The sequence below is a fragment of the Anticarsia gemmatalis genome, chromosome 23 (genome assembly GCF_050436995.1).
Source record: "Anticarsia gemmatalis isolate Benzon Research Colony breed Stoneville strain chromosome 23, ilAntGemm2 primary, whole genome shotgun sequence".
Classification (NCBI taxonomy): Eukaryota; Metazoa; Arthropoda; class Insecta; order Lepidoptera; family Erebidae; genus Anticarsia; species Anticarsia gemmatalis.
In genome coordinates, this window is record NC_134767.1 from 372,227 (window position 1) to 606,511 (window position 234,285).

The 234,285-nt window shown below is 35.3% G+C and overlaps 11 protein-coding genes and 1 non-coding gene across 20 annotated transcripts; 6 read left to right on the top strand and 6 right to left on the bottom strand.

Annotated features, from left to right (window-relative positions):
• Positions 1 to 13,649: 13,649 nt before the first annotated feature.
• On the top strand, positions 13,650 to 43,142 carry LOC142983197 (hyaluronidase-like). 2 transcript variants are annotated; one of them, XM_076130087.1, is made up of 8 exons: positions 13,650 to 13,999; positions 28,286 to 28,617; positions 31,850 to 31,989; positions 37,139 to 37,314; positions 37,991 to 38,177; positions 38,582 to 39,113; positions 39,543 to 40,052; positions 42,295 to 43,142. In XM_076130087.1, exons 1-7 carry the CDS (start codon positions 13,944 to 13,946, stop codon positions 40,049 to 40,051), a joined length of 1,932 nt encoding a protein of 643 aa, XP_075986202.1. In that variant the 5' UTR covers positions 13,650 to 13,943; the 3' UTR covers position 40,052; positions 42,295 to 43,142. The 2 variants fall into 2 exon arrangements, with proteins under 2 accessions (XP_075986202.1, XP_075986201.1); XM_076130086.1 differs by having other exon boundaries at positions 39,543 to 40,030.
• Positions 43,143 to 43,445: 303 nt separating this feature from the next.
• On the bottom strand, positions 43,446 to 55,160 carry LOC142983226 (uncharacterized). Of its 2 annotated transcripts, XM_076130132.1 has the most exons (7): positions 51,426 to 55,160; positions 49,919 to 50,130; positions 49,147 to 49,354; positions 46,780 to 46,892; positions 45,176 to 45,354; positions 44,609 to 44,718; positions 43,446 to 44,228 (listed from the first exon to the last, which is right to left on the bottom strand). In XM_076130132.1, the coding sequence occupies exons 1-7, from the start codon at positions 55,132 to 55,134 to the stop codon at positions 43,930 to 43,932; spliced, it is 4,830 nt and encodes a 1,609-aa protein (XP_075986247.1). In that variant the 5' UTR covers positions 55,135 to 55,160; the 3' UTR covers positions 43,446 to 43,929. The 2 variants fall into 2 exon arrangements, with proteins under 2 accessions (XP_075986247.1, XP_075986248.1); XM_076130133.1 differs by lacking the exons at positions 43,446 to 44,228; positions 44,609 to 44,718 and having other exon boundaries at positions 45,324 to 45,372.
• Positions 55,161 to 71,552: 16,392 nt separating this feature from the next.
• On the top strand, positions 71,553 to 79,923 carry LOC142982966 (ELAV-like protein 4). Its single transcript, XM_076129722.1, has one exon. The coding sequence runs from the start codon at positions 71,639 to 71,641 to the stop codon at positions 72,698 to 72,700; it is 1,062 nt and encodes a 353-aa protein (XP_075985837.1). The 5' UTR covers positions 71,553 to 71,638; the 3' UTR covers positions 72,701 to 79,923.
• A 6,888-nt stretch (positions 79,924 to 86,811) lies between these two features.
• LOC142983225 (uncharacterized) lies at positions 86,812 to 99,852 on the bottom strand. Its single transcript, XM_076130131.1, has 6 exons — positions 99,124 to 99,852; positions 91,042 to 91,312; positions 90,358 to 90,491; positions 89,780 to 89,910; positions 87,321 to 87,408; positions 86,812 to 86,910 (listed from the first exon to the last, which is right to left on the bottom strand). Exons 1-6 carry the CDS (start codon positions 99,692 to 99,694, stop codon positions 86,864 to 86,866), a joined length of 1,242 nt encoding a protein of 413 aa, XP_075986246.1. The 5' UTR covers positions 99,695 to 99,852; the 3' UTR covers positions 86,812 to 86,863.
• Positions 91,319 to 97,108, bottom strand: LOC142983227 (uncharacterized). The gene is made up of 2 exons (XM_076130134.1): positions 96,195 to 97,108; positions 91,319 to 95,974 (listed from the first exon to the last, which is right to left on the bottom strand). The coding sequence occupies exons 1-2, from the start codon at positions 96,237 to 96,239 to the stop codon at positions 94,619 to 94,621; spliced, it is 1,401 nt and encodes a 466-aa protein (XP_075986249.1). The 5' UTR covers positions 96,240 to 97,108; the 3' UTR covers positions 91,319 to 94,618.
• Positions 99,853 to 101,312: 1,460 nt separating the features above from the next.
• Positions 101,313 to 104,549, top strand: LOC142983087 (tetraspanin-18-like). The gene is made up of 5 exons (XM_076129911.1): positions 101,313 to 101,471; positions 101,620 to 101,811; positions 102,081 to 102,239; positions 102,810 to 103,025; positions 104,391 to 104,549. The coding sequence occupies exons 1-5, from the start codon at positions 101,415 to 101,417 to the stop codon at positions 104,442 to 104,444; spliced, it is 678 nt and encodes a 225-aa protein (XP_075986026.1). The 5' UTR covers positions 101,313 to 101,414; the 3' UTR covers positions 104,445 to 104,549.
• A 763-nt stretch (positions 104,550 to 105,312) lies between these two features.
• On the top strand, positions 105,313 to 129,969 carry LOC142983224 (uncharacterized). Of its 4 annotated transcripts, none has more exons than XM_076130128.1 (19): positions 105,313 to 105,329; positions 105,547 to 105,757; positions 108,502 to 108,648; positions 109,204 to 109,264; positions 110,113 to 110,214; positions 110,775 to 110,854; positions 110,981 to 111,755; positions 112,013 to 112,081; positions 113,366 to 113,471; positions 113,997 to 114,128; positions 115,204 to 115,282; positions 115,841 to 115,959; positions 116,474 to 116,661; positions 117,242 to 117,407; positions 117,913 to 118,013; positions 118,558 to 118,643; positions 119,988 to 120,053; positions 120,599 to 120,949; positions 125,070 to 129,969. In XM_076130128.1, the coding sequence occupies exons 1-19, from the start codon at positions 105,319 to 105,321 to the stop codon at positions 125,199 to 125,201; spliced, it is 2,982 nt and encodes a 993-aa protein (XP_075986243.1). In that variant the 5' UTR covers positions 105,313 to 105,318; the 3' UTR covers positions 125,202 to 129,969. The 4 variants fall into 4 exon arrangements, with proteins under 4 accessions (XP_075986243.1, XP_075986242.1, XP_075986244.1 ...); XM_076130127.1 differs by having other exon boundaries at positions 105,323 to 105,461; XM_076130129.1 differs by lacking the exon at positions 119,988 to 120,053 and having other exon boundaries at positions 105,323 to 105,461.
• Positions 129,970 to 131,161: 1,192 nt separating this feature from the next.
• LOC142983125 (endoplasmic reticulum metallopeptidase 1-like) lies at positions 131,162 to 162,116 on the bottom strand. Its single transcript, XM_076129968.1, has 20 exons — positions 161,911 to 162,116; positions 152,950 to 153,021; positions 151,280 to 151,333; positions 150,150 to 150,266; positions 149,098 to 149,278; positions 148,217 to 148,378; positions 147,335 to 147,462; positions 145,290 to 145,388; positions 144,418 to 144,562; positions 143,768 to 143,919; positions 143,357 to 143,501; positions 142,801 to 142,921; positions 141,978 to 142,080; positions 140,845 to 141,037; positions 139,709 to 139,890; positions 137,652 to 137,789; positions 136,970 to 137,187; positions 136,391 to 136,515; positions 134,532 to 134,710; positions 131,162 to 132,644 (listed from the first exon to the last, which is right to left on the bottom strand). The coding sequence occupies exons 1-20, from the start codon at positions 161,965 to 161,967 to the stop codon at positions 132,477 to 132,479; spliced, it is 2,739 nt and encodes a 912-aa protein (XP_075986083.1). The 5' UTR covers positions 161,968 to 162,116; the 3' UTR covers positions 131,162 to 132,476.
• On the top strand, positions 138,394 to 138,466 carry TRNAM-CAU (transfer RNA methionine (anticodon CAU)). The gene has a single exon. It is a non-coding gene; the product is annotated as a tRNA-Met (tRNA).
• Positions 162,053 to 165,109, top strand: LOC142982970 (uncharacterized). Its single transcript, XM_076129725.1, has 4 exons — positions 162,053 to 162,063; positions 162,467 to 162,660; positions 164,578 to 164,670; positions 164,935 to 165,109. Exons 1-4 carry the CDS (start codon positions 162,053 to 162,055, stop codon positions 165,006 to 165,008), a joined length of 372 nt encoding a protein of 123 aa, XP_075985840.1. The 3' UTR covers positions 165,009 to 165,109.
• Positions 165,110 to 169,830: 4,721 nt separating this feature from the next.
• On the bottom strand, positions 169,831 to 173,772 carry LOC142983083 (uncharacterized). Its single transcript, XM_076129906.1, has 4 exons — positions 173,618 to 173,772; positions 172,017 to 172,109; positions 171,540 to 171,641; positions 169,831 to 171,023 (listed from the first exon to the last, which is right to left on the bottom strand). Exons 2-4 carry the CDS (start codon positions 172,099 to 172,101, stop codon positions 170,890 to 170,892), a joined length of 321 nt encoding a protein of 106 aa, XP_075986021.1. The 5' UTR covers positions 172,102 to 172,109; positions 173,618 to 173,772; the 3' UTR covers positions 169,831 to 170,889.
• Positions 173,773 to 174,474: 702 nt separating this feature from the next.
• Positions 174,475 to 225,147, bottom strand: tup (LIM1_Isl and LIM2_Isl domain-containing protein tup). Of its 4 annotated transcripts, none has more exons than XM_076130108.1 (9): positions 224,716 to 225,147; positions 190,993 to 191,182; positions 183,613 to 183,743; positions 183,076 to 183,143; positions 182,474 to 182,579; positions 180,208 to 180,325; positions 179,551 to 179,713; positions 177,520 to 177,720; positions 174,475 to 177,125 (listed from the first exon to the last, which is right to left on the bottom strand). In XM_076130108.1, the coding sequence occupies exons 1-9, from the start codon at positions 224,819 to 224,821 to the stop codon at positions 177,018 to 177,020; spliced, it is 1,191 nt and encodes a 396-aa protein (XP_075986223.1). In that variant the 5' UTR covers positions 224,822 to 225,147; the 3' UTR covers positions 174,475 to 177,017. The 4 variants fall into 4 exon arrangements, with proteins under 4 accessions (XP_075986223.1, XP_075986221.1, XP_075986222.1 ...); XM_076130106.1 differs by having other exon boundaries at positions 177,520 to 177,747; XM_076130107.1 differs by having other exon boundaries at positions 180,208 to 180,343.
• Positions 225,148 to 234,285: the final 9,138 nt, after the last annotated feature.

The window sequence follows — 234,285 nt, forward strand, 5'->3', positions numbered from 1 at the left end:
GATCAGGGTGATGGATATCAGGTAAGTCTTTTCTTATCGTATGCTTAGTGGTCATCCTAGTGTCAAAGTTATTCAAGCCGCCCGAAAGACCTTTGACATGGCTTAACGTCTGTTATCTTAGTTGACCACAACCGGGACGGACTTTTTACGTGCCCTCCAAAGCACGGAGACGCCCAGTTCAAATACCACTATGCGGTCACCCATCTATGGAATGACCGCGCCAAAGTTTGCTTAACCCACCGATCGTTTACCGACCGGTGAGCGCAACTAGCTATGGGCACCTTCAGGTAAGACAAAGGCTACTTTATTCCCGTGGACGTGACTACGTAAATATATGAGAAGCTTACTGCGAAGTCCAACAAATTCAAGAAAATAAACATAAAATCTATACTAAAATTATAAAGCTGAAGAGTATGTTTGTTTGATTGTTTGTTTGTTTGTTTACGCGCTAATCTCAGGAACTACTGGTCCGATTTGAAAAATTTCAGTATTAGATAGACCACTCATCGAGGAAGGCTTTAGGCTATATAACATCACGCTACGGCCACTAGGAGCGGAGTAGCAACGAAGAATGCTACAAAAACGGGGAAAAATTTCACCAATTCTCTCTTATTGGACGCAAGCGAAGTTGCGCGGGTCAGCTAGTTTCTTATAAATGGTAAGTTTTTTAACCAACTCATCCAAACATAATAACAAACACGACTTTCATACAAACAGCTCATAAATAAATTATTTGTGTTAAAACAACACCAGATGTGGGGTCAATGACCGGCGCCTAGTTCACTATTTATAATTATTAGCAAATATTTAACATATGTAGATAATTAAAAAAAGCTCTCACACGATCAAGTAATAAATAATAAAGTATCAAGTAATAATTCTATGATTTCAGTATCGTTGATCGCTGAAAATTATTTTTTTGTGAGCATACACACGTGTTTGCTGTTTCACGCAAAACTGCTAAACCGATTTTGATAAAACTACTCCGTCGTTACAAAGATCATTATCGGTGATGTCTTTCAAAAAGCTCAGGTGCGAAGTACTCGTAACCGGCGGTCCAGTATGACAAAGTGTATGGATATAAAAATGAGGCAAGGGAAGTTTGTTAGGATCGCACCAAGTGGCGTTCTTTGGTCTCTGCCTACCCCTATGGGAAAAAGGCGTGACTTTAAGTATCTATGTAGTCAGTTGTTTTGCCCTAAAAAGGGACAAACAAAGTAAGTAAGAAAAGTATCTAGACCAGAAGCATTAATCTCAATAAAATATGATAATATCTTTTAATGTATTGTACATAAAAACCTCGGCAAATTGCAACATAAATTGAACTTTTATAACCTTTTTAATAAGTCGTAATTAATAGTTTCAATCATGAGATCATTTAGCAATCATAACAACTATTATTAATTGTAATACTACTGGGGTAATTCCGGGAAAACAAGTTGTGAGCAGATGTGGCAAATTTGTCCCGGAATATATTTCTATAGTCTGATAGTCCGTAGCTTAGTAAACAACAGAGGTTACTGAGGTTAAGCTACGCTTGCTGAGGTCGTTCTATGGATGGGTGATCATCTCATACATTTTCCTTCGTGTTTGAGAGTTAGTGAGTTCCACCGTGTTTCGGAAGGCACTTTGAATTGTGGGTACCGACTGTCATTTTCAAAAATCTTTGATAGTCGTTACAGTAGTCAGAAGCTTGAAAATCTGACAACCAGTCTTAACGAATGTTATTGTGTTATAATCTAGGTTCTTGGGTTGTGGGACGCGGAGTATCCGATTGGAGGTACCGCGTCCTGGCCACCTTATGGTGACCGCGGAAGGAACACCGTCAGGTTTTTAGTCGGTATGCCCAATTTAATGCCGGAACGCCTAGCCGGCGGGAGAGCCCGACAGACCCCCGCTTCCTCCCTGGAGCGGGACATGCAGTAATGCATTTTACTAACGCAAAAAATAAAGGGACTTGGGTTGTGGAGGTCCCATAGGCAGTCGCTCTATGTAAAACACTGATATCCATAGTGAGAACGGATTTTTTTTTTAAGATGGCGAGCACGCAAAAGTTTGACCTAGAGGTTGTTAAATAAAATAACAGTCATCCCATGTCAAAGGACTTCGAGCGGCTTGGACAACTTTAAGACCAGGTTGACCACTAACCAAAGCATACGACGGAGACGCTCAGTTCAAATACCTACCACTAAGCGGTCACACGTTTATGGAATGTAGGGATGCTAGACTAAGTTAACTTTTAACCATAGCATAGCACGGAAATGCTCAGTTCGAATAACACGGTCACCCATCCACTTAGCATCCGCTTCAATGACACTTAACTTACTGATCGTTTTACCGACTGAGGAGCGCAACTGGCTCCGTGCGCCTTAAAATACAATTATTCATGCTATATCTCGGAAAATCACAATAGGAATAATTCCGTTGTTTGTGTTGTTATGTGTGAAGTATTACTAATTGTTATATCATTTGAACACAGATGAAACATTGTATTATTGTTTACAACTAGAAACTGTCACAGAGTACTGAATGCAGTATACCAATGTGGTTACCACGCTAAAACTACATCAGTCGTGTGTTTGATTCCTGATCTATTAATTTCTGTACTGTACTTTTTTTAAGCCTCTTTAAGAGGGATAAAATTAGGTTTATTATATTTTCCCTAATACCCCTAATACAAACTATTGTTTTCATAAAAAAACTAGCTACTGTCCACGACTTCGTCCGCGTAAAAATATTTTTCAAGGTCTCTTCTTCTTATCGTATGGTTAGTGGTCAACCTAGTGTCAAAGTTGTTCAAGCCGCCCGAAGGCCTTTGACGTGGCTTAACGACTGTTATCTTAACTGACAACTACCGGGACCGACCTTTTACGTGCCTTCCGAAGCACGGAGACGCCCAGCTCAAATACCACTATGCGGTCACCCATCTATAGAATGACCGTGCCAACGATTGCTTCACCCACAGATCGTTGTCAGACCGGTGAGCACAACTGGCTATGGGCGCCTAAAGGTTATTAGTATAGTACTTAAATGTCATATTTCAATCCAGGTTACAAACTATCTGTAATTGTGAATTAGTGATTGTGTGAAAGAGTAACAAACATACAAATTTTCGCATTTACAGTATGGGTTGAAATGGCTTTTAATAACACCATCAAAGTATGTCAAACTAGTTTAAGGTAGTAATTAATATTTAAATCAGATATCCTAAATATCTATTACACCGTTAAAAACCCATAGCAACACGTGGATAATCTGTAGGTCACGCAAATATTTGTCTCAAACGGGAATTGAGCCCATGACCCCTCGCGTGCTCGTTAACACTAATGACTTTTGTTAATGATGGTTGTAGTTGTTTATGAGATAGTTCTAGCTAAATTACAGATGTTTTTTCTTTCTGTACGAATATATTTTATTCTTCAATGACATAAAAAATTATATCAGATATGTCTTACTATAGATTTGACGTTTAAGATTTATATTTAAGCAAGGCCCAAGTTTCATCCGAATATACTAAGCATTCTTTTTCGAATTGAGGAATAAACATATTAACCCAAAATTAATACTTATTTTGATCAATCGTGTTAATAAGCTCTGGTCTTAAGAATGAAGTTTACGAATAAAATGTTAAACAAAGAACCTTCAAAGAGTTAACTATAACCATATTAAAAACTTAATGGTTGCATCTTAGTTCGAACCCATTTCACCGATATCTTAGCTTAGCTTTTTTGTTACACATAGTAAAAATAAAGACATAACATAATTAACATACTGTATTAAACTACACTATGTCTAACGTCTCAATTACTCGCTTTAATTCCAGCTAATTGGAACCACCACGAAACAAATGCAATCAAAACAATCTTTATCACCTTATTATAAGGCACATAATCCCTTAACAAGAGTATTTTAAATTTTGGTAACACTTATCATCGGTAGTTTAAAAACCAGTTATTATTGACCCCTGTAAGTAAGCTAATGTACGGAAATGCTGATAAGTGTATCAGAAATGTACTGGGTTGTAGGTATCAAGTTATGTAGGTCGTTTCGTAACAGTGGTTTGTTGGGCAATTTTGTGGTTCAGGATATGTGTTTTATCAATATGTTTGGTTTAAAAAGGGCTTTAGTTCGTTAGTTGTTTGTTTCAATATTCTTATTTATTTTATCTTACTGATATCAAACTCATTTTTAAACGTTGACTGTCCCACTGCTGGGCACGGGTGTCCTCATGAACTAGGGTTATAAGAAATTGTATGCCTAATGCCTAATAGTATGAACAATCCCCAGACCAGACCGCAACCAGCGTGGTGGACTCAAGGCCAAACCACTCTCTCATTTTCAAGAAGAGATTTTTGCCCATCAGGGTTTCGAAATGGGTTAAAACAAATATAGCAGATTCGAAATTTGGATTATGGGGTCCTCCTTAACATTTGGCATTTACTTATATTAGTTTATAACATGGATTAACACATATCTACGATACTTTTTACCCGGAGAAATCTTTTCAGGCTAGGAAATTGGTTACTTTATAAAAAATAATATTAAATAATTCAAAAATACGCTCTTTTTCTATCTTTAAATTAACCTTAACTAAACCTTCAAAGACTAATTACTTCCATAATAAAATAATATAACAATAAAATAAGGATAAAACCATAACAAATAAAAATTTATGAAACTAAAAAAAGATAATATTAATTAAATATAATCCATTGTGTCAATAGAGAACAGTGAAATGCAATAAATATATAAAAGTTTTATTATTTAGGAAGTTAAGACTGCTTCCTTATCGTAATTAGTTTATAACGATTATAATTATAATTACAATTAGCACGGTAGTTTTACTGTTGCCTAAAGCATAAAGTTGCTAGCCAAGAGTTTTTTAGTATGGACTACCTATTTCTAGAACGGACCGAAAGAGATAATTTGCCACCACCTTTGGCATAGTTAATGACAGTCACGCGGTTCAGTCTCTTAAAGTTAAGTTATGCTTGCCAAGGTTGTTCTGAGGATGGCTGACCATATTACGCCACGTTTCGGAAAGCACGTTAAATTGTGGGTCTCAGAAGTGGTTATCGAAAGTTCCGACGGTCGTTAAGCACTAGTCAGAAGTTTGAAAGTCTGACATCCCGTCCGATTGCAGGGTATTGAGGGTATCGGGGAATAACGGTAACCTAGGTAACGTTTTGCACAATAATTTTCGCAATATATATAAAAAAAGTATCTTACCTAACAGGAAAACTGTAGCAGTATTTAATTATTTTATTAATACAGTAAGCGTAGTCTCAATTTCCCAACTAATAAACTTTTATATGCATTTACAATTGCATTTCACTGTTGACACAATGGATTATTTTTTGTTGTAAATCTTTTTTTTTCATGTTTATTTTTTTATTATAACAGTGATTTGCTTTCTTTGAAGGTTGAGAGAAGGTTAAACTTCAAATAGATATATCTTAAATCTATCTATAATATAAAATTAATCGCTAAATGTGTTCTACGCGCCAAACTCAAGAACGGCTGAACCAATTTCACTATTATTTTTTTTTATAATATTCTTAGAAGGACGAGGATGGATCCTTCGATTATCGACTACATACATATACGACGATAGATTATATTTTAATGTGGACAAATATTATTAAATTAAAGAATCCACCGTCAGGCGATATCCGTTAGCGGCAGATACAGATTTGTTTTTGCAGAATAAAATCATTTTTCTAGAATAATTTAGTTACATCATGACAACATTTTTTTTGGAAACTTTATTTACCACAATACTACGTGTTACTACATATTTATGAGTTGTAAAATATCAAAATATTTTTATAACTGTGACTCAATTTGGTTTTATAAAAACTACTTCGACAATTTGAGACCAAATGTTATATTAATCTGATTTCACGCCTCGGAACGTTTCCAAAAACACTAGTTAAGTTAGAATCAAAGAGATAGAATGAGGTTCTGTATAATCCATATTATAGAACAACGTCATTCACTGCATTTGACGGTTTTCACACATAAAATCTACCTACTCTTGTATAATTTTCGTGAAGTTTTCACTGTTATACGGAAAGGTTAGTAAGGCATGCTTGAGTTTTTAATGGATGACTGATTTTGTGGCTGAAGTATGTTGACAATTGTTGAAGATGTCAAAAAGGTAAAGCGGTACGATTCTCTAATATCAGGTAGAACCACGGGGTAGAACTAATGTAATAAAGGTAACGGAATTAGAGTTGTCAATGATTGCCTAATAAAATGTTTCAGTCTATTATAATTATAATTTTTTTTTCAATAACGCAACAAAATCAACGCAGCGAGAGCATTTTTGGTGAATCTTTTCACGTACAAGTAAAAAAAATATCTGGTGCACTAAAATACACAATTTAACAAATTGCGTAAATATGACAATGTCAAAAAAAATTGTCCCCTTGCACTTTCAACTGTACTCATGTAATTTAATAAGTAAAGTTTTAGAAATTTTATTTCAGTTTGTATTTTGTGCACCTCAATTTGCCAGTGTACCCCAAAACCACGTACTTCCGCATCACAACTGTCCGTTTAACGTTTATTGTATAGCGAGTCGAATGTTATTGATGTTTGTCTCGAGCGCTTTGTGCTGCCCGCCTCACGACTCACAGCTGACATATACGCTGTGGCATGTCCAGACTTGTTCAATACTGTACAAAAGGACACTTTTTTTCTTTATAACCTACTGAAAAAGAACTAGCCGAAAATGTTTTAGCATTTGTCTGGTAAACGATCAGCGGGTTAAGCGACCTTTGGCGTGGTCATTCCATAGATGGGTGACCGCATAGTGGTATTTGAGCTGGGCGTCTCCGTGTTTCAGGGGGCACGTAAAAAGTCGGTCCCGGTGGTTGTCAATTAAGATAAAAGTCGTTAAGCCACGACAGAGGCCTTCAAGCGGCTTGAACAACTTTGACACTAGGTTGACCACTAACCATACGATCAGTAGTAGTAACATTCGTCTCCCACGTTTAGTGAAGGGTTCAATCCCAAAGTAATATTCTTTATCAATTTATTCTGTCCCTAAAGTAACACACCAATATCTTTTCAAATCTATACGTGAGGAATAGTCAGTTATTATTAATTCTAACTCCAATAATTATCTTTTCACTCGATGCGTATTTCTCTGTATAAAACGAACGATTTCGAGAGCTTCGTCATTAAAAATGCTTATCTCAAGCCATTTATCGGGAAAGTTAACCAACTCCAGGCTACTATTCAGAAAACTCTAATGGAAATTACAAAATAGTTGATTCTCTGACTAGGAGTTGAGGCCAGGAGATCGTGATCAGCAGTCGCAAATACTACTCCAAATGCAACAGAGAAAATAGAGTCATAAATATAACCAAGTGGTATAAGTTGACATCTCCCACGCAAGTGGTCGCAGGTTCGAACCCGAGGCAACACACCAATGACTTTTCAAAGTTATGTGTGTATTAGAAATAATTATTATCGCATGCTCCAACGGTGAAGGAAAACATCGTGAGGAAACCTTGCACGCCTAAAAATTTGTTTAAAACATTTATTAAGGGCATGCAAAGTCCCCAACCCGCACTTGGCCAGCGTGGTGGACTCAAGGCCTAACCCTTCCCTCATTACGGGAGGAGACCCTTTCCCAGCAGTGGGACATTAATGGGTTGGATTTATTATTTTTATTTTAAATATATCCAGGTAATAATATATTAGAGTTATGTAATTCGTTAGCTAGCTCGAGCTAGAAAATAAATAAACACATCAACGTTAAAATGTAATCTATCTCACAGCTGTATTAGATAAACACAAGCTGTATTACCTCTGTTTGACAGACAAATAAATATTAGAATAACGGCCGTCAAGGCCATGAGCTCTCTACAAAATATTTTACTCCACAATACATCCTATATCTATCTTACGCTTTCACAGCAATCACTGAACAGATTTTCAGATTTTATATGATTAGATCTACAGGGTATTGTTGAATTCGTCCACATTTTCTCGCCGCGTGTATCTGTTTGTTGGCGATATACTCAAAATCTAACGGATTTTCATGCGGCTTTCACTATTGTATATTAGTGTATAAGGTTGTAATTCATCGAAACGTCGTCGGTTATTCGTGAAGCAAGGTAGCGTAACTTATAAAATATTCAACGCGAATAAGACCCCTTTGGCATGTTAGTATTATAGAAAGGAGATTCTCTAGGAAGGTATTGTGTAACGTAATTTTATAACTCAGCCAAAGTCGTGGCGGGCCGCTAGTATAGTGGATTCATAATTTCAAATCCTTATTAACCCATCAGACAGCTCCAGGCGTGATTGAACGATACATAAAAGTGCTGACACACGGACACACACTAAACGTGTAATATTAAATTATTACAGCATATTATTATTGTTATTTGTCTTATAATCACGTAAACACGTGGACTTTATTGTACGAAGTAATTTGGCCAAAAACGTGATGTATTCGAACACGCATGTCCATAGTACAGTCAGAGATCTTTGGAAAACTGTGATGAAAAACATCGTGGGAAAATCTTACTTGCCTGATAAGTTTTTCAGTGACTGATCTATCTGACTGATTTCGGCCATGGTAACTACTTCGACTCCTGATTTTAGTTTAACCTATCGTATGTAGACAAACCAGTCACAATTTATGAAATCACTAGAAGCCGCCCGCGACTTCGTCCGCGTGGAACCCCTTCCCGTGTAAATCCCAATCCCTCGGGAACTCCGGTATAAAAAGTAGCCTATGTGGGTCTTCAGCTACCAGTATACCAAATTTCATCGTAATCGGTTCAGTAGTATTTGCGTGAGTAACAAACATACATACATACATTCTCACAAACTTTCGAATTTATAATATTAATAGGATAGTAGGATTCAACGTATGGTTAGTTGTCAATCTAGTATCAGTTTTCAAGTCACCCCTTTGGGTGACTTGAAAACTTAGAAGAAGAAGAAGCCCTTTGGCTTTGACATCGCATAACAAACTGTTATCTAAATTGACAAGAACTGGGATCGACTTACGCGCCCTTCGAAGCAAGAAGACATGCGTGTAACAAATACCATTCGTTCACCCATCTAAATAATGGCCGCGATTAGTTTCCTTAACCTACTGATGGTTTACCGACCCGTAAGCAACTGCTGACATGAAAGTCTTACACAACTAAACATTTCATTGAATAAAATGAGTAATGTATTGTAGTTAGTAATAAACTGAATCGACAAAAAGTATCGGAGCCGGGATGTGAGACAACCGATCAGTGTAATCAATGAGTCACTGTGACTCGTTTTATAGTACCGTGTTATAGTATAGTATAGTCCGTGAACTAAGCTCTCGGAATGACAGTTTGATTTCGAAGTACGACTTTTGACATTTTGATATGAGATACATACTTAAGTGCGTGTTAAAGACATTACATGAATAATTGTCTTTTTTTACTGTGTCTATGTGGCGAGGTCGGCCCACCAGGCAGAGCTCTCGGGTTCGAACCCAGCGGAAGTCAACAATTTTTGTTGGTTTTTGTGTCTATACATTACTGGCTGCCTAGAGTAAGGAAGTTCAGGTTTTGGACCTGCATGTCCCATAAGGCACGTAAAACTGACCTGTCAATAATCCGTTCCACCGGACCATGAAAGTAACTGCATATAGATTGAATTGAGTATACTGAGCACACACTTGAACGCTTTAAAATAAACTCTAGCACCGTTTAAAAAAACTGTGAATCATCTAATGACTACTTCAAAAAGGGCTCATGTGACATTACAAAACCAGGACATATGCCCTTTTTGAAACTTCATATTTAAAAGTATATCGATATAATATCACTGCGCCATACACTACGTATATCTATTAGTTTCCGCGCTGACATTGCTGACGTGTAATTAGTTCAGCCTTGCGACGTTCTCGTATTATACTATATAACATCATTCTACTAGTATTATGTGTGTTATGTGTTCAAGTAAATGAATCATATCTATTTGTAAACAATAGTTGTTGCATTGTGAAGTGAACGGATATCTTTGTGCCATATGTTTGTCCTACGAGTAATATACAAGCGGAAGAGGTTGTATGGGTAAATGTATGTACGTTTGATCCTCTTTTACAATTCTTCTTTCACCTAAAAACTGCTGAATGGATATTGAAATTGAAATTTACACACATATTCTATAACCTGTATTATATTTTTAATAACCCGTTACTGTCTCACTGCTGTGCAAAGCTCTCCCGAACGAGGGAGAGGTTAGGTCTAGAGTCCACCACGCTAGACAAGTGGGGGTTGAGGGCTTATAATATAAAGCATAGTTTTCCCACTAAAAAGGATTTAACGCAGATAAATCCGAGCGTAGAAACTAGCTTACTAAAGCCATATTTTATACTTAATCACCATAACAAAGTATTGATTAGCTTTACATACATTAATTAACTTTAACCATTTTAAACTTTGGGAAATTGCCGCGGCAACTTTTTTTTCGCAAGTTTAAAAAGATACTCTCGTGCTGATCCCACTAAAAATTGTCTTAAAAAACGAACTCACTGTACGGCGAAAGTTGACCATGATAACCACTGCGCCAAACTTTCAGTTAGTGACTCTTTCATGGCAATAACAAATAAGTCATAATATATTATCTACATATTATAAAGAGGAACTATCTCGATGATACAGCATTTACGTTAATTTAATTATTGTTTGATAAAGCTCAGACATTTTATAACAGTTTTTGTGTTAAACTTTATACAAATAAAGTGACAGAAGTAACGGAAATAGATATTTTTATACAACCTATGAATGTACCTCTTTTAGAAAGTCTGTAACTAGTTAAAAATACATTCTTCCTTTAAAAGCATCTTTCGGCAAAAGATTTTTTTAAATGTTTTCAGTGGCTCTGTAAATTATCCCCAACAAACAAATTGTAAATTTTCTCGTTCCCTCTATGCAACAGTAGTACATATTAGATAATACATCAAAGTTGCAAGGACCGTAGCAGGTAGCGTTCAGTAGATCGCTTCTTTACTACTATCGACTACCGACAACCGGCTAGCTATCGAGAAATTTTACACAAAAATCTGTTTAGCGCCTCTACCGGGCTCCCTAAAAACTATATTGGCAGTACATTTTAAATGACAAACTCTTGAGAATCGCCAGATTGAGTAGATAATTGAGTTACTGGTCCCTATGCCTACCCCTAAGGGAAAAAGTATTTTTGTTTAAAAATATGCATGTATAGGAAATCCCTGTTATGAACCATGACCTCTCGATCTGTCGAGTTTTAGTGACAGTTTCAATCACAAAATAAGAACCCCAGTCTATCGTTATTCCAATATTTATTTTTAAGTAAAAAAGCGCAAATATTCTTATTTTTCTAGTTCAGTCGTAAACAAACGTTTCAACACAAAGGTATTTATCAGACTAGACCTAGACTGGCCTAGATCAACAATACCTAGTACTATTTACTTCCTAATCCAGGGGCTCTCAACATTTTCAAAACAAAACGACATACTTTGTATATTGTTATGAGACTGATCGATCCAGACTCAAGGGTCTAAAGAAATTACAATATGAATTAACTTTATTCGAGGTACTGTTCGCTCATATTAACTACACTTTTGCCGATCCTGTAATTATTTTGCACCGTCAGAAAAAAATATTCCAGATTTACATACATCCATACATACATATAATCACGTCGATTTAAGATTATTTTGATTTTATATGAGATTTAATTTGGTAAAATTTCAACTCAGTGCCTAAACGTCTAAATAACGAAAACATTTTACCAATAAAATCATATCCGATGCAAGAATAAGAGCAACAACATAACAATTTTAAATTAATATTAGCGTGTAGAGTTAGCGAACAATAACTTTTTTCTGTTCATAGGTTGAGAGCCGCTGTCCAAACCAGTGAAAGTGACAAACAACATTGAATTTTATGGTTATATACTTGTGTTATGTCCTACAGGCTTTACTCGCGGCTTTGCTTTAGTCGAAAGCCTTATTTGCAAGGTTCACAGTTTGGTATAGCCACTTTGGCTATAGTATGGCTATAAGTAATTCTGAAATTATTTACTTTATAAGTTAGTTAAATCGTGCATGAAAAGGCTCTCTACTAAGTTGTTGTCTATACCTAGGTTGGACAGTATGCAACATATTTCTACAATAGGCAAAGACATAATATACCTGACAGATCATAATATCTTTGCTGTCCTGCAAAAAAGGGGTGGGGAGGTTCTTTATAACAAGTGTATTAGAGTGGCGCTCTTTGATCTCTATCTGTTTGTATTTGAAAAATAGCGTGATGTTATGTATGTATGTAGTACAGACAATAAACTTCTAGGCTGATTCCAAAGGTAAAATAGAAATAAGGTTAAAATTAAGCATTCGTCCCTCGAAATAAAAAGGGAAGATGCAGATATGAATCCTTGGAAATAAACACACTGACTGTTCCCGTGGCTTCACTTTTTTTCATCTTTCCAGGCTTTCTATCTGTTTGCTATAACTTTAAATCTACTGAATCAAATGTCATGCAATCTTTACAAAAGTAAAAATATTATTTAGGCAGGTATTAGTTAATTACTTGTTGCGTTGAACCCGATGTAACTCGAGTAAAGTCAGGACAAATTAGAAATAAGAAATTATCACTTTCATAAAAATAACCTATTTTATGAGACCCTATAAACGTTTTAATAATACCCTTTTTGATACCCAATAAATACATTTATATCAAAAACAGTTCAAGATCTTTTTGTAGATTTCGCAGAAAAACAGACAAACAGTCTCGTTTCATATTAGTTAGTATTTATATTCAAAATGAATACCTTATGCGAGACACGTTCGATTCTAGAAAACAATAAGATGCGTGTCTTTGGTTCGTGTCAACTTTTTTTTTAAAGTATTGTTCTATACAAATGACTATCTATGGTGGCATCATATGGACATTGTTTCGTCTACCTTGTGGATACGTAAAATGATGGTAAGTGATGTTAGTTAAGTTAGTTAAGCAGCCGGATTTTGTGTCGAGAGGTCGTGGGTTCATTACCGGCGTAAACTTCAAATACAGATTTTTGTTATTAAGACTTTAAAATAAATTATCATTTTATTACGATCGAAACGTGGTCAAATCATAAATGTATACAATGCTATCAATGTATTAGGTATATTTAAAAATAATAAAACTCTCCCAATAAAAGGTTGTGAGGTAACAAACATTAAAAACCCGACGAATTGATAACCACCTCCTTTTTTGAAGTCGATTAATCAACATAAGCTTCTCAACTAAGATTAAAGATTCAAAAAGGCTTCCAGTCTTGTTTTAAAATGATATGAAAGCTCAAAATAATAGACTTCACAAATTCAAGTTTTATGAAGATTGTTTTTGTGGTTCTAAATAATCCTAGGTAATAATAGGTCCTAATGCCTGCCAGTAACTACGAGCCAAAAATATCAAAATTAAAACGAAAAGCAAATAAAAACCCAACTTTTAATCACTAAACATAAACCTTAATCTTTTAAATACACAAGCCTATTTTATTACCATCATTTCAACACAATAAACCTGAAACAGGTGAATCCAGATGATAACATAGCACTTGACAGCATATAAAGTGCGCGGAAGGCACAAGCAATGGAAAGAACAGCCACAACTGTCATTCGAGCGAACCGTTTCATAATCGACTCACACGTGGAGTCGAGACAACGTCCGCGCAACACTATACACGTCAAAAAATACTTTTGGCGCGAAAACTTTTTTTTTTAATCGATCTATTTTTTTTTATTGAGTAAAGATTTTTTTTTGAAGTGTTCTTTAAATTTGAATTTGTTCGATCTATTTTTTTTTTATTAGTTTGTTTTCTTATTGTAGTGTTAAATTAGAATTTGTTGTGGACATTCTCGTTTGTTATTAAATGGGTATTTTTTCGTGTTTGTGAAAGTGAAAATGAAAACTTTTTTGTTTATATTTTTGGCGGGCTATGCGGTTAGATGTGATGACAAGTAAGTTGAATATAAATTATAATTATTCATTAAAAATTAAATAAGGTATTTCGTGGTAAATATTGGGACATGTGTAATAACAATTGTATAAATAATTACAGGAAAATTAGTTTTATTTAATAAAATGTATTAAATCGATGTTATTTTGTTTATGTAAGCAAATATATTTGTATAGGTATCTACCAATAAAAAATTAATATTACGTTATTATATAACAGTAAAAAAAACTGAAGTTTTACGAACAAAAATAATACATAAAAAAATGCATTCAGATTTTAAATTCAATTTAGCAAGAACATATTCTAAAAACACCTGTACAATCAAAAAGAATTAATCATTCGCTAATTTTGCTTTAAATAATATTACAGAAATAATAATTAAATGACGGTTACATACTATCTAACTTATAGCCGCAACTTCCTATCCAATGAATATGCTGATAATAAAATTGTCTTAGTCAGCTTCAAAATTTATGAATAAGTGTCTGGTAACCTATCTATACTAATATTATAAAGCTGAAGAGTTTGTTTGGTTGATTGTTTATTTGTTTGTTTGAACGCGCTAATCTCAGGAACTACTGGCCTGATCTGAAAAATCCTTTCAGTGTTAGATAGCCCCTTTATCGAGGAAGGCTATAGGCTATATATCATCACTAGTCAGCTAGTAAACTATATAATATAAAGTGTAATGTATAAAAAAAATAGTAGTGGTGAAACTAGCCCTTCAATCAGTATAGCCCTTCTTCCAACTATGTTGGAGTCGGTTTCCAGTATCACCGGATGCAGCCGAATACCAGTGTTTTACATGGAGCGACTACCTATCTGACCTTCACAACCCAATTACCTGGGTTATAACACGATACTAAATAAGACAGGTTATCAAACTTCCAAAACCTTGTGAAACTTGTAACGACTGTCAAAGATCTTTGAAAATGACACGTATTAACATGCCTTCAGAAACCTGGAGGTACTCGTAATGAATAAGATGGTCACCCATCCACATACCAACCTCGGCAGCATAGCTTAACCTGGGAGAAACCGTTTAAAAAGTTAAAGTAAGAGAGATACTTAAACAATTGTTATCAGGAAATGTTGTAAAATGCTTGTAAATTATTATTATGAGTAGGTCCAGTGAACTTTTTCTTTGTGTTAGTTTTGGCACGTCCAGCGAGTGCCATTGTCAAGGCGAGCTGTCTTTCATCCAAACGCGTAATACCACAACACAATGTGACGTGTTACTAGGGAATGCAATCCCGACTCGAGATCGTCAACTCGAGATCCCTCGCGATCAGAAATATCAATCCCGCGGGATCCCGAGATTTTCGGGATCCCGTCTAGTTAGTAAAAATAATACAATTCGAACGGCTTGTTTAATGTAATATGTGTGTGATAGTGTGGTGAATGCAATAAATTATTATTTGAAAGAAAATAAAAGCCTTTATTTTTCAATATTACTAACAACGTAACATAATTAACAGGTGTAATAACATGAACATAATCAAAAAAGTAGGTGTAGCTCCAGGAGATCAAAATAAAAAGTAATCACATGGCATTTTGAAAGTAGCCTCTTAAAATACAAAGTGTATCAATATTACGAGCTTCTAATCGGCATCTTAAGTCTATTGCAATGTAGCCAACTGCTGAAAATGCCCTCTCCGACAATCCCGAACGGGATCTCGTCATATTATGCTTCGGGATTGATCCCGAAAAAATACACGGGATCTCGCGAGATCGGGATCCCGCGAGATCGGGATTGCATTCACTACGTGTTACTTATGATGATCGAAGTTTTGTTACCGAATTTACAACTAGGTGGAAAATTAGGACTTTATTTTCACTGAAATACAAAGTTTTTTGAAAAACTAGTGATAAGCTCAATTTCGTTCGCATTTAATTTTCTTGTGACGCAAAGATGAGATAGTGAAATGCAAGAGAAAAATATAGGTAAAGATCTAGAGGTCTTTATTATCTATCTTAATGCTCAATTTTATCATAGCTTGTTCAGTAGTTCAGACTAACAGATTTTCGCATTTCGACAGTTGCTTAGCATAGCTTTTATTTAGACGCTAACCCGTAATTGTAAACTTTACATTACAAGCAATTAAATTGAAAAACTTAATAAATTTTGTACTTATACTTTGTTATTTTGGATATTTCATTCTGAAACTTTTCGACGTATAAAACAGCATATTTTAAGTAATTTGGCATAAATAATACAATCTTACCAAAAAATTTTAAGCAGACCCACTCAAAAATTACTCATGATCCCGGCCCGTAATTCGAACCCAAGACCTTTGCACCATCTTTCTTTTAACTAAAAGACAGTCAAAAATAAAAAAAACACGTTCCAGTGTGAACTTACTAAAAAGCAGTTAGTATTAGTAAATGATTCATAATGCGTAAACTACTCTTACTATTAAAAATACAAACTACATTGTAATGCATTGTTTTGTTTGATCGTTCCAGTTCTGTTACAGAATTATTTGCTCCATTTCTAAAATAGTTATGACTCCGACCTGCACAGTAAGAATAAACTCTTTGTGCTAAAAAACTGCATTTTAGAAAGTAAAAGAGTGCTGATCATGAGATCTTGGCTTCGATTTCCTGTACGGGAGATCCATTCCAAATTCCAGAAGCCACGAAACTGGCAATTATTCTTCAAATAAGGGTAACCTTTGATGAAAAGTCTTTAAATTTTAAATTATTTGACTTATGTAATAACAAATTAATTAATCCCATTAGTGTCCCTCTGCTGGGCAACGGGATCTCCTCCTTTAGTGATGGAAAGCTTAGGCATAGAGACCACCACGCCATGGCCAAGTGTGGGTTAGGGACTTTAGGACTTTTAAATTTTAGGCATGCAAGGTTTCCTCACGATGTTTTCCTTCACCGTTGGAGCAAGTGATAATTATTTTTAATACACACATAACTTCGAAAAGTCATTAGTGTGTTGCCTCGGGTATACTCATGTCTTAGAGAACGTTTGTCCAATGATGTGACAAATAGAGACGCAAATATACTCCAACCACGTGCCACGGCCCTTTATAACAAATTCTGAACTTATGTCATAATATAAAAAATGTCTTTGTTCGTTTGAACATGTTTTATTTTTGAACAGCCAGGGGTCAATGACACGTTAATGTTTATACACTGAATGCGGTCAAGTGCGAGATCGATTTTGTTATTTTTATTCTTCACGACTTGTACCGGAAGGAGAAGATAAAGTCTTAGATATTAGTTCTGGCAGGTTGGAGTTTGAAAAAATATTGTTGTAGTCTTTCTCCGGATATAATAGATTATTGTAACAAATTGTCTCTAAATCCGTCCAGACTTTTTGGTTGTTTAGCCGTAAAAGTGTAGCAAATTTCTTTTTTTTTTTCTATTTTTTTCTTTCAAGAAGACTAATCCCGCAAAATGTACAGCTTTTGTGTCTCGGGGACAAACATACAAATTACGGACACACACACACACAGAAAACAACGTTTGTGGTTCGCAAAAATATTTGTTCATAGTGGGAATCAAATCCTGCTCCGACATACTGATAATTACATGGCGACCACCTTAACCACTGCGCTAAGATGTCTTCCGGGCATGACATGTAAATAAGACTTACCCCCGGTTTTTGAGTACATTTAGCGGTAGTTTACCCATTCAATAACGTTTTTTTTTATATGAGCTTTAACGCTATTCAATAGATAAACTACCGCTAAATGTACCTCAGAAACCGGGAGATAGAGATGATTTTCCATCGCCATTTTCCTAATTTCAACAATTTGGTTTTTTTTAGCCAAATCTTAAGGAGATCCTCTCATAAACCTAAATATTAAAACATTTTATAATACCTCTGTCTAGACGATTTAAAGTTATATTTGATTAATGAAACACAATGTTATCTAATGAAAGCAACGATAATTTCACATTAAACAACAATTGCAAGCCTCGAGGTAGAGTCTGATTACTGAATTATATCACAGTCCTTATCAGAAGCCTACTAAGTTGGTATACTTTAATAAGATTACATACAAATGCACGTATTATGTGATTAAGTTTACAAAATTTAATTAAAAGAGTCTATTTAGTATCACATATATTAGTTGTTTAGATACATTTAAATATATGACAGTGTCCTTTTATAGTGTCATGTTTGATTACAAATCTTCACCTAACTGCGTACTCAAAATATGTTCAGTAGTTCCTAAGTAAATAAGTAACACAGTAACAAACTTTTGCACTTAAAATATAATTTAGGAAGTAGCATATTAAAATTTGCCGAAGCATCGAACATAGGACCGATAGGTTGTGGTTTCAACACTGCTCATGTGCATTGAATCCTATTACAAACTTCTAGGCTAAACTAAGCCTAATCTCTCTAATCATGGCAAAAAAAAATACCAAAGCTTAAATAGAACCTGGGACTTTATTTTATTTACCACTTAAATGCCAGACGCGGTTTGCGCAAAAGTAGCAAAAAAATATTCCAATATTATAATGAAAACAACCCTTTTACTACAATTTGCAAAGAGCCTTGGTTGCAATCCCGGTTGCTAGGCAACGGGATGAATCACATCAAGCGAGCGAAACTAGAGCAACACATTATCATTCTAAACTAAACCTTATCTCTGTACAAATAGGCCTAGATTACTTTGAACCACAACACAACATCAGAAGAATAAAGACCTAAGTAACACGTTACAGGTTGAACGTTACGTCGTTTTGATTCTGAAGGTGATATATGTTTGTGTTTATGTTCTGCAATACTACGTTCAATGTAAAGTCAATCTTTTTACTGTTGTTATAAGGTTGTGTTTTGGCTGTTCAATGTGATTGTTTTGCATATAACTGTTGAATATTTAGGTGTAAATATTTGATCGAAATGTGTGATTTATGATGTTTTGTAACGAAAGCGAGTTCACGAGGTTGTTACACCGGATTTGTGAAAGATTTTTCAAGAACTCTTTCTTTCAATTCACCTTTGGAGTTTGATATGAAGATGAATGAACAATGAACATTTTTTATCAAGGATATTCATCAAGAAGTTAGTTGATTGTAAAATTATCACAAACGGGTAAGGCATTTAGAGTCTAGATCACGATAAAGGAAAAAAAATTAAGCACACACTATACGGGCATACAGAGTAACAACCACAAATAAATTTGAATTTGAATTAAAAAAATCTATGTAAAATATTAATAGACATAGACATGTATGTATTTAATATTATTGTTTTTCTATTACTAAACGTAAAATTATTATTATGAACTGTAAAATCAGGCGATAGATTAAATCACAAGGTAGGATATAAGCCTTTTGAGTTGAGAAATGGCCAAGTTTAAATGATTGGATGTTATCTTAACTTCGCCAAAACTACTAAACAGATTTTGATGAAATTTGGAACACAGATACTTTATAACCCGGACTAACTCATGGGATATCCGAGATTTTTTCCAGGCAAAGGAAGCAAGGCATAAACTAGCCAATTATTGTAGGTATTAAATATGACCTACATGTTTAAAGAATCTGGAGTTCAATACCATTACGACAGTAAATATTTACGTGGCCTGTTAGTGTGTTTATGTACAGTACGCGTGCGGATACATGGATGACTTGATAAGGGATAGTGGCAAATTCCGATATTTTGACCGACATTTTTAAGACTGTTTTTATGCGGTCATTGGGTTAAAGGTTCAATTCGAAGTTGTTTTTTTTTCTAATCGCGTGATGTTCTAGGGTTCGTTTCTAGTATTGAGTAATACTAGAATTGAACCCTAATAGTTTTTAAAGTTTTCAATTTTTCATTTTTTTCAATTTTTCAATAGCATCAAACTCTCCGTTTTAAAAAAAATTGATGCTACGTAGCCAAAAAGCATATTTGACTGCCTTTATGATGTAGGCATGTACTATAAAATGTTACTTTACAGTAAATCAATACTAATCACGAGGTTCCTGGTTCAAATCTCCGCTGAGGTGTCCTTTGCGTATATGGCGTGTTATTACATATAAAGAAGCAAACTATTGAAAGAAGTGATAATGTTTTTTCTCAAACATTCGTTATCAAATGACCTTGGTGATAACAGATGGCCAGTTTGTTTGTCAACAGTAGACAGAGGGCAATACACAAATATGTTTTTTCCTAACTTTATCTCGTAAACAAAAGTCATATGTGATAACCTTTAGGAGAAAAATCTTTAGATAGATACTGACGGACAAACATACTTACATACAGGTCAAACTAAGTCAGTGAAAAACAAACGGTATGATTTTTATATAAGATTTAAGATTTTTTTTATGATACATACCTTTTGTAGATGCGAGATGTTTGATATACTCTTATTTCTCGCCACTGATATTGAGCGTCTCATACTCCCATTCTTTAATGGGGCAAGCCAACTATTATAAACCTTCCAACAGGAATTAGAAAAGCCATATAGAGCTTCGCCTGACCCGGAAGTCGAACTCGAGACCAAGTGATTAGCAATCGCTAACACTATCGTTCGAACTGCGTGCCTAATAATGTTTTTACAATTTATTATCTCTTGTAGAAGAAGGTTTAGAACCCCTGCTCCAGAGGTGTAGCTTTAATCCAATGATGTCAGGTTCGATTTCATTGTTTAGCACGCGAATCCAAGTGAGTGATTATCTTAACAATAGTGCGAGGTTCACATTCCGTGCCGGGCAAATAAACAAATAAATCTATAATAACTACGAATGATGGGCTTTTTATGTGTCTGTCTGTCGAACTCAGGGCTGGCAAAATTGGTGTTCGCATAATAATATGCAAATAGTTTTTACATTCTATACAATCGTTTTTTTTTTGACCAGTTACTGTCCCACTCCTGGGCAAGATCCTACCGAACTAAGGAGGGACTCTACATAGCTAAATTCTGTACAATTGTTTTATTTTTTACCAGTTACTCTCCCACTTCTGGGCAAGATCCTACCGAACTAAGGAGGGACTCTACATAACTTTAAGACTGTGTTAAAATACTCTCAAGCATGCAAGGTTTCATAACGATGTATTTCTTTACTGTTAGAACAAACTATAATTATTTCTTACCGATTTTGTGTAATACTTCACAGATAATATGATTTTGCTTAACCTAAAATTGGTTTGTTTAATGTTTTGCAGGCTGAGCGATGAATCTAGTCAGTATTTATGTTAGGTATGTATTAAACGTTATTTTTGTTAATTTTGTTTTAAAAAGGATTTAGATATGTCACATACGAGAGAATGGGTCCAAATTTTGCCCGTTTTCTTAACATTTCTTATTGCTACTCTGCTCCTATTGGTCGTAATCGTGATGATATATAGCCTATAGCCTTCCTCGATAAATGGGCTATCTAACACGGAATTTATCGAATCGGACCAGTAGGTGACGCATTCAAACAAACAAACAAACGAACAAACTCTTCAGCTTTATAATATTAGTATAGATTAGAAAACAATATAAGCTTACAGTTCGACACCAAGGCGCTCACATGCTTAAGACTTGCCCAGCAGTGGGATTATTAAATTTATTATTATCACCAGTCAGATGGATTTTATTGATTGTACATCCCTATCTCCTCTGAGGCCAAGGCTATCAGTCGAGCTGCGCCCACTCCGCCACACCGCCACGCCGGCTACAAATCACGACTACAATAGCTCTGTATGTCTGTATGTCTCTATGTCACGATACTTACATATTATTATATGATGTCATTAGTACAAAAAGTATGCCTTAGACAGTTTTTGTGAGTTTTTGTATGAGATATGTGAATGGAACAAAAAAAGTATGTCAGGAGTATTTTTGAGTATACGATTCGTGGGATTACAGCGTTGATATATAGTATATTTTTTATTTCTCGTGACTATTAATTTTTCTCTCTACGGCTTCACTCGTCTGAAATCTCAGCACTTCCATAGATAAGCGCGATACCTTTAATTATTATCAATATCTTTAATTTAAATATGTAGTAGTATTTGCTAGTTATATCACATTTTAAACTATTTTAAAGGCCTGCCTCTCCTAATACTTCGATTATTATAATTTATTTTAACTATGTAAAGTGTTCGATTATTTATATATTCGCGTTTATTTTAATTTATTTGCCAGAGATGTGGTAATAACAACGATTTATTTCACACATTCCTAATAAGTGGTAGACTTCCAATCCATTTCCTATCGTCGTAACTACGAAAGCGGTTAGATCGTCTCCCTTAGACCACTTATCATACGCCTAAGCCTAGCCTTTCTACTATCTTGGATTCTTCTTCGGCGGCGACATGAAAAAAAAATACAAGCGAATTGAGAACCACCTACTTTTATTAAAGCCGGTAAAGAACAAACTGCCACCAAACGTTTACGCATTTCTAACTCTCTAATTAAGTAAAGCCCCAATTTCAAATGAAAACACTCCAATATTTGAACTCTAAGATTAACTAAATGAAGAGTAAACATAGAATTATCACATCGTTTTCACATTAAGTGTATTTTTTTGTTGATAGATAAGTTTTCACTGCGCGTACGCAAATGTTTGTGCAAGGCGCGGTAGTATTGTTTGTATTGTTACGTGTTCGACACGCCTAGTATCGCCTAGTGTGTAGATATGAATGGAGATTTAGGTGTGGCGGGCACACTTCTTCATGATATTATATGTCAATTACTTAAGGCACTCAAATCATTTGCTTCGATCCTCTGTGGCTAGTGAATAAGGACGCCACGCCACTACCATTGCGTCAGGGTTCGATTCCTAAACGGAACGATTGTTCAGGTTTGGTTGTACTTTCTGTCCTTTACTTGTATATTTGTAAAACTTTCCGCGACACAAGACCAATTCTTAGTGCGGGAGTTGTCTTTTAAAAAGAAAGAATATTCTCCATAAAAGCCCAGGGTTTTTGTATCACGGCCGGTATATAGCAATAGCCTCTCCTATTACACGGGACTAACATTGTGAAGGGCGAAAAACGAGAATTTATTCTATACACTTAAATGTCGGTATCTTCAGGTGTAATAGACCCAATGTTATTTGTACTAATATTATAAAGCTGAAGAGTTTCTTTGTTTGAACGCGGTAATCTCAGGAACTACTATTCCGATTTGAAAAATGCTTTCAGTGATAGATAGCCAATTTATCGAGGAAGGCTATAGGCTGTATATCATCACGCTACGACCAATAGGAGCAGAGTACCAGTAAAAAATGTTACAAAAATGGGGAAAATTATGACCCATTCTCTCTTATGAGACGCAAGCGAAGTTGCGCGGGTCAGCTAGTAAAAAATAAGGTTGATGTAGAATTTAGTTGTAAGCAATGAAGTGTGATGAGTGCACATACAGCGGTGAGTTCAAAGTGTTTGACCTACTTGTACAGATCGATAGCGGATGCATGCGAACTTAATGTACTGTGAACTTCACTGAATACACAAGGTACTTTTTATCAGATTTACTTAAATATTTATAAAATATAGGTATACTGTAACTACTTGTGAATCACCTTTTTTATATTTTTTAAAAGACAACTCCCGCATTAAGCATTGCTCTTGTATCGCGGGGACTTTTACAAACATACAAACAACGGACACAATGTACAACCAGGCCCAAAACAATGAATTGTGGATCGCACAAATAACTATTCCGTGTGGGAATCAAAGCGACAACCTCCCGACGCAATGGTAGCAGCGTGGTGACCTAAACCACTGCGCCACGGAGTCAGTAGAAGTCGTCTTTGTCAACGTAGAAAGGTTTCCCGGTAGTAAAAAGAATTGTATAGTAGGTTACGCGTAAAAGAAACACTACACACCTACTAAGAAATACTATAATGACCAACGAAGCTCTACTGGCATTCACAAAAAAATATTTTGATGAACTTTAAATAATGCAGACTTTAACATAAGTGTCATTTCAATCTTAATAAGAATGACAAACAGACTATGTTTAATTGCATTTATTTTAGACTTATCGTAGCAAAACCGCTAACCCAATTTCGATGAAATTTTGCATGGAGGTACTTAAAAATCCGGATCTTTCTTAAAAAGTCATCGCTTTTATAAGCATGCATTTCTTAAACTCTAAAGAGCCCAGTCAAAGCTCAGCGACAACCGATAAAAAATCAATGCAGTTGAACACACAACGGCAAAACAACCGTGTCTTTATTAAACATATTAACGCTCGCTTGCCCGTGTCAGCTTCGAGTTGCCATGGCGTTTCACTACGAATTGTCAGTGTCCACTACCACTTGACATCTGTAGCTCGATTCTCTACTACTATCGACTACCGACAACCGAACTGTCATCGAGAAATTTTGTATGAAACTCTGATCAGCGCCTCTGACGGGTGTCGTAGGAAACATTTTGGCAGTACATTCTAAATTTCAAATGTCGATAGCTTGCCGGTTGTCGGTAGTCGATAGTGGTAGAGAATCGAGGTACGGATAAGTCGACGCAACTCACTTAGACAAAGCGCAATGATATCCAATCAAAGATCAATGCAGTTTAAAACAACGGTAAAACAACCGTGTCTTTACTAAACATATGTATGCACGCCATTACGCTCGTGATTGTTCTTATTCAGCTGTAAATATATAAACAAGTGTGACCTTGTACTTCACTGTATTGTTTGTATGCGTACTAATATTGCTAACTCTTAATAATTGGCTTATAACAACTGTACAGGCATCTTGTAGTAAGACAACTATAGTTTGTACACGGAATTTTGTATATAAAAACATGTATTTTTATGCTTACATACTATTAACTGACCCGCACAGAACTTTTTTCTCCATAAAATTTACTTCGTGTCTTAAAGACTTTTTTTAGATATTTTTTTATGAAAACCATAAGTGGTTTAGCCGTTCTTAAGTTTTGCGCTTAGTAACACATTTGGCGATTCATTTTTATGTATAAGATATCCCGGATATTTGGAAATCAGTGAGGTTTTGAGGTCTTCTCTTCTATAAGGTGAATATATTTCAAGGAAATGCGTTGAATTTATAAAAATAATGGCTATAAATCGGTAAAACCGTTTCACGTTTAGTTGGAATCCTTCAAAACAACAATATTTGTTTGATACAACAAACATCTGTTTTTGTATATTTGTAAATATTTACGATATTAAATTATTTTCTTTGTTCACCCACTTTTAAACATTTAAATAATAAAAATAAATAAATTTAACCCATTACTGTCCCACTGCTGGGCAAGGGTCTCCTCCTGTAATGAGGGAGGGGTTAGGCCTCGAGTCCACCACGCTTGTTGGGGACTTTGCATACCTTCAAGAACTGTTTTAAAGAACTCTCAGGCATGCAAGGTTGCATCACGATGTTTTTTCACCGTTGGAGCATCTGATAACTACTTCTAATACACACATAACTTTAAAAAGTCATTGGTGTGTTGCCTGGGATACGAACTTCGCGCACAGTACCAAGTAGATATTCTGTAATACCTCTATATTGTGTGAGATTATAATTGATTAAGCGGATCGCCCACAAGTACTCACAACTTGTCGATACTTAGAATTCAGTTACGTGCCATTTTCACTTCCGTCCTGACGTAATACACGTTCCTTTATTGTTGTATATTTATTTATTTTACGGAAATATTATATTACGGGTCTCCTCTCAGATTTAAAGAGACTTGCAAAGAAACAAAGGCCTTCCTATAATAAAAAAAGTTTTGATGATAACTTTGTTTTTCATTACAATTATTTCCGTTATAAAAATTAAATATCGATCAAATTATGGTACAAGAATATAAGCTGCATATCCGATACTGCCCACTCCAAGACACTAGAAGAGAAAAACGTCATAAACATAGCACCTTAAATATTTGACCAAATTTTATTTTCACGAAACTTAGTAGGTAGGCCTGAAGGTCTCCTCTAAAGTGAGAAAGGTTTTAAAAAACACCTTTTCATTTTTAAAATTTCTTGTATTCTCCCATTCGTGTTGTAAGGTACAATTAATATCATTAAAATTTAAAGAGTGTATAATTTTCTATTTTAGTTACAGTTACCGGAACTCATAATAGATTATTTACTATATGAATTATTGAACTCATAAAATCCTGATATAACATTACGCCCTGTTAAAAAGTTAGGTAGAGCTGTATACTAATAATTACAAAGTTGTGACTTAGTGGTAAAAAGTGCACCATTACCGGGTTCGATTCCCACACATTGTGTAAAACAAAAGTTGTTTCTTTGGTATTTTGTGTCACATTTAAGGAGCGTCTGATAGCCACTATTCTGTACATTGTTTATTATCTAAAAGACTGTAAATCTTATGTTATGTCAAATCAGTAATGTACCTACTGCATAGTGACTATCACATTAACGTACACTAGTTGTCACCTGAGATACGCAATACGTAGTACATAGTAAAAGTAGAAGCTTGAAAGTCAAACAACCAGTCTTACCTAAGGGTATTGTGTTCTAACCCAGGTAACTGCGTTGTGTAGGTCAGATAGACAGTCACTCCATGTAAAATACTGGTGTATTCAGCTGCATCTGGTTAGACTAGGAGCCGACTCTAACATAGTTGGAAGAAAGGCTGATTGATTGTTTATTAGTAAAAGTTCCCGCAAAAGGCTAGTTATTATTACGGAAATTGGCTATTATGTGGCAAAAAAACACTTGCAATCATATAAGAGGTTAATGACCGACAAATTCTCATGAGTGGGCGGGTCCTTAATTCTTAATGCGTTAACTATCTGAATGAATATTAAATCTGAACAGGATACAGGCGGCTGGAAGCGAAATGACTTAATGAATGATATCGTCTTAAGTACTTACATCCTTTTGTTGTTGTGGACTTTGGTATAATTGGAGATTTCTTGAGCATTTTGACTTACGTTTAAATTACTACTACTTCTCTATGATTAGATCTATTAAATTATAGTAAACATGCTTATTAGTAAATGCTTAGAACAGCGCTAATTAAAGTTTTTTTTTTGCTGGGCAAGGTTTTACTTTCGGAATGAAGGAAGAATTACACCTAAAGCCAGGCTGACCAATTGCGAGAACCACATACATCAGCGTTTTACCATTTAATATTTAGCGAACCTATTGCCAAAGTGATACCTTCTCGGAACCTTCATACTTTTGCCGAACTAAATCAAACCCGAGACATTATGATCTGCAGTCCAATACCGCCTAGACTACAGAGACAGTTAAGCTTGTTTGAACCTGAAAGTGTAGTGTAGGCGCATTACCAATGTTGGTCCCATGAAATAGCGTTGCACGTTTATACCGGGCACGCTAACAAACTCCGGATTTATATTGATAATAACCTAAAATAAATTAGAAAACGATCAAAAGAACTTTGTCCAACCAGGCGGGTTATCACGTATCTTATTTGTCAAGTAGTGTGCGTTAAATTATTGGCGTTTGGTGGCTTGTACGTCACGTGTTAATCTCTATAAAAGTGTATGCATAGTGGCTTTCTAATATTTAGCGTTATTGTGTTAGCCCTCCTGGGAATTTATATAAAAATATGATTTTAAAGCATTCTTGCATTTGACAGCTCAAATATCTATTAAGGTCGCACAACACATGACACAATGCAATCGTACATTGACACTATTACGTCACACGTTGCATAAATTGAATGTAGGTCTTCGATATCAAACTGTTTTATAATCATTATCTCTTTTCAGGTCATTCTGCGGACATGTGTTTTTGTTAATTAAAATAATAATCATTAAATGATAAGACTTTTATTATTACTTTAATAAATATTTTATTAATGGTGTATACCTTTCTGCAGTCAAGAAAGTTTGATTTGCAACTCAGAGTTAGCGAAGTTGTGTAGATTTCCTCGTTTAAAATTCTAATAAAATGCTTGAGAACGGTAGCAGTAAGATCAATATAGTAAAATAATTCTGTAATTAGAATTAGTAGATCTTGAAAAACTCGATTATTTTTTTTTGTTTTGACATTGCGTTTGTCATATCGTTTATAAAGTTACCATAATATTTCCTATATTGGACCAATGTGATGTACGAGTATATTATTATTGAGCCTACTGCCAGTAAGGCTGTCTACACACGTCATATTAGGTTCGACACGTTCGATTTGGCAATATTCTTAAAACAGCAAAACCGACACGACTTATTTCGCTTGTGCCGGCTGATTAATGCCAAACCGAATATGTGTGTAGCAAGCCTTATCTGGCACGTTACCTTATGTAGTAACATAATAATATATAACAACAGAAAATAAAGTCTTAGTAACTCTACCCTGATAAATCGAACTCTAGAATAGTGAACAGTTTCAAGCAATATACATTGATTTTAACTATTTTTCATTTGTTTCAGCTACTACGTCGTTCGAATGCCAGAATTGATCTCATCAAAAGAATTCAAAGTGTACTGGAACGTGCCCACAATGCAGTGCAAATCTAAGAAGATATACTTCGACGACCTGTACGAAAACTACGGTATAATACAGAACACGAACGATACACACCGAGGGGACAAGATATCTATACTGTATGACCCAGGGAACTTTCCCGCGTTGATCAAGAATGAGACCACGGGAGAGATTAGGTATCGCAACGGAGGTGTGCCGCAGCAGGGAGACTTGATTAACCATTTGCAAGTGTTCAGACATGAACTGAAGAGCAGTATTCCCGATAAGGATTTTAGTGGTAATAACTTTGTATTTATTAGTCCATTTTATTTCAGTTATCGTATGATTAAATTAATTGTATTTATTCTTCTTCTTGTCGTATGGTTAGTGGTCAACCTAGTGTCAAAATTGTTCAAGCCGCCCGAAGGCCTTTCACGTGGCTTAATGACTGTTATCTTATTGACAACAACTGGGACCGACTTTTAACGTGCCCTCCGAAGCACGGAGACGCCCTGTTCAAATACTACTATGCGGTCACCCATCTATGAAATGACCGCGCCAAGGTTTGCTTAACCCACAGATCGTTTACCGACCGGTGAGCATCACAGCACACAGATCACAATCATAGGCAATGTCTTAAAATAGGCCGGGTTGTTACTCGTTACCAGCGGTCCTGTATCATAAAATGTATGGATGTGAATGAAACAAGGGAAGTTTGTAAGGATTATACCAAGCGGCGTTCTCTGGTCTCTTCCTATCCTCATGGAAAGTAGACGTGATATTATGTATAATAATATATGTATCAATTATAAAAGCAAAATTTACTCAGTGAGTTGAAGGTAGTCAAAGTAGTGAGGTTTGTGGTTGCAAGCCTAAAGAGCTGTATTAAATATGGGTATTTAGTATAACAATACCATGGAATCAGGGAAACCACAGAGTGGATTGGAAATTTTAAACAATAGTCATTATATGATTCATTTGAAAATACTGTCATAATTGATAAGTAAATCAAAGAAGTCCCTGTATGTATTATTGACGCATTTAGAAATACCTTAAGGAAAAACAATTGTTAGTTTAAAATTGTGTAATTATACACATAAGTTTTCCGCGAAATATTAACGACTAGCTGACCCGCGCAACTTCGCTTGCGTCACCTAAGAGAATGGGTCAAAATTTTCCCCGTTTTTGTAACATTTTTCGTTGCTACTCCGCTCCTAATGACCGTAGCGTGATGTTATATAGCCTATAGCCTTCCTCGATAAATGGGCTATCTTACACTGAAATATTTTTTCAAATCGGACCAGTAGTTCCTGAGATTAGCGCGTTCAAACAAACAAACAAACAAACAATCAAACAAACTCTTCAGCTTTATTATATTAGTATAGATATGTTATATTTTATGGTTATCACCTTACGGTGTTAGTATTAATTATCAGTATATTGACGTAAAATTGTCAATCCACATTATAATAAAATCAGCTTCAAATTGCGCAGGTTTCCCTTAAAGAAATGTACCCAGCATAATACCTCTTCTGTAAAGATCTTGTGGCTAAGTAACAACAGTCTCGATTGATCTATCAGGTCCAGAGCATCTACGCTTGCCGAGGTTGTTCCGTGGATGAGTGACCATATTATACATACCGAGTTCCTCCGTGTTTCGGAAGCCACGTTAAATTGTGGGTCCCGACTGTCATTTTTGAAGATCTTTGACAGTCGTTAATAGTAGTCAGAAGCTTGAAAGTTTGACAACTAGTCTATCCGAAGGTATCGTTTTACAACCCTGTCAACTGGGTAATGGAGGGCCGATAGGCAGTTGCTCCATGTAAAATACTGGTATTCAGCTGCATCCAGTGAGACTGGAAGCCGAAGAAAGGCTATGTTGATCATGATATCGCATCTGTGAACGTCTTTAAATTAGGATCATGTAATTTACGTCAATGTAGGATTTCCATAATTCTATACCAACGTACTTTTATGTAAAAATAGCTCAAATAGAGATCAACACAGTTTTTAACTGCGGGTGACCTCGGTACAGTTGAGCCAATTAAAATGCGGGTAATAAATTTATAGGTAGACCTATATACATACTAATACTAATAATGCAAAAGTCTGTCTATCACACTTACACTTTGACTGCTCAACAATTTTTTTTAACCTGTGGCTGGCCTACTGCTAGGCAAGGGTCTCCCAAACGAAAGACGGGTTTGGCATTCTGCTTATGAATAGCTTAAATAGGGAATGATACTTAGCGGGGCAGTTTAGATAATCCCATTAATATTATAAATGCAAAAGTTGTAAGTATAGATGTATGTGCGTTTGTTACTCTTTCACAAATAAATAAATAAATATTGTTGGACAACTCACACACGGTAATTTGATTGCCAAACTAAGCAGAGCTTGTACTATGGTATCCAATTAACTGTTAAATATACCAATATACTTTTAAATATATACTTGTGCTCATCACCCAAAGATTTGTCCCGGGTGGGATTCGAACCCAACACACGCGGCGCTACGGTTGTTACGGCGAGGTGACCGCTTAAACCACTGCGCCAAACGTGCAGTTATACAAAAACACTTCAAGATGGATTCTAACAAAATTTGGCGCACTGATAGCTTGAAACTTAGATTTTAAGACACTTTTACCCCGGGAATTTTTTTTACGCGGGCGAAGTCGTGGGCAGAAGACAGTGTCAGTAGTGAGCTATAAATTGCAAATTGACCCTAAATAGACTCTGTGGTGACTTAATGGTATCCGTGTCACAGTTTAATTAATCTGGTCATCACGCCACTGTGCCAAGATGTCGTGCTTTCCATTTCCACACGGAACTAGGATTTATGTGATCCATTAGTAAATTGAGGAATAGATACTGTGTTCCGCTATTGGTGTCTTTGTAAAACTCCCTACAACATGATATATTTTTTTGTACGGGAAACCGTTAATATAATACATACTGTCGAATATAGGCTTTTTTCAACAATATTTTTTTATGTTTTATTCAAATGTTAATAATAAATAAATAAACAATTTATGAAATCTTTAATAAAGTAAGCAAATAGAGAGACGTCAAAATAATGCGCACTTTTATTATAAATGCAAAAGATTCTTTCATTTTCTTTTAAGTAAAAATCAGCAGCATCGATAAAGACAAAATTTCGGGAGAGCAGAATAGAATATATCTTGGGAACGACAATAATTACTTTTTCGTCTTTACGTTTCGTTAAGCTAATATTAAATTAAATTTAAGCTTTTAATGTCCTGCTGGGCGGGTGGGCACTTTGCATTCCTTCAAAAACTGTTCTAAAGAACTCTCAGGCATGCAAGGTTGCATCATGAGATTTCCTTCACCGTCGGAACAAGTGATAATTATTTCTGATACACACATCATTTCGAAAAGTCATTGGTGTGTTGCTTCGAGTTCGAACCTATGACCACTTGCGTAGGAGGTATCAACTTATACCACTCGACTATCATTGCTCTAGCTTATCTTAGGAATAAATATTAATAGAATGCTGTTCACCATTTTCAGGAGTGGGCATCATAGACTTCGAGTCGTGGCGGCCGATTCTGCGGCAGAACTTCGGCGTGCTAACTCCTTACAAAGACGTGTCTTATGACATCGAGAGGAAGAAGCACTGGTGGTGGAAGAAACAGTGGATACAGGAGGAGGTATGTGTCACTATTTATTCATTTTTATAAAATACTAACGACTGCCCGCGACTTAGTTTGTTAGGACTTTAGTTTTCCTATTTATATTTTTTTTTTATTACTCTGTTTTCATATAAAAATGCCTTTCACTTCCTTCCGGAAAGAATTTACAAAAATCCTCTTTTAGTACTCCTTTAGACTCCCAAATCTTCACACCGAATTTCGGCTGTTCGTTGACCGTCAGTCAGTCAGTCAGTAACGGAAGAGTTTTATGTACTATATTGATGATGTTGATAGAGTTAGAGTGCCCTCGATTCACTATAGACTAGAAAGAACACATATTGTTGTTTCACTATACATATATAAGTATACAGTGTCGTATTCCAACTGAAATTATTGAGGTACTCGGTATGTACAATACGATCAGTAATCACCCATCTTCAGAAAAATCTCGACAAGCAGAACTTCGACTAAAAGTTCGATCCATACGGTCACCCATCTATATACCAACCACGGGAAGCGTAGCTTAACCTCCTAGATAATTCCGCGCGGTTGTTGTTACTAAGCCACGGGCTCGCCCCATCGTCAATGATCGTTACTTTATAATTAAAGTTCCATCATCAAATTGCTCAATCTCATATCTTTGTACTCGCAGTTAGTAATTAGGACAACATGTGTAGGGACTTGTATTATAATAACTGTGCTGAGCTATGTGTTAATGGGGTTTAACTGCAGTTTGTGACGCAATGGTTATAGTTACTACTGAATGTAAGCCGATTCGATTGTCGTGTGGGATTAAATTATTTGTGTGAACTACAGAATGATTAAAAAAGAACTTGTCTATTTGAGAAAATAAAGGATACTTCAAGCTTAAACATGTAATAAACAATGTTTAAACGGGCGTTGCTGATCTTCGATATAAAAAGGTTTTGAAATCAAAGGTGTTAAGGACCGATTTTGATAAAAAGTAAAAGATTTACACACAAATTTTCGTAATAAAATTTCATTCCTTTTTAAAAATCGATAGAATCGATAGAATTTCTCGTAAACGAATTAATCGTTTACGAGAAATTCTAATACAACATTTTTAACACAATAATGATTATTGCTATCTTTACCATTCCATTGTTATGTTTACAATGATTTGTGCGTATCAGTGATGAGGTTCTGAGAATTAATTACATAATGAACGAATGTGTTGTCTTTTAACAAAGTCATTCATATACATACCAACGTATACGTATTAGTACTATGTTAACTAAATTTTTATCCACTTATTGAGAATTAAAGCCTATACAAAACTCACAGGTAAAAAATTTAAAAATCGAACCAATTAATAATTTAGGTAAAAGATTGACACTTATGATAGTTGTTACAATTACTAAATCTATCACTAGCTCGGATAATCTAAGATTCTAGAAATCGCTTGTGTTATGTATTCCAATTTATAAACTACTAGCTGACCCGCGCAACTTCGCTTGCGTCACCTAAGAGAGAATGGGTCATAATTTTCCCCGTTTTTGTATCATTTCTCATTGCTACTCCGCTCCTAATGGCCCTAGCGTGATGTTTTACAGCCTATAGCCTTCCTCGATAAATGGACTATCAAACACTGAAAGAATTTTTCAAATCGAACCAGTAGATCCTGAGATTAGCGCGTTCAAACAAACAAACAAACAAACAAACAAACAAACAAACTCTTCAGCTTTATAATATTAGTATAGATATGACACTATATGTGCAATAAGTTAAGTTAATAAGGATCGTACCAATTGGCGTTCTTTGGTTTCTGCCTACACCTACGGGAAAAAGCGCGTTATTATATATGTGTATGTAGAACAAATTCCATTGCAAAAAATATAAACATTTTTAATAAAGGAGTGACAAACAGTTTAATAAAGTTTCACGTGTACATTAGAAGTAGGAAGTAACATAGTTAGAAAAGTATTAGTTTCTAAGCAACTTTCCCATATCGTATTATATGTAAAAGTAATTATGAAAAGAACACGGAAACTAATCTTTTACTTAATACTCAATACTTGTATAATAGATGTTATCTTTCTAATATTTAATTGATAATGTTTTACATTTTGATATGAAAACAATACTCTTTGATAGCAATTGCTGAATATTATTAACTAGCTTTAGTCCGCAACTCCGTAAATGTGATAGGATTTCACAGTAAAAACTCCTACACACAGTGCCGGTGGCTGGGCCGCCGAACAAGCCGCATTGCCCCGGTAGCATTCAATGCCGCTGGCTTTGCCACACAAAGAAACCTTCGGAGTGGACGCTGGGGGTGGCAGCGGGATTCGTAGCTTGCTGGCTTCAACCAACCATAACATGTTCTCTTTACTAGACGTACTTACGTTCTATGTGACTGTCTAAAATGTTGCTTGGCGGCTTTACGCGGCTTGTATAGCCGGCTGCATAGCCGCTCATCATACACCCGGTGGCATTGCCGCCAGCACTGTACATAGTGTACATAGCCTTTAGAGTATCCTATGCATTAATCCTTTTTATAAACTACCTGTGCACTATATTTAATCTAAATCCGTTTTGTGGTTACATACATTTTTATTTGTACTATGGTTGTTCTTAGGCACGGTCAATTACCTTGCTTGATACAAAATAAAAAACATATAAATTCTCCGAATTTCAGTTTATCCAGTTATATCCACAGGACGAATGGACAAAACAATCAAAGATGATCTCATTGTTTTTTAGTAATCAATTTCAGTCGCCCGTAAGGTGAAAATGATTAAGCCAAAATTGTTACTAAGAATTTTGAAATACCACAATAAATATTTTAATTTACTCTCAAAGGAAAAAAAAACAGTTAAAGCATCCGTCTGACATGCAAATGGTTTCAATTTGGGCTCAAGACAACATACTTTTTAGGGATATAGAAGTATATGCACTAATAATTATTAGTTCTTATTCGAACGGTAAAGGAAAGCACCATGGGGAAAATTGTTTACTTCATTCTTTCATTCTCACTTCTTTCAAACAGTCAAGAGATTTTACCCCGTGGTACAGAAAAAGCTTACCGCACTCTCATTCTGGGAGGAAATTTTTGCCCTAACCATGGGACAGTATCGACAAACAAACAGACAAATATTAAAATCTCTATAAAAATTTTATATCACTGCAAGTTAATCGTGACATCACAATCATATCGGTTTACTATCAAATATGTACTTGTAATATGGAAGTGCCTTGTTTGATATAATAATAATCAAGGTCAATTACGTCCCCTAAACAGATCCCTAAGTTAATGTACATACATGCCTCCATGGCGCAGAGGTTAAGGTTGCTACGGGAGGTCGTGGATTGGATTCCCACACGGAACAACTATTATTTGTGCGATCTCCAAATAGTTTTTTCGGGTCATTTTGTACTTTGTTTGTATGTATGTAAAAGTCAAATACAAATGCAGTTCTTAGTGAGGGAGTTGTCTTTTAACAAGCACTTGAAAACAAAGAAAGACCAACAGAAATTCAAGCCTTTCTCCCGAGGGGGGAACCTATACTTACAGCCGGTACTACCGAGTATCGAGATTAAAAGTATACTGCAAAAATAGTTAATAGTTCTAATGGCGCCCGCTAGAGGCGCTGATCAGATTTTCACTCATAAGAAACCAGAGAGAAATTTATTTTTATTACAATATCACGTTATGGCCTACATACTGGTGTAGGCAGAGATGAATGGCTACCCAGGGCCGTTCGTATTGTTTGTACAATCAATATCAAGGTTATTGCAATAAACAGTACATTTTATATCAAACAAAATTCATGTTTTACAGTCTTTGTGAATAAAGAAAGAAATATAATTCTCAGAGTGATCTAAATGTACGTATATCTAGAAATAAACATATTGATGTATGAGTGAGTGAGTGCAGCGGTATTTAGGACGCGCGCGCTCCATGCGCGTACGCATCGCTAGAGTTATCTAATAGTCATCTAACACACACTAGTATTGCCACTGTTTATTATTTGATCAAGCTTGGGTTTCCCGTATAATCTCATAGTTTCTAGTTCTGTATGTTAATCTACTTACTAAATAATTTTCACTTGCTCTAACGGTGAAGGAAAATTTCGTGATGAAACCTTGCGTACCTAAAATTTGTTTAATACTCATGAAAAGTCCCTAACCCGCATTTGGCTGGCCTGATGTACTCAAGATCTAACCCAACACTCGCTTAGGAAGAGAGACATGGCCAGCAGAGGGACAATAATGGCTTAAAAAATATGCTTACATTTTAACATTGTAAAATCCATCATACTAACATCGTTACAAATGTAAAAAAAATATGGTTTGTTACTCGATCATGTCAAAATTACTGAACGGATTTTGATGAAATTCGGTTCACAGATAGTTTATAAACTACATTAACACATGACGTACTTTTTGTTCTTAGATAACTTTTCACACAGACGTAATCGCGTACAGAATCTAGTTTTATATAAAAATAATTTAATCGATAGCAGGTCAATAGTTGGTTCGTTAGTAGTTCGTGATCACACCTTTACACCTATCAAATGGTAAACTAATAGTCGTCCGACATACATCAGGAGACAACGAGCCAAGTATTTGAATTCCTCACGCATAGTAACATAGATACTCTGGCCAAATGGATTACTAATCGATATACGACTAGATGTTGGTGAAAATACAAACGATTAAGCGACCTTAAGAATCTTATCCCAACCCTTAATTGTTCAACGTGGTACACTAAAGGCTTAAACCATCCCTTATTTCGCGAGCAGACGATGGGACAGTAATGAGTTCAAATGTTAAGACACTAACAAAAATCAGAACTGTCACTAGCCTGGTGGACTTGCGTTTAATTTTGTGTAAAAGACTTGTACCTACCAAAGGCCTCCTCTTTTAAATCAGCCGCTTGCTCTCGCTAAATGCAATAAAATGTATATATTTTTTTTAAAAACTTACGAGATGCTCAGACTATATTGAAATTATTATCAAAAGAAAGAAGTTCTTTTGATAATAATTTCAAAAAGTCCATGTAGCATATGCCTTGATGCAAATTAAACCTTCGATCTCCAAAGCTTACATGACTAAACTTTAAAGTTTCAGTGCCTGACCAGAAACATGTTGCATAAGGAAAGGCCTATAATTTTTTTAATTCGTATATTTTTCCACATTTCAGGCTAAGCGTCGTTTCGAAGCGTCAGGCCGTGATTTCATGCAGACAACCATATCCCTCGCTAAGAAGCTTCGTCCGAAGGCAGTGTGGGGCTACTACGGGTACCCGCACTGTTTCAACAGAGCCTTCAACAAGAACCCTGAGGCGTGCGCTGATGAGGTACCGCAGGAAAATGATGAGTAAGAATACAATTTACTTTATAACCTTTAGTATCTGAATACTGGTCAAATTCTTGTTTACCAACCAAAACAACTCATCAGAGCAAAATATTTAAACTAGATTTCCGCCCGCGGCGTTGCTCGCGTTGAATGTAACCTTTGAAGCGCCCTTAGCTAGTTGCTCTCACCAGTCAGTAAACATTTCATAGATTGGTGACCGCAGTGGTATTTGATCTGAGCGTCTCCGTGATTCGGAGAGCACATGATCAAATCATTTATTCATATTAAACACTTATGATAGTCAATGATACAGAGAGTGAATTTACCGCCAGTTCGGAAGGCAGGGCCAATGAGAAGAGCTAGCAAGAAACTCCTGGCCACTCTTTGAGTGAAAATTCTCAAAAGAGTCTTATGAAAATTCCGTCCCGATTATTGTCAATTAAGGTAACAGTCGATAAGCCACGTGAAAGACCATACAACAAGAAGAAGAAACAAAACTTTGGCAGCGTAATGTTGTTAACGTCTTTCAAATATGAACGATTTTAAACTGTCGCGACTTGTACACATAATATTATAATGTAACGGGTCTTAATCGCAATTGAAAATTAAAGGTTAGAATACCTTATATGTTCACCCGACGTTTCAATCGAATTACATCGACCGTGGTCACGAGCTGATCTTTCAAATATATTTCCAGGATAGACTGGCTCTGGTCAGAGAGTACAGCCATCTTCCCCTCAGTGTACAGCACTCACGACATGTCCTCGAGCCAGCTGTCAGCCTTCATCAGGGGGAGGGTCAAGGAGGCTGCGAGGGTGAAGAGTAACGTCCCGATATTACCGTACTGGTGGTACAGATATAGGGATGATGGGTATTTTACTGAGGTGAGGATATGTCTTTATATTTGTTACAATTGTAATACTTGGATGTATAAAATAGACGCATGTTTTGCCGTTTTTTACTTAAGTACCATGTAATGGAGTGCAAGGATACGGTCATACTAGCTTAGATAGATTTGACATACAAAGTTTAATCTCCTATTTTATTCTCGCGTCACAGTTGTCGTTGTCATACTCCTCCGAAACGGCTTGACCTATTCTCATGAAATTTTGTGAGCATATTGAGTAGGTCTGAGAATCGGCCAACATCTATGTTTCATACACCTAAGTGTATTTTTTTTTTATTTATATGGCAAAACAACGTTTGCCGGGTCAGCTAGTTTTTTATATAAAATATTATTTCATCCGTAATAGAAACACACATACTTAACACATATTTTATATTCCAGGCCGACCTAGATGCATCATTCAGCACCTTCTACAAGTCCAACGCAACAGGCTTCATCATCTGGGGCAGTTCCAACGACGTGAACACTGTAGCCAAGTGTCAAAAACTTCGTGATTACGTCACGAACACCCTAGGTCCGGCCATAGCAAAATACACCAAACAAAACACCCAACTACACGACATACCTGAAGAAATAAACAACACGACATTTGCTCCTGAAAATGTTACAAAATTTGATCCAGAATACAATTGGGTGCCGCCTGAAAATTACACGCAGAATATTGAACAAATTGTCGATGAAGAATTGAAGAAAGAAAATGAGACCAGACTTGATAGAAATAAATTAATAAATGAGAGTATTTTAATTGATATTATTCTGCATAAGATTGCTAACTTCTGTTCTGAGAATTGTAGTGAGAAGGACAGTTCAGATAAAAATAATACTACTACTATTACTAGTACTACTAAGGGTACGGTTGTACTCACAACTAAGAACCCTTTTAAAGAAACTTCTGTTAGTTATGAGACTACGGGTAAGTTTTAATCATAATTTTTTAGTATAATATTGTATGACTAGATGTATGGATGTGAATGAAGCATGGAAAGTTTGTAAGGATCGTAGCAAGTGGCGTCCTTTGTTCTTTGCTTACCCCTATCGGAAAAAGGATGATTTTATGTATGTATGTATTATAAATAGAATGGTAGCATAACGACATAAATAAATTTTGCTTAAAAATAGCAAATTACAGAAAATACCTTATCCATTTACGTAATTACATTTTTTATTTGATATCTAACGTTGGAAACTTTTACTTGCGAAATTTAATAATTTTCTTAGAGGGGATATACTCAACAGTACGTAGAAACAGGCCGTTTTCTTATCCAAAACATGATCATTGTATCCTAATCAACTCAAAACAAAATTTAATATCAGTACTAAAATCTTAAATGTATTTTTCCAGTGCAAACATCAACAACAACAGAATACGACAATTACTACGACTACGACTTATCAACATCAACACTCAAAGAGAATTATGTAACTCCAGAAAATGTTACACCAAGTCCATATTACGTACTAATAAATAGTTTGAATGATAACACTGACAGTACAGACACTAGCACTACAGAATTGAGTGCTAGCACTGCTGAAATAAGTACAGAAAAACCTAGTGTTACCACTGCTGAAACTAGCACTGCCGAAACTAGTGTAAGTACTACTGAAAATAGTGCAGATCCTAGTGCTAGCACTGTTGAAATGTTCACAGAAAAAACTAGTACTATAAATATTAGCACAATATATAGTCAAGAAAATAATTATAGTACAGAAAGTGTTAGTGAAACTAGCACATATAGTTGGAGAGTTTACGAGTTATCGACGGAAAATGTATACAGTACAGTGAATATCAATGATGTGGAGAACGCAACAACTACGTTGTTGACAGAACAGGTTGTTGTTTCAGTTGTTTAAGGTTTGTTGTTGACTGTTGATATGATTTCAAATTTTTGACGTTTTAAAATAACTATTACCGATTTAGAACTAGTCTTAAGAAAGGTTCATATCTGATGGAACATACGTCGCGCAACGCCAGAACAGACAAATATATAGAAATACACTCGACCGTTCACACTCAACCGATGATACGTCGGTGCGAAGCCCATACTAATTAAGTTACGCCCGACGCATCTTACAAGACAAAATTATGTCTCATTTTGAGAGTACATTTTGAGTGTAGTCTCAAGTTCTTAAAATTGAGAATAAAATGGGTGATAGTTATTTTAAAATACGATTAACAATGTTTTTAATTAATTTGTATTTTGCGCATTTTTGTACTTATAATAGCGAATTTACACACGATTGAGTTTTAGTGCTTTTTGTTAAAAGGTAGTATGTATGTTTTTGATATAAAATAGAAGATTATTAATAGTACAATTAGGATGAAAATGGATTCCAAAACCATAATAATATGTACTATTACCTATTAGGTAGGTAGTAAGTATCCTATAGTTACCCGGATTTTTTATACATTCTGAGCACCTTTTATGCACATTTCATGCACCTTAAACGTATACCCAGCCTCATCTTTTTTTATATAGGTAAATCATTGTGATTTATCCCGCAAAGGAACGAATTTCCATAAAACTTTTCTTAGTTTTCACCTACACGATAATAAGAAGAATTGTACAAATCTTCAATTCCTAGTAGTTTGTGCCATTCATGCCCGGTTTCTAAGGTACATTGAGCGATAGTTTATCTATTCAAACTGTCATCTTTGTATGAGCTTAAACACTATTGAACAGATAAACTGCCGCTAAATGTACCTCAAAAACCAGGGGTCATTCAGTCAGTTATTAAGTAATTTTTCCCTATTAATGATAGTCAATTGATCACAAATATCGAATTTATTAGTACAACTAAGTTTAAACATACATATTACCTGAATTTTATAACAAATTAATGTATTTATTAATTTTAATGATTTGCCATTGTATTAATTTTGCATAAAACGCATGATTTTGTTCACTTACCAGCATTTTGTTCGGCTTGCTCCTAAAACTTTTGTTATTCGCACACTCACTCTCTGAAAGACTGAAAATCACTAATAAGTAATGTTTTTTAACTATCACACACATAATAATAAGTTACACAACTTATGTGTGGTGAAAATTTAAAGGTTATGATACCTTTTACCCGACGTTTCGATCGAATTACATCGACCGTGGTCACGGGCTGACTGATGTGTCTACCAAGTGTCATCACCTTGTGGCGCAAGTTTCTCCGACTACCCTCATATTTATGGTGTTAACTATTTTTATATTGTGCGTGTGTTACTCGCTAGCTCTTCTCATAAGACTCTATCCACTTTCTAGGCTAATGGTAGATTCAGTAATTGTAACAATTATCATAAGTGTCAACATTTGTTCTCAATGAATAAATGATTTGATTTTGATTAATTGAGAAAATAATAACTCAATAAGAAGTAGGAAGAATTATTAGATTATTGTTTTCTTCTAACAATGTTAAGGAAACTCGAATCGATTTCACAGACGTTACTTAATCAATAATTTAATGGCTTTGACTACAATCTTTCAGAAACTGAGTGTGAATGTTTCAAGCAAGTGTTTACTACTATTAATATGATTTAATGATTGTTTTACTTTGAATTGATTGTTAATGTACTCACATAATAATTTATTTGCATTTATATAACACAATAATTTTGAGCTTTTTATTAGCTATTATTTTTGTTCAATTGAATGAGGGAGATTTCCTACACTCAATACTATTGCCATCAGGCTATAGAGCATTTAACATTAAAAACTTGACATCGGTTAGTTCTTTCAAAATCCACTAGAGGCGCTGATAATTTTTTCGTTTAATCTCGATGGCTTATCGATAGTGGTAGGAAATTATCCTGAATTCTGAATTATGATATTTCAATGGGTTCAATTCCCATTAAAAACAAATATTTGTGTGATCCACAAATATTATGTCCAGATTGTAACGCGTTTTGTCTATAGTCAGCCGTTTATCAAACAAAACTTTTTGAACAGACTTTCATACATTTTTTTATAGAATTTATTGTTTGTATATTTTGTGAAAGTCCTTGCGACACTTAATTCTTAATTCCGAATTTAATATATGTAAAAGAAAGAAAATATCAATTTCGTACATTTCAAGTGAACAAAATGTTGAATCGTGTTGTTTTTTAGGTATTGGTGGCAGTCTCAAGAGCGACGTCCTCGGCGGTCGTGGTTCTATGTAACTACCTTATTATGTGTTTAAGTATATTGATATTAGCCGTTAAATGACTGTTATATACCTTGGCACAGAACACAGTGTAACAATTTATAGTAGGAATATAAACAATGACAATATTATGTAGTGAAAGAATGTGGAAATTTTCAGTTAAAGTCATGATTAGTGTAGCCCTTCAGTCTCTCTTTCGCATGATAATTACAATGATTTTTCGTTGTAAAACGGCACAAACTAATTTTCAACCCAATTGGAGTGCGATTAGCTACTTATATCAAACGTCTTTTTTATGAAAAAGACTTAGAAAAGTGGGATCACACCGAAAGTGGGTGAAAGTGCAGTGTGGTATCTACCGTATGAACACAAGTAATTAGACTCGCTGTAGTCCCGCCGCGAACCGCGCCCAACACGCATTCACTCTCTTTCTAATTGCTATTTCTATTAAATTTAAATTAAGGGGATTTTGAGACAGAGTTTATTTTCTGCACTTATGAAATACACTTGAAACATATAATGCATGTTTATGAAATACGTTAGTGACCCCATAGTAAATATGACATATTTTTTTAATCATTATATGCTAATATATAAAAATCCATGGTTACCAATCAGAAACTCTTATTTTTTTACATACTGCACCTATATTTACAAATGCCTATATAACAGTCATTTAGATGTTAATTTCAAACTTGTGACTAATAATTTTATCTGTGATATGTTTTAGTGTAATTCGTTAGGTTTTGTGATTTTATTGTCAATGCAATTGTCAGTATCGCCATTAAATAAATATATTTTTTAAGAATTATTTCAGTGTTTTACTTCATAAAAAGTTTTAAAAAGTTACCAATCCAGTAAATACCAGTCTTACCGATGGATATCGTGTTGTTATCCGGGGTTGTGGAGGTCTAATAGGCAGTCACTCCATGTCTTACATAATGCCAGTACTGAGTTACATCCAGTGAGACTGGAAGCCGACTCCAACATAGTTGGAAGAAGGCTAAACTCATAAATATTTTTAAGGCAGATTGTGGCTAAATGTAGCCGCAAGCTATCTACTGTTAAAATATATGCATAATTTTCATGAAGTAGTGGAAGAATAAAACACATATTCATTCATACTCTTTATTAAAACAGCTCACACACATTAAAACGAATATACACAGTAAAACAATAAGTAATTTTACATTACTAATTAATAAACAAACAATACCAACATTTTTTTCAAGTATTTTCGAAAATTATCAACGCAAAGTTTATAAAAGACTAGGGACTGGTATTACTACAATACTTAAGTATAATAAAAAACAAAATTATTTTGAGGAACTCCTATCGCAGTCTCTTTCAAAAGATAATAGCACTTGTGAAAAGTTGGACATTCAAAATGGTGACTGCAGATAGAATCTTGTAGATATAATTATAACCATGATTTATGTGTCAATATTTGACTTAAATGAGAAATGTTAACTTACTCCCGACACTCGAATTAGATTAACATTGAATCGGATCCAATACCAGCTGAATATTTTGTCGAAAATTTACACTTTACCGTAGCAATTACTCAACAGGAGAAAAGTTTCTAACAATATCATCTTCTAGCCACAAATAACAGCAAAACAATAATTCTTAAACAACAAAGGCATTTCGTCATCAGAGATAAAGTTCCTATCAGGTCTGACACTCGCAAAGTTATTATACTTAGGTTCTGATATAAAATTGTAGGCAGTTTCCGAACACTGCTTGATTCTGATGCAGTCTTTGTGGAGTTCCGTGATGGTGTACCCTGTGATGAGGAAGGGGATCTTCTGCTTTAAGATGATGTTCACTGTCGATGGCCACGAGTCTTTGCCGTTGTATATTGAAGATCTTTGGATTGAGGGGTTGAAGGCACACACTGGAAAAATGAAAAAGATTTTTCTTTGTTTTATCAAAAAAAATCATTTTTAATTACTATAAATGGAACGGTGTTTATGGAGGTCGAGCTGATTGATCTATTGATAACATAAAAGCCTTATTCTAACTCTAAGCTGATACAAAGAATTAGTTATAAGAAATACGAATATGTGATGCAATGACGGTCTTACCAGCTTACCTGTATCAGCATGTCTCTGCCTTTGTTGAAGTGAATTTCTTTTGTTCGGGAATTTAGAAGCCTTCTAATGTTCATTATAATCATTGTTATTTACTATCGCCATTCTGAAACTATTGTCTATGTGTTTTTGTAGAGTATAATTTAAATGTATAGTTAGTGATGACTACAATTACTTTACGAACCTATATCAGGCACGACGAACTCCTCACTGGCTTTGTAGTCGGAGTAATTTCTTTTATCTTGAAAGTTGAACACCACGCGTCGCTTGCTCTGACGACAATTCTCGCACATTCTGAATAAAAAATGATTACTTACCCCCGGATACTAAAGTACATTTAGCGGTAGTTTATTTATTCAATAGCGTTTAAGCTCATATAAAAAAAACGCTATTGAATAGACAAATTACCGTTAAAAGTAGTCAGAAACCGGGGGTTAGACTATGATAGAGAGAAAAGTAAAGGTTATTACTAGTACTTATTTCAATAACAACAAATATAAGAAAGCGCGGCGCTTCTTTCACCCGAGGGATCATATTAAAAATAGCGTAATACCTATTCATATTATTTTTAAATCGTTGTCTAAAATAATAATCTATCGAGCACTAAAACTTTTGAAATAATATACGATTAATCAAATTCTATAATCCACAGCTACTTAGTAATTCTCAAATTATCTAATTAAATAAGAAAACTATCATCAAGGCCTGCCACGGGTTAGATGATCGCATTAATATATCTTGAAATCCTCACTTGACTCTCCCAAGCAGATCCAGCGGCAGACTCGAAGGGTTCAGGTTATAGTTGACGAGCACCACCCTGAGCTCCTGCAGCCCAGGGTACAGGTGGAGGAAGAACACCTCCCACTTGTTCAGAGCGTCTGCTTCAAACTGCAGCTCGGCTCCCACCACGTGGATTGTGAATGTGGACTTCTGAAGTAATTAAACTAACTATAATTCGACAATTTAGTAGAGAGCCTTGTATACAAGATTCGCGGCTAACGGAGGCCTGTCTGATACGGCTACTTTACAAAATCAAATCATTTATTAATTCAGGTCAAATGGTGACATTTATGATAGTCTTTATTTTGGAACTACACATCATTTCAATCCAGAAAAATCGTGATGCCAAGGCTCTCTACTAAGTTGACAAACTACAATAAACTAAATTTACTTAGTTCTATTTCATGAGATAAAAATAAGCCTATGTACTAATCTAGAATATAAACTATCTGTGTACTAAACTTCATCAAAATCCGTGCAGCAGTTTTGCCAAGATTAAGTAATGAACATATAACTAAGAACATCATCGTTGTAGTTGGTAGTAATAGTTTACAAGCTACCTCGATAGATGGCGTTGTGCAGTTTTTCTGAATCGCGCTATGGTTTCGTTACCGCGGCTAGCATATAAGCTTCACTGCTATGTTATAACCTCGAAAATTCTGACAACTATAAAGTATTTTTAGAAAATTCTATCAGTGTAAAAGCTGTTAGAATTTAGAAAATTAATTATAAGTTTAAGTAAAACTATTAAGGAAATGATTATCTTTGTAATCTATAAGTATAAATATAGCTTGCTACTCTACCTTTTTGAGGCTATGAATTTATATATTTGATTCCATTGTTATTATTGAAAATTATTCATTTACCAAAATAAACTAGCATAATAGGTTAAGTAATTAGTACTTTAAATTTACTTAAGTATTTATTATTAGTACCTATACAAATATGTGAGAAACTAATATAATCTTTAAAGAGAGCGCCTGACAGAATATAATGGCAATATGTTGCTTCAAACAAAATTTTAGTTTCCTCAATCTGCACTAGATGGCATTAGCTGTCCACTGTAGAGGCGAGCTCTACAATATTTTTGCGCATTTTGTTAATGTAATCCACATCTTCATTTAGTTTTAGGATTTAAATGTAAATTTTACCTACAATTCATTTGTTCAACACAGCTTAAGAAGACCCCCAAAATTCATAATTTCGTATCTGTTTTTTTTTTACACCAACTAACGCATATGACTGCTAACAAAATTTCATTTTTACTCAGCCTGTAAATATATTAAATATTATTTAATTTTAGTTCCTAAACTCTCGAGAGGAGCGTGGCTTTATTAACAACAGCCGTGCGAATATATCTCTGAGGTTAAGCTACTCTTGCCGAGGTTGTTCTATGGATGGGTGACCATCCATTCACAACACACATTCCGACCTCCTCCGTGTTTCGAAAGGCACGTTAAATTGTGGGTCCCGGCTGTCATTACGATTATGTTTAAAAACTTTTTTATAATAAATAATATATATTACAAAACTGTCTTTATTATCTAAAACTCTATCTTTATAATTAAAACATACCTTATATCCGTTTGTCTGTCCGTTCTTGTTCCTGCACATCTGGTAGCAGTAGGCGGTGGTGAGCGGCGCCGTGGCGATCTGTGTTAGCGCAGCGTATTGTATGTCGTTCATATCTGTGTGTAACATACAAACATAATAATGTATAATTATTATCTATCGAAAAGTATAAAAAGACTGCTTCTGGCGACTGCCGATCGTGAATTGGTTCGATTCCCAGTTCGGTCGAAATAGTATTGGTTTTTTCTAATTTATATCAGAATATTTTTCAATAGGTGCCCGGTATATGTCAATGGGCTCGCAATCAATTTCATGGGACTAACAATACTACTAACATTATGTATTAGCCATCATTCTTCTTCTTGTCGTATGTGTGGTCAATCTAGTGTCAAAGTAGTTCAAGCCGCCCGAAAGGCCTTTGACATGGCTTAATGACTGTTATCTTAGTAGACAACAACCGGGACCGACTTTTTACGTGCCCTCCGAAGCACGAAGACGCCCAGCTCAAATACCGCTATGCGGTCACCCATCTATAGAATGACTGCGCCAACGATTGCTTCACTTCACCCACAGATCGTTGTCAGACCGGTGAGCGCAACTGGCTACGGGAACCTCAAATCTAATAATAGGTATATGTATATTATCCATTGTTTGACATTATAACATTGTAAGAAATATTGACATTTAAATAGAGCAAGCTCTGAGTTTTTTGCCGTTTCTTCTCACGAGCAACCAGCTTTTCCGAAACCGTCTAAAAATATTATATATGATTATTTCATATATTTCTTTGTACGAAGTTTAAATAAAAGATATTTTTAATTTCAATTTGCTATTTCATTTTCTGGACCGCCGCTAGGCCCCCTTACCATCACTAAACAAGTAACGCTAAAATACAATGTACCCATTCCGTTTGAAGTCTAGTGCTTTTGACGTGAGCTCTGTGCTGACCCTCAGCGGATTACAAGCTTGATGTTACTCAACAAAGCTTTTATCGGACGGACAGACGTCTCGTGTTCGTAATTGTATATTAAGCATCACCCTAGTGTTTATACAGCGTGTTGTTTTTTATGTGAAGTTGGTTTTATAATATTTTAGCTAGTCAATTTTGCAAACGTTGTATTTCTGAAGATATATTATGTGTATTAATACAGTAATATTTCGTATCTCATATTTTAGATGAATTTATCAGTTGAAATCCTAAATGAAAGCTTGCGATGTATTTTTTCTTGAATATCCTTTGCTGTCACTAATTAATATAGCTTAGCAATAGTCTGTACTGTCCTCAAACACGAGCTCTCACCTTCTATCTCGTTCAATGATTTTGTTTTTATTTTCATTCAATTTTTTTAGTTGCAGCAATTACTTCTATGTAGGCTTGTTTTTATCACATAAGATCAAATGTAGACATATAACGAAATACATATGTATTTCAAAGCACTGCTACGTACACCTTCGAACATAACGCGAAGAGTTTTATAAAAATAAACACACTACAACGTAATTTTAGTTTCTAAAAATTGCAAAAATTTAGTCTCTTGTGAGTCCATCCTGTATATTTTTTTAGGTCAGCATAGGGTTGCATGTATTCACCCCTATCTCATAGAATTAAATTGTGTTTTTAATCAATGCAACCCTTTTTCATTTCGACAACGTCATTTGCAATCATTGTGAGGGGTACTCGAAAAATAAGTAATATTACTGATTACTAACAAGACACTGCATATCATAAAATAAAGTCCTCTGTTGCATTTGTTTGTTTGGACGCAATAAACTCAAAAACTAGTAAACACATACCAATTTATAAACTTTTACATAGCGAACTTGGAGTTTTAGTTTTACTCGTTTAATTACAAATTACAAGTTTTAGTGATAAAAATTGCTAGTTTTTTAAGAAATTCTTAAAAAACTAGCTATTTTTATCACTAAAACTTGTAAAACTATAAAATCTTAACTATCCATGCAACTTCAGCTGTCATCTTCAAAATTTTGCTTTTAGGACGAAACAATAACACCAAATTACATTTAACTTAGCAGGAGGTAGGATAGGTTCTCGATTTCTCTTCATAAATATAATTTCGTAGCGTTAAGAGTTATAAGTATATGAATCTTAGTATCGTGAAGTAAGAAATGCCGCATATGTGGTTAATTCGAATCCCACTTGGAACAAAATTAAATACTTGTGTGAAGAGCACGAGTATCTATTCTGAGCCTGGTTGTTAATTTATCTATATATGTATATATTAAGAAGTATATAGGTATGTTTATCAGTTATTTGGCTACCACAGTACAAGCTCTACTTAGTTTGGAATCAAACAACCGTGTGTGAAATGCGCGTGTGAAATGTCTATTATTATTTTCAAAGCGTCTCACCGATTTTCTCCTCATACATAGCAGCTAGCACTTCATTGATCTTGTCCGGTATCTGGTACTGTCCCTGCATCACCTTGGTCGGTATCTTCGGCTCCAACCGTCCTTTGGTCTGCTGGTAGCATACCAGCTTCTGATACAGGCTGTAGGACTTGCACCAGCGAGCGTGGGAGTTTGGCAAGTGGTCTGGGTTGTCCGTGCAGAAAGATATCTGAAAGAGTAATGTAAAAAATAGACTAAGATTTTGGCCAACTAATAACTAGGCTAGCATAGAACATAGCATAAGCTCCCTGATGTCAAATTTTAAGCTTGTATTGTTTTTTAATGAATAAATAAAGAAAATGTAGTGATAAGAAAATCATGCCTATGTCTATGTCCTAGTCTATGCTCTGTAGTGGGACAGTAATGGGTTAAATAAAAAATCTTACTAGAAATGTATATCTAGATGTAATGTATTTTGTTTTTTATAACAAAATGAGCCAATTCCAGTATGGAAAAAGGTCGAGAAAAATATGATGCATATTGCAAAAATATTCAATTATGCTATTCTCAATATTCAACAAAAGCATAAGTAGCGTGTAAATTTAAAAGAAACAATACATTTTCAATTTCATCCTAAATTCTCAAAATAGAAAAATGAAGGTAAATATTACTATTTCCTTGCGATTCTTCTTCTTATCATATGATTAGTGGTCAACCTAGTGTCAAAGTTGTTGCCCCCATGCGATAGTCTTAAGCTAAAAACCTGTAATACAACAAAAAGTTTTTCCATTACCTGTCCACACCCCTGGCAGTCAGTAAGTTTCTGTTGCCGCCACTCCCTGCACGGCACATGGGCACATATCCTGGGGTACAGCAGCGCCTCCTGCTCCCAGGGTCCTAGTCTTCGCTTGAGGATCTTCTCGCAGGAGACGATCATCTGCATTCGGATCAGTCTGTAGTCGTAACCGGTCAAGTTCTTCGCGTCAGCATAGATGTGCTTTTGATCTGAGAAAAAATATACTTTTGTATTTCATCTCCTGGTAGTGTTGTTTTGGTCCTTTATATTTTCTCATATGCTCCTGCATTTAATAAAAGGTAGTTGCTTTACTATCTTATCTTATTTTAGGGGTGTGGGTGCCAGCTAATAGCTGACTGTCACTTCGACCACTGTTGATCATTTGTCCCCTCCTCTGCTACTCTATACGTTTGGGGGCAAAGCAAAACTTAACACCTTTGTTATGCTACCCATCAGTAGCAGTCTACAATATTTTGGTTTGGGGTATGTGGAATAATGTGCATCCTAGAAGATCCATTGTTCCTTCCTAAAGCATCACATTCGCACAGTATATGCTGCACAAAATACGAAAAATAAATACATTAAAAATCGTTAAGATGCATGACAACGATATACAAAGTACAGTTATTCTTGACCTATTACTCAGTGGAGTCGTAAGTAGAGAGAAACATAAATCTATCCCACTCATGACTCCTGAATTAGCTCAGAGGATAATACAATACTTCCTGAAATATCTTCACACATACATACATATATGTATGTACTTGTAATTATTTTGTAATTATTATGACTAAGAATACGGCTATGACTACACTGAATAGTATTTCGGGGAGATCTTAATGTTGCAAATTAAATTTGTAATTTTTTAAGTATATAAAATTGTCGTAATTATGTCATGTTTTCGCCGCTGAAAAGCGTGTTGCTCGTCAAAAGCAACGGCATGAAACTTAGGCTTCGCTCTTTTTATATGCCGAAATCATTTTACATGCGAGTATCAGCATACAATTGAAATTATACTAAAATGTTATGTCATTTGATCATATTATAAACTATTGAAGTTTATGGTTTCGAAAATATGATTATCTTCCTACTGCCAAAAAAACAACTGCATAATTTTCGATTAATTAGTTTTTGCACAGACAATAAATTCATACATAGGCAATGAACACATAGGGTAATAAACCTGATGAATATTTTTTTTTACATTGGCACATAATTGACGTTTAGTCTATATCGCTGATTGTTGGGAGCTCCTCGCATGATCAATTATTATTTATTGTTTCAACCACATTGTAAATCTTTTGGCGATTAAAAAGAGTGGCCGTGAGTTTCTTACTAACTCTTCTCATAATACTCTACCCCCTTTCCGAGCTAGTGGTAGATTCAGTCATTGTAACGATTATCATAAGTGTACAATTTTTAACCTTAATGAATAAATGATTTGATTTTGAATCTTTCAAGCGAACGAAGCCACCGAAAAAATCTTGTTAATAAAAAAACTCACCTTTCAAATGTCCAAGAGTGGAGACAGCGAAACACAGCGCCTGATGCTGCGGCCAGTCTTCATCTTTGTGTTTGATCCCGCAGTAGAACACCAAGTTACAATAACAGCAAGCCACTCGCGTCCCCCCTACATCCTTCTTACAAACTTGGCAACAACTTTGAAGAAAAACTTTACGAAAACTATACTTGTAAACAAAATCTTCATTGTCACTCAAAACTAGATTCAGATCCTTCATTTTATTCATCGTCTGTGTATTCTTCGAAGGTTTCCTTTCAACATCAACCGCGTCTTTTATCTTAACTTTAGCCGTTATTTCATTAGGTATTTTATCTTTTTCTTTCTTATAGTCCCTTTTACTCGATTGCACAGGAATGTCGGGGTGGCCTAACAAGTTTTTTGGCGGCGAAACGTGGGATTTCTCTTCATCCGGTGCTATTATATTAATCTTCGGGTTTGTTTGCTCTTGAGATTCTTTGACGATCATTTCAAAAGTTTTATTAACGTCGTCTACACTAGATGTTAAGGCATCTTCGAAATTTTCTATTGGTTCATAGTCCATGTCGGTGAATAAATCTTTTTCTGTTACTTGGTCTGTGTTACTTGCTTGTTGCTTTCCTTTTTCTTTAGTCTCTTTTGAATCAGATTTTTTGTCAGTTTTGGAGTCAGTCTTTTCGTCTTTCTTTGTTTCCTGTGTAGATTGTTGAGTAGATTGTGATGTAGAAGTCTGAGGGCTTGAAGTAGCTTGAGCAGTAGTTCTTGAGTCTTGCTTTCCTTTCTTCTTCTTGTTTCTTGAAGGTGCTGTGGCTGTATCTTTTCTTGCAGGACAGACAGGTGGTTCTTGTTCTTTTACTTCCTTCGGTTTTGGTTCATCTTTCTTTTCAGTAATTACTTCCTCGGCCTTCTTTTCTTCTGCCGGTGGAATGGGTGTTGGTTCCTTAACTATATGCTGTTCAGTAAGTTTGCTAGTTTCGGTGGTCATAGCAGCATCTAAGACTTTCTCTGCAGCAGCCATTGATAGTGGTTCGATTTTAGTCTCAACAATAGGTGTTAATTCTTTAACTGCTTTCGGTTTTTCAACAATTTTGCTATCAATCTTGGCTTCTACAACAGTGGGTTTAGGCTTAGTATCCTTCACTGGAGATGGTTTGATGTCAAAAGATAATAGTAGTTCCTCAATTTGTTTACTTTCCTGAACTATTCTAGCACTCTTTTCGACAGGTTTTTCAATTTTAGATTTTTCTGCATCTGATATTTCCATTATTTTTTCTTGATCATCTTTCTTTTGAATAACATCACTTGCAGCTGTTGGCACATTTCCTTCAGCCTTAGTTAGTGCTTCTTCAAACTGTTTTTCAACAACATCTTCACTCTTTTCCATAGCAGTCAATTCGGCTAAAGATCTTTCAATAGACAGTCTTAGTTCCTCCATGTCTTGGTTGACTTCCATCATTTTTGATTTTATATCTGTTTTTTCTTCCTTGGCTGGACTAGGTTCTTTCCTTTCAAGATTTTGAGGTTCTGGAGTTTTTAGCTTTTCTTGAGATTTACGCTCAGGTGGAACTACTTGTACAGGGAATATTTCTCTGATAACAGTAGTATTGTTGTTATCATCAAGTAACTGTTGACTTGAAGCCCGTGGATATGTTATATCTGGCACTGGATCTGAAGAACATGCTTCAGGTTCGTCAGCTTTTATACTACTTATTTCAATAGCGTACATCTTAGTTATGTTTGAAGCATCAATTTTATCTGCCATTTCTTTTGTATTATCTGTCTTTGGTAATTCTTCTTCTACAGGTTTTACTGTCTCTTCAGGTTTTGGTGTCGTTTCAGCCTTTTTTGGTGGTTTAGGAGACTTTTTCCTCTTTTTATTAGTCTTCGTTTCAAATTTCAGATTGTCTTCAGATTTCTCCGGTATTAGACATTCCATTTGAATGTCCAATTTCTCTTCAGTAATTTCAGGTGTGAGAAGAATATGTTCTGGTACTGGTGTATATGCTCTAGGTTCAACAACTGGCTCGTTAATTGACATTTGTGCTACAACAACAGGTTCGCTGATTGGTTCATCTTCTACAGCAGGCATTTCACTTGAAGCAATTACAGGTTGTTCTTTAACATCTACAATTTCAGTAACAATAGGCTGTTCTTTCATTTTTTCATCAGACTTAACTTCAATCGGCTTCATTTCAGTAGGTTTAGTCTCAGTTATATTAACATCAAATTCAACTCTCGGCTCTACAACTTCAAAACTCACATCAGGTGTCTTAGGTACTTTGAGGCCTTTCTTCTTCTTTTTACTCGTTCCTTTATCAGGTATATTTAAAGATTCAAAATCTAACAAATCTTTACCTTCATCTGTAGCAACAGGAACTACAGGAACTTCAATAGGCGCGTCTATTTTAGTTTCTACACTTACAGGTTGTATTTCAGTAGTTGGTACTTCAGTCGGTATTGCAGGACTTTCTAATGTTATCAAAGATGGAGCGTCTGGTTTGATTTCTTCGGCAGCTCGCGTTTCTTGAGGAGTCTCAGTTGCTTGGTTCTCTGACTCTCCTTTATCGTGTTTACCTTTGCGTTTCTTTTCAACAGGTTTTGCGATTTTAGCTTTGGGTTTAGGGCTCGCTTCTCCGACTATAGGTTCAGATTTTTCTAATGTCTCGGCTGGGATAGGGATTTCTTCTTTGATAATAGTATCTGCAGGTAAGTCTTTTTCTACTGGTAAAGGTGTGTCTGTAGCAGGTTTGTCAAGTACAGGTCCAGTTTCTTCCGGTTTGGGAATGTTTTTCTTGTCTTTTTTATTCTTTTTCTTACTTTTACCTTCCGGTGGTGATTGTTGAGTCTCAACTTCTACTGAAGGTACTACGGGAGTTGTTGCTTTTTCTTCTTGAGGTAGTATTTGTTCAGGTTTTGTTTCAATTTCAGCCTTTACTTCTTCAACAGGGAGTATACTGATGTCAATATTTTCTTCTGCTTTTATTTCGGAAGGTTCTTCTTTCGCTTCAATTAACTTCTGGAACGCAGAAGTACAGGAAATCTCTTCTTTGTCAGACTTCTCTGAATCGTTACGTTTCTTCTTTTTATTTTTCTTTTTGGATTGTTTTACCTCCGGTTCTACAGGTTCTTGTGGAACGATTGGTTCTGGAAGCACAGTAGGCTCTGGTTGCACAATTGTAGCTTGTTTAGATTCTTCTACTATTGCTGGTTCTTTTATGACGTCACCAGCTTGTGTAGTCATTTCAGGCTCAGATAAAGTAGGTTCTTCACCCTTTTGTTCAGCATTTTTCTTCTTGTTCTTTTTCTTACGCGCTGTCGCTGTCACGATGGCAGCATCCATTGGTTCCGCTTCCACTACCAAAGTATCATCTTTCTTCTCCTCTACAACTGGCTGTGGCGCAGTCTCTTTTGCAGGTTCTTCTAGATTATCATCAAAATCATCATCTTTGCCTTTTTTCTTCTTACCTCTGTTGCGTTTAGGTTTCTTAGGAGTTTCTTCATCTTTGGTATCAACTGGTGGTTTTAAAACTTCACTCACAATCTCAGGAACACGCTCTTCCTTCACACTTTGAACTTTTTCTTCCACATTTTCAACAACTTCACTTGTTTTAACCACATTTTCTTTTTCAACACCTGTATCTTCAATTTTTTCAGGTTCCTGTACAACTGTAGGATTAGGTACTTTCCCTTTTTTATTTTTACCCTTTTTATTCATATTTAACACAAACCGCGACTAACTATTACGGGGAAATCTGAGTGACTGAGGTTCTAAATACAGATTTTATCTGACCGACATGTTGGGCCGCATTTCTCGTTGAAAATGTCCACGTGCAAAATTACTAAATGTCAAATGGAGATCGCCATTGAAACATTAACCCTATAGTATTGTATTCTAGGTTTATTCTTGCTTGTTTGTATGTGTAATATGTGCATCGCTGTAGACATAAGGAAGCGACTGGTGCCAACTGCAGCGCTTATACGAGCTATAAATATGTCGAACACATTTGTATCGATTTTCAATACGATTGATGTATCGAAGTCTTTCTTTACAATGTTGAATAATTACACTTATTTTTCTTTTTGATTTGTTGTTGTTTTTATAATAAATTAATGGCTACTTATTGCTAATAGACGAGAGTCTTGTTATTTTAGTTTCTAATAATACGAGTCATACTTCAAAGTTGAAGAATTCGAAAAAAAATATTTGTCGATATTTGTAAAAATACTAGCTGATTCAGTAGATGTAGCGTTCTACCTGGAATCGGAGCCCATCCGGCAATATTTTCGTCAGCTTCAACAATTGTTCACATAACCTCAACAAACACACTTTTTACATTATATACACTAAAACTGTGTTCTATCTATTGGCAATCCGCATGAAAATCCATTACGTAGATTAAGGGTTTATCGCGAGTAACCAGACAGACAGACGCGGCGAGGGGACATTGTTTTATGATATGTATCGTTCGATTAAATCAAACCTTTAGATAATTCTTGTATTTAATTATAATCGACCGACCCATCTTTAATATGACTTCGTCTACATTACTTAACCACGCTGATCATCATCCACTCCAAAAGCACTTCAACAGTGTCATAATAATATTATTCAAGATTACAATTAATTTTAAACGAATTACAACAGACTCTTGACCTATACATAATTGGGGCTGTCAAAAACTTGTTTTGTTTTCAAAACTGGCTGTCAAACAAAAACTCATTGTTATATTTTACACTAGCTGACCCGCGCAACTTCGCTTGCGTCACATAAGAGAGAATGGGTCAAAATTTTTCCCGTTTCTGAAACATTTTTTACTGGTACTCTGCTCCTATTGGTAGTAGCGTGATGATATATAACTTATAACCTTCCTCGATAAATGGGCTATCTAACACTGAAAGAATTTTTCAAATCGGACCAGTAGTTCCTGAGATTAGCGCGTTCAAACAAACAATCAAACAAACTCTTCAGCTTTATAATATTAGTATAGATATTATTATTGTATATGAAAAACTTTCATATTGTTATCTCGTCACGATCTATGGTTGACCTAGATAAATCTTTTACGGCTGTATGACTGAGAACAACTGTCATATGGCACGGGGCTTTTTTGAATTAAAATAATATGAAAAAAAATATCTAACCATAGGAAAATATACCTTAAAGATTCAGACATGAAGTTGACATTACAATGTTCGAATGTGAGTGAAAAACAAATTTATTTATGCTGTTTGTAAAATGATGATCAAATGATTTTGATTGTTATTGCTATAGAAATAAGATTCAATTGTGATTTCAGTAGTTTATTATAAAGTTTGTTGCCAATTCGCCCCTTTTTTATATGCTAATGAAAGGCAGACAACCCTAACTTAATAGTCTCGGAGCTGGGGTCACTTTTATACAAGTTTTACACGTGGCACCGCTTGCGTTTTGTAATAAAATAGTAATGAAGTCGTGTTCATGAATTTATACATACTAAGTAGGTTTTTAATATGTAAATATAGTTAATAAATGTTGAAAACTAATAGAGGACAAGTTTTGAGACCGTTATTGTTGGAATTACGATATTTTGTTTGAAATAAAAAGGGGAGGAATGCTCTTTTGCAAAATAAAATCTTTTTAGTAAACAAAGATTTAAATACATTTACTGCTAAAATATCGAATTATATCTTCATTAAAGTTTTCTAACATTGGTATACTGAAAAACTGATGAAGAAGCAATTAGTTTTCTTTTATAGAACAGCTCTTGGACAAAAAGATTAGTAAAGCAGTTAAGCCAAGACCCTAGATTGTAATTGTTTGATCTGAGTGTCTGCATCAATCGATCACTTTACCGATCCCTTAGACTGAAATAGTTATTGTAAACTCTAACATTATATTATTACTAGCTGACCCGGCAAACGTTGTTGTGCCATTAAAAAAAAAGTGTCACTTAGGGGTATGAAAAATAGATGTTGGCCGATTCTCAGTCCTACTCAATATGCTCACAAAATTTCATGAGAATCGGTCAAGCCGTTTCGGAGGAGTACGGCAATGAAAACTGTGACGCTAGAATTTTATATATGTATAAGATTATACAAATGTCTATTTCGTACTTTCATACTTATCTAATCATAATCGTAGCAGTCTAGTGTACGTTTCTAAAATTCCATACTCGCAACAATATTCCATTATATCATTACCCAATCCTCTCACCCTATCACAATCCAAAATTTCGTAACACCAAGACGGTAAAACTTTTTGTCCTTTTCGCAGTCGACTCCTGGTCTAAATATACTGTGTGCGAGTGAGACAACAAACAACTGTAACTAATTACTACACAAGTGCGAAAGAGAGGGTAGATATTAGCTAATTGTGATGCGTGACAAATAAGCATGGAGTGTGATTTATTATTTTATTCTCTTTTCGCAGCTGTCGTTGTTTCTTTTATTATTTTATTTGCTAAGTGCATTAGTGTTGATATATTTTATGGATTATCTTTGTAAAGGGAGGTAAAGGGTTGTAAAATTATTTAATCGGTTACTTTAGTGTTTGTATTCTTACTGCAGTTCAATATCTTGATAGAGAGTAAAAAATATTTTTTAAAAATTAAAAACAGTTTCGATTAGTATTTTGTGTATAAGCATTATTAAATAAACAAGTACCAAATGTATCGGTTGTTCGAAAAGTAATTTAGTTTTTTGTGGAAATGAAAGACGTTTTCGAGCTTCGAGGATAAACCCAGGCCTTTCCAGTGGTCATAAAGTGTTAGATACATCAAATTCAATTCTGATCCACGAAAAACGAAATGACTTTCCGAACAACCTAACAATAACGCAAAGATCTAGTAATTCACATCAAATAGTATACGTAACAATCCTTCCCAATAAGAGATATAGAGTGTGTCTTGGGGATTTTTCAAAAATACGAAAATAAACCCTTAGATTTATCGTCTTTTTTAACCGACTTATTGAAAGAAAATTAAGTATTTTATTGTTTGAATACATTTTATTTCCAAATTACAGAAGCATGTTGCTCATTACCGAAAATTTAAAGCATATTGTAAGAGCTACAGTTAATTAATCATAAATAAAACAGACTCCTCTTCCATACGTGGGCGCCTCAAGCCCGTGCACACATGTCATGCCCCCCACTGGCACACTGCACCATTGCATAATGGCAAGTGACGTCATTTTATGCTTCTTTTACTTATTCTATAACACAGGTTGTGCTTTGTTCTTTCACACAAAATTTGTCCATGTAATATTTATTCGTAAGCTTATAAAATTGAGAGGAAATTCCCATTATAGTTCATTTCAATTTGACAGCGAGTTATATTTATAAAATTAATGTTGCTGACTGTTGATCATCAGGTCTCAGGTTCCATTCCCGGGTTGAGTACTTTTGGTCTTTTCTTATTTATATTTCAGTATTTCTCAATAGTAGCTTGAAGTTTGATATTGTTCCCGGTAAATGGCAATAGGAACCTCTTGCCATTTACCGGCTGGTTCACGGCAAAACGTGTGTGTTTTACATACTTCTACCTGCATCTTCGGGTATAACAGGCGTGATATTATGTTTGTATGTAAAGAATATAGAAGAATTGGGGACCTTAACTTGGCGACGGATAAAGCAGCTGAATTAGCCAAGTTCTGGTCAACAATTATTTAGGTAATATCATGGTGAGTCGTTTACAACACTACAGAAGGAGAATTATAGAAAAAGTATGAAAAAATCAAAAGTATTTTTTTATGAAACAAAGACAATATTTGAAAAGAAAGCAAAAATAAATATCTCTTGACATAGAAACTAGATAAGTTAGCAACAAATCAATACTATCATATTGTGTTCAGACAACTCGTATCAGTTTTTATGCCAAATATTTTATTTGTTTTGGCAACTGTTATTGAGATATATATCACGATTGTGCCCACGATAGATCTAGTTATGTGAGAGTTTTCTTTATAAAATACTGGCTAACCCACGCAGCCTCGCGCACGAATTATCTTTGCATTTTTTCTCTCCAAAAGAACTGTCTTAAAACCAATTTTACAAAATTAGTCCACCCAGTAAAAAGTTATGAGGTAACAAATAGTAAAAAAAACAGTCGAATTGAGAATCCTTACCTTACCTACCTTACCTTTTTCTGAAGTCGGTTAAAACAATAAGTCGAAACGGTTGAGCTGTTGCGGTTGAGTTTAGTGCTTTTTGTATTTTTTTTTATATCTAAAATAAATAATATAAATAAATTTAACCCATTAATGTCCCACTGCTGGGCAAGGGTCTCCTCCCGTAATGAGGGAGGGGTTAGGCCTTGAGTCCACCACGCTGGCCAAGTGCGGGTTGGGGACTTTGCATGCCCTCAATAAATGTTTTAAACAAATTTTAGGCATGCAAGGTTTCCTCACGATGTTTTCCTTCACCGTTGGAGCATGTGATAATTATTTCTAATACACACATAACTTCGAAAAGTCATTGGTGTGTTGCCTCGGGTTCGAACCTGTGACCACTTGCGTGGGAGGTGTCAACTTATACCACTCGGCTATCACTGCAAGCAATCTAAGATAATAATATCAATATGTAGGTATTGTTAAAGATTCGGTTATGTATTCAATATAACGTGTTAAATATGTCATATAATAATCGCTTCCGATAAGCGAAGTTAAAAGTATCTTTATAGTGTGGTCTGGCTTTCTTATACGTATAATTTCAGCCGTTGCTTTGCTGGTATGCTATTTTTTCATTATAGAGTACTTTATGACAATTTCTTTTGCACCTGAAACGCTTTTTAAACATTTTAATACCCGTGAAATCAATATCATAATAAATATAAATATTGAAGTTTTTAATTCCTAGAATTTGATTGAAAAATATAGCCAAATTGAACTTTATTCTGAGTGCGGTAAAAATCCTCTATCTGATTTCTAGACAATACACATTTACGAACCGATGAAAATTGACAGGATGATAAATTATACCCCTATCTTACAAAGACGAACAACAGCTAGTGGTAATTTTATTTCATCTAAGAATCGATTTTTCAATGCCAAGAAAAATAATCGCCATTTATCAAAAACATGATCATTTAGCATTAAATATAGTCATCAGACTATAGAAACCTAGTCCATACATAATCTATACAATTTAAACAATAATATGATACAATTCACAAACTTAACAAATCTTAAAAACCGTAGCCGTAGCAGAAATCAGCTGTGTAGCAGGTAGTTGTAGCACCTACCTCTACGGCGTAGCACTCTTTTACATTTTTCTACCGCACACTTTTGCTGTCTCACTCACGCCGGTTAGTAATTGTATCTTTCCATCTCTTTCTTCGCCTTCCCCGTTTTTCTTTTACCTGTAGAACATGAAATGGAAGTATAGGATAGAATTTTAGAGTCAGGATTTTAAATTCAGTTCGTGTTATCGACATTTTATTTTAGTTTAGTGGACTAATGTTACATTGAAAAGTTGTCCGAGATTTAGATTATTTCTATAAATTGTCCCTTCACTTAAGTAGTATACACATGCATAATATCACACCTGTAACACCCGAAGAAGTAGGCAAAGGTGTATGAAACACACCCACGTTTTGCTATATAAAATGATAGTAACATGTTACTATTGAAAAATATTGTAACAAAGTTCAGTACGCGTTACCATATTTTTTCAAATTCAAATTCAAAATTATTTATTGCATCGTTCAGAATTCTTATTTATAATTAAGTTTCACATATTTGGCCGTCACACGGCATGCAATATTGAATCTGGGGGCACGGAAGTGCCCCCGCAAGTCGAGCAAAAAAAAAGCGGCACGGCCGTAACATCCTTTTCTCGAAGCAATTCGGGCTATTTTTGACACCCCTATAATTTCGTAGTGGATAAAACAAGAAGCCTGGATTTTCAGCAACTAATCAGTCATTGTATAAACACGGTATATTTAAAATTTCAGTCAATTTGAACCAGTAGTTTAAGAATGACCACTTGTTAAAATTTTGAATTTTGTCACTCACTGATTCACTGACTCACTGACTCACCGATCATCAAAAGTCTAAGGTACTTCTAGCAGACTTAGAAGCTTAAAATTTAGAATACAAATAGGGTTTAGTGTCTTAATCATGGGAAAATTTCAATATTTTCTAATTTCGGTCAAGTTTTCTAAATACACTAACTGCAACAATAACTTTGTAATCCCATATAAATGTATAAGATTACAAGGTTACATTTGCAGTTAATGAATTAAATTATTATTTCTGTAGAAAATAAAATAAATAGGTGTAAATATGTATCTACTATATGAGACATAACGGGAGGGGGTATAGGGTGGGTAAGGGTGTTTAGCCCATGAAACTGAACAACATTCCCATAGGAAAATATGTTGAATTATGAAAAAAATACGGCTTTCCATACAAATTGGACTTATGTTTGCTCTATTCGCTCTACAAAAAGAAGTGAGATGCCATCAAAAACATTCTGTAAAAACCTCAAGTCTCGCCGTAAAAAGTTGTGAGATCTATATAATACCAAGTCGATTAATCTATTTAGTCTCTACTTAAAGGACCTTCTGTCTTAAGTTATTACGTATGTTATTATCATGCCAATTTTAAAAAATTACCTTTAAAACAAATAGATCGACTTGGTCATCGCAAGAAAACACAAATTCGCCATTAACATTTCAGGAGCATTAACTTCTCGTCGTGCTGTGTAGTGTGATACATACTAATAATCAAATCATGCGATGGCCAGGTCGGTCTATTTGTTTTAGAGGTATTTTTTTAAAATTGGCATGATAATAACATACGTAATAACTTAAGACAGAAGGTCCTTTAAGTAGAGACTAAATAGATTAATCGACTTGGTATTATATAGATCTCACAACTTTTTACGGCGAGACTTGAGGTTTTTACAGAATGTTTTTGATGGCATAATATTTTACATGCATTATTTAATTTCATTCAATATAATAATAAGGCACATCATATCTTATTATATATTTCTAAACGTTCTAGTAGCTTAGTGGTTTAAAACAGCTAAATAGTTTTGGATAAAACACACGACACACAGTTAACTATATGAAGCAGATAACATTGGGGGAGAAATCTCGTATATTGATACAAAAATATTGTATTTAACACACAATGTCATTGTTACGTGCCGATCCATTAATGGTCGGCTTAAGTTTGATTCCCGTGCGATATTTCTGTTTGGGACACGGCTTTACAATAATTGTTAGTTTACAAATAATTGATTGAACGACAAAATGGTGGATCAGAATAAAAAAATATATTTAATTTAATTTGTAGTTATTAAGAATCATCGTGCAGTGACTTTAAAATTGAGGGTGTGTGAGAGAGAGAAAAGCATATTTTATATTTTTAATAATATGACTTAAGAATAATTAATTTCAGCCATTATTATAACATATAGGTTGTGCTTGCGATATCCGCGTGACAAGTTTACCCTGTCGTAAAAGAAGAATTTTAACAATTATACCAAATTTTAACTAAATCCGTATCCTACATATTGTGTGTTCATTGGGCAATTCTGCACAGGTAACGGCTAATCAGGCCATGGTAGCAAAGCGACTTGGTCAGTCAATTCCTTATCATACATCAGATAGTCAAAACGCAACGTTAAAATATGATTTTTAAAACAAAAGAATAAGTAAAATCGTATCTAAAACGCCACTTTAATATACCGCTATCCTAAAAAAACTCTTTATAGGTTCTGGTTATTACAAGACTTAGAAAGCTCTAATCATTTAGGTATCCTTAGTGAAATTGGACCCGGTTATAGACCTAAGAAATACCAGGAGTTATGTGTATATAGATGAAGTTATCTACTAAATTATCTAGCACATAGCTTCAGTATTACCTATCTGCTAGATTCATCTCCCACTTATTCTACCTATAAACTAAGAACTCAGAGAAAACTCCACAAAAAATCTACTTTCTACAAAAAACCGATATCAAATCTCTCGCATCGCATTTTACGATGTTCGCACTCGTTATTTAATAACAAACTGATGAACACCTTAACTCTATAAATATAAAGTTCATATTCCTATAAAACTTGATAAACAGGAAATATTAGCTATTACTTTGACCTCACAAGCGAAACTAAACCTTAGCTTTAACGATGTAGAGTTGAAAACGTCCTTGAATAGCAATAGTTCTTTATTCAATAAACTGATTTCCATTTATCTTTGTAATTTCGACTCTAGACGTGTTAGAATAAGGTTGATATTAAGTTGTTGATAAATAAAGGGTGGTTTAGCTACTGATTGTACATTTCCCGGGTTGTCTTTGGGGAGGTTCAACGTGTCCATTGTATTCCTTTATAAATATCAGTTTTGATGTTTGGCCGTAGTTCTTATTTAAGTATTATATTTTTGTAACAATCAGTATAGATCGAGTGTTACCGAGGTTTTTACAAAAATACAAATATCGGGGTTTAAGTAACTAGTTAGTTTACGAAATAATGTTAAATTATGTTGTAATCTTTCAGATTTAGGTTTAGTACGGGCAGGCACTCTTACTTGAGCATGCACCACATTTTTGAATCCGAACGAAATTTCGTAACCAAAAAGCTGTGTTAAAAACGAAAATTCGTTTTTAATAGATCCCCAGCGTAGAATATGGTAGAAAAGATTCTAAAATGTCAATCAATGGATGATCTTATTAACACTAGAGTTCAATCATAACAAAATATCGAAGACGCACTTCCGAGACCCAAAAAACAGTTTCCATCCCTTACCGTATACCACTCAACAGTGAACACTTTCCCACCCTTAGCCCCCACCACCACCGCCAGCCACCCCCACAGAAACGGGTCAACGACATCAGCTGTGCGGCCCGGGAATCGTATTTGCTATACGTACCAACATGTACCGATGTCGAGAGAACTCTGTCATGTACGTTTATACGATTTCGTGTGCAGTTTTTTGTGTATGCGAATAGTTATGTTATAATTGCAGTTGGAGAGATGTATGTTTGTTTGTGTGTATGTTTGTTACTCTGTCACGCTAATATTACGATGTAGATTTTGATATTATTTGGTTTACGGACCGTTGTACGTTATTTTCTTTATTACGCAAATATTACTATTATGGTACGATTATTTATAAACTTTTTTACACAGATTATTGTATGTTTTTAAAACCACCAAAAACCTATGTTACGGATTTAGTTAAAATTTTAGTACAATTGCTAAAATTCTTCTTTTACCAAGGGGAATCTTTTCACGCGGATATCGCAAGCACCTGTTATAATAATGGCTGAAATTAATTATTCTTAAGTAAACTGGTTGCTTTCCGTGTTAAGTATATGTATTACTGAACGTAAGCCTAATCATCTCCTCGGCGTTACTTTAAAAATGTTATATTCTACTAGCTGACCCGCGCAACTTCGCTTGCGTCACATAAGAGAGAATGGGTCATAACTTTCCCATTTTTGTAACATTTTTTTTGGTACTCTGCTCCTATTGGTCGTAGCGTGATGATATATAAACCTATAGCCTTCCTCGATTAATGGGCAATATTTTTCTAATTGGACCTGTAGTTCCCGAGATTAGCGCGTTCAAACAAACAAACAAACTCTTCAGCTTTATAATATTAGTATAGATAGTATAGATTGTACATAAGGTGATACAGGAATGCCAAAAATCTCGGGTTCGATTCCTGGGTCGGAGAAAAAGCTATTGGTCTTATCGAATTTATATATCCAAAATATCTCAATTATAGCCCGGAGTTTGACGTTGTTGCCCGGTGTATGGTAATAAGGCTTGCCTCCTATTATATGGGACTGTCATTGTTAATGGCGAAACGCGGGTGTATTTCACACACATCTCCCTATACCTTCGGGTATAACAAGCATGATATTATGTATGTATGGAGGTAGATATGTATTACATAACCGTACCACGAAAGTACCAATATGTTTTTCTCGCGTTGACTCCTCAGCTAGAAGCGCTACATCTATCTATCGTATGGTTAGTGGTCAACCTAATGTCAAAGTTGTTCAAGCCGCCCGAAAAGCCTTTGACATGGCTTAACGACTGTTATCCTAATTGACAACAACCGGGACCAACTTTTTACGTGCTCTTCGAAGCACGAAGACGCTCAGTTCCAATACCAGTATGCGGTCACCCATCTATAGAATGACCGCGCCAACGGTTGCTTAACCTACAGATCGTTTACCGACCGGTGAGCACAACTGGCTATGAGCGCTTCAAGAAGCGCTACAGACTCTTAATGCTACGATTCAGAACATTGCAGCATTGGTACATATAAAAACTATTTTAAAACTACGTTTAAAGTTTAGTAGTGAAACTAAAACTCACCTAGTTTGTCAATAAAGGTCAATAGTCAGTACAAAACTACATAATCCGTGTAACACACAGCTTTATCACGTAAATTCGGAGGCACGCAACCGAAAATGAATTTCGAAGTCACTGTTACTTTAATTTCTTTACAAATGTACGCGTTTTTATTTCGGGATCGGAATGGATATAATTTAATTATACAGATGTGTACAAATTAAACAATTTACTCTATCACTTATATTGAGAGTCTTAAAAATTAAAATGGTTGTCTACGGAAACGTAAATACTGGAGGTATATTTTTATTTTACACTCAGACAAAAAGCTTATTATTTACTAAACATATTTTCTTTACTTTTTTGACTAGGATTTTCATTCAGAGTTCAAGGGTTACTTCATACAGAGAGCCTTAAGTCCAATGCTAAATTAATTGGAATATTTTAAAAACAATTAATACCTTGATTAATAATGAAAACTGATCTGCAATATATACATTCCTGACTATTATCATTGTATCATAGAAAGTATACGAAAAATCACGCAACATCTTTCTCTGTTGCGGACAAAAGCAATATTAGTTAAATTGTTTTTCTATTGATTTAAGTCAAATATTGGCTACATACTTATGTTAGCTTTTAAAATCGAATTACCGACGAATCAAGAGTACAGGTAAACTGGCGAGAAACTCCTGGCCACTCTTTTTAATCTAGATGGTTTTAACAATATTTCTATTAGGTATAAATCATTGCTGATGTAAGGAGCTGCTACCAACACTAATCGGTCGAAACGTCAAATAATAAATAAAGAATCAAAGCCCATCTTTGTATTATGAGAAGATAATAACTCTACGTTTGAAATAAAAGTTGACAAACGTGCTTTGCACATGTAAAATAGATCAAAATAGCTTTACAAAAGTAATTATCATATAAAATGTATGAAGTTTGACGCCACATCGACTAAGAGTAATGTAGTTCTATATTTTATTCAATGATTACCTGTGTTGTGAAATACTAGCAGTTCTTTTAACTCTTTCAGGTGAGGCTTAAAGGCTTGTGGTAGTTATAGGTCTATATTAGAAAAGTAGTAGATTATTTAAACTCACTTCCCTTTAATTATCAGTCGGTTGAATAGCTTAATGGTCAACACGTTAAAATTAAGGGATCATGCATTTTATTCAAGGAGGTTTATCATTTATCAGGGAGGCTAACTAGCCTCCAATTTCAAATAGTTATTTGAAAGCCACTATGCTGTGTATTGTTTTCTCTCTTAGATTATAGTGATTAACACGTTATCTCAATGCAGCAATGTAGTGAATAGTGACCATCAATTTGACATACACTTGTAGGTAATCGACTATGATACGTGATACTCATTCAGGTTTGTCTGACGTTCAGCACAAATAGCAACTTTAAATCGTCACGTAAGTAGCGAAGTAAAATTAGATTTACAGTCATTTATTTTAACGCTAAGTTCAAAAGTTGTGATAGCTAAAAATATCCCACCTCCGTTACGCCTCCGTCCCGCTATCGTAATCACAAAGCGATCATAGATAGTAACCTTTTCAATAACCTTTAAACATAAACAAATATTTTCCTTCATTTCTTCATAAAGATTTGGTTCGTTCCCGTGCCCAGAATGCTGACTGAATTTACTTACATTAACTTGGCAATGCTGGGACAGTTCCCGGTGGACAGCGATGTTAAGAAAGACTACTGCCCGTAGCGCGTGTAGCGCCTTTCCCATCATCTTTTTTTAAATCTATAAGTAAATCTAAATGTATCTTTTAAAAGAGCAAGCCGTGAGTTTCTTGTCGTGTCTTCTCACGAATAACCACATTTCTAGAAACGTACAAAAAATACAATATATTGACTTTTTCAAATTTTTCGTAAGAAATTTACGAAATAAAGAATATTTTGAATTTGAATTTGAAAAATACTATATTATAGTAGTTTTTTTATTATTTATATTTTTTTTTTATTTTTATTTTTAAAGAAGAATTTATTTTAGTATGAGTTATTATAAAGTATAATGACCTAATAAGCTTCAAATAGGTACTAGGTGTATTTAATTGACCAGGATATATTTTTATTTCTCTCTTATACTGGTCCTTGTCACCAATAATTAAAGCACAAAAATGGACCGTCGGATTCATCAAACGTATAAAGAGCTAATAGGCATCAAACACTAGGTGTATTTTATAGTAATTCCACTTGAGCGTGAATTCAGCGCGGCTCCAACGTTTTGATGGCGTGAATAAAAAGCCTTTGTGTTCAACAAAGTGCCGCTGGTGCCGAGTATTAGCATTTAAATTGCCTACCGTTTTCATTTAGGGCTGATACTAAAATTGTTTGGCCTTTTTTTAACTAGATTTCATCTGTGAAAATTCATAAATCAGGTATTGTCTTTCAAGCTATAGATTTTTTGGCAGTTTTAACTTTAAAGTTTGTAAACTATCGCAGTTTGTACACCTAATACTAAATTGTGTATCGTAACCTTAAAGTTATCATCACGTTTAAGACCCGTTTAGCAAATTGTTTTAGCATTATTGAACAACAAACTACTAAAGTATTCGCATTGATATTATTTTACAATTATTAAGTATAGTAAAAGTTGTAAAATCATAATTTCTAAGTAGACTTAGCTTGATATGAGCCGCCATATCTTTATATTAAAAGTAAAACATTGTGGACAGACAGACATATGTATACCTATGTATAATTGAGAGTAATATATTTAAGAAAGTTATGGCTCCAACCAACATTGAACCTGAGCTAAAATAAACTGAGATAAACCTTTGTATGTGCAGCAAAACTACTCCGTGACAATAAAAACATATATTTTTTATAATAGTTACTTCACGAGGCACCCCTAACAAGGCTCTAACCAAACTTTGCATAGCTATTTTACTTGTAAAAGCGTAAAATACAACAATAAAAACTTTGAACATTGAACATTTACTTTTTTTACGTGTTTTAAGTAAAAACTCACTTAAAAATTATGCAAATACCACTTCCAGCTTTACAACTTTTTTTTATATTGTTGTAATCAACAAAAAAGTTAATAAGAGAAATAATATAAATATAGTCCCATACACCGTAATTGTTGTATAAATTAAAGTCTTTCAATTCTACAAATTTAAGTTTTTTCAGTCTAAAAAGGTAACTTCACCCATTTTAGAGTAAAATTTAATGTTAGAGAATAGAGTTCTTTCCCAAATACAATATACTTTTGAAGTAACCTACCGTATGTGCTACAAAAATTGAATTTATATATTAAAATCGCTTTTTTATTCCGTAAGGTCTAGCACAAAAAAGCTGAATTCAAAGAATTTAAAGTATCATATCTCCTAATCTGTGAGTTCAGTACAAATCAGATGCCTATCTGGTAAATATATAAAATAAATAACTTATTATATTATTTATTTAAAAACATCGGGCATTTTACAAAGTGCCAGGCACATAGTTACAATATTATAATAACGTTTGTAACTGTCTGTCTGGCACCTTGTTAAATGCCCGACAATTTTTAATATAATAAAATAAATGATTTGTTCTTTTTGTATAAAAACTATTTTCTAACTGTCTCAAGTTCGTATAGTAAGTGGCGACACCTGGCACGTTTTATGTCTTTCTTTAGTCTTTTTACCTTTGTGTCTGAGTAGCACCACTACACAATGTTGGACAACTAGCTGTTGTATCTGACTGTTGCTGTCCCACTGCTGGACATAGGTCTCTTTTTATAACGAGAGGGTTAAGGCCTTAGTTCAATGCATCTTTGTGTTGATTGAAAACTGCTTAAAGAACTATTACGTAGTTAGGAGCTAATTTCTATACTTTGAGAGGTTGTTTGTTTTTTTTGTTTATCGTATGGTTAGTGGTCAACCTAGTGTCAAAGTTGTTCAAACCGCCCAAAAAATTTTTAACGTTGCTTGACAATTATTTCATTTGACGACCCGTATCCTACCCGCCAAGAAGTGGTCACCCATCTTTGTACAGTCTGCGTCAAAGATCGCTTACCATTGTTGATTACTATATAGAAACTGTAGCGTAAAATATGAAAACTGAATGTATCTATTATAAAATTGTTTCATAACAATAGTTCACGGACGGAGAATTGAACTTTGACCCTCCGATCGATCCGACTTCTATTTATGTCCGCTAATTATAACTTCGTGTATACTGTCACTATCTGTCTATAATTATATCTTTAGTATAATACTATAAAGAGAGTGCGAGAATTTTGTATTTTTATATGTTTTGTAGTGAATTATCTCTGGAACGTCTGTATTTCTTAAAACATAGCCTATGTTACTCGGGAATAGTGTAGCTTGCCAACGGTGAAAGAATTTTTTAAATCGGTCCAGTACTTTCGGAGCCTATTCAATGCAAACCAACAAACAAAAAATCAAACATTTCCTCTTTATAATATTAGTATAGAAGTATAGACATATAAAATTCTCGTGTCGCAATGTTCATCCCTGTACTCCTCCGAAACGGCTTGACTGATTCTCATGAAATTTTCATGGGTTTTAACACGAAAACCTTTGGTAAGATCGGTTGTCAGACTTTCTAGATTTAAACTACTGCTGTTAACAACTGTCAAAGAAAATGACAGCCGGGACCCACAATTTAACGTGCATTCTAAAACACGGAGGAACTTGATATTTATAAGATGGTCACCCATCCACAGAACAACCTACGCAAGCTAAGTTTAACCTCAGAGGTTTATCCACAATTTATACTTACTTATGATAAAATAATAGGAATTTTTATTTTTCAATGATAATACGTGGTTTGAAACAAAAATTTGAGAACACTCAAGTAGTATTAACAAACTTACATAGTACTATCTTTCTCGCTGCTTGTTCAATCCCCAGATGCACATAATGTTCGTAAGTATAAGCTCGTAATGACTTTGACTCAAAAATACTGACCTAGAGCTCGGAAAAGCGCTTTTATTTCAACCTTACGATAGCATTTCAGTAAAATTGCGAACCAGTACTTACTTCTCGGGTCCTCTCTGAAAACGAGGCAGTTTAAGGTCACAGTTCAACAACTATTGGCAGAATATCAAAAATATAACAAGCTCTACATTACATAACCGCCGACATTGTATAAAGTTTTTGTGAAATACAAAGAAAAATAGGTCGTTATATGCCTCAAAACTTTCTACTTCGTATTTCAATGAAATTGAATAAAATATCATAAACACAGAGTCCATTCACCTGTTATTTCCAGCAACGCTCAGCCCTCTATTTCCCCGTACAAGCGCCATTTAGACATAATTGTACTGAACGATTCTCGCCTACAAATTCAATATTCATACCTTTTCTTACCCGGAACTTGGACAAAGGAACTCATATTTTCTGTTTAAATTCACAATCAAAACTTTGTACTGTGTAGCGACAAAGTTTTGTTAAAAATTGCACGCTTTGTGCCCCTTTGTGTACAATAATCGAGGGGTGGCTGTCGTAAGTGTCAATTATTGTATAACATGACGTCCATTATTGAGTGCTCGAGTCATTCAAGTACTTTTCGAGTGATATTCTCAGCAATGATTGATAAAACAAGGTGAATGTATCCGCCATTTCCGTGCGTTTTAGCGAGGCGTGCGCGTAAATCGTATCTCGTTCGTTGTCCCCGAAATCTCGTGGAAACGGAACGGTGTTACGTAGAGGGGGTGGGCCCGGGGCCGGATCGATGCCGCCCGGGGTAGATCTGGTTTTTTCGGACACTATACCAACGGGAGGGTGAACGAACCGAGTTATGTAAGCCGCCGGTCGATAGGGCGCGGCTGCGCGCCGCTCGCCCGGCATCCCCTCAATACCGTTCGCGCGCGCTACCCCTACGGACGTGCACTTTTGTTTTATCGCGTTTTTTCGTTCCTCTTTCGTTCTTTCCGTTTATGATTTAAGCCGACACCATGTCCAAAGGCGACGGTGAACAGCAAAACGGCTCGGGCGAGGAGTCCAAGACGAACCTCATCATTAATTACCTGCCGCAGAGCATGACGCAGGAGGAGATCCGGAGCCTGTTCTCGAGCATCGGCGAGGTGGAGTCGTGCAAGCTGATCCGCAACAAGGGCGCCGCGTTCCCCGACGCGCTCAACCACGCGCTGCACGGCGGCGGCCAGAGCCTCGGCTACGCCTTCGTCAACTACCACCGGCCCGAGGACGCGGAGAAGGCCATCGCCACGCTCAACGGCCTGCGCCTGCAGAACAAGACCATCAAAGTGTCGTACGCGCGCCCCAGCAGCGAGGCCATCAAGGGCGCCAACCTGTACGTGTCCGGCCTGCCCAAGACGATGACGCAGACGGAGCTGGAGCGCCTCTTCAGCCCCTACGGACGGATTATTACTTCGCGGATTCTGTGCGAGAACAGTGGTGGCCGGCCATTCACCGGCGGCGAGCAGGGCCTGTCTAAGGGCGTGGGATTCATCCGCTTCGACCAGCGCGTGGAGGCGGAGCGCGCCATCCAGGAGCTGAACGGGACGGTGCCCAAAGGTGCGACGGAGCCCATCACAGTGAAGTTCGCGAACAACCCCAGCAACAACGGCAAGGCGCTGGCCCCGCTGGCCGCGTACCTGCCGGCCGCGCTGCGCTTCCCCGCGCCGCTCGGCCGCTTCAGCTCAGGCAAGTCCCTCCTCGCTATCAACAAGGGCCTGCAGCGCTACAGCCCGCTGGCGGGCGAGCTGCTGGGCGGCGTGCTGCCGGGCGCCGTGGGCTCCGAGTGGTGCATCTTCGTGTACAACCTGGCGCCCGAGACGGAGGAGAACGTGCTGTGGCAGCTGTTCGGCCCCTTCGGCGCCGTGCAGAGCGTGAAGGTGATCCGCGACCTGCAGACCAACAAGTGCAAGGGCTACGGGTTCATCACCATGACCAACTACGACGAGGCCGTCGTCGCCATCCAGTCGCTCAACGGCTACACTCTCGGTAACAGAGTGCTACAGGTCAGCTTCAAGACTAATAAAATCAAGACCATCTAAGGGGATCGCCCCGGATTCGGCCTAGCCGGACGCTAGGACGGCACAGCAGGCGCGCACCCATACATACACATACTCTACGAGTCAGTACCGCGAGTACTGACCGATCCTGGCTTGTCTCCTCTGTGAAAATATAGTATTTTGTCGTGCTCTATGTAAAAATATTACGTTTTCACCGTGTACGTGCAACGTGAACTATCGCCGAACTGTACGGTGTCCATGTTAATTGCCAAATACTCGATAAGCGTGTACTATATACTTATACGTGATGTACGCTACTACGCTATGTACCTATGTACCTATGTAACCATGTCCGGTACGTAGACATCGGACCTGACTATAGACTGTGTCTTCCCGAGAGGCCCGCCCTACTGCTAGGGTTGCCCGGCGGGCGTTTTTATAATTGTAAATCTAGAGATGTGTTGAGTGTACGGTGCGGAGTCTTTGTTCAGCGCCTCGTACTCGCGCCCGCTGAAATTGGGTTAAGTGTCCAAACCAAAATGGCGGGCAGCCGGGCAGCGCGCGCTCTGCGCATGCCCGGATAAGATGGCGCTCAATGAACGCTCCCGCACGCACCTTGCAATAATATAATAAGCACGCTCCACATGAGATGTGGACAGATCTGGCCAGAACACGAAACATACATATTGCTAATAGTCAATAACAAAATAATGATATTAAACTTCGCTTATGAACGGTTGTGGTAATCGAGAAAATAGTTTTCGAATATAAAATAATATTAGCAATAATAGCCTAAATGCTATGCTCCAATTTTTTATGCGATCATATCGTAATAATTACATTAACGTACGTATAACACGGGGCGAGCGAGTCACGACTCGCCGACGACTCGCACACGACTCGCCGACATCACGTGACGGCCGACGACTGGCCGACTAATCGAAGTAAAATAGTGTTATATTGTTAAAGATTGGAAAGAGGAATATATATTATCTATACGTATATTTTAATCATATATTAAAATTAAGGATGAAAAAAAAACTAATCAAAAACTGTGATAGGTTTTGATAAAATTTTAAAGATCAAGGGGGTGATGGTTGGCGTCGACCGCACGGGGCTCCCGCCGCCGGCGATAGTTAGATTTAGAAAAATTTTTGAGATACATTTTCGATTGTGGTATTACGCTTAACACGACGAGCGGCGCCAGGTCGCCTCGGAGTTGACGAATGTGCGGACACGGCTAGCGCGCGGAGCTTGGGAAAATCGATACAGCCAGTTCTGGGCCCGCGCTCCGGGCGGCGGCGGGGCGAGGCGGGCCGCGGGCGGGTCCGCCCCCGCTCGCGGGCCGCTCCCGCCGCACCCCGCGCGGGGACGAGCCCGTACGCGGAACAATGGTGCATACTCTAGTCTAACGATATCGTCTCCAAAGTATAATTAACTCGATGTCTAAACATATGATCGGTACCTGCTATATAATAATGTATGGATGCGGCCCTGCGTCTATTCGAACTAGGCTTTAATTGTCTTAGTCTAAATGGAAATTTGTAAATAGAAAAAAAAGTTGTTTAATTTAAATAAATGATTAACTAAATAACTAAAATCTCGCCGCGTATAAACGTCACACTAGTCACTATATGTATCATAGAACTTTGACCCGACAAAGACCTATAATGAAACATCGAACTTGAATAGATATTTTAAATATCGTGCCGTCCTAACGACCCTACGATTTTTGTAAAAAAATATATACTTAATATTATGTAAAAAATGCAGTTTTGTAACATTTCAAATATTAAATAAATAGGTATCTACTCATAACATACCAAAGATGGAGATTAAAATTTACAAGTATTTATATATTTATTATAAATGTAAAACGTGCAATAACTAATAGCCATAATTTATTAAAAAAAATATTATTAAAAAAAAGCAAAATGACTCGAAGAGGCGTTGGTTGACAATGGTTGACAACGGTTGACGTATAGTGTCAACGAGAGTGGAGTGATCGCGCCTGATCGCGTGTGATCGCGTGTGATCGCGTCTGATCGCGCCACGGTTGTTTACTATTTATTGTAAACTATTAGTTTATCCGCACTGTGAACGCGCGACTTGATTAACACTCATTTTCTTCTATTAATTTAATAATATAAAAACGACAAAAAAATCGCTTAATTTCGATACAGCTTGAGATATGCTTCGACATTCCATTTTTAGTAATAATACGTTTTATTAGGAGTACTTTTATTAATTTAGTGAAAATTCGTAAGTTACCAGAGCGTCTCCGCGCGTCACTTCGACTGTCACCGCATCAGCTGTGCGTTGACAGCGTTGACAGGTGTCACGTGAAGTGAGGGTGAAGTGCCGCCCGGGGGCGCCACTTGTGTTTCGTTTAATTTGAACGTACGGTTGGCAAGAAAGTTAGTATATGCGTGGTCGGCGTGTAAAGCACAAGTTTTGCTGAAGCTATTTATTACCTACTTGTACTATTGTAGTCGTCTCTTAGGTTTAAATAGTTGTTGTGTTTTGTGTTGTTTTTAATTCAGCATAAAAATTTCAACTATTCTAGTCATATATTCCAAAGGGAATAATTATTAAATTTAAATTTAAAAAAAATATTTGATATTTTGAATAGTTGAAGTTAATGATCAATGTTGATAATAATAATCTTAATGATAATTTCGTCATCAGTTCTTTCATCTTAGATTTACTGTCATTAATTTAGTGTATGTGCAATTAATTGTATTTTATGTGTAAACTTAGGTGTGCATTTAACTTATTTAATATATTATAATTTTAATTATATTCCTATGTCGTCGGCTTTTATCGATATCGTGCTATGTCGATAATGATCTCTTCTCTAGTCATATGCGGACAGGTGTAATGGTGTATTGTATAAGGTTGTACCTGTCAATATGTCGATATCGATAAAAGCGGGCGTTTCGTCGAACGTTCGTAAGGTAAACCTAAATTGATTTATTTATTAGGGAAATATATCGGGCAATTAATCTAGATCGGGAGCTTGGACGTGCTAAATTATTTGAAAAAAAATCTCACTCAAATATGATTTAATCACAAAATTGTTAAAAAATCCTTTTTGATTAAAAGTTTTTTTCTCAAATTATTGCGTATAATAAAGCTTAATACGTCGTTTTGAATCGAAACAAAAAACACCAAAGTATTTTACTGAAAACTCATCGACTTTTTAGATAATAAATAAGAAATAATGAGATGCAAATGATAAAAATGCAAAAATGATATTTTGGAGTGAAATTGTTCGTTAGGAGTTCGGTTAGGTGTTACGTCACTAGTTAGTAGAATGTTTTGTGCGCCCCCCTTCTTTCGGTAATAATTATTAAAAGAATAATAATAAAATTAATAATAGTGCTCAATAGCTTAGTAGTACGTAACGCGAGAAGCAATAAAATATTGTGAATTTTGTAACAGAACACACGGGTAACGATTACACCATAATTAACTTAATATTTTTATATGTATTTTAAAATATACTGTAATTCATATCTTCATAGTTGTAAGCGGCAGACTCGCAAAACGTTCTACTAATTGAGAGTGGTTAATGTTTCGAATGCTTGCGAGTGAGCAGCGCAGGTCGCACGGCTGGCACCCACCCGCTAGGAGACGCTAGAGCAATCCTATCACCTGACGATGTTCGCGGCGTATACCGTACATATATGTGATGTGTATGTGTCACGCGTGAACCGTACGTATACAAGTAATCCTCGAGCACACGCAGCTGCGACCTGCGCCGCGCACGCGACGCGCGCGACGCGAGCGACGCCACAGACGCGTGCGACGCGAGTCGTCGCGACGCGCGGTGCCACTTGAAACTTTAACCAACGAAGCTATCTACAAAACTATGGTATATAGGTTGTGGATACATACGTCGATGCTAAGTAACTAACCCCAGTAAGTGACAAGGGATAATCTGACCTATTATCAATAGCATAACGGCTACTTTTTGAACGGTGTTTTGATGCATTTTTATGAAATTAAATAAAAAATAATAATATTATTAAAAAAATATTAAAAAACGTAATTTAATTGGCAACACAGAAACAATACTAATACGCATAGGCTAATTGACAACGAGGCTGTGAAATTAGCAAAAATAAAGTTAAAAGAATCACGTGACGATTGATCTTAATTAATAAATAAAATATTAACGTAAGTTAAATCACAGAACAGAGATTATAATGGGAGATTTGTTTGATCCATGTGTTTCCCGAGCGAGAGCATGTGCTTTGACGTCTGCATGAATGTGCCATATATCAGTATACCCGTGTATCAGTAGGCGCCTACTCCTTCTCCTATCTTATGATAAGATTATGTGTGCACCGAGCTGGTCTGTCTCCCTGCCGCCTGCCTCTGCGCCGTACAGTGTATAGTGTAAGTGACGCTGCGCGCGGAGACTGCACGGGAGCCGCGCAGGGGAGCGCTCTGGGCGCGCTCCTCGGCGCCGCTCCCAGTGGCACACAGCAATAAAAGCCGCGATAGTAATTAAGTATTAGGTTGCTAGTCCATCGCCGCACTGACTGCGTCTCTGTTCTGTGGTCACAATCATGCACTCACGCGTACAAACCATGGTTAATGGCCCATATTTAATAAGTAAATCAATTGAAAATATAAATCCAAAACTGCGTGAACTGTCCAGTGTGAAACTACGGTTAGAAATAGTGGTGTACGATGGGAATAAAAGCATGTAGAGTTTTTTCTATGCAGCTTAACGTGGTGTGTAGTGGAATGGCCTTAAACTCGGCGGCATGCACAAACCACCAAGCCGGCCGAGATGTACGCGATTCCGATAGTTAGGTCACAAATGAAGAAATGATATCTTCCATAGTAAATAAATACGTAAGTTTTATATTTCTGCACGTAAAAATATTTCAGTGTAACACCAAAGTGTCCCAACACTAGACGCGCCTCGATATGCTCAATTTAATAAACGGAAACCGCGTAGAGTGTTGCGACACGCACCCTCGCTCGATCCTGACTCGATTGAAATATTTTTCACGTCGTAGAAAACTCGAGACATCGACTAAATGTGTTACTATTACTACATATGTCAAAATTTTCTAGTGAAACTAACAGAACGCAATGCACAACACATAATTATATGCTGCTACAGCTGTACTGTTATAAAATTATTAACAAATTTATTAATATGTACTACATTTGCTCACCACGTACTTCCTTGTATTTTGGATCCGTTTCTCTAGTAGTAGCTTAATACTTATAATGTAATACGGTAACGGATAATTTTATAAATACAGCTCCGAGCTAGCAGCTTGTCGCTTCCTCACAACACGGTCATCGTCACAATGTTCCGAACACATAGTGTTGTACTTTGTTTAATCCTTTCGACTGATCGTAAACGATTCTCTGACTACATAGCCCTATGTGTTTTTATCCCTGTGTAATCGTTATAGACAGTGAAAACCGGAGCGAGAGTCAAACGACCTGACGTAGAGTAAAGCTTTATTTACGAACATTAGATTGATATTAGCTTGACAATACGCCGTTCGGTAAATAACAGATTGCAATAAATATGTAAATAAACATCTCGGGTATCGGTCCTGCTTCGGGTAAGCGGTAATTATGAATAAAAAAAATATTAATAACCAATAGTTTCGAATTTAAAATAAAAAGTAATATCATGTAATATCAATTTCACTGTCTATTTATTAGTATTCGTTTTCGGTGTCGATTCCTCTTATACTGCATGATAACAGTTTGTTCCCATTTCGTAAACATTTAGCTAATTAGTCAATTTGCTGTGTCATTATATTATATACTGTTCTATATAGTCCTGTGTCTGGGTTCGTTTGTTCATAGTTAGTGGTCGCATCGACTGGTCGCTCGACTGGTCGCTCAATCGTTCGGTTACTGGTCGTACTGCCGGTATGATTTGCGCGCAATGGGAACGAACTCGCGTCGTGCAGAGTAGCATGTGATACTCCTAGTACATACTTACTGATAGTCAATACTCATAAACACTTCTACATAGAGCGGCCCGGCTGACTTCGCGTGAATTTTCTAATGTGTAAATCAGACCGACTTCCCCAGACTCGGATAAGGCTAGGAAATAATTTAGAAAAATGCATCGTAAGATAAGAATCTCAAAAAATAAAAGTATTGAATAAGTATTTTACCAACTTCAACGTTAAGGTGTACTAGACAATGAAAGCAATCATATTTATAATTATAAAATGAGATTATGAGTAATTCGGTCAGCCATTTTCCTTGTTCGTGCTCGCTGACGTCACTTTGATACAAATACGTATTTTATAAAAGTAATAAAATGCAAAAAAAACGTTTAAAAAACACTTAAGATCTTCCGGTATTAAACATTAAAACAATCAATGTTGACTTTTTCATTTTCGTCTTTTTATGAATTATTATAAAATTAAGAGGTAGGTGTCTGTATGTGTTGGTGGTATTAACCGATTTAGTTGATATTGTACCTAAAAGTTAGGTATTTCTATAATAATTATTGTGTCGGTTTAAAATTACCTCTACATTATAGCTTTTGTGAGGAAACTTTGAGTTGCACAACAAATAGTAGTGGAGAGTAAGGTCGCCACACTAAAACTGTGCCCGTGCGTGCCTCGTGCGTGTCCCGCGCGTGTGTCGCGCGTGGGCCGTGCGCGGCTCGTGCGGGCCCCGCCTCGCGACTCGCTCGCGACGCGAACACTTATCAACAATGTGTCAAACTCAACGAATATACAAAATGTATGAAATGTCAAAACGTCGCAATAATATATTTGACAGCTGATATATTTTTAAAGTTCTTGTAACAGTTTTAGTGTCGTCTTTAGTCATAAATGTTGTTCCCGATATTTTGTAAGAACGTTTCGAGAAAGCTTTTGTATGGAGGTAGCCGCGAACTCGGCCATTGCTGTGATGTACGCGTGAAACCTCTAGTTCTCGGCTATCTCAATACATTATCTTTCATCGACAACGGATTAGAAAGATTTTGAATAAAAAAGAATACTCATTCCTAAAAGTAAGCATTAATAACCATATATTTACATCAGTAGTTACTTGGCTGTTTTTAAGTAATTATTAATTAATATTTTCACGTAATTTATGTGTCTATAATTAATTAATTTATTGGAATTAATTATAATAAAAAAAATATGGAAAAATTGTCACATTCTCTTCACTTTTTACAATAGTTTTTACAATATGATATTTAATATCCTCAATGGTTGTAACTATACATTTCTTGTTCTAAATATATAAAAAACCCGAAATGAGTTTGTTGTTTATTCATCCTTTTACCTAAATCCTTAAAAATATGCTGGAAACAGCATTATCTCCACCTAAAACACTAAATTTCTCATCACAGTTTCTGAAAGATAGATCAACTTTAAAATAACTGCATAAGATTTCAAACCACTTTTCTAATATCATTTGAATTGCTGAAAAACTAATTTATTACATTATAATATCACTACTGATACAAAATAATAACTATGTCAGTGTCAGAATAAAAACTTGACAGGCTTTTTATTCGAACTACTTGACAACACTTTATTTTGAAAGTCATATTATTGAACAATTGTTTGATCAACCTTTCAAAAACGAGTGTTTACACAATACACACAACACACACACACAAATCTTAATACACTCTAGAGTCTAGATAAACAATAATTTAATATTTCCCAAGACTACCAGGCAACAAACCCAGTTAAACATTCATAGTCGCCTTAATTCCTGTGTAATATTAAATTATAATATTGATTATTATCATGCAAAGCGAAAGTTTAATGTCCGGTTTCTGAGGCACATTTAGCGATAGTTAATCTATTCAAACTGACATTTTTATATGAGTTTAAACACTAACTATTGAACACATAAATTACCGCTTAATGTACCTCAGAAACCGGGGGTAAGTAATTTAAAAGATTTGATAACTATGGTCATACGTTGCCAAACTGCTAGCATAGAGATTTGAATTCACTTTACTAGTAGTTGTCATAATGTGTACATTTTCACAGTCATAAATTAATTTCAGTCAATCATTGACACCTCTGGTTGTTACTTTTAATTAATTTACGTAAAGAGCTGCGGTAGAGTTGATAAAAAGAACTGGAAATAATCGCCCTTTTTAATCGTCAAGTAGCTTTACAACTGGCTCTACATTCCAAACCAATTAAATAGTACTTAGTTCAGATTAGTTATACAGTGTGTAAAGTCTTTTTCAAAATTGATTGGAAGTAAGACAGTAACTGTGTAGACAATAGTAAATGTCACAATTCGACCTATATGAATAAATGATTTGATTTTGATATTATCGTCGCTTGAACGGTACATTTTAATAGAATATGCATATTTGAAAGGGCACATTCCATAAACAAAGACATAAGACATGTGCCCTTTTAGAAATTACAATAACATATTGCTAATTACGACGCACAGATATGTATACCTAACGTAGAAATCCTTCACCAATTTGGAAAATAATTAATAATTAAAATAACGAAAAATGCTGGTAAGAATTTGCACAGGCAATAGAGTCCATGGAGAAAATTTACTTATGTGTACAATTGCTGATCACTAGGCACTATTTCTTCAATAGCAGTTTGGTATAGGCAATAGGGAGGGTGTATCGCACACACCTCTGCTTAAACCTTCTAGTAAATGAGGCGTTATGTACAGTAAAGTCATTTTTACTTTGTCGTAGTAACTTTCATTTATTGATAAACTAAACCAAAAATAAAAACCTTACCTAAACCTAAATAACCTTAATCTTAAATAGTAGCCTTTGTGTTATTCTGGGACTGCAACTACCTACCTATATATCAAATTTATCGTAATCTGTTCAGTAGTAGTTGCGTGAAAGAGTAACAAACATCCATACATTCTCTCAAACTTTCGCCTTTATAATATCAGTAGGATAAGCTATTGTCGTGTAGTACAGTGTGCAATATTACTGCATCCGTCACATGTTCATTATGAATGCCACGTACTCGCTAGCACCCCAGAGGGGTGGGCAGCGCTCAACCAGAACGAATACCAGCTACTAATTAATAATTCAACATACATATGTTACATGTCAAATGTTTCACTTTTGCACAGCAGTGGTAAGTATGTGGATTGTAGAGGTATTGGATTCTATTCCTGGATACGTGTTTTCTGTAAGAGAGTAAGTATTTACAAGGCTAAGTATAATAAGTATTGTTTCCCAGATCCAGTCGCTAATAAAGAAATATATTACATACGCACACATACATAAAATTACGCTTTTTTCCCATAAGGAAAAAAAATATTTTGTCAGGAATTGCACTAGTCAAAATGTACCTACGCCTTTCTCCTGGAAAAACTGTTTTGTCAGGATCACTACACAAAACTCCCGTAGGTATGCGATTTCAAAATATGCATACATAACATAGAAATATACAAACCTTTGCAAAGTAGCAAGCAATTCGTTTTCATCTCATTTGCTTTACCGGTCGGTAAAGTGAAGCAACTTTAGCGCGGACATTCTATGGATGGGTGACCACAGTGTGATGCGAACTGAGCGTATCCGTTCTTATATCACGTACTTCAGAAGGCACGTCAACAATCTCCTTTGATATAATTTAAAATAACAGTTGTTAAACCATATCGAAAAGCTTTTAACAACTTTTACACTAAGTTGACAACCAACCATACGATGAATAAACGAACACAAAAACAAACAGCTTTAAACATTAAATTAAATTCAAATCTCGGAAGTATAAAAAGCAATTTGGTATGTCAATGTAATTCTCCGCCAGACGAGCGAAGCCGCAGACAGGTATATAGCTAGGTATATACGTATATATGTATGTAGAATGGTAAACAAGCAATTATATTAGCAGACATCACAGTGCATAGATTGCACGGCTCTTTGATCGCGAGTGTTGACACCATGGTACTGGGTTTTGATAGGACATTGGGGAATTGTCCTTTGCTTGTAGATTTTTTATAGTAAGTTATTTTGAACTTATAGGTACAGCCTACAGGGTGTTTGGCAGACGAATTGTCCAAAGAATATAGGAATTTAGTGTGAACTGCTGCCGACACGTTCGTACCATTCTACTATTTTTTACATACACAGACAAAAGGTTAATTAGGACTTATTGCATCGTAGATATATTATGATGCTTTGAAAGCTGTAGGGATTTTTTCTCTAGTTTTCCTTGTTCCTTCCTTGTTTCCTTTAATTGAGTTCTTAAACGCACATGTATGAAAAAGTGGTAAACCAAACTCACGTATTTTATTTGGCGTTGGCTTTTCAGAAATTTGCTTGTTAAATAAATGACCTTATATTTATTTTATTTCCAAGTAAAAAAAATCGTGTCCGTATCTTTTTTAAATACACCAGGTATAGCCCACTAAATGTAATTGACAGACTAATTAGAATTTTAGTTTTGTTACCCTGTAAACATCCAGTATGCAGCGCAAAAGATTTTTATACTATTTATCCTCAAATTTTCGAAATCATACGCGACGTACAGCCGTCGAGACGCCCTGAAACGGTAGCCGGGAGGGAGAGGGTATCCATGGTCACCGCCAAATCAATCCCACCAGTCCCACCACCCCGGTCAGACTAATAATATAGAGGGTGGCTTATTTATTAAAACTTCAAAGAGAGGCTTAAATCAGGTAGGGGCAGATAATTAATCCCTGTCGGTGATGTACGTATTCTAAATATGTAGACGATGTTGCACTGGACATGTTGCGGTTCAGTTACAATCTGATTTTTACGAGCATTTAATGTCTAGTTTTGGATGCCAAATATAAAAAACAAGCCGAACTTTTTGAGCAAACTGTTAGGCTCTTAGCCTTTGTTTTCCCCATATTCAACAACCAACATATTTCAATTTACAGAAATCCGTTTTAATTGGTACAGCAATACCTTTCTCTTAAATCATTTTATCTATTGGCAAAAACAGTATAGTAGTATAAGTTGTATTTTCATCGATTATAGAGTTTCGTCGACGTCTTTCACCAAATAAGTTTTTTCTACATTTTTCACAATAAATAGAGCGGTTTCCAAGGAAGGTTTGATAATGTTAAGATTTTAATGAATTATTCTTTTATTTTTTTTTTACTTAAACAAAGAATATTGCCGATCGGGCGGGCTTCGAATTCAGACAGCGGGCATTACCTACAATTACTACCGGGTCCGGCAATTCTGGATAAATCCTGACGGATTGTTTTGCCTGCGACATGCTACATGAGTACTCTGATATTAACGAATGCCTGTAAGCTATAACACATAACATTGTTACAAAGTATTGAGAGCCACGAGCTAGGGGCCGCTGATTCAATCGGCTTAAATCCTGTCTGTGTTTTGATGAAACTAGGGTAAAAAATTAAAACTTTGTACTAAAAGTTACGAATATCAGTAGAGTTCGCAAAAAGTCAAATTAATATGAATGCTTTATGGTATCAATAGATAAAGTGACGGCAATAATGTAAGTATGAATTGTGTTCAATTTTCTATCTAGCTAGGTAATTGATACGAGTTATTCTGTAAGCCGTAAAACTGGTGCTAACGATTTAATTATGACTGGTTAAAACTTTCGTAAGTATAAACATGCTAAGTGTATCTCTATCTCAATATTAAGTATATACAACGACTGTGTTTGCCGGATTATAACGAGTCAACTTTACCAAATTATACACTAGATAGACTGAACCATGGGAAAGGTCTTCGTGGTTCACTCTATGTAAGTCTTACCTTACCTTACTTTAATAATGATTCAGTCTATCTATTACCTAGACAGAACGGCGTAAAACTCCATTTGGAGATCCGAATGGAGTTTTACGGTATAGGTTTATCGTAAACAGACAGACACCTCAAGGAAACTTTGTTTAGCAGTGATAGTAAAAAAAATAATACTAAGTTTCAAATGGCCATAGTTAAACGGAAACGATCCAACCCACACAGACGTAGTTTCGAGATATTTAACTTTTAAGTTCAGATCACTAACTTTGGGGACTAACTCAGGACTATAACTTCATGGTGGGTTTGAATTTTACTTGGATTGTTTTCGTGATATTAAAATTTTAACTTCAAGGAGTGTTTTGGTATACATAACTCATTTTACCCATAGTGTGGGTTGGATCCTTTCCGTTTAACTATGGCCAAATATAGTTCAGAAAATGTGCGAAACTGTACATAGCTTTATGGATAAGATAGATTATTATAGATCAGTACATAGTTTGACAAAGAGACACATGGACATAATGACTGCGCGATCATCCCTCGCCCCTGTCAAACACCACCCTCGCTGGGGACAGACTGCAATATTTCTCCCCTTTTGACCAGTTTATTGAACTTGATGATTTTGATTGCGATTTGGAACTTCAAAGAGCTATTTTTATACTAGTTTCTGCAACAACGTTAATATGTGCTAGGGAAAGTTATAAAAAATCCGGTTTTAAAGGATTTGTGCAAAGATTTTCAGAAATTCGATATTCCGCTTATTGCTGTGGCGCATACCAAATTCTTTTTGTAATTAAGGTACATTATTTACGGCGATCACGATATTTTTTTCTGAGAATACGCAATAATAATTTATTTTACGTCATTGAATCAGAGTTCTTTGTGTATCGAATGTACATAAATGTTTTACATAACATGTATTGAAACAACAATTCATGAAACTGCATCAACATCAAAAATATCAACTGTAACACAAAGACGATTGGACATGCAATGACGATTTTCAAATCCATCCAAAATTAAATACTGCATAATAAATACAACTTGCAGCGATCTACACACTGACTGCCGCTGTGGTATTTGCGGTAGTGTATGCGACTGGTGGTCACGAGGCCTTGGGTTCGATTCCCGGGTCTATTCTTATTTATATTAGAGGTAGAATATGTCTCAATAGGTATACTTAGTGGCCTGGAGTTAGGTACTATGTCAGGAATATGGCATTAGCCTCACCCCCTATTGTTTGGGAATAACATTGTGAATGCCGAAATGTGTGTGTTATTTCAAACACCTCTGCATACATCTTCGGATATTTTATAACAGACGTATTGTTATGTTGTATGTACGACACACACACGCGTTTTTCAAAGGAGAAAAAAGTAACTACAAATAATTATGTACCCCAAGATACAATGACAAGACGATATCGGCCACGTATCGCCGAAAAATATCTAACATTTTTCTAACCCTCGTGATAAGGTCGTTGACTCGTACACACTACGAGGGCTCAGAGGTCAATGAACCCACCCCTGCTTACGTCACGGCTATCTAATATTTTTGGGGTGCCAATTTAGGGGCCAAGATGTACTTATAGAGCAAATATTGATGGTTTGGGGTGAAATCTCGTAATAATTCATGCGAAATGCGAATGCTTCGATTGCTTGGCTGCCGTATGGTGTACTTTTTTGTATGAGATCTGTCGTAAGCTAGCATCAGAGCTAGTACAAACGTTCGAACTACGTCACACGTCATATATGTCACAGATGGCATCGTTGATACGATACGAAACTTCCTAACTCAGAGCAATCACTGAGAAATTCTAAACAGATCGGAGACGAAAATACAATATTGTACGTAACAGAAAAATTCTGAAACATTTTTTGGTCCGGCCCGAGATTCGTTCCTGTGACCTCTATCGTTCGGACCTTGAAGACAAGTAATTAAGTCGTTATTTCAACATGGTTACCTTCATTGCAACTTTGAAACTTTCGCGTTGCATGACCACTTGCTATTATTTTAAGGCGATTAGCACGATAAGGCACATGGGCCATCTTTACTACCACAATTCGACGCAGATTGCACTGATCGTGGTCGAAATCTTTTATAATTCCACTGATAAACACACATACATAAAATCATGCCTTTTTCCAATAAGCAGTGCTAGAATGCCACTTGGTATCCTTACTAACTTCCCTTGCTTCGTTCACATCCATGTATCATATGGATGGTACCAAGCGACGGTCTTTGCCTGCCTATGGAAGAAAGACGTGCTTTATGAATACCTAATTAAAAGAAGAACCTTCTCTTGTTGTACTATTGAAGTAGGAGTATGAATTTTGTACTTGTATTACACGATTCCGCTTAATCTTTCCTCAACCAAAAGTGGTGTAATTAATTAGTAAAATATTTGAAGGAAAAATAAAACATAGGTATGTATGTTTTGTTTGTATTGTTTTATTATTACAGATTAATCCTTAACTTATAAATCATTTTGTCACATGGCTCCCCACCTCACACATGAATGGTTCCGTACCTGAAAACAAATTGAAATAATATCAAAATTAATTAATTTCAAAAACAATTCTAATGTAACTTTTTGGACTTGACGCTGCAGAGCTCCCATCTATAGTATAATCTTTAAACAAAAAACTTTTTACGGACGTACAAGTTCAATGTTTTATCGTTAGATGGCGCTGTTCTCAAACATATATTAAGCCTTGTTTTCTTGTGACTGACTGACTCATAATTTAGTTAATATGCTGATAAAAAGTTCGTAGTAAACTAGTAACAAATGACTTCGTTACTGTATCAACCTAACACTGTTAGATAAGGATCTCCACAGAAAATGAGAGAGAGGTTAGACCTCGATTCCATAGTGCTTATTGACATATTGGAAAATTAGCATTTTTTTCAAGAACTGTTTAAAATTTAGTGTTTTTTTACCTTGATGTGTAGTAATATGTTCTCTCAACGTCTTAATGGCTGAGAACTGCTCGCGACAAATGCGACATTTGTAGTGATACTCCACCACCTGGAAATAGTACTAATATAAATCTATACTAATCTATACTATAATATAATAAAGCTGAAGAGTTTGTTTGTTTGTTTGTTTGTTTGAACGCGCTAATCTCAGGAACTACTGGTCCGATTTGAAAAATTCTTTCAGTGTTAGATAGCCCATTTATCGAGGAAGGCTATAGGCTATATAACATCACGCTACGGTCATTAGGAGCGGAGTAGCAACGAAAAATGTTACAAAAACGGGGAAAATTTTGACCCATTATCTTAGGTGACGCAAGCGAAGTTGCGCGGGTCTGCTATAAGACATAATCTTACGCTTATTATACCCTAAAATGTCGGCATATATGTATGAAATACGCTCACTCTTCATCATTAACAGAGTTAGTCCCATGTAATAGGGGGCCAGACTTTTGCCAAAGTTTGTGCATTACTCATATTATTATATTATACAGGGTGTCCCAAAACTCAACGATAATCTGAGACCGGATGAAAGGCCAAGTTATACCAGTTCTGGGAAAAATAAAAAAAAAATTCCATATCATATAGTTCAGCAATAATAGACATTTTTCAAAAAAGTTGAAATTCGACACCCTTGGTCGCATTTTCATGTCCTGTGATCACCAATGTCACAATTTCACTGTGTTTTTTTTAATTTCGTGATCTTCAATAAATATGCTATTAATCGTAAAACAAATTAATACACAAAACATTGTTGATTTAATAAAAAAAGGTAAGTTATAGTGAGTCATGGTTTTCAAAAATATCGTTAGTTAACTTTGACGCTTCATATTGAAAAAAAAATGTACTACACTACCCTTGGCAAGTTATATCAAAAGTTGGCGCATTTAATCAAGATTTCAAAATGGTGCAACACTTGCCACTTTTCTTTCCATTAAAAATGATATTTTTATTTGAACGAAGAGTATCCTCGCAGATGGATCGAACGCAGTAGTTCAATCTTATGACTTTCTCGTTCCCCCGATCAAAATCCAGTAGATATTTTTGACTGGGAACGCATAAAAGAAAAAGTCAATCGAAATCAATACAAAACCTATCAGAACTTCGCTAGAAAATTGACACAGCGTCAGAAGGAATAAATACAAGAAATTTTACTTGACTGGTGAAAAAGTCTTTTGTAAGGCGTTGTAGAGCCTGTATTTGTGCCAGAGGAAAGCAATTATTTTTAGTAAAGAAGTAATTGAGTCAGTCCATAACCAATATTTAATGTAATAAACATAATAGGTAATCATCATTAAAAAAAAACAATGAACGAACCATCGTTCTTATTTTATTATTTTCCTTAAACTAAAGTAATTGCGAATTGTTTTCCTCTGGCTCGAATACAGGCTCTGCAACGCCTTACAAAAGACCTTTTCACCAGCCAAGTAAAATTTCTTGTATTTATTCCTTCTGACGCTGTGTCAATTTTCTGGCGAAGTTCTGATAGATTTTGTATTGATTTCGATTGACTTTTTCTTTTATGCGTTCCCAGTCAAAAATATCTACTGGATTTTGATCGGGGGAACGAGAAAGTCATAAGATTGAACTACTGCGTTCGATCCATCTGCGAGGATACTCTTCGTTCAAATAAAAATAACATTTTTAATGGAAAGAAAAGTGGCAAGTGTTGCACCATTTTGAAATCTTGATTAAATGCGCCAACTTTTGATATAACTTGCCAAGGGTAGTGTAGTACATTTTTTTTTCAATATGAAGCGTCAAAGTTAACTAACGATATTTTTGAAAACCATGACTCACTAAAACTTACCTTTTTTTATTAAATCAACAATGTTTTGTGTATTAATTTGTTTTACGATTAATAGCATATTTATTGAAGATCACGAAATTAAAAAAAACACAGTGAAATTGTGACATTGGTGATCACAGGACATGAAAATGCGACCAAGGGTGTCGAATTTCAACTTTTTTTGAAAAATGTCTATTATTGCTGAACTATATGATATGGAATTTTTTTTTTATTTTTCCCAGAACTGGTATAACTTGGCCTTTCATCCGGTCTCAGATTATCGTTGAGTTTTGGGACACCCTGTATATTATATTTTGTTTCATGTTAATGTCAAACCCTTTCGCAAAGCAAACCTTACATGTGCGACATGGTAGCCGTCATAATTAATTTTACTATTTATTACCAGAAACCATTCGTTAAGAATGGTAAGTGATCAACTTAGTCTCAAAGTTGTTCAAGCCTCCCGCCGCAGACCTTTGACATGGCTTTAATTAACGACTTTTATCTCCATTGACAACAACCGGGACCGACTTCCTACGTGTTTTCTGAAGCATGGGGAGGTTTATTTAGCTCAAAGCAATTTCCACACTAACATTGCTTAACCTAATAATTGTCAGTATTATTACATACTAACCTCAGCTAAAATATCAGCTATAACACACTTGAACTTCTTAATGTCTTCAGATGAGTGAGTCTTGAAGTGAGCCAGTAAGTTGTACACAGTGACGAACGATGAACGATAGCAGATCGGACAGGAAATTGCTTCTGTAATTAAATAAAATATTGATATTAGTTTAATCAAACAACTTATGCCCAGTTTCTAGAGCACATTTAAAGGTAACTTATCTATTCAAACTGCCATGTTTATATCAGCTTAAATATTAAATTTTGAGTCGATAACTGCCTGCGTGGCGCAGTGGTTTAGGCCGCCACGCCTATACCACTGCGTCGGGAGGTCGTGGGTTCGATTCCCTCACGGAACAATTGTTTGTGCGATCCACAAATGATTGTTTCGGGTCTGGTTGTACTTTCTGTCCGTTGTTTGTATGTTTGTTGCGGGAGTTGTCTTGAGCTATTCGGAAGGCTTACTCGTACACTGTGTAAACCAGCCATTAGGTTTAAGGTGCTTTCCTATTTCTAGAAGCAGATACTTGCAGCAGTGGAAACCACTAGCAGTAAAACAATAATAAAGATTATGACAAGACAACTTACTTTTACTCTCATTCTTTACCCCCCTCCAAGAGGTCTGGAAGCAGGGGACACACATCTTACAGAAGAACAACTCCTTCATGTACATCTTGACGTCTTCCTCGTCTTTGTCCTCAGAGTCCTCTTTGTTTTCTTTCCTGAAATAGAGTGGAATAAAGTTTTAAACAACCTTAAATTTTCAATCGCATGTAAGGCCTGTTGCATTATAATATTATATGTAATAGTCGCGACAGTTTAAATTCATTAATAACATAATGTCCTCCGAGTTTATATCTACGGCAGCCACTGTGGAGCGATCGGTAATGTATCCAACTGATAATTGTGAGTTCTCAGTTTTGATTCCCAGAGAGGGTGATGTACAATTAAAATAGTCTCTTCTAATTTAAATTTGAATATTTTTCATAAGTAGTCCAGAGTTTGATAAAATGGCCAGTATAATATGAACTTTACTTAAGTTTTTTTTTTCAACACCTACTTCATTTAATATCTGCATGACCCTAAGGTAGACTGGCAAAAAATGTCTTTGGCATTAAGTTCATCTTTATACATGACTATAGGCTCACCACCTATTACACGGGCCTAACATTGTTGATGGCAAAATGTGGGCATAGATATGTCCCTCTGCTGAAATCTTCGGAAACAACAGGTGTGATATTATAAATGAATGAACTATATAGTTTCACTTACTTCTCCAAACCGTTAACCAGTTGATACACAGCAGATACATGGTCCTGTGGTTTATAAACAACTAAAACCTCCCCCTCCTTGCTATCCTCCTTGCTCAGAATCACCTCTTCAGACATATGGAACGACCTGGGCTTACGGGCACCCAGTCCAAATGTAGTCAGTACTTTTTTCTCTTTGTACCGAGGTAGAACGCATTGAAATATCTCCGATTTTCTATCTCCATCTTCGTTTTCTACACATGTTTTGCTCCAAATTGTTGTTTCTGATTTACCTGTAAATTAATTTTAAATATTTGATATTAAATGTTTTTCTAGTGACTCTTCAATCATTCCCTTATTACTGAGGGAATGATTGAAGAGTGATAGAGATTACGGTCACTAGAACCTTCATATTTAATCAGAATAATAACAGTACAGTACTACTTTTGGAATATTTAATAGGCAATAATAACTTTAAATGGCATAATGTTACATTCATTCTATTGTTTCAATACTGCAAGCAGACTCTAAAAACTGTGAATGAGACCAAAATCTTTTTTTTTTTTTTTTTTTTTTTTATCTACAATTTTACGAGGCTTCAGTCACTCTAGGCGACTATGCCAGCCTCATGGGGAAAATCGAAAGAATTAAACTCTAATTAACTTCATCTCTCATTTGTTCGTCTTTCATTCATACACAACCTAAAAAAGGAAACTACCCGCTTACATGTCAGAGACTCTGGCTCCTTGAATATGATGTTAACCTCCCCATTGCGTAAATTTATGTCTGGTATCAAGCGTTGCCTCAAGTCCCGATACCGATCACACTCCACTAGCACATGCAAGAAATCCTCTGGCACCTGACATTCCCCACACAATGGAGAAGATTTCACACCAACCAGGTAGAAAAAACTGTTCAGTGGTACATGACCAGACCGCAACCTTAAGGAGGTAACCAAAGACTCTCTAGATATACCAACATCATCAAACCAAGGTGATGTTGGTAGTCTCTCCTGAATGGTTCTATACCATACACCCTTAGAAACTGATACCTGTTCAAACACTCTTTCCCACCTGCCTCTGCAAAGAACCCGAGCCTCTGACAGTACTTCGCTATAATAAAGTAACGACTGAATCACCACTCCATCAATTACAGCACATTTGGCCAAGCCATCCACCATCTCATTCTCAGCTAGCCCAATATGGGAGGGAACCCACTGAAGTTCGACATAAATACCCCTATTTTGGTAACAAAATATCAGCTTTAAGGCCTCGTAGGCTATCGGCATTCCTCGGGTTCCCGAGACACACCGAGCCAAATGCTGAAGGGCACTCCTCGAATCCGTCAGAATGACAAATTTATGCGCATCTATAGAACGAGCATAAGAGAGCGCTTCGACAATTGCTGTTAATTCAGCTCTCATTACACACATCTTTGGATTCAATTTAAATTTTACGTGACTGTCAGCCTGTGGATCATAGAATGCCGCCCCAACCCCTGATGGACCTTTAGAGCCATCAGTAAATAACTTATAATAACCATAGTATTTATGTCGAACCTCCCCAATCACCATCCGTTGAAGCTGTTGTGCATTGATATCTCGTTTAGGTGTGCTCAGGCAATCCAAAATAAAATGTAGCTTAGACTTGACGTCCAAGCTTGACACCCAAACCTCCAAAGAGAACATTTCCATAGTAAAACTTTTAAACATGCCATTATTAACTAAGGATTTATGGACATCAATCAAAATAGGCTCTTTATTACCCCTCCAATATCTACCTGTTAAACAAAGTTCCTCGACTAATTTTATTGTTGAATTATTGGCTATGGATGCAGCTCTTAACCAATACCTGCATCCCAACCAAAATCGTCTTATTTCCAGTGGTTGCAAACAAAGTTCACTCTCCATTACATGGATGGGAGTGCTTCGTATAAAACCCCCACAAATTCTTAGAGCCCTGTTTTGCAACATATTTAATTTATTTATATACGTTTTGGTGCTGCTACCATACAAAAAGCTTCCATAGTCCAGTCTACTTCTAATTAACGAAATATACAGTCTGCGTAGGTGGGTGGGGTGGACTCCCCACGATTTGCCGGCTAATGTTTTTAAAATGTTCAAATATTTAAACACTTTCTCACATATCTCATTAATATGGGCTCCCCATCGCAGTTTGCTGTCCAACCATAGACCTAAATATTTTATCTTATTATGTATCTCAATTGGTATACCATTAATCTCTAAAGACATATTAACAATTTTTCTTGACCTATTAAATACGCATAGACTGCATTTTGACTCAGATAAATATAAACCAATGTTGTTCAATAATGACATCAGAACATTTAGAGAATTTTTGAAATTGTTATTAACATCTACAACCTTTCCATTATCTATACTTTTATACAAAACAAAGTCATCTGCATATTGTGACACAATTACATCTTCAATATTTTTACAGATATTCATAGTAACAATATTGAAGAGCAAAGGTGACAGTGGGTCCCCCTGTGCTAATCCTCTATTTGTATATCTTATTAGGGTATTGTCATTAATATCAATTTCACACCTTCTACATGACAAAAAATTCCATAGGTATCGATTAATTTTAGATTTGACATCAATATTGAGTAATGATTGAATTAAAGCATTAATGTTTACATTGTTATATGCACTGTCAATGTCAAGAAAGCAAGCTACAGTTGGTTTATTTTTTGAAAAGCCGATTTGAATAGTTGTAACCAGTCTCGTGAGATTGTCTAATGCTGAATGGTTCCGTCTAAAGCCCACAGTTGACGTTGACAATAATTTCCTGCTCTCAACATACCATTCTAGGCGTTTACACATTATATTATGAAAGGTTTTACAAACGCAAGATATAAGTGAAATAGGGCGAGTAGAGGATAACAGATTGGGGTCCCGGCCCGGTTTCGGTACAGCCACAATTTTTATGTTTTTCCATTGGACTGGAACTATACTACTTTGTAAGATTAAGTTAAATATATAGAGTAGGAACTTTTTTCCAGAAATAGGTAAGTTATAAATCATTGAATATGAAATGTTGTCTGACCCTGGAGAAGTATCTTTTAACTTAAGGCAATTTTCCATTTCTGCAAGGCAAATTTTACGATCCAATATGTTATTTTCACTCTCTACAAAATTCGGAGGTTCTTCAGCGACTGTGTCAGGTGTTAGAGAATGCAACAATTCTTTTGCTTTTAATGGGTCTATAGCAGTCTTTCCCAAAGTGGGCGATAACGCCCCCTTGTGGGCGATGGAAATCTAGAGGGGGGCGGTGAGGGGCTCAGAAAAAAATGAGGGGCGCTGAAGTGATTTACGGGGCGATATGAAACTTCAGTTACTTCTTATTTTAAAATTAATTGAAATTAAAATTCTCCTGCTACACAAGTACACAATATCCATTTTTAGTTCACATTTTTATCCTATTTTGTTGTATGTATATATATAAACGTTCACAACGCTATTTATATCTTAATTAAGATATTTAGTTAGGTATCAAACACTGAAGAATATTCGTATCTTCAAGTGTCGCCAGCGAGGTCCCCACCTCCGAAGACACAAACCGAACGCACGATTATTAATGTAGGTACCTACCTAATCTAGTAAAAATAAAATTGAAACTAGATGATACAAATATTATATTCCATTTAAACAACAACAGTGAGACCGTTTCACCTCTCTGCGAACGCAGTTCAGTACGATTGAGTGAGTGATAAACAAGTTTGTACATGTTTGTCTTAATTCTGCCAGTGCGTGCTTCGTTTTTTCTTTTCATTCTGTGATTAAGCCAGTAACTTAACCGCAAGCTCAGAACTTTACTTACGTTATTGAGGTTTAAAAGGTGAAAAATAAATGGGGGCGCTACAAAATAACTGATTTTGAAAGTGGGCGTTAGATGAAAATAGTTTGGGAACCTCTGGTCTATAGTATGACTATTTCTTAAACCTTTTATCCACTTCATTCTTCTCCACATTTCTGAGGCAGAGGTTTCGTGGTCGATGCTCGTACAAAACTCTGACCAGCTCTTATATCGTGATGTAATAATTAATTTTTGAGCACAAGCTACCTTTTCCTTGTAAATTTTGTAATTATCTGGAGTGGGGTTGCGCCGAAGTTTTGCGAGTGCCATTCTACGTTCTGCTACTGCCTTGGAAATTTTTTCATTCCAGTAAGGTTTAGGATTAAATTTATTATCTGGATTTTGACAAATTTTGATCCAGGGGATGGTATCCTCCGCCACCGATTCTAACTTGTTCATAAATATATTGTAATCATTTTGAACATCATGTAGCATTGGCAAATTTGTAAAGGCCTCATCACATTTTTCCTGAAATTCCTTCCATTGTGCTTTTTTATAATTCCTTTTTTTTAGAAATAAATTTAGTCTACAGTATCCATAAGTAATTTTAATAATAATGTGGTCGCTGCCTAATGATTCACTTGTGGGGTACCATGTGGATTTAATGGCCATTTCTGAAGTCACAAATGTCACATCAGGAGAGGACTGTTGTAGATCACCATTCACCATTCTAATTCTTGTGGCACTACCATTGTTTAAACAAATATAATCACTTTCAAACATAGCCTTGTAAACCATTTCCCCTCTTCCATCTGTTTTGCATGACCATAAAGTGTGATGAGCATTAAAGTCTCCGGCTAACATAGTTTCAGTGTGAGAAAAACTAAAAATTTGGTCCCAATCTGCTTGATTCGTATTTACTAAGGGTGGGCAATATACATAAATCATATTTTTTAATCCAGGTACATTTAAAATTTCGGCACCTATAATTTCTATGTTTGTATTCGGGATGTTATAGTTTTTCTTAACCATCTTAATAGATTTATGATCTGGGGGCACGGCAGTGCCCCCGCAAGTCGAGCAAAAAAAAGCGGCACGGCCGTACCATCTTTTCTCGAAGCAATTCAGGCCATTTTCGACCCCCTATAATTTCGTTGTGGATAAAACAAGAAGCCTGAATTTTTAGCGACTTATCAGTCATTGTATGAACACGGTATATTGAAAATTTCAGTCAATTTGAACCAGTACTTTAAGAATTACAACTTGTTAAAGTTTTGAATTTTGTCACTCACTGATTCACTGACTCACTGACTCACCGATCATCAAAAGTCTAAGGCATTTCTAGCAGACTTAGAAGCTTCAAATTTAGAATACAAATAGAATTTAGTATCTTAATCATGGGAAAATTTCAATATTTTCTAATTTCAGTCCAGTTTTCTAAATACATTAACTGCAAGAATAACTTTGTAATCTTATACATTTATATAGGATTACAAGGTTACATTTGCAGTTAATGAATTAATTATTACTGTAGTATAATAGAAAATAATAGGTGTACATAGGTACCTACTGTATAAGGCATAACTTAAGGGTGTTTAGCCTATGAAACTGAACAACATTTCAATAGGAAAATATGTTGAATTATGAAAAAAATAACCGTCTTTCCATACAAATTGGACTTATGTTCGCTTTACAAAAAGAAGTGAGATGCCATCAAAAACATCCTGTAAAAAACCTCAAGTCTCGCAGCGTAAAAAGTGGTGAGATCTATATAATACCAAGTCGATTAATCTATTTAGTCTCTACTGAAAGGACCTTCTGTCTTAAGTTATTACATAAGTTATTATCATGCCAATATTAAAAATATTTCACGTTTAAAACAAATAAATCGACTTGGTCATCGCATGAAAACACAAATTCGCCATTAAAATTTCAGGAGCATTAATTTCTTTAAGATACTCATCTCGATCATTATATTCGGAAGGACCCTAGTGAGGAATTCGGTTGCTGGCCCGTCGTGCTGTGCAGTGTGGTACATACTAATAATCAAATCATGCGATGGCCAGGTCGATTTATTTGTTTTAAACGTGAAATATTTTTAATATTGGCATGATAATAACTTATGTAATAACTTAAGACAGAAGGTCCTTTCAGTAGAGACTAAATAGATTAATCGACTTGGTATTATATAGATCTCACCACTTTTTACGCTGCGAGACTTGAGGTTTTTTACAGGATGTTTTTGATGGCATATAATATACATATCCCACCATAACCATCTTCTCTATCATTTCGAATAATATTATAATTACTTACTTTGATATTGTCTTCTTCAGAAAGCCATGTCTCACTTATCAATATTATATGTGCTTTCTCCTGAAAGAGTAATAATTCCAGTGCTCTTATTTTTGGTTTTAAGCTATTAGCATTCCATTGTAGCACAATTAATGAATTGTTCTTATTATGCATCTTTGTTCATACCTAATAACCGCAGCACCACATTTATATTAATATATTCACTCAATAACAAATAAAGCTCCTCCCATATGCATTTTATAAAACACCATACTTTTTTACTTATATCCATATCCAAAAATATAATCTCCTTCATTTTAAAAATAAAATTATTTATATCAAATCTTTTTTTCTTCTTTGGTGTACTTGCCTCGCCTTTATCTTCTATATTTTCACATTGAAACATAGGAATCCAGCTGAACGAATTGTTTTTGTTATAATGTCCTTCTTTATTACTACTGCTAACTTTCTTTTTATGCTTGTTATTAACTCTACTATTACAATCTGAGCTGTCTGATTTTTCTTGCTGTCTTTTCTTATACGAATCTTTTACTACCTCTGCATACTCTCTCTTTGATGATGAAATGTTGGACATGGATATATTTGCATCTTCCAAAATCTGTGTAGCAGGAAAATTACTATCATAAGTACCATTCATAACTGTTAGATCTACCTTTTCTGTACAAATTTCCTTCCATGCTGATTTGTATGTACAATTGTTTTTAGCCATAACCTCCCTTATTTCTTTCTCCCTCTTAAAGGCTGGGCATAGACTTTTTATGACTGACATGTGATTTCCCTTACAATTGACACATTTGAACCTGGTTGCTTCACAATTCTCATGATGATCTGCACATTTCGGACACACTTGTGTTTTTTTCGGGCAATAAAAGCGAATATGACCGTATCGCCAACATTTTGAGCATTGCGTAACAGGGAAAATATATTGGTCCACCTTCACCTTTACACCATATGCCAATACATATGGTGGTAAGATGGAACCCTTAAAACAAATGCGAACTGTTTCGCTATTAATCCATTTTCCATCTATACCTTTCTTTTGCAATCTCTTGACATTAATCATCTCCACCTCACTTTCCAGTATATCCATAATACTGTCTTCATTTATATCTATATCAATTTCTCGAACCAATCCATATGAGTATGACATCTCATTAGTCCTTCGACATTTCCATCCTTTTTCTTTGATGTTATTACTCTCCATTAAAGCTGTAGAGTGGTCGTAGCTGTCAAAACGAATGATGGCCTTATAAGGATTCTTATAATTAACTTTAATTACTCCTTTTATATTCGCATTATATAAAATTCTTGCCATGTTCAATTGTTTTGGTAGTGTCTCTGTAGAGGAGATAGCTATCTCATATATTTCTTTATTTTCAGGGGGTGGAGACTCCCTCACCACTCTTCTCTTTTCCTTCCTTCTAACAGTAATAAACTCTTCAGATTCATCATTTGAAGGAGGTCTTATCCTCTTCCTACCCTCACTAACTAACTCTGAACTCGTATCATTATTGTCACATTCCACATCTGATCCAATGATAACACAATTGATTTCAACCCGCGACATGTTCTCCATCTGTGGATGATCCTCTTCCTCACTTTCACTGTTCATTTTAAACGCAAAAATCCACTTCCACACTTAACAAAAAAAAAAAAAAAAAAAAAAAGAGGGTAGATAAAAAAGTTAATGTTAACTTTATAACAATGTTTTAAAGATATTTCCACTATAAACTGCTCTAACGTCACATTTTATATCTCAAATCAATCACTCATAGTACTTTTACACTTTTATACAAAATAAACACTGAAAGTACTTAATTACACATGCAAAATAATATTATCTTTCTGCACACGATACTAGCTTGTTGACGTATTTTTGACAACACGACCAAAATCTTTAACCTGAATAATAGTGAAACATTTACATATCACTTGGAACAGTTTGATACAAATAAAATAACACAAACCTGTTTGTTTGTTAACAACATTTCTAAACACCACAGTTCTAGTTGAACTATTAGTTTCCCCTCGCTCAGGCTTCAACAGATTGTCACAATGTTTAAAATGCTCCAAACACACATTATTCCAGTTATTCAACCTCTTTACATCACTTTCTTCTTGTTTAATAGCTTTTACAGGCAAGCACAGCGGATCATCGTAGTCTGGTATACGAATGTCACATTTCTTACGATCCAGTACAATATCTTTGACGTAAAAGTTTTTAGGCCTCCTGCCGAGTCTTGGACGACCTACTTGGTCGTAAGTCTTTTTATGTATGACTTGCTTTCTCTTGCGGCCTCTTTGGTGAGTGACGGCACCCCGGCCAGGCGGCACTAAGTCCTGCCGCGGATCATAGTCAGAATCTTCTTCGTCTTTCTTCCGTTTCCTTCTTCTTTCTGCTGGCCTGCGCTCGATTAGTAAAGGAGCTTGCTTCTCTTCGACTGGTGCTGGTACATACTGTACTTGGACTGCTTGAACACATTGCTGGACGATATCGGCGTCCTCGTCTAGAAATTCAATACCGTCGGACTCTGCCATAATAAGGCAGTTTAAGATAATTTATTTGATTTTCTTACGGTGCCCTAGTATGAGTTAAACAGAGTTTATTTCTTTTTTTTTCAGTTGTTTAGTTTAACTTGCAATGCGATACTAAACGACGCGATGAAACGATATGTCATTAGTGTCAAACTGACAGTTGACACCTCATTTGTTGACGTTTGTCAAATGATTGTCTATGATTCGTTCGGAATCAGAAGGAAAAGAGTAGTTTTATGAACACAGTAACATTTACACAACATTTACTTACCAACCTTAATATGAGTGAAATGTATGTAAGACCATTTGTTGTTTATAAAGGCTATAACGCTGTTCATAAAATTATCATAAGGTTAAGAAGATTAACCCTTTAGCATTTCTATCAAATGAAGATTTTATATTGCTCGTGCGTTCATCGTAAAAATACCTGGAACTCATAAATCAAATAATATTGTGGCTTAATATATTTTATTGATTATAAATTGTGGGAATTTTCTATCTAAATTATCGATTATTGATACACAATTTCTTGTAATTGATATTGATGTCGCAACGTTTCAAGTTTTGTCAACAAAAATATAAATACTTAAATAAAGATAAGAATAAATTCATATCAGTGACATCGAACGATTTTAATTATCAATCACGTTTATATTCACTTGCCTTCTTTATTAGGTGTTGCAAATATTTATTAAGTTTTCGTGTGTACGTTCAACACAATATTGTAAAATTATTCTGTTCGTTCCACACAATTGAAAGGACTTTATGTACCTACTACTTGTCAGCCGTTAAATGATACTTAAATATAAAGTTCTATTATTAACAGCTATAGTGGTTTAGCTCATGCAGCTCAGAACTTAGTAAACAGTTAATTATGTCACAGTTAATGTATGTCAACCTGTAACCAACGGTCAATTTTATCGTATTGTTATCTATGCACTGAACAAAAACACAAAACGTTCATGTAGGTATATACGGCACTAGAAGATTAGCTTTATCTTTAGTGCAAATTCAATAAAATTACGTCCTTATCTCAAGTTCCTATAAATTGTGAGCTGGGTTTTCCGGTATGTTGATTGAAGGAATGTGACTAATGAATGATAAAAAAGAACCTAAAATGATTTTTAAATATTCTTTGATTTACTTAACAATCAAAGACTAATAATGATATAATATTATATTCTTCGGGGCTACAGCCGTTCCTGCTTCAGACCTTAAAATACTCTAGGTTAGAAAGCTGAACTGGCCGGAACTGCTTTAAAAGCTCTGGGGCGAGTAGGGTTTCAACAGAATATTTTCTTTTAACGTTATGATGTATTATTAATACGGGATAAATACGATAGTAGTTTTCTGAGTCCACTGTAGTCATGGAGGCAAAAATAATTAATTTTTTAACTACTTATTACTATTGCTCAGAGCTTAAATTTATCTCATAATTTAATGGATACAGGCTCAGTATTTGATTGCCGGTTGCCGACGGATTAAATGTGATTTACACAGGAATACAATAATTAATGGAAGGAATAATTTATCGTGACTAATCGTGTTAATTTTAGTATGTTAACGCTTTAGATCTTATCTACACACTCGTAGATAGAAAAACACTCAATACATTTATGAATACCTAGTTAAAAGCTGAACAATACTGGATCATTGTGGTGTCGGCTGTCGGCATCAACATTGCTTTTGATTCGTGTGGAAATTAAAAAAAAAGTTCGCAAAAATGTGTCTCAGGTTTCTTATGAAATATATTTTATTTTTCGTGAACTTAGTGTTCGTTGTGAGTATTTATTACTTATCAAAATTGTGTTTTAATTTCAATCGTTTTCAAATTTATTCGAAGTGCTTATCGTGTTTCATAAATTATTACAAAAAGAAAAAAAAATCTGTAGTAAACCATGGCTAAAGTTACTTTTTTTTAATTTCAGCTCGCGGGCCTTGCCTTGATAGGTGTAGGCGTAGCGGCAATATACAAATTAGAGGACTTATTGAATTTAATACCAATAAGTATAGTGAAATTCGCGCCTTACGTGTTTATTATATTAGGAGCGATCATATTCTTGATTGCTTTCAGCGGATGTTGTGGGGCCATCACTGAGTCAAAATGTTTACTAATCACCGTAAGTTTATCGTTTTATCATTATTTGTTTAAGTTTATAAACTAGACATAACTTTTTTTAAAAACAATATTGTATCAAATTTATCATGCCTTTCATGTTATTTATTAGAAAAAAAATTACTGATATACTTTGCGTTATCTCCTCACTTCCGAGAAAAAAATCATCAGCTTTTAGTTTAAAGAACTTCGGGTGCAAAGCGGAAGTTGCGCCATTTGAGTATTATTACGATAAAAATTGCAATCTACATTAGCAATTACTGTTTATTCCAGTACGCAGTATTCATGGCCGTGCTAGCAGGTGCCAAGATCTTCTTTACAATAGAGTTGCACAACAACATGGAGTACCTAAGAACGGAAGTAGAAGGTTACGTGAACAAAGCCTTTGATGATCCAAGTATGAACGCTACTTTCCATGCCGTGGAAGTTTTGGTAAGTTGAATAAATGGATTATGTTTTACATACATAAAATCACGCATGTTATACCCTCCCCCTCGTTTGGGAGGAGACCCTTGCCCTGCAGTGATGGGTTAAAAAAAAATTTATACCCAATAAATGTGTATGCAGAGGTGCAGAAATTTTCTCACGCTTCATTGTAAGTACCGGGAACATTACCAAATTGAGAAATATTCTCATAATTACGTAAGAACAAACCAGTACTTTACGCGATCAAAGCTTCGAAGCTGAGACCCCGAGAGCTGCAGTCGGATATACTACTGACTGCGCCACGGTGGCCGGTCTCAATAACTTAACTTCTGTGAGGGATAAAAGCTAGTTACAGTTTAGTAGCGAGTACTAATATAAATGACAAAAATAATGATGTCAGATTGAATACTATTTAATTATGGATAATTTTCTTTCTGCAACTTTGGCGACTGGATAGTCCTATCGTCAAAATTTCTGTGTAAAAACGGATTATAGAAAAGGAATACTTTAGCATTTTTCATTTAGAAGTATTCATTATTAAACAGAAATAATATTATAGCGTGTTTTTGTTTGCAGTTAAAATGCTGTGGTACAACCGGCCCTGGTGTTTACAACATGACGATATTCGACACCCAGTATGTACCTCCAACGTGTTGCGAGAATCCAGATGAAACTACCATATGCCTCAAAGAAAATGCCTTTCAAATAGGCTGTACGACGTTAATAGGAGACCTGCTAGAGTCACTCGGAGGAAACCTCAGTTATACGCTAATATTCATCATCGTTGCAGAGGTAAATATCACTACATAGTATAAAGCAAAGACGCTTCCCGCGTCTGTCTCTATGTCTGTATGTATGTAGGTATGTTTAGATCTTTAAAACTACGCAACGGATTTTGATGCGGTTTTAATAAATAGAACAAGGCGGAACAAGAGGAAGGTTGAAGGATGTGTTAAACTTGTAAAGATTTTTTGTAAAATAGCGGTTTGAACGGCGAAGCCATGATGGGCCGCTAATTATGAAAAAGCTTGGTATAGTACAACACTTTAGTAATGAGTTCTTGTATACATAGTAGGGTGGTGAATGGTCATTCACACGCTGAAGCTGTCGGTCTGCTACCGTTATTTTAGGTGCCATGGCGCTCTACCAAAATGTCTGATTATAGTAAAAAAATATAAATGAGGAACGAAGGTCTCGTGAGGAAACCTTGCTGGACAGCTAGAGTTCCTTAAACAGTTTCCTAAGGATAGTGGGCACTTTAAAGAAACAAAACTCTTTCTCCATTTGACATGCCTAAAAATGTTTTAACATATTTCTTGAGGGGAAAGTCCCTCACTTGGCCAGCGTGGTGGAGTCAAGGCCTAACCCCTCTCTCGTTCGGTTCGGAGACCGTGGCCAAGCAGTGGGACCGGCACGGGTTAAAAATAATAAAAACACTCATTTTGAAGTGTTTATTAATTATTCATACGTCACCATTGCACAACTTATGAGTCGAAGATCCTCTGAGTGACAGTTTTCCATATAAACTACCTTCTTGAGATAGCAATTAGTACTTTATCTATTGAGTCACCTGTTTACCGAACTCAAGGAGATTACTCATGTTGATTTTGATAAGTTATTAACAGGGAAATACCCAATTATGAAGTATTTACTACGTTTTATATCATACCTAGCGGAAGTCAATGATAGATGAATGATAATACCAGAATGGTGGCTTGATGGTTGATTGGAAAAAGTCTAAATTCATGAAATACAGATAAGTAGTATTTAAATTCTATCTGATAGATATTTAGGATAAAGAAGCCGGGTCTGGTTCTCGTAATTTTTAATATTGTAACGACTGGTATTTATATGTTATCTATGGAGATATAACTTTGGTGAAGTTCTGACAGATCTTAAATGCCAATATGTCAGTATTCAGCTAAAGATTTGCAAATCTATCCATAGATAGCATATTAATATCCACAGTTTATCAAGTCCAACCTATAGTATCTACCCTCAATCTCAGAAAATGGCGAAAAGCATATAAAAAAAGTGCATGCTTTTCAATCTCATGAATCTGTGGTTACCGAAGTGCGGTTACCTGTAAATTGTCTTTTTTATTATTTCTTCACTTTAATTTAAGCTTTTTGTGACTCAATACTTTTTTCGTTACAGGTATTGGCAATGCTCTTTGCGATATACGTCTCTTGCACCATCAAGGAAAAATAGCATTGAAGAAAGCAGTGTAGTAACCTGAATTATAATTATTAATGTTAACTTTATAAATTGTGATAATACAGTATTATTTAGAGATTAAAGAATAATGTTTATTAAGTGTATGTGGTTTTTATTATGTTTAAAATTATAACATAAACTGTCTTTAATATTTTATCGCTGAAAACCTGTTTCGATTAACAGATCCTTTATTGTAACGTGGTGTTTAGTGTTTATAAATTATAAAATCTCTAATCTAAATTATAAAATTATAATATCTTAGTATTAGATACTAATATATAATTTGTCTTGTTTTAAAATATAAAAAAGTGGTTGTAATTTTACTATCGTATCAAAGTTAAAGTTACAGAAGAGGCAGTTATAAATGTCACGAGGCATAGTTTTAAAGTGCCTATTGAGATTACTGTAGTTAAGTGGTAGATTATGATTATAAATAATGAATAAATGACTGGCCTTGGAGGCTTAAATAATGGCTCTATTTTTCCTAATATTCTCTAAAAAAACCCTACATTTGGATGTTAGGTAAGATTGATCACTTTTAGAAATACGATATAATTATAATAACCTTTACAATTTACAAATATAACGACCTCTATACCTATTTAAAACAATGTGATCTAGCTTAATCGAATTTGAACTATGGCGCGTCTAGCTTTATGGTTACCAAACGGGTGTCGTAGGTTTGTAATAGATAGAAGAATCAAATGCATTATTTCCAATTGAATTCTGCCGTGGACAATAGATTTTATACAAAAAAATAATAAGCTAAAAAATAATTGTAAATTGGACATTGATTTCTGAACGTAGCGCTTGGCAATCTATAAACCACAGACAAGATAGATTCGAGCGACATATTGTTATTGTCAACATGTCGGATAAGTTAGTACTCGTTTTTTAATCGAAATTTTGCCTGTTTTCTCACATAATTACAGCATTAAAAAGTGTTGAATTATTACAAAGCTAATACTTAACATCTAAACAGTGTGTGTTGGTACAGGAGATGGCGGAAATGCGAGTGTCTTGATAATGTCATTTGCGTCGTACATCCATGTGTTCTACTTTTTAGTGATCGATAACATTTATATTTTTATTACAGTGAAGACTTATTAGGCGATGATTTAGGAGATCAGAGCCTCGCAGACTACAACCTTGGGAATGAGGAGGAGGAACAGCTCTTAGCTGATGACTATGAGAACGCCGCCCCTCAGAATGTGCCAACATCAATCGGACCTGCGTTTAGAGAGCCCATTGATAACATGGTGCCTCAGCCGCAGGAATACTCTCACCCTCATGAATATAGCAATCAGGTAAATATATTGTACCAATTGTTATTAAATTTCACAATCATATCAATATGTTTACATAACTAAAACAGAGAGCTGTCATTTTGTTGTTGTGATCCATCTTTGGGTTTTTCCAAATTACAATTTCAATAATAACTTCTTGGAGTTCAGTATTGTGCCTAATATTTAGCTATATGTTAGCCCTTAGCCCTCTACTACATTGGGCTAAGATTATAAACGCCAAGAAAAAGCTATTACTGTATGCATCTTCTTTGCACCTACAATATAATATATCAAGTGAAAGAGAATATTATTACAAGATGTTACACTTTCTTCATAAACTCATCCCTGTTATATACAGGGTGTAAACGACGGTTAACCGAAAACTTCAGTGTTAATTTTGTGACACTAAATGCGCGAAATTTACTTCAACCATTTTTCTCGGAAATGATTGGTTCCCGAGTTAGTCATTTTTGAGCATTCAATGTATAGTGAACAACGCGATATATCTCCGCGCATGCCTACGAGATTTCTGGCGGCGGCGGCGCGCTGAGCGACGACATGTCGCGACGCGTCGTAGGTATCAAAATCAAAATCAAATCATTTATTCATTTAGGTCAAATGTTGACACTTACGATAGTCGTTACAATTACTGAATCTACCACTAGCTCGGAAAGGGGGTAGAGCCTTATGAGAAGAGCTAGCGAGAAACTCACGGCCACTCTTTTCAATCGCCAAAAGTTTTACAATGTGGTTGATACAATAATTGATCATGCGAGGAGCTGCCAACAATCAGCGGTACGTACGCGTACCACCACGTCTATGCGCTCACTAGTATGTATTATTAGATAACAATCTCATGTATCGTTTATGGTAGGTATCGTAAGTACGCTCGTATGTTACAATAGCTCATAGTAAAATTGTAAGTAGGTAGATACCTACTTGGCTTACGTGAAATCAAACAATAATAGCAAAATGTAACCAATAATAAGAAAGTGCTAAAACGAATTGTTATCAATGTCTATCAACACGCAAATACCTGGTGTATGGCGAGAGTTTGAGTAGGTACCTTTGGATCCGGACGTACAGGTGCAGAGCACGCCGTGCACTTCCACGTGCTTCACCATACATAGCACATCAACATTTCTTCCTATTTACGAACACAACTGCACTTCGAAAACAATAACAACAAAAATAATAACAATAAAAACACTAACAACTCAAAACCGAAACAATAACAAGTAATAATAAACAACAGTTCACACACGACACGACGAATAGGACATAACGAACGACACCGGTGAAGAGCTTCCGTCTTCCGCGAGCGAATTGCTCGAACTATCAAAGAGAGCCGCCGGCGCGGGCGCCTCTCCGCTCACTCGCGCCGCCCCTCGCCCGTGCCACCCGCTCCCTCCGCGCCGTCCGTCCGCGCGCCGCCGATTTGGTGACGAGCGACGAGTTAGGATCCCAGCGAGAGATTAGATTGAATAAAATATTGATGTGGCATTAGGTACTATTTTTACTTGTCACAGTTGTTACTCGTTGCATTGTAGTTTTATTCAAATACCGAATAACATTACAAACATTATTGATGTAAATTTAAAATACCTACTTTGATATTTAATAACATAAAATCAGATTCAAGTAAATAAAATAAACACGAAACGTTTATTTAATTAAACCATAAAAAATGTAGGTACATAACAATGATAACAATCAATATCCATTAATATTCTTATCAGAGAAACTAACTTATCATAATTCATTATCCCCGGAGAATTACTTAGCATTCATTTTGTCGCATCCCATCTATGTAACATCCACGCGCGGTCGCGGCGTCACGCGTCACTACGGCCATCTACTTTTCGAGTCGCACCGCGCTTGTATGAATGAGCGTGTAAATATCGAATAGAATAATAAGTTTGCAAGAACAAATAGAACAAAGCGACAATACTTGTTAAATTGTTTATTAGAGATTTTTATAGCGCTAAAGAATATCAATAGTATTTTTTGTCGTTCTGTATGTATTTGTACGTGTAATAATAATAAAATATCACACATTTTAAATCTTATTAATGTACCTTTTATCGGAGAGCGGGATAATTATGTCATTTTCATTTTTAACATAGAAGAACAAATACTAAGTAACGCTGCATACTAGTGAGAGTGAGGCTGACAGCTGTGTGCGTAATCGTGTCTGTGTGGCGCGCGTAGGTACGTCGACCGTCGCGGCCGGCCGCCGCCGGCGCGGTGTCGTTGGCCGCGGACAGCTGATAGCGAATTTATACGTTGTTTTAATCCATTGCTGTTTTTTGTGAAAAACAGTAATATGACGGATTTTTTCTCATATTCATGTTGCACTGTGTAGTATTAACGAAATAATACCGAAAAAAAATAAAAAAAACGCATAAAAAATCGGAAAAATCATGAAAAAAGCGATGAAAATTTTCAACGCCATAAGCACCAGAATCATGTCTAGAATCATTTTTTTTTCGTTTTCGGTAGCCTGTCTGTTACACCCTGTATAAAAGTGTAGGCAGAGGTATATGGTGTGGGTTAATTATGTAGATACTTATACACACATTTCACCATTTACAATATTAGTCCCAGGCAATAGATCCTATGCCTATGGCTCCATACCATGCAGTCAACAGAATCTGTGCTACTGTTCGGAATAAACAGTAACTGATAATTCACACCTGTATGCACTACAGTCACAGCCAAATGTGGCACTCAATATGATAACAAGTCTTTTTTTTTTATTCTAGCCAATGCCATCTTACCAAGCAGTGGTAGACACGGAGTGTGTGGTGCCAAATATACAGGTAGAAGTACCCAATGTGCCTGTACACAATCATTCTACGTATGCACCATATGAACCTCAATATGAAGAACATGCCGTACCACCAGCTATTGTAAGTATTATTATCTATACTAATCTATATTATAAAGCTGAAGAGTTTGTTGGTTTGATTGTTTGTTTGTTTGAAAGCGTTTGAATTAAAAAATTCACTGGTTTTACTGGTACTCTGCTCCTATTGGTTGTAGCGTGATGATAATTATATAAACCTATAGCCTTCTGTTCTGTATCTAACTCTGAAAGAATTTTTCAAATCAGTAGTTCCTGAGATTAGCGCATTCAAACAAACAAACTCTTCAGCTTTATACTATTAGTATAGATGCTCCACAATTGACAGTATCTTTGGACAAGTCCAACATAGTTATCTGATTGTCCAAATTTATTCTTTAATAGCCAGGAAGGCAATCGTATAATTTGGTGCATCAATTGTGCTTCTTATACTCAAAACTGCTATGCTTGTACAAAGATTAGCTATGGTTTCATTTTTTTTAATTTAAAAAAAAAACATAGATAAACATGCTTGTACAATTACATTTTTGTATGTATAATGTGGCCTTTGGGATTGAAATTTTATGAGGCCTATGATAATATGATGATTTTTTTATTTCAGCCAGCGGCGCCAGTGGAGTCTCCACAAATTGTACCTTCAGATATGATAGCACCCGTGCCAAGTAAGTTTAAGTATACAATATAGACTTTTGAAATGAATCATAATAGACAGGGAAAAGAGTGTCGTAATATTTTTTATTTCATAATTATTTTACAAGTGTTTGAAAATTTTGTTAACCTTTCATGTGAAATCAGCTTAGTCTATATAAGGAAGTCTAAGTGATGCTAAGTTGGTCTATTTTCAGGAAATTAAACTTGTTAATGGCACTTGAGAAATGTATCTGGTAGTAAAGACGAGTAATTTCAAAATATTGTGTAATATTGATTTGAAGTAACAGTTTTCAATGATTGTGTGAGGGTCGTATAAAATATTCCTGGTAAGGTATCTTCATAATCTCTTCTAAAGTGTGATTTCAAGGAAAGTAATTGAGGCGCCCATAGCCAGTTAAAACGTTACACAATCCTTGGCGCTGTCATTCTGTAGTTGGGTGAAAGTGGTATTTGAACAGGGCATCTCCGTGATTCGGAGGGCACGTAAAAAGTTGGTTCTGGTTGTTATCTACTTAGATGACAACTTGAACAACTTAGACACTAGGTTGACCACTTACCATACAATAAGTAAGATGGGGAGTAATCCAAATAATTTTAAAAAGTATGTGATACTAGCTTTTACCCGCGACTTCGCCTGCGATTTTCCCTTGGGAATGCGTCATTTTCCGGGGGTAAAAAGTAGCCTATGTCCTTTCTCGGGTATCAAAATATCTCCATACCTAATTTCATGCAAATGGGTTCAGTAGTTTAGATTGAGTAACAGACAGACGGAAGACAGAGTTACCTTCACATTTATAATATTAGTATGGATAAAACATATTTGTATTTTACTATGACATGTGTATATTGTTGTACACAGATGGTTCGATAGACGACATGGGAGCTCGCGAACGTTTCGTGTCGGAGCGTCCGCCCGGCTCTCAGAGAATGCCGCAAGTCAGAGATATACCTGACTCTTTAGGTAAGTCGCTACTGCTTTTATGAATTTCCATTCATAAAGGTTTACCGTTTATGTTAAATGTTTCAGCATGTTAATATTTTTCTTGTCTTAAAATAATGCAATGATAGCTGAGTGGTATAAGTTGGCACCTCTCACGCAAGTGGTTGATGGTTTGAAACCGAGGCAACACACTAATGACTTCTTGAAGTTATGTGTGTATTAGAAATAAAATTTTGTTCAAGACATTTCTTGAGGGCATGCAAGGTCCCCAACCCTCACTTGGCCAGCGTGGTAGACTCAAGAAATAACCCCTCCCGCGTTCGGGGAAAAAAAAACTTAAGCTCATGTTAAAAAAAGTTTGATTGGGGGGGCCGCCGAGCCTCACGTCAATGGAAACGCACAGTTGCAAACTAATGATTTGATTTGGAAACTTTTTAAATTCTTTGCCAATAATGAATATAATAATATACTGAATATAATTTTAACTTGACCTATGAGTGACATGGCATTTGCTGCCTATTTATTATCAAGATTAGCCTATACAAATGATCAATTCGTAATTAATATAAATTTTGTTGCAGACAAGGTGGTGATCCCGCGCGGTCGCACGTGGCGTGCGGCGCACTTCCAACATCCGTACCGACGGAACTACATGCACAGGGTATGTAACCATGTTCTAAATGATATAGTCAATTCGACTGGCTAGTCTATGTATCTTTACTAATGTGACTTAACAAAGAATGATCCATATTTAGTCACCTAATATTTTGTACATTTTAATTCACAGGGCAACTTTAATCAGCGTCCTTCATTCCCACCTCCCCAAATTCGGCCAAACCCGCCGCACATTCGGCCAGAAATACGTCCGGAAATTCGCCCTGAGCTTCGTCCGGATATTCGCCCTGAAATTCGGCCGGACATGCGCCCAAACATCCGCCCAGACATGCGCCCGGATATGCGACCGGACATGCGCCCGGACATGCACCCAGACATGCGTCCGGATATGAGGCCGGATATGCGGCCGGATATACGCCCGGATATGCGCCCAGATATGCGACCGGAATTACGGCCCGAGATGCCTCCTGAAATGCACCCAGATATTAGAATGGAACCAAACATACCGCCGCAAATGGGCCCAGAAATTTCGCCCGAACGTCCCATTTTACCACAAGACATGCCAATGTTTCGCCCCCCACTGGAAAGGCCGCCATTCTTCCCGAGATTCCAGTTTCGCCCGAATATGGAAGAACGTCCGCCGTTTGGTCCTAGGCCGAATTATGATCCGAGGTTCTATAGGCCGAGTTTTCCTCCTAGACAGTTCGTGCCTCCTATGAGGCAGGTGGTCCCTAATGCTGGTCATATGCCCCAAGTGACTATAAGGCAGGTGTTGCCGGTGGCCGGGCCGAGTGGGGACAAGATGGGCCCGAAAGACGGCCCGAGGGAGCCCGAAGTCCGCATGTTGCCGGTCCCCCTGCCGGCTAATTTACCGCCCGGAGGACTAGCGGGGAAGAAAGTGCTTATCAATCCACATTTTAAAGGAAATTTCCAACCGCCTGTTGAAGGTAATTTTTGATATTTATTTATTCACTTTTAAAATATTTGTGGTTTTGGGTATCAAAACGATAACATCTTTCAAGGGGAAGGTTTTACTTAATTTCATCCATTTTCATATAACTAAAATACACAATTAACTTTGACATTTTAAATTCATGATCCTGAGAAATATAAAAAAAAACGTCATTTTGACGAAAAACTGTGAGAAACTTAACTTGAGTATGGTAACACTGAATGATATTATAACCCGTGGTTTATGCCACAGGGTTGCCAGCCTACATACCGACGCGGATACAAAAGTCGCCGCCGAATACACCTATTGAGAGCAAATTCGGTAATAATATTAACAAAAATATCCGTAAAAATTTTATATTTATGATCGACAATATTTCTCGCTATAACCACCATTGTGTGTCAGAGTAATGGTAGTGTTTGACATTACTTATCATGCCCACCTAGAATGAACTTTGTATATTCCCAATAGTATAACCGGTTTCCTTTTTATATGCTACTAGCTGACCCGCGCAACTTCGCTTGCGTCACATAAGAGAATCATAATTTTCCCCGTTTTTGTAACATTTTTCACTGGTACTCTGCTCCTATTAGTCGTAGTGTGATGATATATCGGACCAGTAGTTCCCGAGATTAGCGCGTTCAAACAAACAAACTCTTCAGCTTTATAATATTAGTATAGATATAAAACGTTGTTTGTCTGTTTCTGTGAATGATCATCACTTGCACAATTGAGAAGATATCGTAGCAATTATCACCGCTGTCGGTGTCACGCGTGATAATTTAGAAAAAAGTAACCATTTATTTTTCACACGAATTGGAAGGGAAAAAATGTCACTCACTTGTCAGCTATACTATAAGAGACTATTGGGAATATACCGTGGATCTAAATTATAAAGTTTTAACGGATAGTATAGTCGTATACATAGATTTGCGCATGTGCCTGCCAAGCACTTATTTGTATCCATGCACCATTCTGCTTGTATTTATGAGTGTTTTATGTTACTAAATATATAAGTATTCGACAACACTTGTTTATTTAGATAAGGTGTGATCCATTTTTGTGTAAGATGATTTTTGCCCCTCCCCCCCTAGATCGTCCGAAAATCCGTTAGATATTATTTTGTAAAGAGTAAATAAAATTACACTTTTATTATTTAACTCTCCTCTCTTGTAAAATGTTAGAGTCACATTTTATTTTTCATGCTGAGTCACTCAAGAAGAGTATTTCCTTCTGCTCTTAAATTAACGATAAACATAGTAAATCCCAGTTTCATTTAAGAAATACAAGTCAGAATATAAAAAAAAAAATTACCAAATTGAGAACTCCTTCCTACCTTAATCGTCTTGCGTCTTATAAAGTAAGTAACCAGTCAATCATAAGCCTATCTTCGATAGATTTTTGATACAGTAAGTAATCTCGTCTCTCGGCACAAACGTTGTTAGCCGGACTTGATGTTTTATGTTTGCAATATTTTGGTTATATTTAAGTATAAATAAATACTCCTAATGCCTGTGTTTTTCTTTTACATTTCTATCTTTAGAATGTTTAAGCTTGTTGGGCAAAGTTTCTAGATAATTAACATATTAATGTTTATTTACGCAGGTCCAGTGAAAGACATTGACGACGCTGCTGAGAGATTTATAGCGGAACAAAGGAACGCTTTAGCGAGAGCCGCTGTGAGGAAACATGCTAGAAGATCACCACAAAGGTAAACATTATATTATTCTACTGTCTACATCCTACTATCCTACTAATATTATAAATGCGAAAGTTTGTGAGTATGTATGGATGTTTGTTACTCTTTCACGCAAATACTACTGAATCGATGAAATTTTGTATGTATGTAGCTGAAGACTCAGAATAACACATAGGCTACTTTTTATCCCGGAGTTCCCGAGGGATCGGGATTTACACGGAAAGGGCTTCCACGCGGATAATGTCGCGGGCGGCCTCTAGTTTAATATAAATAATTTAAAGGTGACTGACTGACTGATCTATTAACGCACAGCCCAAACCACTGGACGGATCGGCCTAAAATTTGACATGCAGCTAGATCTTATGACGCTAAGAAAGGATTTTGATCAATTCTACCTCCAAGGGGATTAAATAAGAGATGAAAGTTTATATGAAAAATCTGACTTAAGTCACAAACCGGACAAAGTCGCGGATAAAAGCTAGTGTATAAATAAAATGTATTTAAACTGTATTGATATAATGTTTTGTTGTACAACAGGTACATAGAAAACACAACAATAGAGATAGAGAACGAGCTGGCACACGGCGCCTACCGCCGGAGCGATGATGATGACCTGTTGCGGAGACAGGAGGAGTTCATCAATGCGAACAGAGCTGGGCTCAGACGGAGGTGAGGAGATTCAGTTATTTGATATACCAGTATACAACGTGCCGCTGCAATGGCTTATTACCTTCAACGTATGGGTAGAGTTAGGGGTTAATAATCATGTAATCTTTATGTATATAATTCTTCTGTAAGTGTGTATGTCACTGAACTTCTCTTAAACGACTGGACCGATTTTGATGATTTTTTTTGTTTGTGTTCATGGGGATCTGAGAATGGTTTAGATTATTAAAAAAGTGTAAAATGTTCAAATTAAAGACGTGTAGACAGGACAACGTCTGTCGGGTCCGCTAGTATACAATAAAATGACATTGTTAGCAAATTGAAAAAACTTAAATGTCACACATACTAAATAATAAAAGAATGTAATCATAACTGAATCACTCTGTACAAACAACAAAAGTACATCAACGGTGCGGCAACGTCGCGTGCGCCGCCAGCCCAATAGCAGAGTGGCAAGAAAAGAGAGGTTTTATTGTAGTAGCTTTCTTTCTCATTTTAGTTTCATTGATTCGAATATCATATGACTCGTGAGCCAGGTGAACAAACTTTACTCGAGTAGATTATGTACAGGCTGTGGAATTTTTTTAATAAAGTTAATTGTTAATAAGACGGTAATTAATCATAATAATACAAATTGTTGTACTATACATGACTAAGGACCTCTAACTCTACCCATACGTTGAAGGAAATAAGCCATTGCAGCGGCACGTTGCATAATTAAGCAATATAATAATGTCCTTCTACCCATTTTCTTGATACGTTAAGTTTCTTTGAGTTAGTGTACAAGTGTGCAAAACACATGTAAATTCTCTATTCTTTCACTTTCATGAAACGATCAGTGTTCATCTCTGTTCTTCTGTTCCCATGTTCTTTCAGGCACGGGAGTCTATAAGTCGCCGTTTTTTTTATCTCCAGAATGAGATTCTTTTTGATAGAAACAACTCATGATTTCTTTTTCCATTGCTCATTTGTAAGAGATAACTTTGGCCAGATTTAAGTCACTAGGCCCTAGACATAAAGGTTAATCATGTGAATAAACGTAGAGGTGTATGTATAACTAAAACATACTTATTTTTAGGATGCGCTCCCCGCCGGCCCGTCGCTCGCCGTCCCCGCGCCGAGCTCGACCCGCGCCGCGCCCCGCTCCACCTGATGAGGTATGTACATATTGATTTATTATGATCATTGATCACTTTGTACATGGTATGTAACTACTCGTGCTTTATAATCATCTGCGTAAACATAATACAGTCAACTTGGGTAACTTTGAATCATTTGGGTAACATTGAACGTGGGAATTTGAACTAATTTCGATTATTTATTCATATAAAACCAACACATTGATAAAGGTTTATTTTAGTTTTGCAATTATCAATTGTGTTGGTTTCATATTGAGTTGACTGTATTGTACATATTATTATGAAACTTATGACCATCTGTAATAATATACACTTCAAATGGTGACACTTATTTAAATATGGATAGCGATTCTAAGAAACTTACTAATACAACATTTAATTACGTGTAAAACTGTCATTATGATTTTATTAGTTAGTTTGTTAATGATGAAAGCATTTCAAAATAACATTTAATATTTTTATGATAGAGTTTACTATTTTGATCAAAGATAGGCAATATCTTGTCTATTAAATCGCAATTTTCAATATTTTAGTAGACTTCCTTTACAAATACATCACGATTCATATTGTGTACAGGACAGTGAATACAAGCGTCAGTTACGTGAACAACAGAACCTGCGCGAGCGTGTACTCCGAGCTAAGGAGGTGCGGCGACGGAAGAACGCCGCCGCGCTACACAAACTGTTGCAGGAGAGGTAATATGTTGTTACTATTTATAATAAGAGATAGACTTGTGGTTATGTTATCTTATTTTATCTTATCTTGGGGGTGGAGATGTCACTTCGACCATTATTGATTCTTTGTACCATCTTCTTCTTTGCTTCTTTAGACGTTCTCAGAGCAAAATTTATCGGGTTTTTTAAGCTTTCTATCGGTAGTAGTCTATAATTTTCTGGTTTGGGGTATTCGCATTTTAGATGATCCATTCTTTTCCTTTCTTAAGCTTCATATTCGTCTGAATGTGGCGTTTGACTTTAGGTTAAGTGTCGGATAACGATAGTTAATTTAAGGGAAAGATCTTGATGAAACCTTGCATGTCAAAAAAAATTTCAACACATTTTTGTAGGGCATGTCAAGTTTCAAAGCTGTAGTGGACTGTACGTTTTGGCCTTCCTTTAATTCGGCGGTTGCCCAGCAGTGAGACAGTTAAGGGCCAATTCTTATTATTTCAATTATGATTACCAATATAATTACTTTTTTCTCTTGCAGAGAACGTGAAGCCCAAGACAAGCCGGAGGCCAAGCCGTTGGCCCCAGTAGACAGTACGGACAAGCCGACGAGCTCGGAGGCCCCGCTGGCGCCCGACACCACGCGCACGTCGCCGGCGCCGCCCGCGGGGGACGGCAGGGACAGGTCACCCGTCAAAGAGCCGCCTATTGAAGTTAACTCTACTGTTGGTGAGTACACACAACACATGATTTAAATTATAATTCAAAATATCCTTCATTTCGTTAACTTAATTAACTTCAAAGTATTTGAAATAGTCATATATAACTATAGTATTTTTTGTTCAAACTGTTTACTTTAGTATATTACAGTCCCCAATCGGCATGATTAATCTATAGTTTGTCCTTTATCTCGAGTAAAATCAATAGCTTTTGCCTTTGCTAAAAAATGTGATTCGGAAGAAAAGACAGATTGTGGATTTTTTGCACAGATTATTTTTACTGTACAGAATTAACTTCATAATATACTAGCTGACCCGCGCAGCTTCGCTTCCGTCACATAAGAGAGAATGGGTCATATTTTACCCCGTTTTTGTAATATTTTTTATTGGTACTCAGCTCCTATTGGTCGTAGCGTGATGATATATAGCCTATAGCCTTCCTCAATAAATGGACTAACTAAAAGGATTTTTCAAATCGGACCAGTAGTTCCTGAGATTAGCGCGTTCAAACAAACAAACTCTTCAGCTTTATAATATTAGTACGAGTATAGATTAGTATAGATTAATGACACATATGTTGGTATGTGCAGAGAACCTGACCCCCCCTCGCGGCGAGTCTCCCGAGCGCGCCCTGACCCCCCCACTGCCGCGGCGGGACAGCGACGACGACCTGGACCTCATCCTGGGGGACATCGAGGGGATCCTGTCGGATGACGACGACACTGGGCGCTTCAAGGACAAGGACAACGCTAACAAGTGAGTCACTGTAGCATCTCATCCCACTGACCCCTCCCTGCGGACACTGACCCCTGCAGGCACTGACTCTCTGCGGGCACTGACCCCCTGCCGGCACTGACCCCCTGCCGGCACTGACCCCCTGCGGGCACTGACCTCCTGCGGGCACTGACCCCCTGCGAGCACTGTCCCCCGGCGGACAGCGATGATGAACTCGGTACAAAGTGACGCGGCTGTAAGAATATATCAAAATATCTAATGATATGAACCCTGGACCGCAAGCTCCTAACCTTCTATGGACAACCGCCCCCGTTACAACTAAAAGACGAATTCCAGCTTCCCCCTTTACGGAGTTTTTAATATATTTATATCGCTTTATCGTTGGACCGCCGCACACGAATAGCTAAAGCCCTTTTAATGAGGCTGTATCGCCTTCGTTGGAAACTATTAATAATATTGTGCAAGACATAAAATTGTACAATATTATATACTGCAATGAACATTAATGTGTATATTTTATGTTCAGACCGGAGCCCAGTCGTCCGCGGGACCTGCGCTCCAAGCTGCCGCCGCGACAGCCGCGACAGAAGATCGTGTTCAATGAAGACAAACAACCTGTTGTTAAAGGTAATATTATAACCTACTAGCTTTTACCCGCGACCTCGTCCGCCGCCTGAACTTTCCCATTTGAATGCGTCATTTTCCCAGGGTAAAAAGTAGCCTATGTCCTTTCTCGGGTATTAAACTATCTCCATACCAAATTTCGTGCAAATTGGTTCAGTAGTTTAGGCGTGATTGAGTAACAGACGGACAAACAGACAGAGTTACTTTCGCATTTATAAAATTAGTATGGATTAGTAATTAATTTAAAGCTTAAATCCCAAAGACATAGTTATAATATTTCGAGGATTCTCACCGGTCGGTAAATGATCTGTGGGTTAAGGAACATTCGGCGCGGTCATTGCATAGATGGGTGAAGCGAGCGTCTCCGTGCTTGGAATGGGGAATGCTTGGGCATGTTAAAAGTCGGTTGCGGTTGTTGTTAATTAAAATAACAGTCGTTAAGGCATCAGTCAAAGGTTTTTCGGGCGGCTTGACTACTTTGACAGGTTGACTACTAACCATACGATAGAATAGAATAAAAATGTTATAATATCAATACTTTTTACAGAGAAATCACCGCCGCGTCGCGCGGTAGTCACAAGTTCGACAAAAACTGAAGACACTGAAGCCGTTGTTGAGAAAAAACCAGTTAAGGTACGTTTCCAAAATACAATACAGTAGTTGCCTACCAGTCAAATCAGCTACTCTTTATATATTTTATTAAACAGTACAAGCTTACAGTGTTCACCAAAGCGCTTATATGTTATTCTAGGTTACATTCAACATTTTATAATAAACTATACTAAGTAGCACAAACAATAACAAATCAAAGATAACAATTATCTATACTAATATTATAAAGCTGAAGAGTTTGTTTGTTTGTTTGAACGCGCTAATCTCAGCAACTACGGGTCCGATTTGAAAAATTCTTTCAGTGTTAGCTAGCCCATTTATCGAGGAAGGCTTTAGGGTATATAACATCACGCTATGGCGCGGATATATTAGGAGCGGAGTAGCAAAGAAAAATGTTACAAAAACGGGGAAAATTATGATTCTCTCTTATGTGACGCAAGCGAAGTTGCGCGGGTCAGCTAGTGTACAATAAAATTCTACCTTAGCAACAATACACACACAATAACTTAAACTTAAAATATACTATCATAACTTATATAATATTATTATTTAAATATATAGATATACTTGAGATTATTCTCGCATTGCTATCAGCAAATACGTCTGTATGTTATGAAATGTCCAAAACACATTTTAGTATAGAAATACGACGTAGTGACGTCACTATTGTAGATTTTCGTTGATATCAAAGTTTCTAATAAAATGTTTCAGTCTGTAATAATTACAATTTCAACATTATTTACGAAAATAGCTACATAGTCTGAACATTTTAGATGAACCTTTTACGAGTACGAGTTTAATAATTTTTCGTTAACTCAGGCAACTACCCAATAATGTATTTACGAACAATTTTAAAATACATACGTGTTAGTTCTACGATAGTCGCTTGTGTACCTAGAACGGAACAAAAATTGTACACTGTTGACAACTGTTGTGATTCTTCGGAAAATAATTTAATAAGTAAAAATAAAAAGATTAGAGAATTTTACTAAGTTAACAAAAAGTTGTAGCTTCAATAATAAACCTCACGTTCATTTTTTCTTTCATATTTTTTAATTTAAGTTAATTCGAACCGCAATTAATTTGATCACAAAGAAAATACCAAACTTGTGACGTCATTACGTCAGCATTTCTTTACTAAAGAGTAGCTTATTTGACTGGTAGCAAAATACTGTGATAAGAAACAGAATCCCGTATTTTCTATTTCATTTCATTAAATAGACCGCTCAAAATTGAATTTGCTAGTATTTGTCTATTATTTCCCTAAAGACCAATATATCGTTTGACCACTTTAAAACAAATTTTATAATAAAAAATATCCACTGTTCAGTGCACTTGTATTAAGATCAATACATTTGATTGCAGACTAAACCAAAAGTGGATAACGTAACAGTCAAGTCGAGACAACGGATTACTTTTGATAATAAAGAGGTGTGTATCTGTATACATTTCATGTAATTTTATCACCTTACCTTACGAGTAGGTATTATTGGTTCGACAGACACAGGAGACCGAGACATTAGACCGCGACCGGTGACTGCAACCGTTAATTGACTTTCGGTAATGCAATTGACAGTTCATAAGCGTGACAGCAGACAGACCGTGGCGTTAACCTATAGCAAAGTCCGTTACTGTATCCGGTCGCAGTCTCTTGTTTCGGTCTCCTGTCTGGCGCGGCGCGAACCGCCTCTTAAATGCTTTAAAAATACTCGCGCCCAAAAAAAATTGCTCTTGTGTCGAATCAAACATACAAACAACGGATAAACAGGACAACTAGACTCCAAATATTTATCTGTGCATCATAAAAGATAAATATAATCAATAAGTATTTGTTCTGTGTGGGAATCAAATCGACGACCTCTCGACGCACTGATAGTAGCGTAGCGACCATCTTGACCACAATGTAAAAAAACGGAAACAATATATTTTGTTTACATTTCGATACTTAAGGAATTAAATATTATTCTTATTTACAGCCGGAAAAAGAGGCAGACGATAAAAAATCGTCGTTCTCAAACCGCCGAGTGATATTGCAACGCAAAGCTCAGACTACTAAAGACAAATCCGTCTTCTCTCGCATTGACGCTAAGACGGACCCAACTAAACCCAACCCTGGGATATTTAGCCGAGCGGTAAGAACTGCAATTGGATCGGAAAACAATCGTATTGTTATCAAAAAAGATGAGCCGCAAGTGCAATTCGAAAGCGATTCAGATGTGGATGAAGAGTCGCTGCTGGAAGATTCGGGCAGCTGTGCGACGGTCAACAATTTACCGTTCGGCATGACGGATACTAGGTTGAAGACCCTCGCCGGCAATGATGTACAGGTAAAGGGATTTTTGAAATATATTGGTGTTTCGAATGTTGTTAGATGTGTATAGTTTTGGTATACAAATACTGAGGATAGAAAAAGTTTTCCATATATCAAAATAAAGTTATTTGCCAGCTTATTATAAAAAATCAAAGGAATTTTTTAGTTTAAAATGGAAACGATACAAAAAATTACACAATTAAGACAATTTTTATAAAAAAATATACGCGGTAGAGAAAATTGCGTTTTTACTTTTAATTAAATATGAATATATGATTCATAAACTTATTTATTCGTCAATGATAACTTAAAACTACCCCTATACGTATAAAACGTATCAGTTGAGAATAGACAGATCTAAGTAAACTAAATCTAGCACGTCTGTATTTCTTTAAACTCATAACTTGAACGGTAAACGAGTCTGTTTGCCTTCGCAACATACTTTGCAGTTGGATACAAAATCAAATCATTTAGGTGCAATGCTGATACTTATGATAGTCAATGATACAGAGAGTGAATTTACCGCCAGTTCGGAAGGTAGGGCCAACGAACAGAGCTGGCAAGAAACTCTTAATCATTACTATTTACCTGCAAATCACTAGTGTACAAGCCTCTGTGGCGCGGTCGGTAGTGTTTGTTGTTACTGCGCAAGAAGTCTCAGGTTCTAATCCTGGGTCGGGCCAAAAAAGTATTTTATGGAATAATCTATTGAGAATTTCTCAGAAATTGCCCGCAGTTAGGAAGTTGACATCGTAGACCTCGGTGCCTCAGAGAGCACGTGTCACCATCGATCCTGCGCCTGACCTCTCTCTGGTCGTGTTATCCGTCCCACCGGGCTATGAGAGTAAAGGAATAGAGAGTAAACAAATAATCAATGAAATGAAAATAATAAATGAAAAATGAACACCTTTGAAAAAAATGTCAAATTAACCTATAATGTAGGAAGCAAAACGGAAGATGTGTGTGAAAGGGACGGAAGTTAGGAAAGACAAGGACGGCAAGAGCGACAGGAATATTCTGGAAAACAGCGGTTGATAAGTAGTATGTAACGAATAATTAACATTTGAATCCTCCGTGGCGAAGTGGTTTACGTCACCACGCCTCTACCATTGCGTCGAGTGTTCGTGGGTTTGATTCCCACACGAAACAATTACTTTTGCGATCCTCAAAAAAAAATGGGATCTGGTTGTACTTTGTGTTCGTTGTTTGTATGTTTGTAAAAGTACCGGCGACACAAGAGCAATTCTTAGTGCGGTAGTTGTCTTTTAAAAGAAAAAAAGTACGTTTCCATATTTATCCTACAATTTTATATTTTTTTATCAAAACATTCGAAGCACCAATTTTAATAATATTTTATGCTCTTATAACTACGATCTGTGATATAAACGTCTTATATATTTATATGTACATAATATATTATTATATAGTTTTACACTATTTTGTAGATGTTACTTAGTTGTAAGTTTGTATGCAGGCTTATTGATAACTATAATATAGTATTAGAATATAGTCGTTTACAGTTCACTAGCTGACCCGCGCAACTTCGCTTGCGTCACATAAGAGAGAATGGGTCATGATTTTCCCCGTTTTTGCAACATTTTTGACTGGTACTCTGCTCCTATTGGTCGTAGCGTAATGATATATAGCCTATAACCTTTCTGGATATATAGGCTATCTAACATTGAAAGAATTTTCATATCGGACCAGTAGTTGCAGAGATTAGCGCGTTCAAACAAACTGACAAATAAACAAACAAACAAACAAACAAACAAACAAACAATCAAACAAACAATTATAGAAGTAATAGTATAGAAGTATAGATAAGCAATCTGCTAGTAAGAACCTACCAGATATATTTAAATCGATCCAGTTGTTTTCACATAAAAAAAAACCGGCCAAGTGCGAGTTGAACTCGAGCACGAAGTGTTCCGTGCTGAAAAAAAACATTTATCGTATGGGGACCTCCTTTTATATATATTTAAAAAAAATGTATTTGTTGTCATAACGGCAACGGAAATACATCATTGGTGAAAATTTCAGCTGTCTAGCTAACACGGTTTATGAGATACAGTCTGGAGACAGACAAACAGACAGCGAGGGCTTAGTAATAGGGTCCCGTTTTACCCTTTGGGTACGGAACCATAAAAAATGATAAATACGTTGTCACATTTACTAATTAAAATGTTACGTGACGTTTATTTAAATTATTACGTTATTTAGGTCGCTTTTTGTACAAGTTTTCTGTAAACACCGTTTGTGAGGTAGATATATGTTTAAAATACTCTCACATTTCGACACTTGTCTTAAAACAAACAATTTTGAGGCTTGAAAGTGATATTAGGCTAAATCCTTGCCTTATTTATCCTAGTAATATATGAAAATAATATTAAATTTCTTAATGTCACTGCTAATTAGATATTAAGAAATTTAATATTATACATACAAATCAAATGTAAACTCAAGTCATTTTGTCATTGGGGTAGGCAGAGATCATAGGAATGTCACAGATACTTTGCTAACGCATTAGGCGTTTATTTCGTATGCAGGATTTGGAAATAAAAACTTGTGTGAGTTCCAATATTGTAATAATTGTAAATTCACAATTTACAGCAAAATAGTGCTTTGGTCTATTGTATTATACTGAAGATACATCTCAATTTCCAACTTGAGTTAAAGGCATGGTTTTCTAGATTTTGCTACAAAACACCTCCTCGACAGAATCTGTCAAATTTACTTTTGACAACTCGCGTTCGGAAACGTCGCACTCGAATAGTTCCTACGACATTAATTTTATCTTATTAATTAATTATTGATATAATTTTATTATATCAATAAGCCTGTATCCATTTGTATCAAGCTAATACTTATAATATCTTTTTTACATCCAAATATTAAATTATTGAATAAAAGTCTGTGATATTATAGTTCCTTAGTAAATTTAAGACTGAAATAATATATTTTTATAGCAATACAATTGTTATATAAACAGCCGATATAACTCGGCTTGTATTTTGTGTTGGATAGAATCTAAATATATAATGTAAATAAGAATCTGTAATAATGAAAACAGATTTTGTATACAAAATGCATGTTGTTATATTATTATGTTTATATTTATAATACGATTTTAATATGGATGTTTTAAAACAAACGTGGATTTGTGTTACTAAAATGTTATTTGGAACTTTATATTATTACTTTTGCTGTGCAAAATGTTGGTACTTGATAATAATTGGCAATAAGAATGTCCTCTATTATATGAGAATTGAAAAATATTGTTCAGAATACTATCATATATAAAAGGCTTTTTTTAGATATGAATAAAGTAAAATTATTATCCGTTATACTAAATATCTTGTGTATGGTACAAGAAAAAAGTCATGAGTGAGAAATATTGAGCCTTTTCATTGTCAAAAGTGTAATTGCTCATTTCTATAAAGTATTTTAAATGAGAACTGGCAAGTATAAGGTAAATCATAATAATTTAGAATTGACTTATCGATTTAAAGTTTCGAAGTTCCACTTGACTGGCATGGTGGGTTAGCTAACCACGCTGTGACAAAGAAATTTTATATAGTTAATTTAGTAATTTTATCACAAATATTGCTCGATTTATTCGTAGGTACTTAGGATGTTGTTATTTTTTTTATATATTTATGTATAGTTGTCCGCAAAATCAAGTTTTAGCAGAAACAATAATAAAAAACCCGTTTACCACCGGATATATTGTTATCGGACATTAAAATAAATGTCACAAAATATACTTTTAAATTGTTTTGTGCTTGTTTTAACAAGAAAATTATTAATTAACCGACTTGTGTATAATGTGCAATTATTTATTGTTCAAATCAGCCATATTGAAATTGTATTATAACAAACAAAAGAGTGTTAAGTTATTATTTTTAGTGGAGAATCCAGTCAAAAAAACTCAAAACACATAATTACTCAAACTTTATAAAATTTATTACGAAATGTTATAAACCATCAAAATTGTATAACAAAAATGTAATAAAACATCACAATTAATAACAAAAATTTAACCTAACACTCCCTCACTACAATGTAAGTTAACTATAAAACTAGCCACTAAATACGTTAAGAGCCGATCTGATAGACCTCCGACGCATTGATTGCAGAGTTTAATACTGGATAAAGAAGAACGCACAGCCAAAATCACATTTAAATCCACCGCCGCCGCGGAGAATTTCAAAAAGAAATTCAACAACAAGATGGTTGCTGCCAGCAGATTGTCCGTCGTATTGAAATAGATTAATTTTAAACTAGTATTTTAATATGTACCCACTAATAATACAATTGTGTATATACTATGTTGGAGTCGGCTTCCAGTCTCACCGGATGCATTTGAATACCAGTTGTTTTACATGGAGCGACTGCTTATCTGACCTCCACAACCCAGTTACTTTGGTATTAACACGATACTATTCGGTAAGACTGGTTGTCAGACTTTCAAGCTTCTGACTACTGTTAACGATTGTCAAAGATCTTCGAAAAATGACAGCCGGGACGCATAAAATTAACGTGCCTTCCGAAACACGGAGGAACTCGATATGTATAAGATGGTCACCCATCCACAGAACAACCTCGGTAAGCGTGGCTTAACCTTAGAGATCGATCCGTGCGGCTGTTGTTAACTAAGCCACGAGCTCCAAACTTATACATAATTATGTAGCTTAGCAATTACCTAACACTGCATTGATGTAAACTTTTAAACATAAAATCACGTTTTCTTCCCGTAATGGTAGGCAGAGACCAGAGAATTATAGTATTTTAGAATAAGTATTGGATATATATTTGCTGTTGTATCTGTCAAATAGGTTATCTGATGCTTTTTCGTGAGTCGAGAAACTGGTCCTAAAGTGTATTATATTAGGCCCAATATATTGGCGGTCTGCGGTCTAAACCGCTTTGATCTGTCTAAGATATTAAGGTATCAAATTAATTACAATGAACTCTGTAACGCGATTCTCTACTACTATCGTCTATCGAGAAATTTTGTGTGAAAATCTGATCAGCGCCTCTAGGGAGGGTCGTAGGAACTATTTTTGTTGTACAGTTTAAATGCCAAGCTCTCGAGACTTGAAAGGAGAGTAGAGAATCGTGCTTTTGAACGCTAGATCGCCCGTTTTGTCGCCGCCGCAATATTGTATTTGCTTCCTAAGTTTACAACATTACTGTAAACTTGCCTTACAATTCGCGCAAAGTTTCACAACGTGGGTTGTATTGTTTTTCATATGTTAGCGATGTCAGTGCAAATTTGTTTCATAAACTTTCAATTTGAAGGTGATTTTCACATTTGGGGTACGGTATGTTAATGATTTGGAAAACAATTCAAGATTTAAGCAATAAATTTTGTTTAACAAAAATACTAATTTTAGTATACTTATTTACGAATTATTTAGTTCCTAAAAGCCATAAATGATTTAAATTGTCGACAAAACTTCGCGCGTGTTGTATAACATCATAATTTTGACGTTGCCAATATCATATCTTTGCATAGAGAGCCTATCTAGATAGCAATAACAGACCTTATTCTAGTAAACTTTGGTTACATCATGTAAATTTTTTTGGTTATAGTTTTGCTTAGTAACTAAACTATCTCTGTTTAAAGGTATGAATTAATACCATTAGTAAAAAAGGGTAAAGAACTAGTTTAAAGTTAATACTAGTTGTATAATAAGATTTATTTTAGTTCTGTAACCGAATTTTGTAATTTCGGTAATTTGGTTATTGTAAAATAAATGTTTTATCAACTAAGAATGTTGGGTTTGGTTATTTGAAAAATGTATTTCAAATGCATTTAGCGTATAACTATGATAAGTTGTAATAAAGTAATGTTCGTATATAGTATTATAACGCAATTAGGTTTTTAATTTAAACCCGGGTTTATAAGTTTTGATTTAACTATAAACTCGGGTTTATGGAAAGACCGAGTTTCCCAATAATCATACTAGTTGTTTCGAACTCATTCTTTTATATTGTATATGAGATGGTCCAAATTATATAATAACAGTTTACTACTACTATGTACTATGAACAACAATACTTTGTATTTAAAATTACCATAAGATGTACAGGAAAAATATGTCTCAATTTAACAAGTTAAAAAGATTGTACACAACAAATTCTTAAAAATACGGAAAGCATAAAGTTTTGTCATCATTTTGTCTCACATTTTAACAATTTATAATAATCGTAAGGGACAAAATATATATATAAAGTAGATATTATTATACAAACAATGTGTATTTAAAAATGTCAATGCAATTATTGATTAGAAAAATACTTATATCCTATGATAAATGATAATGACAGTTAACTGTATATACATTGTCAGTAGAAGTAGATTTTGTTTCGAATAATTATACAGGTACTAGAGATATATTCTGTAACTGTTTTATGTTTGTATATATTTTTTAATTACCTCAAAAAATATATGTACATTTCAGGGCTTGTACATTTATAACATTTAGTATAAAACACTCAAATCAATGTTGATATAGAACAGTCATGTAAATTTCTGTTAAAACTGTATTTATTGTTACACTAAACGGAATTTTGTAGCTCAAATAGAAAAATGTATATAACGGTGTGAAGAAAAATAATTTCAAAAGTTGCTTTAAACTTTTTAATTTGAATGCAATTGTATCTAAGTAAAAATAAATGTTTATCTATGTATCTCTTAAGATAATCTACTGGAAACTGTCATTAATATGTTATTCAGTAATATAATACCTTTGGAAATATCTACCCAAACGAAATATTTATAACAAAATATTGTCATCACAATTTTTTTTGCTTGAATTCATTTCAAATTGTATGCTTTTGTAAAACAATAATCTGTATTCGGTTTACATTTAAAGTATTAATTAATACGTAATATTATTTATGTTTCTGTGTCAATGTATGGGTAATAATTTGGACCATCTTATTTGTAATTATGTATATCAATATAGAAAGGTGTAGTTATATTTAAAGCAGAAAATAAATCAATTAAAATCGATACAAATTATCACTCAAATATAACTTTAACATGTACACAAAACAGTCATATGTGGGCAAACAAGCTGAGTTTTTTAAACTTTTGAAGGCGCTTTATAAAAATGTCCCTTATTGGAATATAAATGAGGAGCCTCTACCTTCAGAGGGTACCAAAATAGCGCTGTTTTAAGAACTAGATAATGACTAGCCATTTAACAAAAACTAGTTAAATACTTTAATAAACGACAATGTCAATAGCCACATAAGAATACAGTAAACAACTGTATTTTCAAAGTGTTTAGCTCGAAATATATAATAAAACTTGCATTTACTAGATAAATGTACTACGTAAATAATGATTGAAATATGGCAACACCTTTTTACTTATCGACATCACTAAATAGTATGACATAACCAATATATCATAACGGAAATAATATATGTAACACTATACTATAAACATGACAATGAGTTTTATCAGTTATAGTCCTATTATTATCTACTATTTGTAGAAATATAATACTATAGTAATATTTCAATATGAGTTTTGTATTTAAGTAAAAAATATTCACATATATTGTCGTCTCTTTCATTTATTAAAACATTGGCGGATCCAGGACTTTTGTAAAGGGGGATTTTGGGGGGCAGGGGGGGGGTAAATTGTTTTGGAAAAAGGGGTTTGCTTTCCTCGAATACCGTTTATATAATTAGCAAGTTTGTGAATGAATAATGTTTTAGAGGGGTGGGGGGGGACTTGGTTTTCTCCTCCTTGGATCCGCCTTTGGACAAATATGACGTCATATGTGTACATAATTAAAAGTAGGTGCTTAAAAATTTGTGTCTCTGTTCAAATCTTGCATTTATATTTTCAGTTTTTTGCAAAATTATTATTAAAGTAAATAGCAAAAACTGCTCACCCGTTTTTGATGACACACTGCGAATTAAAGCTTGTTTTCGAAGATGACGTTAGTGATACTAATGTTTTGTGTTGACAAAATTATGTAAGTGACGAGTTATTTCATAGTGTACTGAATAAAAAATTTATAAATATACAATCTTTTTTGCCTTTAATATGTAAACGTTTCAATATTCATACTCACATTAACATAAGAAAGTAATAAACAGATTTTTTCAAAAAATTCTGTCAATCATTTCGAATTTCTTTTTGGCTTTTTTCTACATACATATTTGGATCGGCACAAATCGGCCTAGCCGGACCTTAAAATTGAATATATACAGTAGATGAATGTTCAGGAAAAATGCCGCAGTTGAATGAAAACCGAATTGTAACGATCGTACCCGAAGGTACCCGATCGGCACAAGCCGAACAAGTGCAGTAATTGCTTCGAGTAGGTTTTGTTGTTTGATAAATATTGCCGAACCAAATGTGTGTGTAGTAAGCCTAATTTAACTGTGGATTGGGGACTTTTGTTAAATTTGATTATAATACTACATTTACTTATATTATAAGGTGTATTTGTGGATTTTGTTTGTATTTCAAAATTCAAAAATGTATTTTTAACATATCATGTCAAAATTGTTTTTTATCAAAATTGCTTTGAAGAAAATTTAAGAGTAAAGGAAATATTTGTTTTTCCTAAGTCGTAAGAGGGAAGAACAGATTTGTGCTATTATTTGCATTACAATAATTTAATATTTTACTCAAAATATTTTTAGTTAAGTTTATTTTACTCTGAAATGATTGTTGACCTCGCATTAGTTTAAACTTTAAGTAAATCATATATAGTTCATTTAAAGTTATACTTGAGAACATAAGGTCATGGGTTCGAATCCCAATTCAATGCAACTAATTATTTGACACAAGCTATAACTATAATGTTTGTCGGTTATAAGAAAAAGCAAGAAAGAAAGAAATTTTGTTCTTTTTTCAAAGCAATTTTGATAAAAATCTCTCGAAAGTTATTTCAAATAAAATACGTTAGTTGTGACGACAGTGTTATTATTTGTTGTTATACCAATATTCTCTAACATGTGATATAATATAAGATCTCAACGAAAATAAATTGGAAAGTTTCATATGTTGTTTTAATTTTATGTAAAAACCTGTTATATTGTACATACCTATTAGATTTAAGGCAATTTGATACATTTGTATTATAAAATAAATAATTCAAATACTCGAAAATGTAAGGTCGTCGTATATAAGGCTACGGAATTCTCCGATAGTTAGCGATTTTTGTCTTCAAGATAATGTTATACAAATCCTTTACGGCGCGTTCCCACTATGTCGTAACGATTAATTTATCGTTGGACGACTGTCGTCTCTGACTGTTCCCATTATAACGATAGTCGTCAAAAATGTTTTATCGTATAGTGACTATCGTATTTAGTCGTCCCCACTGTCACGATAATCTGTCGTCACTGCAAAAATGTAGACGACAGTAAGTCGTGTCGTTCTATATGTGAACACCTCCATTTAAATATAAAGCCACGACACTTAAAACTACACGATTATCTGTCGTCATGACATAGTGAGAACGTGCCATTAAGGTCACACGACACGCGTCACCGACATTGGTCCCAAAACTGAATTTGTATGGCAATAGTCGCTTGAACACTAAAATCATTGACTATCAAAGATTTCCATATCCTTGTGTAAGAAGGACCTAAAGTCTGCATTAAGAAATTGTATTAAACAATGATTTTTCTCACTTACGGTGACTTGGTCGTATATTTTTTACATTTTGTTTTCAAATTTTTATTTTTGTGACCCGTTTGCTTAAAATGTATTTAACAATACGTTTTAAGTGTTAAAAAGACTGATTTTAATAAACATTTTTTATCTTAAACTGTGTTGTTATTTATATTTACCTAGAACCTTAAACTATTGATTTTATAATTGCTTTATTTATTCAGGAAAATAGAATATTTGATTAGCTCCCCAAACAAAGTCTTGTCTGGACAAAACAATTATATCCTAATTGCATATCCTTTGTTCATATCATATTATAGTATATCTTTCCAAAATTTGTATAATAATAACGGCAGAAATAAGACAATTGATATCGAAAGTAACACTCGCCTTATGGCCTTACTACTAGTAATATGTACAATTTTCATATAATAAGCATTCTTGACAAATAGTCACCCAGTTCTGATAAATAGTCAAATACGTTATTTCATATAATATCATGTAACTAATTATAGAGGTAACTTATCTATTTTTCAAGTTATCAGATAAATGATGACATAATGAAACAAGTTATTTGTATAAAAATATTCTTTATTCACTGGTCACGCTTAATCCTAAAAATAAATAACACTAAAAAGTCATTTTTAATTCTAGACAAAAACATTAGGTACCGTAAGTTTTTAAAACTATTTTTCTACACCATCTTGTAATGGTAAAGAAGAAAACCTCCTTTTTCAAGGCAGTTAAGTAAATAAAGACTGTCACAACCTAATTACTTAACAATACAAATAACAACTTAATACTAATATTTTATGTTTTCCAAATAACGAACTAAGTTCAGAGAGATTTGGCATATTTTCAAGATTATTTACACACACTCAACATTATGTACAAAATATAAATCAATACATATTTCATTTCAAACAAGTACCTACATAAAATAAATATCTCGTTTTACTACAAGGGTTTTTTCAAAGCAAAAAATCCCAGTAGTAGTATTGGAGTCTCATTTAGAAAGTGTAATAAGCCTCGCCCTTAGAGAAGATGAGTAAAATATTATTACATCAAACCGTAGACTGGAGTGAAGGATTTGGCACTCTTTGTTTCTATTGAAAATAAGTATAAACATGGCTTATAAGGTTAAGATGAGAGACAAGTGGATGAAACACACCCACGTGTCTTCATTAAAATTGTCGGCCCCATGTAATAGGGAGCGCATTGCCGTACAAATACATGAATAATTAATAACATTCAACATTATTTCCATTCATCGTCAAACATAATAATCTATCACATAGATTTATCTACATATATACAAAGCACCTCAATATCAAAACACACCTAACACCGTATTCCCACTTTTAAAAGGAAGACTTGAGCATAACTTTAAGCCTGGTTTCACGACTGTTGGATAATCTATCAGACGGAATTTCAGCTGTTTTCATACATTTGTTGTCACTATTTAGCAGGAATATATGAAACTGGCCTTAGAGTAAAGTTAAAACTTAAATTTACGAAACTCCGGTCTCTTCATTTCTAATTAAGATAAGTAGCATATAGCTTATCAGCTGGAACTAAGATGTTTTTCCAATCTTATTTTTAATTTTATCTAGCAGTCGGGCTATGGCTTATCAGCTGGAATTTAGGGTTTTTTCAATATTTTACCGACTCTTTATCTAGCAGTCAGGCTATCCGGCACATATTCGCCAAAAGAACCAATTCGTGAAATTGGTTCTTAAGGCAACGTTTCCACTTACAGACAGATGTATGTCTTATTACTCTATATACAATATCTAATTAAGGTTAAACCTCGATTCTTCAACTCATAAATTTCCTTAATATATTCCTCATTAATCGTAAGTTTTCACATATTGTTCAGCATTTCGTTCTATTAATAAATATAATTACTTCTGAAACTGAGTACAGTGGCGATGTTGAAGTAGTGCGGCATGGCGTCGACCAGGGTTTGATACTCGGCTGTGAAGTCCTCGGGGTGGTTCAGCTTGTGGGAGTGGTGCGACACCTCCATGATCGGAGATGATTGCAGGGATGCGGGGACCTGCGGGAGTATTATATTATTACTTTCTATACTTTCTTCTTTTTTCTGTTAAAAAAGGCAATTCCTGCACTAAGACTTGTACTTGTGTCGCGGGGACTTTTACAAACATACATACAAAAGACATAAAGCACAACCAGACTTGTGTGGGAATCGAACCCACGTCCTCCCGATGCGATGGTATCCGCGTTGCGACCTAAATCACTGCACCACAGAGGCAGTCAAAACAAACATGCATGTTGAATGGAGAATGTTACTAGGTATGCCAAATCGCTTGAAATTTTGACACAGTATAGCCTGTATGTATACATATAAACTAGTTTTTGTTTTAGTCAAAAATACCAAATAGTTTTGATTTTATAAGCATTCAAAGTTTCGAAAAATATCGAGTCCCGCTAACAGCCGCGTGAGCGGCTGTGACGTCATACTACTATACCGCGCCGCGCGGGCCGCGTCCCGCTTAGTATTAAGTCGCCAATCGTTGTTGTACGTGTAATAGCTTGCGTAGTATTTTGATGTGTTTTCGTCCGCTTATGTATAAAATACTTTTAATAATAATAAATACTATTCGATTAATAAAATGGATAAAGGATTTTAAAAAGGGCAATCGGATAATGTACCTAAAATAAATGGAATAATGGTTGCGAATTATTTGTGAAACAAATAGAGGTTTTGTTGCTTCCGAAATCCTACTTAATATTATAAATTTAAAAGTTTGTGAGAATGTATATATGTACATACATAAGTACATAGGTAATACATACAATGACATACATATGTCATTGTATGTATGTATGGACGTATGTATGTGTGTACGTACGTACGTATGTATGTATGTACGTATGTTTGTATATGTATGTATGTATGTATGTAAGTATGTAGGTATGTAAGTATGTATGGATGTTTGTTACTCTTTCACGCAAATTTGACAGAACCGATTACGATGAAATTTGATATATACCTGAAGACCCAGAATAACACATAGACTACTTTTTATCCTCGAGTTCTCGAAGGATCGGGATTTACGCGGGAAGGGTTTCCATGCGGACGAAGTCGTGGGCGGCTTCTAGTATATTATACATATGTAGGTATAATAAGTAATAATGTTAGATAAATATTTACGATCACTGCATATTATAATGAAACAGTTTTTAACCGAAATAATCGTATACTTATCGATTTTACATTTTTCCTGCCACAGTAAAATCAATAAACTGGCGATCAATCCGGTTAGAAATTGTTTCATTATAAGATGAAGTTATTTATTATTACTTATGTACTTACTTACATAATATTAAATTACATTTAGGCACAACATATGATTTCCTAGTATTTGAATTGAACATTTTTAAAAGTATTTAGGAATAATTTCAACGCACCGAGCGCGCGACCGCAAGCGGACTGTGTGAGCCAGACTGAGCAAGTGTAGAGTGACGTCACACCGTCACCGAGAGCTAGCGTCGTGCGGTTACAACTTGTTTTACTTATAAATCGAAAACTAATTGACGTATCGAAGTAATTCTTTCACCAGTATTTTTTATTTTTAAACGAGAATATGGAGTGCTAAAAATCAAAATTAGGTAACATTCTCCATTTGACGGTGTAATGTGATGGGAGAGTATTCATTTATTACTTTACGTATGAAATACACTCATATTTCAACATTAACAATGTTAGACCCATGTAATAGAAGGCAAACTTATTACCTTATACATAGGACACGTAATAAAGAAAACTGGTTCTATTCGGCTATCACACACTAGATGTCGCTTATCTCCAAAACTAATTCACTCGATAGATGTCACTAAACACTACAACTTTTAAAGCTCTCACTAGATGGCGCTAATGAATTTAGTTCCGCTACTCCCCGACAGATAGCTTCAAACTTACATTGAGTACGACAGTGATCCGTTTGTTCCATTCTTCCATGTAGGTCGGTGTGGAGTGATATATGACGTAGACAGGTCTGTCGAGCTGTGTGAACGAGACTCTGACGGGAGAGTCCAGAGACCAGCTCGCGACTGTTATGTTGGAGTATGGCCATAGTGTTACTAGGTTGTGGGCACCACCTGGAATGACACAGAAAATTACAGTATTAGGTACATGCATATTCTCATTGTAAGTGCTCCTACACACAGTATGCGCGGCATGGCCGTCGGCTTATGCGGCTTGCCGTCGTCGTTTGTTCCTAACATTTGAGCGGTAATGCTGGGTTTTGACAGCTCTGCGCGGCTTGGGCATGTGGGTAGCAGCCATAAAGAACAATGGCAAGTCTCCATACAAAGTTTTACCTGACATCGTTTTGGAGCGTCTATGAATGAAAAAATGTTAAAACTATAGAGTTTCTTTAACTTAAACAGAATCATTAAGATTTTTGGTTTGAGAGGGCCACAAGAAAAAAATATGATCAATTTTATATTTTGAGGTTATATCATGAAAAAACTTATGTAAATTGCTGTTCTACATTATTTATGTCTAAAAAACAGATTTAGATTACGTGAGAGCAATGAGTCCGGGGGCAATGCAAGTCAAAACTGAAGATAAACCAAGAAAGCAATCGTAACACCAGTAGCAAGCAAAGCTAACTAACAAGTTCACAACAAAGTAAACAACTAGTGATGCTGATAATCAATTAATCGATTATTGAAATAATTGAAGTCATAATCGATTATAGAATATAATCGAATTAATTATTTTTTAAACGATATTATTAAGATTAAAAACCAAAAAAACTACTGTTATATTGCGACTTACTATTAAAAATATTTTTGATTAAGGAAGTTTTTGTGGATGCTGTAATGATAACGTCAGTGATTACTGTAATGCTATTTGAGGTTTTATTTTATATATTTAAGTACATATTATTATTGCAAACAAATCAAATATGCTAATAAAATTGCTTAAAATAATAAGCTATTATAAATGGATTATTCTTTTCATATTATATATTTGTCATAATCGATCAATCGATTGTGAAAATAATTGATTATCAACATCACTCTAAACAACGGAAGGAAAAAAAAATTTTTTTTAGTGCTGCCATTACACTTTCATCTAATAATACCTGACTATTAATCACAACATTAATAATAAAATATGTAACTAAAACACCTATCAATTATATTTGTTATTTTTTTTTAGCAAAACCTATGTGATTTGTTTTTAACGTTCACTTAATAATCGTTTTTTGATATTTAAAAACAAAATAATAATTTTGAAACATTTTGTAAGTGGTAATACTGACTAAAAGATTATGTCCACCGGATGTGGACGTATTCAAGTAAAAGTTTATTTTGTAAATATTTTAAGCTAGGCTTTTACCGAAAAAGTTAATTTCATCATAAAAAAGGGCTAAATTAATTAGTAACTTTTGCACGTGTCCCATTTGTAGACGCTTCATATAACACTTAGGTAAAAACTTGCCATTGTTCTTTTGTCAGTTTAGCACTAGTAGTGACAGTCTACTATTGAATCGGTCATATTGATGTGCAGTTCCTCAGAGTTATGGAAGAGAAGATAAAAATACAAAATGTAACATTATTAAAAAAAAAAACTTTTTAATATATGTTACTGTAAAAGCCCGAACTGTGGTAAATCCTAAGATTTTCCGGTAAAACCTAAGAACCTAACCTTATTTACCAACTCTCAATAGTAAAAGTCCGAACAATACTTTTATTTCGAACTTTTACCTCTATTCACTTGATAGATCTTAGGATTTACTAGTTGCGTAGTATTTTAAGAGTACTCACCAGTCATAATAAAGTCGAAGGTGCATGTAGCGGTGGACGCGTCACAGATCTTGGAGCTGAGGGTGAGCGCGGGCGCCGGGGAGAACGGCGCCGGGGGACCCGTCAGGAGGAACATGGCGTTGTGACTGCGGAATAACACATATTTATATTAACAAATGATGTTTTCCTAGTCGATATTTGGCTACAGCGGCCAGTTTTATTGAAACCGGCCAACAGGGCAGGACTTTGTTTAGTGCCGCGCGTGTGTGCACAATACACAGGTACACTTTTTATTTTCTCATTCTCATAGCCTGGTGAGAGATAATCGATACAACCAGAGTGTTAACTCCATGTAATAAGGAAATATAACATTAGGAAGTTAGAGGCTTGCTTGGACTTCTCCAGGTTTGAAAAAATATTTCACAAAAAAAATGCAATTTTTACACCTATAACTTTCTCTTAAATCACCTTCACTTTAAAGTACCGGATCAAAATCCGTTTAAAGATTAGTTTTAAAGATCTTAGCAAACATAGGGACATATAGTGGAAAGCGACTTTGTTTTATACCATGTGTTAATAAAATAAGTTAGATATACTCACTACTGGCTAGCCCAAGACGTCCTATAGATAGGCATGCCGCAGTACACCATGTTGGCGCAGTCATCAGCCAGCCCGCTGTACTTAGTAACGCCGTGGCCCGCGCCCGCCAGCGCCGCCGTGACCCGCGGCACGGAGTACGGGTCCACGCGGGTCACCAACACGCCCGACGTCTGAGATAGCTGCCTACCCTCTATGTCGTATGATGAGATTTGTGAGTGCTGGAAAAAATATTATTATTATAGCTAAGTACATATTTTTTCATTTAAATTAATATTTGTACTGGAATTTTCTGACAGATTTTTTTATTAGTCAGACCAACGAATTGATTCAAGATCTTTGTGCAGTTCAATAAACTTTTTTCATTTGGAAAACTGCGGTGCAAAAACATAGGAAGAAGCTTATAAATGTAAATAAAAGGATAGCTTAGTACAAAATATATTGTGCACTTAGCTAGCACAAAAAAGATCTTGTCAACCTAACAGATTCTCTCAATCTAAGGGGGAAACCATGGGATGAAACATTAAGTATCGGCCGCAGTTGTATTATTTTTACAATAAAATAACATAACAAAGAAGTATAAGCAATACTTGTTTGTTATTTATAGTTTTAACAACACATTCTTAAATTATTTTTGTGAACAAAATAAAATAAGTAGGTACTTGTAATGTATATTTATACTTACAAACCAATAATGTCTCTGTACAGCGAGGCTGTTGTCGTAAGGGCTGAACGGTATAAACATGAGCACGAAGGAGGCTATGCCCACTGCGCCCAGAGCGATCCACAGGCGTCTGCGAGAGAACAGCAGTTCGATGCCCGACTGAAACAAACAACAATATTTTTTATATGATTGTTCATTCTTACTTATGTTAATTTTGTGAAACTGTATGTTTTTGTTCGTGTGACTTTAATTTAAAGTACCTAAATATAAAGAAGAAAGACAATAATGTTTCACAAAAGATATAAAAACTTGTTTTCCTGGAGACCACTGTTGCCAACTTTACAAGAGTGTATAAAAAATAAAAAATTCTTCTTATTAAAATTGTTCAATAAATTGGGCTCAGAAAACTTTGGAAGACTAATAAAAAAATAATTTTAAACCAGCTCCCAAGGTCATTTTTTCACCCGAAAATAAGAAAGTCAACCTTGGAGTTGGCAACACTGCTCGTCATTGCAATATTGGGTATTTTATGCTCTGAAACATCAAGATTTTCGAAAATAAAAAATATATTTTTCAAAATCGTTCTAGTAGTTTCAGCTATCGGTCCCACATATAAACATACCAACTTTTCCTTTATATAATACCATTGTATATAGTTACTTATCTTTAGTAGATAATACCAATATCACAAATAAATACTTTTTTTTGCTTATCAACATATTATTGTGTGATGTGATATGATATTTTGCCAACACATTCACCGGCCTCGGTGGCGCAGTAGGCAGCGCGTAAGTCTCATAATCTTAAGGTCGTGAGTTCGATCCTCACCCGGGGCATATCTTTTTGTAAAATTATGCGATAATCAACGATATATGGATTTCTTATTTGAAGTAGATCATGTTTAATTTTATTAACTTTTTAATATTTTTATTAATGGTCAACTTACAAAACACCCAAAGTTATTTCTTAAAGAACTTTGTCTTTGAGTTCAGAACTCCTTCCAGAACCTTGACTTGTAATTTTTCGGACTTGGCAGTCAATCGCCATTCCGAAAATTGTTATGTTGTGATATTTTGCAGATCCCGTTTTAGAAATACTAATAAATACTTAATTAATTTTGTACCTGTATATGAGTGAAAAAGACGAAACACAGGTTTTGCTTTTCTTTTTAAAAAGACAACTCCCTCACTTAGAATTGCTCTTGTCTACTGCTGCTACTGTTTCTCATGTGTGGAACTTTTATGCTGGGGCCACACTACCGGGAAATGCCATTAATTATCGCGTTAAAGGACGTTAACCGTAGATGTAGCCACGACTTAACGCAATAATTTGACAACGGCATTTACATTGTCGTTTGACATTAGGCGATAACTCAAGTGGCGGTACATCAAAGAGAATAACGCGAGAATTAATGCGATAAAGCGGTCACACTACGCCAGTCAGTGTGCGTCGGGAGCTCGACGGGATCGCACGTGTTTTGTATTTGCAATACATACTATGGAATGGAGTAACGAGAAAGTAATTGCGTTTCTGGAGCTTCTGCAAACAGAACCATGTTTGTGGGATCCAAAACTGAAAAGTTACAAGAATCGAGGATCGCAAAGTGATGCTTGGCGTCGACTGATGGAATTAGTACCTTTTGAAACAACTATTGAAAAAATTAAAAAAAAGAAGGGAAGCCTGATGGGTTACTATAGAACCCATTTAAACAAAATTAAAAAATCTTTGAAAGTAAATTTTACGCCGTTTTATCGCCAAACGTCAAATCACGTTGGCCGTATTAAGTGTAGCCACCTACTTTAGCGCGTTAAAAATTATCGCGATAATGGGCATTGGACGTTGGCCGCTAATGTGGCCCCAGCATTACAAACATACAATCAATAGACACAAAGTACAACCAGACCCGAAACAACTATATTTTGTAGACCGCACAAATAATTGTTCCGTCCAACCCACGACCTCCCGACACAATACTAGTGGCGACCTTAAACACTGCGCCAAGAAGACAGTCAGCGCTGTATAACTAATCAGAGCCTACAAGTTTATTAGTATGAAAGCTAAACCATCTTTTTACTTACCACAGCAGTAGCGACTAAAGCCACAAGTCCGACATTCAGTATAGCGACGGTGTAGTCAGGGTTGTTGGTCGTGGACCTTCCCATGATGGGCAGCATCATGGCGTCCAGCCGCAGAGCCAGCGAGAACAGGAACATCACGGCTGGAGTTGATAGCGCCACTTCTAGAAGTAGGTGTTGCCCGCCTGGAGAGAAAATGTGAAGTTAGATTTTTTTATTGTGGCAATTTTTGTGGATGTTGTTGGGTATTTTTGTGTATGTTTGGTGGATGAAGAGGGAGGTTTGGATATCGTTTTTTGATGTGTTTAAGTTAGGGAGTGTGTTCATATAAAGACGTACAGTTCATAGTTAGCCGATATTGCTATAATATTTAACTTATTTTTTTTAGTGATTTTAAATTTCAAAATGAAAAAAAGTATACATACATCAAGGTTCAAGCTAACAGAATAGTTAGCGATGCGACGATCAGTTTTAAAAACTAGTCCTTATAACATGACATGAAGTTAAGACAGAAACGCTTGATAAAATTATCGAGGCGCATCTTCGTTCCGCTCATGCTCTCACTAACACTGAGCTATCTGTTAATCGTGGACTTGTGTCCAGCGCCTAGCATATCTGCTGATCGCTATTAAATCAGCGTGGCTTGAGAGATATGTCAATCAGCACTAATTAGTGTCAGTCTAGTAGAGGCTAGAGCTACTCACCAGTAAGACAGATCGGGACACACGCCAGGATCAGTGCTAGCTAGTGTTAGTGCTACTGTCAGTCTAGTGCTAGCTAGAGCTACTCACCAGTAAGACAGACGTATCTGACGACGGTGACGGAGACGAGCGCCGCGGCGGCCAGCAGGAACAGCGGCACCGTCAGCAGGTAGCGCATGGTGCTGGCGGCCGGGACACACGCCAGGATCAGTGCTAGCTAGTGTTAGTGCTACTGTCAGTCTAGTGCTAGCTAGAGCTACTCACCAGTAAGACAGACGTATCTGACGACGGTGACGGAGACGAGCGCCGCGGCGGCCAGCAGGAACAGCGGCACCGTCAGCAGGTAGCGCATGGTGCTGGCGGCCGGGACACACGCCAGGATCAGTGCTAGCTAGTGTTAGTGCTACTGTCAGTCTAGTGCTAGCTAGAGCTACTCACCAGTAAGACAGACGTATCTGACGACGGTGACGGAGACGAGCGCCGCGGCGGCCAGCAGGAACAGCGGCACCGTCAGCAGGTAGCGCATGGTGCTGGCGGCCGGGACACATGCCAGGATCAGAACCAGCACAGACAGTATCAGTCTAGTGGCGGCCAGAGCTTGTAGGGTGCGGAGGGACCGGGACAGGCCGCTCTGGGGACGAGAGAATATGAAATTAACATGAGCTTCTTTTAAGCAACCATTCCTAGGCGTCATTTACGGAGACGCCAGGACATCGCGTAACGCGGTGTCCTGCGTGAGCGACGAATACGACGCAGCGAAAGCGACGAACGCGATCAACTCAACGGCATACCCGTCTTGCGGCCTATGTGACACTCGGCGACGGGACGCGACGTAACACGGACTTGTTTTGAAGGCGACTAGACGCGACACGATGAACTTGTGCAAAATTGTGCTGTACCTCTACAAGATTCGAGAAATGTAAATGTATCATTGCTGTTATATTACAATTTCAAATCTGGCTTTCTTTTTTAGTAACTTAAATTTATTGTTTATTTTTCTGTAAACTGTGCAAACTATATAATTAATTGTGCCACCTAAATAATGTATCTCCCATATTTGCATGAATAAATGATTTGATTTGATTTGAAATAGGGACCAATATCACGTAGAACACGTGTCGCGCGTAGCATCGCGCTTTACGTCTCGTCGTGTTGCGTCGCGTCGCGTCGTATTCGTCGCTCACGCAGGACACCGCGGTCACAGAGCGCTGAGTGAAAAAGCTTGTATGACGTACACGTGAACACAAACACGACGGGCTGCGCTTCACAGTCAGTTCGTGACCTATGCATTTTTTTTCACAGAATTATGTGATATCACGCTCACCGGTCGGTAAACGATCTGTGAGTTAAGCAACCCTTGGCGCCGTCATTCCATAGATGGGTGACCGCATAGTGGTATTTGAGCTGGGCGTCTCCGTGCTTCGGAGGGCACGTAAAAAATCGGTCTCGGTTGTTGTCTACTAAGATAACAGTCGTTAAGCCATGTCAAAGGCTTAAACAACTTTGACACTAGGTTGACCACTAACCATACGATAAGAAGAAGAAGACTAAAAGCTGCAAAGAAATCTCACCTTCTTCATTCTCCACGCGTCGAATGCTTGTGAAGCGGCGACTGAAGCAATGAGATACGGTGTCCAGTACAACGGTACTACTAACCATGCTTGACTTAAATACCTGAAACAAACAATATAAATCATTATATTTTAAATTACATACATATATGTATATATCACGCCTTTTTCCCATACGGTTACGGACATACGGAAGAATTCCTATATCCTCTTATACATATATTAATCATGCAAGGCTAAAGTTGAAAAGTTATAAGACTGAAGGATACCACATGGTACGAGTTTTATTATTAGAAATTCTTGTCTTATAAAATCAAAATCAAAATCAAATCAAAATCAAAATCAAAATCAAAATCAAAATCAAAATCAAAATCAAAATCAAAATCAAAATCAAAATCAAAATCAAAATCAAAATCAAAATCAAAATCAAAATCAAATCATTTATTCATATAGGTCAAATGCTGACACTTATGATAGTAATTGATGCAGAGAGTGAATTTACCGCCAGTTCGGAAGGTAGGGCCAGTGAGAAGAGCTGGTAAGAAACTCCTGGCCACTCTTTTTATTATAATACTAGCTGACCCGGCAGACGTTGTTCTGCCATATAAAAAAAAGTGTCACTTAGGGGTATGAAAAATGGATGTTGGCCGATTCTCAGACCTACTCGATATGTTCACAAAATTTCATGAGAATCGGTCAAGCCGTTCCGGAGGAGTATGGCAACGAAAACTGTGACGCGAGAATTTTATATATTAGATCGAATGGTTCAGGAAACGATTCGGGAAATGAACCTCAGACCAGTATGTATGTATGTAAGACTCACCGCATCTGCACGGTGGTGGCCACCATCAGCAGAGTACATATCGCGCACGCCACAATACCGGCGAGCAAGCACAGTACGCGACCCAACACGCTGAATAGTAGCTCTTTGATTGTTGACCATCCTGTATAACAACGAAAAAAAACTGTTTAGAAATATCTAACACCACCATACGAAACAAAAAATTTCATCAAATCGGGCGGGGTAAAGTTCAAACAGCCATAAAAAAAAGGATGTGAAATGTGGATTGCATAAATAGTTGCACTATTTAAGTATTCCACATTTTTTGGATCGGCAATTTGAAACACAACAGCTATAACTATAAATTAAAAATTTAAAAAACCCCCGATTTTATACAATTGTTTTTTACTAATTTTCTCATCATACGAAGCTATTTAAGATCCCATCCGAGTAAATATCCTCTCAGTCACTCCCTTTCACCCCCTACAACTTTTCAAACTTCTTGTTTAAGTAAATTAATTTAAGTTCTTGTTCCGGGGGTTTCTTAAATTTTGCATTTTTTATTCTATAATATGTAAAGATTCAGTTATAAACTCACTGGGTCCGAGCAGCCACACGACGTACCACACGGAGGCCAGTCCGCACAGCGCGATGAACACGTCCACCACGTACGACGCCGTGAACGAGTACGTGAGCATGAAGGCGCCCAGGTAGTCGTAGTACAGCGCTGCTGTGGGCGAGATCTGTGGGTACCATAGTTTATCATTAGTGGGCTATTTGTTTAAGACTACAGACTGAATCGTAAATTGTTATAACTTTCAGGGCGGTTGTGCTGCGCGCTGTAAATATAGTAATTTGTACTTATGGCTAGATGACGAAGGAAATGCAATGTTTTATGCACTATGGGGGTTAACATAAAGTAAATAGGAGGGAAAGAGTATCTTAAAGCTATGGGGGAGTGGTTAATATCAAGTAAAGGAATATGGGGCCAGGTCATTTTTTACCATACCTTATGGTCCATATCTTCATCTTGCGCGACCTCAGCGATGAGTGCTAACAACATATCTCCCGCGTTCTGTATAACTCCCGGCAGTATGAGGGAGGGTTCGTCGTTGCGCGTGTGGTACACGTGACCCCATTTTGTGAACGCTATGTCAATACCTGTTAATACAAAACATTATATAATAGGAAAGCTACATGAAGATACCATACCTGCCTAAATCGAATGAAATATGGTTCTGATTTTTGAATTTATGTGGGTAAATATATGGGTTATAGCCGAAACAGAATTTTTGGAACGGGAAAAATACTAAGTCAAGGAGAAAATATCAAGGGGTAGTTGATTCCAAGAGGTCTTTTGTATAATAATATACATATTTTTCACCCAGTCACGAAGGTTTAATACGGGTATATAATATTTTTTGTAGCTTATTAGATGATTGGTAAAGACGAAAAATATAATTTAATAGATATAATTTAAATACAAACCTAAAATTTTTAAATGTAAAATATAAAAGCATATTTTCTTTCAGTAAACTAAAATGTTATTCAACATTTTAAATAGTTTCCATGATACACTGGTTTCACCCTATATAATATTAGTAATATTCATTGTCCTGTTTTCATCTATTGCAAATGAATAATATTAAGATTACATACCATGTATGTCTCCAAAATCTCTGAATATGCGAAAATCCGTATCGGAGGGAATAATTCCAGTGCGGAACATGAACTCGGCGAGCGCTTGAGCGGTGGGACGACTGGCCGTGCGACTGTACGCGTTTAACACTCGGGGGTCTGTCACCTAGGAAAAAGGTAATATTTTAAAGTATTACTTATTACTATTTTTTTCAAAAGTCAATACTGCTTGTATGAACTATGGCTCCAAGTGGTGGTGCATATGACTGCTTCAAGGAAGTAACGGTACTCGTTACAATAGGATAGATGACTACCAGTCAAATCAACATCGCTTTATGAAATGACAAAAATACTTTTTTTTTTTTTTTTTTTATTTTTTTTTTTTTTATTTTTTTTTTTTTTTTTACAACTCCCGCACTAAGAATTGCTCTTGTGTCGCGGGGACTTTTACAAACATACAAACAACGGACACAAAGCACAACCAGACCCGAAACAATTATTTGTGGATCGCACAAATAATTGCTCCGTGTGGGAATCGAACCCACGACCTCCCGATGCAGTGGTATCGGCGTGGTGACCTAAACCACTGCGCCACGGAGGCAGTCAAGTATAGGAATACGTAATAGTGACGTCACAGTTTCGTATTTTCGTTGGTATAAAATGAGTGCCTAATAAAATGTTTCAGTCTATAGTAATTACAATTTGAACACTATTTACCAGCGGACACAAATTACAACCAGACCCGAAACAATTATTTGTGGATCGCACAAATAATTGTCCCGTGTGGGAATCGAACCCACGACCTCTCGACGAAATGTAGCCGCGTGGTGATCTAAACCACTGCGCCACGGAGGCAAAATTGGCTTTCTATCTTTAAAAGTCTATCAACTTACTTGAAAGATAGTAGGTTTTCCATTCATTCCTGCTGAGTCTAAGTTGATAACTGAAACCACTCCTTTTGCCCATTCGTGTTGGAGAAATCCGTGGGCAGCCTGTAGACAAACAAATACTATAATAAAGAAGGCGCCCATAGCCAGTTGCGCTCACCGGTCGGTAAACGATCTGTGTGTTCAGCAACCTTTGGTGCGGTCATTCTATAGATGGGTAACCGCATATTGCTATTTGAGCTGGGCGTCTCCGTGCTTTGGAGGACACGTAAAAAGTCGGTCCCGGTTGTTGTCAATTAAGATTACAGTCGTTAAGCCACGTTAAAGGCCTTCGGGCGGCTTGAACAACTTTGACACTAGGTTGACCACTAACCTCATCATGAGCTATCGATTGAATAATCCTAACATATTAGGTCGGGGAAAAAGTCTTTTCGCATTTTAGTATGTATTAACTTGTAATAAAATCTCTTCGGCTTCAAGAATCACAAATGAGTACACGGTTCATTAGGTTTCTTTCAGTGAGCTCGTGAGGTACAGAAATATCGAGCTTTTTTGTGTAGAGAAAGGATTTTATTACAAGTTCATACATACTATAATACAAAAAGACTTTTTCCCTGACCGAATACTTTCACGTTTACAATATTATTTTATTAGTAAGATTATAACAGATATCAATGGATAATTAGCTAATAATACTAATGTGCTTAATTAAGCTCAGGAGGAGCTCGTGGCTTAGTTAACAACAGCCGCGCGGATCGATCTCTGAGGTTAAGCAACGCTTGGCGAGGTTGATTTGTGGATGGGTGACCATCTTATACATATCGAGTTCCTCCGTGTTTCGGAAGGCACGTTAAATTGTGGGTCCCGGCTGTCAATTTCGAAGATCTTTGACAGTCGTTAACAGTAGTCAGAAGCTTGAAAGTCTGACAACCAGTCTTACCGAAGGGTACCGTGTTATCCCAGGTAACTGGGTTGTGGAGGTCAGATAGGCGGTCGCTCCATGTAAAACACTGGTATTCAGCTGCATCCGGTGAAACTGGAAGCCGACTCCAACATAGCTTGGAAAAAAGGCTAAGCAGATATACTAATGTGCTTAATTACTTTATCTTAAATAGTAATCAATTAAATATTACGTAATTTGACGTGTAATACTGTAATCTGTCTAGTTCTTTGAAAATACACTCACGTTTTTCGAAGCTTATCTCGTTGTAAAGTTATGTTAGATATCATGTCTTTCAACTTAAAACTATTTTTAATGTTTTTGTCTGTTTGTCTGTCACTCTGTTACGGTAAAATCGCTGAACCAATATTGATAAAATTTTGCATTTAGATAGACCCGTGACTAATACTAGGTTGACGACTTAAATAAAACTTAATTTTAGCATGAAATGAATGTTATTGATTTTTAAATTTCATCCAATTATTATTGTTTTTTAAATGTATTTATATCAATGGATAATTAGCTAATAATACTAATGTGCTTAATTACTTTATCTTAAATAGTAATCAATTTAATATGATGTAATCTGACGTTTATTACAATGACTAGTCGTGCCATGCAATTTCACTCACGTTTTTCAAACGTATTTAGTCATAGTTATGTTTGATAACAAGCCTTATAAATCTATACTAATATTATAAGTGAAATAGTCTGTCTGTATTTAACTTTTTTGTTTCTTTTAATTTAAGCGAGACTGCAGAACCAATTTTGTAAAAAAATTGCAAAGAGATAGTTGAAGATTCGAGATTACACATAGATCTACTCTAAGATCCAGTTAATTAAAAAAAAGTTTATGCACGTGAGCTACACTCTATTAAATTTCTTCCAAATTAGTTCAGCCGTTTTTACATGAACGGAAGCATATAAGACAGGGGTTCCCAACCTTTTCTTAGTCCGGGACTATGTAAGTATTTTAAAAATAAAGAATTTATTTCATCCTGACAATTTTAAATTTTAAAATCATTCGCAAACCATATTTTGACTTCCACGGACCACTGGTTGGGAACCACTGATATAAGTTAAGTATATAATAATATGTGTATGTATTTACCTGTAAACCATTCTCTTCAGCGCCGTTAAACAAGAATATAACATTGTGCCTCAACTTAGATTTTCTTTTTGATAACTTTGATAGTGATTCCGCCATTACTGCGCAAAATACTGCGTTGTCTGATGCACCTGAAACAAAATACATAAGCTTTATTTATTTATATATTATTTATTTACAGTCCAAACTTGACTAACGTTCAGTATGTTTTATTTTTTACTGAAAAACAGCACATTTCATTTTTACTCTATAGTTATAGACAATATTGTCTATGTTAGTGAATACTGTGGCGATTTGGTGAAAGAAGTGAAACACATAAATAAGTTTTGGAATTCTAGATCCACAATACATAATATAATAAAAATCATATGCTGTATGCTCTATTTTTTAAAGAAAGTCTACAATTTAATGTCAATGTTTTCACCAATTATTACTATTTTTCCCCACGAGCTAAATTTTAAACTGTCTAGGAGAGGCGTCCATAGCCAGTTGCGCTCACCGGTCGGCAAACGATCTGTGGGTTAAGCAACCATTGGCGCGGTCATTCCATAGATGGGTGGCCGCATAGTGGTATTTGAACTGGGCGTCTCCGTCCTTCGGAGAGCACGTTAAAATTCGGTCCCGGTTGTTGTCTATTAAGATAACAGTCGTTAAGCCACGTCAAAGGCCTTCGGGCGGCTTGAACAACTTTGACACTAGGTTGACCACTAACCATACGAAAAACAACAATACTGTCTAGGAATCCTCGAAGTTTGTTTGTTTAAAGTACGTGAAAGAAACGAAATACTAAGGAACTTTGTGAAACGAATGTACGAACTATTTAAAAAAACTACTTGTCCTAAGTAGAAATTGATACGTCTATTACAGAATTTTGAACTCTCTTACCTAGCGCAAAGGGTACAGAATCATAATGACAGTTGACAAGTATAGAGCTGCCGATGGTGCCGTTGCTATGGAAACCGCTCTCTCCCTCTAACACGGCGATGACGTTGGAGCAATTCTGGTAGAAGCTGAAGAACGGAGCTGATACTCCTAAGTGGAAGTCACCTGGGTGAAAGAAAATAGTTTATTAACAGAAATACATAAAATTACGTCTTTTCCCTCATGGAGTATGAATTATTGACCGTTTGTCGGTCTTGCGCAGTGGTTAAGGTAACTAAGCTACTAATGCGTGGGATCGATTCCCATATGGAATAAGGGTTTGTGAGGTCCGCCCTTCCACCCTTTGTGTCCGTTGTTTGCATGTTTGTAAAACAAGAATTAGCAGTACTAAGTGCAAAAGTTGTCTTTTTAAAAGAGAAAAGACCAAAGGAAGCTTCTGCTAGATCATATGTTATTGACTGTCTTACAAATACAAACATTCATAAATTCACGCAGTTTTCTCTTAGGAGTAAGCAGAGAGACCAGAAAGCGCCACTTGGAACGATCCTTACAAACTCCCATTTGTTTAGTTCACATCTTGTCACTCAGGACAGTTACGAGTACTACTGTAAATCTATACTAATATAATAAAGCTGAAGAGTTTGTTTGTTTGAACGCGCTAATCTCAGGAACTACGGGTCCGATTTGAAAAAAAAATTCAGTGTTAGATAGCCCATTTATCGAGGAAGGCTAAAGGCTATATATCATTACGCTACGACCAGTAGGAGCAGAGTACCAGTAAAAAATATAACAGAAACGGGGAAAAATTCACCCATTCTCTCTTATGTAACGCAAGCGAAGTTGCGCGGATCAGCTAGTAATAAATAAAAACGTTTTCAACTCACCAGTTACCATCTGCCAGTCAGTCCTCACAGGCAGCGTGCCTTGCGACGCCAGTTCATCGACCAGCTCCTTCATTTCCTGCGTCTTTTGTAAATGGTACACCGTGCCTGACACCCTCGGCTTATCACCCACTATGCGCTGAAGGTAGCGTAGTGCTATCTCTTCACTGAACGTGTCTGAGTTCTGAAAGACAAGGATTCTGTTAGGTGAGGTAAAGCAAAAACCAGATTTAGTCTTTGAATGCTAAAATTTGTAGAAAACGGGCTAAAGAATAGAAATTTAACTACTTAAATTCTTAAGAAAGCTTACGATTTACCAAAACTGAATAAAATTACGTATTTTTCATTTTTTTAATAAGTAATTTATTGAGGGCATGCTATCTCCTACCCGCGCTTGGCCAGCGTAGTATCTTCAAGGCTTCTAACCTAACCTAACCCCTCGCTTGTTTGGGAGACCTTTGCCCAATTTGGTAAAAATATATTTTCAAACAAATACGACGCTAATTTTACTAAAAGTCTCTTTATTACCATGAGACATTTCATAGCTCAAACGGTGTTACCGTAAAGAGTTAAACTTGTATTGTCGTGTTCAATCTATCTATACTAATATTATAAAGCTGAAGAGTTTGTTTGTTTGTTGGTTTGAACGCGCTAATCTCAGGAACTACTGGTCCGATTTGAAAAATTCTTTCACTGTTAGATAGTCCATTTATTGAGGAAGGCTATAGGCTATATATCATGACGCTACGACCATTAGGAGCGGAGTAGTAACGAAAAATGTTACAAAAACGGGGAAAATTATGATCCATTCTCTCTTACGTGACACAAGCGAAGTTGCGCGGGTCAGCTATACAAAAATATAGCAAAACACTCTTAACTTTTGTTTTATTTGTTGAAGAAAGGCCGCGAGATGCTACAATGTATTCTCTAGAAAATAAAGACGTCGGGTAATGACACAGATATCGAACCTGCGACCTCGCAAAACAGCCTATTACGCAATAACTTTCAATTAAATTAATACACAAAATCATAAAACATAAATGCAACAAACTTACATCAACCGGCAAGGAAGCCTGTGTGACAACACTAGGCATGCCATCTTCAGTGAGCTGAGTCAAGTACCCCAGCAGCAAGTACCAGCCGAAGAGTAGCACCAGCAATGTGCTTGGCACCTACAATATAAACACTGTTTTATATCTGTCACAAGTGATGAAAGGATTGTTAAGCGGTTGACACGAAAAGCGTGTTTTTTAGAGGCACCGTTTATTCTTGTATGAGCTGTTATTTTTTTTTAGCTGAAATTTATTTTTAATGTTGCAAATTTGACAGATTACTCAAACATTATTTAATTATCTGTCAAAAACAGGCAAAACGTTTTCTATTTTATGTCAAATACCGCCAAAACGTAAAATGATTAGGTACTCAAATAAAGTTATCTGATGGAATTATTTGTCATTATAAAACCATTGTCAAAGCGTTTCTTTTAAATTAATTAGATGCATTTCAAATGTACCTAATATATTATGGCAGCTCTATGTTAAAGTATTTAAGCAATTGATACAGAGACAAAAATATATTAGAAGCGTAAAAAACATGTTTACCTAAGACACAAATTATATTAAGAAAAACGGAATATACAAACAAACAAAACAAGTCCATATTATTTAGTCAAAACACACACTTAACACTTAATAAGTACAAAATGTACACACACAAACACATAAATCCCAAAAAACACAATAATTAGTAAAAAAATAGGTTAAAATAATCAAGAAAAAGTATCGCTAGTTAGAATATTAGAAAATGAATGAACTATGTAGGTTAGTAATGTTTGATAAGAAATCACTTTAATAATCTGTTTTAATTAAAAAATTCTTATACTACTTCACTGAATAGATACATAATTAAAATCACTCATAATAATAAACATATTTTTCTACGTTAGACGTGTCAAATACGAATCAAAAATGTGCAAAAATCTATGTAAAAAAAAACCCACAATTTCTATTTCATTACACACTTATTTTACTTACTCAATACACGAAAATAAACTACATAAAATAATAAAAAAATCACCAACATTTACAGCCACCTTTATTCACTACAAACCACTATAAAGTTAATCACCACATTTAACCAAAACACAATCCCTGTACGACACATAATCCCTAATCCCTCAACTTACAGATTTGACTGGCTCATACAAATGCTTGCCTTTCCTACCCATTGTGTGTACTACCTAAAAATGCACAAACACATTACATTATATACACACTAATTGTTTATCTACTTTCTAGTAATTATCTGTCATGACCTACACTCGTAAAGGGGATTTTTTCGGCATGTTTTTTCAAATATAGTAGAATAAGCCAACATTATCGGGGATTTTATTAATGAAATTGGGACAACGATATTTGAAAACTCCCGGGCTATTGACCCAATTAGACATTTTAACTAATATGTTTTTATATACTTAACAAAAAACAAAAATTTATATAGAAAGATCCTGCAGTAATTATTCAAAAATACATATTAATTAGTTTTAATATTCCAGATTGAGTAAATCCCCGGGAAATCCCGTTGGGAATACACAAAATTACACTAGCTCTAAATACAACTGTAGTGCTAAAACGAATAGCCTAATCCTTAAGGATTATAGTCCAATTATAAATGTATTTAACCCTGTAAAAATATCCTGGAAATAGCATAGTTATGTATAAAATCCCCCGGGTCACTCACCGGTTGTGTAGGGATTCTAAATCTTGACAAATGATCGTGGAAAAGCGTTATTTTGTAATGATTACAATGTCAAATACAGTTTATAATATACAATGCGTTTTAAAATTCTTTACGTAACTAATATATTTTACTTTAAATCAATCTTCTACATTGATACAGGAAAATCTGTGCCTTTGACATGTTTTCAAAAGAAAAATATTTTCAAGAGAATTGATTTCCTTATTTTCTTGTAAAATGGAATGATAGTTAAATATTAATTTCTTAAGTAAACTAAAAAAGTACAAATTTAAGTATATTTTTGGACTATTCAGACTTTTCGGTGAATATTTTGACCTTTGATAAAATAAAAACCAATTAAACAGAGGGCAAAACGTTGTAGAAGTTAATATATATAACAAATAATACGAGTAAATTATCAATTAGTAAAATTATTAATAAGCATTTCTTCATACCATTATCCAAGTCTCTTATTCACTCAAATCCAAACAATTTGAACACAAAGTTATGCACAAGTTTCATAAACGCACTGTTATTCTCAACTGTATGACATTGTGTGATATTATGTCAAGATTAGTCATATTATTATCTTTTTGTATGTATTTCCGTGAATATGATAGTGTCAGCATCTCAACAGATGAAGTACTGTCTGTTGAGATAAGCGTTGAAGTAAAGAAGTATAAAATAATTTTGTTGTGAGACTTGAAAAAAAATACGTACAAGAAAAATATATACTTAAGTAAGAAAAATATATATTAAGCGTTATAGTCGGTACATCACGCTAATAATGCCCAAAGCAGTTGGCAAAAATGAAAAAAATATCTGCATATAGTTTTGATCCGTTGTTACTAGGGCCGGGACAAAAAATTCTCCGGGCTCCTATGGGAACATTCCAACAGAAATTTGAAAAATGCATAACAGGGAATCGAGCCCAAGACTTCATATCAGCAAAATGCCCTTCGGCTTGAACCACACAGCTCATTTAAAAAAAACTTTACCAAAATATTTTATACTATTTTCTTTTTTTCAAGTCTCACAACAAAAAACCAAGTCTACAATGCTCTCATACGTATGAGACTTGGTTTGTCTACGTATAAGTAATGAATGTATGACATTAACCCGTTGCCAGGGCTTTTCTCCTCGTCCATCGTCGTAATCGCTCGGCACCCCCACGTACTCATGAATGTGTGGCTGTAACATTTATAAATAACATAATAATAGAATTTATACATACAAATAATAACAAAAATACTTAAAAATTATCGATTTTCGCTATTTTTCGGAAGGTTTGAGCGAATATCGCTAATTAGGAAGCGATTTTCGCTACCGATGAATTCAATAGCGTATTTTTACTCTCATTATAAGCGATTTTCGCTATCCATATAGTCAATATCAATATGCTAATTTTGCGTTAATTATAATATTTTTTAACACCATTAGAAGCGACTTTCTGTATTGTATTCAATAAACGATATTCGCTATCGGTGAATTCTGATGGCTATTCGCTTTCACTTAACCAAATATTATTATGTAGTCTTTGCCATTGCAGTAAGATGCAAACGAGTTTCGCTATTACTGTGGTTAGTCATGAGTTATGAGAGTGTGTTATTATCACACGTTATATATTATTTTACTTATTTTTTTACAGGTAGACATTTTTAAAGCAACAAAATTGCGTAAAACTGACATGTAATTTAGAAACTCACTGCGTTAACGAATATCGCTTACTCTTATGAAAAGGCCTTTACAAAAAATTGTATTGAAACAGATTTAAATATACATTTTAATAAAAAAACTATATACTGTGAATTGAAACTCAGACTCTATAATATATCTTTATCTACTGATAAATCAAATTTCCTGATAAGGAATCTAAAAATGTCAGATTACAATAGTAAATCAATGGCTATCATTAGAAGTTTTATCATAAAGATTATTGACAAGCTGAATCATACAGAACTATAGTTTAACAACTTAATAATAATGTTTTCCTGGTCGATATTCGGCTACGACGGCCAATTCCATTGAAATCAGCCAACTGTGCAGGACTTTGTTTATAGTGGCCAAGTGTGTGCACAATACACAGGTACACTCTCTATTCCTTTACTCTCATAGTCTGGTGGGACGGCTAAACCGACACGACCAGAGGGAGGTCAGGCGCAGAAACGACGGCTTAACGGGCTCTCCGAGGCACCTAGGTCTATGACCTCATCTTCCTAACTCTGGGCAATTTCTGAGAAATTCTTATCAGAATACTCAATAAATACTTTTCGCCAAACCCAGGATTCGAATCCAAGATCTTTTGCGCGGCAGTCGCATACTCTACCAATCGCACTAAAGAGGCAGATATGTATAATAGAAAGCCTTGTACGCAAGTTTCTTAACTGTTGGAGCCATAATATTATAGATTAAAACATCAGTGACCCACACGCTTATGTAGCTGACGATGACCTGATAGAAATTAATTTAAATTCGTACATGCCAAGGCTCTCTACAAAGTTGTCAATCTATAGTAATCATGTGAACCCATCTAGACAACATGAAGCCTGTCATAACTTCAGGGCCGTAGTAGTAGACTGGGCGGGATTTGAACCCAAGGCGACTCTATTACAAATCTAAGTACCTATATTACTTATTATACATTTAATTTTAACAAATATGCTTTAGGACCTGTGACTGTATATCGATTTAAGTAGCACCTGTTCTTTTACTGTGGGTTGTGTAATGTACCATTCTTTGATAATTGTTCCACTGTAAGTACTTATATTGAAAGAGGAATAATGCCTTGAGTTCTACCACGCTAAGCAAGTCCGAATTACGGTAGTGGTATTCATTATTAGAAATCTTTAAAGAAATATGGTTTTTACGTATTGTTATTAACCTCATAGCAAAAGAAAACTATTCCTAATACGCACATAACTGTGAAAAATCATTGGTCTGTAGCTCGATTCTCTACTACTATCGACAACCGACAACCAGCTTGTCATCGAGAAATTTTGTATAGAAATCTGATCAGCGCCTCTGACGGGCGTCGTAGAAGCTATTTTGGCAGTACATTCTAAATGTCAAAATTTCGATACTCGATAGTACCTACGGACTGTACAGAATCGTGCTATAGTTCTTAATTGTTATAAACCTATATCACTTTGACTTATTCTTTACTAATAAGGGAGGCGACGATTTATTTTTCGGTAATCACTGCTTTAGTAAGTAGGTATTTTATTTATCTTTGATCAACGCCCTCGGTTCACATAGAATGTTATCAGTTAAAGATAAACAATGAAGGAGTGTTGTGATTTATAAGTTAAACAATGGACGCACCTCGTGCGAACTAACCTTAACACGATTATTGTTTTAACGGAATTCTTTAGTAATTATGTCTTACTGACTGATATTAGCCAGTTCCAATTAATCATTAATTAGATTGAGAGAACCTTAACTTTTTTATTTTCTCTTCGAAAGAATACCCCCGTACTTCGAGGAATATTATAAAAAAATAATTAGCGAAATCGGTTCAGCTGCTTCGAGATTTGCGCTTAGCAACACATTTTGCGATTAATTTTTATGTACCTATAAGATTTTATCATATGGTTATTGGTCAAAGTTGTTCAATCCCCCCTAAAGGTCTTTCACATGGCTTACCAACTGTTAGCATAGTAGACAACAATTGGAGCCGACTCTTTACGTGCCCTACGAACGTAGAAGCCCTGTTGAAATACCACTGAGCGGTTACCCATCGGAATTCAAATAAATCGTACAGGAAATTCAGAAATTTTCTAAGTAAACATGTGACCACAAAAACTTGGAACGTCGGAACACAATCTAGTATTTTCAACAGTCATCAATATTAGGTGATAAATCAAATACATTATCTTGAAAGTTAACGAACTGATACCCACATGTCCGGCGTTATCTATCTTTAAACAACGGTTATCTATCCACGTATTGTTCGATAGATTAACTCGGTTATACTTTAATCCCATTACAACAGGTTGGCTTAACGTAAGTAATTAATTGATTTTCCCCTAATTGTAATTATTTGTGACATTTTCCTTGTTTTCGTGGTCACGTTTAATGTCAAAGTTGATTGAACAGATTATTAATAAAATAAGGATTAATTTGGTTAAGTACTTTGTTTGCTATTTACAGTGATTTTGCTTGATGTTTCGGCAGAGAATACGTTGAAGCGGTTGGGAGTATCACTTATTAAAAAGAGATGACTATATTTAAATATACCTCCTACTTTTTCGTTTACTAGTTAAACCGGCAAACAGTTTCTTTATCATCTAGTGTTTTAAAAAAATTACCTGTACCTATAAAAAATCTACATCTTCACCCTCATCTAACAAATTATATACACAAAAAAAAACAATCATGCAGTTTCCGAGTAGTTCGACTACTGACTATATATATGTAAACTATGGTTTGAATTATCGCATCAAACCCCTTCAAGCCACCCCGAAGACTTCAAGTTTTGACATGACTTTAATCATAGTCGACAACAACAGGGACCGATTTTTAACATGTCATGATAATATGACTCATTTCATCGTTTCTTGCATTTGATATTGATCAGATTATTCACTTTCGTTCTTAATAAATGCGGAAGTTTATTTTGAGTCATAAAAATACACGAAGCCGGTATAAGTGAGTAAATATTACGGAAATGAATGGAATGATTGTAATCAATAAATAAATATTATCATTATGTGTCATCACTTTGAAATAACGCATCTAAAACAACAACCTGTATGTACAGTTAGCAGCACAAGTTAAAAGGGGAACCCCCCTGTATTCTGTCTTTGTGTCTCTAGTTTAGCTTTATAATCTCCGTGCGTCGGAGGGCACGTAAAAAGTCGTTCCCGGCTGTTGTCAATTAAGGTAACAGTCGCTAAGCCACGTCAAAGGCCATCGGGCGGCTAGAACCACTTTGACACTAGGTTGACCACTAACCATAAGATTTAAGAAAAATACTCATAAGATATTTTATACGTGACATATGGTTATACTCTATATTCCATCAATTCCATGTAGGAATCAAGCCCACGAGTTCCCGACTTACTTACTTACTGGCGTGGCTACCACCTTAACCACAGCGCTATGGAGGCCGTATTAAAATTTACTCATAATTCCTTGCTGACCGTATTTATTTATCAAATGACACTAATTAGTATTGGGTAATGTTTCACCGTGATTATCTCCTATCAGTCTGAAAGATCGATGTTCACTTAAATAATGAGTCGCGCTATATTTTACATTATCATGCCGATTCATCATCAATTGCCTATTTTATTTATAATCGGGTACAGGATAAATATTGGTAATTTTATGGTGCAAGTAAAATTCCTGCTAAATTGCTAACTATAGATAACATCCTTGTACGCAAAATACAAACAATTGTAGCTACCACTATCGACTTGCGATAACCGGCTAGCTAACGAGATGTATGTCGTAATCGTATGAAAATCTGATCAGCGCCTCTTACGGACGTCGTAGGAACTATTTAGGCAGTTAATTTTAAATGTCATACTTTCGAAACTTGATAGTACTGACTGTAGAGAATTGCGCTATTGATTTATAGTAGTACTAGCTGACCCGCGCAACTTCGCTTGCGTCCAATAAGAGAGAATGGGTGAAATTTTTCCCCGTTTTTGTAACATTAATTACTGGTACTCTGCTCCTTTTGGTAGTAGCGTGATTATATATAGCCTATGTCCATTCTCGGGTATCAAATTAGCTCCATACCAAATTTCATGCAAATTGCTTCAGTAGTTTAGGCGTGATTGAGTAGCAGACAGACAGACAGAGTTACTTTCGCATTTATAATATCAGTATGGATGTATGTAAGTATGTATGTATGGATTAGCTTGTACTCGCTTACTACACGTAATAACACGATTGTTGTTGAACATATGTTTTGTTTTTAACATGTCTCAGATAACAAGGCTTACAGTCTTAAAATATTTTACAGTGATGATCACGTATAATCGCATATTTACACGCTTACTAAACAGATAATGTTTGCAGTCAACCGTGTGATTTGACGTTCAATCAAATTGGATCAGTTGCGTGTATCTATTTATCTATCATTAGCTTTTGCGCGCGACTTCGCCTGCGATGGTTATCATAGTCCAAAAACTTAATAGAGATACTAGATGCAAGACTCACCGCTATCAGTAGAGTTGTAGCTATTTTTTTCAGGAATCACTCTATTTATGAGTGAAAAGCGCATGAAAAATCGTTCAGCAGATCGAAAGTTTATAGCGAACAGACAGACAGACAAACGAGGCGAGGGGTCATTATTTTATACGTATATTAAGTCAAAAAGCTACCAGCAAACGTGGCATGTGTTCGTTCAATCACATCGGAACAAATGCTTGTATCTTGGATCTACTCAAATATATAATGGCGAAGAGTTTGTTCGTTAGAACGTGCTTATCTTAAGAACTACTGAAAACTATTTTTTGGGTTGAATAGTCAACTTATTGAGGAAGGCTGAAGGCAATATAACAGCACGCTATGACTAACTAAATAGAATGGAGCAGCAATAAAAAAAATGTTGTGAAAACGGAAATTTATTGTTAAACAAAAGTCCACACGGGCGAAGTCGCAGGCGTCCACTAGTTGATCTATAATGACTATAATTAAGCATATTATTATGTCTATGTCACGAACAAAGTAATTAATAATGATATTATACGGATATTATACATAATCCCCGGACAATATGACAGGGCATGTCAAATTGAGCCGAGTGATCAATCATTGCAAACTTAATTATTTTTTATATCTGGTTATTATGAGAAATTGCTGTTTTTATTGGAATGTAAGTTTATATCTCTTTCACGCAAATACTACTGAACTGATTACGATGAAAATGTATGTAGGACGGTAGCTGAAGACCCACTTCAGCTACCTACATACTATAGAGAGGACTTTTGAAAACTTCACCCATAAAACCCAGGTGAAATTCTACGCGGGCAATGCCGCGGTCGGAAATCTGGTAACTTTTTGGTTCAATTTGTTTGGAAATTATCTTATTTCTGCCCGTTATACAAAAAATGGCGTAGTGAGAGCGGAAAAATGTGTCGTTTATTATCAAGTTAATACGAAATAAATACTAAACATTATAAATACGAAATTTTGTTTCGTCAGTCTGTCTGTTACACTTTCACAATTAAAACCCTGGACTGATTTTCATGAAAATCACCCAGGAAATAATTGAAGACAAACATGGGCTTGGGTTTTTCAACACAGTAGCACTTTGCCTGACACAGGAATCAAACTCGCAAACAACTTCGTATGAGTAATAACTCATACCATGCAGATTACCTATCTATAACTATACTAGCTGACCTGGCAAACGTTGTTTTGCCATAAAAATTAAAAAACAAAAGTGTCACTTAGGGGCATGAAAAATAGATGTTGGTCGATTCTCAGTTCTACTCAATAGTCAATATGCTTACAAAATTTCATGAGAATCGGTCAAGCTGTTTCGGAGGAGTATGGTAACAAAAACTGTGACGCGAGAATTTTATATATTAGATTATTATATTTATGGCAACAGGAAAATTACAGTGATAACTAACTAAATCCATATCCAGAAGAGAATTATATATTACGAAACAAGGAAGTATTATTATATAACGTTCATATATTTAAATATTTATCAAAATCTACATAATTTACGCAATAAACTGATAAAGGTGACCATTACCTTTAATTTCGCGACAAATATAACAATAAAGATAATGTACAGATAATATACAATTATATATTTAAAGAATTAAATATGTCTGATAATATATAATCTTTTATTCAAGGGTACTGTGTTATTTAATAAGTGCATTGTACTATTACAAGTTTAAGGTCTCGGTCAAAATTATTGTTTTGTAAAAAGAGTATTTGATTGGGTAAGGTCCATAGGCAATTTTTCTTTTTTTTTCTTTTTTTAAATAGACAATTCCCGCATTCAGAATTGTTCTTGTGTCGCGGGGATTTTTACAAACATACAAACAATGGACACAAAGCACGACCAGACCCGAATCAATATTTGTGGATCGCACAAATAATTGTTTCGTGTAAGAATAGAACCCACGACCTCCCGACGCAATAGTTTTGGTGTGGCGACCTAAACCACTGCGCCACGGAGGCAGTCAAAATTAATATTAACTGCACATTTGGCGCAGTGGTTAACGTGATCACCTCGCCGCAATAACCGTAGCGCCGCGTATGGTGGGTTCAAATAAGACCCGGGACAAATATTTGTGTGATAAGCACGATTATTTGTTCTGAGCCTGGTCGTCAATCTATATAAGTATGTATTTAGAAGAATATAAGTATGTTTATCAGTTGTCTGGTTATTACCAAAATAAGTGTCTGCACATTTGACATACCTGCATACATATACATATTTAGTGTTTCTTTTATAACATTAAAGGTCAAATAGTGAATAACTTATGTAAGTTTTCAACAGGTAAATGGAATTCACAAAATCTCAGATACGCATGGATTTCATTAGATGTTTTCCTTCTGGAGGAAAAAAATTATATAAATATTTATTTTGTGATTCAAATGATCTCATCCAGGTATTTCTACATCACAACCTACCTACTTCGGTTTGTCAGCAGTTACCTTTTAACTCATTTAGGTACACCTACAACTGAAAGAGAGGGCTGGCAGAGCACTATTGGTATTATCCAATTTATATTAGAATATTTCTATATCTACAATAGTAGCTTGGAGTTTGGTAAAGTGCCTGGTAAATGGCAAAAGGCTTGCCCCAACTACATAAGGGACTAACCCCCGGTTTCTGAGGTACATTTAGCAGTAGTTTATCTATTCAATAGCATTAGAAATACACTATTGAATAGATAAACTACTGCTATACGTACTTAGAAACCGGGGGTAAGATTGTTAAGGACGAAATGTGGGTGTAATTTATACACCTCTGTCTTCATCTCCGGGTATAACAGGCATGATATTATGTATGTATCTTTGCTAAAATTGTGTAGCCCATATGGCTCCGTCCTTGCTGCACATGTGACAATAATTGTGTAACAGATTGTGAAATAATTATCATTGATATGAACACAACATGAACAGTATCGTGAAGATATAACATCTTATCTTAAAGGATAGAATGTACAAAATATAGATTGAACTAGATTACACTTTACAATACTTTTAATCTTAGATATTTGGGTTGAAAATAGAAAAAGTTATATAATTATTCCTGCTATTATAGTTTGATTTCAGTAATTTTTTTATTATACTAGCTTTTCCTGCAGGGAATTTCATCCCTTCAGATGAAATTTTTAAAAATACTCTCTTAGTGCTCCTTTACACTTCTTAAAGAATCTTCATACTAAATTTCAACATTCTACACTCAGTAGTTTTTGCTGTACATTGAACATCAAATATGGAAGAGTTTTATATTTGTAAATTTCTTTCTTAGTCAGCAAGCAAGTACATTCTGTACTATATTATTATATCCTTTAGTAAGTCAATGTAAATAATGCTTAATTCATTTAAATTTAATTTTACACTATTGATAAGGAACAGCTGATACTTTTAAAATAAGGCAAAATAACTAAGAGATACAGTTGAAAGGTTTCAATATTACAAACACCTACTTTAAAAGAATAGAACAAGTTTATGATTGGATAAAGTTTATTAATAATAAATGTCATCATTTAAAATCTTGTTCACCTTGTAAGAAAATATTTGGAAATACGCTCGTATATATTACCGATTGTTGAATAAAAATCAAGATGGTCATGGTTATCAATTTTTTTTCCCACATTAGTATATAAGAACCCATACTAAAAACTATGATATTAGTTAATTAAACACCTTATTTCTTATCGATATGTTAGTCACAGGTCCCAAAACGAAAAGAAAGTTGTTGAAACTGACTTAAAATGTTTTAAACAAACTTCCCAACTTTATTTAGTTTATAACTTCTTCAAACACATTGATAGTAGATCTAATATCCAAATTATTAGTAATTGACTATATTCCATTTAAATATTCAGTAAAATGTTAGTATTTTCGTAAGTAATATATAAATAAACATACCCTTGCCAGTCGTCCCGGATTCCGGGAACCATCTTTATCGGTATATATACTCGTCATTTTGTAATTTTATCACTCAAAGGCTATATAATATTTAATTATTGTCGTATTATAATAGAATATTAAAGCACTACTTCCTCCAATGATGGATAAAAGGCACTGAAACTGAAAGTCTCGCGTCGCGCTAGATTTTATTCAAACTGTCATTGATAAGGAGTTGACGTTTTTCACTTTGTTTTGATAAACATGACATTAAAATTTGGTAATTGCCACTGATAAAATAAACGATTTACGAATCTGGTAATAAGTATAATATTTTAAAACATACTTATTAAATAACATATTTGTTGCTAATACTAAAATTTGTGCCTCAGTATAATATGTATTGCTTTTTCCATGATTTAATTTCTATTTTTTTTCCACGGTATTATTATTTGCTATTTGCAACACAGATTTACTAACCCTTTAATACTCACCTTCAGATAAAATTAAACAAGTATGGACCTAATAATATTCAAGTTAAAGTCTGATATGTGCTTCTGGCAATAAAATCAATAAGGGCGTCTGGGGATGAGGTACAGGGGAGGCTGGGAGCGTATGTCTGGGGCTACCGATCGGCTTCTTTCTGCCGCTGCCCCTTGTACGAGCTAGACGTTAAACGTAATAGTCCTCGTAGAATTTTTTTTGCTACTAAATTTAAAATACTTAAATCAGATTTAATATTTCATTGCAATTTGAAGACTACAAGAACAGGTAATAATTTTTTTAATTTTTTGTAGAATGTTTTGACCGGTTTTCTTTGTGTTAGCAGTTTGCAGATTTAGGAGGTCCTTTGTATCCCCGTGTACGCAAAGCGAAGCGGCGTCATTCGAGATTTTTGGTATCTACAAGCGTTTAAAAATAGCTGTGTTCTTAAAAACTGTTTTTTTTTTGTTTCAAAGCTACCGGTTACTACAAGCAACCAGCAAGACATGCTGCCCAGTCCTGATCATGAACGAAATTCCTGCACCAACGCTGCTCGCGGAAAACGAGGTATTTTTTTTTATAAAAACTTTTAGTACAGCCTTGCCCCGCTCAGCCCTAAACAAATTATTATTTCTGTAATGATTAATTCGATTCCTGATTTATGTTATGTAATTAACGCATTCAGCGAATTTAGTCCATATTTTTTAGCTCAGTCTATTAGTGAAAAAATTATTTCATTCATAATGTAGGTATTGTATACGTAAAAACTCCAAAAAATGCATAAAAACCGATCTTGTAAATATCGTATATTAAAATGTGTTTATTTTACAGGTATTTCAAAGATGGCGGTCTTCGTTAGAAGCTGTCTACCAAATGCGGGCGTCGTGAAGCGAACAACGGAGGTGTCTTCATAAATGAAACGGGTCTTGATTTATGTATTAATCATCACGTACTCCGCCATGCGGTTTACTGAAGTGAAACAATATGTAATTAGTATTATTTAGAAATAAAAATGTAAAATTATGGTGTGTTTTTATCATACTAACCCCTTTACCTCTTCAACCCTGAAATCAACCCTGGCCTAAACGCCTAAGATGCACTGTTAAATTACTTATGCCTGGGTTCTGAGGCACATTTAGCGGTAGTTTATCTATTCAAACTGACATTTTTATACAAGCTTAAACGCTATATTGAATAACTGCTAAATGCACGTCAGAAACCGGAGGTAAGTCATTTCATCTCAATATGGCGGTCGTGAGTCCGATCGACACCCTCACGAAACAAATACATATTTGTATGTAGTGATTTGTAAATGTCCACGCGAGACAAGACTATTTCTTATTGCGGGACATATAATAATATGTCCTCCTAGCCGATATACGGCTACGGCGGTCAGTTTCATTGAAACGTGCAGGACTTTGTTTATAGTGTCCAAGTGTGTGCACAATATACAGGTACACTCTCTATTCCATCACTCTCATAGTTTGGTGGGACGGATAACCGACACGACCAGTGAGAGGTCAGGCGCAGGACCGACGGCTTTACGTGCTTTCCGAGGCACGGAGGTCTTCGATCTCAACTTCCTAACTCCGGGCAATCTCTAAGAAATTCTTAACAGAAAATCTCAGAGAAGACTTTTTGGCCCGACCCAGGATTCGAACCCGAGACCTCTCGCACCACAGTCGCATATACTACCGACCGCGCCACAGAGGCAGTTACAAGCGTACATAATGTATAGCACGTTAATTAAACAAGAATGTACCTAATATCATTCATATTAAAGCCTATTATGTACTTCTGGCAATAAAATCAATAAGGGCGTCTGGGGATGAGGTACAGGGGAGGCTGGGAGCGTCTGTCTGGGGCTAACGGTCGGCTTCTATCTGCCGCTGCCCCTCGTACGAGCTAGACGTTAACGTAATAGTCCTCGTAGAATTTTTTTGCAACTAAATTTTAAATATTTAAATCAGATTTCATATTTTGTTGCAATTCGAAGACTTCAAGAACAGGTAATTTTATTTTTTTAAATTTTGTAGAATAGTTTTAACCGGTTTTCTTTGTGTTAGCAGTTTGCAGATTGAAGAGGTCCTTTGTGACCCCATGTTCGCAAAATGAAGAGGCATCATTATTCATTCGACATTTTTGGTATCTACAAGCGTTTTAAATTATCTTTGTTCTTAATAACTGTATTTTTTTATGTTTCAGAGCTACCGGTTACTACAAGCAACCAGCAAGACATGCTGCCCAGTCCTGTTCCTGAACGAAATTCCCGCACCAACGTTGCTCGCGGAAAACGAGGTATTTTTTTAATTAAAACTCTTAGAACAGCCTCAGCCCCGCTCAGCCCTAAACCAATTATTATTTCTGTAATGATTAATTCGATCCCTGATTTATGTATTTTAATTAACGCATTTAGCGAATTTAGACCATATTTTTTCAGCTCAGTCTATTAGTGAAAAAAATAATTTATTCATATGTATTGTATCTATAGGTGAAAACTCCCAAAAATGCATAAGAACCCATCTTGTAAATATCGTATATTAAAATGTGTTTATTTTACAGGTATTTTTTCAAAGATGGCTGTCTTCGCTAGGAGCTGTCTACCAAATGAAGAACGGAGGTGTCTTCATAAATGAAACGGATCTTGATTTATGTATTAATCATCACGTACTCCGTAATGCGGTTTACTGAAGTGAAACAATATGTAATAAGTATTAATTTAGCAATAAATATGTAATATTATGTGTGTGTTTTTATCATACTAACCCCTTTACCTTTTCATAAATCAACCCTGGCCTAAACGCCTGAGACTCATGACTTATGCCCGCTTCTGAGGCACATTTAGCGGCAGTTTATCTATTCAAACTGTCAGGGTTATATGAGTTTAAACGCTATTGAATAGATAGACTACCGCTAAATGCACGTCAGAAACCGGAGGTACCTAAGTCATTTCATCTCAATATAGCGGTCGTAAGTCCGATAGATACCCTCACGAAACAAATACATATTTTTATGTAGTGATTTGTAAATGTCCACGCGAGACAAGACTATTTCTTATTGCGGGACGTATAATAATAATGTCCTCCTAGCCGATATACGGCTACGGCAGTCAGTTTCATTAAAACTGGCCATCTGTGCAGGACTTTGTTTATAGTGTCCAAGTGTGTGCACAATACACAGGTACACTCTCTATTCCATCACTCTCATAGTTTGGTGGGACGGATAACCGACACGACCAGTGAGAGGTCAGGCGCAGGACCGACGGCTTTACGTGCTCTCCGAGGCACGGAGGTCTTCGACCTCAACTTCCTAACTCCGGGCAATCTCTAAGAAATTCTTAACAGAAAATCTCAGAAAAGACATTTTGGCCCGACCCAGGATTCGAACCCGAGACCTCTCGCACCACAGTCGCATATACTACCGACCGCGCCACAGAGGCAGTTACACGCGTATAGCGGGACGTATACACGTTATATAATACATCATGTATAGCACGTTAATTAAACAAGAATGGACCTAATATCATTCATATTAAAGCCTATTATGTACTACTGGCAATAAAATCAATAAGGACGTCTGGGGATGAGGTACAGGGGAGGCTGGGAGCGTCTGTCTGGGGCTACTGATCGACTCCGACGGCTTCTTTCTGCCGCTGTCCCTCGTACGAGCTAGACGTTAACGTAACAGTCCTCAGATGAATTTATTTTTACTATTGAATTAATGATACTTTATTCAGATTTTATATTTCGTTGCAATTTGAAGACCACAAGAACAGGTAATTATTTTTTTTACATTTTTGTAGAATACTTAGTTCTAGCCAGTTTTCTTTGTGTTAGCAGTTTGCAGATTGAAGAGGTCTTTGTGCCCCCATGTTCGCAAAACGAAGAGGCATCATTATTCATTCGAGATTTCTTGTACCTACAAGCGTTTTAAAAAAGCTGTGTTCTTAAAAACTGTTTTTTTTTGTTGCAGAGCTACCGGTTACTACAAGCAACCTGCTAGACATGCTGCCCAGTTCTGTTCCTGAACGAAATGCCCGCACCAACGTTGCTCGCGGAAAACGAGGTATTTTTTTAATTAAAACTCTTAGAACAGCCTCAGCCCCGCTCAGCCCTAAATAAATTGTTATTTCTGTAATGATTAATTCAATTCCTGATTCATGTAATCATTTCTTTTATTAAAACATTCAGCGAATTTAGTCCATGTTTTTGCAGCTCAGTATATTAGTGAAAAAAAAAAAAAATTCTGTATTGTATAGATGAAAACTCCCAAAAATGCATAAAAACCTATCTTGAAAATATCGTATATGAAAATGTGTTTATTTTACAGGTATTTCAAAGATGGCGGTCTTCGTTAGAAGCTGTCTACCAAATGCGGGCGTCGTGAAGAGAAGAACGGAGGTGTCTTCATAAATGAAACGGGTCTTGATTTATGTATTAATCATCACGTACTCCGTCATGCGGTTTACTGAAGTGAAACAATATGTAGTTAGTATTAATTTAACAATAAATATGTAACATTATGTGTTTTTTTATTAAACTAATCCTTTATCTTCTCATAAATCAACCCCGGCCTAAACGCCTATGACTTATGCCCGGCTACTAAGGCACATTTAGCGGTAGTTTATCTATTCAAACTGTCATGGTTATATGAGTTTAAACGCTATTGAATAGATAGATAGACTGCCGCTAAATGCACCTCAGAAACCGGGAGATCGTCATTTCATCTCAATATGGCGGTCGTGAGTTCGATCGATACCCTCACAAAACAAGTATTTGTATGTGATTTGTAAATGTCCACGCGCGACAAGACTAGTTCTTATTGCGGGACTAGCAGCCCGCTCTGGCCTCGCCCGATTTACCCCCGGTTTCTCAGGTAGGGGAAGTCCGGGAGAGTTGAACCACTTTTTGTTTAAAGTATCGTAATTTTCTTTAAATAAGACTTAGGGATTCCATTATTGTATTAAAAATTAGCTTATTTATTTGGGATTACTTACGCGTAGTAATTTTATGGCTTTTATAATACTGTAATATGTTATACATACTTCAATGAAAAATGGAATATGAGTCAAGTCTCCCCACCCCAAGGGACACTTGACCAGGGGTATGGGGAGAGTTGATCATGGATTTTTATAGGAGATATTAAAAAATAAACAGCTTAAATCGCATATTTATTTCAATAAACAAAAAAATAAAACTAAAATTATAAAGAAACACAGTTATCTACTGTGTATTTAACAGAAAAACTTCTTATTAAACAATTCAAGACAAAATAATTATTGTATCGTTTTATTAGCACGAGATAAGCTTGGTGGCTTCAGGTGTTCTTAAGATAACTCCTCGATTTCAGGAAAGAAAACCACAAAACCAGTCTTTTCCAGCGGCATGGTTTCTTGACCAGCTTTCAGGAAACTTTTTTGAATTTACTGTGGCGAAATCAGAAGCTAATTGCATCGCTTGCTTTCTAGTCAGGCCGCAATGCACTTTACTGCCTAATCTATACATATAATAAAATTATAACAACCTCATGTCTGTACATTATAGATATTAAAGAAAAACTAAGACGGATCTTCATACAACCAAGAGAAGCCAAAAATATGATTTAAATACGCTTTTCACGCAAAAACTTGATGATTGAAAATTTTGATGATTTTTTTTTGTTATATAGTCCTCACTAACATATTGGCTATCTTTTTTTATTCATCCAATTAACCTGTAATAAAAAAATAATATTTAACGTAATAAAACAAGCAAAACACAAACCAAACACCAAAATCTGTCACATAAACACTGTAGAGGGAGAGTTGAACCCCTGAGCATGTCTCCCTACCTCACCATGGTGCAACTCTCCCGCATATACTACATCGACATAAATCTTGTTTCATAAAAAACTATGAAATCTTAGCGAAAAAACACTAAGCGTACGTCAAACTATAATAATCAGGCTACATTATAGTAGCAATACTCAATACATACCTCTATAAACACCTCCGTAATCTCAAAACGCTAAAAATAAATAAAAACCACTTCGCAATAACAAAAACACCTTTTCGAACCTGATAGCCAAACAAACAGACTATTGAAAAAAATGGTTGCGTGGTTGTCAATGGTCTCACGCGTGCTACCAATGACCGAAATGACGTTTCATTAGCGTGTAATTTAAATCGAATTTTTAAATGTGGTTCAACTCTCCCACCTGGGCAAGTCTCCCGGATTCCCCCTACATTTGCGAAACCGGGATTTAAACAATTAAGTATTAAAAAAAAGCTTTACAACATTTAGACATAAACCTTCTTCTTGAATCACCCTATCTATTCAATCAAACAAATATCAAATCTGTAACGTAGTTTTTAAATTCTAAGCCTAGATACATTTAGACATAGGGACAGACGCGGGAAGCCGTTTTTGCTATTTACTATGGAGTGGTTATCAAGAAAGAAGTATAGAAACTAAAATTATTGATATCTACTTAACCTAGACGCAAGTAGTTAAATATATTACAGTTAGAAAACCGACTCAACTCTCGTACCTTGCTAATTTTTGCAGTCGATAACTGTCTAGCAGACACAAAGGTCAGAGGGGTGCCTACGTACCCCTATGAAGGGTTTATTAAAACTGACCAATGGGCATAAAGAAAGGGTGATTGCCGTCCCAGACACTCTGGTACTCGGTCGATATATCGTCAAGTTATTACGCATGTTGTATTTCAAAATATCATTTCAATAATTAGATAGGTACCTGTAATTTTTATTAATTTGCTTTATTAAAATTGATCCATAATAACTAATACTTTCTGAGTGCTCATTGCGAATTTTGTGATGTTTTTTTTTATTAATAATACCTACTTAATATAACGCTCCACGAAGAAGCTCGTGGCTTAGTTAACAACAGCCGCACGGATCGATCTCTGAGGTTAAGCTACGCTTGCCGAAGTTGTTCTGTGGAAGGGTAACCATTATCTCCGTGTTTCGGAAGGCACGTTGAATTGTGGGTCCTGGCTGTCATTTTCAAAGATCTGTGACAGTCGTTAACAGTAGTCAGAAGCTTGAAAGTCTGACAACAAGTCTTACTTAGTATCGTGTTATAACCCAGGTAACTGGGTTGTCCGGGGGGTCAGATCGGCAGTCGCTCCATGTAAAACACTGGTATTCAGCTGCATCCGGTGAGACTGGACGCTGACTCCAACATAGTTTGGAACAAAGGCTAAGCTAATATATGTAATATAACTGTCCTCTTTTCTTACTCGTCCTTATTCCACGTTAAGCAGGCTGTCTTCTTTCTCAAAAACATGCTGTAGAGAGAGTTGGCCAATGTTTTACGACAGGCCGCCTGCATAAAGGCAACTCTCCTTGGGAATCCCCTTTTTAACGTAAAGTTGATCAAAGTCTGTCTGAGCATTCGGTGAGTCAGTAGAATATCATAGAATGGGAAGGTCAAATAATAAAACATAACATTTTGTTCACACGTTTTATTACACAGTAAAATAGTAAGATAACTCACAAAATAGTTACTACTTTAAATACGAAAATCTAATTCATCTTCGTCTCCCATCAAAAGATGTTAAAATTCCTTGTTGCGTTTCGACGAAAATTTGGCAAGATATTTTTTGACGGGATTTTATAAAGACAATCAAGAATTCAATTTTGGTATAGGATAGACTGACAGACAGATATGACATATTGATATACGATTATATAGTAACTAGTAAACATTCACAAATTCTCCTTTCCTTTTGCCAATTACGTATTAAAAATCATGTTACTTTATACGCGCCAAATCTTGTGTCTGAAGATAGCAACAAGCCACTACACCAATTATAAAAAAAGAGCTTGGCGAATTGGCGCGTACTGTCAGAACAATAAAAAAAAAGTCTCTTGACATATTCAGCGTTTTACCACGCTGAACATTGAAATGTTTTCTTTTTCAGACCTTAAATACAACTCGACCCCAGTCAGTAAAGTGGTTAAAAACCACAGAATACAAAATGAATAAAAAAATACAAAAGACCATTTTGAAAGGAATCATTATTCACTCTTATTCGTATCTTTTCAGACTTTTTCTCGTTCCGATTACTAGTTAAATGGACATAGACAAGACGGGGGATAAATACTGAGTTGTGACGTCACACCTGCAACCTCTACATGTTTGTCCAACAGTCCAATTGGTCATCCAACCTTCAAGATAGTTGGTGCTTATAATATTATAATGTAACGGGTCTTAAACGCGATTGAAAATTAAAGGTTAAGATACCTTATTTGTTTACCCGACATTTCGATTGAATTACATCGACCGTGGTCACGGGCTGACTGATGCAGATGCAAGGTGTCGTCTTGGTGGCAAGTTTTTACGCCTACCCTCACTTGTTTGAAATTGTCGGTACTTTAAATTTTCATCTTTTATTTCGTTACATTATAATATTATATGTACGAATCGCGAGAGTTTATCGCTAGTTGTTACAAGTTGTTGAGTGATGTTTTGATCAACAGTTGTTGTTGTTGGACTGTTGTTTGTAGAAGCTTTAGTTAAGATACAGGCAGTTGTTGTTCCGAGCCCGGGAGCCTGGTGTGCTCAGTACGTACATTCTCATAGTATAGGAACGTTTCTTCTTAGGCATGTCCTTGCCGTGTGTGGACTTGAGGACGCGGGCTATCACTGTAAAGAGAAATAGGTAAAATTATTACAACATTGGTTAACTATCAGATAGTTTATCAATGGGATTTGATGGATCACATCTCAAGTGACAGAGGAGCTCGTGGCTTAGTATGCAACAGCCGCGCGGATCGATTTTTGAGGTTAAGCTACGCTTGCAGAGGTTGCTCTGTTGACGGGTCACCGTCTTATACATTCCGAGCTCCTTCGAATTTCGAAAGGTACGATAAATTGTGGCTCCAGGCTGACATTTTCAAAGATCTTTCACAGTGGTTAATTAGTGTATTTAGCAACATTTAGCACTGTAATTCTGTAGGTACGTGGGTGGCCAATTAATAGTATGTGAACTGCTTTTTAATGCTTAATCTCTAAGTACTTCATACAGGACGTAAAAAGACGGTTCTGAATGTTGTCGATTAAGATAACAGTCGGTAGTCCAAAGGTCTTCGGGCGGCTTGAACAACTTTGACAATAGGTTGACCACTAACCATACGATATACAAATGTAAATGATACGTACTTTCCTCCTTGAGGTTGGCCTTCATGATGGTGTTCTTCAGCCTAGCTGTGAGGTCGCACGGCACCTCTCCCGGCTGGATGCCCAGAGACTGGATTGGAATATCTGCAAAAGGTAAAAATAAATACAATTTTTTTGTCCCACTGCTGAGTTACGGTAAAAGGTATTTGAATAATAATTAAATCTGAAGCTGGTTTATAAAATAAGTACATAATATCACGCTTGTTATACCTGAAGGTGAAAACGTTTCGCTATTTACTTTGTTAGTTCTATGTAATAAGGTGCAAATTTCCTGTTATATACCAGGAACAATGAAGAATCTGAGCTACTATTGAGAATGTTCTAATATTAATTAAACTACACTGATTGACCCGAGAATCGAACCTGAGACCTCGTGACCAAGAGTCGTATATACTGTACTGTACACAACATAAAAGCAGTTTTCTATGTAATTAAGTAGATATTATTATTTGTACATACCAACAATGAATACATGGCTTTTCTTAGGCCCCGCCGTTATGTATCGGGTGATTCTCATTCCTTTTGGCTGGCCTTCGGACTCCATCTTAAATCCTGAAAACAAAAACATGCTATATTTTATATCTATACTAATAAGCTTAGCTGGCGAGTTATTTTGAACGCGCTAATCTTAGGAACTATTGATCAGAAACGAAAGAAACTGTTTGTGTTGAATAGTCCATCTATTGAGGAAGGCTTATGGGCTATAAAACATTAAGTAGGTACCAGCAGGAAAAGATCAACAATAAAAAATGTTGTGAAAACAGGAAAACTAAAACCCACACAAACGCAGTCGCGGAATAATTTTGCGAAATTTATAGTCACCGGTAAACGGTATTATTAGAAGAATACTTAATCACAAACCATTTTACGATTTGTTTAACAATTAGTATGTCCTTTATTGTAGACCTTAATAAATAACATAAAACGTTAAATGACTAAAGCTATCTATTTATAAAGACTAGGTACTAGTAAGAATTAATTTTGTGACGGACTTTTACAAACAACGAACACAAAGTACAACCAGAACCGAAACAACTATGTGTGGATGGCACAAATAATTGTTCCGTGTGGGAATCGAACCCACGTCCTCGCACACAATAGTAGTGGCGTGACGACCACTTTAGCCAATACGCCATCGCCACGGAGGTCGTCTATAATAACGTTTGCCGGCTTCGCATACATATATCGTGAAAAACAACTGTAAAATATTACACTGTTATTTAAAAACAGTCATTATATGAAAGACCTTCACACTAAAAGAGCTATAAACTACTAACTATCAAAATGACAAATATAAATAAAATAATATAAAATGTCCGATTTCAAATTTAACTCCAAAATTACCTTTCTATTACTTACAAAGTCAATATAAAGTCTCTTTATCAAGACATCTATCAAATGAATGCGCAATATAAATCAATCAGATTAATTATGCCGAAAGGCGTCTTTGTGTGATAAAATCAATATCCGGTGCAATGTGCAGATGGCGCTGGTTGCACCGGCCATTTTGATGTTGCATCGGGCAGGTACCATATCGATTAAATTGATACTACCTGTACAATATGTATGTAACTACTAAAATATATAAATGTAAATTAAAACACTTCTGACTCAATTTTAAAGGTATAAAAATTATTTCAGATTGTTATGTCTCAAATTTTAATACCTACGTAAATAAATTGTATATTATTGCTAAATATTTAAATAATTAAGCCGCCTAACTAATTAAACTCAATTGCTAAATAAACCATTTTTTCCTTTAATGTTATACTTACACGTATATTCAAAATACAATATGTTTGGAATACTATCGTAGCTACTTAGAAAAAGAGAATAATAAAATAACGTGTATTTTTCCCGCGATAGTAAATATATTTGTTGAATATCATAAAAACTCTACAAAAGACGCCGAATAACAAAAACAAACAAAAGAAGGCGGCATCTGTGATTATAAAAAAAAATCGTAAATTGACGAATTATACGTAAGCAAAGCAGTTTTTTCATTCATAAATATATAGAGAACTTTTATTTTATTATAGTAATATGATTTTTCAACTAACCTTTGGCTCCCTTGGCACTTATAAAACCTATTTTGAATGTTAGCAAGTACTGCTACGGACAATCGGTCGACGTCAAACTTCGCGCGGAGACAAAGCTAGACTGGCGTGGGGAGTGTCTACTACCTAGACGCCCAGATTTATTGATTTCCATCCCCTGTTTTAAGCATTTCAACCCTAGAAAGCTTCCTAGCCTAGCTATTACTATATTTCATTATCAGTACGGTTGCAAATTTATGTCAGCGCCATCTGTCGGGGAGTAGCAATACCAGTAACAGAGATTGTGCTAGTTCCGTTCGGATGTAATAGATGGCGTTGGCTGTGTAGACAGGTAGTTATTTATCTTCATTTTAGGATTTGCGATTTATGAGAGAAAAAACAATGAAAAAGTGCTACAAAATACTTTTATCTATTCAAATTTATTCTAGGATACTAACTGAATATGATTTAAATTGTACGTTAACGAGCTCCAATAGTAGGAACTCGTAGTAGTACTTACTAATAATTATGGTCTTTAAAGGCAAATCTAAAGTTTTAGCTTGAAGTAAACAAGCGTGAAATAATATAATAAAAGTACCCAATCTATTTCGCTATTACAGGAAATCCTTAGTTATTTCTTATTAGCTTACTCCCGCTGATCAACTCAAGTAATTTGGGTCTAAACTTTGAAATATAGCCTGTTATATAAACTTGGATCGGTTAGGCAGTTTAGCCGTAAAGGCGAAACGGACAGATTCTCACATGTATATTTATGAGTGTGGATAATTATTAATTCTTCTACTGATATTATTATCTCATTAGGCACTTAAGCTTGGTCTTAAGGTTTGTAGTTTTATAAGGGAATAAAAACAAAGTTATAATACGTACTCAATATTTTTATTAATATTATACTCACAATCTAAGTACATTGTATTTATCTACTGAATAAATTAACTTTCTGGTAATCTCTATCGAGTAAAACGATATTCATTTTTTTATTATTTTTTACATTGAAAATTCGATACACTCGTCTAGAATACGCGTTGTCAAAAGAAATAAACACTCTTTGGATACCACCATATTATTTAAATAGCTCGATATATAATCTCAACACTGAATTACATATTATTATTTATTTTAAATAAAAAATAGGTATTGTACTGACTACTGCCATCTAGCAGAGTTAATAGAAAACTCGGAATTTCATGATGGAAAACAATATTGTAATACCATTTGCTTTATTCAAAATTAAAACATTTTTTAAATGGATAGTAATTACATATGTTATAGTGTATTGTTTTTAAGGTAATAACAGAATAGTATGGTGACATTCATAGAGCAATAATAATAGATTTCCATAGATATGAATTGTAACATTATTTATTTATACAGAAAATAATATTAGTATAAAAGTGTTTTTACATCGATTTAAGAAGATCTTATATAATAAGCTTAATAATAATTAGTAGGTAAATAATTACATATATTTATACAATAATATTTACATGAAATTTTTATTTACATTAAAACACTAACAGATCAAATTTTAAAATATTTAAAACATACCCGCGGGTAAAAATTATAACTAATTTTAATAATATTATCATACATTTTTGTTTAATTATAAAAACTAATGGTAAACATCACATTAAATAGTAAATAGTTATTTTTTTATTATTTATTTTTGGACATTGATAATAACAAAAAATCATCGCCATTAAGAACCCGTGGTTTAGTAACAACAGCCGCGATGATCAATCCCTGAAGTTAAGCTACGCCTGCTGAGTTTTTTCTGTGTATGGGTGACCATATTATACATCCCGAGTTCCTCCGTGTTTCGGAAAACACGTTAAATGTTGGCTGTCATTTTCATCTTTGACAGTCGTTACCAGTAGCTAGAATCTTGAAAGTCTGACAACCAGTCTTACCGAAGGGTATCGTATTATAACAAGTAAGTAGGTTGTGAAGGTCAGATAGGCAGTCGCTCCATGTAAAATACTGGTATTCAGCTGTATCTGGTGAGACTGGAAGCCGACTTCAACATAGTTTGAAGAAAGGCCAGGTTGATTGATTGATAACCACATTTTAGAACATTTTCTGTATTTTATAACCAGAATATAATTCCTTATTATTGTAACAAAATGTAGTTTTTACAATAGTTATTATAGTCCAATAATATTAAAAGTTGAGGGGCAGTCAAGAATAAAGACATACATAAACTTTGCACTCTCCCAATAGTAAAATGATTACATTTATTTGAAGTAACTGGCCGATTTTATTTTACTTTCTTAATCATAAACAATCTTTAGTGTCATTTTCTACAGTCGGCACTTGTAAATAAAAAGAGTTTGGCATTTAAAATGTCCTCAAATATTATTTCCTACTGTAGCCGCTAGAGGCGCTGATCAAGCTTTCATACAAAATTTGTCAATAGTTATAGAAATTCGCGGCACCTTTTTCACATAACGTTTTTAGAATTTTTCTATTAAAAGTCATGATCAACAGCCCTTCCCATTTATAATAAAAAAAATATTATATCATTTGAAAAGGACACATCTTTTTCAAGCGAGTAAAAGTACAAAGTAATAGTGTTTTTAGAAGTGTAGTTATAAAGCTCAACTGAACTTTTCAGATTGTTTATGAATAAGTAATTAAAGTATAATTTTGTTTAATCATATTCAAGTCATGATTGCTCCTTATTTACTAAGTCAGATATAAATTATTACTTCCTCCATTTTTAACCAGTTAACTATATTATATGTTTATGTGCTTGTAAAAGTCGCTAAGTAATTACTATACTGCCTATAATCCACAAAAACTTTGAAATAATTTTCAAAATAGTGTTTTTTTTTCGGAAAAGTATGTATTTGTTTAATTTTAACTGTATTATAGTAAGTTTAAAGTGTATTATCACATTTTACGAGAACTAGGCATATAAATTACAACTCAAGCGACTTTTACAAACCATTTAAACAATTACCCTTTATTGACTAAAAACAATTTAGTTAGTAGCTGAATATAAATTGAATTAACGTCATATTTATTGAGAAATATCAAATAAATCGTCTAACATCATGATTTAATGTCACCTGTCAAAATATAAAAATATCTATTGACAGAAATCGTACACGAAAAGCAAAATGTCAATCTCACATTAGTATTTGTCAAATAATAAGTCATCTGCACTGTAAAATAACAATTAATACATTTGTGATTTTTGACTAAAATCATAAATTACCATTTTCGTAATTAAAGTCAATAAAAAAATACAGTGAAGAATAAATGACAAATGACGTACAAAAAATAACAGACAACAACCAATTAGTCATTAGTCAATATTGGGTACTTAATGCCTATATTAAACGACAGTGCAAGCGTCAGGCAAGTAATAGGGGGACACTGTCGGGGGCTAAGTGAGACGACACTAGGGGGAGGGGGGCAAGCTGTCGTCGCTCTCTAGGTACGTGACGTAGTTGTCCTCCCCGTGGGGGGCGCGGGGGGGCGGCAGGTTCGGGATGTCGTAGCCGTGCATCTGGAAATAAAAATTGTGTTAGAAATTGTCTTAAAACCGGTGACTTTTCAGAATTCGTCAACGAAATCTGTACCTATGAAATTCCAGAACTTGTCAACGAAATCTGTGCGCTGCAGACCCTATTTGACCAGCTTATGATCTTTGATGGTAATGATCAGACCTTTATTAGAGCGTAATATGTTCTTCATGTTAAATGTGAATAGAATGGCTATTACGACTTAAATGGTCTCACAGCTAGCTTTAAAAAAATACTCTTCTTAAACAGATTTATATTGTGGAAGCTGTCTGATCTTTACATTTTCTTTAAATGGTACTCTAAACCACTATTTTAGAACAATTACATTCTACAATTATTATTAGTCCAATCATTTATATATTCTGGAAGTAACTATACCTGATTCACAAGCTGCTGAAACGCCGCACTATGTTGTGGAGCCCTATCGAGGTCAGCATGCAAGGCGAAGTCCGAGAGTGCCTTCCACGGAGGCTGGTATGCCGTCACCTCGAGGGCGAGGGAGCCCGCCGGCTCGTGGCGCACCGGGGAGCCCGCTACCAAGGGGACCCCCATGGACATGTACCCAAGCCGCCGGCCTTCCTGTTGCAAATGAGGATAAGATATCACCTTTAACAAGAGAGAGGTAATGTTGGGTTCTTCGTTCATACATTCAGAGGGGGAGAAGACAAGATGGAGAGGTTTGCGTGCTTGGGTTGCTACGAAATGTTGTTTTAACGTTTCTGGTAAGTTTTTCAGAGTTTATTTTAAAACTATTTTAAACTGCGTTTAATTCTTTGACGTTTGTGTCAGAAGTATGGAAAAAAAGTTAGTTTGATTTGTCAAAATTCGAGTCGAGAAGTTCAACTAAGTGTACACTAGGTCCACGATCATTTTTTTTTTGCTAATGTGACCTGTTAATTTAGCACAGGACTATTATATTATTATGTGCATTTTTTAGAAGATTTCGACTAGCAAGTTCATATAATAGCTTAAAAATCTAATCAAAATCAAATCATTTATTTATTTAGTAGTCCATTGAAATGTTACAATTTGAGGGCCGAATATTGCATTTCTTAGAGGACGCAATTTTATTTTTGGAACATGTAGGGGGGGTCAATAGAAGCTTAACTTGAAGTTTGTGGGGTCGTCACACTTGTCCCCCGGCCGCCATCTTGGAAAAGGGGGTAGAAACACTTTTTTCGCTATATCTCGGAAACTATGCGTCTTACAATAAAATTGCGAAAGCATAATTTGTAGCAAATTATTTTGCCTACAAATATGTCTCATAACGTTTTGTCCTAAATTAACAATTAAAAAAGTTATAAGCAAAATAGTGAATTTTTTTTTACAAAAAAATTATTTCCGAATCCGGTCTATTTCGGAGCGCTGTTACTGAGTTTCTAATTATAGAAATTAAAAAAAATATTGGACCAAATTTTCCTCGAAAATACTCTACAAGATTGGTCTGAGTTATTTTTTTTTAATTTATTCTTATCAGCTTAGCCTTTTTTCCAAACTATGTTGGAGACGGCTTCCAGTCTCACCAGATGCAGCTGAATACCAGTGTTTTACATGGAGCCACTGCCTATCTGACCTCTACAACCCATTTACCTGGGATATAAAACGATACCCCTGGGTAAGACTGGTTGTCAGACTTTCAAGCTTCTGAGTACTGTTAACGACTGTCACATATCTTCGAAAATGACAGCCGGGACCCACAATTTAACGTGCCTTCCGAAACAGGGAAGAAATCGATATGTGTAAGATGGTCACCCATCCACAAAACAACTTCGGCAAGCGTAGCTTAACCTCAGAGATCCATCCGCGCGGCTGTCGCTAAAAAAGTTATAGAGTAATAAAGAAAATAATTATAAAAAAAATTGCACTTTTTTGCTTATAACTTCTTTAATTGTTAATTTAGGGCAAGATATAAAACATATTTGTAGACAAAATAATTTGCTACAAATTATGCTTTTGTAATTTTATTGTAAGACGCATAGTTTCCGAGATATAGCGAAAAAAGTGTTTCCACCCCCTTTTCCAAGATGGCGGCCGGGGGACAAGGGTGGCGACCCCACAAACTTCAAGTTAAGCTTCTATTGACCCCCCCTACATGTCCCAAAAATAAAATTGCGTCCTCAAATAAATGTAAATCTCATGTAACATTTCAATGGACTATAGGTCAAATGTTGACACTTATGATAGTCAATGATACGGAGAGTGAATTTGCCGCCAGTTCGGAAGTTAGAGACAATGAGAAGAGCAAGAAACTCCCGGCCACTCTTTTTAATCGCCAAATGGTTTTAACAATATTTCTATTAGGTATATGACTATTATTATAGAGTCTTATATATAAGTCTACAAGGATTAAATACTTCTATCACAAAGTTCAAAAACTATGTTAACTCTAAAGTATCAACTCGAGCTCACCTTTTCTTGTTGCATCTGCATCTTCAGCTGCATAGTCTTCTTCTTGTCCTTGCACCGTTTGTTCTGGAACCAGACCCTGATGACGCGAGGACTCAGCCCCGTCATCTCCACCAGCTGTTCCTTCATCAGCGCGTCAGGGCGAGGGTTGGCCGCGTAGCATGTTCTGGAAGAAAGAGGAGGATTGGTTAGAGAAGTGGTCAGACGATTGATGTAAGGAAAAGGTTCATTTATGGAAATAGTTTTGAGTTTTTAGTGTAGTGAGTTTTATAGATATAACACTGTCTCCAAGGCTTAGTAGCATTTAAGTGTAGCGTCTACGTGCTTCGGAGGGCACGTTAAAAGTCGGTCCCGGTAGTGTCAATTAAGATATAACAGTAGTTAAGCCGTATCCAAGGCCTTTGACACTGTGTTAATCACAAAGTATGTCTACATAAATAAAAGTTAATCGTCAAAATCTATTAAAAAACATAACTCAAAAACAACTACACCAAATTGGATTTTGTTTTAACGTGTTTGTAATCTTCAGGATTAGTTTCGTATTGAATCAATGGGATCTAATGTTCCCATTGGAATGACATCAGCGGGATGAAAAACTACTACAACACCCATACGAAGTCGGGTCACACAACTAGTGATAAATAAATGAATATAACTTACCTCAACGTATGTAGTTGTTTCTCATTGAGTACAGTTCTCACTCTGGTCGGCTTGCCGTCCGCCGCGGCCGTGGTGCGCGCCCGACCGCTCTTGTGGGACCCAGATTCACTTCCCGAGTCTGTAACAGAACAGGAGCCTTAGAATTTAATTATTTTGAAAGTCTTTCAGCATTAATTTATATAGAAATGTTTAGTTTTGTGGCAAATAACGGCTTATTATAGGTAGAATCTTAGTCTGTACTACTTATAGTTGATCAGACAACTGATTAATATACGTAAAACGTGCCTGTGCGGTAAATCGAGTATTTAATCTAACTGGGAATTGAACCCTCGAGTCTACGATGATCCTAAAAAATAAGTTGAATATAAAATATTTATTTAATGCAAACTTTGAATTTAAATTTCTCTCATTTCAAATTTATTTCGGAGCAGCAAAATTCAGCATTTTTTTTTATTTATAATAGTAAAGTAGACCTTTCTCACACTGAAGCTTAAACTACTAAACATATTTCGTTAAAATGTTGCACACAGATAGCTTATAATCCTACTCATACGATAATTTAATTACTATACACGCGACATGCTTCAAACAAAGCCATGGACAGTAGCTAGTCAGTGATAAATCTACAACAATAACCAATTTTCCATAGGGTGACTAATAACAAAGGAGTTTAACACCCGGCACTCGATCCCCACTTGACACCTTCATAATCCCAGCCTCACGTCCACTGTACCTTTGTGCATATATTATCACGCATAATTAGTTTATACAGAGTGGACAGTGGACGCGGTCCGCCATTTACATTAGTCAGTTGTTAAATATTTATACACGAAATAGAGATTGTCGTGTTGCAATTTACAACCCCTTTTTTAATTCTTGGGTCTATATTTTTGTAAAAATGTAGTACATGTAATGTTCAAAATATAAATTTGAATTATTTTTCTGTAGAGTCAGACCTTAGACAAAACTTTGTATTAGACATTAGGCCGCGGAATTTTTTCTAAAGAAAATAATTCTATACCGAATCTATCGACCTATAGAATTACATTAAAATGAGTTCAGTACTTTACAATCTAACAATTAAATCAGACCGAATGTCATGAAAATCTGTTCAATTTGTGAAAGCGTCAATAGACAGATTTAGCTGTGAACACGAAACAGTTAGACAGTCATTTTCTGCAACTAAATGTGAAATAATTTTCGCAAAAAATCTATAAGTATAAACAAGTGAATTCCCGTTCAAAAACTAATATCTCAATAGTCCTTGAACGTGGCGCCTCAAACCACTTGCAATCTATACAATATTTACGCAGACGACAAAAAATACACAACTAAATAATATTCCTCAGTACTTGAAGAAAACTGAACAAATATAGGCAAAGTGATAACGCACGAAGTCATAGCATATCAGTAGTGTATCACACAACTAATATTCGATCTTTTATCAGACACGATTACTAAACATTATCGATATCGCTACAAATTCGAGTATCGATAATCGTTTCGCGATCGTGCCGTGATTTTTCGATAACGCCTTTGATGTACGCCGACAAAGGCGCCGACGCGTTTGATAACGCCGAACAAAGTTAGTCGCTTGTAACTTTTATCGGTTAATTAAAAAAATGTTAAATTTTAGTACCTTTTTTTGTGTGTGATAGATAGTTAAAGAATTTCGGTTTTTATAACTTCACGCTTGTAATACCGGTAGGTGAAGACAGAAGCGTATTTTATTAGTAAAGGCTTTTTACGCACGCTATAGCCATACATATATACGCCAAGGCGGACATCGTGGCTTCGATTTCCACATGGTACTAATACTAGTCCCGGTTTTTGTATGTTTGTAAAGGCCTATACAAACTTGCAGCCGTAGTGATTGAAAGGTTAAAGTCAAAGGAGTGGTTATAGGTTTGAATCCAACTCTTTGCGTTTATTCAGGTTACAGACTATTTGTGTGCTTTTCATAAAACTCTATTCAGTCAATTTAGCTTGTAACAAACATTCATACATCCTTACAAATTGCCGCATCCTACAAATATTATTAACTATATCCTGCCTAAGACTGCCCTCGTGGACGATTTTCTTCAAAATATCGTCTTGCTAAATTTCATAAAACTTTTGTCAGCGGTTTCACCGTGAAAACATATTAGTCAGATTTTCTCATTTAAAATATTATTGGCTAGTCAGAAACAACTGCAAGGGAACAAAAATACTTTCCCAGGAATCGAACCCGAGATTATAAATAGTTAAAGATGGGTATTGCACTCACCGGACATAGAACCTAGTTCGTGCGGGTGATGTGAGTTGTTGTTGCTGAGCGTCGTGTTGTTGTTGCTCTCCGTGTTGCCGCTTGTTGCGCCGCTCGTTGTCGAACTCTGATACAAACAATATTATATGAATATAAGTGCTTTTACTTTACAGGATGACGTTAACACCGACACGGGAATGAAACCTAGGATGAGCTTATACATGATCGAACTTCACTGTGAAGACTCAAGCATGGAAATCTAGAAAAAACCCGCATAGTACATTAGTTAGGGCCAGTTAAAGTTTAGATTTTATTTCAAAAATGGACGTAAGGGAGACTAGACAATTTGTTAAGTATACTTATATAGATTATTTTCACATCGATTTGTAATTTGTGTGATATGTAGATAACAGATCCAGATTTTCTATGAAATTTAAAGTACTTGGATCCGCACATTGAACTTAGATGTTTTCGGGGTTTCGGGATCCTCTGATGCAAGCATGTAATTAAAATGTTAATTGTTTCATTTCCGTTTCTATTTGTTTGTCAGAATAGTTTTTCGAAACTCAGAAGTTATGGTAAATGCTAAAGATATTCTACAATAATGTACCTATTGTAATTACCTTTTCTAATACGTCGTGGTCTTCTCTACAATATAAAGCTCCTCCTTCTCGTAACGCGAATTCATCTCCTGTTGAAAAAACAAATAAATAATTTGTTTAGGAAACATTATTAATGCAGTATATTTTTCAATGCTCATTAAATAATCATAATCTGAACGTAGTCTAAGGAGGCCCCACATAATCAATAATATGCGCTATATTACCGTTTAGGGTTTATATTTTGCTATGAATTAGTGAATTTCTATACAAAGTCTATCAACTTGACTGCGCAATCTAACATACACACATAACCTTACGCCGGATGTACCCGAAGGTATTAACATTGTAGGCGTTTCGCCATTAACAATGTTAGTCCCTTGTAATAGAGGGTGAGCATTTTGCAATATACATGACCCGATACCAAACTCCGGAATACTATTGAGAATAATGTCAACAGCACTCGGAATCGAACCTAAGGCCTAGTGGTCAGTATTGTGCAATATTATTGATCTTCCAGCGGTGACCTAAGCTAGTTAAACATGGTCTAAAGCTGCTCACCAGGTATAAGTTGTCTTGCGCACGCGCAACATCTGAAACAGTCGATGTGGTAGATCTTCGTTTTGGCGCGCATCACGAAGTCGTTCTTACTAAATGACGCGCCGCATTTGTCACACTTTGTGCCGAATAACCTGTAGGCAAACAATAATATTACATTAATATTAGAACAAAAATATTGGGACTACTTGGGAGACCCAAACTGAGGTGGCGGGATGATCTGGACGCATTTGAGAAGGCCTGGTTGCATCTTCTTGCCGATAGGGGGATTTGGAAGGCCATAATAGCCAGTTCTAATGAAACTAACTAACTGCGCAAGAGTTTGTTTAAATTGCCCAAATGCGTGCTTAATACACAGGTAAGGGCTGGGCTACCGGTAAAGGCCTTAAGCCGACGGCATAGCTTTGCTTGTAGTCCATGACACAGAGATTTTATAGCTCCTCATTCCATCTCCCTTTTAGAAAATTACATATTTTTGTGCAAAAAAAATGGGGGCTACTTTTTAGCTCGACCGAGAATCGAACCTAAAACTTTAGTATCCACAGGGATTTATTTTTACGTACTTAGGTATAAATTTTATTTACGTATTCTTTGTTTCCTATAAAAACTAGTCTATTAAAAACCCCTATATATTCCAAAACGCGAATTCTGAAACTCGATAGGCATCGATAAACAAACTTATAAAACCGAAATAGGCCGGGATGTGCGAGGGATGTATTTTTAAAACCCTCCCTCGGTAGGGGGGTTCATCGACCGGGGGAGGTTTCAGCCCCTAGCCCCCTTGCAATCCCGCTAAAAGCTTTGCTATCCACTCGTGGGGTTGATACAGGTAGATATTTACTCAGGGGCGTATTCCGGCTTAGTGTTAGAATAAAATGAAAATATGCCTTTTTCAGCCTGAAATTTTTTTGGGAGTTGTGTAGAAAAGAATTTTGTATTATAAATGTTTGTTTATTGGTGCTTGAACTACCATTTTTTTATATTTCTAGGTTATTTTTTGTGCTTTAGGTAGGTATATTACCTATTTACTAGCCAGCAAGAAATGATGCTAACTTGGGTAAGAACTATCCTACTATAATATTATAAAAGCGAAAGTTTGTGAGAATGGATGTATGTTTGTTCCTCATTCATGAAAAAGCTCCTGGACGGATTTTAATGAACTTAGGTACATTGATAGCTTATAACCTAAATTACACATACGATACTTTTTTCCTCTGGAAAGTTCCTCTGAAGCTTTTTACATGGACTGAGTTGCGGGCAGAAGCTAGTCATTAATAAGAAAGTGTTTTTGGTCCAAAAGTGTGGTTAACGCCAGAACGGCTGAATCAATTTGGATAAAATTTGGCAGCGTGATTGATTATGCTCTGGGGAAGGGCACGTAGTTACTTTAAGGGTACTTTTCTAATAAAAAAGTACGAGTGTATATCTGTGATCATAATCTACTTTCAGCACGATATAGTAGCGAATTTGTACTTGTATTTTTCGGAAATAATGAACCTTCGCTATGGTGAATTTTGTAGAATAAGTTCAGTATTATAGAGTTTTACTCTGTTGTAAAATAATATTTTTTGCCCGTGTCTTCTTTCGCGTTATTTTTCTTTCCCGGGGTAAAAAGTCTTTAGGTACTTTATTCCAGGTTATAAACTGAATCTGCATATATAATTGCATCAAAATCGATTCAGTAGTTTTGGTGATATTGAGTAACAAACATACAAACAAAGAAGTATAGATTATAATAGGTATATATGTACAATGGACTTTGAAGCAGGAAAATCGTGGAAATGTTCACATTCAAGTTGTTTTGTATTTATTTTACATTTAATTAATTACTTCCTTGGTACAAAAAGTAACGTTTGTCTGTAATTTCCGGGTTCGAATTCCGTGTAAAGTAGAAATAATATTCCTTCTTTTTAATTTGTTCGGTTTAAAGAATTTTCCTGAAAATAAAATACCTGAGTAATTCCACTGAAAATGTAGCTACATATTTTTTAATGTATTAAATATTTTTCATGTTTTTTTTTAAAGACAACTGCTGCACTAAGATTTGCTCTTACGTCGCGGGAACCTTTACAAACATACAAACAACGGACACAAAGTACAATCAGACCCGACATGGAACAATTTTGTGTGAATTACGTAAATAATTGTTCCATTTAAGAATCGAACCCACAACCTCCCAACACGATGATAGTGGCGTGACGACCACCATATCCAGTGTTTATTTTATTACAAACTAGCTGACGCGCGCAACTTCGCTTGCGTCACATAAGAGAGAATGGGCCAAAATTCCCCCTGTTTTTGTAACATTTTTAATTGCTACTCTGCTCCTATTGGTCGTAGCGTGATGATATATAGCCTATAGCCTTCCTCGATAAATGGACTATCTAACACTGAAAGATTTTCTCAAATCGGACAAGTAGTCCTTGAGATTAGCGCGTTCAAACAAATAAACTCTTCAACTTTATAATATTAGTATAGATTAATTAATTCTAAACATGCTTAATTAACTCTTAATTTAATAAAAAATATCTTGTTCATTATAACTATAAACTCGCTCCATCTCTTTCTTTCTAAACCTTTTAGAGTAGGACAGAAACACATGTCAAATGAATGCGTATACCTATGGTATCTCTTTAATTCACAGTGTTATAAGGTTATCAAATATTTACAAACATTATCGGCATTTTGTTTCAAAGAAAAAGCGATAAAAACCATGTTAGATGTTTTAATACTGATACGCAGTTATTAGAAATTAGTTATCTGGTAAAGTCTGGTATTACTAATCTATACTAATGTTATAAAAGCGAAAGTTTATCCGTCTGTCGCAGATAAAAATAGTTTGATTTCGGTAAAGACCGTAGGCAACTTATTTATAAGAGACTAGCTGACCCGCGCAACTTCGCTTGCGTCACCTAAGAGAATGGGTCAAAATTTTCCCCGGTTTTGTAACATTTTTCGTTGCTACTCCGCTCCTTATGACCGTAGCGTGATGTTATATAGCCTATAGCCTTCCTCGATAAATGGGCTATCTAACACTGAAAGAATTTTGCAAATCGGACCAGTAGTTCCTGAGATTAGCGCGTTCAAACAAACAAACAAACAAACTCTTCAGCTTTATTATATTAGTATAGATTTTACATTTAGCTAATTAACTCTAAAGCATAGATATACTTGTACTCTGCTCAATAATGATAATACTAAACGTTCACCCATCCATGAAAACCTCGCGTCAATTTTGATTGCTTACCTAACTGACATAACCAAATAATGCAAAATCAAATAGTTATATATATTTGTAAACCCATTCTGAACCTTAAAACGTTTGCTCTTATTTTTATTTTGTCGTAAGTATAGCTAATGGTCAACATAGCGTCAAAATTTTCAAGCCGCCCGAAAGGCCTTAGACACGGCTTAACGATTGTTTTCTTTATTGACAACAACCGGGACCGACTATTTACGTGTCCTGTGAAGCACGGAGACGCGCAGTTCAAATACCACTATGCGGTCACCCATCCATAGGATGACCGCGCCAACGGTTGCTTAACCCACAGATCGTTTACAACTGGCTATGAGGTTCTCAAATGTTTATACTACCGCATCCTTAAGGATAAAAGTGTCAAAATTGACATTTAGACGTTTAATTTATTAGTTGTTTACAACAATATCCATATTATGTGAGGAGTAATATGTGAGGCTGCGCCGTTAAGCAACCGTTGGCGCGGTCATTCCGTAGATGGGTGACCGCATAGTGGTATTTGAGCTGGGCGTCTCCGTGCTTCGGAGGGCACGTAAAAAGTCGGTCCCGGTGGTTGTCAAACAACAATATCCTTTATATGATTGATTGTACACAAACAATGATAGATTGACGGTGTGTACGTAAATAATTACGTTTAAACAGTGAATTTCCTACGAGTAGTGAGTGAGGCGAAGTCGGGTGTAAACATTATGTTTCCGTTGAACTGTAAAGGGTTAAGTTTGATTTATTTTTGTCGTCGATTTATTTCTAGATTTGATTGTTTAGTCTGTCTTTTTTTGAGTGTTTTTTTTTGTGTTAGAGCGCATTTACCGGTTGACTTGAGGTGAATATTTTTTGAGGCTTAAATACCGAAGTTACACGAACTTATCTGCTAAAAATTAAGGTGATTCTTAGATAGATCTAGACTGAAATTTATGTGGATTTTTTACAGAGTGCTCCTGTATTTAGGCAAAATTTTGAGCTCAATATAAAAACCAATACTGATACACTTAGTTCTGAGGGCACGGCAGCTTTAGATATTCTTGCAGCTAAATGATTAATTTGATTAAAATGTAATTCTGCATACTGATTTTTTTTTTCGCGTTAAAGGAAAAACCTACTACAAAAAAAAACACGGCGACCATAGACTAAAGTATCTTATCATAAATACGCCATCGCAAATATAACCCCAAACGGGAAGCGAACCTCTGTACTGCACAGAAACGAATCCACAAGCGTTTATTGACACAGACGTCAAGCTATACAGTAGATGTTCGTCAGGTCAATTAGCGTAACGCGAGACGGCGAGCGAGTGTTCGGTTACAGCGTTACAGCCGATAGTGACGTGTTGATTCTGTACACAGATGCAAGGTATTCGCTTACTGATGGGGATGTATTGGGCGAAAATGTAGCTTAAATCCATACTAATATTATAAATGTGAAAGTAACTCTGTCTGTCTGTCTGTCTGTTACTCAATCACGCCTAAACTACTGAACCAATTCGCATGAAATTTAGTATGGAGATATTTTGATACCCAAGAAAGGACATAGGCTATATATCATCACGCTACGACCAAAAGGAGCAGAGTACCAGTAATTAATGTTACAAACACGGGGAAAAATTTCCCCATTCTCTCTTATTGGACGCAAGCGAAGTTGCGCGGGTCAGCTAGTATTTTATAAAACGACTTCTAGAAGATAGGAGTTATGTTTGTAGCATTTTCTATCGTATGGTTAGTGGTCAACCTAGTGTCAAAGTTGTTCAAGCCACCCGAAGGATTTTGACGTGGCTTATCCACTGTTATCTTAATTGACACGAGACTGACTGTTTACGTGCCCCCCGAAGCACGGAGACGCCCAGCTCAAATACCACTATGCGGTCATCCATCTATGGAATGGCCGCGCCAGAGGTTGCTTAACCCAGATCGTTTACCGACCGGTAGGATATTTGATGTGAGTTAACCAGTAAGTAGTAGTCAAAATGTAGTTAAATTAAAGCTTTTTATACTATAAACAGGGAATCCAACCCTATAGACAACGTAAGGCCAAAGCCTGTGTCCAAAACGCCACGGTTATTTCCATTTAATTAAACAACTGTTATCAGATGTTCGTGTTATCAGATAACAGATAACAATGATAACTTAAGTGTAATTCATCATTTTTTATATATTATCTAATAATAAGTGATATTTTTTTACAGATTTAGATCTTAGCATAGTCTTTTACAGTAACTCAAATTTTGAAACGTGAAAAATGTGCATGAATGTATGATGAATGAAGCAAAAGAAGTTTGAAGAGATCGTCGCAAGTGGCTTTACTTGGTCTCTGACTGCTCCCGTGAGAAATAGGCGTAATTTAAAGGTAGGTACGTAAATTTGACACACTAACATATTAGGTCAGGGAAAAAGTCTTTTTGCATTATAGTATGTATGAACTTGTAATAAAATCTTTTCTCTACACAAAAAAGCTCGATATTTGAGTACCTCACGAGCTCATTGAATGAAACCTAATGAACCGTGTACTCATTTGTGATTCTTGAAGCCAAAGAGATTTCATACAAGTTCATACATACTATAATGCGAAAATACTTTTTCCCCGACCTAATATATTCTATTTATGTAAAAGCGTGAGAGTAATATTTTGGATTCACCAATTTTCAATGGGAAGTTCAAATTAAGGTATAGAGCATCCTAGTATACGCTCATTAAAGAACCACAATTTAAACACCTAACAATGGTCATAGGCATTTCGACACATTTCTGCCTAGATCTACAAACACAAAAACCGTATTTATAGAAAAAAGTTAATCATTTATTACCTTTTACAAAGCTATAACTTGTTTATAGCAAAAGTAGGTAAAATAAAGTGTTTAAAGTAACATTAGAAAAGTAAATTGCAGCTGACATTTAAAAAAACATATGACATTTGCAGCTGTCACTGTCAAAAATGTCACTGTTTCTTCCATTGTTGTCAAACATTGACAATTAAGACAGTAATAATGATAAATTAACAGAATATTAAAGTGATAAATTAAAATGGAATTACAAATACCAATTGAAAGTTTACAGTTTCTAAAAATAAATTCTCAAAAAGAAAACACGGCTGAACGTCAATCATAAGCCGGCGCCACTCTTGCACACACACCAAAGATGAAATTCACTAAAATAGCCTCTAATGTTTATCTTTTCACCCTTCCATCTTCGCTGCTAAAATATAGTATTACATCAACAAACATTCCTGTGCCGCCATTACTAAAAAGTTGACATAACCTCAAACATCCTAACATCTCAGATATAAGGTTCAAAATTGATTGTATTCTAACAAATATTAGTTTTATTAACTGTAAAATACGTTGGTAATATCTCACTGTGATGTGCCGAAGAGAAAACAAACTGAGTTGAACTGGGCATTATGTATTTTGGCGGCAAAACAAACGTCATTTTGACAGCACGCCGGGCAGCGGGAATATGATACGTGTTTGTTCCCGTTTACACATACCGGCCGGATAAGCGCGTTTTCGATTACAAATGTTTTTTTTTACGTCGATATTTTCTTTGGGAATTTTTGAATTAGTGTTGTGACTTGTGTTTTAGTGTGATGTACGTTTAGTCAATATGATTGTACATAATTTTGTGATTTGTGAGTTTACTTTCTTAACTCGTTTTTTGAAAATCTTTTCCTGTGTTTAGAAAAGAGTTTTGTTCAACGGTGCATTCAGATTTTAACATGATTCAGGTTGCCTCTATTTCCTGAGTCTCACAACTAGATGAGACGGTAAGACACGACCGGCTAGAGGTCACACGTAAGACCGACGGCTTTTCATGCTCTTGGAATATTCAAGTTTAGGTTTATGAGGCAAATTTTTATAATCCGAGCGAACCCTTGCTATGTACCAGCCACGTTACAAAACTGGCTACTATTGAACCTTTTCAAATATAAATTAGAAAAGGCCAATAGCACTTTGCACGGCCCGGATATCCAACTCGAGACCCTCCGATTAACAGTTGGATACACTCCCAATCTAGCCATATAGACAGTCAATTTCATACCAATTTACCTAGCAAATAACTTATCTAACACTTATCAGTGAGTTGCTAATTACATACATATATATCTAAGCCGTTAGCTAGTTCTAAATATAAAATTACCTAGTATAATCTCTTTTGCAGTAAGTCTTGCCGTCTCTGACGAAGCACGTGCAGCTCTCGTCGAGGAACTGGCGGCACTCCTGGCACTTGAGGCAGGCGGCGTGCCACTCCAGGTCCGGAGCCACCCTGAGGATGTACTGGTCGTGGATCTGACCGCCGCACCCCACGCACAGTGAGAGACGGAGCTTTTCTGTGGAACAAGATAATTTTGCGTATAAATAATAGCTTATATCTGGCACTGCTTAAATAATATATTTTTTTAAAAGACATCTCCCGCATTAGGAATTGCTCTTGTGTCGCGGGGAATTTAACAAACATACAAACAACGGACACAGAATATAACCAGAACGGAAACAACAATTTGCAGATAGCACAAACAATTGTCCCGCGTGGGAATCGAACCCAAGACCTTCCGATCGGCGAGCACCTTAACCATCCAATAAGATCAATCGATCCGACAAATGTCAGATCTTTAACACGATTCCGTACAGTCTGTACTATTAAGCATCAAGAGTTTGACATTTAAAATATACGGTAAAAATAGTTCCTACGGCGCCCGATAGAGGCGCTTATAACATTTTCATATAAAAATCCTCCATAGCTAGCCGATTTTTAATAGTTACAGTGGTTGCGCTTAAGTGATGAAAAAAGGATTCATTAATAAACAATTTCGGTTTGCCGTTTTGATGTGTAAGGACAAAAACTGAACACATTTTTTTAAGCTTGTGTTCGCTTTTTAGCCCGTGAGGCTCGATTGTTGAAAATAGAAGCCTGTTTTAAAAAAATAAGTTTGGGTTTTCCTTCTAACAATGTTAATTTTCTTTAGCACCTACATTTTCAGTACCATGGTTTTCAAGCTAGTCTAATTTGAATTTGGACCTAATTCATATATCCATAGTAATTTTGCTAACAAATATCAAAATGAAACCTAGCCTTACACTTAATTCTCTTAAATAACAGTACCTACCCTCTAAAAATACATACAAAAAGTATACAATTCTCAGATTTCATCATCAATAATCCAGCATTATATTTACGTTGAAACAACACAGGTTAACCCTGCAAACGGCGGCTTACAATTTTATACCAAAGAGGGCATAATAACTGAAATTATGAATAAATTACACAGCGATCGATACCGGTAGGCGTGGCTAAGCTCCGCCCCTCCCCTAAGCAATGCGATAATCTTGTTGTCTCCCTCTACACGGTCTCTTTCACTCACACGTAAGTTATTTGAAGTTATAGTTTCATATATTATGATTAGTGAATTGTTAGAGCATCAGTAGCTGGTTAAATTAACCGATTGGTGAACGATTAGTGGGTTAAGCAACCTTTGGTGCGTACATTTTTAAGATTGTATTGTGATGAAACTTTTCATGCCTAAGAGTTTTATAACAGTTCTTGAAGTAATGCAAAGTCACAACCCGGATTTAACAGTGTGGTAGCCTCAAGGCTTGACCTCTCCCTCATTCCGGGAGGAGACCTTTGCCCAGCAGTGGAGCATCAATGTTTTAAATCATCAATAAGATGGATGTTCTTTATAGAGCATAATAAGCAGAATGCTTAATAACCGGTAAATTCATCATCTATGCCGCGACGCCGACAATAGTTAGTATTTGTATTTCTTCGTACTTCGTAGGGTACGTTTAAAATCAGTACTTCAGCCGTATACACTAAAACCTAAACTTCAGAGGTATTGACAGTTAACTACATAATTAGGTCTATCTAGGTCATTTGTGTCGTATTACCTAGACCTTTGTAAAGTCCCCTGTGAGACGGGTATGACTCATTGTGCGGGTTCGCTGTAAAATATATGTATGCTTGTCATTGGTGTAGCTAGGTATTGTTAGTTAATTTCTAGCCATGTCAAAGGCCTTCGAGCGGCTTGATCAACTTTGACACTAGGTTGACCACTAACCATACGATAAGAAGAAGTCATCTTATACCTTAAAAGTAGTTATTTATAAAAAGTTAAGTATCACTGTCGGGATGTAAGTATGTTTGCCATCTTATAAGTGGTAATCTCGAAAAATACTGACTAAAAATTTTCTCCAAAAATCTTATTACTCTATTTATGAAACGTTTATGTTCTTTGGTCTCTGCCTAGTCTTATGGAAATAAGGCATGATTCTATACTATTAAAACAGTATGAAATGCGAAATTTAGAAAAAAAAAAATTAAAAAAGTTCATTTATGCGTAATAAGAGATCATTGATTTCAAACTACATAATGCAACCGGATACTTTTGCTTGAGAAAATTATTTCTTAAGTTAGAAGGAAATGCTAAAATACTATAATTATAGTTGCAACCTCTAAGTTTCCTGTAAGAGAACTATCAGGAAGTTATTACAATATCAGAGTTATCTTATAGACTGTTGAGATTGAGCTTCTATTCCTGGGTAAGGCATTTAATTTGTAGGTGTGTTAATTTTAATATTATTGTTTTTTTTTATGAGAACTCCCGTAATAATAATTGCACTTGTGTCGCGGGGACATACGAGTACATATTAGGTCGGGGAAAAAGTCTTTTCGCATTATAGTATGTATGAACTTGTAATTGGATAGTAGTGGATTGACTTAAAGATAAAGATAAAGACACATTTATTACGTAACTGTGTACATATGATGTTAATATTAGTGTTGAATCAACAGTTTACCCATAGCTGATGTGCAATTTTTGACAATTTAAAGCTAAACTTAATTATTTATATTTAGTATTAGTAGGAATTATTTATTTCTAAGTTTGTATGTAAGCTTCGATATTTATATATTCCGAATGAGTGATTCATCCTTTAAAACAAAGCGTAAAGACTTTGTCAAATGATATAAGAAAATAAATTGAACCGCAGACTGTGATCGGCAGTCGAATAATTAACTATTTAAACTACAAAGGTAGTCATATTGCGTTATTTCAAAAGACAATTATAATAACTTTCCCGTTATAGATTTTATTGATATTAAAATTACACCACTGCATTATACCTTTCAAAATAAGTAATAAAAAAGCCATCACAATGATTAATTAAAAAACTGCATCTCGAGTAATGAGAATTCACAATTAAAAATAACAATAACATTTTTTATCGACTTCATTATGCTTTGACTTAACTTACGTTTGAAGTAGATAATAAGTAATCTATCTGTCTGTCTGATATAAGATCACGGCTAAATTGCCAAACCGATTTTGGTGAAATTTACTATAGATATATATATTAATAGATAAAAAGTAAAGTAGACGATCAAAAACCTAATGAAGGCTACCTTATTTTTGGAAATCACCCTCTGAAAAAAGAATGAAATAGGTACGATCGCGAGTCGTGAGGCTAATCTATGTTCACATAAAATCGACATTTTTTTTCAAATTTAAGGTTTTATACACGTCTTTATACTTAGGTATATTTATTCTACTTTCGCCCTACATGATTATTACTTATTACTTCAGGGAAATTTACGTGAATTTATTATTATGTTGGTTTGTTTGACCGGCACGGGTTAAAAATATTCAAAATAATTTTAGTATAACTACGACAATATTTCTTTTGTTAGGCCATAACAGACAGACAAAAGTTTTTGCATGTATAATTAGTGTTCAAATTTCAATTACGCGAGTGCATTTGTACGGCTAAGTTTACGATTGTTTTATGATACGAAACCGTTTCGTTAATTGTATTTCAGTTATTACAGTTAGTTTAAACTGAAAGTTAACTGTTACTTCTTTGTGTAGTTAGTTTAACTAGTGTTCAAGTTGTTGAAGCCCAGTGGGGTTATTGATAGGTCTTCAAATCTGTTTTTTATTGACATCTGCGAAAACCGTCCCGTTGTTTTCACGGCTGAACTGAATACCCGATTTCGTTAAATTTTCTAGGCCTTAATTCCACTGTGTTTTCGAAGTACGGGTATAGACTTGGCACAGGGCATTTCTTCAAAAAGTGTTTAACATACTCTCGCAAGAGCAAGATTACATTACATCTACACTACATATAATAATATTTCTATTAGCACATAACTTTGTTATAATTGGATTATTGCCTTTTTTCTTAGAACAAGAATCTATTCGGGTACCCGTTTATCCTAGAAAAGGAAATAGTGGTTTATGTGGTATTACGAATAATAACCGTCCCAATAATCAACCATGGTTAGAGAGGAACTCTAGGAGCCAAAGATTGGGGTCTTACCTATCTTTTACACCCTTAACTACGATTACAAGAGGCGTATATTTAGCAGAATTGGTCATTACAGCAATTATGCATAAGTAATATTAATTGCAATAATCGTATAAGGTGTGTAAGACGTGCCGTCACGGTGTTGCACATCACACAATGCAACATTGATCAAGATTTGACCGATAACAGGAGGTTGTGGACCTTCCATTGTACCGAGAGTATTGATTCGAAGGTAGATTTTAAGTTTGTAATACAAATATATATTTGTATATGCTTAAAAGCTTTTAAATGATAATACAGTTATGGTTTGATGAGTAACTAGGTGTTTCGCAAAAAGCAAACGTTCTATGGGTTAAACTATTACTCTCCTACTGCTGGGCAAGGATCTCCTCCTGGAATAAGGGAGAGACTAGCTCTAAGTGCGTTAGGCTGGCTAATTACGGAGTGGGGAGTTTGGATGTCCTCAAGAAATGCGTCAAAGAAATCTTTGGTATGCACGGTTTCATGACGATGTTTTTCGTTAATTATTAGAATAATAATGACGGTTAATCCCCTTCAAACGCAAAGGTCGTTTGGTATTGACGAAGCACTGTTGATCTGTGACTAATATAATTTCTAAATCTAGGAAAAATCTTGATAAAAGAAAAGAAATGACTAGAATTCAAAATCATTGAAAAAGTACGAAAAATCTATAAATTTTCCTAGTCTCATCACTAAAACGGTAACAACTCTGGTATCTTAAGTAAGCACGATCAATTTACTCACGAAAACTCTCGGTACAAATGTCATAATCTTTTTTGTTAATGACATCACCCATCCATATGTTATCCTCACCAAAGGTTGCTTACCATTGATCGTTTATCGACAGCACAACTCGCTAGGCTTTTACCATTCAAAGTAAATACCTACTTAAGCATTACGAATCGAAATCGAAGGCGTAATGAGAGTTGTCGATAAAAACCTTCGTTCGCGTTGGTTTATCGAAATTCGATAGACGATATCGATGTAGCGTACAAGCGTTTTGTCGATAATATTATTTAGTGATGTTTTGTTATCTTGTGTATTTCCTTTATATGTTTAATGTAAAGATTTATTTATTTGTGATATTATTACTTGATATACGTAAAGTGAAGGCAGAGGAGTACGATTGATAGCGTAAATTTTGGTATCAGAATATGATAGAGGCTCGTGGCTAAGTAAGTTACAACCGCACAAATCGATCTCTCAGGTAAAGCTACGCTTGCTGAGGTTGATATGTGGATGGGTTACCATATTATACACACCGAGTCATATGACACCTTTGTAACACATGAGAGCAATAAAGAATTTGAATTTGAATATTGTAAGGAACCACAATTAATGGCCGCTTTGTCGTATTTGATTTGAGTGATTCCGTGCTTCGCATGGTACGTAAATGACGTTGCCGGCCCAGAAGCCGGACAGACGATCGAAGACGTCAAAGGCCTTCGGGCGGCTTGTCCATCTTTGACACTAGTTTGACTATACGGCAAAATAAATAAAAAAAATCCTTCGCCAATTAGCTTTCCAATGTTAGTCAGTGCTCATAAACCATTCAGCTACTACATTGAGTCACCGTCTTCATAAATAATGGACGTAAAATTTTAATTAAGCAGTTAATTTTATAGGTAATTAAGGCGGTCGCTTTGCCTGAGCCCTGAATGATCGGTTTAATGTTATCTATAGGTGTATCTTTATGCAAAGGGTTATATGATAAAGATCTTTATAGTGTGTCATCTTGGTAACATTATTTTGAGGTTAATTTTTAATTTTATTGGTAATTAAATACTATGTAGTAGATGATTCATTAATATAGACCTTATAGTCTATGGGGAAGCTACTTTGCAGAGCTAAAGAGGCAGAGATATATAAAATACACAGGCTTATCGTCATTACAAATGTTAGTCCCATGTAAGAACGAGTGAACCTACTGCCATACACCTTGCATTAACAAACTTCGAACTACTGCCGAGATTATCATAATACCTACAAAAAAAAATTAAAAAAAATTAAGAATCCGTTAGCTTTTTGACCAAACCCGAGATTTCGTAATCAACAGTCGCTTACATTACCACCAAACCACGGAGGAATATGACATTCTTAATTCACAACACGTGGAAAACATAAAGACGACTTTTTAAAAGGATAGGTAGGAACTATATTTAAAATATAATTAACTACTATCTTTACATACTATAATTTATTTCCACAGTCATACAATATGAGTAAAAGCATAATAACTGGAAGCACCGAAGCTAATGACGTCACAGGTGACCTCATACAGACGCATGTGACACACGATCGATGTATAAGAACGATTAAAGAGATTAATGTTTCTTTCATGTACGCTAGCTTTCCATCCGCGACTTTGCCCGCCTGAATTTCACCTTCTGTGGGCGAAATTACTAAAAATCCTCTTTTATGCCCGGTTTCTGAAATACATTTAGCGGTAGTTTTTCTTTCCAAGAGCGTTTTTTTTAATATGAGTTTAAACGCTATTCAATAGATACACTACCGATAAATGTACCTCAGAAACCGGGGGTTAGTGCTCCTCTACACTTCCTAAGGAATCTTCATAGCAAATTTAAAGTTTCTACGCTCAGTAGTTTCGGCTGTGCGTTATCGATCAGTCAGTCACTCAGTAACGGAAGAGTTTTATAAACGACTGTTTATCATAAGGTCCTAGGAAGAGAGAGAGTCTGTTATCAGAAGGTCGGTCCTAGTTGCGAATCGGGCATAGTTCTACTGGTCTTTTTTATTTCTACCCCATTATAGGAGCAAGGGTCTCCTCCGAAATATAAGAGGGATTGGACTCTTGAATTTGAGCATGAGTAACTTAATTTGGTGACGAATATTCACCACTAATATTATAAGTCTTATAAGTTAAAACAAACACAAACAAACACCTCCTCTTCCTCTGGCACTTTTGTCTGTCGTCAATGTGGTCGCGGTTGCCACTCCCGCATAGGCCTTTTCAGCCACGAACGAAAGTGCACTAATTCTATATGACGCCACCTTATTCATCTGCAATAGATGTATTCAGGCCAATGATGATGATGATAAGTTAAAAACTTTCGTTTTACTGAAGTGCGTTAAATATTAACTTGAAGTTATCAATATGTATATGTGTCATCATACCAGTGGCAGAACTCTACTGTGCTAAAGTTCTACTTCAAGAAAGGGACAACGCTATACAGTCCTGTATAGCTGCATCTCTTTCTTACTCCAGAGCTTGCGTTGCAGAGTACGGCCTCCGATCTCGTAGTACGTGGGTATGTGTGTATATGTGTGTGTGTGTATGTGTTGTGTGTGTGTTGTGTGTATGTGTGCGTTAAGGCTGGTTTTAAAAATGCGTGTGTTAGAATTTATTGTGTCAATAATATGGTTGGCGTCGCGTGTGCTAGGGGTGTCAGTTTGGATTTTGGTTGCACTTTTATCTGTTTAGGTGGTCTGAACGGTTGTTGGGTGCAAATGCCGTGCAATATGGTCTCAAGTGAGATAATGTGCTCGTGAAAATTTTTATTAAAAGCCATGACGAATTTGCCTAAATGAGGGCGGTGGGTTCAGTATTAAGGAACAGACAAAGAGCTATATATGTAAACCTGCTGTTGAGGGATAAAAAGTAAGGTTTATAAATATAAATTGTTTTGGTTAGGCTCTGCCAACATAGTTCAGTAACAGGTGAATCACGAAATGTTGTTCCCATATTGAAAATAATTTTGATGGCTTAAATTCCTTTCAAAAATGTATTGCCTGGAAGAGTAGAGTAGTACTTTCGCGTTTCATATAAATAGGATGCGTTTGTATATAATTACGTTTATTAAAAAGGATAAATGAATCAAGTACCAACCCTATATTCAATAACAAAGTCGGAGGCGGCGGCACAAAGCGTTCACAAAGAGGCCGCGGACACGCCGCTTATCTCCTCCACTGTACTTATGGGACCCCGTACATCCCCCGGCATCGAACCTCGGACCTTACACTACCACCACTTTTAACTCATTATTTTTACAATATAAGGTAATATAAAGTAGTAGAGTATTACAGAGCATGAATAAAGTGATTTTTTTTGTTTCCAGTATGAAAGTTAAAAACAAACAGATGAATTGATAACCTACTCTTTTTAAATCGTCGTTGCAAATACTAGAATTTCAATCTTTGATTAATGAATAGTTTTAAATTTTACTCCGATTTTGTAGAGAGATATATCAAGCACCATTTATTTAGATTCTAATCAATAATTCTGGGTATTTCCTAAATAAATTAGCTGTATCAAACAGGCTACCGTCAGCTGCATAGCTGTCACTGATGATCGAAATTCAGAATTTTCTATGCTTTCGCCATCCGCGAACCTTACATGACACTTTCTACCATAGTCCCACAACATAGTAGACAGCCTTATACTCAATATGTAAAATTTTGAACATCATACACCCACAGACTTATATAACGTATTATTTTGTACTCTAACAAGACGTCATGGGACTTTTCAATTGAATGTATCGCGGTAATAATTAGATTATGCACAAAAATGACAAATACGTGTGTAATTATTTTTCACAATCGTACAATATCTCTCTACTGAGTTACATACATACATAATAATATAATCACGCCTTCATCCCATAGCGGTAGTCAAAGACCACAGAACGCCATTTGGTACGATCCTTACAAACTTCCTTTGCTTCATTCACATGCATACATCTTGTCATACTCTTAACTCTACTGAGTTATTGGGTTATAACAACAGATTTACAGCTTTATTCTTATCAACCAGGCTTATACATAAAACCCCATTATAACCCAATAACCCATCAACTTTCTTACACATCTCACTAGTAAACTCTAACTATCATTGTCCCAACGAGTCGGCGCCACAAAAAACAAATTTAACCCGTTAACAGTCCACAAACATCCTCGCTTGACAATAGGGTCCCAACCTGGCCATATTAGACCATATATTTGACTTTGAACTTAGCTAAAGCAGTCTTTAAATTTTACCGCGGTAGGACTTGCTAATTTAAAACCTCCGTCCTTTTCAAATAATGCCTGAATGAACATGAAACACCATACGGGTTATTATCCTGTAACATGAAAGATATTTTTTAAAGAAATTCTTTGTGTGTGGTGAATTGTTGCAAGGGAATATAGTTCTTAAGTGTGTGTTGAAGTAAATATGCTGTATTTGTACAGTCATTAGAGTCGGGATTTCAGTGTTTTATTCCCTTTAGTTGAGGTTTGTGGTTCGTTGTTAATTTTACAATTTGTAACTGCTTCGATGTTATTTGTTTAGCAACGGGTTAGAACTTGGTTACTGAAGGGTTAGTAGTTAAGTTGTTGATGGTTACTTAAGTGTGGTCACCTAACGGTTTTGAAGGCATCCTTTATCTATGTGCAATACCGAATAATTGAATAAAAAGTCCCGTACAAAAATGAATAAAATTTTAAAGAAAATTTTGGCCTTAGAGATAATTTCTCAGCTCAATATTTCAATACTTTAGCCGTTAAGTACTAGAAACGTAGCCATGTTGATTACATTCTCTAGATTTTCAATTGCATATCAGCATCTTTACTGTTGAAAACTTTGGTAATGAAAAACATCCACTAAATAAGCCATAATAATGAGGGATTACAACATTATTATAAAAAATATCTAAATATATGCAATAAAGGTTTTCAACTCGCGTTAAAGATATCAAATACGGTATCGATCGAAAATAATCTTTTAAACTATCCTCTCTCTAACACGTCAAGTTAAAACTTAGCAGGTGTATAACCAAAAACAATGTTAAAAATAATTAAATGAATCGATTGACTACACACGGAGTCGAACACCTTACCTCAAGCAAAACAAAACTGGAAACTCTGACTTTTTTTCAACGACATTTTTTTACCGGCAAGTAAACAGTAACGCGGCGGTCTTTGACGGCAAATAAGAAGCGGTAAAATGCGGTAAAAAGTGGTAAAAGGCGGTAAAAAACTTATGAGATGTGAATAAATATTGGATGCTTGAAGATATACGTGTATGTGAAGAATAATAATTATGGATTTTTAGGTTTTGAAAATCGATATTTGAGGAAAGATTTCGGCTGTTCTTTCTCTAGGGAAAATACATTACAAATAAGTATCATTGGATAGCTCACACACGGTCATCTGAATCCAAACTAAGTACAGGTTGTACTACGGTAGCTCTCTACATAACTGATAAACCAATTTACCTATATACTTCTAAATTCATACTTATATAGATATTACAACCAGGCTCAGATATTTGTGTTCATCACACAAATATTTGTTACGTCTTGAATCGTATAGCTACAGAAAATGTTTTTAAATTGTAATCCCATTTTTGAGTATTACGTGGTTGAGAGAGTAAAATGGTGATAGAGACTGTTCTGATTATAGGTTTAATAAATAGGTATTAATAGGAAACCGCACCTAAGACCTCATAATTAACTGTGTAGTGCATTTGCTAATTATTCTAATATGTATTTCACTATTATTTTCCTTAACTTGTTCTTTATTCCAACAAGTATGAGTATCTTATAAGAATTAATCTCTCTTTTGATTACTGTAACGGTTTTTTTATAAAAATCAAAGATGTCCTGATATATGAATATAGACGTCAGGCCAACCACAAGATTATAATCTGTGGTCTTAATTTTGTGGCCATAGAACAGACGGGAGAGCTTACTTCCCGCTCGTTAAAGGTACAGTAAAAATAAGACTCATTAGAATGGGATTTGTACGAAAAATTGTTTATGAGACAACTCAAAGAAAGTTACTTTTTAGGATTACAATTTAATAAGCCGATTTCTATAGTTGGAAATCTTTTTAGGCTGATGAAAATAATATGTGTATTTGGATATCAAAGTATTAAATTGGCATCAGTATTATTTGTCAGTTAAGACTAAATCCGAAAGTGCCGTGATAAAATATCAAACATCTCCTTTTTTTTAACTGTAAAGGATATTCATAATAGGTAACTTTGAAACACAAAATGTTCTAGCAAAAAAGACCATAAGTAAGAAAAAAGCGACGTTACTTAGACACTGACACTGACAGATCTGCGAGCCTATCACAACACTGCTACTTTTTGAATGCCACTATGCTGTGCATTGTTTTCTCCTTTAAATTATAGTGATTAATTACCACGTTTCATTTCATCCATTTTTTTTTAAGACAACTCCCGCACTAAGAACCTCTCTTGTGTCGCGAGACTTTTATAAACATACAAACAACGGACACAAAGTACAACCAGACCCGAAATAACTATTTGTGGATCGTACAAATAATTGTCTCGTGTGAGAATGGAATACAAGACCTCTCGAAGTAACAGCGAGGTGATCTAAACCACTGCGCCACGGAGGCCTTAGCATAGCTTTCGTCAAGTGCTTTCCGATTATAAAACCGCGATTTTAACGGCCCCAGTCTACAGTAGCGCTTAACTTTAAGATTAGACACAAAAGCTTCTGATAACATATTTGTATGACGCATCGGTATTAGTTCTCACGAGACTAATTACGCCGCGCGGTGCCGCCCGCAGTCTGATTGACGAATGATTACGTTAACTATGATCATCTAAAGATTGAGATTAGGGGTTTGCAGTTATGGTAATAAGGTCGGCTATTTTATATATATTAGTAAGCCTGTTGAAGGCAGATAGATATGTATGAAATATATCCAGGTTTCGCTATTAACAATGTTTGTCCCATGTAATTAATGGGTAAGCTTATTGCCATATACCGGGCTTGTTACTAAAGTCTACTATTGAGATATATTCTAAAATTAGAAAATACCAAAAATACCCGAATCGGGATTGAACCCGACACCCATGATTATCAGTCGGATACTCTACTGCCTGCGTCGCAGAGGCAGTTTATTTATATTTGTACATATACTATGATAGGTAATACAATATATACTGTACTTATATACTGCAATAGATGTATTCAGGCCAATGATGATAGGTATTATGTGGTCTCTACCTACCCCTATGGAGAGAGGGTGTGACTTTATATACAAACATATCATGTATGTATTATGATATTTATTTAAGTAACTTTAAATATCAAACGCTCGTTAATCGATAGTAAAGGGTGAAGAAAGTCGCTGTATATCTATATTAATATTATAAAGCTGAAGAGTTTGTTTGTTTGAACACGCTAATCTCAGGAACTACTGATCTGATTTGAAAAATTAGTTTAGTGTTAGAGAGCCCATTTATTGAGGAAGGCTAAAGGCTACGACCAATAGGAGCAGAGTAACAGTAAAAAATGTAACAAAAACGGGGAAAATTATGACATTCTCTTATGTGACGCAAGCCAAGTTGCGCGGGTCAGCTAGTCACCAATATTTTTCGGTAAAAGAATCGAACTACAAACCACTTGATGCTCTTAACCGCTGTGCCAACTGCACATGTGTCTGTATTAAGAGCAACTCAGTTACAATGTAGTTAGCATTGCGACACTTGTTTGCGATGTCGTCAGCACAAATACTGCTTAATAACGTCATATGTCGGATTAAGAGAGCCGAGCTGTACTTAACATGAGGTGGGGGTACACTGAGATCACAATATTAAGTAATATTATGCTTGAAATATTATTTTTTGAAGGATTGTTATGTGAATGTTAAATTATGTAGACAAAGATTATTATGGCCTCATTGCATAGGTGGGTACTTCATTTTTCAACGTTTGAGCTAGAGTTGTAGACACTAGGCCGTAGTCTTTGATTTGAATTATAATTAATTAATAAGAAAGGGTTATTTGAAATGAAAATTGTTTATTGCTTTTCAGATTTATATCAAAATTGTATTGGTTCGTCTGATATTTGGATATCTCAAAATATTAATTTGACAAGAAACTTTATTTTACTGTAAAAATATCTCCTTATTTACTTACTGCACTTATTGGAATTTTCAAGACATAATTCATTATTTAACCCCGATAATTATATCAACCAATCTCAAATGCAATAATAAAACGATTTCTAAAAAGTAACCCTTTTTCAACCTATATATCCCACCCCGGTGTGCCCCAAACCGAGTAATAAAAAGTAAAAAACCACTGACAAGCGAGCTACTGTAGGGTTTATGACAAAGAGACAGACAAACAAACAAAAAGTGTTCGTAAATCTGACGTGAGGCGCGACAATGAGTTTATAATATAACTTTAACTATCGCCTTAAGAGAATTACTCGGTTTTATACTTATACTACGATATTTAGAGTTTTTTAAAACTGTTTTTTGAAGTATTTAGTATTTGTATATCTATACTAATATTATAAAGCTGAAGAGTTTGTTTGTTTGTTTGAACGCGCTAATCTCGGGAACTACTGGTCCGATTTGAAAAATTCTTTCACTGTTAGATAGCCCATTTATCGAGGAAGGTTATAGGTTATATATCATCACGCTACAACGAAAAGGAGCAGAGTACCAGTGAAAAATGTTACAAAAACGGGGAAAATTATGATTCTCTTATGTGACGCAAGCGAAGTTGCGCGAGTCAGCTAGTTAAATATATTCGTTTTTGTACTTTATGCCTTAATATTTAGACTAGTTTTTGATACACGACAGAGAAAAATGGGATTTTGAGTAGTATTAGTCTGTTATTAATTAAACGTTTTGTTCTTATACTTTGATGTTTAGACTGGTTTTGTAAACAACGGCAGAGAAAAAGAGGTCTTTCAGTAGTGTTAGTTTGTTAGAAATTAGTCGTTTTAGTACTTATATACTAGTTTTTTATTCAAACGCAAAAAAACGGTTTTTGATCAATTTTATGTGGGGAGCTACCTAAACAAGTAGGTATATAGGCAAATATGCTGTATTATGTAACTACTTTTCACAAGGTGGTACTAGGTTACTACTGTAACAAACTTTGAGTTGTGGTGTGAGAATATTGTAGCTAAAAAATTAGGTCTTAGGGTTTAGATAACGAATGAAAGAAAATTGATATTAGAAGTTTATTTTTATTTCCTCAGAAATATTTTTAACTAGCTGACCCGCGCAACTTCGCTTGCGTCACATAAGAGAGAATGTGTCAATATTTTCCCCGTTTTTGTAACATTTTTTACTGGCACTCTGCTCCTATTGGTCGTAGCGTGATGATATATAGCCTATAACCTTCCTCGATAAATGAAAACTAACACTGAAATAATTTTTCAAATCGGACAGTAGTTCCTGAGATTAGCGCGTTCAAACAAACAAACAAACAAACTCTTCAGCTTTATAATATTAGTATAGACAGGTAAGAAAAAACTGGGTAAGTTCGGCTTGAACACTTTCAATATATTGGCGCCTTAATATTTTATTTTGTTATTCGATAAATTCCCATCAAGTAAAATGTCCGTCCCACAAACTAAAATTGCAAAAACTCCAATATTATGATAGAAACAAAATCTATTGACACATAAATATCTCTGTCGATCACGTAAACGTTCGGCGTGAAGGTATTTGTATATAAACACACTTAGATCATGTGTTTTGATATTCTATTGATCTATCAATATATTGGATTACGTGCATTTTTGTGTGGGAATTTATTAGAAAAATAGCGAGTGAAGTCAGGCACGCGATAAATGAAAATACCACAACTTTAACCACTGCGCTTCCGTGGTTAAAGCTGTGGATTCGATTTCCACAAGGAACAAATAAGTTGTTTCGAGTCTAGTTGTACTTTATGACCGTTGTTTGTATGTTTGTAAAAGTCCCGCGACCAAAGAGCAATTCGTAGTGCGGGGGTTGTATTTAAAAAAGCGGTTTTCTAAAATACGTGACGTAATTCAAGAATAATATAAGTTCCTAGATATATTTAATAATCTTCCGTGTTGCATAAATAGAGCCTTTCAGTGATGGATCCGGTTACTTTCAAAACCCTGTGCCGAAACGTCAAGCAAACCAACGTTAACCCCAATTTGACATTTTACAGATTATATTTCCATTCATTTTGACAGGTAGACGTTTGAAAATAGAGTCATAACATCCCTATGTCAGTTTTTTCAGACAAATTGCAATCTGTGACAAATTCCAAAATGGTGACAACATGCAAACTAGGCGCCAAAAAGCCAAAAAATCGGAACTTCCGAAATAAAAAAAAAACTACCACAGCAGTCCATAATAAATCATTAGGGTACGTATTTCAAACCTTTGGTCAGTGCCCTACCGAAATGTTTCGAAAAAAAAAAACAAAAATACGGTTTTTTTCTTTCTTTTTTTCTCGACCGGATATTATCGGCGCGACATTACGTTGGCGACAAAATCGTGGCGCCTTTATTTTTTTTCATTTATTTTTTTTATTATTTTGAACCTTATTATAAGGTACTAAAGTTGGTTTTACGTTTCGTTGTTGTGGTAGGGTAATAGTGTCGAATTACTAGTCACAATGGTATTAGTTTTTCGACTATTTTGGTTTATTTGCTATTCTAATTTAAGCTCTATTGTTCATTCTTTAAGGTTTAAAATCGTTTGTATTATACGTTTATTGGTTAGGGCAGGTCCTATATTTTATCAGTGTCTCAAAAAGGGTCACTTTTGTTTTTAATTCTCAAAGCCAGCGTTTGTTTTGCTAAATTTCTTCGAGAAAAGGAGATTATTTTGTGAGTCATTTACGCAAAATTTGACGAGATTATTGGTTTTCTCGTAACTTCAAGTCAGTGTAATTATTAATTTATATACTCGGGCACAAAGTCAAAGTCATAGTGATTTCTGTCCTTAGTTAATTTTCTTAAACACAATATATCACACTGTACATTATGTCTAGATATAAGCTATCTTATTCTAGTTTATAATTAAATCAAAAGATAATAGAATAATGAGTATGTATCGCAGAAACAACAGAAATGACAGCAAAAGCAAAATGGCGATATAAGAAACCTTAACCTAATTATTAGAAAAATCGTATAAATAATCACTATAAAGCCTAACCTCAATTTAACGACATTAATTTGTATGAGTTATTTATTTGACGTATAAATTTAACAGAAACTAATCAGACAGCAGCAACTGGCCGTGTATATAGCATTTAAAATTGTAACATTTTTTCTCACAATACTTTCCCCAATACTATAATATCTTTACAAAATAAAGTCCTAATCCTGACGGCACAAGGCGCCATGCTTATCTGAACAAAAGACAAAAGATACGAATATCTTTGAACCACGTCATCACTCATCAGTTTGCGAAATACCTTTGCTATCACCTTTTGTTAAAAAAATCAAACTGTCAAAGTGAAAGTTACGGTCTGATAGACATCTTGAATTTAGTTGTCAAAATATTTTTCGAATTGTGACGGTTTTTTTTTCAAACTTGACCCAGTTTGCTTGTAAGTTCGTGTAATTTTTGTTTTGCGGAATTGGGGATAAATCTGTATATTGTATTTTTGAATAAGTATGAATGTTATGTAGATGAAGTGTTATTTTCATTCTTGAGTTCTATTCCTTGGTCAGACTATGTATTATTTTTTCAATTTCTATAAAATCTGGAGTCAAGTAACGTTCCCAGTATATGGCAATAGCCTCGCACCCTATTTCATTGGACTAACATTGTTAATTGCGAAACATAGGTGTATTCCTCATACCTCTGGCTAAACCTTCGAATACAATACAATAACAGGCATGTAAAAATATCTATGTAGTTAGCATCAAAAAATCACCGTAAATCAGAATAAAACCGCGGTACACACCTAGTCAAAAGGCACATTATGTACATAAATTAAATACATAAGTAATACATGATGCATTTACTCTAAACATAGTCTTAACAACTTTTCTTATCGTTATTACATAAAGTCCTCGTATTATTACTAGTATTAGCAACAGTTAGTATGATAATATGTTGGGACAAAGGCAGTTACTGGTACAGTGTTTGTGTTAATAGATGGCATATAAACTGTGAATTAGCGAGTGATATTAGAATTGACTGTTTGGTGTACCTAGTGTGAAAATTATATTTTAGTATCGACCACTATAGTAGGTAAGCCTGTCTTTTTTAAAGGTATTTTTAAATGAGAAACAGGAGAAAAACCTTTGCCCGTCAGTGGGACAGTATGGGTTAAAAAAAATGGAAATACATTCTTATTTTGTAAGAGGCCAATAAAGCCCTTGATTTGGAAGAAGTTATGAATTTATACATTTAATGCTAGTTCTGAAGGTACAGCAACAACGCTGTATGTAGTTGGAAAATCTGTGACTGATATGAAACATACTTTCAATTAGATTAAACTGCTTAGAAAATGATTAACGTATCAATCGGGAATCTAACTCGATATTATGTGAATCGATATGTGTAACCAAAATACAAGTAAACAAGGTTTATTACCTTAAATGGGCGTATGTTTTAAAAACGCATAGTTTAAATAATATTTTCAATAAATATCCATATAATAGCCTTACACATTCTTATAATAAGCATGTCCTTTCTTCTATAAGTTTTCATACAAAAAAAATTGGCGGCAACAGAGCTGTCAAGTTATTATGACAGCTGTCAAATGGGCGGGCTCTTGTCAAATAGAGATTGACATATCTGGGGGGCTATCACGTATCTCAGTTGTCAAATATTTGAAAGTCACTACCCTGTACATTGTTTTCTCCCTTAGAATACTGTGGTTAGCACGTTACGTCAAAGCAGCAATGTACTGAATAATGACCATCAATTTGACATACACTAGCTGTCAACTGAGATACGTGATAAGCCCGCAGATTTGTACCTTTTTCGAAAATATTTTGAGTTTTGTGGTCATTCTGTGTAAAACTGTTTATCATTGTATACCTGGGCGGGGAGACTTTTATTTTTTTGGTTCTCGGGATACATTTTTGATGTGTATATTAGTGTAATAGACGGTGTAAAAGAGATGTTTTTATGCGTTTAGTAAAATTAGAGCTTTTGAGATGATGTGTTACTATTTTGAAAAAAAAAAACTTTGAATTGAACTTGATAGAATTTACTTTTATTAAGTAACTGGAAAGCAAGGGAAAAAAATCAGATGGGGCACATAAACCGGTTAGTTTATTTGACTATCTAAGGCAAAAATGTGATCAATTCTGAAAAAGAGTGGCCATGAGTTTCTTGCCAGCTCTTCTCATTGGCCCTACCTTCCGAACTGGCGGTAAATTCACTCTCTGTATCATTGACTATCATAAGTGCCAGCATTTCACCTAAATGATTAAATGATTTAATTTAAATTTTGAAAAGGCCATCTTGAATGTTTATTTTGCTAACTCATATATCACGCGCTATTTAATTTTGGGTCTGAATATAGCAGCAAACTGTACCTACTAATTGTTCGTCTTCCGATTAGCGTTTTGTTGCTACATTCGTTGCGTACTATACTTGCAATTTTACTACCTGACTAGTGCCCGTTTTCTGAGGCACATTTAGCGGTAGTTTTTCTATTAAAACCGTCATGTTTATATAAGCTTAAACGCTACTGAATAGATAAACTACCGCTAAATGTACCTCAGAAACCGGGTGTTGGACATTTCTTTCACACTATACATAGTATCAAAACGATCAAATAATTAACTAATTAGCACGTAGCATGTTTGAAAGCATTCCTAGTAGAATTTTGACACGTTAATATGACGTTATAATTGTAACAGTCATAAATTATATACACTTACTAGAATGAATCGTAAAAAACTTCGCTTTTTTATTATTATTTTAGTGCGTATTGTTGTGGCAGTTAAAATAACGATCACTAAGCATTTTTACTGGGAAAAGCGAAAGTGGTTTAACAGTAACGCCGTATTGTCCGAACTATCTCACTGATTTAGCCGAATTTTGGCTGACTGCTAGATAACAAACCGGGTAAGAGTTATAAAATAAGAGCTGTAAAATTGTTTTGAAATTATTTTCGCGGGTATTTTTTTTTATTAAGGGCCCTTATATTATGGAACTTTAAAGGATACAGTAAAGGAGTAAATATAGTGGTTATTATTTTAAGACTTTAAACATGTCTTTTAAAGCAATTATAAAAGATAACCTAAAATGCGCATCCTGGTGCGCTTATTATGCACCATCGAGCACCTATTTAGAAACTTACCCAAAACGTATCAAAAAGAATCTTGTAATTTGTAGATATTCTTATGTAAATAATAATTTCATCTAAATTAATAAACGATCCTTGACAGTAAGTAAAGTATATAAAATACCTAAACCTTTACAAAAACTAGATAAAACAAAACTCCACTACCGAACATCAAATCAGAACTTAACCCTTTGAAAACTGGCCACAGAAATAATCACCGGTTCCAATAAAAAAGGACCAGAAACGAACTGTCCACGAGAGGACGGTCAAAAAAGTAACACAAAAACAGGTCTTAGCCTGTCTTATCGGTCCGTGGCGCCGGTGGCACAAAATTCGAAGGTTTTTTTTCCAAAAGACTTTGGTGGTAATTGACAGAATTTACGTCGTTGATAAGGAAACTGTTCGTATATAATGCTTGGCTTAATGCTGGAATGTGGTCCGGTATATAGGGCTATAGGCTTTAAGGATATGGGTGTGTTTATGCTTTACATAGATAGTGTGGAGTAAGCTTTAAAAGTTTCAGTGTTAAGATTGCACTTGCTAAATTGGTCCAATTCTTTTGGATAACTTGAATACATTTGTAACTAGATGGGCCGCTGACTATTTGGCTAGATGTTTTACCACTGGTTTCTGAGAAACATTTAGCGGTAGTTTATCTATTCAATAGCGTTTAAATTCGTATATAAAAACAATAAACTACCGCTAAATGTACTAAAAAATCGGGGGTAAGTTGCATAATCGGGTCACTGATGTTTTTAATTCTTAATTTTGTATACTTACAATAAATATATCGGGTTTGTCTGTATATTCGGCATTACCGCCCGACTAGAAGGATTAATGCCGAATCGAATATGTGTGTAAAATCAAATCATTTCTTCATTCAAGTCACTTATTAACACTTATGATAGTCTTTAAAAGCCGCAAGATTGACACAGCAATAGAACCCAAACCTTCACTCTCACTTCTCACTACAATAAACTTCAGCAAATACTATAAGCACAAATTTCGGCAGATACTATAAGTACCAACATCTTCAAAGTTCAACAGCCTAAAAAAATATTTTCAAAAGGATCAAAAACTGCGGTGTAAGATATTCTAACACTCCACGTTGCTGCGGTACTTTTGACCCAGGCTTATCTGATCTCGTGTGACTTCCGAAATCCGATCGCGTTTGATGGGTTGAGGCGCCTCGTTTTTTAGATGACGAGTATTAATAGTTATAGATTTTAAGCTACTTATATGCTTAGTATTTCTAAGGTTTTTTGATGTGACGGTAGTGAAGATTTGTAATTTTTTGAGTGTATTTTTCCATCCCCTTTTATCTATGTTAGTAAGTTTTCTGTGAATTGTATTATTCTGTTTAATTACTATTAAGCTTATATGAAAATTTTGTCATAAAATTTTGGGATAGCGAAGAGATTGGTAATACACTTTTGATAAAGTTTTGCATCAGTTAAGAACATTTAAAGTAGATAGTTATTTGCAACAATAGTTTCAGACTACAATTTTTATTTCTGTAAATTTATGATAGTAACTCAAATTTTTATATTACTGTATTTTATTCTGATTTATTGCTGTACAGTATCATGCAAATCCACCCAGCAGTTTTTTCTGAAAGAGTGACAAATCATACTTACAATCTTTGGCATTTATAATATTAGTAGAATGTATGAAACTGAACACTAGATACTCAATCTAATGAATAAAAAGTCGACAAATCTAATTAAAAGAACACAGAGCGTTTCAGTACAGTTTGCCTATGATTGGTTAAACAATAACAAAGAAAATCTCCACCATCTGACATTGACACCGGCAAAGCTATATGGAACGTTTCTTTAGTTCCTCATCACACTGCTAGAGGGCCAATGTAGCATTGAAATACAATAGTTGGTCCTATGATGGGAAATTACTATTGAATGTAAGTGATATGGGAATTATGGGAAAAAGGTGTAAGATTCATTAGTGTTGACATTGTAAGTTGAGTGTAGAAGGTTTAATGTAATGAGAAATTATCGCCTTTGTTTTTAAGGTTTTAGCAAGAGAAAATTGTGTATTTGTTGTTTATTTCTGTGTTTTCAATAGTCTACTCTTGCCAAGGTAAATAATATTTTATTAAAATAATAGAATATAATTTGCCCTCAAAATATTTTTATTTATTTTTGTAAGTCTTCATTCCATCATCACTTTTAAAACCCGTTAGTTGACAGGACAGAAAATTTCCTGCGAGGTTCTTACGGAGGTCTACGACTCTTATTTCCATTATCGTCACTGACAATTTCGTTATAGAAAAATAAACTAAACATTAGGTAATTTCAAATTGGATCGGGGATTTGAACCCGAGTTCCGTAGCAATCTCATACTTACTCTATATTTACGTTACATACAAAAGTATTACTAATCAACCAACTTTTTAAAAAAGAATAGATTTTGATGACAAATACCCACCCGAAATCTTCCAAAATCGTCTCTCAAAGCACCGCCACTTGCACACCTCAACATTCGCGTCATTAATTAGGACACTCACACACAGACACAGTCACACACACACACACACAAGGCATCATGTAAGCCATACATTACGGTCTCGATCACTATCTGGAATACTTCCGAACACCACTCGTTTCACCGAGCAGGCGCTAGCGGCACCTTTGAGCACCGGATGACGATCTGATTCACATTTCTCAAGGGTTAAGTATTTATTGAATTTGGAGTGATTAAAATATTGTAATTAGCCGTTTAATTGGTGAATACAATAAAAAAGTAGAAAGTATAGGATACATATAAAAATGTCAAATCGAACCTAGAACAATACGATTTTTTAAACTGTGTTTGTCCCATTGCTGGACTAGGGTCTCCTCACGAACGTGGAAGGAGTTAACCCTTGAGCTTACTACGCTAGGCTAAGAGCGGGTTGAGAACTTAGCCTTCGAGAATAACGTTTGTAATTGTTCTACGTAGGAATCGAACCCAAAACTGTCAGTGCATTTGGTGTAGCATTATGGCCTACGGGTACAATGACTGTGGCCTCTCGACCTTACACTACAAAAACATGTAGTCTTCAAATTACATAACACTGTAAATACAAATCACCGCCTAAGCATCAAACCTAGTATTATAGTGCGACAACTTATTACAGAGCTTGCTTATCTAGGTTATGCTGAAATGTGCTGAGTATTTCCATAATAAAGTAGATGCATCGAACAGGCCATCATCTGCATAAGCTTGTGGGTCACAGATATTCCAAATACTGAGCATTGTATACCGCCGTCATTCGCGAACCTTTAAACACAAGACTCTTTACTAAGTTGTTGGGTTATAGACGTCAACAAGAAGTAAATATCAAAAATTATTTTCATATCAAGTAAATGTTAATACATTTAAAAACAAATGTATCTGATAAAGAATATTTAAAAACAATTTTGAATAACAACCTGTTGAGTACTCGTCATAAATATGTGTTTGTTTATCTTTATGTGTATAACTCAGAAACTGCTGGATCGATTTGCATGTATTATGCGGAAAGCTTAGTATTTATCTGAAGTGATGTGTAGATTAAAATATGTTTAAGTTCTTTGTATATCTGTGAGTAAATGTTATTTAAATACTAGGTTTTGCTCCTAACTTTGCTTGTAAGTTTTCTTGTGAGAAGAAGCCTGTGTAACTAATTTTCTAGGTTTGCTCCAACTGTTATTGGTTTAGCAGTTAAGCTATTCAGGTGAAGAGACAATATGAAACAAGCACAAACGATTTTTAATTGAATTACTATTTTTACAATTAAAACGTTTTCAGTCTAAAGATTTTGATTTTTTTTTTTGTATCATATTTCCTCTGGAAATCAAACCTGCACACGCTACAAAAATATTAACACACAAATTAAATTGACCGAATTGGGAATCAAACCCAAGACGTTCTTAATATGAGCTTAAAAAATTAATCCATGCGGTTTTATTTCTAAACTTTCTAGTTTAAAAAATACCCAGTCCGGGAGTCGAACCCCCAAACAAACAACTGTACCTACATATGTTAACCAGATAAAACTATTTGCATAACGTTAACTTTAACTACCGGGTAGCAGGTTGTAGATAAGACACATATGTACATCCCCTCATATCTTTACGGGGTAGGCAGATAACAATGATTGCAATATGTTAGTCGCAGGTTTGATTATTGGGTTCATATTTGTGCAATATTTTTCTTCTTTTCACGGAGGAGCTCGTGGCTTAGTTAACAACAGCCGCGCGGATCGATCTCTGAGGTTAAGCAACGCTTGCCGAGGTTGATCTGTGGATGGGTGACCATCTTATATATTTTATTACATGTGTGAGACTGGAAGCCGACTCCAATATAGCTTGGATAAAAGGCTTAGCTGATATATATTTGTGCAATATTTTACGCCCTTTGTGACTCTGTTGCAAAAGGTCGTGGGTTCGATTAAAACGGGATTAGTATTTGTGTGGTGCAAAAGTTAAGGTGGTCGCTTTTAGTAAGGATGAAGCTGGTTTGATTCTTGTGTTGACTCTTAGCTAGCGTAATAGAATTTCTACCATGCTGACCAAGTATGGGTTGGAGATTTTACATGCCCTCAACAAAACTGTTAAAACTCAGCATAGAAGGTTACATCACTATGTTTTCCTTCACCGCTAGAACAAAACGTTAGAAAAAAGAAACATATTCGAAGAAAATTTTACACTTCCTAAATGTTGCATTATTGTCTTCCATTTTGGTAATATGTCTAGCAAGAATTGACTAATATACCTCTACACACATACATAAATAATGTCGCGCTTATTTTCCATAGGGGTGAGCAAAAACCAAAGATCGCCACCTGGTACGATCCTTACAAACTTCCTCCTCTATACATCTCGTCATAGAAAATTATTTGACTAATATTTTTTCTTCTGAACACTTAACTCTCAGTTATACATATAAATTGACGTTTAGGTCGCTACGCCGCTACCATTGCGTCGGGAGGTCGTGGATTCGATTCCCACTCGGAACAACTATTTGCGCGATCCACAAATAATTGTTTCGGGTCTGGTTGTACTTTGTGTCCTTTGTTCGTATGTTTGTGAACGTCCCCGCGATACAAGAGAGACACTCAGGGCGGGAGTTGTCTTTCCGAAAAAAAAATGTTTAAAGGCGGCACTTTGAAGCGTGGGCTAACACTTTATAGACGGTGTTAGGGTTCAAGTTGTAAATCGGTAATACGGTGATGATAGAGAGAGACACGCGCGCGCGTTCTCCATTGTTGCCGACACGTTTGTGTCGACACAACCAAAAATATCGACAAGAAGACTCTTTTTTGGATTTTGCCGCATTCTGTTAGTGACTTTCGTAGTGTCATGTGAATTGAAAAAAATTGCCACTATTTTCTAAATACACAAAGAGTATTTTCAAAATGAATCTATTAAAATAATATAAATTGTTTTAAAGTTTAGTTTGATTTAAGGTTCAGCAAGTAGCTGTATCAAATAAGCCACCGCCAGTTGCATAAGGTCACCGATGCACACAATTTTGAATTTTACATAATAATATGTCTGACCCCACCATTCAAGGTTTTACTAAGTGGTTGGACTTTAGTCCAACTAAATATTTATATTACTACCCCAAAAGTAATAAAATATTTTCCAATAAATTATGAAAAACGGCGATTAAGGAAAATTTTAAGCTTTTATTTCTATTTACGAAACTGTAATATGCAATTCAAATAATATTACTGGTTAATTTACAAAAAATACTACATTATTTAAAAAAGTAAATATTAAAATCATATGCAAGTCTATCATAACAAGTTGCAATTTATTTAAATAGACGACCTTTGCATATTAAACGATCATAATTAAGACATAGACGGACATTTCAGTGACAAACATACAATAATTAGATGATTCTGTGCGCTTCGAGAAATGCAGTCTAGGTCACTTGCATCATTGATAAAATTATTTACATTTTACTATTTTATAAATGATGCATAATTGAATTTATTTAAAACTAGCTGACCCGCGTAACTTCGCTTGCGTCCTATAAGAGAGAATGGGTGAAATTTTTTCCCGTTATTCTAACGTTTTTTACTGGTACTCTGCTCTTTTTGGTCGTAGCGTGATGATTATAGCCTATGCCCTTGCTCGGGTATCAAAATATCTTCATACCATATTTCATGCAAATTGGTTCAGTAGTTTAGGCGTGATTGAGTAACAGACAGACAGGCAGACAGACAAAGTTACTTTCGCATTTATAATATTAGTATGAATTAACTTCGCTCTCACTGGAAAAGGCAAAAGCATAGATAGACAGGCTTTTATTATGCCTAAAAACAATTGTTTTTAAATGATTACAAAATAGCACTGTATAACAAACCGTAGCTAAAGACTTTTTTAAATTACATAACAGTGTTTTCGGAGATTATCCACAAATACTGTTTTTTTATACACAATTATTTAGGTTCAGATTAATTAATGATGTATTCATGAATGTTGTATTTTCTAATTTATTATTTACCCAAGCTTTCAGGCTGTAATATACTAATAAAAAATACCGGTACTATATCAAATTAGCTAGCTCAAAAATAACACACTTAACTACTAGTTTCTATGAGCAAAAAATAGAACAATCACAATTTCAATTTCAATTCTAACTAGGTCAAGTGTTCACATATTTCATTACATCTTAAAGTACAGTAGAACACATAAATTAAGTCTTAAACAAGAATCTATACTAATATTATAAAGCTGAAGAGTTTGTTTGTTTGTTTGAACGCGCTAATCTCAGGAACTACTGGTCGGATTTGAAAAATACTTTCAGTGTTAGATAGCCCATTTATCGAGGAAGGCTATATATCATCACGCTACGACCAATAGGAGCAGAGTACCAGTAAAAAATGTTACAAAAACGGGGGAAATTTTGACTCATTCGCTCTTATGTGACGCAAGCGAAGTTGCGCGAGTCAGCTAGTTAAATATAAAAACTAACACTTTCTAAATCGAGGTTATTGCTATTTATCATTTAATTCTTTTGAAAAATTATACACTGCTACTTAGTAGCTATACAAATTTCTGATAAAATGCCATTATTTTTGAGAATAGTAATTAATGTCTGATCTCATATTGAATTGTCGATAAAAATGTAAAAAATTAAAATAACTGGAAGCAGAATAAAAAGTTTTTTGGAACAATTATTTGTTTTAAAGCTTTTAACATGATATCCGAATTTAAAATCCGCGTTTGGATTGCGTCTACTACATAGTTACATATACTATTATATTATTGACTATTTTATTTTGCGAAACATCCCAAATTGAAGTTGTGAATAGATTTTTTAAAATAGTTAGATGTTTTTTTTTTTGAGAATTTTAATTATTTCAAGGATAAAGTCTCGTTGTTGGTAATTGAAAAGTAGGGTAGTTGATAACTTCCTCAATAATTTAAAACAATACCTTGATTAAAATATTATTAGAAAGTAAACAAAAATCTTTACAAACACACCAACTTTGGACACTATCAGAAATATGCAACTATCATACACGATCCCAAAAAAATACCCCATTTTTTTCATTTCGACACCATTGGAAAAGCACTCAGTGTATAAATACGGGTAAGGTGTGAGCTACCGACTTCGCACCACCATAAAAGTCCCATGGTGGTCCCATAGACCCGTCCTATGGTACTAAATGTTCATAAAAGGTTAGAATTCCAAGCCGGTAGCCTTTTTAAGCCGCATATAGCCGAAATACGATTATGGTTTTAGGAGTTATAGTGATAAAATAGAAATATTTTAGTAAATTTTTGTTTATGGATAAAAATAATATATTTTGTAAGATTTCTTATAAAAGTTATCAATGCATAAGTATTTTATTTACTTTTATAGTGACAAATTAATAAATTTATTGAGAGCATGTAAAGTCCCCAACCCGCACTTGGCCAGCGTGGTGGACTTAAGGCCTAACCCCTCCCTCATTACGGGAGGAGACCCTTGCCCAGCAGTGGGACAGTAATGGGTTAAATTTATTTATTTATAGTGACACTAACTTTAACTGGCTAGCGTGGTGCACTCAAAGCCTAATCCTTCTCTCATTACGGGACCAAGATCCTTGCCAAGTAGTGGGACAATAGTGGGATACATTTATTATTTACTAGAGGCCGCCCGCGACTTCGTCCGCGTGGAAACCCTTCCCGTCTAAAACCCGATCCCGCAAGAACTCCGAGATAAAAAGGAGCCTATGTGTTATTGTGGGACTTCAACTATCTACATACCAAATTTCATCGCAATCGGTTCAGTAGTATTTGCGTGAAAAAGTAACAAACATGCATACATACTCACAAACTTTCACATTTATCATATTAAGTAGGATTTATTCTTATTAAATTATTATTAGAAGTATCGAGTATTTCAATTTACCAAAATAACTCTAACGGAAGACAAAGATTATTTTTAGTCCATCAATTAACACGACCCTAAAGTTACTATTTTTACAAAATGACTAATTCTAACAAACATGAGAAAATCTCGTGATTTTATGTAAAGATACAATTATCACAGGTCTACGTTGATGTGAGTAAATCATTGTACTAACACTTACGTTACACCTATGTATAAGATTGTCACGGATTGTAAATAAACAGAATTTTCCGTTTTACTGCAATATCTATGTAACTGTATGTTTACAACAACTGGTAAACCTATCTGGTTAGACAATTATTATAAATCTAGTTTATACATACGGCAGTCTTTCACGTTATAGTTTTTATTTCAAAATAGTAGCCTGTTAAACTTCGACAGTCTAACTATTACCAAGTTAGGTTTTATCAAAATCGATTCAGTGGTTTAGCAGTGTAGGCGTAACTGACAGAGAGACTTCTGCGTTAACTAAATTATTTTGGATTTTTATTCTGTTATTTTGAGGGGGAAAAAACATTTTAACATTTATAAACTTCTTCACAAAGTTACACGTAAGATAGGATATGTTTTTAATCAAAATTACATAATAACATTATATCACCATAGAGGCTTGTTTCCTTTAAGTAAACTTACAAAATAATATCTACATTTACTTGGGTTTTTCTATTTAACCTAAAAAGAACCAATTGTTTTAAAGTAAGTATTAAAAAATCAAAAGACATCGAAAAAGCTTAAGCAGTTTAGCTGCGGCAGACAGCTTTCACAGCCATATTTTAGTATATCTAATAGGATACACCTCAAAAACAGTTACACACGAAACAGTAGAAACCTAGCTCAAACAAGTAAGTATTTAAGAGGCAGGTTCCATTAATATATTTGTTTTCAACGTATAATACTCCTCTCTTCGTGAAGCCATGTTAAATGGGCACTCAAACAAACTGAGGTGGTTTCGCGAAAGTATCTATTGGTACGATTGTTAAACGGATGACATTTGATTTTACGCAACTCGAGAACGAATAATTTTGGTGTTAGCTAAGATGTTTTAAACGAACCGATAGTTTTTAAAATCAAAATTGCAATACGTTACGGGCACGTTACTAAACTCCGGACTACTATTGTGAAAAATTCTAGTATCTATACTAATCTATACTAATATTATAAAGCTGAAGAGTTTGTTTGTTTGTTTGTTTGTTTGATTGTTTGTTTGTTTGTTTGTTTGAACGCGCTAATCTCAGGAACTACTGGTCCGATTTAAAAAAAATCTTTCAGTGTTAGATAGTCTATTTATCGAGGAAGGCTATTGGCTATATATCATCACGATACGACCAATAGGAGCTGAGTACCAATAAAAATTGTTACACACACGGGGAAAATTTTGACCCATTATCTCCTATGTGACGCAAGCGAAGTTCCGCGGGTCAGCTAGTGAATTATAAAAGACCAATAGTTCTTTGCCTGACTTGGGAATAGAATCCCATATGTCATGATCAGCAGGTTCTCCGGCCTCTACCTCAACCTAACAAGGCGTGGTGAATGTTTGTATGTACGTATGTTTGTATGTATGTAGATAATGACTGTAAACACGAAGCGATCATTACATACACGAATTACAGACATACAACAAGCACATACAATGTAATATTCTAATTATGTCTAATCATATACAACCTTTAAATAAATATACGGGCGGAAAACAACAGAATGTTTTGCCGTCGATAATAGTCGTATAGTATTTTTATTATAGTTTATCTCTAACTCATGGGTCTAGATTTTTACAGATATTAGCCTTAACTTAGTCTATATTCTCGTATATTTGAGTCACAAGACAAACATTTTTAAAGGATTACTAGTATGCGGATAACGTATCTCAGTTGACAACTAGTGTACGTAAAATTGATGGTCACTATTCAGTACATTGCTGCTTTGGGAGAAAACAATGAACAGCATAGTGGCTTTCAAATATTAATATCAACTTAGATACATGATAGCCAATTTGGAATAAAGTGTTATAATTAGAATGATAGGAATAGGTTATTGCATTTTAGTAAAATTAAATTTTTACTGCTTAAAAATAATGCTGCCAGTTAAAAAAAATGAAACAAGTTTTCTGCCAGTAGAAGTTTCTTGCCGGTATTTTTTACTGGTTCTACATCTCAGACTTATTATAAGTGTGACCTAATTAATTTCAACCCATTACCAACACTAATAAAATAAAAACAATTTTACACAAAAAAAAATCTCCCATAATTTGTGCCAAAAACTTTGAGCCAAGTTCATTTCTATTAGCCAGTATTGTCCTCATAAATTACCCCTAACCCTCTAATGGGCAGTAACGCTTGCACTAGCAATAATAATGCGTCTATACTGCGTCACTAAATCTTTCGTACCGACGCGAGCCGACGCGTCCCGTCCACTGTGGGGCACCGCAAGGAATGTTCGTTCTACCTACTTTATTTTATGCCCTGATTGACTGTTAAAATTCAAAGAATGTGATTTGATCTTTTATGTGTAAATTGTTATTCTTGTGTTAAAATTATTGGGCATTTTTTGCGTTCTTTTTGGTTTGGAAGTAATTTCTTGTAATTAAAAGTTTATAATGTAAATTTTTGATAATATTTCATTTAATTTTATTAATTACACTTCGATTATTAAAGGGTTTGGAATTAACTGGCTTAATTACAATTAGTTTAGGCTTCCACATTGATTGACATATGGCACTTTTTGTATAAACTATTAATTATTTGGGCACCCTAATATCCCTGCGATTTACACTAAAAAGTAAAATCGTAGCTTTATAATACCTACATTTGTGTCCGGGTTTCATCTATGTCCATGCAAAAAATCCCAAATATCCGTTAAAATCCGTCTTTCTTCCCCATTTACAAAACATTATTACTGCTTGTTCGTTCTTCAAATAAGTTTCCAAATTATTTCTTTAAAAATGTCAAGAGACCAACTAAAAACTCTTCATGTTTCAATATAATTTAACATAATAATCATATAAATATATTATATGTCGAAACTTCAACAGTGCGGTTCACCTTCGTACACGCGTCGTGACTCGTGTCGCGACGCAACAGGATTGCTCAAACCTTGGCTTTATTCAATACTCACAAATATTAACTTAAAACGACCCAGTTTATGTTCCATAGTGCATGCGGCCAAGTACAAAGGAATATTTAAAACTTATTAGTTAAAATAACTCTTTTAATATCTATACTAATATTATAAAGCTGAAGAGTTTGTTTGTTTGTTTGTTTGAACGCGCTAATCTCAGAAACTACTGGTCCGATTTGAAAAATTCTTTCAGTGTTAGATAGCCCATTTATCGAGGAAGGATATAGGCTATATATCATCACGCTACGACCAATAGGAGCAGAGCAGCAGTAAAAAATGTTACAATAACGGGGAAAGAATTGACCCATTCTCTCTTATGTGACGCAAGCGAAGTTGCGCGGGTCAGCTAGTTCATAATAAATTAGTTTAATAGTATAAACGAATTTAACCCGATAATTTGCCACTGCTAGGCAACGGTCTCGTCCCGTAAAGAGGGAGGGGTCAGACTTTGAGTCCATTATAATATTGCATTGCACAGCCTCGAAATTTCAAAAAATATTGGTATAAATCATATCAGGCTTTTTCATTGTTGTTGTTATTACAATATGTACATAATTATTTAGGCTTTATTTTCGGATTTGGAGCAATAATTATTATTTCGCTTATAACGAACGTAAGGTTTCAACCTTAGGCTTAAATTAATTCTACTTCTTATTGTCATTCATTAACAGTAGATTATTCTTATTTACTTATCTCAATTTATTTTACTATATTGTAAATGCTAAAAGCTAAACTACTGAACCGATTTTGATTAAAAGCTCGGAGACAGTTGAAAAGCCGAGGTCAAATATAGGCCACTTCTTACACGTGTGTTCTTAGGTCAGTAGTTCATATCTAAAAATATCTTTACAAAAATAAACTTTTTTGTACACTTAGCGGGCACATGTACTAATGCATATAATTGTCACCTTTCTCTTATGGCCTGCCGGGAATCGAACCGGTATCAACCGCAGACCACATGCGACGATCATAATCACATTATCACAATTTATCACATACTAGCTGACCCGCGCAACTTCGCTTGCATCACGTGAGAGAATGGGTTATAATTTTTCCCGTTTTTGTAACATTTTTTACTGGCATCCTGTTGGTCGTAGCGTGATGTTATATAGCCTATAGCCTTCCTCAATCAATAGGCTATCCAACAGTAAAATAACACGTCAAAGGCCTACGGGCGACTCGAACAACTTTGACGCCAGGATGACCACTAACCATACGATAAGAAGAAGAAGTAAAATAATTTTACAATTCGTACCAGTAGTTCCTGAGATTAGCGCGTTCAACCAAGTAAACAAACAAACTCTAATTTTTTTTAATAATATTAGTATAGATACTAAACGTATTGGGTTTTTTATCATTCTAGAAGGTACTTAATATGGTGGTATTTTGGCTTGGTATTTTTTTCTATTTGACGTAAACAGTTGTCAATTGTCAATGTGACGTTTGTTTGTCACTTACGTATTATATTAACTGTTTTTATTTGTATTAAAGACTGTTACACCCATTAGTATAAGCAGAAGTGTAATACACATCTACAGTTATTTTGCAGTTCATGTTTCTTTATCTATCGTATGGTTAGTGGTCAACCTAGTGTCAAAGTTGTTCAAGCCGCCTGAAAGGCCTTTGACATGGCTTAACGACTGTTTTCTTTATCGACAACAACCGGGACCGACTTTTTACTTGCCCTTCGAAGCACAGAGACGCTCAGTTCAAATGTGGTCACCCATCTATAGAATGCCCGTGCCAACAGTTGCTTAACCCAGAGATCGTTTACAGTTTCAGTTAATGTTGTTGATCCCTAGTAATAACAGCTGAAATTGCTTCATGCCAGAAACTAAGGAATTGCTTGGCCTAAGATTTTAATTCTAGAGTTCTTGGACAACAGTTTAATAAAATCTGTAGAGACTTTAAAAATATGTTTCGGATTATCCCTATAACTAAATTTTATAGGTCGCTACTATAGGCCCTACTGAAACTATAGAGTTACGAGCAAAATCCCGTCACGATTAAATTTAGTGTTGTGTGTGTTAAATTATCGTAGGTACAAATATCTCCGAAATTTTAAATTCTAACCCTTTTATTCATAAACACACTATAAACCTATTTTAGTTAAATTAAATTTAAAACTACTATAATATGTTCTCTCTTTTTCATTTCGCTAAGGAGTGAAAGAAACAAAACTCTTTATAAGCCTTTCATAACTTCATATATTTTTATGAATAAGACGGTATGAGTTTTAAGTGCGAGACTAAACTTAAACATATTAAGTTCATAAAAGTAATTGATACGTAAGTGGAAGACAATTCAGGGTAAAAACTATTTAACCTGACAAGTTAACAAAGAGTTTAAATAACTTACTTTTGCTTTCATAGCGAACATTTATGAATGATAAAATTAATTAAGTGTGAAATTACAGCCAAGTTTATCAAAATATAATGAAGTAAACCCTATACGTTTGAGATTACTTGCTTTATTAATAATATTATTAAAATTATATTTAAACAGGCAATAAATGAATCGATGTAATACTTTCATTTAAAACTTTAAAAGTTCAAACTTTAAAAAAAAGTGGTTTTCCTAAAAAACGCCTAATAAGGTAAGGAATAAATTAATTACTAAAATATCGAATTAGAATTAAAATCATTTGTGATAAATTAATTAGTGGCTAATTTTGATTCACAGTTAGATATTATCTTGCTCTGGCTAATATAGTGAATATTACCTGTTTTTCATTGATAAAATAAGTTGGAAACAAAATTTAAATTAAAGATTTTTAACTATCGCCTTTTGTGCTTAATTAAAATTATTTATTTAGAAAACGTACACTTATTATTATTTAATTATTGACAACCCGCAAATATTTATTTTCCTATCAATTATATATAAAAACAACCAACCACAATTCAAAGGTTTTTGATTTTCTTCCATTTTTACTCGCAATCCGTTTTTGCTTTTTAAAAATTAGTCAATTTCACATCACTAATAACTACAGAGTGTTGTAATACTCACTGGGCATCATTTCGACGTGTGATGATGTGTCCATGATATTGTGGTGATGCATCATGTCGGGTGGGGACTGCACCAGCCCACCACCGCCTCCGCTGGCCATCACCATCACTGACGCCGGGATCTCTTCACCGGTGATCACCTTAACAGCTAACAGTCCCTAACTAAACACACCCTATATACACGACCTTTACAAACATCAAACAAATTCTTTTTAAAAACTCGATTTCGTATTTATTCCAATGACATCACTACTCTATTTAACAGTCTTACACAAATGTTGCCAACACTTAGTTCTCACTAACGGAATACATCAAAAATGGTGTCTCAAATTAAAATTCCACTAATTACGGTTAGGCACTTCGACATTATTTATTTGTAAAACAAAAAAAATCGTTTCGTGTCGCACGCACGACGTTTGCCCTCGCCGGCCAAGCCCACACTGCCGTACTATATCTATAATTCTATGGATCGACTCGAAAGCGCATGATCAGACAACGCAGCCTTCTCATTGGCGGAATTTTAGAACGCCTATTCGAATAGTTCAACGCTATTGGTGAGCAGCTTCTCGTTTTCCCGCCCAAATCGACAGTGCCCTCACAAAATGGCGCTCCCTACAGGCTTTCGATGCTTTTTTGACCATTTTTTTCGGTAAAAAATAATCCGGTTCGGATATAATGAGCATGATTTATGATTTTGATCCGTGTCGTTTTTTTCCTGTATTTTATAATCTTGCCATGTTAATCTTTGGTGTTCCACGTTTTGTTTTTGATTAATGCCGATCGGCTTTTTATTTGTACTGTGTACGTCTACAAGGCATTTGTTGTGGTGTAGTTGTTCGATATATTTTTATACGAGTGTTTTCTAAAATTCAACTGCCTCCGTGGCACAGTATTTACGTCAGCACGTCGCTACCATCGGGAGGTCGTGGGTTTGATTCCCACATGGAACAATTATTTAAGCGATCCACAAATAATTGTTTCGGGTCTGGTTCTACTTTGTGTTCGTTGTTTGTATGTTTGTAAAAGTCCCCGCGACACAAGAGCAATTCTTAGTGCGGGAGTTGTCTTTTTACACTGATACAAACTGACACTGAAAACACTTTTTTGTGAGCGCTACCGCGTTGCTGAATATTTAAATGATTTTCTTTCGTGAATGTTTCTTGTGACTTGGCTTTTATTGATTTATGTTAAAATGCTTAGTAATTGGACTTTTAGTACTATTAATGTGAGTTTGTTCTGATTATAGTGAAGAGGTCAAGGTTGTTCGAGCTTTCGTTTTTTCTTACAGCAAATAATTTTGGGTAATTTATTCACCCTAAAAGTACTTGAAATAATTAGGAATTAAGAACTACAAATTGCAGGTACTTTTTTGGATAAGGCTTAGAAATATCAGAATTAATTAAATAATTTATAGACTCATAGCACAGTTAAATGATGAGTAGGTACTATTTATTAAAAAAATAATTATAAACTAAAATTCTATTACAAAATATTATTTTTGTGGCAATAATTTTATCTTTTTATTGGCCTCATTCGATTTTTTTTCTGTTTGAAACATAGCCAACGCACTGTATTGTGGCCAAATTAATGAGAATTTGGGATAAACAAACATTTGTAGCAAAGGGGGGTAAAAACCATCTATCCAAACATAACATTCAAACTCATGCATTTGTAATATCTGTAAAATTCTGCATAGAAATCGAACCCATGACTTTACTACGAAATTCGACTGTAAAAATCTACAATTAGCACATTTGAAAATGACCTAGTTTACATAAATCATGATTTTCAACAATAAATGTAAACATGTTTACTGCGGCATCGAACTCGTGACCGAACGCCGTTATGTTACCAAGTTCCGTCATTCCAAGACTTTGAACCTATCCATCAGAGTCAATCTACCTTGGTTATAATTACACACTTTGAATAACTATAAAAGGTTCATGTACAGAGAAACGCAACTACGGAAACGGTGCGGGTTTGATTTCCAGATTGAACAGTTTTAAGTCTTTAGTAAGATTTTCAGTTGGTTTAGGTCGCCACGCCGATAAACACTGCAACGGGAGGTCGTGGGTTCGATTCCCAAACGGGACAATTATTTGTGCGATCCACAAATAATTGTTTCGGGTCTGGTTGTACTTTGTGTCCGAAGTTTGTATGTTTGTAAAAGTCCCCACGACACAAGAGCAATTCTTAGTGAGGGAGTTGTCTTTTAAAAAGAAAAAAAAAATTGCAAGACAACGTTGAAGTGTGTGTTGTGTTTCTGTGATGTACTTTACATCTTTAAATTATATATTGCTATTTGGTAAATCCCCGTGTACGTTATTCCTTAATGTAGACATTTTATATAAAACTGATTTCATTTGAAAAATCGTTATGAAAACGCACTCGCACTATGTCCTTTAATTTGATTCATAATGTGGGTAACTAAGGCAGTTACTCCAGACTAGATAGGTTACCTAGGTACTATTGACAATTTCCCATCACTTTTCTAGACCAGAGAATTGAAGCCGAGACTTCACAATTGACAGTCGCTTACTTAAACCACAAACAATCAAAGAAAAAACATTAAAATCCATTTCCGTAAGTCTGTAAGGGTCCCCTTCGTATCAGTAAGTACAGGGGGTGCTAACTATAAAATTCTCAATGTGCTCGTAAATCCGCCTACTGCTTAGGGGTGGTTTAGCCAAACTACCCTTAGGATATAAGTAGTTTAATAAATAAAAATGCGCATTTTAAAAGCGCCAGTAGCCTGGTGGATAAATATTGGACTTTCGATTGAGAGGTCTTGGGGTCGAATTCAAGGCGTTAAGCGCCGTTTATAATAAACAAAGTATCTTGGATATGTCTTGGGGAATAAGAAAATAAATAAAAATGTGAGTATTTTGCGAAGTATGATAAAATTTTGGTATATTTGAAACACATATGCGGTGTAAATACGCGAATACATAAAATGTAGAATCTTGATTTTTCCAATTCATGGTTGATACCTACTAACGATGATTAACTATATTATGCTTAAACCCAACTTGAAAGAATTCTCCATAGAAGAAAATATTCAAAAAAATGTCCATAAAAACATTCAACACCTTTCGTAAAACACAAAAAGCTCATAAAATATCTCTTAATTACTTTACTAGCGATGTGTGAGGTTATGTAAAAAAATGGCGCCCGAATTTCGCGCCAAAAGTCGTTAGCCACAGATAAAACAGAATACAGATAACTTTATCTACACAGATGTTCACTCGATGGGTTTTTAAAAAGTTATTTTTGGCATTTCCTTTTTCCTTTGCCTATTTTTTTTGTTGAGATTTTTACAAGTGATCTTAAGATTGCTTGATATATTTTTATACAGGGTGTGGCGTAAATAATGGATAATCCTTTACCAGCGGATGGGCGACAACCCAACTGATCTAAATATCAAAATTTACCTCTGGCACAAGTATCATAGTTTTTGAGATTTTGGCCATTTTGTGTGTTTTTTAAAAAAGCGATATACGCTCGTTCTTTTTAATGCTGTGATCACAATTTAAGGCTTTTTTAAATCCGTTTTTTGCAAATAAATCCTGAATAGATGTGCTATTGAATCTACAATCTTGTTTTGTTATTACTACTTGTTTTTTATTTAAATTATGCATTCAAAGTTAAATTTTATAATCTTTCACAACTTTTGTGCAACTTTGAGCACTTGTGGTGAAAAAAAAAATGTATGGTGGCTTTACTGCCCACGCCATAAATAATTTCTAAATTTTATTAGAATTCTAAATTGGTATAACATGCAGCATTAATACCGATTATTGTCAAAATATTACAACGAACTTAAATTATTAACACTTTTGCCGGTCGACTAATTTTATTTTATCAGCGCGTTTAAGCTAAGTTTGCTTTCAAATATTCATGTTTATAGGGTTATTACACTATTAAAGATTATTTAGATGATAAAAAAGCTTGGAACTGTGCTGCTTCTACCAAGTCTATTTCAAAATAATGTATTACAATTTGATGAAAAATGTTTTTTTTGTCAACAGAGTAGTTTTCTTTAGATTTCTAATTATCTTTATTATTTGAATAGTATTTATGTTTTGTATTTCTTTTTTTTTTCAACACTGCACACAAGTGCTCAAAGTTGAACAAAAGTGTTGAAAAACTATAAAATTTAACTTTGAATGCATAGTTTAAATAAAAGACAAGTAGTAATAACAAAACAAGATATTAGGTTCAATAGCACATTAATTTAGGATTTAAATGCTAAAAATTTTGGCCATTATGTGTGTTTAAGAAAGCGATTTACGCTCGTACTTTTTGGTGCTGTGATCACAAATTAAGACTTTTTTTTAATCCGTGTTTTGCAATTAAATGCTGATTAGATGTGCTATTGAATCTAGAACGCGCTTAGCGTGAAAAAAATAAATTAGTCGACCGGCAAAAGTGTTAATAATTTAAGTTCTTTGTAATATTTTGACAATAATCGGTATTATTGCTGCATGTTATACCAATTTAGAATTCTAATAAAATTTAAAAATTATTTATGGCGTGGGCAGTAAAGCCACCATACATTTTTTTTTCACCACAAGTGCTCAAAGTTGCACAAATTTTGTGAAAGATTATAAAATTCAACTTTGAATGCATAATTTAAATAAAAAACAAGTAGTAATAACAAAACAAGATTGTAGATTCAATAGCACATCTATTCAGGATTTATTTGCAAAAAACGGATTTAAAAAAAGCCTTAAATTGTGATCACAGCATTAAAAAGAACGAGCTTAAATCGCTTTTTTAAAAAACACACAAAATGGCCAAAATCTCAAAAACTATGATACTTGTGCCAGAGGTAAATTTTGATATTTAGATCAGTTGGGTTGTCGCCCATCCGCTGGTAAAGGATTATCCATTATTTACGCCACACCCTGTATACTGAAAAAAGGTTAAGTACTCATAGCCAGTTGCGTTTATCGGTTGGTTAACGAACAGTAAGTCAAACTACCTTTTGTTGTGATATTCCATAGATGGGTAGCCTACAATCAGCGCATCTTAGTGCCAAGAGCTTATTAAAACTCACGGTGATTGTGTTTTAAATAACTCTGACCTTAGGTCGATATTCTATACGATTACAACTGCAAAATATAGTTAAACAACTTGGTAGAGAGACTTGTAGATAAGCGGGGTTCGCGGCTAGTGGAGGCTTAAGCTTATGCACAATTCTTAATTAAAATCTAGACAAATCGTGCATGCCAGGGTTCTCTACTAAGTTGTCGCACTATATCACACTACGGTTGAATTTAAACCCCAAATACTACAAATTGCACCCCAACCTTTATTCCACTAAACCAAAAATACGGTCTACTTCAAAATCTGTTCAGCAGTTTCCGAGTATCGTGCACACACACGATCACATTAACATCCAAACAAAAGGAATTAATATTCCCTCCTTACTCTTCTACAGGAAACGGATACTGAGGGGTCGGCCGGAAACGGAAACGTCCGGAAGCCGCTGACCGGCCGGATGTGACGAAGACGTCTTATTGATTGTGGCTAATTCATTTTATTGTTGAGAGCGATTGGAGATTGGCAGCCATTAAACGTTATATCGAATTCAAATTCAAACATCCACGAGTCTTAACTTCATCTCTTTATAAAACTACTAGTGGCCCTTCACCTGCTTTAAACAGTAATTTTACGAAAAAACCTTTACAATTTTTACACATGGACATTCCTCTTGAATCACCCTTTCTATTAAAAAAACGCATCAAAATCTGTTACGTAGTTTTAAAGATCTAAGCATACATACAGACATAGAGACAGATGCGGAAAGCGACTTTGCTTTATACTATGAAGCTACTAACTTCGATTTCGTTCTCGTGCAAAGATTTCCCGGCATAAAAATTAACACTAATATTATTGGAAAATCTGTTTGTTACGGTTTTTCGGCGAAGCCGTTGAACATCTATACTAATATTATAAAGCTGAAGAGTTTGTTTGTTTGTTTGTTTGTTTGTTTGAACGCGCTAATCTCAGGAACTACTGGTCCGATTTGAAAAATTCTTTCAGTGTTAGATAGCCCATTTATCGAGGAAGGCTATAGGCTATATATCATCACGCTACGACCAATAGGAGCAGAGCAGCAGTAAAAAATGTTACAATAACGGGGAAAAATTTGACCCATTCTCTCTTATGTGACGCAAGCGAAGTTGCGCGGGTCAGCTAGTATATAATAAAATTTAGTAAAGAAAAGCTAACTTCGAAACACATATTTTTGAAAAAAACAAACATATTGTGACTGGAATTGGTAATGATAATTTGTAAGCCGTAAGCCGGGTTGATCAGGTAATTTTCAATATAAAAATGATCAAGCACATTCAATCAGTCATCAAACTAAAATGACGTCAAGCTAAACCTTCAAGCATGCGTCAGACCAATTAATATTATCACTTGTGAGGAATGTTGGGCATCCGTGGGCAAAAACTTGGGCATGGCGCCTGACGTATTGGCGTCGTGAGACAAGACTGAATCATTGTGTGATAACACGGCTCAGTTGTTATAGTGTGAGGTTGTTTAAAAGGTGTTGGGTTCGATTTCAAAAATACTTATGGCTTAAATGACTGAAAACTTGATTGGCGAAGTTGATATTGTAAATGCCAAATTATAGTCTGAGTTTGAAGCTTTGGCGTTGGCATTTTGCATTAAGGCTATCTTTTTAATAAAAAATAGATGTCTAGACCGACATACTTTCGCTAATATATAATGGCAAAACTGCTGAACCGATTTTGATAATATTAAAAGCATTGAGATAGTTTAACACTAAAGAAGGTGCTCCACAAATTAGACGTTTTTTTTTTAAAAACCCCTCAGCAGGAGAAATAGGGTAGGAAAAACTAATACAGGCTCCAAAAAATATCTAAGTATAAATAATTGTGTTATATGTATTTATGTCTGTACAGTTCTCCCACTTAAAGAGGGGTTATGTTATATTAGGTCGGGGAAAAAGTCTTTTCGCATTATAGTATGTATGAACTTGTAATAAAATCTCTTTGGCTTCAAGAATCACAAATGAGTACACGGTTCATTAGGTTTCTTTCAGTGAGCTCGTGAGGTACCCAGATATCGAGCTTTTTTGTGTAGAGAAAAGATTTTATTACAAGTTCATACCTAGGTACTATAATGCGAAAAGACTTTTTCCCCGTCCTAATATAATGTTAGTATGCACGTAAAATTTAAGTCACACATAAGTTAAAACAATTATACTGTCACCTGACTCAGGAAAAATCTAGAGTCTGCTCACCATCGTGGGTATAAAGCGTGATAATACATGTTAAATACGTCACTTATTGCTTCTAAGTATCTGTCGTCACAATCAAAACAATATCTATTATATTTGTACTATCAATTAACAAACGTTTGACAATAATACCTATATACATAGATCTTTATATGACCGTTGTCAAAATTACTGCAAATTGTTTTCAAATGGGCTGTGTCCGGGTTTATCCGGATTTTGTTGTTACTATTATACTATAGGCGTAAAGTCTATGAAATACTAGCTTCTGCTCGCGATTTTGTCCGCATAAATTGATGAAGTATTTTATGTGTAAATCTAGGTTATAAGCTATTAATGTACAAATGTCTTTAAAGTCCTTTCAGTAGTTTTTCCTGAAAGCAAATTAACTAAAGCTAACAAACATACATCTATCCTCACAAAATCAAAAAATCGAACCTCAAAAAAAATCGCATTTCTTATTTATAATATTATAAAGAGACCTACGTTTTATAATTATTACTCTCGGTCTTTTAGGTAGGGTTAGGTTTGGTAGGCTACCTAGGTCAAATATGGCCAGCAGAAAAATATGGCCACATATCTACACTTGGTATACATTATTTCGGTAGAGTCACGAATTCACATTTCAATTATGTTCATTCCCGTACCCAGTTGCGCTTACCGGTCGGTAAACGATCTGTGGGTTAAGCAACCGTTGTCGCGGTCATTCTATAGACGGGTGACCGCATAGTGGTATTTGAGCTGGGCGTCTCCGTGCTTCGGAGGGCACGTAAAAAGTCGGTCCCGGTTGTTGTCTACTAAGATAACAGTCGTTAAGCCATGTCAAAGGCCTTACGGGCGGCTTGAACAACTTTGACACTAGGTTGACCACTAACCATACGATATGAATGAATGTTGAATGAATCATGTTCAAAACCAACTTTTTCTGAAAAGTAAATTTTTGTTAAGTTAGGAATCAAACTCGCATAGGTGCAATGTAGAATCGTACGTGTGATACATTTTACCACAGTGATACTAACAAAAGGACCAGAGAGGCGGGTCTGTAGCCAATATTGATGGTTTTCTTTGAAACCCAGTCAGCATGATTATAAAAGTATTAGTCATAATACATCATGACGCGATATAACCCAGTCTTTGTTAAAACCTATAATTACTTAACTGTCAATCAATTCATACAACCTAATATAAACTAATAATATGCAGTGAATGTCTGTCTGTCTGTTACGCTTTTAATGCTAAACTACTGAATCCATTTAGTTTAACTTTGGCAGAAATTCTTTTTTGGTACAACAAAATATTTTCCAAATTTTTTAATATAGGTAACTTCCGCACTAAGAATTGCTTTTATGTCGCAGGGACTTTTGCAAACATACAAAAAACGGACACAAACTACAACCAGTCCTTAAACAATTATCAGAAGATCACATTAATATTTGTTCCGTTTGGAAATCGAACCCACGACGCACTGAGAGTGGCGTGACGACTACTTTAACCACTGCGTCACGCAGCCAAAACATCAGTTAAAGCAAGTACATATCTAAGTATTTCTCCGAACACACACACATGGGCATGCTAATTACGTCACGATACTGTGTACATGTGTGTATGTGTGTGTGTGTGACGTTAATTGCGTGTAGTAGGAACTAATTGAATTAGGGAACTTTGACGCACGCTCGCCGTTTAAGAAAGACGTCACTTTTAGGGTTCACTACAACTTTTAACTTTGAGAAAATCGTTTCTCATCAATTTATATAGTGAGCTAAACTTTAAGCGTTATTTTTGGATAACATCAAAGCGAAAAATAATTCTTTTACTTGAGAGAAAAATATCAAGTTATTAGGAAAAAGGATTAAGGTATTTATTTGAAAAAATAAACAACCCAAATACTATCACAAAAACTTCTATCATCAGACAATATTTTAGCATCGATTTCTATGAAGTTACTTAAATTTATACTTCTCACGTGCTATAACCTTTATGAAAGTTAACCTATTCCATTATTGTTTCAAACCTTGATATATAGGTGTAAATCGTCCAATAAATAAATCGGCAACTCAATAATATAAAACTTACAAGAATTATCATTATTAGGGCAATGCGTTGATAGATGTATGTCACTATGTCAGTCACTCACCGTTAAGTTATATTAAGATTCAACATGTTAGTAATGAAATAATGTAAAGGTAAATTTACAATGACCAAGTAAAGATGGCACAGTTGATTGTAAGTACTTTAAGAAATATGCGGAACCATATCTTAGCAAATAGCTTCAAGCTTCTCTCTATTATCACGTCATAC

What these genes read in the sequence shown, in the direction of transcription:
- tup (XM_076130105.1), bottom strand. Translation starts at nt 224,821, where the DNA reads ATGGTGATGGCCAGCGGAGGCGGTGGTGGGCTGGTGCAGTCCCCACCC. An exon ending in CGCAAGACAACTTATACCTG is followed by an intron (nt 183,144 to 183,612) that starts GTGAGCAGCTTT and finishes TTTTTTCAACAG; the next exon opens with GAGATGAATTCGCGTTACGA. An exon ending in ACCACGACGTATTAGAAAAG is followed by an intron (nt 182,580 to 183,075) that starts GTAATTACAATA and finishes TGTTTGTATCAG; the next exon opens with AGTTCGACAACGAGCGGCGC.
- LOC142983225 (XM_076130131.1), bottom strand. Translation starts at nt 99,694, where the DNA reads ATGGCAGAGTCCGACGGTATTGAATTTCTAGACGAGGACGCCGATATC. An exon ending in TGTTGTTAACAAACAAACAG is followed by an intron (nt 91,313 to 99,123) that starts GTTTGTGTTATT and finishes ATTAATTTACAG; the next exon opens with GTAAATCAGAAACAACAATT. An exon ending in ACATATTACTACACATCAAG is followed by an intron (nt 86,911 to 87,320) that starts GTAAAAAAACAC and finishes ATTTGTTTTCAG; the next exon opens with GTACGGAACCATTCATGTGT.
- LOC142983224 (XM_076130128.1), top strand. An exon ending in ACCTATTGAGAGCAAATTCG is followed by an intron (nt 112,082 to 113,365) that starts GTAATAATATTA and finishes TTATTTACGCAG; the next exon opens with GTCCAGTGAAAGACATTGAC. An exon ending in GCCCCGCTCCACCTGATGAG is followed by an intron (nt 115,283 to 115,840) that starts GTATGTACATAT and finishes TATTGTGTACAG; the next exon opens with GACAGTGAATACAAGCGTCA.
- LOC142983083 (XM_076129906.1), bottom strand. Translation starts at nt 172,101, where the DNA reads ATGGAGTCCGAAGGCCAGCCAAAAGGAATGAGAATCACCCGATACATA. An exon ending in AAGCCATGTATTCATTGTTG is followed by an intron (nt 171,642 to 172,016) that starts GTATGTACAAAT and finishes TACCTTTTGCAG; the next exon opens with ATATTCCAATCCAGTCTCTG. An exon ending in GGCCAACCTCAAGGAGGAAA is followed by an intron (nt 171,024 to 171,539) that starts GTACGTATCATT and finishes TTCTCTTTACAG; the next exon opens with TGATAGCCCGCGTCCTCAAG.
- LOC142983227 (XM_076130134.1), bottom strand. Translation starts at nt 96,239, where the DNA reads ATGATTAAGATACTAAATTCTATTTGTATTCTAAATTTGAAGCTT. An exon ending in GTATTCTAAATTTGAAGCTT is followed by an intron (nt 95,975 to 96,194) that starts CTAAGTCTGCTA and finishes TAGGGGGTCGAA; the next exon opens with AATGGCCTGAATTGCTTCGA.
- LOC142983087 (XM_076129911.1), top strand. Translation starts at nt 101,415, where the DNA reads ATGTGTCTCAGGTTTCTTATGAAATATATTTTATTTTTCGTGAACTTA. An exon ending in CAAAATGTTTACTAATCACC is followed by an intron (nt 101,812 to 102,080) that starts GTAAGTTTATCG and finishes TGTTTATTCCAG; the next exon opens with TACGCAGTATTCATGGCCGT. An exon ending in TATTCATCATCGTTGCAGAG is followed by an intron (nt 103,026 to 104,390) that starts GTAAATATCACT and finishes TTTTCGTTACAG; the next exon opens with GTATTGGCAATGCTCTTTGC.
- LOC142983125 (XM_076129968.1), bottom strand. Translation starts at nt 161,967, where the DNA reads ATGACGAGTATATATACCGATAAAGATGGTTCCCGGAATCCGGGACGA. An exon ending in ATCCGGGACGACTGGCAAGG is followed by an intron (nt 153,022 to 161,910) that starts GTATGTTTATTT and finishes TAAATGTTACAG; the next exon opens with CCACACATTCATGAGTACGT. An exon ending in TGTATGAGCCAGTCAAATCT is followed by an intron (nt 150,267 to 151,279) that starts GTAAGTTGAGGG and finishes TTTATATTGTAG; the next exon opens with GTGCCAAGCACATTGCTGGT.
- LOC142983226 (XM_076130132.1), bottom strand. Translation starts at nt 55,134, where the DNA reads ATGAATAAAAAGGGTAAAAATAAAAAAGGGAAAGTACCTAATCCTACA. An exon ending in GACAGACAAACGGATATAAG is followed by an intron (nt 45,355 to 46,779) that starts GTATGTTTTAAT and finishes TAATTACTTCAG; the next exon opens with AAGTCCACATTCACAATCCA. An exon ending in GTTCGTCGTGCCTGATATAG is followed by an intron (nt 44,229 to 44,608) that starts GTTCGTAAAGTA and finishes TCATTTTTCCAG; the next exon opens with TGTGTGCCTTCAACCCCTCA.
- LOC142982970 (XM_076129725.1), top strand. An exon ending in TTTGAAGACTACAAGAACAG is followed by an intron (nt 162,661 to 164,577) that starts GTAATAATTTTT and finishes TTTATGTTTCAG; the next exon opens with AGCTACCGGTTACTACAAGC. An exon ending in CGTTGCTCGCGGAAAACGAG is followed by an intron (nt 164,671 to 164,934) that starts GTATTTTTTTAA and finishes TTTATTTTACAG; the next exon opens with GTATTTTTTCAAAGATGGCT.
- LOC142983197 (XM_076130086.1), top strand. Translation starts at nt 13,944, where the DNA reads ATGAAAACTTTTTTGTTTATATTTTTGGCGGGCTATGCGGTTAGATGT. An exon ending in AACAGTGGATACAGGAGGAG is followed by an intron (nt 31,990 to 37,138) that starts GTATGTGTCACT and finishes TCCACATTTCAG; the next exon opens with GCTAAGCGTCGTTTCGAAGC. An exon ending in GTACCGCAGGAAAATGATGA is followed by an intron (nt 37,315 to 37,990) that starts GTAAGAATACAA and finishes ATATATTTCCAG; the next exon opens with GATAGACTGGCTCTGGTCAG.
- LOC142982966 (XM_076129722.1), top strand. Translation starts at nt 71,639, where the DNA reads ATGTCCAAAGGCGACGGTGAACAGCAAAACGGCTCGGGCGAGGAGTCC.